Source organism: Ruditapes philippinarum, unplaced genomic scaffold (assembly GCF_026571515.1).
Source record: "Ruditapes philippinarum isolate M1 unplaced genomic scaffold, ASM2657151v2 ctg1076_1_1_1_1, whole genome shotgun sequence".
Classification (NCBI taxonomy): Eukaryota; Metazoa; Mollusca; class Bivalvia; order Venerida; family Veneridae; genus Ruditapes; species Ruditapes philippinarum.
The window spans coordinates 1-278376 of NW_026856464.1; the positions used below are offsets into that span (position 1 = coordinate 1).

A 278376-nucleotide genomic window follows, 5' to 3' on the forward strand; every position below is an offset into this window, starting at 1 on the left:
GGCGCAGGCGTTTTGTTTATGTTAACATTGTAAAATAACCGCGTTGATTCTTCAAATCTCACCTCATCCATGCATGTATTTTATAAAAGAAAATAATTTCTTAGCATAAAAGTCAATTGTATGGGATAAATATTTACTGTATACCAACATTATGAAAGTCTTTTGCAAAACAAAACAAAAAACAATAACAACAGCAAAATAAGGCGGGGGCACCTGTTTCATTAAATAAATTTCCGAGTATTTTTTCTCTGCTACCCCGGTCATTTTAAAACAATTTTCATACCTTCGTTTGTGTGTGTCTTTTTCTTTCTAAAAAACATCTTCAGAAAGATTTTTGGAGAAAACTATCCAGAATTATGGGCCTGCGTGGATAAGATATAAAAAAAGACATTTACGTGGAATTTTGTTTTCGCACATACATGTATAATGTCGAGGCACCGCGTTTGACGCTTATTCGTTTTATTATTGATAAAAATTATATTGAACATTGAAAGTATCGTTTAATAGTTAATCAACCTGATTATAAATAACAGACTGTTAAATTCCTTAGAATGGTGTTTTTTCGTAGTCGCAAAGGCACTAGGAATCCGTACGTTGCTCTTTAAACATATAAACCTCATGTTTCTGCTCTTATCATATCCCTTTTTCCATCATAATCGTGGAAAAAAATTCTATAGATACCAATAGGTCCCATGTCTTATATTTACTTGGAAAGCTGACCAAAATATTTTTTATAAACAAGAAACGGTTTAGTGAGGAGTCCATTTACAGAGTAGCTTTTCTATAAAAGATAATAATGATTTTGATATTTCTAAGAACGCTCTGACAATAACGAATAAGTTGTGCATCTGCTCCAATAAAAAAAATATTTTCATCCTATGATAAATATTAATTTTTGCATAAATAAATGTCTTAAATATAACATTAAACTTGATATTTTACTAAGAGTGTTTCGTCGTTTCTCAGTAACGCAGTACCGCATACACACCAGTGTAGTTATCAACAGTGTATTTGTCACGTGACATTAGCGGCGATGTCTTTATTTTGATGGTGCATGTGTTTACTTTTCTATCAAAATCTTTATGTTAGGAAGATTTTCACAAATAAAACATGAAATTGATGTAGAAATGAATAATCTTTAATGGTATCGTAACAAATTTATTCAAATATGAATTCTAATACGATTTTACACGGTCCAAAGCTTGCGCTCAAAATCCCGGCGCAAATTTCACCACAGAAAAGGTACTTTTTATGTTGTACGTAGAGGCGAGATATTGCCCAGACACGAAAATAGCACAATATCTCGTCGCGGAGTACAATTAGTTGGACTACAGTTGTTTAGGCAGTAGCGGATAGCTAAGGAGATCGGCGCTGCTTATGTCTTTACTAATAATATTCAGAAAATCAAATTGATACCATTCAGTAGTCAAACTACTTCCCTTTTTAAAATAAAATATTTTTAGCAGTATCTTTGACATTACATGCAGTACTCTTTGTTTATGTTCGGCATATAGTTCAGGTAGTAGCGGATAGCTTTGGGGAGTATGGGATAGGTAGGTGAAGGTCAATGAGGGCGAGTCTCAAAACGTTCTAAATTTAGTATTTACAAAGTACATGTCACAGAAACATGTTCTGGAGTTACTGGAATGAAAAATGTTACATTTGATAGTAATCTTTCAATTTTTTCTACAAGTAAATAAATATATCGATGGCTGAACGCAACACTGGTCTAACTTGATTTTTACAAATTTTCAAGGAGGCTATAAAAACTTAATTAATTCTATAAATTGGACATTTTTGTTATTATTTTTAGATTTTTATATCCATATAAGTTAAAATTTTAGTTTAAAGGAGTTTCATAAATTAATATTGTTAAATAAAAAAGATATTTGAAAAGATATGAGTTAGATCAGTTTTCCATTTATAAATCACCAAATTTCAATGATAAACTTTCAGCAAAACTGGTCTAACTTGACTTAGCCCTATGTTGCATTTACAAAATGAGCTCAATAAGGCCAAAAGAATAATCAATAAGTGCTATGTTTGAAAAAATAGGATGATATAATAGAAAAAAGCTGTAACTATAACCATATTTTAGTATTATTTTAAAAGAAAACAACTTTTCTAAGGAAACCGAAATGTTAGTTTATACAAAATTGACAACTTTTGCATAACATACTAGAAATCAGACAATCTTAAAAGTCGGTCGTTTTATCACATAAAAATATTTTAGAAAAAAAATTTAATTATAAAGTTTCAGTTTGGAATGAATGTTTTGTAGACAAGATAAGATTTTATTCATTAAGCATTATTCAATGTAACAATTGAAGCAAAAAAAAGAAGCATGTATAAAAAACTTGCAATTCTAAAAACACAGGCAATTTTATTCAAAATGAACCTAATTTTTGCCTATTGGATCTTCATTTATATTTTCAAGTTTATTTATGTAGTCAGAATTTCAAGGAAATTTTGCATAAACTAAGGTTATCTCTCCAAGTTGCCAAAGAAAAAAAACTTTTACCTCACTTTGTAATTAAACTTGGCATGGCACTTGTATCTATAGCTTTGTCCACCTTCCTTTCTCATCATCCGTTATACTCAATTTTTTGTCAGATTTTTAAACGTAATTTTTTTCCCATATTCCTATTACAGTAATTCATTACATTTCTCTTTTATCTATCATCATTCTTACTTTTTTATCAAATATTTTCCCCATTTAATAACTATTTTCTATATTTCATTTACATAAACTATCATTTTAACCATTCTCTATTTGCCAGTACTCATCACCAGCATAATGCTATCAAAAACCCTAATTTCACCTTCAAAATGATTTACAGCATTTTTATCACCATCACGGCTCTTATATAAAGAGCATTGTCTCCACTAGCCCTTATTAACTAACATTACTATTCTGAATACTCATCTCACCACCACTATCTTCATCACCACCTATATAAGCAGTATTGCCACCAAATTAGACCTCATTACATCAGTATTGTCATCAATCACACTTTTATCACCAGCATTGTCATCTTCAGCATATTCACCTCTAACTATAATTATATCACCAATATTGTCCCCACTTCCCTTATGATACCATCATTGTCCTCACTATTAACTATAATATCACCAGTAGTGTCCCCACTAACCCTTATAATACCAGCATTGCCCCAACTAACTATAATATCACCAGCATTGTCCCCTCAAACTATAATATCACTAACATTGTCCCTACTTAAACACTCATATTACCAGCATTGTCTCCACTAACTGATATCACCAGCATTGTCCCCACCAGTTGTAATATTACTAGAATTGTCCCCACTAACTATAATATCATCAGCATTGTCCCCATTTACTATGATACCATCAGCATTGTCCCCATTTACTATATCATCAGCATTGTCCCCATTTACTACGATACCATCAGCATTGTCCCAACTAACCCTCATATCACCAGAATTGTCCCAACTAACCCCTCATATCACCAGCATTATCCCCATTTACTATGATATCACCAGCATTGTCCCAACTAACCCTCATATCACCAGCATTATCCACATTTACTATGATATCACCAGCATTGTCCCCATTTACTATGATATCATCAGCATTGTCCCCATTTACTATGCTATCATCAGCATTGTCCCCATTTACTATATCATCAGCATTGTCCCCATTTACTATGATATCATCAGCATTGTCCCAACTAACCCTCATCTCATCAGCATTGTCCCCTTTTACTATGATATCATCAGCATTGTCCCAACTAACCCTCATATCACCAGCATTGTCCCCATTTACTATGATATCATCAGCATTGTCCCAACTAACCCTCATATCACCAGCATTATCCCCATTTACTATGATATCATCAGCATTGTCCCAACTAACCCTCATATCATCAGCATTGTCCCCATTTACTATCATGATATCATCAGCATTATCCCAACTAACCCCTCATATCACCAGCATTATCCCCATTTACTATGATATCATCAGCAATGTCCCAACTAAACCCTCATATCACCAGCATTGTCCCCATTTACTATATTATCAGCATTGTCCCAACTAACCCTCATATCATCAGCATTGTTCCCATTTACTATGATATCACCAGCATAATGTCCCCATTTACTATGATATCACTAACATTGACATTGGGAATGACTTCATTTAAAAACATTGACTTGTCTCACATGGGGAATGTAAGACAGGTTTTTCTAGCACCGGTGTAAACAGAAGATAATCCTATCTAATGTGCAAAAAAAAAATCTTTCCTGTTTCAGCGACATAGGACCTCAATTGTGTTGGTGCGCTGTAAAACCAACCAAACCAAAAGTTTTATTTAAATGATTACAAGCCTTATACATACAGATACTTAAAGAAACTTCACTGAGGTCCAAAAGCATAAAAACTTAAGATTTGAATTTCTGAAATGAATCAACATCAACTCGGGCCACATAAACAAAAAGATACACAAGAGATATAAAGAAATTATTCTTAACATGAAATTGAAAATTTTATCATGGTTCTATTAGAATCTAATTTGAGTTTAAAGCTGCATTAATATGATTTTCAATATCCGGTCATTCTTATAGTTCACATAACTGCTCTGGCAAATAATCTGAAAGTTTTTACACCACAAGTTATTTGTCTAGACCGTCATCAAATTGTACATAAATCTCGAAAATATATTTAAAGTCCCATGATGCCAAAATTGGAGTCCCTTTAAGAATTAGGAGCAAATTGTATTAAAATATTATAAAATCTTGGAATTTTAAAGGGTGGGAGATCTTGTTTCATCAGTATTAATATATCACTATGATTTATAACAACAAAAAACAACACAAATAAATTGTCTTGTAAATAATTTTCATCAACAGTGAATTATATGATTAAAATATTGTAATAAAATCTTTTTGAAAGGTTAAATTACTATTATTTTTTATTTCAATCTTATATGACTATGTAGAGATAATATAGCAAATTTAAACTTATAAATGTTCCTTGAAAACAAAATACAATTAATTAAGAGCCTTGGATTTACAATTCTGCAATTTTGGCAACAAAAATGGGTAAAATGTAGAAATAAGTATTTACGAATATGCCAGACCTAACTTAATATCTGCAAATATAACAATACTGAAATCTATTGTATTGAAATTTAACAGCAACACTGTGCTAACTAGAGTTAGTACAGTGTTATCATCCAATAAGTAAATTTTGATTAATGCAACACGTACAGTTCTAACTTGAGTTAGCTCTCTGTTGCATTTAAGTTATAATCATATTTGAGATAGAGCAAAATGCCAAGTGGTAAAGAAAACCCATAAAATTTTACAAACATTTCTAATATTTTATATACTGATGTATTTCATGCAATTAGACTAAAAAATGCAAAAAAGTCATTTTTGAAAAAAAATCAAGTTAGACCAGTGTTGCGTTCAGCCATCGATATAAATAAATATCTGGTCAACAACTTATGATGCAACTGTGACATGTAATAGTTTGAACATAGCTATAATAGTTTACCATAGTTATTTCTTTAAAAAATCTATAATTATATCAACCATAGTAAATAGCTTTATTTATTTAAAAATTATTTATTTATTTTGTAACACCACAGTATACAAGCAATGATAACTGTATAATATGTTGCAATTTAACAAATAAAAACAATATTTCCTAAGATCTGTATAGATGAATTAAAAAGTAAACTATATATTCTGAATACATAAATTACAAAAATTTTGCAATAAACTTGAGCTGAGCATGTGTATTAAAAATGAAACAACAAAGTTCAATGAAAAAGAGGTCTGTTTTACATTAAAGCCATTATTAATCTTATAATCTAGTTGAAAGAAGAGTTAATAATGATGGTATATTCAAAGTATCAATACAACTGAGGTTAAATTATAAAAAGATAGAATAAATATTATTATACCATTAAAACTGGGATATTTTTTGGTTAAAGTCTATTTTTAATCCACTTTTGACGGCGTTTTGACACATAAAATAAATTTTGAGACTACCCCCAAATGTAAAATCCGTTACTGACAGAAGCACTTGAAATTCATTTTCAATAATTTTTAGTGTCAGTAAGCGTTATATCTGTAAAAGCTTTTGCAAAATTATAAACAAATGATTTTTACACCAAATCATGTCAATATTTCATTACTTTACTTGGTGTTGATCAATAGTTTTCTGTTTATTTCTTTTGGAAGCGCTTATAAACAGTCTGACGGTGACAAAATCCGGTTACCTCGTTCTGATTTATGTAAGAAAAACTCGCTGTGCAATTTGAAATAAATAAAACAAAATTAGCCACGGATGGCAAATATATCACTCTTTTTGATGGTATAATTGTATTATTTTGAAAAAGGCATATTTGATGGAAAGGAGCATTGTTACTGCCATGTTATCCGCTATACCCTAAAATCCGCTACTGCCTAAACAACTGTAGTCAAGGTCTGACACTTGTGACTTGTATTTGTAACAAAGTATCTAAATTCTAATGATTTATATTCAAAGCTTGCTTGTCAACACAACAAGACACAGAGCTTTTAATCAAAAGTTATCAAAGCACATATACACTCACTGTCACATCTCTAAGATCTATCTTTAATGATACAGAGTCGTTTTTCTGTCCCCAATACACAAACGGTCTCAGCATCCCCGCCATGTTTGATTTACTATAGCTAAATGCCGTTTAAGACCGTTATGATAAAAAATATATCACACCACTAAATATTTTCCATAACTAGTTATTAAAAACACAGCAATATAAAATGCAACAATGCACCAGAAAAAATATGTAAAATATAAAGGGAGTTAAAATATTTCAATAATTAAAATACTTTAGAATACATGCAGTTCATCACGTCTTTAATAACAATGTTATTACGGTCCCCGTACATTTAATCAATGATGTTATATTTTCGATCCTTGAAGATTGTTCAGCACGACATTATTGTTGTGCTTGTGGTATTTTTAGTTTCACCTTTTCGGCATTTCTAGTTGGGTGGTTCCAATATTCCTACTTGAATAATGTTGAATCACCCTTAGGATATGTTGCCTGCTTGTTAAATTTGTCTTTTGACGTCCTATCTGTGATACGCAGGCTTCATAACCTCAGATCCCCTTTCAAAATTCCATTTTATTTAGTTCCGCCCATTGTTTTCTCGTTTAGGACACACGCATTTTTTTACTTGGGGGACCATATGCCGCTTTTCATGGAATGGCACTACCGTGTCACATTGAAGGTTCCATGATAACCGCCATATGAACACATCTGCGGATGTTTCAAAATTCTAAATTTTACCAGTTCATGTTAAATGTTGAATTCTGCTTAAAGATCCTGTAACACATTTTTTTCATGGTTTTATTTCATAAATATGACGCTCAAATTAAGAATTGTCAATCTTGTAAGTTCAAATAAGCATCATTTATAAAGATATTACCCAATTTAACATTTTGCGTAAATAAAGGGAGGTAATTAGAAATTTATTTTTTATAAATTCCAAGTCAAATTTTCCAATAAGAAATGAATGCATGTAACTTATTCATTAAATATAATGTGCACAAATATTTGCAGTACACATTTTACATATTCTTGGATGTTTGAAAATTGTTTTATTTGCACAATTATATGCATATATAACATTTTCCAAGTGTATGATACATACAGTAACAATATCAATCACAAAACATACAGGATCTTTAAGCCGGTGCTAGGGGGCGTGGACGGTAATTTGCACTTTCCAGTACCGTCCATGAACAGGCTCAATCAAACCGAGCCTGCAACATTTTCAATTTTGCCGTGTTGGGCTCTCTTTAGGGATTCCGTATTCATCTATTTCATAGGTAGTCAGAATATTCCTTCCCTGACGTTTCCTCCATTTGAAAATTGATAAATACAGAATCCCTAAAGAAAGCCCAACACGGCAATATTGAAAATGTTGCAGGCTCGGTTTGATTGAGCCTGTTCATGGATGGTACTGGAAAGTGCAAGTTACCGTCCACGCCCCCTAGCACCGGCTTAAGCAGAATTCAACATTTAAACATGAAATAGTAAAATTTTGAATTTAGAAACATCCGCAGATGTGTTCATAAGTCACGCCAGAAGACTGCTTCCTGGGTTTCAGAACTAGTAATGCGCCAGTGTGGAAGTCAAAAGAGAATCTCATATTACAGAAGTAGAATTTGAACCCACTGTCTTAGAATAAAACAAAATTTAAGCCAAGGCTTTTGGAAAGTAACAAATGAAAACAATTTGAAATTGAAAATGTTATAATAGATTGTGTAAACAGTAAAAGCCTTGTGGTATATATTGATACCCTACTCTGTTTTAATGTACATTTTACCAGAAAGTGTGAAAATGCTGCCATATGAATAAATTTTAAAATGTACGAATCAACCCACAGAAATTTCAATTTCATTTTTTTTACAAAAGCTATGACTCAGATTTTGATAGGGCCACAATGCATTTTATTTATATCAGATATAAAAGTATATACATGTATTCTTATCTTCCATATTTTTCTTTTGCATAAGTATAAATCTGATTCGTGAAATTAGAAAGTTTATGTGTTCCATTTAAAGACTATTTGCCCAAATAATGATTGAGACATCATAGCTCATGAATTTGTCATACACGAGTCATTACAACATCTCAACATTTGTTGCTTTTTAATAATTTTACCTTTACCCGTAATTCATTGTTTAAAAAAGTAAACCTGTCGATATTACATCTATCTAGAATAATATGTTGTTAAACAATTGCAAAAAAAACTTTTGAATTCACAACATATAAATTATAGCCAACTTCACCATGTAATGTTCTAACTTCCAATAGAAATAATTATTGAATCCAATTTTATCAAGTAAGCCTCTTTTTTTTTCCAGAGTCCAAATTTAAGTCCATATCAAATCCTTCACACCTTATAAAGCCTCGTTTTAATGTCAAGAGTACAAAAGGTTCTTATCAAATTCATATTGATCCTTTTCTAGACTTGTTTACATTTTTGAGAGTTCACAATCCATATCAAATTTTTATTTGATTAAATTGACAAACATTTTTCAAAATGTCAAAAACTGGTGGTGTGAAATAAAAAGGTCATTAAAAATAGTTGAGTACATGTAACACTAATCTTTAAACTTGATTATTAAGCTCGTCTTACTTAATGATCTATTTTTTATTATATTGATATGAAGTCTAAGAAATACGCCAAAATTTACATCTCATATTCACTGCTACCCACCGCCAGACCAAAACTATTATAAAACTAAATTGACATATGCTGAGTGGAATACGTCAACCAGTTTGTAAGGCTAATTCAGACCAATGAAAATGTGTGCATATCGACCTACTTGAAATAAAGCAAACAGGAAATTTAGTGTTGCGAGGCCTTCGAAAAAGAACGGCTTGTATGGCAGTAAGTATTAAATTTGTAAACATCCGGTTTAAAAGTCTGCGAAATTTCAAGTCATAAATAAAATGTAAATGTAGATAATTTAAGTTCATTAATTGGACGCACTTTACAAATTTTACAAGGTTTGTTTCTTTTACTAAATGCCATTAAATCATTTTTATTAGAGACGATTATTTAAGAAACTTGAATGTGATTTTGTGTTATTTTGGCAGTGTTTGGCCCCTAGATGTTTCGACCCCAGTCTGTATATTTCGGCCCTGTACCAAATCGGCACATTTTTACTTTTTTTTTAAATAAGTATAAACACTGCTGATATTTTTATTGTATTAATTTATTTATTATTGATTTTCTTTTGGTATGACAAAAATTCCAAGTCTGTAAAGTGTTCTGCTTACCTTGAAACACTTTCCCTGTACGGATGACCATTTATATCTCTCAGATTCTTCTGATTTATCTTGCCGTTCTAATTACCTTCTTACAAGATGGCGGCTAGGAATCGTTCTCGTCTTGCCCGGACTAAATCTCGTACCTTCCGGGAACGGTATGTTCCGGATTACGGTTACACTACCATACCTCACCACACTCCCCCCGACTTTAAAGATGAAGTCCTCTCACTGGAAGTGCGGAAACCCTAGATTCAAGTCCACTCCTGGGTTTCAAACCAGTACCCACAAAACCGCCTTTACAGGCGTTGGCCTGTAAACACAGATTATAAGTGGGCAGGCATTAGCCTGTGCAACAGTAATCTGCCAAATGCCTATCTGACAAGTTATTGACAGATAGCTTAACTGGATAACTGATATCTTAGATATCTTACCTACCTGGGAAGTGTTTTAACAGCGGCCAGCGTCCAGTTCCTAAGCCGATTGCAGCTTACACCTCCACACCAAACCTGAGTGTTGACTACAGATTTATGGAGCTACTTTTTACACCACAGCAGCCACATTAACACAGAACAAGAAAGCAACAAACTTAGCATTGCACATTTGTACTTGTTAATATCCCAGGCTTCTGTTATTTCCAATAAGATCTCCCAACAGCATCAAAGGCACCACAGCTTGCTTTGGCTGTAATCTCTGTTTTCCCTTGTATCTTCAGAACAGGACCTGTTGTACCAACCTACCCATGACCATCCATCTTCATGCTGCAAATGCAATTCCACATGTCGTCACATGACTTGCACTATCTAGACCCCTGCCATACCAGAAGAACATCTTCTTAAACCTGGCCCTGGTCACTGCAACACCTAGACACCACCTGATGGTATATCCTGACTCATCTGAAGAACCTTTCTACTTATTGGGAATCTTACCTTTAGTATAGCCCATGTCCCTCAATAGAACTTAGTCTATTTATAAGTACTGTTCCTTATTCAGCCAGTGGGACTTAGCCCCAGGACCTACTAGAACTACTTAATGACTTTGGCAATACTAAATACCCAGCACTAGCTCTTAGAACTAGCACTGCTGGCGGAAGTTACTCTACAGTTTCTAGCGAAAGTTTTCACTACTCAAAACTGTGCCCTATTTCCCCATCCACCACAAGAGCATCGATCTGTATTCTCAATATCTGCTCACAATCTTACAACATCTTCAAACACACTAAACTTTAGCACCATTGACCTGATTCTGTGCGTACAACCCCAACATTTGGACATTTGCTTCCTTGTGAACCTTTGCGACCCTTGTGACCTTGGAATTGCCAACGATACAATGGATCCGCAAATCTCTTCCAGATTATCAGCATTATTGCGATGATACCTTATGACTTTCGTCAAACTTCATCTTTCGCACACCTCGTGATACCTGGTTATCGACATTATTGTGATGATACCTTATGACTTGTCACGGTCAAACTTCATCTTCACACACCTTGCAATACCAAGATTCACCCACCTTGCAATACCAAGAGAATTGCCACATCTACGTCCCTCATGACGAGGTCCAAGTCAACCCTTGCGCAATGATCACATCCCCCACAAGGCAGTTTCCTCAGTTCGACCCCAGAAACATACTTGTACAATGCCCCGATACGGTATTCGTGACAATGCAGCTTTGACATGCTTCTGACAAACACATAGGATTATGTTGATATGGAACAACCCTCCTCGACCTGGCTTAAACTGTCTGTGTTACTTCTTTCCCAGCAATAACCAAATGAGCCTCGAATTGAACTGTTCTGCAATACACTTGCTAATGTTTCTTTACATGCTGTCTACATCGAGAATACATCCAGCATGGAACTTAGTCCATGACTGTTTCCTTCACAAACCTGGTCTCACTTCATGCTTAGCATGAAATGAAGCTGGTTTGCGACTCTGGCGCTAACCGGAAGAACACATACTACCTCCTCCCCTTTTTATTTATTTTTTTTTATTGCAGTGAGGGGCAGTCAGACTTGAAATGACCCTCTTTCCCACAACCGAAACAAGTTCTTCTAGGCCATCTGCTTCTTCCTTGAGAAGTGTTCTCCTCATCTAGTTTCAGGACCATGTTGTCAAAAACATCTCTGAAGCTTCTCAATTGCCACTTCCAAAGAACTCAACTGAGATGGAGCAGCGTTGGCTTGCGCAACCTCAGGAGCTTCTTCTAGGGCAAACACATTAGCGCCATCGTCAACAACTTCTTTACTAGCCCTCTTCTTAGAACGGCCATAAACTGACTGATGCAGGTGCTGATACCATTGGACTTTATTCATTGCCTCCTCCATGGTTGAAGGTCTATCCATGGCTACGGCTACCGCGGCATCTTTGTCTACCAGACCCTCACAAAACTTGCTCACTGTCTGCCCTATTGGAATAGTATTCAGGCAGGTCTTTGAACGCATTTGTCGCCAGGGTCATGACCCTATCTGCCCAATCATCAAGAGACTCCCCCTGCAGTTGTGAAGATTGCTGGAAACACACTTGGGCTGTTTCAGCAGGTTCCCTGGAACCAAATCTCATTTCCAGTTTCTGCAAGATCTCTGATAAGAAATATCGCCATCTCTCTCCACGATGATTGCATGATAGTCAGCGGCTTTTTCCAGTCAGGCACCAGCATAAACCATCAAGGCATTCGTCTGACGTCCAATCGCATGCGTTAGCATAACGAAAGAACTTCTGCTTTAAATGCCAGCCAGTTTTCCCTTTCCATCATACTGCAACCTCTTCGGCAGACTCGAATAAATGCTGCAGTTTCGGACTTTTTCGCGCTATGTTTAACTCTAGGTTGCGGAGAAGATTGTCTACTCAGTCCAGATAATTCATCACTTGAAGAATCATCATACCTAGCAGCTGTGTTTAGCTTGGACGCGCCCCACCTCTCAAAGACTTGGCCTTTGAGGACAGGGGGTCAAACCGCACTACTTGCATTTTTGGTCGCGAATGATATCTTTGGCTACTTTCAAGACTTTTTGTACTTCTTGCCAATCCTTTCTTGAAGGAATCTTGTCGGGCTCCTCGGCATCTTCATTGAAGTTCCCTTTTTCTTGAACATCCAACAAGCTGTCCAAAATTGCTCGATTGTCCCCTCCTTCACCAGAATCTTTCCTCGACGAAGATGGTACTTCAGGTAGTATATTCCCCCAATCTAATGGCAACCCCTCACTTGGTGAGAAGTCCAGCAGAGCTACTTCTTCTTCATCTAAAGTGTGCTCTAACATGTCTTGCAGCACTCCGAGTGTTATATTCCCTCCACTATTACGGATTGTAATAATAGACTCAGCTATCCTTGAACTTATGCCCGGAATCCTTAGGAGTTCCTCTTTCGAAGCAAAATTAACACAAATTCTTTCGCTGAAACCTGCCATTATTTTTGTTCTTACTTGGTAACCCAAAGATATAACGACGACTAATGCAGGAATTAGTTATAATTCGTGCAATTGGATTCAGTGAAGTTCAGCTAAAGTATGTCAAGTCAATCAGTCGTTAGACAGCAGACTTGCAATTATTTTACATTAAAAATTACTTTATTGTATATTCAAAGTCTTGAATTACAGACAATTAATTCATACCCGAAAAATAATTTACATTTATTTAAACAATTCAGATTAAAATTATGATAGAATATTTACTTAGTAATTCAAAAATAAATAACGAAAATAAAATACAAAAATCTGACTTTGTTGTTTATAACTACAATGAGGATCTTTGCCTCTAATTGTAAAATTAAATATATAGTGAGACTTAGCCTTCAACTATATACATACAAACAAAAATCAAACAAGAGTAAATCTACTTTGTGTATTGACCTTGAAAAACAACAATGCAAATAAATTCAATCAATTATACTGAACCAATTGACCTTGAAAAACAACAATGCAAATAAATTCAATCAATTATACTGAACCGCTGAAAATATACCAAAAATTTAAACTAAATATTATTCAAAAAATATTTAAAATATAAGGCTGAACTGGCACAGTTTTCACGTGCGAAACTGATCCAGGGCGGAAGCTTAGCTTTCCAATACGCATGCGTCGTAAGTCCGAATATCCGAAGTTTCTAAACTTACCAAAAGAGTACTCTAAATACTCAATTTTAGCAAATTTCCACATTAAATCATCTAAACTTACAGTGCTTTTTCAATCCAAACCAACAGTCCCTTTTCCCCCTCCCAAATATTGGAAATACTTAGATTTCAATATTTGACAACCAAAGTTTTTATGGTTGAGAAAATCGCTGGTTTACCTCCGGATTGCGTAGAATTCCTACGAAGTTGACGTGAATTCGAATAGTAGCTGCCACCATTAAAGTGTTCTGCTTACCTTGAAACACTTTCCCTGTACGGATGACCATTTATATCTCTCAGATTCTTCGGATTTATCTTGCCGTTCTAATTACCTTCTTACAAGATGGCGGCTAGGAATCGTTCTCGTCTTGCCCGGACTAAATCTCGTACCTTCCGGGAACGGTATGTTCCGGATTACGGTTACACTACCATACCTCACCACATCTGTAAGCCTGACAAATGTTTTTGTCTGTTTGCAATTTTGCATATAAATAAATCGGTACAAGTCAACCCGGCCCCAAGTCAGCCCGGCCCCAAGTCAGCCCGGCCCCAAATTGGTCAACCCGGCCCCAAACCAATGTTACTTCTGGTCAACCCGGCCCCATTTTTTTATTATTTATTTTGCTTTAAAATGTAAACACTTATCAAGAAATAAAATAAAAATTAACAACAAAAACAACAACAAAAGTTCAACGATGATATCTTTTATTATTTATTTTATATAAAAACTATCAATATTAACAAACAAGCAAATATATATTTTCTATGAAAATCATGGAATTAATACATGTAATTTTACAACGAAAAAGAATGTCATTCATATGTTTGTTCAGTATTTACATGTACATTGAGGATATTCAAGTTTTTTCTATAAATACATGATTTATTTTCATCGAGTGGTATGAAAATAAATATTTCATGAGTGGCGTAGCCACGAGTGAAATATGGTAATTTTCATGCCACAAGATGAAAATTAATCATGTATTTATAGAAAAAACTTGAATTTTCTGTTTATTATATACATTTTTCTCTTTTTTGCAATAAAATTTCAAAGACTTTCCCTTAAATTTTGTGTACTGCCAGAATTTAAAAGAAAGTAGTCCGGTAAGACACCAGTGAAAATACGGAAAATATGTTTCACTGCAGTGAAAAAAAAATTTACAGTGAAAATACGGAAAATGAAAATACGCATTTTATTTCATCAATATTTCTCAATATTTCATTTATAAGTATATAATAAATAGATTTATTACAAAGGTAAAGTTTTTTGTCGGAAAACGGTAGCTATTATAAATGTATGCACAATATCTAAGTGTTGTCATATGATAACACGTTCATTTAGAAAAAAAGAATAAAAAGAAAACTAGTAATGCTGGTAAATTTACTTAAAGTAGAAAGAGTAATTTCATTTCTACTTATTAATATTCTCGCAAAAAAATGGACGGTATCTGTAATATTATTTATACTTGATTGTATATATATCAATTTAGATAACGTATTTCTTTAATTGTGTGAAAGTTTTGATAAGTGCGATAATGCAATTATCGCTGAACCCACAGGTGGGTAACGATTTGCACGTGTCAATAGATTTGTCCACAACAATAAATTTATTAATTATTTATTTATTGAATGACAATACACATTGTTATACATATTAAATCAAGATTTATTCAATTCAATTCAATATTTTATTTGGCATTAAACTACATATAGCATATAGCCATTATTACATAATATAGGTAAAATGTACTTAAGACATTTTTACAATAAATTGTTCATAATACAGTACAAAATGTTTTCAGAGAAGTAATTAACAACATATCTTCATGAGACTTAGCAATTAACAATATGAGATATCTACTTAATGTTGAAATTATTTGTTTATATTTTGCATTTCAGACGGGAGGCAATTTTACATTTTTCTAAGATTGTACATTAATCTCGCAAAACTATCCAGACATTATTGAGTTTTATGGTATTCAGTTATTCACCTTTTTTGTTGTAATTCGTCACAGGATGAACCTGTCTTACAATGTACAGATACGCCTATAATTCCAACTTCCATTTCTAGTTGCAGTTTTATCATAGAAAATAAATCGGATCATTTCTGTTTCACGAACAACATTGACTTTTATTACGCTTTTGAATTAATTATAAATGAGCCTGTAATATACATAATATATACTTAAGAAAATAAATGCAGACTTACCTGTTTTACACTTGAATGCTGCCATCTATCACAGGTATCATCGTACAATAAAATGACTTAAATAGTTTTCTTTGAAAAAAAAAAATATTTTGCGGCCGGAATGACCAATTTTGGGGCCGCACTGACCAATTTTGGGGCCGCATTGACCAAATATAAATACTGTGGGGCAGGGTTGACCAATTTTGGGGCCGGGTTGACCAATTTTGAGGCAGGGTTGACTTGGGGCCGGGTTAACTTGGGGCCGGGTTGACTGTAATTCAAATAAATGCATATCTAGAGAATCAAATGCTAGGTGCAGTGTCCAAGATCCTTAAACAGAAATCTGCTGAGGACGCCATTTTGAGCCATTTGGGCTAAAAAATCAAAATGGCACAGGAAAATCGGCAGCAAAGGGCCATTGGCAGTCTAAAATCTGTATCAGACATGTATCGGCACAAAAACAAAACCTGTCTGTTAGGTTATTTAATCATCCAGTCAAAACTTGTCAGAACATCGACAGGTTTTATACTGATGTTGCGAAGGCCTCTAAGATAACATGGCATCAAATCGGTGATTAGAAAAACAATTACAAATTATTTTCAACCAGTGCAGGTATTAAAATTACACTTAATTGGTGATTCAAACAAGATTCTAACGCCTCCTCAATATAAATTTGCAATTGATTAGCTGATAAATGCTTTGAATATAAAAAAAGTTGGTCACAGTTGTTGTAGTGTGTACTCGAAGTACAAATAATTGATTTGAGCAGCATTTTTAATAATGTTCATACTATTTACCATACAGAATGACAAATAATTTGAAAAATTCAGAATACTTTACTCCAAACTACACAATCATTTAGGTCTAATAACAGTATAACTTTATACCAAAATTTAAAACATTTAGTTCAAAATTAAATTATTTTCCCAATGGCCCATAGTTTACAAAAATGTACAAAATGCCCATCATTTACAGACCAAGTGGGCCCAGAGCACAGTACTTTCAAATTCTCGGCACATCTCTGCATAAATATACCTTGCATAATTATTTGATTATCTCCCTTGATGATACTTGATACAAAAAGGTCTAATAAAATATTGTCCTATTAAGTATAACTTCTAAACTATCAATGTTATCTCATTAAAATTTACTCAGTTATAAAGGCTAACGAGGTGAAGTGAAGTGTTATTACTGTTAACTCTTCATTACTTAGTTTTTGAACTATCTTCCTTATAATCCATGTAAAAGATAATCCTTGCCTAGAGAAGAACTTTGAAAAGTATTGAAAAAAATGATTAAAACATAACAAAGTGAGAGACAAATGACCAGCGAAAGAAAAGGCAGTGTCCAAGAACCATAATGGTGCCTTCTTTAAATTTTATAATTCATTAATCATAAAAATTTGCTTATACAGCTAAGGTATAACTTTCAATATTTTCTTTATGTATGTTTAATAACATCTATAGTACAAATATATAACCGTGTTGCATTGAAAAATGATATTATTATTTTCAGCTGAATGGCATTAAAACTACCACAGTCTTTAAACAATGCTCTCAAACTGTAATGATTTAAGAAAATGTCTCATCTTGAAATCTGGAGATACAAGAAAACATGAAGAAAAAACATTTGTACAAGATAGACAACATTTAGAATCAGGTAGGTGTAATATTAAAATAATAAGTGAATTATACTTCAAAAGGTCATTGAGCATTGAAATTTTCCATAGGAAAGCTTTATGCCTGATGAGCTGTACATGCCATCTCTTATGAATGCAAATTGTAACCAGGTTTAATTTTACACTATAATTCCTTTACCCTTTCATTGCCAGATATTTCATTGGCTAACTTCTGAATATTTGCTATGGAACTTCCTTAATTACAGGCCTTGATTTTTTTTTTTTTAAAAGCTGATCTTTTTTTTTTTATCTTACCTGAACTGTGATATATTGTGACCACACTGTGACAGTCTGTGTACATCATGTGTTGTCAACTTTGACATATTAATATAATTTTCTTCAAATTATTTAATATGTCAAATTAGATGAAACTTGCCTGTGATGTTTCTTGTATGAAGCTTTAGCAAAATTATTCAGAAGGTTCTGATCCATTGCATATGTAGGTCACAGATGCTTAAAATAGATTTTAAAATTTTAAAATCAGCAATAGATTTTTAGAGCTGCAAGTTTAAAATCTATTTTCTGTGACCTACATATGCACCTCTACAAAAGCTTTATCACCTGTTACCCTTGGGTCAAAAATGGTCTGCAGTGGATCTTAGGTCTTGGGTAAGCAATCTAGGGCCATCATGGCCCTCTTGTTCTGAATATACATTGTAGGAAAGTGCTAAGGAATATTGTACATTCTTCTTTTTAATCACTCACGGTGGAAGCTTGAAATTTAAAACCTGTAAAAATGATCAGACTCTTAAGTCTGTTTTTCTGCATAATTGCAATAAATTATGTTTTTATATAAATAAACTTTGGATTCATTATTAGTATACAATGTACATGTTTTCTATGAATGCTGAAAATAAGGAAAGATACAGTATGATTGTTTGATTACGTGGTTTGTGTAACCTATAAATGGTGCAATTAAAGAAAGATAAACATGATTGTCTGAATGCAGCGTTTGTGTTTAATATCTGATAATCTGAATACATCATTGGTGTAATCTATGAATGCTAAAAATGAAGAAATATACAGTATGGTTGTTTGATCGCATCATTTGTATAACCTATAAATGCTCAAAGATATTGTCAGGTTGTCTGAATGTAATAGGTAAGTAAAAATACAATTTTAACACACTTCTGTTTCTTTTCTATTTATGTAAACACTTTAATAATGATTTTCAGTGTTAGGTCAAAGTCAGGAATCCTGGTTTGAATCATTGACAGCATGTCAAATACAGAGTCGTAAATGTAGCAAGGTTAAACAGAGATGGTCAGTGATTGACAGTCCTTCAAGTTCACCTACAGTCAGTCAGCTGATACATGTGGCAGGTATGATATTCAACATCAATGTAAATTTTGTGACATAAAAGTGGAACATAGCAATGATGCCTAATTTTGTAGTAGAGCATCCCTGGCTAAGTTAGTTGATTTCAAATCACTAGGCCCTAAATGCTGTGGTTTCGAAATTAACAAGGGACTTTATGCTTTTATGTGAGGAAGCTATCCAGCTAGCTTACAGAACATCTTTGATTATACTCAGGTGCCAGTTTAAGCCTGAAATAATGCACATAGGGGCACTTAAGGCCTTCCTCCACAAGTAAAGCTGGTTAGTCCCCATATGACCTATACTAGTATGCAATGTAAAGCTGAACATCAATAACAAAAATTCCTGATTTCTATTTTCTTACAAACATTTTTAGCCAACCAAAGCAATGTTTTGCTATTGAGCACTAAGAGTAGTCTGGTGTGCTGCTCTATGTACAACTAGTTACTCATTAAAATAGTTTTTTAAGTTTTCATTGAAAGAAACACAAATCTTCAGGTGCACTGCTTTTTAATCTAGATTGTTAATCAAATTATTTAAAATATTCTTCAGTGTTAATTTCAACCCTAGTTCAATCATTTTTAGACTGGTATCAAAACAACTGGAATCCCTGTACATGTACATGTTTATGTTGTTTCTTGTTTTAAGTTGGATCCACAACCAGCTGGGTGGAGACATAGTAGCCCTGCACGATATAGTGACAATGATGAAAGGTCATAATGCACACATCAGTTTTGATACACCACAGTTAGATAGCTGGGAGAGACCACTACTAGGACTGAGGTCTGGTTTGATATTATATTAAATACTGCAAAAATCGTGTTTTTTTTTCGTGGGGCACTAATTATCGTGGTTTTCTTGGATAGCCTTTTTTAGATTCAAATATAAAAACGGGAATTTTTTTTTTGCTCACCTGTCCGCAAAAGAAAGCCCTTTTGCTGACACTATTGTCTGTCTAATTGTATACTATAACTTTCAGCGTTTATAAAGAATCATGTTTGATTTTTCTATTTTATTCAGCCCTGGACCTTCACCAAATCGTAACAGCATAAGCAACCATTGTCTCGGTGCAAAGTTCTGGGAGGTGGTAATAGCTTAGGAACATGATGGATTCAGCATTGTCAATTTGGACCAAAACCTCACTGGCAAACACCAGCCCGAGAGATGACAGTGAAAGTCGGGTAAATAAAAAATCAATTGTTTTTATATAGAATTGGTAATGTTGTCCATTCATCAAAAACTGACAAGACTGACAAAACAGTTGAATTTTGGGGCATATGTGTCTTATTGATACATTTCTCCCTTATTAAACTTGTAACTTAGAGACTGTATAGCATGAAATTTTCGCAAATTTTATAGAAAGGACCTTCAGTTTATTTTTCTTGTTATTGAACAGAAAGTAAAATAAAAAAGAAGTAAGACAAAAAACCATATCTCACAGTTTCTATAATAATGTTTAAAATAATTTGTAATTTTCTATTTTGAGCACATAGAGACAAAAGAGATTCTTTCAAAATTCATGAAAACCATCAGTTTTACAGGTATCTGATATCTTGTGGTCTTTATATCATTTTTGCACTGTATATGTGTTAACTGTAAGCAAATTATTGGTAAAGTCTTTAACATCAATTTTTCAATTGCTTTTTAGCTCACATGAGGATCGCTAAATGTCCGTTGTCAGTCGTCTGTCATCCGTCCACACGTTTTCTTTAACACTGTAGAGGTCACATTTTTGCCTCAATCATCATCAAACTTTGTCAGGATGCTTGTCTAGATGATAGCTTGGATGAGTTCGAACATGGGTCATCTCTGATGAAAAACTAGGTCACCGGAGCTTAAAATAGAAAAACTTTGTTAACACTCTAGTGGTCACATTTTTGACTCAATCATCATCAAACTTTGTCAGGATGCTTGTCTACATGATAGCTTGGATGAGTTCTAACATGGGTCATCTCGGATGAAAAACTAGGTCACAGGAGCTAAAAATAGAAAAAGCTTGTTAACACTCTAGTGGCTACTGTTTTGATCCAAATATCCTTGAAATTGGTCTAAAAGTTTTTTTTGATGATTTCTAGGTCAAGTTCGAACATGGGTCATCTCGGATGAAATATAGGTCACATGAGCTAAAAATAGAAAACCTTATTAACACTCTAGTGGTCACATTTTTGACTCAATTATCATCAAACTTGGTCAGGATGCTTGTCTAGGTAATTGCTCGGATGAGTTTGAACATGGGTCACCTCGGATGAAAAACTAGGTCACAGGAACGAAGAATAGAAAAATCTTGTTAACACTCTAGTGGCTACTGTTTTGATTCAAATATCCTGGAAATTGGTCTGAAAGTTTGTTTGATGATTTCTAGGTCAAGTTCTAATATGGGTCACCTGGGGTCAAAAACTAGGTATCACTGCTCAAATATGGATAATTCTTGTTAACACTCTAGTGGTCACATTTTTGACTCGCCTGTCATGAAACTTGTTCAGAATGCTTGTCTAGGTAATTGTTCGGGTGAGTTTGATGGGTCAGGTTAGCGATATAGGGCCATCTTGGCCCTCTTGTATATATTTGGTATCTAAAATAAGAAGAGTTGGTTATCATTGGTAGAGAAATTGAACTGCTGTTATGATAATGGTATGAATATGCAATTTTGCTTTCAGAAAAGTTTTGATACACATATCTCAGATAAAAATATCCTTCAATATATGATAACTATTGTTTTTCAGGTTCATTTACAGATGAGGCAGATTTGTCAAAAACCAAAGTAAGTATCTTTTATGTTATCATATGATTTGGTAGTCTAATATTATGTGCTGTGAGTTTAAGGCAAAATCTGTACATGCACTAATCTTGCTTAAAAGTTGAATAAATGACAAGTAATGAAGGTCTCACTGATCTTTTTTTGTGACTGTATTTTTACTTTCAAATTTTCATCTTATCTTACAGATATTGTCAGTATTGTATGATGACATAAGTGTTTACTTTTTGTCATGCACTTTCATTTACTTTAATCCTTAAACAGCTGTAACCAAAAGTGAGCCTTTACCAATTGTATTGTGCCAGGCCAGTATGCACATCCATGCTCTGATCAGGCTCTATACCGTTAGAAGCTCAACTTTAAGCTCTACTAAATTCAAGCTATTGCCACAGTAATGGTATTGTTGCCATTGCTGTTCACAAACTTATACATTGGTCATGATTTTCTTTCCTAATGGGCTGTCTTCATACTCATTGAACACAACAACCCTTTGTACAAGACCATCAGTTAGATCAGACTGAACTTGCCCTTGAGTTATAAATGACCATGACAATTTTTTTTATTTTGCTTGATTTTTGCTATGATTGGCTGTTACTTTTTAGTCCCCTACCGGTTTACCGGAGGGGACTTTAGGTTTACCCTCCGTCCGTCTGTCCGTCCGTCCGTCCGTCAGTCCGTCCGTCTGTCCGTCCGTCAGTCCGTTCGTCCACAAAACTGGATCCCGCAATAACGCAAAAAGTACTGAAAATATTTTAATGAAACTTGATATATGGATAGATGGCAGTATGGAGATTATGCACGTCTTTTTCTTTTCTTCCTATGTTGAAAATTCTGGTTGCTATGGCAACAAATAGACTGAAAATATGACAAATTTTACACATAAACTGGATCCCGCGATAACGCAAAAAGTACTGAAAATATTTTTATGAAACTTGATATATGGATAGATGGCAGTATGGAGATTATGCACGTCTTTTTCTTTTCTTCCTATGTTGAAAAATCTGGTTGCTATGGCAACAAATAGACTGAAAATATGGCAAATTTTACACATAACCTGGATCCAGTGATAACACAAAAAGTACTGAAAAATATGTTTATGAAACTTGACATATGGGTAGATGGCAGTATGGAAATTATTCACATCCTTTTCTTATCTTCTATGTATATATCTCCTGTCTCATCGTTTATTACAATACGGTGATTGTCATCAACAGCGACTCATCAGTTTATGAAATGGTCATAAAATCCCCCTATGTGATAGCTGCTGATACATTTTCTACATGCGAAAAAACTCGCGTTTGTTTCTCACCTATAATATAGACTCTTGTTCATTCGACTCAATACATTTGTGATTGATGGTCAATTACAGATGGTGCGTAGCATGATTCGACTACATGTGTCCAGAGAGTTACTGACACCCTACTATAAACTTGACTCTCTTTTATTTTTTTGCTGTATAGTACAATTTTTGTGATAACAATGGACAAAAATAGAACTATTGTGTTTGTGTGTTTATGATTTAACGCTCTCACTTTATACTCTAGCGAACCGTATCTCTACTTTCATATACATGGCAACCTAATAAGATGTTTCTTATATTGTCACTCTAACATTGGTGCCGTGTTCGAATAGCTTCAGTACATACTACTTTCTCTCATGCAATCTATATGCCCTTATTGGGATTAACTAGACTTTTTATTTTCTCGATATTTAGAGGTATATATTGATTTACTGCTCAACGTCTTTATACAGATCTTGATCTCTTGAAGAATTTTGTAGTATAAGCAAGATTAGTATTATTTTGATAATAGCGATGGGTCGATCTGTGTCTAATAAAGAGTGAACTTTGGAGTGTCTTTCAGATTGGCTAGTGGACTCAGATGATGTACTCTAATTTAAGATAAAGAGACTATATAGTCCATGGAAATCAACTTATTTAAGAAACATTATTTCTCAAACAAATTATTAACATTAATCAACATATGAACACCTAAACTGGACGATTGGAGGTCTATGGCTCCACATTTAGATTATTTCGGAATTTTCTGTGCGTGGTTAGCTCATTACTTTTCCTCTCCTGGTTATGAGCTGTGACACTCTGTGAGATGATATGCGCTTCAGCTCGCACTTCGTTCAACCTCTGACTCGATTGAGCTTGTATTACGAAGTGTCGATGACATCTCTCCCTTTCCTTGCAATACACTCAGTGGACGACACTCTTGTATGATACACGAGCGATAAGCTCGTGTGCATTGGTAGATCACATTACGCGAAATATGAACCTAGGACTCCTTAAAACTGTAGGTCGAACATATATGTCTTGAAGTGCTTTTGCTATGATTGTTTCATGTGAGTTGTGATACTTATGCATATTAACTTAGTAATTAATTATTGTCTTACCCTTTTATACTTATAAATTACCATGCTACATGGAGGACATCAGTATTATCTATGTATATATTGAACTTATATTAGACTGAAACTAATACGTTTGTACTAAAATTTGATCTCTACGAATCTTATTTAATAAAAAGTGTTATCCCTGTGACCACTGTAAAGGGTGTTAGTAATTACATTTATAATATATATATGCTTATTGAGTTATTAATATAACCATATTTGTTAATTAAGCTCAATTTTAATATAAAGCAATTAATCTTAGAGAACGCAAAAACTAAAAAAAGTCTTATATGAACCGAAACATGCTAATAGAATGTGTGAGTTTTAAGAAAATTACTAAATATCAACATGTTGTGTTTAAACTAATCTACGATGATGCCTTATCTTCTTTAACTCATGACTGACAAATTATTAAATTTTGCTCCTCATCCATAAATTGTGATGCTCTTAAGAGGTAATGAATTCGAATTATGATAATGAGTTCAACTTTTAAACACTGCGTCTTTAGCAGACTATATTTCTCATGACGTCGTGTATAACACAAGAACGACTTCCATAGCGTGCGAGTGCCAAGAGCACTATTTCCAATCTGAAAAACGGACTGTTGCACCTGCTCATAGTGCTTTAAGAAGTGTTTACTATCTCTAAAAGGCTCTCTTTATATTCAACACTCTAGGAAGAAGTATGGTACTGGACTCCAAGCAACTGGTAGAGTTTCCCTATCCGTCCCTCCAACCATATACGTAATGAAGTTACAGTCTAACATATGACGCCAGGGGAACCAATTTTTTCATCTTTGTACATACTTAAGTAAAGGTGCTGTCACAGTGACACTCGTCTCAAAGATATTAGCGAATAAAAATTACTCCGATCTGTCAGCTCGATAATGCTCTAGTTGAGAAGGTATGTTTCAAGAGTATACATGATTGTGATATACTCTTAATATTCAAATTTACACAAACCATACCTTGTAAATACAGTGCCACATTAAACCACCTGCAATCTCACTTTCACAACGTAGATCGGCAAAGTAGATCATTTATTGGTCAGAGCTAAAAAGATTCCATAGCTAACCAATCAATAGCACCACAATGGAGATACTCGTCGAGCTATGGCACAATTTTTAATAAGAGCAGATAGTGTATATTAATAGAGAAATATATGGGAACATCGTTGCTCGTAGAGTAGTGCCAGAGAGATTAAGTTTTATTATCCTAGATATATTTAAATTCTCTCCAGTGGGGGGGGGTTTGTTAGCGTGATTCTTTATCCGGTAGATACGAATTATACAATATACTAATATCTGATTGAGGGTAGGAAAGAAAAGAAATTAGCTCTATTAAACAAATTCATCCTGTACAATGGCAATATTATACATAATAAAACATACAGTTATAACATCTCAAAATAAAAAATGAGCAGCATCATTACATAGTGTTTCGCGACATTTATCTCACAAAGTAGACAGGCTAAACCAATACGTAGAAGAAATCTCCATCTACATTCATGAGCTACTAGACACAAATATCAGTACAGGATAATGATCTTATCTCTAGATTTTTGATCTTCTTGAGTCATACCATGAGCGGAAGTGCAGTGGGCGTAAATAGAGAATACAAGCACGCCAATACTTAGAAATACGTTAAATTAGCTCTTGAGTATGGAGACAGTATGTAAGCCGGTTTGAACTCTGTGAGAACTTGCACAACCAATTCATGTGTAATTACGGACGAACTACATTAGTGTCACCTACATTAAATGAATTCTCAGTCGTTACTCTCTACCTGAATTGACTTACAGTGTTAATTTTTTTAAGCATTCTGGAAATATAGCGATAGACTAGAGGTCCCTGTTCTATAAGGCAAAAAAATAAGGTTTAAAGTATTATTTCAGAAACATCCACAAAAACATTTACTTATTTCAGTAACACTCAAAAAGTTAATCCACTAATCAGACAGTAATAGTTAGCAAACATGGCATGATGTAGTGATAAAACATAGTGCTTATCATCATAACAATTACAGAAAGATCCACTAGTTTAAATATGCGAGATAAACAGACTTGAAATTGCATTGTCTAACTTGATCTCATACTAATCACTTTATTAGCAGAATGTGAAATGACAATATCTTAGTAAATCTTAGGATAAACCTGTTATGTGGGGGCATGAGAGAAAGTGATCAGTTATGTATAAGATTATAAAAATCCTCATTGATAACTGTGAGAAATAACAAAGTGGAACATTCGAAAAAATAGAAAAGCATAAAGTTAACCTCAAATAATGGTGTCTAATGCTCATTATAAAATCATGCTAAATCATCATGCGATTACCAAAAGAACAATAATTGTATCTGAATAGTCCAAAAAAACATAGAGAGCATCAGCGACAACCTGAAAGTGACAGATGTGAATAATCTAGAGGAGGAATTATATCTCATCTATAAGGTCTCCAGATACTGCACTGAAAGAAATGTATTAATTGTAGGTCTTGAAAAACACATTAATTGGTTTGATAGTATGTCATAGTATTTCAGTTGGATACTGATTAGAGAAGACCTGATACAGATATCAATTGCGAGACCAGAAATACATGGAGCAAGTTTAGAGATACAATGCCAAAACAAACTAAAGAATTTATATCTTGCATAACGCTTCGTAAGTCTCAGCTCTCAACAAATTCATCTGCATGTAAATGGTCATACTTAAGTTCAGGGAAGAAGAATCAATTAGTGGGAATGGATGCACAGCATTCTCCACTTGCTCAACATATATCTAGAATCAAAATAGAGACAAGATCATTGTGAGGTACAGAGAATAGACAACATATCTTACTATGTGATATGCGGCAACAGAAACACAAAAAATGACTGCTGCTGACTTTAAGCTTGTAGGAAGTGGAAAGGTAATTTAACAATAAAAATGTTCAAATTCTTTTTAGACGATGATTTTGTTATGGTAAATAAACATGTTTGGGATGTAAAGTAGCTTTGATGGGTAATAGGTCATTTTAAAATTGTTTTTTCAAATTTTTTGTTTTACTGCAGATGAGAGATTTAAGTTTGGTAAACTTGAAGCGAAATTCTTCTTGCTAATATTTTCACAAACTTATATTTCCTTACAGAACGTAGAAAGTATCAGTGCCTGAGAAAGCTCCAGGAGGTTTCTGGAATCCAGACAGCTTCAGGAAAGACAAGTAAAGATACCTAAGCAAGCTTTACAAAAAAAGCCACAAGTCTTTTATTTCAAAATGAGAGTAAAGAAATGTGGGAGGATCAAATCATAATTCGGTTCATGCCCACAAATCAAGACTTTAAGAAAGTGCAAAGATTTAGTGACACCTGTCAGAGGCACAAATATTGAAAGAAATGAACCAGTGTTATGTTTACCTGCACATGATGTTGAAGAAAGACCTTATAGATATAATTATATAATACATGAGTTTCTATAATAACATGAAATCAGCAATGTTTATCACAACTCTTAACTAATCTCTGGCTATAATATAGATGGAATATCTCGATGTTTAATGTGAAAGTGCATCTGGGAAAGCTTTAAATATTTCATCAGAAGCAGTCTCAAAAGCAGTTAGTTTATTTCATGATGACAATCTTGAATCGGGGACTAAAGAAGGTTTGAAAGCAAAAGATAAAGCCTCATCAACAGCGTATAATTTGGGAGTTAATGAGCGTAAACAATGTGGCAGCCAAAGTAAAAACATAACACATTAGATATATCAAACAACTCAGAACATGCTGTATAGCAGTGCTTGATAAAGCCATATACTACTACAGAACAATGAACAGAGTTCGAATTCCTCATGCATAGATGTTAACCTTCTTCAAGGATTCCAGTCAGCATCAGGAAAAGTTCTTCATATACCAAACAAAGCTTTAGAAAAAGCTCATAGTTTATTACAAGAAGAAAACTTTAGTCCTAGTTCTTGTAGTAAACAGATTATGGTTACAAAAGATGTAAGAAAATTACAAGAAAACAAAGTGGAATTGGAACTTGGTGATGGTTTGAATGACATGGAGTTCTCTGAATGGTTCGATGATGAGATGGAATCTGAAGGTATTCTTTTTATTAAAGAATACTGTCAAAGTAAATTTTATGGGTACTGGAAAAACAGTCTAAAAAAGCCCAAAAATTAAAAAATTCCCCAAAATTTTGGGGTAGAAAATAAAAAAAAGTGAAAATTCCCCAAAAAATCACCAAAATTTATGTGAAAAACAAATTTACAAATGTTTAATAAAAACCCAAAGTCACAAATGTAACTGATGAGAAAGAAAGAGGAACTTTTGACGAAGCTCAAAATAATGGAAAATTTGTTGGATTTCAAACAGCAAGTGGTAAATGTATGACATTAAGTAAAGAAAGTATTAAACAAGCTGAACAACTTTTGATTGATTCTAATTCTGACAATGTTTTAGATTTGAAAGAATGTCTTGACACTAGCACTGTTAAGCCTATACTTAAAAATCATTTAGAAGTTAATGTGTCCAGAATGTGTGGTGACAAATTATCTGAAAATTTACAATCAGTATTGCAGCAAGAAAGAATAGATATGGAAGGACAAAATGAACCGAATCTGGGCTGTAATGAAAACTCCAATGCTATAGCTTCTTCAGCTAGTTCTTGTTATAAAGAATCATTAGGCAAAAAGAATGAATTACCTAGTGACAAAGATGGAAATAATTTCTTAAAGCATCCTTGTGAATTTAGGCAGACTGTGCAGAAAACCATAGAAAAAGATCATACTAAAATGTCAGTTGCCGATAGACTAAAATTAGAATTTGAAAATGAGTTACATAATCAAGATAATGAAACAAATTCTAAGAATATTGAAGATGAGTTAAACGAAATTAAAAGATTCAAGAAAAGCAGAGAAATACATTTAAAGGAAGAAAAACAACATACTATTAACCTTGTATCTAGGAACAAACCACCAGAGAAGCTTTGTGCAGATGCTGCAATGAAGCCAAAAGGCTTCCGTCCCTTTAAGCCACCAAAAATTAGTAGAACAGCTGATTCTGGTAAATATCCAGAATCTAAAAGAAAAGATTGGAACAATGAAAATGGAAATGATCTTACAAGTGCTGAATCTTCTAATCAAGATATTAGTAAAGGTAAAGGTAGAAAACATGTAACAGGTAGTTCAGATATGAAAAGTACGGACATGACCATGAGAAAAATTGGACTGCAGTATAGTGAAACAAAAGAAAGTATACTTGCAAACAATATAGATACAGACTATTTTAAACATGAAAGAGAACAAAAAGTGTTCCAGAAAGAAACCAATAGTGAAAATGAGGCTAACTTGAATAATTCAAATCTTAACACCAGTTTCAATGATATAGTTTGCATGTCAAACAGAAATTTTGCTGAAATGAATACAAGTCATGTTATAGGATCTAATTGTTCAGATCATGCTAAAATAGGTAATGATGCAACTACAGATTTTGATGATTTTAGTCAAATGTTTGATGATGAAATGGATTTTACTCAAATGGAAGGATCAGGGCATGCTAATGATAAAAAGGAAATTAGTTGTGTGACTTTTGCAGAAATAAATAATGAAAAAGATGTTTGTGAAACAAGTAAGAACAGTCATGTGTTTCATAGTGAAATTGATGATAGAAAATTGACAGGAAACAAAAATTTTGTTGGGTTTTCTTTGGCTTCAGGTAAAAGTATATCTGTGTCAAAAATTGCATTGAAGTCAGCAGTACAAATGATGTCAGACTATGAAAAGGAAAGAGAAAATACAGAAGACACTGCAAAGGATGTACATCTGTTGAATATTGAAGGTGTCCAAAACTCTGATTCTAAATTGATAGAGGCAAAATGTGAGATTGCTAATGAAAATGAACAGACTTTGTTGGAAAACAATCATTTAAAACCTTTGATTGCAGAGAATGACGTAGTCAATGAATGTCCATTGTCAGATGAAGTAAAAGATAATACAGATAGACTTATAACTCCTGAAGGAGAAAAACTAAATGTCGGTAATAATGAAATAAAATTAATTGACAAAGACATTGAAATTGTTACATCTAAATGTGAGGTATCAAAACATAAAGTTATATCTGTTGTTGAAACATTGCAAGATACATGTGAAATTGCAGAGGAAAAAGGCAATACAGATCTATCTTCAGGTAAAACAGCATCATATCAAGGAAAGGAAGTTTTGAATAAAGATGGTAGCATTGACAAAGGTCTTAAGAATGATGAAGAGTTTGCAAAATCTGACAGCAAACCTGAGTTTCAGAGGTTTAACACAGCTTTAGACCAAATGGTTGAGGCTGCAGATAAAACTCTAAGACATACAAGAACTGTTGTAGGCAATGATGAGGATATTGTAAATCTTGAGACGGAAAATTATGTACAACAAAGAAAATTAGATGAGAAAGATGAGAGTGACTGTATAACAGAATATCATGCGTGCAATAAAGTTTCCCAAAATACCAGTGAGGCTTGTGGTGACAATGCAAATACTTCCTCGGCTCATATGAATGAAATTCTTAAAGTCAGAACATTTTCTCAAACTTCAGAAACTGATAATCTTTGTGCATGTGATAACTCTACTGAGATTGATGGATCTGAAAAAGCTATTGATTTTCAAAGATATATTCATTTTCAAACAGCATCTGGTTTAAAAATTAATGGGTCAGAGAAAGCCCTGAATTATGCTAAAGGACAACTCCATGATACAGATGAAAAAGCCAAAGTCCAAGGTGTACCAAAATTTGATGGTTTTAGTACAGCCTCTGGAAATAAAGTTATTGTGTCAGAGACGGCACTGAATAATGCTAAAGGACAATTCCATGATACAAATGATGTAGTCAAAACCCAAAGTAGCCATAAATTTGAAGGTTTGAGCACAGCGTCTGGAAATAAAGTTTATGTGTCAGAAAAAGCCTTGAATTTTGCTAGAGGTCAGTTTCATGATTCAAATGATGAAGAAAAAGCCAGTAATGTGCCTAAATTTGATGGTTTTAGTACAGCATCAGGAAATAAAGTTCATGTTTCTGAAAAAGCCTTGAATCATGCTCGAGGTCAATTATATACATGTGAAGTGGACAAAGCCCAAAATGTGCCTAAATTTGATGGTTTTAGTACAGCATCAGGAAATAAAGTTGTGGTTTCTGAAAAAGCCTTGAATTATGCTAGAGGGCAATTTCATGATTCGAATGATGAAGACAAATTCCAAGATGTACCAAAATTTGATGGTTTTAGTAAAGCGTCTGGAAATAAAGTTCATGTTTCAGACAAAGCTTTGAATTTTGCTAGAGGTCAGTTTCATGAATCAAATGATGAAGACACTGACAAAAATGTGCCTAAATTCGATGGTTTTAGTACAGCCTCTGGAAGTAAAGTACATGTTTCAGAAAAAGCATTGAATTATGCCAGAGAACAATTGCATGATACGTGTGAAATGGACAAAGTCCAAAATGTACCAAAATTGGATGGCTTTAATACAGCATCAGGAAATAAAGTTCATGTTTCGGAAAAAGCCTTGAATTATGCTAAAGGTCAATGTTGTGATATAAATGATGAAGACGAAGCCCAAAACATGCCTAAATTTGATGGTTTTAGTACAGCATCTGGAAATAAAGTTAATGTGTCAGAAAAAGCCTTGAATTATGCAAGAGGTCAATTTCTTGATACAAATGATGAAGACAAAGCTACAAATGTGCCTAAATTTGATGGTTTTAGTACAGCCTCTGAAAATAAGGTTCATGTTTCTGAAAAAGCCTTGAATTATGCAAGAGGTCAATTTCATGATAGAAATGTTAAAGACATAAATGTGCCAAAATTTGATGGTTTTAGTTCAGCGTCTGGAAATAAAATTCATGTGTCAGAAAAGGCATTGAATTATGCAAGAGGTCAATTGCATGATACATGTGAAATGGACAAACCTCAAAATGTGCTTAAATTTGATGGTTTTAGTACAGCCTCTGGAAGTAAAGTTAATATTTCAGAAGAAGCCTTGAATTATGCAAGAAGTCAATTTCATGATAAAAATGATGAAGACACTGACAAAAATGTGCCTAATTTTTGTGGCTTTAGTACAGCCTCTGGAAATAAAGTTCTAGTTTCAGAAAAAGCCTTGCATTATGCTAAAGGACAATTTCTTGATACAAAGAATGATGACAAAGCCCAAAATGTACCTAAATTTGATGGTTTTAGTACAGCCTCTGGAAATAAGGTTAATGTGTCTGGAAAAGCCTTGGATCATGCTAGAGGGAAATTTCATGATACTGATGAAATAGACCAAGCCGAAAATGTACTAAAATTTGATGGTTTTAGTACAGCTTCTGGAAATAAAGTTCATGTGTCTGAAAAAGCCTTGAATTCTGTAAGAGGTCAATTTCTTGATAAAAATGATGAAGACAAAGCCACAAATGTACCTAAATTTAATGGTTTTAGTACAGCCTCTGGAAATAAAGTTCATTTATCAGAAAAAGCCTTAAATTATGCTAGAGGGCAATTGCATGATACAGGTGAAATGGATGAAACCCAAGATGTTCCAAAATTTGATGGTTTTAGTACGGCCTCTGGAAATAAAGTTCATATATCAGAAAAAGCCTTAAATTATGCTAGAGGGCAATTGCATGATACAGGTGAAATGGATGAAACCCAAAATGTACCTAGATTTGACAGCTTTAGTTCAGCCTCTGGAAATAGAGTTCACGTTTCAGAAAAAGCCTTGAATTATGCAAGAGGTCAATTTCTTGATACAAATGATGAAGAAAAAACAAAAAATGTACCTAAATTTGATGGTTTTAGTACAGCCTCTGGAAATAAAGTTAATGTGTCTGAAAAAGCCTTGAATTATGCTAGAGGTCAATTTCATGATACATGTGAAATGGACAAAGTCCAAAATGTACCAAAATTTGATGGCTTTAGTACAGCCTCTGGGAGTAAAGTTAATGTGTCTGAAAAAGCCTTGAATTATGCCAGAGGACAATTGCATGATACATGTGAAATGGACAAAGTCCAAAATGTACCAAAATTTGATGTTGAATGTAAAAATGGTGAAACGAAAAGCTACATAAGGAATGCTAAGAATCCAGACAACAAAAAAATGTTTGAAAATAATGAAAGGCAAAGTGAACTAATAAGACTTGACTCAGATTTAGTCCAAGGAATCTTGAAATCAGAATCGACAGGAAAGGATGACTCTGAGATGAGTGTTAAATGTGGGCTGGATGATGATCTGGAAGAGGTGTTTGGAATGGCATTGAAAAGAAGAAAACTCAACTTGAACACGGAAAGGAAGGTGCTTCAAAAACTTGCAGGTAGTTATGTATTGTCAAAAACGGTGTTCCATAAATACTAAAATTACTATAAAGTTGAATTTCAATTTCTGTTTTAACTGATTATTCAAAGAATAAAGAGAGCTAAAGTACTCACACTTTGGTAAAGTTTTTCCATGCAAGTTGGTATCTCCAAAACTATTGAAGGGAATTTGTTGAAACTTCAAGAATTTGTTCTCTGTGGTTATCTAGCGTGTTGGGTGCAAGTCTCATAACTCCTAGTTATATTTTTACATAATTATGCCCCTTTTGTTACTGTTAAGCACCATGAAAAGTCGCACTTGCTCTCATACAGACAGCTGTTGTTATCTGTAAAAATTTATGTCATTTCTAATAATAAGTTTAAAGACTAACTTCCAACAGAACAAGGATTTGAAAACCTTGAATTAAGTTGTAAGGATGTGAAATAGATAAAAGATTTGAAATTTGATGCAATCTACATTCTGTTACAGATGAAGGCCCTCTAGGTAGAAGAAAACCTGGTAGAAACTCAAATGAAGGTATTTATAGGAAATGTAACCAACTATCTAATTTTCATAAGAAGACATACCGGTAGTATTAAATGCTTCAAAGATCAAGTTTGCTAAAATTTTATGCCAAATAATGATATTGAAATCAAATGACAAGGTTTATATATGCTTTCAGAGGTATATGTTTTATTAAATCTTTTGTTGAGCTGTTTTCCTCAAATTGTAGAAATTTCATTCAAGATTAATTTAAGAAAGATAATGAAATAAGAGAAGTTTTTAAGTGAAGTTAGTTATTAGTATCACTGTTTTCTATGTATCATGTTGGAAATTGAATTCTTACACCATTTACATTCATGGGGTGTCCATGGCCGAGTGGTGTAGGTCGTTATCCTACTTGCCCCTCACCGCTGTGGGTTCAAATCCCGACAGGGACTTTGGAATATTTCATGTGAGGAAGCTATCCAGCTAGCTTACGGAATGTCGGTGGTTCTACTCAGGTGCCTGTTCGAGCCTGTAATAATGCATGGAAGGGCATCTGAGGTCTTCCTCCACCAGTAAAGCTGGAACGTTGCCATATGACCTGTACTGTGTCAGTGTGACTTTAAACCCAATCAAACAAACAAAACCATTTACATTATTTCCTCCATGTGTATAGTGTTTTTCTATACAGCATACACTGGGAGGTAGGAAAGTAATGTGTACATGTCAGACATGACATCAGTAATTTTCAGCTAAATGTTTGCTCAATATATTGTCATTCTCTAAAATATTTAGAGTGGAAATAGATATTTGTTTACTTGCTTTATCATATATCATTGAAAAATTAATCTTTAAATTGCAACGTGATGATAGGCGTTAGTGGGGGCTTCATGGCTGTGTACCTTAAACAACTTGCCTCTCACACCTGGGTTTGAATCCTAATAAAAACTTTTAATTCTTCATGACCTTAGTAATAATATATGATCTTTTTATTTCTTGACAAAGCATGTTAAGCATTATAAAGTAAAAATAAGAAGTAAGTATTAAATCAATATACATGTAATCAGTATAAATAATGTATGACTTTAATGGTTTGTTTTGCAAAGTTTCAGTGGCATCAACAGATAAACGTCACCCTGGGTTTAGACCATTCAAACCTGTATTCTGTAAAATCACAGACAGTAAAACAGACAGGTGACTATACGTTTTTCTTTGGTATAGAATATGTTTATGAATTATACACTTAGTTAAAAAAATCCATTTAACGTTATTTTTATACTTAAAAGTTTGACAAAATAATTTTTGTTTGTATCTTAAAAGGGGAAAAAAAATCAATTCTGTATTGTATACTTTGACATGCATTATGAAAGAAAACTGCATTGTATAAAATTTCCTTTAACAATGTATTTAAAAGGACATTTGCAAATTTTTCATTCATGCTGGGGGAAAACAACAACATTAAAATTTTATGTTTCCATTATTTCAGAAAAGATGCAGGACCTGGTAGTGCTAAACATGAAGGAACTACTTTTTCAAGTTCTGATTCCAAGTCTTCATTCCAGACACCTTACCGAAATAAGTCAGAAAAAAACAACCTTCCTCCAAGCACTACTGATAAAGCACACAGGTCAATACCAAAGTCTGATTCAGGTTTTGGCATTGGAGCAGGGGATGGGAATCATCATGGCTCGTCTACAGTGAACACTCTTGAAATTTCCTCGTCCGGTGACTGTCGAAATACAAGTATTATGCACCCTTCTGAAAGGACAGACAAGTTAAAAGAACCTATTCCAACAGCAGATTTTGTTTCTATAGCAACTACTGTAAAGGATGATAAGCAAATAATTGAACCATGTAAAAATGACACTGCTTTGCAAGGAAACAGTGAATCATGTCAGGAAATATCTAGTGAAGAAAATGTTACTTGTAACACCTTAGATGCGAAATCGAAAAATGTTAAAAAATTGGAGACTGTTTTAGTGAAAAATAGTCTAGATTGTGATCTCTCTGAATCTGGACAGAAGGGGGAACAAAGTGAGTTTGATTCATTCAGTCAAGACGAGGATGATGTGTATTATTGTACGCTGGTGGAGGCGCGACGGCATCAGGAGGAGATAATTAAGCAGAGAGCAATTGGCCGGGTGCATCCTGTTGCAGGAAAGTTATGGCGAATGAAACAAACGGAAAATAAAATAAAACTTACTGATGTAATAGATGAGCTGAATCAGGTGAGGAGTATTGTTTACTACTATGAAAATATTCTTTGTGTTTGAATATGGTAATTTGAATTTCAGTATCAGTCATTTTAGACTTTATTTTGTTGGCTGCCTACTTTTGGTAGTTTTGTATTAAATTTTTGAAATCCTTTAAAACTACAACGGGTAGTTTAAAAATCAAAGCAAAGTCCATTAATATTAGATAGATTAAGCTCATAAATAATCAAGTTCATGTATGTTAATTACTACATATTACTACCAAGACTTTATATTTTATATGTTATAGATAACTCTATATATAAGTCTAACCCTTAACGTCATTGAAAATTGCTCGTAGACTGTAATATTTGACTTTCTAAGATATCATTGCCTCCTTTCTAAAACATAACAGCCTCCTTTCTAAGATGTAATTGCCACCTTTATATAACATAATAGCCTCCTTTCGAAGATAGAATTGCCTCCTTTCTACGACAAAATTGCCACCTTACTATGACAAAATTGCCACCTTACTATGACAAAATTGTCTCCTTTCTATGATAACAAGTAACCATGACTGATAACTTACTAGTATGTAATTCATTTCTGTATCAGGTGTTAGATAGGCCTGCCATAGTAAAATCAGCATATGCAGCTAATTACAAGTTTTCAATGGAACTTTACTATGGTAAAAATACAGCTCATGCAAAGATTGGAGACGGGGCTTACATTGTTCCTGACGATGCTGGATATCTTGGTAAACACGAATTTTACAGGTAAAAAAAAATTTTAAATGCAATTAAAATTAAATTTAATAAAAATGATTTAAAAATTTACGGGTTTTTGGTTCAAAATGTTGTTTATAAATTTTATAACAAATTAAATGTCCTTCCGACTTTTTGATCATAAAATTTGTTTTTAAATGATATATTTTTTAAAGAATATATGTTTTTTAAACCATGTTTCTTTTATGGAAATATGGCTCATATAAATGAATCCATATGGTTCTTGTAAATGAATCCATATGGTTCTAATAAATGAATCCATATTTTATGGTATGATAACATCTGTACACTACAAATGTTTCTCATTTATTTGGCAACATTTTTAGGGGGTTCCTGACCATAGAAGGTGTAGATGCTAAATTGATCAGTGAATCATGGGTCTTCAACCACTACAGATGGATTATATGGAAACTAGCTGCCTATGAAAAACATCATCTGTTGAGGGCTAAGGGTAAATTTAAATTAATTTATTTACAATACCTTTCTTTAAAAAAATTTTTTTTTTCAAAAAGGGGGGAAAATTTTCATGTTTTTAAAATAAATGAACTGACTTTTTAGCAATAATTCCTTTTTTTATTTACAGCCGTTTAAAAGAACACCATTTGACGGGTGGTTTTTTTTAACCAATTTTTATTTGTTTTTTAAATTTTTTTGGAATTCTTTTTTTGACCAAGTTGGCAAGGCGAGCATGGATTTGCGTTTTTTCTTCACCCTTTTTTTAAGGGGTTTTTTTTTCATTTTTTTTTCCCTTACAAGGGCTTTAATGGCAACCATTTTAAAGGTTTTTTTTTGGATTCTTTTTTTCTAACGTTAAGCCAATCAATCTTAATTCATTGGCAAAAAGGTTTGACCTTACTTCTTTAATTTTGGCTGCCTTTGGGTGTTAATTTATTTTATGTTGAAGTTTAATTAATAAACTTTCCAGTTCCATTTTGTGGATGTCCAATATATTTTTGGAATTTTAAATTTTGATTATATTTCAGGTCTCTGACCCCTGACATGGTTATGTTACAACTTAAATATAGATATGATAGAGAAGTGGACCAATCACAAAGGTATGTTCTCACTACTGAAATATATGTATACATCGGATTATATAAGGATCATAAAAATGTGAGTGAAAAAGAGGGGGCGGGGGTGGGGGGAATCAGAAGTTAGTTAATTTTAAGAAATGGCCATAAGGTTATTAAAACAACATACTTTTACTGATTTTGAGTTTTTATGAATTAATTCATCAGAAATAGCTTTATACACTTTAAGGGAAAATCTTATGATGTTTTGAGGAATTCACATTTTCACAAGTGTAACCTTGCATATTGAGGTCAGAAAATAGTTAGCAGTTGGTTAGAAAATTAGCAGTTGATACCCCCATGTAACTGGTTTGTCAGATTGCCACTTATTAGTTGACCTGAACATTTATTGTAAATATATGACTTTTTTTAAGGTCATCTTTGAAGAAGATTTATGAAAAGGATGATACACCAAGCAAGAGACTGGTACTCTGTGTTGCTGCTGTGAGAAGACATGATTTACAAGAAACAAAAACAGACCAGACTAAATCAGGCTTAAATCAGGGGGTAATTGAACACTGGCTAATAATTATTATGCCTACATCAAAACTAATGATAAAGATAATGATACCAGAAAATGTTAGTGTGATTATTAACCAGGTTTTCAACGAAAACTAGGTTATTGTAATGCCGAAGTCGGCGAGCGGGCGGGCGGGCGTCAACTTTTGGTTTCCGCTCAATAACTTTAGTTTGCTTTGGCCTATTGACACCAAACTTGGTGTGAAGGTAGCTTATATCAAGAGGTAGCTTGGGATTGCTTCCCAGGTGTCTGTGATCAAGGTCAAGGTCACTGTTACTAAAAATAGAAATTCAGATCCGCTCAATAACTTCAGTTTGCTATGGCCTATTGACACCAAATTTGGTGTATGGATAGCTTATATCAAGAGGCAGCTTGGGATTGCTACTCAGGTGTCTGTAATCAAGGTCAAGGTCACTGTTACTTAAAATAGAAATTCAGTTTCTGCTCAATAACTTAAGTGTGCTTTGGCCTATTGACACCAAACTTGGTGTATGGATAGCTTATATCAAGAGGCAGCTCTTGGGATTGCTACCAAGGTGTCTGTGATCAAGGTCAAGGTCACTGTTACTAAAAATAGAAATTCAGTTTCTGCTGTATAACTTGAGTTTGCTTTGGCTAATTGACACAAAACTTGGTGTATGGATTGCTTATATCAAGAGACAGCTTGGGATTGATACCCAGGTGTCTGTGATCAAGGTCAAGGTCACTGTTACTAAAAATAGAAATTCAGTTTCTGCTGTATAACTTGAGTTTGCTTTGGCTTATTGACACCAAACTTGGTGTATGGATGGCTTATATCAAGAGGCAGCTTGGGATTGCTACCCAGGTGTCTGTTATCAAGGTCAAGGCCACTGTTTCTGCTCAGTAACTTGAGTTTGCTTTGGCCTAATGACACCAAACTTGATGAATGGGTAGCTTATATCAAGAGGCAGCTTGGGATTGCTACCCAGGTGTCTGTGATCAAGGTTAATGTACATGTATTTAGTTTTCATGTTATAACTTGAGTTTGCTTTGACCTTTTGACACCAAACTTGCTGAGTGGCAGCTTTGGATTGCCACTTAGATATCTTGGAGCAAGTTCAAGGTCATTTGCTTACAATAGAACTTTCAGCTTCTACTCAATAACTTCAGTGCTTTTTGACCTATTGATTGCTGTCACATCAAAACTTGGTCGTTGAAAACCTGGTTTTCGTCGCATTGCGGCGCTTCTTGTATTGAGTTTTCTGAAATAATTTATTTTTCAAATTACCAAAACAATATGTTTTTATTGCCAACATACATTCAAATCTTGTGATTTTGTGTCTCAAGACAAAGAAGTTATTTCTCCTTCATTCTGGAACCTCCATAATTAATTTTTAGCAACTTGTGCCGCACTGCTGGTTGGTTTGAATTCCCGACTGACTTCAGATTCTTTCTTGTGAGGAAGCCATCTAGTTAACTAACGTAAGGTCAGTGGTTCTACTCGTGTGCAACTGAGGGTTTCCTCCAGTAAAGCTGGAAAGTAGCAATATGACCAGACCTTAATAGTTTCACTGTGACTGTCAATAAAAACCGACCAAATAAAAATAAAAAATGAATAAAATATTTCTCTTTTAACAGGTACATCTTGAGTTAACTGATGGTTGGTACGGTATCCCTACACAGATAGACGGTCCTCTAACACAACTTGTCCTACAGGGAAAGATCTGTGTGGGACATAAACTTTGTATAACAGGTGCAGATTTGATTGGTGGCGAGGATGCATGCACACCCCTGGAGGTAAAATATACACCCCTAGTTTTAATTCAGTTGTAAAATACTATATTTGATTCGAGAAATAGTGATACTTTAAAGAGTATTCGTAGACAGATAGTTTCTTTGGGCATTTAATATGTGCTCTGTATTCATTATATAAAAAAAAAAGAGTTGTGGCACCGAATGGTTGGGGTACTTTTAGGACTGATATGAAGTACAACACATGACAGAGATCATTATTCAAAAAAAGTCACAAAGTAATTTTCTTGAAACAGGATTCATATGCAACAAGCAAGTGACATTATAAAGTTATTTCATTAGTTAGTGAAACAATCTTTATGCCAAATTTCACCAAAAAATTTTGCATTTAAGCTAGAGAGAAACTATACTTACCACAATTTCATATATAAATATTCTTAACTTTTTTTTGAAAAAAAAAAAAAAAACGAGACATTTTTCTGCTACCCTGGTGCTTGTGTTTGATGTATGTATTTTATTAAACTATTTCTTCCAGGCACCCTCATCTGTAATGTTAAAAATCTGTAGAAACTCCACCCGGCCTGCTCCATGGGACAGCACCCTGGGTTACCAACGGGATCCTCGACCCCTCTGTGTGCCCCTGTCTGGGCTTGATGGGGATGGAGGAATAGCTGGTGTGATTGATGTTGTTATAGTGCGAAAATATCCAACACTGGTAAAGTTCTTTTGCCATAGACATTTTTTTAGTTAAACCCCAAGTCTGCAGTGTGTTGTTATACACAAGCTCTATAAAAAATATCTCCTCTTTAACCACTTGGTAGATTTTTAACTTTATAAATAGCCTTGTCCTAAGGGCCACTTTTGTGACTGCCTTCTATGAAAACAATAATGCCCAGGACTTTGATATTTGGCACATAGTCTTTCCTTGTGATAGGATGTGCTGCAGAATCAAATTTGCCCCACCCTCGGATCACTTAGTTTATGCATACTTATTTAGGAAGACGTGACATTATTAAATTTTCTCTGCCGTTGCATGTCCTTCAGCCTATTCAGCAGTTTTGTGTTTGGCCTCTGACAGCAAGCATACATTTTATTTCAGGCTTTTGCATGGACAGTCAGCTGAATTATTATATTTTCAATGATTTCAGAAATGAAAAAGTTTACTAATTAGAAAAAAAAAAAAAGAACTTATTTATTTTCTTCAAGGTAATTGAATAATTAAAAGAAAAAAAGTTGTTGGCATGCTTAATTTCACTTGTTGTCACAGAAACTAGACTTTAATAATTTTGAGAACCACAGTTATTGGATACTTATTACTAGCTATTTGGATAGAAAATGCATTGTCAACATGTACAATAATTCTTTGTAAAATTTTATTTCACTGTTACCAGCTTATGTTAAACAATTGAAATTATTAAGGTTATTTATTGACAGTATATGGAGAAGTTGAATGGAGGAGGGTGTGTATTTCGTACACGAAGGTGCGAGGACCGGGAGAGACAGGAGTTTGATACACGTAAACAGCGTGAGATGGAGAAAGTGTACAGACAGATGGAACAAACGGCAGAAAAAGAAGAAAAATTAGGTACTTTTTTTACTTCCATGATAAAATGAGCCGCGTCACGACAAAACCAACATAATGCGTTTGCGACCAGCATGGATCCAGACCAGCCTGCGCATCCGCGCAGTCTGATCAGGATCCATGCTGTTCGCTTATAAACCCTATTACAAGTAAAGAAACTGATAGCGAACAGCATGGATCCTGATCAGACTGCGCGGATGCGCAGGCTGGTCTGGATCCATGCTGGTCACAAACCCACTATGTTGGTTTTGTATTGACACGGCTCAAATGTCTTTGTGAGCGAGTTGTTGTACCATCAGACTAGTAATTTAAAGATTGCTGGCTACATGGGTTGGAACCCCATCAGGGGCAAGTCATTTTTTTCGTTAGCTAGAAACTTTGCTGGCATTGCTTAGTACTGGTTGAAGCCAGAAACGGATTCGTGAATGTTTCAATAAAGTTAGAGCTTCACAATCAACTTAAAATATATTTGTTTAAACTAAATGTCTTTATGAACCACTTGTACTGAATACATGTAATTGTTATTCAGAGTAGTTCTTTCTATAATAATAGTTCTACATAGAGAACAAGAAAAAATTGATGAAAAAATGAGGACATTTCCTCTAGTTCATTCTTTGTTATATATGGTTAGAGAATCTGTGTCCTAAGGACATATTCCTAGTTTTAAATGAGGGCTTATCAGAGTATTTTTCAAGCAGAATGGAAAAGCTAAACTGACAAAGGGAAGAAACTCTGATGTTTAAACAAATACAGACTCACATTGTTTTCTTTCCCTTTCAAAACAAAGCATTGTTAGAATGAAAATTATTTTTGATATTGAGTACACTGTTGTATAATATTGGGCAATATGAAGTTCAGATGCTTTGTAATTAATCAGTCAGCATGCTGGTTTGTGATTAAAGACATGTTTGTTTATCAAAATTCCATGTAGTGCATGCAGTATTGTACAACAAAGCCTCATAAACTGCATACCTTCATGTGAGTAAGCTAAATCTCAAAAAGTCAGAATCTTAGTGATACTTTGAAGGTTTAATTTAAATAAAAATGACAAAATATACAATTTTTAGCTTGACTATTCGATAAGAATAAGTAGAGCTATTGTAGTCACCCGAGCGTCGGCGTCGGCGTAACCACTTACAGAGATCTGCCAAGAATTTGAAAGTACTGGGCCCAGGGCCCACTTGGTCTGAAAATGATGGGCCATTTTTACCAAAGTATGGGCCTTGGGAAAATAAGTAAACATTGACCAAAATAACTGTTAAAAAGTTTGTAGATAATTGAATTTCCCTGGTAATAAAACTTAGACAAGTGGTTCACTTATAATTCAGTACTTAACCAATAATTAAAAATTATGCCTACATGGTAACTTTCTAACTAATATTAATTGCAGGCAAAATATTTTTTAAATGGCTGCTCAAAAATTTGATATGCAAATTTATTCACATAATTGCTGGTTCTTACTTGTAATGTCTTATATTGTGCATTATCCATTTAATTGTTCCTACTTTGCACCAAATGTCCCTTACCACTGTATATTGACGAATTTTATTGCCCCTTGTATGCCTCTGTGTAGACAGCATACATCAAAGACATTTGCCGACAGACCTTTTGATCATGAAAAAAGTCATGCACAATGTTTCTCTGATTGGTTAATCACCCTGTCAAATATTCTGATGACGATATATACATCTTTTTTTACACTTCATCAGCCAAAACTTGTGTGAACTTGAGTGACCTTAGGGGTGCTGTCAGATTGAACAACTGTCAGATTATACTGTAACTTACAGCATTTCTTAAAATAGCAACACTTTTTTTTCAGTGACCGATAATCATTTTAAATATAAAGTAGTTGTATAATGTGTTTGTTTGTTTTATTGGATTAAATTTACGGTAGTAGAAATGAGTATCTGTGTGGGAAAGGGATTATGAGAAGAAATGCGTTAAGAAGATAACATGGACAAAAGCTATAGGGGAATGGATAAACTCAAGAATATGCGTAATTACAGAAGCATGGGTAACATGTTGCTGTTGGTACCAGTTTTGACTGGATGACTTAATAACCCAGCAGACAATTTTGTTTGCACAGATTTTAGATGCGCCCATGGCCCTTTCCTGCCGATTTTCCTGCGCCATTCTCATTTTTTTAGCGCCAATGGCGCAAAATCGCGTCCTCGGCAGATCTCTGCAGACTTATGTTAAAGTTTTTGTAATAGTTCAAATATTTTCAAAGTCCATTGACATATGGCTTTGAAACTTTGCACACTTGTTCACCATCATGACCCCAACCTGTAGACAGGAGGAGGTAACTGTATCAAGCATTTTGACAGAATTATGCCCCTTTTTCGACTTAGAATTTACGTTAAAGTTTTTGTAATAGTTCAAATATTTTCAAAGTCCATTGACATATGGCTTTGAAACTTTGCACACTTGTTCACCATCATGACCCCAACCTGTAGACAGGAGGAGGTAACTCTATCAAGCATTTTGACAGAATTGTGTTCCTTTTTCGACTTAGAATTTACGTTAAAGTTTTTGTAATAGTTCAAATATTTTCAATGTCCATTGACATATGGCTTTGAAACTTTGCACACTTGTTCACCATCATGACCCCAACCTGTAAACAGGAGGAGATAACTGTATCAAGCATTTTTTTTTACTATCAAGCACTAAGAATAGTCGAGCGTTGCTGTCCTACCGACAGCTCTTGTTATATAACATTGCTGCCCTGTTACTTAATGAAATAGGGACAAGTTTTTGCATATTTTGTATTTACTGTGGATAGGATATGCCTTAAGTCACTCTATAAGTACTCTTGTACAACATATTTACAAATTTTAATTTATTTTAAAGAATTCATGAAAATTGCAAAAAAATTCTGGAAGCATGCTGCTTTGAAATAAAGATATTTTATAATACCATCCATTTCGATTATAAGACGCTTTTTTGAAACTCAAATTTCAAATATAGAGAGGGAAGTGTATCTTATGATCAAATCCTACAGAAATGTGGTAGCTTATTATCATTACAAAGAAATATGTGATATTTTGTGTATTAATTGTTGTTTGGTAGAGAGAAGAAGAAGTGGTATGACAAAGTTTAAGCGTAGTGATATAGAAAATCTACAATGTGGGCAGGATATTTATGATGCCATGGAAACCGCAGCCCAACCAGATATGATACAGGTATGTCAAAAAAAACAAATGTCTGTATAAAATTTCAAGTCACATTAAAGCATATAAAGCAGTATGTTTGCTGACTGTGGTTTACAAAATATATATTTGAACGCTGAAAAGAAAGAATTTCAAATTTCTGTGTGAAAAAAACATGTTTGTAAATTTTCTTAGTGAATGTTGCATGCACAAAGTCTTTTCTGAACAAATAAAAAAAAATACTAAAAAAAGCAGCATAATTTAATCTGGAACATTCTATTCTGTATACATACAATTGTCATGTTTGTTAAATTACACACCAATAATCATGTTTGTTAAATAACAGACCAATAATCATGTTTGTTAAATAACAGACACACTTGATGCAACAATTCTTTTGAGAATCCATCGTAAGATTATAGAAGAATGATGATTTAACCATTATAAAATTTTATAAAAGATACGTCATTAGATCTAGCTTTTTACCCTTTAAAGGTGTATAAAACTGTAAATGTCAAATGCACAATATGGTATTTGTAAAGGGTACAATTGTGTTGTTTTCAATCTTTGTAAGAATATAGTTCACAAGAATTTTTGCAAAAAAGTATTTTGGTCATTTTAACACACATGACTAATGTTATTGAAACAGATTAAAATGTTCCCTAAAGAAAATATTTCAGTGTTATTTTAAGTTGGTTTAGCATTGCATTTATATGTAAGTTGCTCAATATCTTAATTAAGGTAAATAATTTCTTCAAAATACTAACTTCATATACAAAAATGATTCCTCTAAATAATATGCCATGGTAGTTGAAATTCAGGCAGAAATGCATTAAGTACATGTGGCACTAAAAGTTTAAAACATTAAAAAAATAAAAATAAAACTGGAGAAAGTTGATAGTATTTTAAAAATACAGGTCTTGCAGTGATACCAGACTCATATATTGTCTATTTTATGTAGAACTACCTCAGTGACCATCAGTTGAATATGCTGTATGAATATAAACGTCAACAACAAGAACAGAAGCAAGCCGATCTCAACGCTAAATTCAGCAGAGCATGGCAGGAAAAACTTGAGGTATTTATGAAGGATATTGCGTCTTTTCTATGAATTACCCTGTTCTTTGTTTTGCTCTGATTATTCATGTAACAATCTAGACATATTATGTAAACAGAATGAAAAGAGAACAATGAACTTTGTTTTCATTTCAGTATTTGCATTTATATAACTATGATATACATGTAGATGTATTCAAACTATCAATGCTTTCTGTATGATTAATAGTTGCTAATGATGGACACATCACTTTCTAAAATACTGTAAAACACTTATTTTTCGCGAGAACCTTATTTCACGAATTTGAGGCAAAATGTCCAAAATAATTATTTCGCGTCAACATGAATTCGCGTCTTCCCGAAAAATGTGAAACCGGAATCCTAATGTCATTCGGATATTTTCTGTCCTGTCAGTTCACTAACTTTGCATCGTTCATTGTGCGACGAATGCATTTATATCTGTATCGATTTTTCTGATAGCTTGCTAATCTTCTTGTAAAGTGAAACTGTCTGTCTAAAAATATGTCAATAAAGTTTGATAATTATTTGATATGTGTTTACTGTGTTTGTCAAAGTGTTAAAGTTTCACTGATTAGCCATTCAAAGGAAAGCAGACAAAAATTAATTAAACGGAACTGTAATTTGCCTAACCTGTAGTAAACGATTAAGTATTTGTATTGTATATTGTATTGTATTGTATAGACAAAGTGAAACATTCGCGAGAAATATGAATTCGCGTCTTAGAACACTCGCGAATATTAGCGAAAATAAATTTCTCGCGAATAATAAGTGTTTTACAGTAGATTTTATCCCGAACTCTGGAAATGCAGTGGCATCGCCTTAGCGCCAGCAAGGGCAACTACCACCACCACAATAATTACACCAGAAACAGCACTGAAATTAGTCAAAATATCTCATCCTTGACATAAAATGGTACATGTATTAAGAATGAATCAATAACAAAACAAGAGGGCCATGATGGCCCTAGATCGCTCACCTGAATTATCAAACTCATCCAAACAATTACCTAGACAAGCATTCTGACCAAGTCTCATGACAGGTGAGTCAAAAATGTGACCACTACAGTGTTAACAAGGATTATCCATATTTGAGCAGTGCGACCTAGTTTTTTACCCAGGTGACACATATTCAAACTTGACCTAGAAATCATCAAAACAAACTTTCAGACCAATTTCCAGGATACTTGGATCAAAACAGTAGCAACTAGAGTGTTAACAAGATTTTTCTATTTTTAGCTCCGGTGACCTAGTTTCACATGCGATTTCGAACTCATCCAAGCAATTACCTAGACAAACATCCTGACCAAGTTTGATGATAATTGAGTCGAAAATGTGACCACTAGAATGTTAACAAGGTTTTTCCATATTGGGCGGTGTGACCTAGTTTTTCATCCAAGATGACCATGTTCGATCTTGACTTAGAAATCATCAAAACAAACTTTCAGACCAATTAACAGAATATTTGGATCACAACAGTAGCCACTAGAGTGTTAACAAGATTTTTTTCTATTTTTAGCTCCTGTGACCTAGTTTTTCATCCGAAATGTCCCATGTTCGATTTATTCCAGCAATGACCTAGACAAGTTTCCTGACCAAGTTTGATGACAATTGAGTCAAAATTGTGACCACTAGAGTGTTAACAAGGTTTTTCTATTTTTAGCTCCTGTGACCTAGTTTTTTCATCCGAGATGACCCATGTTCGAACTCATCCGAGCTATCACCTAGACAAGCATCTTGATCAAGTTTGCATGATGATTGATGCAAAATGTGACCGCTAAAGTGTTAACAAGGTTTTTCTATTTTTAGCTCTGGTGACCTACTTTTTCATCCGAGATGACCCATGTTCGAACTCATCCAAGCTATCAACTAGATAAGCATCCTGACCAAGTTTGATGATGATTGATGCAAAATGTGACCACTAGAGTGTTCACAAGTTTTTTCTATTTATAGCTCCGGTGACCTAGTTTTTCATCCGAGATGACCCATATTCGAACTCATCCGAGCTATTATCTAAACAAGCATCCTGACAAAGTTTGATGATGATTGGGTCAAAAATGTGACCACTAGAGTGTTCACAAGGTTTTTTCTATTTTTAGCTCCTGTGACCTAGTTTTTCATCAGAGATGACCCATGTTCGAACTCATCCAAGCAATTGACTAGACAAGCATTCTGACCAAGTTTGATGATGATTGGTTCAAAAATGTGACCACTAGAGTGTTCACAAGGTTTTTTTCTATTTATAGCTCCTGTGAACCTACTTTTTCATCCGAGATGACCCATGTTCGAACTCATCCAAGCTATCACCTAGACAAACATCCTGACCAAGTTTGATGATGATTGGGTCAAAAATGTGACCTCTAGAGTGTTCACAAGGTTTTTCTATTTTTAGCTCTTGTGACCTAGTTTTTCATCCGAGATGACCCATGTTCGAACTCATCCGAGCTTTCAACTAGATAAGCATCCTGACCAAGTTTGATGATGATTGAGGCAAAAATGCGACCGCTAGAGTGTTCACAAGTAATTGTGGACGGCCGGACGGACGACGGACGACGGACGACGGACGACGGACATTCACCGATCCTAAAAGCTCACCCTGAGCAAGCTCAGGTGAGCTAAAAAGTAAGGCAGATAATCGTCATCTGTTTCTAAGGCAACTGTCTTGATAAATCTGCTATCTGCAGAAAACGTCGTCAGATATAACATTTGAAAAATTATCACTTACATACCTTGTATTTATAATGCACTGGATAGTAAAGGTCAAACATTGTGATAATTTGGCTGCATTATCTATATGTCAGGAACGCATTTTATACAAAAAGGTTTACCATCTTCAAAATTTAAATTTCATTACAGTGTCGAGTTCTAAAAATACAACAAGTAATCAAAGCATATATCTGAAATACTTACTGTACAATTTATATATGAATTTTCTACATACACAGACATTCCCAGAGAGGGTAGTTACTCCAGTTCTGAAATTTAGAGTGGCTGGATGTGCAAACAGGGACCTTGACCTTAATACCAGTAAGTAAAATATGCAGTAAATGCATTTCAGATTGATTTTACAGAGTTTGAAGTTTTCTTCCACCAGTAAAGCTGGAGAATAATTAAGATAATTGAGTTCCATGGTTATATGCGCCCAATTATAAAGAGATATCATATAGTATGTGACTCTTCCTTGTCCAATTTGTCTTTCAGTCCATCTGTCTGTCCGTCCCTAAAAAAACTGTTTTCTGAGATCAGTTTTAAAGAACTTGGAAACTTTTCCAAGAATTTTACTTCAAATTTAGAAAAGTTTAAAAGCTCTAGTTAAAAAACCTGGTTTCAAGGCATATTTTACCATTCCTCTTGTTTCATTTTACTCTAATTTCTATTTATGTTTGTATTGAAGTTGATGTTACATACAAAAATAAATCGATGTAACAGATTAAGAATAAGGACTTAAGACTGCTTGAAACAGTATCACCCAATCGATGACATCCACGCTAATCATATTCTCCCTTTGAAGTTAATGAGAAAAAAGATTAATAAACTAAAAATAAAAATATGGTCAAATTTTTATATTGCATTACATAATGATAGTGATATTTCTGAAAGTGCCTCTTTTGAGAATTGTTATGTCTGAGAAATGAGTGAAATTTAAATCTTTTGATATTTGAAAATTGATAAGTTTATATACTAAACATCTTGCACTTCAAGATTTGTATTAACAGATATGGTAAATGTCAATGATGTGTTGAATTTAAAAACACTATATTTTAGGTACAATACTAACTGTTTGGCGACCTTCACCAGAAATAACTGACCTTCAGGAAGGTCATAGATACAAAATATACAGTGTAAATACATCTGTGTCAAGGTAATTTATTATTTTATTATATCCTTAAATGTGAAATATTGAAATTGAGAAATATTGATGAAATAAGATGCATATTTTCATTCCCATATTTTCACTGTAGAAATATATTTGTCACAGCAATGAAAAATATTTTACTTATTTTCACTGGTATCTTACTAGACTACTTTCTTCTAAATTCAGCCAATACACAATATTAAAGTGGATTTTTTTTTAATGTAAGATCGGAAAAGAAAAAAAGTATTGATAAACAGAAAATTTAAGTTTTTCTGTCAATGTGGGATTTCTTTTTCACTCAAGGTTTGAAAGTTATCACATTTCTGTTGTGGCTACCACCACTCATGAAAGTGTTACTATGAGGTTTTCATTTTAAAACAATAATTTCTGAACAGTATTTGATAAGATTTACAACAATATTGTTAAAAAGGTTAATAAAAATGTAGACTGCTTGGTTTTTAGACCAACGGCAAAATATTTCTACATATTTATAAAATGCGGCTTTAAATCTTGATTAAAAGACTTCATTCAGATTAATCATAACTGATTATATTTTGATAAAATGAGTGGCAATTGCCGTAAGATAGTAACACAAGCCAGAAAAATTAATCTTTACTCTGCTGTCCGCAACTGTATCTACCTATGCAACCAGTGCAGACCAAGATAATTACCTGGCCCATAATTATGTACTGTTTATTGTCTGCACTGTTTGCTACTCAGTCAGTACATATTTTTTACGTTTTCCTTTTAAAATGATGAACAAGTAAACAAAAGCTTGCTGTTTATTGTTACTAAATTTGCTTGCATTTTGTAAAGAGGTGTAAGTAAAAAAAAATTAAATGAAAATATTATGCAATAAACGCCTCTTTAAACCCTATGAGTAAATATTAAATTTAAAGTAAAAATGTGACATATATTTATTCCTATTTTTGTGACAGGTCAAAATATACAGGTCATAGCATTCAGTTAACAGCTACCAAACAGACAAGGTTTAGGCGAATGCAGCTTAATGAAAATATACTAGACAGTATATATGAACCTAGAGAGGTATGGATATTTCAAACTATTATGTTTTCTGCAATATTGCTGTCCATAGATATTTGAAGACAAAATATCTGGAGAGTGCTCTGGTTGATACATATCATAGGGGTCGGGGAGGGGTGTGGGGGGCACTAGCTTGAGTCTGTATTCTTCATAACAGTCATATAGTGTACACAATATCTGGAGCCTGTACTCCTTGTGACATATAGTGTACACAATATCTGGAGTCTGTATTCCTCATGACATATAGTGTACACAATATATGAAGTTTCTATCCCTCATCACATATAATATATGCAATATCTGGAGTTTGTATTCCTCGTGACATATAGTGTACACAATATCTGGAGAGTGCTCTGGTTGATACATATCATAGGGGTCGGGGAGGGGTGTGGGGGGCACTAGCTTGAGTCTGTATTCTTCATAACAGTCATATAGTGTACACAATATCTGGAGCCTGTACTCCTTGTGACATATAGTGTACACAATATCTGGAGTCTGTATTCCTCATGACATATAGTGTACACAATATATGAAGTTTCTATCCCTCATCACATATAATATATGCAATATCTGGAGTTTGTATTCCTCGTGACATATAGTGTACACAATATCTGGAGTCTGTACTCCTCGTGACATATAGTGTACACAATATCTGGAGTTTGTATTCCTTGTGACATATAGTGTACACAATATCTGGAGTTTGTATTCCTTGTGACATATAGTTTACACAATATCTGGAGTCTGTACTCCTCGTGACATATAGTGTACACAATATCTGGAGTTTGTATTCCTCATGTGGAGAGTACATAATATGTGGAGCCAGTACTCCTTGTGACATATAGTGTACACAATGTATGAAGTTTCTATCCCTCATCACTAGGGATGGCAACGAGTAACCGTTTAACCGAGTACTCGATCGAACGTCCGAATATCGGTTAACAAAATTGATATTCGATTACTCGGAAAAAAACATATAATTTCTATTTTCTTTCACGATTTAGAAAGATTGGTATATTAGTTCCTTGGATTTATATTATAAATCCGTGGTTAGTTCAGAAATTCGGAGATGTGCATGTATCTTCATAAATACCTGTTAAATGCAATCAAAACATCCTTGCAGAGGTGCGAAAATGATACTATAAATTTTACGAGGCGATCAACAGTTTGACACGCGCACCTGTGTCGCTTATGTCATCCAGCCTCTTATGATATTTAATTACCTTTAATTGTGTAACAGTTTGTAGCGAATGTAACTGTTTTGAAAACAACAAAGGGTCGATTGCTATTATGAATGTAAGAATAAAGGTAACTAGTATTTAGACCCCTTTAAAACCTTTTATTGCCGCCGATTAGTCTATATTATTTCACGCAGAAAAGATAAATGAACTGTTATACATGTTTAAACTTGATATTGCATTAATTAAAATGTTGTAAAATATAATGTTATTGAATTAATTTCATTAAATTTGTCTCTCGTGCAGTCCTATTTTTGGTAACGAATTCAATGAATTTAAATAGAAAACGAAAGTAGCATGCGAACGGTGTTGATATTGTGAGATAAACTTTGAAGATCACTGGAAATCATCCGAGTAACAGAGTACTCGATCGGAAAAATGACCAAGTACTCGAGTATTGATTTTTGTATTCGTTGCCATCCCTACTCATCACATATAATATACGCAATATCTGGAGTTTGTATTCCTCGTGACATATAGTGTACACAATATCTGGAGTCTGTACTCCTTGTGACATATAGTGTACACAATATCTGGAGTTTGTATTCCTTGTGACATAAAGTGTACACAATATCTGGAGTTTGTATTCCTCGTGACATATAGTGTACACAATATCTGGAGTTTGTATTCCTCGTGACATATAGTGTACACAATATCTGGAGTCTGTACTCCTTGTGACATATAGTGTACACAATATCTGGAGTCTGTATTCCTTATAACATATAGTGTACACAATATCTGGAGCATGTATTCCTCATGACATATAGTGTACACAATATCTTGAGCCTGTACTCCTTGTGACATATAGTGTACACAATATCAGCAGTCTGTATTTCTCATGACATAAAGTGTATACAATATATGGAGTCTATATTCCTCATGACATATAGCATATACAATATGTGGACTCTGTATTCCTGTAGAGTATTATACATGTAGTGTACACTTAAGGTATTGCATTTGTTACATATACAGTCTGAATAATGCATCAAGTGACAAAGGTCTTTCTTTACCAGGCAAGCTGACCATGACTTTGTCAGTGTGACTACCTCCCACCCCATGAAACAACACAAAATTTATTGTATTATGTTATATCTTTGACCTCAGGTTTCATATTTACATGTTTTGATTTAGGTTTTATGGGCAAGTGACATAAAGAGAAGACAACCTCCATTTGGTGAACTTGATTTTGTTGGTGTCATTGTTAGAATTGCAAAATCTTCATTGAATGATAGGTAAGTATTTACCATTCACTATGCTTAATATCTAAAATGAACTTGTCCATCTTTCAATTTGGACTAGATCATTTTTAATAACATGTACAGTCAGTATTAACTTAAGGAACTTGTTTTATCACAAATTATTTCTTATTATCAAGCAATTAAATTATGCTAGATAAATATACCCAACTTTTTTATCGCTGATATATTTTTTAAAATCATGGATAAATTCTGTAATACAACTTAAGTCTTTCATTCTGCTATAGTTATGTGTAACCGTAGCGAACGTCTTTAAAACAAGTACATGTAATACTTCCATGGTTTCTGTAATAAGTTTGCTGTAGAATTGTGTGGTTTTAATTGCAGAATATGTGATATGGTTTACCTGGCAGACTGCCAACTGGGGATCCTAGCTGTACGGTTCTGGAATGGCTTTAAAGTACGAGCATTAATGTTTTTGGTTCCTACATTGTTATGTTTATAATATCTGTCTTTGTATATTTACTTATTGAAGAGTATATCCCCAACAGTGATTCATCAATAATGAAATCACTGTTTGGAGTTTGGATGTAGATGACAAACAGTGATTGTATTAAGTGATTAAAGCATTGCTTGGGATATATAATTTAAATTCTAAGACAACATCAAGAAATAAATGCTGCCATACCTGGTACATGTATCAAGCTAAATTGCTTATTTCAATACTTATTTTCAAAGCGTCACATGTCTAAATATAGATTGTCAACAGTGGTTTTTATTGCATATTTACACACACTTTCAGTCCTTCTATGTTCAAAAGGGTAAACTGTAGGTCGTGACAGAATTGACCATGGGGGGATCAACAGTGGGAAATGTTAAAACATGAAAATTAATGTCCTTTGTCCGAGTTGTATTATATAACCTTGTAAATTTGAAAATAGAAGTCATTTCCAGTTAAAACTTAAGATTGTATTGTTTTATTCAAACATACAGCAAATAAATTCAGAGATCCTTTTTAGGTATAACCTTGCAATAAATAGCAAATGATGTTACTTCCTATAGGTGCGCGTATATATTTGATACTTGACATTTTTATCACTAAATTGTTACTGTGTCTTTTATTTAGAATTTTGGAGAAGATCTGTTTATAGTTGGACAAGTTCTGTGCTGCAGTAATTTAATGGATAAGTCACCGTACAGATACTCACAAATACCGATTGTAGAAGTTTCACCCGAATTCACGCACATCACCAACAAATCCCAGACTGCAGCTCAGCGTAAAGCTCTGGATAGACTGAATGTTGCCTCAAAGGTTTGTTCAGCAATGATATTATTCCTTATTCCTCTAAATTTGTGTTATGGATCTGCATAGCATTGAATTTGGAGACAGGTATTTTATGATAAAAATATGTAGCCAACAGTTTAGATCCTGGTCTTCACAGTGCATCGATATAAGATGATGATTATTCTTAGATTTATTCAAACTTTTGAGGGAATTGAAGGGGACACAATGGTAGAAGTATTAAGTTTTCCGATAATGAGTAACTTATTTTGTTGAGAGCTCCCCCCCCCCATCCCTCCTCCATTAGCTTAGGAAAGGTTCTACATTGGTGGCTAGGCCTTAAAATCATACAGTATCTTTTAATCGCTTTTTTGGACTTTCCCTATTTAAAAATAGAGTTTCCATTATTTTGCCCATCTTTAGAAATAAAAGTTTCCATTACTTTGCCTATCTTTGGAAATAAATATTTCTGTTATTTTGCCCATCTTTAGATATAAAAGTTTCCATTATTTTGCCCATCTTTATTAATAAAAATTTCGAATATTTTTGCCCAAAGTAATCAGTATAATCAGTATCAAGTCAGGTCAGACTATTTGGGCATGCTGTTTGCCTGGCTCTGTACTGGTAGATTAGGCAAGCAATTATCACTGCTAGTATTTTAAGGGGTAATAGACTTAACAGTAATTCATACCCTTTTGATTTCAGGATAAAACTTGTTTTATGGAGAAAGCAGATAAAGCCATTGAAACATTATCAGTCGAAAATAAAAACCAGAGTATTCCTAAGGTAGGCATTTTGCTAGTAAATTGACAGTTTTCACTGTAACCTTAATGAATAACTCCAATTTTAGTTAATTTACATTGCTTTAATAAAGTAAAGTTAATTAATATTAGACATTCTTTTCTAGTAGTCATTAAATATCATGTTAATTCTAATTTTGTACTTGAAATTATATTTTGTCCAATTAAATTGTTCCATTTTGAAACTTTGGGACATACTATGGAATGCTGTTGTCCCCAACTGTTTGTGTTCCGTATAGGGTTAGAGGGCCATCTAATTGTAAACAGGTCAATAAAATTTAATCCATAATAATAAAATAAGGGACCATTTTCCATTTATTAAACAAAAGAAAATCACAAAATGGCCCCATATTCCATTTCAGTCTCATGTCTGTCTGTCAATATGTCAGTAGACAATGCAGTTTTGGCCGTGTAAAAACGCTTATTTGCAATGTAGCCCTCGCCTTATAGCTCGGGTCATATATACGACATGTACATGTACGAACTAGCATTTATACAGGGCCATACAACCTGTCACAAATCCATATGATTAATTATATATAAGTATCTTATACACCTAAATGTAATAACATAAATATTAGATTTCATATCGTCTAACCTTATGATTTTTTTTTTCAATTTGTAATTTTCATTATTTGATTAATTTATATTTTAATATTTTTTTCTCATATCTGCAAAATTAATGTACATTTCTGTGTCTATATTCCAGGAAATTTTGAAAATAAATGAGGACTTTATAGTAGATTTTCCAAGGTCAAAGCCTGCCAAACATGAAAAAGAAACAGGAAATTTAAATGATATGGATGATATAGATTTGGGTAATGATAGCTTTGAAGAAGATCTTAAAGACCAGAAGACATATCATGAAGTTAGTGCAGATGTTGATCCGACAGCATTACATAATTCGATGAAAACCACCAACAGTGATAAGAAAGAATGTGAAGCAGAAGTTAAAAATAAACTTGACAATAATGAACCTGACTCTGCTGTGGAGATAACGGCAACGCCTCGAAATGATAGAAAACATTTGATAGCTCAGAGAAAAATGGCGAGATTAGCATCATACGGGTCACCTTCTGTTTTATCTCCTCTTAGTGCAACTGTCCCTAGATCTGTGACAAAAGGTTTTAAACCCCCAGCATTTAAAAAGTTATAAATAGACTAACTTCGGAATTAAGAATATCTGGGTTTTTCCCATCTGCTAACGTAGGTACAAACAAACTTTTACAGTAACAGCTTGGAAAATGAGCGAAACAGGTCGATTTAACTATTGTGACTGTGAAGCTATAACGATAAAAGTTAGTTTGTACCTACAGATTGAGGTGGGAAAATCCCACATTTGCCGAGTTGCAGTTAACGTCTATTGAATCAAATTGATAGATCCCTACTCTGACTTTTTATTTAAATAACAATAGATTTAACAACAAACATTGACATGTACTCATTGTTAACAAATAGGTTGTGGTAAAATTCTAATTGCAATGCACTAATCTTTAATAGACCGGTTTGTGTCATATAGGGACCTATCCATTTAATTAAGGATTGTGTTCACATATTCTATCAATCTTTTCTTCAATAAAATGATTCATTCTGACAGTCTGTAGTGTTGTATCAGACTTTATTCATCGGTTTGATTAAAATCTTTTTATTATTTAAATACCTTGATTTTGGTATTACTTAAATCTATAGAATGCTTTAAAATTTGACATGTTTTTCTCATAAAATGAGTAAGGAAATGTTTACAAATAGAAAAAAAATGTGTTGCCTCTAGTTTGATGGATTATATGGTAGTAAGTTGTGATCAATCTCCAGAAAGAATACTAAAAATTACAAATAACTGTAACTGTTACCATAATTTTAATAGATTCAGGATATGTTTTTTTGAAGAATACTTTTCTACTCCAAAAATGACATTAGTTTGAATAATATATGATGTAAAATCATGTAAATCTAAATTAAAAACTATTTAAAATATTTTTATTACACTTGAAGATTTGTTATCTTTATTTTTTTAAGTCGAAATAAAGAGACTTATAAAAGTCACGGTCATCATTGTCATGGCCATATAAAGCTTGTCCTACCAATAACTTGAGAATGCTTTGGCTTACAGATCCAAGATATGGAGGTTGGTCATGATTTGATGACCATCATTAGGTTAAGGTCACAGTAATCAATAACAAGAATTTTCTCAGTTATATGATTTGTAAAACTTGTTTGATATTCTACTATTATTATACATATTACATATTAATATAACACTTGACTTTTGTGAAATATGCCAAGTATGCACATAATTATGCCTCTGTGACGGCAAACAAAGTGGAGATTAAAGTGTACTATGGACACTTGGTGTATAGCTGTTATAACAATGTTCAAACTAAATATCAAGTTTATATTATCATAGATTATTATTAAATATGTTACTGTTTTATATTTATTATAGCACTTTTATGATACTGAATAAAGTTTTTGTTATAGTTGAATTACTTATTATTTATATTTTGATACCTTTATCAGGCCTTATCCAGTAAAAACAAATCAACAAACATTTAAACATTTATTTTACATATAAAATGACATAAATAATAAAAATCAACAAATACACAACATTCAAAACGAAAATAGAGGTATTTGATAAGTTCATATATATACAAGTATATCTTTTTATGGATTTCATTTGTCCTTTCCTAAATACTGGTCAGGCATCTTATAGTGTGAAATAGTCTTATTTCTTTCAAATGCACATAGAGTACTATTTTCTTGCTGAATTTTTCTATATATATTCTAAAGTCGAAACATAAAAGATGCCATTATCTCATTTCAGCGTTTCTATTATTTGTAATTCAAACCTTAAATATGTTTGATAATTATGAGACATTTTTTGCTTGATAAGTTATAAATATAATATTGACAATATTCATCTTTTGTAATTGGCTACTATCTGTTATTTGATCATACATTATCACTTTCCACCAAATAAACGTCCAAAAAGTTGCCCGCCGATTGGCTGTATTCTGATAGGTCTCATTATAACGCCCCCTGGTGGTAAAATTCGAGGTCCCTGTTGAGCATTGACAACAGATCGCATCAAAGTACCTAAAAGGCCACCACCTCCAGAGTTTCGGTTATTAAAGGCAGATCTCAAAGCATCGCCCAATACTGCTAAAGGATTAGGATTTGTTTTTCTAATTATCGTAATGCCACCTCCGCTGGATTTCTTTGGAGCAGGAGTTGTAGTTGTAAGATGATGCCATTTGCGACCTTGGCGGCGGCGTTTCCCATGACGTCCATTACGTCGCCGACCTCCCTTTTTAAGCAAAACACTATTATCATCGATGACACCAACGTTTGTACGGTCATAGTCATTAATACCGATAGATTCCTTTAAGTGAACCGTTGGTAAACCTAACATGTCCCCAAGACTTTTTCCTTTACTTGAACCTGGTATGTGTAGTGAATTCGGTTTAGGAAATATGCCGTGATTTGTAAGCTCTTTTCCAACTCTCTTGGGCACAGGCACATTTTTTGTGCCGGGCAACACTCCTGTTGGCACAACCGGAGACATACCTGGCACAATTCCTTTAGAAATACTATGATCAAACTGTTTTGGACCTGGAATAACCCCAGCTGCAATAGCGTCTTCTATAGTTGCCCCTGGAGGAAGATGCAATGCTGGCTCATTCAACTGGTTTCCATGTTCTCCGGGAGCATCAATATGAATACCAGAATGTTTTGGATGACTTGGTTTACCTAAACCTCTTGGTATTTCCGGTTCCCTATGGACAGTTGGAATTCCGTGCATTGGATTTCCGTGGTTACCTGGCATATCAACGTGAACGTTACCTATGGGTGTACCAACTTGTATTCCTATTTCTGTTGCTCCTCTATGAATAGTTGGGATACCATTGGGAGGAATGCCATGTTGTCCTGGTAAATCAACGTGCACATCACCTACCTGCGGTCCAAAAGGTGTGACTTCTCTGTGAATGGTCGGCAAACCGTTAGCTGGAATGCCATGTTGCCCTGGTAGATCAATGTGCACGTTACCCACTGGTGCACCAATGTGTGGTACGATTGGTGTTGCTTCTCTGTGAATAGTTGGCATTCCATTGGCAGGAATGCCATGTTGACCTGGTAAATCAATGTGAACGTTGCCCATTTGTGCACCACCTGGCGATCCAATATGCATGTTACCCATTGGTGTACCAACTGGTGGTACGATTGGTGTTTCTTCTCTGTGAATAGTTGGCATTCCGTTGGCAGGAATGCCATGTTGACCTGGTAAATCAATGTGAACGTTGCCCATCTGTGCACCACCTTGCGATCCAATGTGCATGTTACCTACTGGTGTACCAACTGGTGGTACGAATGGTGTTGCTTCTCTTTGAATAGTTGGCATATCATTTGCAGGAACGCCATGTTGCCCTGGTAAATCAATGTGCACGTTACCCATTGGTGCACCACCCTGTGATTCCATTGGCATTACTTCTCTATGAATAGTTGGCATACCGTTGGCAGGAATTCCATGCTGTCCTGGTAAATCGATGTGGACATTACCTAATGGAATATCAGCTTGTGGCCCTATGTGTGTTGCTTCTCTGTGAATGACTGGCTGTCCATCTATAGGATTCCCATGTTGTCCCGGTAAATCAACATGAACATTACCAATAGGTGCCCTTTCTTGAGTTCCAATGTGAGTTGTTTCTCTGTGAATAGTTGGGAATCCATTTGCAGGATTATCATGCTGCCCAGGCATATCAACGTGAACATTATCCATTGGAGCGATGTCCTGATGTCCAGTGTGTAATGAATCTCTGTGTATGACTGGATGTTCACCAACATTACCATGTTCTCCCGGTAAATCAACATGAACGTCTCCAAATATACTTGCACCCGAGGATAACGTCGCAGGTTTGTTACCAAAACCTCTATTACCTATGTTTTGTTGTCCTTCTCTGTGAATAACTGGCGTGCCATCTAATGGATTATCATGTTGTCCTGGCAAGTCAACATGCACGCTATCAACGTTTACTCCAATTCCGGCATTTTTAATATTAAGCCCTTCATTTTGGTGTCCTAATCCACCTGCATTTTCTCTATGTACAACTGCTTGGCCACTAATTGGATTTCCATGTTCCCCAGGAAGATCAACATGTACATTACTTAAAGGTTCAATATCAGACGCACCTGGCAGTGTTCCGGTTTGATGTTCAAATGCTTCAGGCAGTGAAGGGTCAGGGATTATTCCGGCCGCTATTGCATCTTGTACAGTGGCACCAGGCGGTAGATGTAGAGCAGGTTCATTCAACATGTTACCATGAACCCCTGGCTCGTCGATGTGGATACCACTGTGATCTATGTGTTGGACTTTGGGTACACCATCTATTGAGGGGCCATGCAATGCTGTATTTAGGTCTATTGTGTTTCGGTCTGCAGGGTGTTGTCCACTACCATGATGTATTTCTCTGTGAATAACGGGTCCCCCATCTTGTGGGTTATTGAGTTCACCCGGCATATCAACGTGAACATCAACTACTGGCACTCCTTGTCCCGGTTGCATAATGCTTCCTTCTCTATGAACCACAGGTTCTCCGTGTATAGGAACACCATGCTGTCCTGGCATGTCAATATGAGTGTTACCAACAACAGGCGCGCCATCTATCGGGGTTTGGTGATGGCCTGGTAAATCACTTGGTATCTTATCGAATGATTGTTGAGTTGTATCCACGTGTCCTACACTTTCAGGTGAAAAGAAACCATCGCTTTTTGATACGAAACCGTCTGTTTTAGATGAGCTACTGTCTATGTTACTGTGCATTGAATGGTGCTGATCAGATGCATGGTTCGCAGTAATTGATGAATCATGTGGAAGGTTAAGTAGCCCGTCAACTGTGAGTATGGGTTGTTGCACACCGAAGTCCATAAAACCATCACCATTATTTTGTAATGAGGTCAAGTCTTCAAAATTACCTCCTTTTGATATGGGTCTACCGGCTAAGTTATGAACATTTGTCGCATGAAATGGATTTGAGCTATGATCCACATTGGCAGGACCATGGGATACAGTATGTGGACCATGTGAACTCTCCATCGGGACAGGAACGGAATGATCGTCTCCTGGTAAATTATTCATTTTGGCTGCAATGCTATTTGGATGAAGATCTTGAATTGGAACTTCACCATGATGAATTACTGGAAAATCGTGGGGATTTCCATGTTCACCCGGCAAATCGACGTGTGTGCCTGTAGGTGGAGGTGGCGCATTTCCAAGAGCGTCCGTTATAGAGTTTTGACCTATAGAGTTTTGAACAACATTTTCCGCGTTGTTGTGATGAACTTCATGACCATGAGCGTGGCCTTGACCTGTCGATTCTATGGTTGCATCTCCATGAACTGGCCCTTTTGCATCTACAATTCCACCTACAGGACCGCCAAATCCGTCTTGGGCATTTCCAAACTCGTTCGCGGTCCCACTTCCGCTTCCAATTTCGCCAGATGGACTTGCAAACCCGTCATTTAAGCCTTCAAATCCAGCTTGTGCCTCCCCAAATCCCCCAGAAGGATCGAAAAGGTTGATAACTCCAGTGCCATGATCAGTGGGGCTCGTCAAAATGTCAGAAAGAGATGGTACTGTGAATCTACGCCGCCCTAAAAATAAACACCGAAATTAAAACGTGCTTCGACATAATACAAAACCTTCATAGGTATTTATACTTATAGATGTACAAGTTACAGCTTATAGTCTCATAAAACGAACAGCGATTAACCTGTTGACATTTTAAAAAAGGTTTTATATTTAACTCTTGTTTTGTTTTTTTTTGCTTCGCCCGAATTTCAAACCAAAGCTTTCTGTGGTCATACGTTTAAAAAATCACTTCAACATGCGTCAATGTTAAGTATACGTACATATAAAACATATTTTTTCTTGTTTTTGTTTAAGCTTGGCTGAGTTAGGTAGGGATACATGAACATAATTTGTCATCAAGCTTATCTTTAACTTTAAATACAAGCTCCCCTACCATTCAATGATTAAAGTCAGCTTATAATGCCGTTTCTTACTTTTTTCTTTTATTTGTATTGACGACAACTGACGATTGAGAAATATTCCGCCCTATTTTTTTTTTATCAAAGCAGCACACCTCTAGATAAGTGGATTAAGATTAAAAAAAATAAAACGATTACAAATTAAAGAAATGTACAGGAGCATTTGTATTTATATTCCTATGTGGTACGTTGCGCGTCAATATATGCATGAAAAATACAGAATTAATGATACTAGTATTCTTATCAATGAAACATCATAATTATTGATGAAATAAAATATATAATTTCATTTTCCGTAGTTTCACTGTAAAGATTTATTTACTGCAGTGAAACATATTTTACGTATTTTCATTGTTATCTTGGCAGACTATTTTCTTCTAAATTCAGCCAATACACAAAATTTTCGAACCGTAAGGTCAAAAAAAGTATTAAACAGAAAATTCAAGTTTTTCCATAAGCATGTAATTTATTTTCATCTCATGTTATGAAAATAATTTATAGAAACTTGAATATCCTCTTTTAATATAATTGTTATTCTAAACACGTTTCCTTAACGGTACTTACTGCAAGGCAATTTAATGCATGAGGCTAGTTTTAATCACTTAATTTGTTAAACAGTTTTTATTTTTTGTTAACAATTTCTAAATTTGCGAGAGAAAGTTGACTTGAATCTTAGTGGCGGGAAGCTGTAGGAATGTCAAAAGGAATATTTTATACAACTGTTATAAACCATTGAAACTTTAAAACAAATTACAATAAAGAAAAATAAGATACGTGTATTTATAAAGATATTTATAATTCATTAGTATATGGAACATACCTTCAGAATGTTGGGCTGATGTGTACAGAAAACTGCAGCAGAAAAGTCCTACCACTATAGAATACCTCTTCATAGCTTTAATTTACTTTGTTATTTGGTAAAATGTGTCTTTATGTGTGATATATATGTATCAATATTATAATTATTACCTACGTAAATGTAACGTCTATACTTTACTTGTCAATCACGTAAGAATAGTGTTTAATGCATGATTAAGGTCATAATCTATCAAAAATAAGCAATTATTCATGACAAATGAGCGCGGCTTTTTTAGTATTTTACGCAAACATTATTTCATTGGCCACTTGGTGTACCGACATAATCGAATGTTATTGACATGTTATTGTATCAAACGTTTGAGCCAATCTCACCAATCAGTGAATATCATCTTAACACTTTGAGGCATAAAGTCACCAATTAACATGATAAATTAGGCCTTTAATAAGTTTGTGGAAATTCTGCATGAGTAAACTAATAAAAATACACCTATGGAATTCTTATCCTTTTTTTCTCTGTTCATTTGATGATGGTAACAATTTGTATAAAAATGAAGTGAGAAATGAAAAAAAAAGAAAATTAATGTAAGCTAATATTTTAAAGGGAAATAACTGAAACAAAAAACATAGGAATTATTGTTGCCAATAAGTTCACGTTTTTGCTACATATATATATATACATGTATTCGTTTTCTTAATGCTGCAAACTTTATTAATTTGCAAGTTTAACATACTGATATATACAAAACTTGTATTGTTTACAGCACTGTGATAATGATCAATAAATTATCATTTTTATATAACAATACTATGTAGATTTTGCCTCTTATGTGACCATGCCGATATGTTCCATTATTTTACGCTGGTTTTAACGTTTTTGAAAGTTCGACTTAATTAACCCATTACTTCATAAGCATTTTGTGAAAAATGGCTGTTTTCATTGAAAAGTCTCCCGTTACAAGTTCAAATTGCTATAAAACTTTAAAAACTGATTCAATACTAATCAAACTTGGCACAAATGTTGACTGGACCATTGCCTTTGTAACAACATGCTCAGGCTTAAATTTCCTGTTACCATGGCAACGAGGGGACATCTCAAAATTGCCAAAAATCACTATTTTGCGTTGATCTTTTCCATCAAAATTGATTTCAAAGTGCCGCAACTTCTTAATGGTTTGAGATAGAGTCAAATGCTTTCAGCGTTGGTTACACGTTACCTTATGCTCTTATGGGGTCATTTATAGCCTCTCAAAAGTCCAAAAATTTTCTGGCGATGAGGGGGACTGCCGCCCCCTTCAAACCCCCAAACAGAAGGGGGCACATCCCCCTTCTGGCAACCCCCTGATTTATATTTTGGTCGGGGGCCGCGCCGAAAAAGTGGTCACTTTTTTAACACCATTTCTCGAACGAAAACATGTGTTTGGGGCCCAAACAGGACATTTTTTCACTATTTGAGGCCTTAAAGGGGTCGAAAGTGCGTTGTTTCGCGTATATATGAGGTAAAGGGTTAAAGCATTTGTAATTCTGTAATTGAAATAATCCGTACATTTCACAACAGAACAGATTATATGGGTTGTCACAATGTTGATTGTGTGGGTGGTATCACGGGTACATGACTGAGCCGTGTCACAACAAAACCAACATAATGGGTTTGCGACCAGCATGGATCCAGACCAGCCTGCGCATCCGCGCAGTCTGATCAGGATCCATGCTGTTCGCTATCAGTTTTTTTACTTGTTATAGAGTTGTAAGCGAACAGCATGGATCCTGACCAGACTGCGCGGATGCGCAGGCTGGTCTGGATCCATGCTGGTCGCAAACCCACTATGTTGGTTTTGTCGTGACGCCGCTCATGTTATGAATATGGGCACGTGCACAATTGTTTTGACAGGCGATCTATCGCATTCTTGTGTAATTGTTTGTTTGTTTTGTTTTGTTTCGTTTTTTTGTTGTTGTTGTTGTCTTGCATTGCATCCCAACCCCCTGGAACAACAATTTAAAACAAATGAACGTAACAATCAGTTCCATGCCATTTAAGTGAAGCAAAATATGAACAAACCAATCATTTTTCGAAATATTGCAAACGCACTTATACTTAACTAGCTCAACAATAGTTTGTATTATAGGATTTACATAAATGGAATTTATTGATTTTAAATAATCATACTCAGTTGGGATGACGGTTAGAAGCTCGTTCCGGACCCCAAAGTGCCCTGGTTTCTGAAAGCCAACCACCAGTGTTAATAAATAAAATTTCGAAACATAAATATATAACAAAAACAGATGATCATTGAGATAGAGGCTCGAGTGATTCAGAACTTTCTGAAGTCAAAATATTTCAACGGCCAAGCTGGATTCTGGATTACTTTTTGTTCTGGGTCGGAATATCACTTTTACGGCGTAGAGGGACTATATTGCTCAAACGTAATGCAGCATTATACATCAGCTCGTAGTACAGTTTGTTGAACTTACCCTACTGAGAGTCCTACATAACTGTTTGCAATCACAACAAGTAATAACTGTCATAATTCCATCATTATAATATCATTTCTTCATTGAACTGATTTTTGCAACTTTAGGCCAAATATCATTTTTAAAGATTGTTCTTGTTTTTATCCCAAAGGTTGTTTTATCCCCAAAACATATGTACCTCTTTTGACATTATTCATAACATGGGCTGATGTAGTAAGAGTATGAAATCTGAAGAGAAAACATATTTTTTTTCTGTGCTCACGATGACTCTAAATAAAGTAAAGCCCTGTCAATCGGCTAGTTCATATGACAATTAATGACCAATTTAATTAATGATTCGCCCTATTATCACAGTGATACGAAGGCTTTATAAAAATATGTTTCTTGTCCTCGGCGGGGAAAAACGTTTGTAACAAGTAAATATCTTCCGTCGTTTATAGCTTGTTTATGATTTAAGTAAATTAAACATGCACGAATTAACGTGGTAAATATTCGGGGTGTCGCTCTACATTTTTCGGAGGCTGCTTTTTTATGTCATTAACTATTTGGAACTTCTCGTTGATTTCCAAGAATCCGAGGAAATCGCTATATTCGGCCCTTTCCGTCTATATTCGGTTTTCTCGCAATACGACTAACTAATAATCGTCGAGTTCTTCCGAATGAATCCGAAGATGGACGCAATTAAAGGCTCGAAAAATGAGATTGGTCTTGTTCCATAAGGTACCATTTAACAAGGCCTCCATTGGGGTTTAAATGACAAGTGTGGGACTTTTATTTAGCTTGTGATTTTTCATCCAGTTATTTTTGTTTGCATCTTATATTTCTCTGTTTGATTGTTTTGTGATATGTTTCGGCGCCTCTTGCAGAAGTACATCCTGATTGTACTTGAGGACCACAAAGTATAAAATACCTATAATTACAAAAATTGTATGAAACAGATTGATCCCGTCAAGTTTTTGATGAAAATGCATCTGCCAGAAAACAGACGATTCTTTCATTTCAAAAGAGTATCGCGGTATCGATATTTTATGTTGTTGAAGGACTGTGCAAGAATACTGATATTCTATATTTCAAACTACCAATCGATCTTTTTTTAAAAACGTGCGAAGCGCGTAAAACACCAACGTACTAAACATTGTTCTTAAAGCTCATAAAATTTCCTATTTTGGATTAAGCTAGCGATCTCGGAACGTGGATGCCACAACAGTGCCACAACTGACACGTACCAAAAATGAAAAGCAAGGAAAAAAGTAACATTTATAGTGAAATGGAGGGACCATATACAATAAATATATTATCTATAGCCTGTCATGTTTTTGCGGCTTGTTTAACGCTTATTATTTATATATAATTATGACAAAAATAATGTTTTAGTCGACCAATCATGAATCTATACTAATCAGTCAGTATCTTTTCTCTTCTTTTCCTTTAAAGAAATTGACATAAAATGTGAGAATTTTCATGGATTTTAAATGTTTTAATAACTGAAATCTTCTTTTTTTGTTCAGTCTTAATCAACGCATGTATAAAGTAAAAAAGGACATCATATAATATACTGTATAATAATCATCTTTGAAAATGAATTCTTGTTACGGCCATGTATTTTGCATTTTGGAGGTATGCTTACTGATAAGCCAAATAGGCTTGACAACATCACATGGACATTTATCAGGTAATTTTCAATCATCTAAAGTTTGCATACTGTAAACATATTTTTTACTGTTACAAATATGATTTAACTCGAGTCGATATTCAGTAAGAACTTGGTTTGTACAGAACTTATTTTAGTTCGATTGTATAGGAAGCTTTAAGCCTATAGACACACTCTCGAACCCGTTCTGAAACCAAACAGTACTGAGGAATGAATGTTAAGTTTCTTGCTCAAAGAGCCTGGCGAGGTCTGAACCCACAAGGCAAGCGATCCTTAGATCACTAGTCTGACGTGTTAACCACCCGACCATGCCGTCATATCAGTAAAAACTTATTTGTAGGCTTTTCAGAAACATTATTTGGTTTTGATTGATTTCAAGTTTCATATTTCTATACTCTCGCACGTGAAATCCTTGACAATGACGTGAAATTAGTTGATCACGTATGACCAGAGGGAAAACTGCGCTCGAGAAAACAATAGAATTGGCCGAAATGTTTATGATTTAACTATTGAAACAATGCAGGCAATTGTATATTGCATGTCAATGATCGAGATATATTAGAGGTCTACGTAGGAACATGGGCACTTGGGTGTGGAGCTCCAAACGCATTAAAATCCAAATAAAATGTATATTTGTCAATCCTAGCACATTTACTTATCATATATGAAAAAAAATCTTAATATAAGCTGTTTTGAAGAGAAGAAAAAACATATTTCAACATCTATAATAATACATTATTGTCATGAATGTTGAAAAATGATTGACAAATATACATTTTACATCTGGGATTTTAAGGCGTTTGGAGCTCCACACTCCAAGTGTCTTTGCGTAGGAAAAGTATTCAAGATAGAGATAAAAAATGAAAATTTTCTTATTGTAAGTGTTAAATACAATTAGTTTCCGTCTCCACGGATATGAAGATATCATTAAAATTCAGCTAGAATTATTTATTAATAGTAATTTAAGAGAATAATGATACGTCTGATTAAAGGAAAATCCTAAAAATATTCCATAGCATAATATGTTTTTTTTTAATTTTATAGTGTTTGTATTTTTGGTTTTCTATTTTTTCTTTTTTTATTTCATTTTTATTTTTTCTTATAATTTTGTTGTTGTTGTTGTTGCTGAAATAAAAAGAAAGAAAGAAAGAAAGAAGAAAGAAAGAAAGAAAGAAAGAAAGAAAGAAAAAGAAAGAAAGAATAAAAAAAGAAAGAAAAAGAATGCGTCATCAATTTGCGGCATTTCTTACTAGCTGAAGGTTAAGGTCGTCACGTGCGAGAATGCGGAAATACTATTAACGTTTTACGACGACACTAAATCAAAGATATACAATGTATCAATGTTATATATCAATGTTATGATATACTGTAATATCATTTTGTTAGTTTATTAAAATGTTTTTTTTTTGTTGTTGCCGCGGTTTCTATAAGCATTCTTTTATTGTCAGACGTATAATAAAATGTGCGAGTGACGCGTTATGCATGTATAAGTTATGTTATCATTTTTTTTTTGTTCACTTGTTACATTGTTAAAGATAGCATGTGTTCTACAACAGCGACAAACAACAATAATGAAAATAATTATAACAATAACGACCTCGACGACGATGACGACTATGCAATTAAATTCTAAAAAATAAATTGAAGATTGTTGTCATATCAATGAATTTTGTAAATAAATGAAAAAAACCGACCACTTAAGGGCGGCTTTGCAACTTTAATTAATATTTTTTTACAACAGTCATAATACAGTAACGAAAGACTTTTAAATTTTAAGATAATTTTTATATTGGCAATGAAATCTGAGTTGTTGCGCCACTTTTATAGTTCAAACCTAGGAGAAAAAAATAATATGTATATTTTTGGGGCCAGTTAAAACTAAAGTGAAAAAAAAGGAACTTGTTTGAAAAATAAGTTAACCGGGAAAACTATTATGGTATGGTAGCTGACTGACGCCATGTTGTGTTTCCGCATTTTCGTTGCAAAATAAAAGGGAATAGTCTACATGGGGTAAATCAGCCGCCATACTTTGGAGATATATTTATGGCAATCTAAATTTTGATTTTGAAGATATTTGATATTTTACAGATACAGAGAGGAGAATTGTTCAAGGATTTACCGGAGTACAAGACGGACAGGTCCATTTGTTTGACAGTTCTAGACAAACCAACCTACCAAATGTGCTGGCTCCTGATTCTCATGTTGACCTTCCGGGTGAGCATGGAAACCAGTCTCCGCATCCGGTAATTCATAGACATCGTGGTGAAAATTCCCATATTTCCCATGTTCGACAACATGGTAATGATTTACACACGAGCCACTCTAATGCCCATGTTGATTTACCAGGGCAGCACGGCAACGAATCTCCATTTCCGGCTGTTCATAGACAGTCTGGTTCACAGGCTAATTCACAAGGACCGCATCTTATTTCACCTGGTTCCCACGTTGACTTACCAGGGCAGCACGGTAACGATTCTCCACTTCCGGCTGTTCACAGGCAGTCTGGATCTCACATTGGTTTATCAGGACAACATGGTAACGAACATCTATTTCCAGCTAATCACAGACAGACTGGTTCCCACGTTGACTTACCAGGACAGCACGGTAACGATTCTCCACTTCCGGCTGTTCACAGACAGTCTGGATCTCACATTGGTTTATCAGGACAACATGATAACGAACATCTATTTCCAGCTAATCACAGACAGACTGGTTCACATGTTGATTTGCCAGGACAGCACGGTAACAATTCTCCTCATCCGGCTGTTCATAGAGATACACATTCATCCGGTCATCACGACCACATGTCAGAAAGTGCTGGGGCTCATAGACAAAGTTTCGTCGATCCTGTGAGTGGTACACCTGTTGTTATATCTGCGCCTAGAAATAACATTCCGTTTTTTCCAGATGACCATCATGATGCACCAAATATGCATGATCATTCACATTCCTTAGATGCAACAAGAGGAAACAGACCTCCTTTTTTACCTGGGATAATTCATCCGCATATAACGGGACCACCGAGAGGTTTACCACTAATGCCGGTGCCTGTAGGAGTTCCTTTTCCCGGACAACGTGGTCTAGGCCGACCATTTGGTGGTCCTCTTTTGCCGGTATTTTTACGTCCACCGCCATTTTTTGTTCCACCGGAAGTAATAGGTATGGGACCTTACCGCGGCCTAAGACGTGGACGAATGATGAGAAGGCTTTCTCCACCTTTTCATTCCCATCAGTCACCACCAAGAAGAATAGGTCTAGGAGAAATAATCGCCGGAGCCATAGGTTCTTTGTTAGGAAACATTTCAAGACAGTAGACAAAGTATATGTTCTAAGCATATTTCAATTGGATTTAACCGTTCAGTATACGTATAACTTACAGTTTGTGACACAAGCATCTGTGTATAAATTCACGTGTAAGGTTCGGTGTTTTCACAAAACAGTATACACAATGTAATGTTCTTAGCTACTGTTTTTCTTTAATAAATAAACTTTTTACTGTTTTCAAAGTCATACAATCTTTAAAGGAAAAAAACACACAAACAATTTTATTAAATCAGCAAGAATTGGTTTACGTATAGCATTTAGCAAAAATGAACCTCATGTAGTCACTTTTGTGATTAGGTTATGTTATACAAACAATGTACAATGCGAAGCGGCAGTTCTTTCTTGGGCCTGGCCGATATCATCGATAGTCGCATCGATGAATCGTTATTACAGTATTAGTGAGGGTCAATACATCATTCTACAAACCACAAGTTCTGTTCGAGTTTCATTAAAAATTACTGTAAGTATATACATGTAAGTGTAATAACCACCAAATTCATTTATTAAAACATTCAATGAATGTCACCATTTTTTGTTCCTCTTGAAATATTTTGGTTTGCCTGTTGTACTTCTTTTTTTCTTCCAAATATTATACAAAAGAATAACACCATAAAATCGCAACCTATTCAATCTATATGAATACGGTATTTCGGTCTGAAATAGAATACAAATTTAAAATACAAGCATGTTAACAAATTTAGTCGTAAATTAAAGGATTTGTTTAATTACTTTATTTCATTATATTGTGTAAAAGTCGACCTAAATTAAGTGTTTGAGATACGCATCGTAAAGTAAAAAGTATATAACATACATTTATATACTTTATATAACATACATTTATATGCTTAATGTCGTGTGTTTTTTTTAAACATATACATGTACTGGTCGACGGTTCTGTCCGCTACAAGATAACGAGAATCGTCTGTACCTGTTGATATTTCGAATTTGGTTGTAATTGTATGTCAATAGGTATTTTTAGATTGTTTCTGATTATCATTTATCATGTTAATTTTTCAAAGATTATACCGTGCATCAAAAGTCACGTGATAAAACTACACATCCGGGATGTAATTGTATAATCGGCGAGGTGTTCGGAATTCAACGACATATTGGATAGTATTCTATTTATATGATATTTTACATTCCCGTGGCTTACTGCCGTGATCCAGGAGGTAAACTACCAACAGCACATCACCACCATGCCCACATAGCTGAGTACAGAGAGCATTCAGGGTAGTTGGTATGCTCCTCGTGCGGTTCAAATGATCTCAGAAAGATGATTCTTTGTCAGATTTGAGTATAAAACGTTAAAACGATTTTCATTTTTGGGTCATTTTGCGAAGCAGAAATAATTATTCTGGAAAAAACGGATTGAGCATATGATTTGACATTTTTCACGAAGGTTATTGGTCCAGATGTCATCAAATGCATGGTACATAAATCTGGAAAACTTATATCCACACCTGTCATATGAAAAAAAAACTCAATGAAGTCCCTATAAAGTCATATCATAGCTAGCGTAGAGTAACGGAGCGAAAACGATTGATTATCTGATTTTAATGAAATTGAGTATGCGAAGAGCATTGCAACATTCCAGGGGTTAAAGTGACATTATGCTCATTTTTGTGCCCCCACTTTAGGGAGGGACCATTTAGATTTACACTTTTCCGTCCGTCCGTTCTCATTTTCTGTTGCACGTAGCTTAAAAGTATTTAATCTGGAGTCATGAAGCATTACAGAAATGTTGATCAGCATGTGTAGTTGTGCACCTAGGTATTTTCGTGTGGATATATTTAGTATTTTTAGAGTTATTGCCCTTGACTTAGAAAGAATTTGCAATTTTCAACTTTTGTCGCACGAAACTCAAAAGTGTTCGACCTAAAATACAAAAAACAAAACAAATCCTCTTAAAATATAAAAAAGAATGTCCCACTCTATGTAAATTGGGTGTTTCAGGTTAAATCTAGTAGATCTACAGAAATTTCCTTTAGCCACATGAGTTTATTAATCGTTCATGCGAAGTAAATTATAAAATTGAAAGTAATTATGTTAAATTGTAAACTTATTTTGGCTTTCACCTGTTAATTCATTTTATAACATTAGATGGGCATAATTTTGTTTTAATGCAACATGGAAACAAATGCAATTTTTATCAAACATATTATTTGTATGTTATAAACCAGGAAACACAGAAAATGGCTCAATTAGCATGTGACGGATTGCCTTTTAATATTAAAACATGAACAATATAAAAAAAATTCAATATAACCTTTAATTTTTTAAAGGCCCATTAAGCCTTTGTATTTCTCAAAAACTTTTTATTTTTGTTGTCCTTTAAGTTTCTAAAAACATTATTCATTAACTGTAAAGCTTATCCATCTTTTGATTAATTTTTTTTTTTGGCAATAAGTTATAGTGATTTAGTACTTTGTATGGAAGACGAAATACTACTTTGTTTACATTTTGCAATCTTTATTACAAATTATTTTACATTAATTACTATTTTATTAATGTGATAAACATCTTTCTGATCTTGCATGTACTAAATATTTTATTACAACATTATAAAACATATAATTGTCCTTTCTACAGAAGAAAACAAAAATACATTTCTGAGTCAAAATGTGCCTTTAAGACATTTCTGAGGCAAAATATGCCTTTGAGACATTTCTGAGGCAAAATGTGCCTTTGAGACATTTCTGAGGCAAAATGTGCCTTTGAGACATTTCTGAGGCAAAATGTGCCTTTGAGACATTTCTGAGGCAAAATGTGCCTTTGAGACATTTCTGAGGCAAAATGTGCTTTTGAGACATTTCTGAGGCAAAATGTGCTTTTGAGACATTTCTGAGGCAAAATGTGCTTTTGAGACATTTCTGAGGCAAAATATGCCTTTGAGACATTTCTGAGGCAAAATGTGCCTTTGAGACATATCTGAGGCAAAATGTGCCTTTGAGACATATCTGAGGCAAAATATGCCTTTGAGACATTTCTGAGGCAAAATATGCCTTTGAGACATTTCTGAGGCAAAATGTGCCTTTGAGACATATCTGAGGCAAAATGTGCCTTTGAGACATATCTGAGGCAAAATGTGCCTTTGAGACATATCTGAGGCAAAATATGCCTTTGAGACATTTCTGAGGCAAAATATGCCTTTGAGACATTTCTGAGGCAAAATGTGCCTTTGAGACATATCTGAGGCAAAATGTGCCTTTGAGACATATCTGAGGCAAAATGTGCCTTTGGGACATTTCTGGGGCAAAATGTGCCTTTGAGACATATCTGAGGCAAAATGTGCCTTTGAGACATATCTGAGGCAAAATATGCCTTTGAGACATATCTGAGGCAAAATGTGCCTTTGAGACATATCTGAGGCAAAATGTGCCTTTGGGACATTTCTGGGGCAAAATGTGCCTTTGAGACATTTCTGGGGCAAAATGTGCTTTTGAGACATTTCTGAGGCAAAATGTGCCTTTAAGACATTTCTGAGGCAAAATGTGCCTTTGAGACATTTCTGGGGCAAAATGTGCTTTTGAGACATTTCTGAGGCAAAATGTGCCTTTGAGACATTTCTGAGGCAAAATGTGCCTTTGAGACATTTCTGAGGCAAAATATGCCTTTGAGACATTTCTGAGGCAAAATGTGCCTTTGAGACATTTCTGGAGCAAAATGTGCCTTTGATACATTTTTGAAGCAAAATGTGCCTTTAAGACATTTCTGAGGCAAAATGTGCCTTTAAGACATTTCTGAGGCAAAATGTGCCTTTAATAAAATGATTAAACTGAGGACCAACGACATCATGTATAAAAGAGACCATGAAATGTATATTCGTTGTCGCATTGAATTTTTATCATCAAATTTCAAAGAGGGGGCATCTTAAGCGTCCCTATTTTATCTGATAAGAGGCATTTGATGTTATATCTCGGTTTTTATCGTCGTGAGACAAGTTTAACAATGGCAGGCTTTAACATATTATTGCATTTATCATTTTCTGAAAATGGAAACATTTTCGGAGTTGGCGAGGGCTGGTCCAGTAAATCATGGACTTTGTACAATATTTTCATACGTGTTACTTCAAAATTGAAAACAGCTTTTTTAGCAGAGCACGATGAAACCTATGGATATGAATAAGTAATGGCATGAAAGAAACGAAAGTGCTCTAACATTTTCAACATTGGTTAAATAGCCATTATTAACACTTTCAATCTAAATTTTAGATCATAGCCAATTTCACAGTTTCCAGTGCGAAGACATCATACTAATTGTAAAGTCATACTGTTGCTTCCGTTCAGACTATGTAATCTTATATACTAATTCTTGATTTGCTGATTCCAGTGAGACGACATAATCATATTCGCTGTTTCCGGTGAGACGACATAATCATATTTGCTGCTTCCAGTAAGACTACATAATCATAATCGCTGTTTCCGGTAAGAAGACATATTCATTTTCACTGTTTTCAGTGAAACGACACAATCATATTCGCTGTTCCAGTGAGACGTCATAATCATATTCGCTGATTCCGGTGAGACGACATAATCACATTCGCTGATTCCAGTGAGACGACATAATCGTATGAGCTGATTCCAGTGAGACGACATAATCCTATATGCTGATTCTAGTGAGACGACATAATCATATTCGCTGATTCCGTTGAGACGACATAATCATATTCGCTGATTCCAATGAGACGACATAATCATATTCGCTGATTCTAGTGAGACGACATAATCATATTCGCTGATTCCAGTGAGACGACATAAATACTGTTAGCTCATTCCAATAAGTCTATATGTGAATGAGTATATGCTATATGAAATACATGTATAACTAATATCTGGATTATTGTAGATTTTAAGAAGGGAACGTTGGCCTAGTTAAGGTCAAGGTGCTGCACCTCAACTTCAGGGACCGAAGGTTTGAGTCCTTCTTGACACATGACAATGTTTCATATATGCCACCACTGACTGGAAACGTGGTTTGAATAAGCTACAAGTCTTCTTATATAATCAAGCCTGATTAAATAATGTTTAAGCTAATTTAAAGGCACAGACTTTTCCCCTTTTTTAGTAAGGAAAAAATAACTTTTATCACATTTTAAAAATGGGTTTAGAAAAAATGTGTGCAAAAAAGCGCGGAAAGTGAAACTGTTTGTCATTAAAGTAGCATAATTTAAACAAAGTAGTATTTTGACTTCCATACAAAAGACTAACTCCCTATAACTATACGATTCGCCACAGGTAACTACGGAATACCGTAAGGGCCATCGTGGTTATACGTTAAAATACAGAGGGCGACAATGCGATAGTGCGATGACGACAATGCGACAGTGCAATGACGAGAATGCGACAGTGCGAAGACGACAATGCGACAGTGCGATGGCGACAATGCGATAACGCGATAGTACGATGACGACAGAGCGATAGTGTTATCGCACTGTCGCCATCGCACTGTCGCATTGTCGTCATCGCACTGTGGCACTATCGCATTGTCGCCCTCTGTATTTTAACGTATAACCACGATGGCCCTAACAGTATTCCGTAGGTAACAGAGGCAAAAGTGGTTCAGATAACTGGCCAATGAGTAACTTTTCTATAACAAGACACCAAAAATAAAAAGTTCTTGAGAAATAAGAATAAAAACATTTCTTATGCATAAGGGGCCTTTAAAATCAATAGGATAGCAATACCTCTTTAAAGGCATCGTCATTGACAGACTGTTCTCAGTCTAAACCAAAGACGCATTTTTTTTTCCTTGAAACTTTTTATCGCTTATTAATTTTTTGCCAAAATTATGTAAATTTTACATATTTTTTATATACATGGACGTGAAATATTGAGTGTTCATCAATAAAAATAAATAACGCATAAATAAAATTGATTTAAAAAATCATAGCATTTTCTTATTTCCCCCTTTGTATATCTTAGCGTTGTTTCGTGAAATTCCACGAGACATTGTAACAATCCTCGTAACCTGAATGAAATTCTCTGCAAATGACAATTAAACGAATTCGGAACGCTCGAAATAAACAGATAAGATTTAAAATATTCAAATTCCATGAATTCGCTTTATCGGCTGTTATCAGAGCTTTTTTGTAGGATTTGTTAAAACATACACCAAAACATGATGTAACATTACAATTAGATAAAACATTTATTTATCACATTTCGAAGCTGTTTAAAGTTCACATAAATAATGCTTTTGTATGAACTCGAGTTATTTATTAAAACCCCTAGAAAGCAAAGAAATATACATCTTATCTTATAAGATACTGATTATTGCTATACAAGTTCGATCTAGTCCTTCGTTTATTCGGAAATCATTATATCGATGCTGTCCGAAATTATAATCATCTTCGCATTCAAAATTCGTTTTCATTTTTTTAGAAGTCGAGGTAAGTAATTAATGAAGATTTTCTTTTTTGGAATGTCTTAGGAAACTTTTAACGCAAGTGTTATATAAATATTTATACATTATGATAACGGTTTGATTAAAATAATTTATGGAATTTTAATTATATTTTAATTATTTAGTAAATACGCATCCGTGTGTTACGAACTGGAAATGTTTCTATGCTAAATTAGTAACGTTACCTGATTTTGTCAAATGAAAATATTGTATTATGTTTGTTCATTCTGTATCCATAAAGATATACAAATGTACTATGCTCATCTTTGGACGCAGAAATTTAGTAAATTCTTTGTCTAATTTGAATAAGAGAATGTATAAACTATGGTTGGGAAGCTGCACTCCCTATAACTTGTCAAATTAATTTGGTCCTTCTTATAAAACTGCTAGTTTTTTGTTGTTGTTTTTTTTTTGCATACTGTGATTACCTGTAGAGTTTAAAATGTAACATATTTTCTCTGTGTGTATTGATATGAAGTTTAATTTTTACATTTAAAAAAAGACTTTACAGTAATCGTCAGTTTTTTTTTGTTGCTGTTTTTTTTTTCTCCAAATATCAAATTTGAGCATAATATATCTTTAGATGATTGTGAGTATTCATTAATTAGAAAATCTTATTAATTTCCCGAAAAGTCTTATTTTTTTAAAAAAAGTGTGTATTATAATTTTCGTTTTAGAAAAACTTGTGTTTTTTCTGGTCATCATTTTAGAATATGGAACTTTTTTTAAACGACGAAAACATTTAGATTTGTTTAGAACAATAACCTTATTGTGCTGAAAAAGTGTAGAATAACGACTGTGTACACAAATGTGTTTTGTTTTCGAATGATCATATTAAATCTCAGTTTAAAATTGATATCAACGTTATTCGTAGATTATTATTTGTATATATGTTCATAGTTCTGCTGCATTTACTAAACAAATGTATATAAACAATACATGCCTCCAGATGAACCAAAATATTTCAAGAATCCAACTTGGGAAAATTGTTATAATATTCTAAGAATCACGTATAAACAGATAATAATTTACATATATTGTGCGATTAATGACTGATTTTCCATGACTGATTTTCCAATATTTATCATCATATTTGCACTGCGTGACTAACGCAGTATGGGCTTTTTTGGTCATATTTTGTCCTCTTTTTCGTATTTTACGTGGATTGTTACCGTCGTTAATAATATGTAAATTACATTCTTTGCTCACTTCTCAATGTTTTACTTTTAGATAAATTTTCAAAATTTTCAAAATCTGCAGGCATTTTGCTTATATGTAAAGCAGAAAATTAGATTTTTTTTATATTTTATGAAATTGCATCATTTATTAAGTAAGTTGTAAATATCATGACTACATGTATATATACACACGAATTTCATATTGAATATACAATGTATATATAATCAGGTCAATAAACACAAACGCTTTTCTTTAGCTTTCGACGTTAAGTTTTCTTCAGAAAAGCCGTTTTTTTATTTTGAATATATATATAATCTTTTTTTAAAAAAACATGAACGGTTATAATTGCTTCGTTGTTGTTGTTGCGCATAGTTGTACATGGCACATATTAGTCACGGTCCCTGACAGCATGTCGTCTGTCCACCTATCCGTCTATATGATTAAAGGATCTCTTCAAACTGAAATAACTTTGAAGTTCGTTCAAAAAATGTTTCGCAGAGGCCCTTAAAGTTAACGGTGATGTTTTCTATAAAGTAACGACAACTTTGCCATCAAGTTTAAGGATTTAAGTGATAAAAAGTTTATGTGATTATGTCTTGTGTTTTTCTCTGATATCATTATTGAATTTACACTCTATCGAAACGTAGAATGGCGATTTTTTGTAGATGTTTTGTCTGTATTGTAAACAACACCAGTTAATAGCAATATGTGATGCATCACGATACGCAGATCACAACACTAAACATCACATCAAAACAACACAAAATATCACAGCAGCACAACATATCAAAGTAACATAACACAACATATAACAAATATACAACACCTAGCAACACAGAATGTTACATCATCACAACACATTACAGCAACGCAACTTATAAAAACAACACAACATATCACAACAACACATCAAAACAACACAACATTCACAGCAACAAAACATACCACAATAGCTAATTTTGCAAAGAAACAACAATGCTTAAAATGCAAACTAACAGACAGAAACAACACGAGCGTTTTACAGTAGATGTATATATGGTTATTTAGAGCTCTAAACTTATCAAAATAAACTTGCTTGCATATGTGCTTTACCATGTTTACTTTTACCGATCTTTTCTTCTCGGCAGGTTTATACATTCACCAAAAACTAACGTCAGAAAATGGATGCGGCATTTAATGCAATGGCAAACGTAGTAAGGGTTCACTTATTGTATCGTATGAATTATATTTGTATTTTACGGATCTTCAAGTTTATTATATTATTATCACCAAAACCACCATATCTTTTAGAAATGTTATTTTAAGTAATGAGATATTATCTGTTGGAATTTTATTTACTTCATCTCTTTCATTTGGTGACTTTTATAGATTTTCTTCTTTTTAAGGGCAAAAAATTAACGGGTGGTTATCCGTGTGAACAGAATCATGCTCATAACAATGAGGAGGATGCCAAAATATGCAATAAGAACGCGGAAAGGTAAATTATCTATGTAAATTGGACGATCCCTCGAAGGAAATTTAAAACATTATTAATTGAAAGTTGTAGACCTCGTTTGATCAAGTATATTTATGGAAAACAAAGCAAATCTCATAAACTAGAATCACATTACAAGCATTTGCTTGAGCAGTGTTCAATTTTCAACACAAAAACACAGTATTTAAAGGGACACCACTGAAGTTTGTTGCATGAAGGGACCAAAATAGTTTTTGAAGATTTTTGTACCAGTGGATGAAGGTCTTAATCAATAACCCATGTGTCAAATTTCAGATTCTTTTCCCAATCCGGTTTCTAGAGACAATACTATTTATTGTGCGATTTGACCCTAAAATGAAAAGCGTTGCAACGCTTTTCATTCAAATCGGTCCAAAAACCGAAGAAAATTTCGATTATTAATTCAATATCGAGTATATTCTGTAATATCTTTTGCATAGTTTCCATTTTCTGGTGTACCAGTTGATTTAGGGAAACAAATTCAAATATTATTACATAAGTCTTTTGAATCTCAGTGGAACCCCTTTAATATCAGAATATATGACAGAATTTGAAAGAAGCAAGTGTCATATCTGCTTGTGTGCGGACATTCACTGGCATGAAAATAACTAAACGTGTCTCCCTATGTATTTTCACAAGTTAAAACATATAACCTTGGACAACATATCACATGTAAAACAATTCCATCGATGATTACATATTTTGCATTTCATTTGCTTTTCTGTTCTGTTTGAAGCTAGCCAGGTAGGTGCTTGCGTTCAAGCGTATCTTGTTATTGGTCTGTCAGAAGAAAAAGGTAAAAACTCAAATGTTTTTGTTGTTGTTTGAGCCTGTCCAATTATTTCTTTTTAAGGGAGAGGCAAAAATTAGAGAAAGAAATTGCTGAGAAAGCTGAACTACAAAAGGAAAACCAAAACCTAAGGGATGAACTAAATGTACTGAAACTAGATCATGTCAGGTATTTTTACTTTGTTTACCGAAGCCGAAAATACTTCTTACCCATACGGACCTAGAATACATTAATAGAATATCGTATTTCGGTATAATCTACGCTACTAAATTTCAAGGAAGTGTGAAGGACAGCTATACAGCAATGTCGGAGTTTTAACATTTGACTGACCTTGAACTTTGGGATAAATGATTTTACTCTATGCACATCGTAAGCACACCGTGTTATAGGGTTATTATTTATACAAAGTTATTTTAAACTTCTTCCTATAATGTTTCATAATGGTGATCATCTATGCCAAGGAATTAATTTTTTAGCAGTTTGGAACTTTGGAGCCAACACCAAGTTTTGATTTTTTCATAATTAATCTTTAAGTGTTACCTTGACCTTGATGTACCAACCTAGTTTCGCGCTAAGCGTTCGTGTCATAATGGTACATTGAATCAATTTGTTTCATGTTATTCTAAAAACATTTCAGCAGTTTAAAAGTTATGGATATTAAACAGACTGTTGACCTTTTCATACTTGACCTCTGAATGTGACCTTGACCTCGGGGTAGCTACCAGGCTTTTAGCACTTAGCACATCGTCATATCGCCTCAGAATGGTGATAATTTGTCAATTTATTTAAAACTTTTTCCGCAATCCAGCAGTTATAAAAAGAAGACACGAAAATGTTGCGGTCGGACAGGCGGACAAACGGACTGATTTGCAGACAGGAGGGAACCATTTCTTCGTGTTTTAACTGCTTAAAAACCTTTAGGACTGCTTAAAAATGTTTAGAAGTACCTCTAATAAGTTCAAGAAATTACTGAACCTTTCTGAGTTCAAGTCGACATAGACGGTGTAATCTGAAATATATGTACATAAACAAAATGTAAAAGTAAAATGTACGTTATTTATTTGATAATTATATTTAGAAAACCAAAAGTATGAATTACATAGAGCTATAGTTGTTGACAGATTTTTCAAATTTGATCAAATGTCAAGTATGTCAAGCGGTCATCGAAAACTGATTATGATTGTCGAACATACGTATTATATTTTTTCAATCATTAAATACATTGGTTGAAAAAATTTTTTAATGCACCTTATTTTTCTTTCGATGTCCGATGATTACCTATATGCATTTGATATATATTGTTAAAAGTTACACCATCTGGTTTTTTGTTTAAATTTAAAGTCACGTTGTTAAAACCACTTTCTTAAAATTTCAGGACATTAGCAACCGCATCAAAGTGTTGTGTGGTTTCCTAGACAACAAAAAGAACATTACTAACTCACAGCTGATTTTTTTTACCATTTCACAGATTTTGGACAAGTTTCATTTAACTTCATATTAGTTTATATCTCATAGTACACATCTTATATTGCTTTTTCATATTTCTTTGATAAAGATTTTTTTAATAAAATGTCAATAATTCTATAAAGCGTTTGTTGTATTGGGTTTTACGTCGCACCGACACAGTTTAGGTCATATGTTGACGTTCCAGCTTTACTGGTGGAGGAAGACATCAGGTGCCCTTCCGTGCATTGTTTCAGGCACAAACGGGTACCTGAGTAGAACCACCGACGTCCCGTAAGCTAGCTGGATAGCTTCCTCACTTGAAGAATTCAAAGTCCCTGACGGGATTCGAACCCACAGCGGTGAGAAGCAAGTGGTTTGAAATTCTATAAAGCGTTTGTTTGATTATTAAAGTATTTTCATATCAATTGTCAGGAGAATTCGAGAGCTATATCATGTGACTTTTTTGTGTGATCTGCGTGGGGCTAAAAACCAATGCAGCAGACGGTTCGTGTAATATGTTTTTCATATTTTTTTGTCTAAATATTTCATTTTTATGGGGTGCTGAGCATAACCCATACATTTGTTTTCAGTAAAGTGAACATGTTTAAAAATACAGAACTTCACAAGGCTTCGATTTACGAAATGGATAATATTCTTTCCACGAAACATTTTTGCATGGGTTACTAGCGGGCTCTACACTTTTTCATTTATAAAATTATGAACTATTCTTAAAAAGTCACGGACGCAAATACTATGTACTACACACGTACCGTTTTTTGCCCACGCATGTCATAAAAATAGTTGTCATTATCAGCAGCTACACTAGTGGTAACTATAAAGTTCAAGAGTAAGCACAGGGTGAATTTCAAGATTATGTATTGTCCAGTATTATCTCAAAGATTCTCAAACATGATGAACATTTCAAGCTTTAAAAAAATTGTAAAAAAAAATCCATGTGAAATTTGTCAGAAATATATTTAAACTGTAGTACTATAAAGCTTATGTGACACGGTTTACCGGTTGGCAGTGCTTTGTCTCCAGTGGAGAGACATCCCATCCTGCACATCTGTGCATTTTGACAAAACTATATTCTCACGCCTTGTAAACATCGGAACATCTCGGCTATTATAGTCTGTCCAACCAAATTTGAATATTCCATTTTTTATTAGATATAATAGTAAAATCATTTAAATTAATGTCATGTTAACCCTGACGTCAATATCTCCAGGCATGTTTTTCATTTTTTCCATTAAGTCAGTAATATGGTCAAAATGTTATTATTATAATTTTCCCCGTTGACTTACGTTGTAACCTGACGTTACGTCCCTTTCAAAATGGCGGCGGCCATACAGACGTCATTTAGGGTTCGTCTCACCGTGAAATGTACTCCGTAATCATAAAAAAATGATTATTCTTATTTACTTACTGATCAAAAGCTAAATGTTATCATTTAAATGAAAAATGTGTCAAAAAGGCAATTTTACTTGCAAACCATTATTTAAAATAATCAAAATCATTTAAAGTGAAATATCAGTAAGGCTCCGCTTTATAAATTCTAACACACAAAGATTTATATAATTATATAATTTTTAATACCATGATATACTGTCGTATTTTATATTCTTTTTAAGATAAAAAGAGCAATGAAGTGTTTTGATTAATATAATTTTCCACGGTTGAGCGAAAGCGAATTAGAGGAAAATTATTTTCCATTGGTCGAATAAAGTATCCTATTGCATAGTTTTGTGCACGAAGTTTTCGTGCTAAAGTAATGTGTAGTATTGGTCATTCAGCTTTGGACGATCGACTAGGCAATATCAGCTTAAATTAACTGTGTAGTGTGTAACTTGTATGTCCTTGGAATGTCAGAAGAAAACTTGGACAATTCACCACGTGGTCTTGACTTGCAAGCAGAAGGCAGCTCTCATGGTTTTAATAATCAACTACAGCTTGTTTTGGATGAACTGCGTTCACAGAGGCAGGATTTTCAAACTTTAAGAGACGAAGTTCAAGGCAAGTCACGATCTTTATCTTCAGAAGTAGACAAATTAAAATCAGAGAAAGTTTTAACATGGAAATTTGAAGGACACAAGATTCAGTACGAACTTAATAGTAGTATTGACGAAAAAGTTAAGCAGGCTAAGTGGGGAATACAAAACGGCAAATATCAGTATAGCTGTGAGCTTTTAGAAGAGGTTATAAGCTTAGTTAAAGAACGCAACAAGCATATCCGAATAGCTGACACAAGTACGGCAGGCTGAGACACGGTCAGAAATTATGTCAGCAATCCAGTTGCGAGTGATGAAGATGATGAAGCGAAAATCACCTGAGCTGAGAACAAGGCTCTTAAACGAAAGAAAGAGAAACAAGGCAGCAAATTTCCCGCCAATAAACGTTTTGCTTCTCCGAGGTATACTCCCATGGATTTTGCTGTTCCAGTGCGTAATAACCCCGGTTTTTACGGTTCATCATCGAGGATTGCTTCCGGAGGATTCGGTAGAGGGAGTCTTTTTCGCCCCTATCTCAGAGGACCACGTTTCATTAACGTTTCAGAGAACTATGGCTCGGCCGCTACAGGACCCTGTTTCGCTTGTGGAGAATTCGGACATTTCCGACGAGACTGTCCTTTCACAGCCAAATCACTCGGGAACCAGTCAACAGTCAAAAAATGAAGTTGTGTATAAAGATGAGTATCAATTTGATTATACTATGTTTACACATGACTTTCATGAGTATGAACAAGGTCAAAAATGTATAATAGTTAAAGGTAGACTGAGAAAAAATATTCAATTTTGGCGTGACATAGGCGCGTCTGATTTTATTTTAGACGTATTGAAATTTGGTTATAAAATTCCATTTTATTCAACACCTACTATTACTTTTTGTAAAAATAATAAATCTGCTTTATCTGAACCAGAATTTGTTTCATGTGCCATTAAAGATTTGTTAGATAGATCTCTTATTGTACGTTGTTCTAGTCCTCCACGAGTTGTTAATCCCTTAACTGTATCTATTCAGAATAGTGGTAAAAAGAGATTGATTTTAGATCTTCGTAATGTGAATAAACATTTATGGAAGCAATCAGTGAAATTTGAAGATTTAAGGATAGCTTTATCGTATTTGCAAAAGGGTTCCTTTATGATTAAATTTGATATTACTAGTGCTTATCATTTCATTGAAATTTTTGAACCACACACTGAATTTTTGGGATTTTCTTGGGTTAGAGATGACGGTCAAGTGATTTTTTATAAGTTTCTTGTTTTACCGTTTGGGTTATCGAGTGCGTGTTACATTTTTACAAAAGTAACTAGACCTTTAATTGCAAAATGGAGAAGTGAAGGAAAATTGGTATTAACTTTTTAGACGATGGTTTGGGTTGTGCGAGCGATTATGAAAAAGCATTGTTGCTTAGTAATGAGGTTAAACAAGATCTGTTATTGTCAGGATTTATTCCGAATGCAAATAAATGTGTTTGGCTTCCAACACAGGTTTTGCATTTTTTAGGAGCCATTTTGAATTCTAAAGATGGAATTATAATGGTTTCCGAGGAAAGAATTGATAAGGCTAAGTTAACTGCTTCTCAGTTATTGCATGATTTGAAGGTACACAGGCGTGCGCCAGTTAGGAAAGTAGCAAGTTTAGTAGGTCAGGTCATTTCCATGACAATTGTTATAGGTCATGTGACACAGATAATGACCCGTTATTTGAGTATTGACATTTTACATTCTCTATCATGGGATTCTTACATTTGTCTTTCTCAGGAAAGTATTAAGCAAATTAAGTTTTGGATTGAACAGTTAGATAATGTAAATTCCCGGAACATTTTCCAGTCTCAGATTTGTTCAAGAGTAGTTTACAGTGATGCTTCATCACTAGGATTTGCTGGTTATGAAGTAAATACTTTAAACGGTGTTTCCCATGGTCAATGGTCCCCAGAAGAGAGTAAAAAATCCTCTACTTGGAGGGAACTGTTTGCAGTGTATTCTGTACTTCGATCACTTACGCATGTGTTAATGAATCAGCGTGTAAAATGGTTTTCAGATAATCAGGGTGTTGTTTCAATAGTTACTAAAGGTTCCATGAACGAAGAATTACAAGAGATTTCTTTAGATATATTTAAATTATGTCTATGTAAGTCTATTTCTCTTGAAATAGAGTGGATACCTCGTTCACTTAATGAAAAAGCAGATTATCTGTCAAAAATTGTAGATAATGATGATTGGGGTATATCACTAGAAATTTTTGTTTTAATTGAAAAACAATTTGGAAAAATGAGTATAGACTGGTTCGCTTCAGAATATAATCATAAATTGCCGCGTTTTTATTCCAAGTTTTGGCATCCTAGTTCTCAAGGTGTAGATGCTTTTACAGTAAGTTGGGCTGGAGAATTTGGATTATTTGTTCCCCCTTTTTATCTTATTCACAGGGTTTTGAATAAGATGATTTTAGATCGGGCACAGGGAATATTAATTGTCCCTCTATGGAAATCAGCTCCGTTCTGGCCGTTATTATGCCAAAATGGTTGTTTCATTAACATAATTAAAGAATTTATTATGTTGCCTACGGAGGCTAAATATTACACGAAATGTAAGAATGGCCATGGAATTTTTGGAAATATCGATTTAAAATTCGGTATGTTGGCTTTACGTGTTAATTGTTAGGGGAATTTACTCTGACAGAGTCATAAACCTAGTAAGATTGAGTAGTTTCCCTTGATTCATGATGTTTTTGTAGATATTATTATCGCTTTATTTTGCTCTCTTGTTATATATTAAAAATTTGCTTACTAGAGCAGTTTTAAATATTATGCTCGCTGGAGCGGATTTTTCATTGACCCTGTTAATAAAAATAATATTTGCTCACCGGAGTGTATTTTTATATTTTGCTCACTGGAGCTGTAAGGACAAAAAACTCACTGGAGTTTATTTAATAGTATTTTGCTCACTGGAGTGGTTTAATTATTTGCTCACTGCTCAAAAGCTTATCGGAATTTATAAAATAGTATTTTGCTCACTGGAGTCGATGTTAAGATCGATCAATTTGCTTTCTGGAGCTGTTTTTGATATAAATGTTCAGTTTAATTTTCACTTAACTTGCTAAATGGAGTTTGTTCCAAGTTATTTGGATTGTTTAAAACATAAGTATTATATCTTATCATATTGAAGAAAGTTTGTATTCATGTTATCGTATCAATTTAGATCTATTATTATGTTTTTTAAGTTTTATTAGACTCGTGATAATTTTGAGTATAAAATTAATTGTACACGATATAACATGAAATGTTTTCTTATAAATTCTTACATATTAAGGAATTACATAACAACAAGTAACAAAGTGTTATTAGAATCATATTGATGTATTTCACAGTAAGCATGTTTTGAACATTTGTTTTTATTAAATTTTTCTCAATTTAAATCTGTTTTTTCAGATTCATAAGGACGATATTGATGAATTGCCACCGGTTTTGGCGGATAAGATTGACCTACTCCCAGACATTTTGAAGAAGTCAAGAGCGGCTAATACTTGTAAGAAATATGAGTTGGCATTTAATCGTTGGATAAAGTGGGGTTTGTGTAATTCTTTAGGGAGTGGGGATTTCTTACCTGCTAAAACTTTAACTGTGGCACTTTATTTATCTTCATTAATTCAAACTGCGCGTACTCCTGCTCCTGTAATAACAGCTTTTTACGCTATTAAATGGTTCCATGATTTGAATGGTTTAGTTTCCCCTACTGATTCTAAAATTAATTTAAATATTTTAGAAGCTGCTAAAAGAATTTTAGCAAAACCTGTAAACAGAAAAGAGCCAATTACAGTTGGAAATATTTTGGCTGTTTATAATTCTCTTTACGAAAAGAAAAATATTAAAAATCAAAGAATCATATGTGCTATTATTTTAGCTTATGCAGGTTTTTTGCGCAGTGCTGAATTATTGAATATAAAGGTATCGGATATAGTGTTTGAACAGTCATATATGGCTATTTATATTGAGAAAAGTAAAACGGATGTATATAGAGATGGTCATTGGTTGATGATTGCGAAAACGGGAACTCTGTTATGTCCTTGTGAAAATGTGTTAAAATATATAAAATGGGCAGAGCTTAATGGTGAAGATTTTCTATTATGTAATTTGTCAAAATCGAAATCAGGATATAAAGTGAGAAATGGACGTTGTAGAACTTCTTACACGAACTTGCGTGAGATGTTTTTAAACGCTTTGAAACCACATGTATCAGATATAAGTAAATATTCATTACATTCTTTACGAAGCGGTGTTGCTACCGCTGCTGCAAATAGTGAATGTGGAATTAAAGAACGTATATATGTTTAAGAGACATGGTCGTTGGGTCAGTGAAAATGCGAAAGATGGTTACATTAAAGACAATTTAAAGGAGCGTTTAGCCGTTTCTTTATCTTTAGGACTATAAATATTATATTGGAAAAATGTCAGTATTTTGATCTGTTACATTATTAAGGAGAAATATTTGCCAATTTTTAATTTTGTTTTCCCGTTCTTTAAATTCACACTGATCGTCCAAGTGCTCCATACATATAATACATTTTCAAATAGTATTATATTGTTTGTTGTTTATTGTAAGGATATAGTATGAGTTAAGAGGAAGATAGTTTTTCAATCAAGCGCGTATCTTGAATACCGCTACGCGTCGTAGGGGAACGAGTCACCAGCTAGAAGATTAAAAAAATGGTTCTTCGCTAATGTTTAATTTACATAATTATGTAGTTGTCTGAATTCTGTCCATTAGTATGTATCACGTCTATATAAAATCAATTGAATTAACCAGGTCCGATGGGATACAAAAATATGTTACCCTTCTTATTTCGGGTGCGATGTTCGTGCGCTAAACTTTTCGTAGGTTTTAACTTTCACAACAGAAACCTGACGTTAGAAATACTTCATTATCATGCAAATCTGACAAGAAATAGATAGAAAGGGGAACTGATTCACTATATGTTCAGTATTGGTTTGCACAGTGTCTACTTTAACTAGCTCATTTGCTAATGAGAGAACACAGACTCGCGTGCGAGGAAAAATGTTTCTGGGGCAAAATGTGCCTTTGAGACATTTCTTGGGCAAAATGTGCCTTTGAGACATTTTTGAAGCAAAATGTGCCTTTAAGACATTTCTGAGGCAAAATGTGCCTTAAATAAAATGGTTAAACTGAGGACCAACCTCATCTTAAAAGAGACCATGAAATGTATATTCGTTGTCGCATTGAATTTTTATACTTTTTGTGCCCCCACGTTAGTGGCGGGCATTTAGATTTACCCTTGTCCGTCCGTCCTTCCGTCCGTCCGTCCTTCCATCCGTCCGTCCGCCCGTCCGTTCACTTTTGTGTCGCACGTAACTCAAAAAGTATTTGACCTAGAGTCATGAAACTTTACAGGAATGTTGATCAGCATGTGTAGTTGTGCACCTGGGTATTTTCGTCTGGATATTTTTAGTATTTTCAGAGTTATTGCCCTTGACTTAGTAAAATTTTGCAATTTTCATCTTGTGTCGCATGTAACTCAAAAAGTATTTGACCTAGAGTCATGAAACTTTACAGGAATGTTGATCAGCATGTGTAGTTGTGCACCTGGGTATTTTCGTCTGGATATTTTTAGTATTTTCAGAGTTATTGCCCTTGACTTAGTAAAATTTTGCAATTTTCAACTTGTGTCGCACATAACTCAAAAAGTATTTGAGCTAGAGTCATGAAACTTTACAGGAATGTTGATCAGCATGTGCAGTTGTGCACCTGGGTATTTTCGTGTGGATATTTATAGTATTTTCAGAGTTATTGCCCTTGACTTAGTAAGATTTTGCAATTTTCAACTTGTGTCGCATTTTACTCAAAAAGTATTTGACCTAGAGTCATGAAACTTTACAGGAATGTTGATCAGCATGTGTTGTTGTGCACCTGGGTATTTTCGTGTGGATATTTTTAGTATTTTCAGAGTTATTGCCCTTGACTTAGTAAAAATTTGCAATTTTCAACTTGTGTCGCATGTAACTCAAAAAGTATTTGACCTAGAGTCATGAAACTTTACAGGAATGTTGATCAGCATGTGTAGTTGTGCAGCTGGGTATTTTAGTCTGGATATTTATAGTATTTTCAGAGTTATTGCCCTTGACTTAGAAAATTTTGCAATTTTCAACTTGTGTCGCATGTAACTCAAAAAGTATTTGACCTAGAGTCATGAAACTTTACAGGAATGTTGATCAGCATGTGTAGTTGTGCACCTGGGTATTTTCGTCTGGATATTTTTAGTATTTTCAGAGTTATTGCCCTTGACTTAGTAAAATTTTGCAATTTTCATCTTGTGTCGCATGTAACTCAAAAAGTATTTGACCTAGAGTCATGAAACTTTACAGGAATGTTGATCAGCATGTGTAGTTGTGCACCTGGGTATTTTCATCTGGATATTTATAGTATTTTCAGAGTTATTGCCCTTGACTTAGTAAAATTTTGCAATTTTCAACTTGTGTCGCACATAACTCAAAAAGTATTTGACCTAGAGTCATGAAACTTTACAGGAATGTTGATCAGCATGTGTAGTTGTGCACCTGGGTATTTTCGTGTGGATATTTATAGTATTTTCAGAGTTATTGCCCTTGACTTAGTAAGATTTTGCAATTTTCAACTTGTGTCGCACGTAACTCAAAAAGTATTTGACCTAGAGTCATGAAACTTTACAGGAATGTTGATCAGCATGTGTTGTTGTGCACCTGGGTATTTTCGTCTGGATATTTTTAGTATTTTCAGAGTTATTGCCCTTGACTTAGTAAAAATTTGCAATTTTCAACTTGTGTCGCATGTAACTCAAAAAGTATTTGACCTAGAGTCATGAAACTTTACAGGAATGTTGATCAGCATGTGTAGTTGTGCAGCTGGGTATTTTAGTCTGGATATTTATAGTATTTTCAGAGTTATTGCCCTTGACTTAGAAAATTTTGCAATTTTCAACTTGTGTCGCACGTAACTCAAAAAGTATTTGACCTAGAGTCATGAAACTTTACAGGAATGTTGATCAGCATGTGTAGTTGTGCAGCTGGGTATTTTAGTCTGGATATTTTTAGTATTTTCAGAGTTATTTCCCTTGACTTAGTAAAATTTTGCAATTTTCAACTTGTGTCGCACGTAACTCAAAAAGTATTTGACTAGAGTCGTGTAACTTTACAGATATCTTGATCAGCATGTGCAGTTGTGCACCAGGTATTTTCGTCTGGATTTATTTAGTATTTTTAGAGTTATTGCCCTTCACTTAGAAAATTTTTGCAATTTTCAACTTGTGTCTCAAGTTACTGAAAAAGGATTTGACATAGTCATTAAACCTTATGGGCAGGTTGCTCAGCATATTTAGATTTTCACCTGGGGTTTCGCTTGTGGATTTATCCAGTATTTGTAGAGTTATTTCCCTTGACTTAGTAAAAAGATTGACAGAACAGTGGCGCGGTGGGGGCACCCGTGTCCTATGGACACATTTCTAGTTTCATCAAATTTCAAAGAGGGGCTATCTCAAGCGTCCCGATTATATCTGATAGTTATAGCTCGGTTTTTATCGTCGTGATACGAGTTTACCATTGGCAGGATTTAACATATTATTGGATATCATTTTCTGAAAATGGAAACATTCTCGGAATTGGCGAGGGCTGGTCCAGTAAATCAAGGACTTTGGTACAATATTTTTAGACGTGCTACTTCAAAATTGAGCACAGCATTTTTAGCAGAGCACGATGAAAATACACGTATACACGTATAAACCTATGGATATGAATAAGTTATGACATTAATTAAAAGAAAGAAACGACGGAAAGTGCTCTAAACATTTTCAAATTCAAGCTGGACTGCATGACTTAGCATTGGTTAAATAGCCATTATTGCTAAAATCTTTTAAACACTTTCAATCTAAATTTTAGATCATAACCAATTTCACAGTTTCCAGTGCGAAGACATCATACTAATTGTCCAGACATACTGTTGCTTCCATTCAGACGATGTTACCTTATATACTGATTCCTGATTCTTGATTTGCAGTGAAACGACATAATCCTATTCGCTGCTTCCAATGAGACGACATAATCATATTTGCTGCTTCCAGTGAAACGACATAATCATATTCGCTGCTTCCAATGAGACGACATAATCATATATGCTGATTCCAATGAGACGACATAATCATATATGCTGCGTCCAGTGAGACGACATAATCATATATGCTGATTCCAGTGAAACGACATAATCATATTCGCTGCTTCCAATGAGACGACATAATCACATTTGCTGATTTCAGTGAAACGACATAATCATATTCGCTGCTTCCAATGAGACGACATAATCACATTTGCTGATTCCAGTGAGACGACACAATCATATCGGCTGTTTCCAGGGAGACGACATAATCACATTCGCTGCTTCCAGTGAGACGACATAATCATATTTCCTGTTTCCAGTGAAACGACATAATCACATTCGCTGCTTCCAGTGAGACTACAAAATCACATTCGCTGCTTCTTGTGAGACGACATAATCATATTTGCTGCCTCCAGTGAGACGACATAATCGTAATCACAGAGTCACTAAGTAGAAAATTTGGCAATATAAATGATTCAGCTGGTGACATATACATTTATGATAATGTTATTGATTATGATCAGTTAAATGTATTAGCGGTTATATGTCTAAATGTGAATGAATTTGCTATATGAAATACATGTACATGTATAACTAATATCAGGATTCCTGTAGATTTTAAGAAGGGAACGTTGGCCTAGTTAAGGTCAAGGTGCTGCATCTCAACTTGTGTTGGGACCGTAGGTTTGAGTCCTTCTTGACACATGACAATGTTTCTCATATGCCACCACTGACTAGAAACGTGGTTTGAATAAGGTACAGGTCTCCTTATAATCGAGCCTGAATAAATAATGTTTTAGCTAATTTAAAGGCACAGATTTTCCCCATTTTTTAGTAAAGACAAAATAACTTTTATCACATTTTAAAAATGGGTTTAGAAAAAAAGTGTGCAAAAAAGCGCGGAAAGTGAAACTGTTTGTCATTAAAGTAGCATAATTTAAGCAAAGTAGTATTTTGACTTCCATACAAAAGACTTACTCCCTACAACTATACGATTCGCCACAGGTAACAGAGGCAAAAGTGGTTCAGGTAATTGGCCAATGAGTAACTTGTCGAGACACCCAAAAAAAAGTTCTTGAGAAATAAGAATAAAAACATTTCTTAGGCATAATGGGCCTTTAAACATGTTAAAAAAACCAAACAAATAAATAACAATACATCTTTAAAGGCATCGTCATTGACAGGCTGTTCTCAGTCCAAAAGACGTCATTTTTTTTTACTTGTAACTTTTATAGTTTATTAATTTTTTGCCAAAACTATGTAAATTTTACATATTTTTTTATATACACGGACATGAAATACCGAGTGTCCACCAATACAAATAAATAAAACATAAAGAAGTTTGAATTAAAAATGTTCATAGCATTTAATTAATGTCCTCTCTTTGTATATCTTAGCGTTGTTTTGTGACATTCCACGAGACATTGTTAACAGTCCTCGAAACCTGAATGAAATTCTCTGAAAATGAAAATAAAACGAATTCGGAACGCTCGATATAAACAGGTAAGATTCAAAATATTCAAATTCCATGAATTCGCTTTATCGGCTGTTATCAGGGGTTTTTGTAAGTTTTGTTAAAACATACACCAAAACATGATAACATTACAATAAGATAAAACATTTATTTATCACATTTCGAAGCTGTTTAATATGGTGGCATATTTCTGCCACCAGATAACCTGATAACTAACTAGTTAATTAAGAGGTTAACTAGTTGCGTAACTAGTTAACCTCTTAATTAACTAGTTAATTATCAGGTTAACTAGTTACGTAACTAGTTAATTTTTTCAATAAAGAAAAGATCATAACGGGAAATAAATGCATGTTTGTGCCCGCAACTGCCATCCCTTATTGTCAGCTTAATATTAAGTGGTTAACTAGTTACGTAACTAGTTAACCTGATAATTAACTAGTTAATTAATAGGTTAACTAGTTACGTAAATACTTAACTAGTTAACGTCTTAATTAACTAGTTAATTATCAGGTTAACTAGTTAAGTATTTATGTAACTAGTTAACCTGATAAATAACTAGTTATTTATCAGGTTAACTAGTTACATAACAAGTTAACCTCTTAATTAACTAGTTAATTATCAGGTTAACTAGTTAGGTATTTGCGTAACTAGTTAACCTGATAATTATATAGTTAATTAAGAGGTTAACTAGTTAAGTATTTATGTATCTAGTTAACCTATTAATTAACTAGTTAATTATCAGGTTAACTAGTTACGTAACTAGTTAACCCGTTATCACTTATCTATAAATAGCATTGTTTTGCTCCATTGCATTGATACATGGTCAGATACTGGAGAGAATGGTCAGATACTGGATTGAGTGCTACTGCAATGTTAACAGATCCCTAATATCATTCTGACATGACTCGCTTTTTATTCCCCTTTGAAGGTATCATTGTCGGATAATGATGATGCTTTTACTGTTCTATTTTACCTTGATTGTAAAATAGTTTGAGTTGTAAAGCAATAATTGTACCAAAACACAATTAAATTTGTATTTAATATGTATCTTTGAATTTAAAGACAGAAGTAAAAAAAAAAACAGAAAATGAATGCAAAATACATTTTATTTAATGTTGTAATTTAACATAAAGGTATAAAGTAATTCAAAGAACCATTTAAGATCGTTTACTGTCATATCTTTGAATTGCAACTTAAGACTAAAACTAGCAACACTAACAAATAATAGTGAACTCTCACACAAAATACATAGGGCATTGCACAAATCAAGATGTGCATGTATTAAGTATGTTTAAATACTGGTATCATTTAAACACGCACGATTCATATAAAATCGTAAGCATATAATGAATATATCAACTAACACCAAAAAAGGTAATTGCACAAATGTGCCATAAGGCATTTTTAATCAATGATATAATTCAAACACGCATCCAGGAGAGCATCGGTGGACATTTGTGAACATTGGATACCGGGCCTATCGATATCATCCTGATCTATGCTCCTGATCCATGGTTAACCTGACGAAGATGATGATTTACTTTGTTTTGATTTGTCATTTCTCAATGTGTGTAATAAAGTTTGACGTTTGTGCAGTAAACTCGACTGCAATATCAGAAGTACCTAAATTAAAGGTGTTATGAAGCCCCTTTATGACACGACACGTGTTGCCAATTCATGGATGTAAAAGTGTCAGTGTTGGATTGGTCCCTTCATTCCAGTCTTTAATTGCATAAAAGAGTACAATGTGTATAGCAACATTTAATTAAATGCTCTATGTAAAAAAAGTATTATGCTTCACCGAGATGTGTTTAGCATTATAGCAGTTATATATACCTAATATTACGAAGCTTTTATATACTTAAAGTGTCTTTTTTATTATTGACAAACTATGTTGTGTTTTTTAAAGTTTTTTTTAGTCATACTAAAAGAGAAAGATATTCTGTTACAAACAAATATAACATTGCATGATTTACAACATTATTCATTTCTTGATGTATTTGTATACCTTCCTGTTAAGGCAATGATTTGTGTATTGACGAGTACATGGAATGTTGTAAAGTAATTAATCAATACTTTCCATATCTTAATGGACAGGTGCCACAGGGTTGGTGGTTATAATAAGATACATCAATAAACCTTTGATTAGTTTATGTTTTATAACATGCCTTTTCATGGGTCAGTACAAATGATTACTTTAAGGCCCGATTACGTTTCATTTAGGTATGTATATTGTTTATATAAAATAGGATATGTATTAGTCAGACAATGAAAGTCTTTCAAAGGCTCTGGACAAATAAACAAATACACAGGAAATTGACCCGATGCTGTGAGACACGTGCAATAAACAAGGGAATATCTTGCCGCTCACGCCAAAATGCTATTTTCGCGAAAATAACCCTATTTTCGTATTTTAGTTATACCCCGCTCATAAGCGGACAGTACGGGTATTCCAAATATTATGCAATATCTATTTATAGATAAGAGATAACAGGTTAACTAGTTACGTAACTAGTTAACCTGATAAATAACTAGTTAGTTAAGAGGTTAACTAGTTACGTAAAAACGTAACTAGTTAACCTCTTAATTAACTAGTTATTTATCAGGTTAACTAGTTAGGTATTTGCGTAACTAGTTAACCTGATAATTAACTAGTTAATTAAGAGGTCAACTAGTTAAGTATTTATGTAACTAGTTAACCTCTTAATTAACTAGTTAATTAAGAGGTTAACTAGTTACGTAACTAGTTAACCTCTTAATTTTAAGATGATGATATAATAAAAGGATGGCAGTTGCAGGCACTAACATGCATTTATTTCCCGTTATGATCTTTTCTTTATTGAAAAAATGAACTAGTTACGTAACTAGTTAACCTCTTAATTAACTAGTTAATTATCAGGTTAACTAGTTACGACTAGTTAACCTCTTAATTAACTAGTTAATTATCAGGTTAACTAGTTACGTAACTAGTTAACCTCTTAATTAACTAGTTTGTTATCAGGTTATCTGGTGGCAGAAATATGCCACCATAGTTTAAAGTTCCCATAAATAATGATTTTGTATGAACTCGAGTTATTCATTAAAACCCCTAGAAAGATATTGATTATTTCAATTCGTGTTCGATCTAGTCCTTGATTTATTCGGAAATCATTATATCCATGCTGTCGGAAATTATAATCATTTTCGCATTCGAAATTCTTCTTCATTTTTTAAAAAGTCGAGGTAAGTAATTAATTTAGATTTTTCGCATTAAATTACAATTTTTCTTCATTTTTCAAAAGTCGAGGTTAGTATTTAATATAAATAGTTGTCTTAGGAAACTTATAACGCAAGTGTTATATAAATATTTATACATTTATATATATTATTTATGGCATATTTCTGCCACCAGATAACCTGATAACTAAAGCCTAGGTCACAAATAAGAAAATGCCGCCGGGCGGCGTCTGTTTCTCCAAAAAATCGCAATATCGGCCGGCGTCCGTCCGGCGGCAGTGACTGTCGGACGGCAGCAGCTGAAAATTTTGCTCATCGGGCGGGCGCCTTCGAGTTTTAAGTAATACTTAAAAGCTAACGGCGGCCGGACGATAATTTTTGGGGTCACTGAGTATAAATATCATCGAGCGGACATCGTTCGGTCGCCGGGCGGCGACCGGGCGATGGATTTTTTGATCGGGCGATTTTTTGTTCTACTAAAACAGCGTCCGATTTAAAAGGCGTCCGGGCGGACATCGGCCGGGCCCTGCCCGGTGCCTGAATAGAGCTAAGTAGTCAAACGATTATCGCCCGGTACCCGGACGATTCATGTACAGGCACCGGGCGGTCATCGTTTTCATTAATTGCCTCAAAAATATATTTGTGAATTTCTTTTGAATACTAGTAAACATGATTTTTTTCTTCAATGTCCATGCGAATGTCTGATTGATTTTCACTTTCTACGGCCTCGATACTGGCCGTTGGTGACTCCCCTTGGCTTTGGCAGCTGACTTCTTTGCTGGCATAATTACAACTGGCTGATTTATCTAGGATGTCATTAAATGTAAAGTCATTGTCGCCCGGCGCCCGCGCGGCAACCGTCCGATTCACTTTTAAATCGCACAGGCGCCGTACGGACATCGGGCGGTGACCTCCCGATCTGTTCAATTCTTTCTGTAAAATCCACTCGGCAAAAATCGCCCGACGACTGTTTAATTCATGACCACGCAAGGTATCAGATTTAAAATCGCCCGGCGTCCACGACATCAAAAAATTTGCCGATTTTATAAAAATCGTTTAATCGGACGGCGCCCGTTTTATTTGTGACCTAGGCATAACTAGTTAATTAAGATGTTAACTAGTTACGTAACTAGTTACTTTTTTTAATAAATAAAAGATCATAACGTGAAATAAATGCATGTTAGTGCTTGCAAATGCCATCCTTATAAGTAATAGAAAGAGCACCGAAACACGAGGCTATCTGATTTGTACGAGGGGGCGTAGCCCCCGAGTATAAATCAGATTGCCGAGTGTTTTGGTGTTCTTTCTCTTTTGTATCATAGTCAAACATGACAGCACGTTCCCTATTGTCATAATATGAAACCCCAGAAAAAATTAACCAATGAACGAGCATTTGAATATGACAGTTCTGCCCCTTTCCCTTTCTCTGCCGTCACAATATGTAAACCCCGGCAAAAATGAACCAATCCACGGGCATTATATGGAGTGCGGGTAACTGATACCTGCACTCCAGTTACCGCACTGTGCATGTATATGTATACGATTTAACTCTGACACTTTTTCAACAGAAAGGTCCCCAAACTATGATACAATATATTATTAGCTTAAAATTAAGAGGTTAACTAGTTACGTAACTAGTTAACCTCTTAGTTAACTAGTTAATTTATAGGTTAACTAGTTACGTAAATACCTAACTAGTTAACCTCTTAATCATCTAGTTAGTTAAGAGGTTAACTAGTTACGTAAATACCTAACTAGTTAACCTGATACCTAACTAGTTAATTAAGAGGTTAACTAGTTACGTAACTAGTTAACCTCTTAATTAACAAGTTAGGTATCAGGTTAACTAGTTACGTAACTAGTTAACCTCTTAATTAACTAGTTAGTTATCAGGTTAACTAGTTACATAACTAGTTAACCTCTTAATTAACTAGTTAGGTATCAGGTTAACTAGTTACGTAACTAGTTAATCCTTTAATTGACAAGTTAGTTATCAGGTTAACTAGTTACGTAAATACGTAACTAGTTAACCTCTTAATTAACTAGTTAATTAAGTGATTAACTAGTTACGTAACTAGTTAACCTGATACCTTACTAGTTAATTAAGAGGTTAACTAGTTACGTAACTAGTTAAACTCTTAATTAACAAGTTAGGTATCAGGTTAACTAGTTACGTAACTAGTTTACCTCTTAATTAACTAGTTAGTTATCAGGTTAACTAGTTACATAACTAGTTAACCTCTTAATTAACTAGTTAGGTATCAGGTTAACTAGTTACGTAACTGGTTAATCTCTTAATTGACAAGTTAGTTATCAGGTTAACTAGTTACGTAAATACGTAACTAGTTAACCTCTTAATTAACTAGTTAATTTTTTCAATAAATAAAAGATCATAACGGGAAATAAATGCCTGTTTGTGCCCGCAACTGCCATCCCTTATTATCTTAATTAACTAGTTAATTAAGTGGTTAACTAGTTACGTATTTACGTAACTAGTTAACCTGATAACTAACTAGTTAATTAAGAGATTAACTAGTTACGTAACTAGTTAACCTGATATCTAACTAGTTAATTAAGAGGTTATCTAGTTACGTAACTAGTTAACCTCTTTATATTAAGCTGATAATAAGGGATGGCAGTTACGGGCACAAACAGGCATTTATTTCCCGTTATGATCTTTTATTTATTGAAAAAATTAACTAGTTACGTAACTAGTTAACCTGATAACTAACTAGTTAATTAAGAGGTAAACTAGTTACGTAACTAGTTAACCTCTTAATTAACTAGTTAATTATCAGGTTATCTGGTGGCAGAAATATGCCACCATACATTATGCTAACGGTTTGAGTAAAATTATTTATGGAATTTTAATTATATTTTAATTATTTAGAAAATACGCATCCGTGTGTTACGAACTGGAAATGTTTCTATGCTAAATTATTAACGTTACCTGATTTTGTCAAATGAAAATATTGTATTATGTTTGTTCATTCTGTATCCATAAAGATATACAAATGTACTATGCTCATCTTTGGACGCAGAAATTTATTGAAATCTAATAAATTCTTCCTGAACATGTCTAAGTATATGTTAGTGTTCATCCATGCTGTTCTACAGAAATTAGAAACTTCGACGGGAGCGATAGCGACAGGACAATGTTTCTAATTTCTGTAGAACAGCTACGGATGAATACTAACATGTTTAGTGTCAAGCTTTATTTGGCCTCATTATTATTTACTTTATTACGTCACTACGCGGTTCTATGAAGTAAAGTCGACTATGGACGAATTCGATATAGTATCGACTTTTGTTCTTCTATGAAAATTAACGCACAGAAATACAGAGTTTTCATTGGGCACTAATTCAATTGAACCGTATACTGTACCGAAATTCGGATGATCGTTTTGTTACGGAAAATAGTCGTTATGGAAACATAGTGAAATTAGACTTCTACAGGTCACAGTTATCACATTTTTGTGCAAATGACATCTCATTTTGGTCTTTTGCATTTAAAGAAATACAAAACAATATTTCAAAATTTTTATTTGATTGGTATAATGCATATTTAAAAGAATACACCCGTTACGGAGGCATAGCATTTTAAACGCGACTTTTGAATTACTAACAATAAAGCGGTTTGTGTTAAAAATATTTCATCGCAGGAGTCTAATTTATCAATTTTATTCCAAACCTAGTCTTTTGATATTGTTTTGAGTACAAATTTAAAAGAATATAACACATCTCAAGATTGTTACATTCCAGTTTAAAATCGTTATGGTACCATAGTTGCATTTCGGAGACGGCAGCATTTAAAAAAAATCATGGAAAATAAGGGTATCTTTCTCGAACTTCTTATGTAATTCTGAATCAATTATCAATACTGTATTGATTTTAAGCAAGAACTTGTTGGAACACATGGAAATGGATAACTTTTTTAATCAATCTTAAACTTTAATTGATCAAGCGACAGCGATTTTTTTCAGTTACTATTGCTTTTCAGTTTAACACAAATGAAAAACGAGGAGCATCCACGATACAAAGTCAAGTTAAGCTGCTGAGAACATCCCAGTGTACTTACTAAAATGTTAGTCTGAAATGTTAAAGCTCGTCTATAAATTTTACTACGATTTTAAAAGTGGAGACATGAATTATTAAAAAGTGCTTCAATTATAGGAGAATGGCTGTATTGTGCTGAAAAGTGTAGAATATCGATTGTATACACAGATGCTTTTGTTTTCGAATGATCATATTAAATCTCAGTTTAAAATTGATACCAAAGTTTTTCGTAGATTATTATTTGTATATATGTTCATAGTTCTGCTGCATTTACTGTACAAAAATGTATATTAAAGATACATGCCTCCAGATGAACCAAAATATTTCAAGAATCAAACTTGGGAAAGTTGTTATGATATTTTAAGAATTACTAAACAGATTTAAGATTTAAATAATAATTTACATTATATTCTGCGATCAATGACTGATTTTCCATGTCTGATTTTCCAGTATTTATCACCATATTTGTACTGCGTGACTGACGCAGTATAGGCTATTTTTTATCTTATTTTTCTTTCTTTCATATTTTGTCCTCTTTTTGGTGATAAACGTGCATTGTTAGTGTCGTTTAAAATGTGTAAATTATATTCTTTGTTCGCTTCTCAATGTTTTACTTTAAATACATTTTCAAATTTTTCAAAATTTTATTGAAAAATAGCATGAATCTGGAGGCATGTTGCTTTTATGAAGAGCTGAAAAATAGATTTTTTCAAAAATTTTGTTTTAAATTGCATCATTTATTAAATACGCACGAATTTAATTGTTGTTGTTGTTGCGCATAGTTGTACATGGCACATAGTAGTCACGGTCACTGACTGCATGTTGTCTGTTCACCTATTCGTCTATATTAAGTATAGGTTAGAGTGCATATTGGGTGTTCGTCGTAAATAAGAAAGCTAAAAAGGAGCGGAGCTTGCGAAGCGACTGTAGCTTTCTTATTTACGAAGAACACCCAATATGCACTCTAACCGGCTTAGTGCTCCGCCCACTTGCGTTTTATAATATAAAACGTCCAGTATATATAAAATCTGTTCTATTAAGATTTGAAAACTGAAAATTTGAAAAATCCTCGTCGGTGATTGGCTTAAAAAAATTGGCGAGCACTAAGTTCGTTCAGAGGCATTAAGTTAACGGTGATGTTTGAACTATAAAGTAACGACAACTTTGCCATCAAGTATAAGGTTTAAAGTGATATAAAATTTATGTGATTATTATGTCTTGTGTGTTTTTCTCTCATATCATAGTTAAGTTTGGTTAATTGAGTTTACACTTTATCAAAATGTATTAAGGCGATTTTTTGTCGATTTTTTGTCTGTATTGTAAACAACACCAGTTAATGCATCACAATACGAAGATCATTACACAAAACATCACATCAAAATAACACAACATATTAAAACAACACAACATATCACAGCAACACAACATATCACAGTAAATATACAAGATATAGCAACACATCATAATACAGTAAAAATACAACAAATAGCAACACATAATGTCATAACATCACAACACATTACAGCAACGCAACTCATAAAAACAACACAACATATCACAACAACACATCAAAACAACACAACATTCACAACAACAAAACATACCACAATATCTTATTTTGCAAAGAAACAACAATGTTTAAAATGCAAACTAACACAATTATAAGTCAGTGTAGACATAAACAACACTCGTGAGCGTTTTTACAGTAGATGTATATATGGTTATTTAGAGCTCTAAACTTATCAAAATAAACTTGCTTGCATATGTGCTTTACCATGTTTACTTTTACCGATCTTTTCTTCTCGGCAGGTTTATACATTCACCAAAAACTAACGTCAGAAAATGGATTTAATAAATGCAGCGGTAAACGTGGTAAGGGTTCACTTATTGTATCGTATGAATTATATTTGTATTTTACGGATCTTCAAGTTTATTATATTATTATCACCAAAACCACTATATCTTTTAGACATGTTATTTTAAGTAATGAGATATTATCTGTTGAAATTTTATTTACTTCATCTCTTTCATTTTGGTGACTTTTATAGATTTCCTTCTTTTTAAGGGCAAACATTTAATGGGTGGTCATCCGTGTGAACAGAAACATGCTCATAACAATGAGGAGGATGCAAGAATATGCAATAAGAACGCGGAAAGGTAAATTATTTATGTAAAAAGGACGATCCTTCGGAAGTAAATGAAAACATCAATTGAAAGTTATAGACCTCATTTGCTCTAGTATATTTTATATATTTATGAGAAGCAAAGGAAATATCATAATTATACTAGTATCAGACTCCAAGCACTTGCTTGAACAGTGTTCAATTTTCAACATAGAAATTAAGTCCTTAAAAGGACACCACTAAAGTTTGTTGCATGAAAGGAACAACAATAGTTTTTGAAGATTTTTGTACCAGCGGGTGAAGGTCTTGATCAATAACCCGTGTTTAAAATTTCAGATCATTTGCTCAATCCGGTTTCTAGGGACAATAATTTTTATTGTGCAATTTGATCCCAAAATTAAAAGCGTCATTTAAACCGAAGAAAAATTTGATTATCAATTCAATATTTAAAATATTTTGTAGCATCTTTTGCATAGTTTCCATTTTCTGGTTAACCAGTTGATCTAGGTAAACAAGTTCAAATATTGTTACTTAACCCTTTTGAATCTCAGTGGAGCCCATTTAATATCAGACAAAACTTGAAAGAAGCAAGACAGGTTAAAATATATTACATTGGAAAACATGTCATATGCAAATAAATCCGTTGATGATTGCAGATTTTGCATTTCATTTGATTTTCTGTTCTGTTTGAAGCTAGCCAGGCGGGTACTTGCGTTTGAGCGTATCTTGCTACTGGTCAGTCAGAAGAAATAGGTAAAACTCAAATGTTTTTGCTGTTGCATGAGCCTGTCCAATTATTACTTTTATAGAGAGAGGCAAAAAATAGAGAAAAGAAGTGCTGAGAAAGATGAACTACAAAAGGAAAACAAAAATCTAAGGGATGAACTAAATGTACTGAAACTGGATCAAGTAAGGTAATTTTACTTTGTTTACCAAAGCCGAAAATACTCCTTGCCCGTACGGACCTAGAACACATTAATAGAATATCGTATTTCGTTATAATCTACGCTTCAAAATTACAAGAAAGTGTGAAGGACAGCTATATAGCAATGTCGGGTTTTTAACAATTGACTGACCTTGAACTTTGGGATAAATACTGTTACTCTATGCACATCGTAAGCACATCGTGTCATAGGGTTATTATTTATACAAAATTATTTAAACTTCTTCTTAAAATGTTTCATAATGGTGATCATTTGTGCCAAGGAATTAATTACGGAATTCCATAAACGACAGCCTACTGCTTACTGCCTACTGCTAACTGGGCAGCTTGCTTAATCTGAACAATTTTAATGTACTGTCACCAAGGAAATTGTTGTGTAAAATTATTTCAAAACTGAACCAGTGGTTTAGATGTTGGTTGTTGTTTTCTAATGTTAGCTCTGGCAGCCATTTTATGAAACAGTTCAGCCTGTCACTAAGTGAGAGGTGAGCTAATAAAAAGATAACAGAAAAAGAGAAGGAAAACAAACATTGACCTGGCTGGGGATTGAACTGTCGATCTCGAGGAAAATCAATGACCCCTGGGGCGGGGCCAATTTTGACCCTTTGGCTTTTATTTGAACAAACTTGGTAGACATCCACTAGAAGATGTTTATGCCAAATATCTAAGCTCTTTTGGATTTTCACAAGAAGTTACAATATCTGGCTTTTTGTTTAAATCGTTGGTCACGTGGTAAAACTAATTTTTATATAACTAATTATATATCAAATTGAAAAGCATTGCAACACATTTAACTTACTTGAATCGGCCCAAGAATCGAAGACATATTTCATTATCCATTCAAAACCGAGAATATTTCTGTAGTATATTTTGCATAGTTTCCATTTTCTGGTTAACCAGTTGATTTAGGTAAACAAGTTCAAATATTGTTACTTAACCCTTTTGAATCTCAGTGGAGCCCATTTAATATCAGACAAAACTCGAAAGAAGAAAGACTTAGTGTCATATCTACTTTTAAGCGGAAATTAAGTGGAAACTAACATCTAACAAGAGTCTTCCTATGTATTGTCACAGGTTAAAACATATAACCTTGTCCTATGTCCTATGTAAAAAAATCCGTTGATGATTGCGGATTTTGCATTTCATTTGATTTTCTATTCTGTTTGAAGCAAGCCAGGCAATGCTTGCGTTTGAGCGTATCTTGCCATTGGTCAGTCAGAAGAAATAGGAAAAACTTAATTGTTTTTGCTGTTGCTTGAGCCTGTCCAATTATTTCTTTTTTAGAGAGATGCAAAAAATAGAGAAAGAAATTGCTGAGAAAGGTGAACTACAAAAGGAAAACCAAAAACTAAGGGAAAAACTACATTTTGAGAAACAGGATCATTTAAGGTAATTTTACTTTGTTTATCGAAGCCGAAAATACTTTTTGCCCTTACGGACATAGAATACATTGATAGAATATCGTATTTCGGTATAATCTACGCTACTAAATTACAAGAAAATGTGAAGGACATCTATATAGCATTGTCGGAGTTTTAACATTAGACAGACCTTGAACTTTGGGATAAATGCTGTTACTATATACACCGTGTCAAAGGGTTATTATTTATACAAAGTTATTTAAACCTCTTCTTAAAATGTTTCATAACGGCGATCATTTGTGCCAAGGAATTTAATTTTTTCAGCAGTTTGGAACTTTGGAGCGGTCACCAAGTTTGGATTTTTCATATTTAATCTTTAAGTGTTACCTTGACCTTGAGGGTACCAACCTAGTTTCGCGCTCTGCACATTGTGTCATAATTACGGAATTCCATAAACGACAGCCTACTGCTCACTGCCTTCTGCTAACTGGACAGCCTACTGCTCACTGCCTTCTGCTAACTGGACAGCCTACTGTTCACTGCCTACTGCTAACTGGACAGCCTGCTGCTAACTGCCTTCTGCTAACTGGACAGCCTACTGCTCACTGCCTTCTGCTAACTGGACAGCCTACTGCTCACTGCCTTCTGCTAACTGGACAGCCTGCTGTTCACTGCCTACTGCTAACTGGACAGTCTACTGCTCACTGCCTTCTGCTAACTGGACAGCCTACTGCTCACTGCCTTCTGCTAACTGGACAGCCTACTGCTCACTGCCTTCTGCTAACTGGACAGCCTACTGCTCACTGCCTTCTGCTAACTGGACAGCCTACTGCTCACTGCCTTCTGCTAACTGGGCAGCCTATATACTGTTCACTGCCTACTGCTAATAATGGTACATTAAATCAATTTGTTCCATGCTTAATCTGAACAATTTTAGTGTACTGTCACCAAGGAAATTGTTGTGTAAAATTATTTCAAAACTGAACCAATGGTTTAGATGTTGTTGTTTTCTAATTTTAGCTCTGGTAGCCATTTTATTAAATATTTAAGTCTGTCACTTAGTGAGAGGTGAACTAAAAAGATGACAGAAAAAGAGAAGGAAAACAAACATTGACCTGGCTGGGGATTGAACTGTCGACCTCGGGCCAATTTTGACCCCAGGGGGTTTAATTCAACAAACATATAACATGTTTCATGCCAAAAATCTAAGCCTTACCTGTTTTGGATTTTCACAAGGATATTTTCTTAAAGTTTTACTATATACATATAAAGACAAGAGCGATCAGTAATCACATGTGTCGCCTCATGATGGCCAATTTCATGTTGGGACAAATTTTGTGACAGACAGACAGACAGACAGACGGACAGTGCACAACTAGACTTGGTACTGATCATTCCTGTAAAGTTTGGATAAAATTGCACCAGTAGTTTATGAGGAGTAGTCCGGACAAGCTTTTGCGTATCTGGCAACACACAGAAAAAAACACCTTTTTATCAAAGGGCCATAACTCAGCCAAAAATCATTCAACCGGAAAACCCGTGCAATATGCTCAAGGACTTGAGCTACAGATCAATCTTGTAAAGTTTCATTGAAATTGCATTAGTGGTATAAGAGAAGTAGTCCGGACCAACTTTAAAATTAAAAATTATCAAAGGGCCATAACTCTGACAAAAATCATTGAACCGGAAAATGCTGACAATATGCACAACTAAACTTGGTACTGGTCATTCCTGTAAAGTTTGGATGAAATTGCACCTGTAGTTTATGAGGAGTAGTCCGGACAAGCTTTTGTGTATCTGGCAACACACAGAAAAAGAAACCTTTTTATCAAAGGTCCATAACTCGGCCAAAAATCATTCAACCGGAAAACCCTTGCAATATGCGCAAGGACTTGAGCTACAGATCAATCCTGTAAAGTTTCATTGAAATTGCATTAGTGGTATAAGAGAAGTAGTCCGGACAAACTTTAAAATTAAAATTTTTTAAAGGGCCATAACTCTGGTGGCAGCGAGGGGATACAATTCCTATGTGGATTATTGTATTCCTAGAACAATCTACGTTGTGAGTTCTTCAAAGTCTTTTGTTTTTGGGACAACGGTGAACATTTTTGGCCAGAATGTCCGCCTTGGAAAATGTTTCAAAACAGACTAATCAGGGTGTGGATAAAGAACCAACTATCAACTCTCCGACCGCATGCTCGACTCCGATGAAGGATCAGATGGATTCAAAGGATAAGAACCCATGTGCTTCAACTAGTGATTCCGGAATCAGCCAAGTATTTTTTCCGCCTAATTTTGACAGCGATGTCAATACCTTGTCTCCCATTTGGAGTGAAAAGGACAGTGTTTCCGTTTTTACCAACAAACCAAAGAGAAGATGGATAACATTTCTAGTACTCTGGATAGCAGTCGTTCTGGTGGCCATAATATTTCAGTATTATAGAAGTGGAATTCTGAAAATACGTACATATGTTTTAGAAACGGTTATATTTTCCATCGATGAATATTTGCCGTATCTAGTGCTCGTGTGTATTTTTCTGGTTTCGTCTGTGTTGTTTTTCTGTTATGACTATGCCCTCCAGCGTTCGAGTAGAACAACTAGACAATCATCTAGTACAGAACACCATGAAGTACCAAGTGTTGGGACCTCTAATGTGCACAACTTTGTAAAAAATAGGCAGTATACTGCAAAGTCCCCATCCCGTGATTTTCCGTGTCGTAGAACATTCAGTGGAACTGGAAGTGACGTGTGGCACGATTTTAGAAGGTACTTCGATAATTTGACCATTTTGAATAACTGGTCCAAGAAGCGTCAAGGAGAACTTTTTTGTGTTCTTTGCGTGGTCAGGCGGAAGCATTCGCATACGGATTACCGTCAAGCGTGCAAAGTGATTTTGATTTGCTGTTCTCAAGGATGGAACAGAGATTTGGCATAGTAAATATGAAAGAAAGTTATATAGCTGATGCTAGGTTAAGAAGAAAGCAGAAAAATGAGACATACAGAGAATTTGGCCAATCTATTGAGGATCTTCTTAGAAAAGCTTATCCAGATTGCTTAGGAATAGTTGGAGAACTGTCGTTGAGTACTTTTCTTGAAAACTGTCATGATTCAGCTGACTTTAGGTTGTCTGTGAAAAGAACTAGACCCAAAACCTTGCAGGATGCGATAACAGCTGCCATACAAGAAGAGTGTTTAAGACAAACGGAACGTGAAAAACATAGAATTGACTAAAAGAGTGGGCGTGTCTGTCACCTAGAGCGTTATAACGAGCGGTCAAGACATGGAAACTTGACTTGTAATAGCTGGAGTTCAGACAGACGCCAGGTAGAATACTCGAATCAGAAGGATCAAAAGGAATCTCCTAGTAAGCAGGATTCTCAAGAATGTATCGGGAAACTAGGATCGACCGCCTCGGGAGGTCAGAGAAAGGTCGATCTCATTGTAAAGGAAAGACATCAACAGAGTGAAGTTACTGAAAACAATAAGAATTGTTTAAGTGTAAGACTAAAGAAGGATATGAACGTCTCAGGAAAAAATTCTAACCAACAAGTGAACTGGAAAATTGATAAAGGTGCAAAACGAACATTTATTTCCTCAGATACCTTTAAAAGCATTCAGTACCGGTATAGGCCTGAACTTAATCCAACAAAGTGCAGATTTAATCCAGCGAATGGTAATAAGGTTTTCTGTGATGGAGTTGCTTTGATTGTGCTTAACTTTAAAGAAACAGAGTGGGACTTATTCTTGGAGTACATCGTGATAGCATATAATAGCTCAATGCATGAAAGTACAGGTTATAGCCCATATCGAATTGTTTATGGAAAAGATATGTCGCTTCCAATTAATGTTCAGACCGGAAGTGAATTTAATGAGAGTACTGGAGAACGACACAACAACATTCCAACTTTCGTTAAAAATCTTCAAGAGAAATTGATTAAAATACACAGTCTTGTGCGAGACAATTTGTCGAAGTCCGTAGAAAGACAAAAGAAACATTACGACTGTCGCATGAAGATACATCAATATGAAATCGGTGATCTTGTTATGAGAAATCAGAAAAAGACGGTTCCAAGGGTAAAGTCAAAAATCGTACGCCATTGGACAGGGCCATGGATTATTATAGAAAAACAATGTGATGTGTTGTTGAAAATTCGACATTCCGAATCATCCCCACGTGTTATAGTTCATGGAGATAATCTTAAGAAGTTTCATGGGAGTTCAAGCATTAACGTACAAAAAGAACAGAATATTTCAACGGACATTCAACAGCCGAACTTGCCAGAATTCTTATCGAATGATGCAGAAATACACACAAGAAATTCTGTAGCAAATGAAGCTGGAAGTTCAATTAGTAATAAAACTTTAAATAAAGACTACAGAATGAATAAAAATAAATTAAACATAAACGCACGTCGTACGGACGGACAAACAGAGAACGTTAACAGACAGAGCATAACGGACCAAACGGATCAGTCTATTCAATCGGATCCGTTGGATCAGTCGGTGCAAATGAACATAACGGATCAGTCGGATCAATCAACTGAGGTGGAACGAGCACGCATTTCCCGTGCAGGAAAAAGGCGCGAAAACAATTTAACAAGCCCACATGTTAGTAGCACTGAAGATTTTATTCGAAGTAGATGTGTAATTAAAAAACCGGCTTATCTAAAAGATTTTGTTGATTTTATCAACTTGATATGGGTTATTGTTGTGACACTTGTGGAAAGAATTTTAGCAGTAATAGTAATCTAAAAAGACACGTAAAAGAGAAACACATACCTGAACAGAAATATTATGTGTGTACGGAAAAGAAGTGTGACGGATTATTTATCAGGATGTCATACTTGAGAAATCATCTTGAACGGAAACATGGACTAAGTGCTTTGAGATCAAAGCGTAGGAGTGTTTGTGCTCAGAAGATGACCAAAAAGGAATGGAGAGAATCTTATTACAGTGACATAAGCTCAGACGAGAGTTTCTGTGAAAGCTTAATAGGAACAGAAGTCAGATTATGATCCTGTTAATCAGCAGCAACAAGATTCTTCTGTTAATGAACACGTGATGAGCACCAGTAATCAACTAGATGGGAACACTGCAACATCTCAACATAATTAAGTTAATCACAGCCACGGAATCTAAGTGTGTTGACGGAAGTGTGGAATCAAATCCAGATCTTAGTGATTACTTAAAAGCTCTAGAAGATCTTGACTGACATACTGAAGTTAGCATTCCAGAACCCGATGATACAGTGCAAAATTATTTCGAGCAAATTGCACAGTGTGTTGATGAAACACAAAGTGTAGCAAGTGATGGAACATGTGTACAAGATGAAAACTGTGATATTAATTTACAGGATGAAGAATGTGACGTCATTACAGAAGATAGAAATTATGACATAAACAAAGAATGTGAAGGTGAAAATTGTGACGTAAACAACAATTATACATATGCAAACAATCAAAATGAGGCTGAACTATCGAATCAAGACAATGTAGATGATAGCGGTATCGTGAACGATGACGTCATATATGATGATATCAGCAACCCAAAGGAGGATGATGACGTCATTAATATTGATGACGAGAATGCTAATACTCAAGAGGAATATATTGTCTCAGCTATCAACTTGACATTGCAGCGCACAATAAAGCTTGTCAATTATGGAACACCTACGGAGGTATTTTTAAAACGTACAGCTTCAATTGGATATAGCGAACACATTGATTTAGATGAAGTGACACCATGGAGATTATTTGAACTTTTTCAAGAAGAATTCAAAGAATATGCTTCACAGTATCATGATAAAAATTTACTGACAGATGTAAACTATAAATGTGAAAATTAACAAGTGTTACGACATCTAATAGATAAGTGAACAACATTTTTCTCATAAGAAATGAGCTTCTTTTGTTTATGTTTAATCATGTTAATATTGAATATGCTCATTTAATTTTGTAATAAAAATCATTAATAAGTGTAATTTAAATATATGAACAGTGGAAGTTCAGACTCTCAAGGAGGGGGCAGTGTGACGAATTTTGATTGGACATATAGACTTTTTAGGACTGTATAGATTTATAGGAAGTAAAGGTTTATTTGGACTTAGAGGAATAGCTTTTACCTATATAAAGAGATGTTATGATCAGTGTTAGGGGGATTGTGTTTGAGTTCATTCAGTTAAGATGTTATTTTTTGGTTTGTTGTAATTGTATGGAATACTTGATATTTGGTGGAATAATACATTTATTTTACACAGTAGAGTTATTATTTATTGAGTTCTAATATATCATCGCCCAGAGAACCACGAAGCGTTACATATTACTATAAAACTATTTTTTATTCAACTAATTATATATCAAATTAAAAAGCATTGCAACACATTTCACTTAAATCGGCCACAGACGCTTGGGGTTATGTGCGTGGCTCCCCTCCTTGATCCGCACTTGTATACACCTTGTGTATTTTTATCGTGCAAACCGTACGTCCAAATATTTTTGCATATTATTACGACCTGGTCACATGTCTTGAACATAAAACTTGTTTTCCGCTATTTTAACAACGTTTAAAAAAGTCCCTAAAATATCATAATTTCATAAAGATAACAACGTACGCTTTCCTTTGATGTGAGACGACTGGAATGAGTTTGGGCACTGTTTTGCGCTTTCATTTATGCCGAGAACCAAAATCCCCGCAGTGGTTACTTCCCCTAATCAGTACAGAAACCAAATCAAGAAGACTGACGGAAAGGGCCGAGTAGTTGCGATTGAATTTCTTTTTCCCAGCGATTTTCCCGCTGTAATTTACGGGAAACATTCCAGTCGTCATGAATTCGGAAAGAAGCATGTGACACGGTTAGGCAAAATGTAATTAAAAGTGCAAAGCTTGGAAGAAAGGTACGATCTGAAAATAACCTGCTTTATTTATTAAAGGAATATATGCATAGACTGATTTACACCAGAAATAAATGGCATGCGATAACATAAATACCTGAAATATATGTAGGTCAGTTGTGTTTACATTTCGAAGCTTGGTATCTTCAGGAAATTGAAGCGTTGGTAAAAAATTGAGTTTTTTAAAACGTTATGAAATTCGGTTGAAACTTGTTCACGTGTTAGACACTTAACCGTCTCATACTAATATAAGCAAAAATTTAAAACTTATTATTGTAATAGATAATACTTTTACTTTTTTATATTCAGGGGCGGAGAAGGGCGGGGTCTATACTCCAAGTGTCTGTGAAATCGGCCCAAAAATCGAAGACATATTTCATTAATAATGTAATACCGAGAATATTTCTGTAGTATCTTAAATTGCATAGTTTCCATTTTCGGCTTAACCAGTTGATTAAAGTAAACAAAATTGAATATTGTTATTTACGTCTTTTGAATCTCAGTGGAGCCCATTTAATATCAGACAAACCTTGAAAGAATCAAGACTGCACACAGGTTAAAACATATTACCTTAATAAGAATCCGTTGCTGATTGCAGATATTTTGCATTTCATTTGATTTTCTGTTCTGTTTGAAGCTAGCCAGACAGGTGCTTGCGTTCGCGCGTATCTTGCCATTGGTCAGTCAAAAGAAATAGGTAAAACTCAAATGTTTTTGCTGTTGCTTGAGCCTGTCTAATTATTACTTTTTAGAGAGAGGCAAGACAAAGAGAAAGAAATTGCTGAGAAAGCTGAACTACAAAAGGAAAACCAAAACCTAAAGGATAAACTAAGGTAATTTTACTTTGCTTATCGAAGCCGAAAATACTTCTTGCCCTTACGGACCAAGAATGCATTGATAGAATATCGTATTTCGGTATAATTAAGAATTCTAACACGACCCGCATTTTTCCCTATTGAACATAGAAGAACCGAAAGTGTGTATTATTATGCAACAAAATCACTGTTGACGTTCTTTTTTTTTTAGACTTGTGACGTAATCATTATATACATGTGACGTAACCATTAAAAATGCGACGCGCTAAAAATAAGTACGGAAACAAATCAGGTGCAATTTAGCAAATCGGTGATTTTATCGCTTGATAACATCACTAGCTGTTTGTCGTTCGTATGCGCATTATTATATCACTCGGGCTACGCCCTCGTGATATACCTCCTCGCATCCGAACTCCAAACAGTGATGTTATTGAGCGATAAAATCATTGTTTGGGATATATTATTTCTTAAATATGTATCATAATAGATGTTGAAATATGAATTTTTTTCAAAACGGCTTATATTAAGTTTTTTTTTATATATATGATCAGTACATGTGCAGGGATTGACAAATATGCATTTTATTTGGATTTTAAAGGCGTTTTGAGCTCCAAACCCCAAGTGTCTGTGCTTTGGGACTGCTTAAAAAATGTTAATAAGTACCTCTTGTAACTTCATGAAATTATTGAACCTTTCTGTGTTCGAGTCGACTTAGGCGGTGTTAATTCTTGAAAAGATATGTATATGTAAAAATAAAATGTACGTTATTTATTTGATAATTAGGTTTTTACAATCATTTCTAGACTGGTTCAAGAAATGCACCTTATTTTTCTTTCGATGTCCGATGATGAACTTTATGCATTGATATATAATGTGAAATCGAAAGTCACATAGTAAAACTATTTTTTCTTAAAATTTCAGGACTACATCACAGTGCTGTGTGGTTTCCTAGACAACAAAAGGAACATAACCAAGTCACAGCTGAAAAATAAAAACTTTTTTAATTTAGTTTATATCTCATAGAATACATCTCATATTGCTTTTTCATATTTCTTTGATCAAGTTTTTTTTTTTAATATATCGTCGTGCTAGTATAATAAGGTCCTAAGTGCCATTATGTAACATTGCGGGAAATCGAGCTTTAAATTTTAGTTAACAGAAAAATGTTACTGGACCATGTAATGATGGAGATTTTTTGCATGAATCATTAATATGTTCTATCATAACTTGCAAACAAAGATTTTACACGATATCTTTAGAGATATTTTCTAAAACCGGATTTTTCATTTTGAGATAGAGCTTTTTGCTTATTTGTACTTGCCGGAAGCTTAGAATTATGTTGCACCCGGAGATAGAGCATTTTAAAACTGCCTAGGATAATATGAACTAGGATATAGGATATTTTAAAACTAATAAATATGTTCAATTCTAATGAAAACAAATAGGATTATTATGGTATTTGTATAAACAAACTTAAAATTCTGGTCAATAATTGTATTTTTATCTTTCAGATACACATTTTGATATAACTTGTGACAAAGAAATAAATTTGAATAAATTATTTCACCTGTTGGCATCAGTAACATACAGGTTTTGTAATAGATCGCAATAAACTACTTGTACTTTACCTGCATTGTGAATTTTTACAAAACTGAAACAAAAGATTTCAACACAATCACTTTAAATATTTATCATATAACTATAAGGCAATAGTTTTTCCAACCTAAAAAAATTCTGCAATATTAACGAACAAAAACACTTTATTCACTTAGTTACAGACAAAAACTGAATATAAAATCAACTCTCTGATAAAATGGAAATTTTAACATGTTTATCTGTTACTTTGTCTTGAATTAATTCTTGATTTTATCTCTCTCTGTTAAAAAGACCAAAATGTTAAAAAAATGCCCCCGATAGATTTACAATAAAAATGCAACAACTATTGTCACAATTTAATAGGCAGCACATACTACAAAAACATAATGATAGATTGGAGGATTTGCAAAAACTTCTTTCACCTGAAAGAAACTTTACTCATTTTGAAAACTATGAAAGGAACATTCAATGTAACCATTTGCAATAAGTTCTTTAAACTATATGTGATCCTCCTTTTCTGCCAATAAGAGTGAAAATAAAAAAAAGTTTTAAAGGAACTTGATTGTTCACCTGATAACATTTGCATGAGAAAAAATATATACTAGTAATTGACAGTAGTTGATGACAAAATCTAATTGCAGGAAAGTTGTTTAAGTTTCTGCAATGTGAGACTTTAAGTTTTATTCTAGATGTGACAATTATAAAATTGGACTGTCTGAAATATCTAACCAATATGTTGATATACAGTGACTGAGCGAACTAAAATCATTGGTAAATTTTAAATGTTGAACAAGATGAATATTCATGGAATTAAAAATAGTTTAAGCCCACGAGCATGTTGGAAAATATTGTGGATGCCTCTATCGTTTAAGCTAAATGGAAAAGAAAATTCAAAATTTCTCATAAAAGGCAAAAACATTTAAGGCGCGGTTGTGGAGTCTTTAACATGTTAGTGGAAGAAATCTCAAAATAAACACTAGTATATGTTCTGGCATCTGCATTCAATGAAACACACTCTAATCTCTGAAACAATTAAAGTCTCTTATACTACAACAACCGTTGGTTATATAGACGACAGTATATTCAAACAAGAAACAACAACTATAACCGAAATTCAATCATCCGAATATATCCATAGTTTAAAAGTTATATTTTATAAAATTTATAACGACTTTTTTCACGATACCTTGTTAATTTTTTTTTGATAACTCAAATAGATGATTAAAAATGTTTCAGAATAAGTACATTAGCCTTAAACAACACTGCCTTCCATTTATTGCCATGTTTTAGAAAATATTAAAACAAAATAAAAAATTTCTCTTTAGAATTACAATACCCTATCTCCAGGAGTAGTGTTTATAACCATTTATATTTTAAAGGCGGTAACCATATATAATGGCATTATCTCTTTAAAAAGAATAAAAGGTTTTGCTTTGACTTAATGGTAATATTTCCTACCAATTTATCAAATATGATACTAAAAAACTAACTTACTTCTGGTAGCCAGTTTAAGCAATGGTGTCAATGCTTTTTGACAAAGCAAAATCTGTCACATGACCTCGCACACAATCACTGATTGGCTCATGGACATAGAGCAACATAATAATTAATTCAACTATTATTTTCGAAAATGGAAAATGATATACATGCTATTATATCAAGCAGGGTAACCTCATGCATAAATGGAAACCACCTGGAGATAGATCTTTTAATTCTGAATCCAGTGGTATATCATACTCAATTTTCATGAAAATGGAGATAGGACCTTATAATACTAGCACGACGATATTGCCAATAATTCTATAAAACGTTTGTTTTATCATGAAAGTAATTTCATAGCAATTGTCAGGAGAATTAGAGAGGTATATCATGTGACTTTTTTGTGTGATCTGCGTGGGGCTAAAAACCAATGCAGCAGACGGTTCGTGTAATATGTTTTTCATATTTTTTGTCTAAATATTTCATTTTTATGGGGTGCTGAGCCCTTCATAACCAATACATTTGTTTTCAGTAAAGTGAACATGTTTAAAAATACAGAACTTCACAAGGCTTCGATTTACGAAATGGATAATATTCTTTCCACGAAACATTTTTGCATGGGTTACTAGCGGGCTCTACACTTTTTCATTTATAAAATTATGAACTATTCTTAAAAAGTCACGGATGCAAATACTATGTACACACGTAACGTTTTTTGCCCACGCATGTCATAAAAATAGTTGTCATTATCAGCAGCTACACTAGTGGTAACTATAAAGTTCAAGAGTAAGCACAGGATGAATTTCAAGATTATACATTGTCCAGTATTATCTCAAAGATAAAACTTAAACATGATGAAAATTTCAAGCCCATACTTAAAAAAATATATAAAAAAAATCTGTGTTAATTTTGTCAGTAATATATTTTCACTCTAGTACTATAAAGCTTATGAGACACGGTTTACCGGTTATATTGGCAGTGCTTTGTCTCCAGTGGAGAGATATCCCATCCTGCACATCGTCCATTTTGACAAAACTATATGAGCAGCTAGCGTCACGACAAAACCAACATAATGGGTTTGCGACCAGCATGGATCCAGACCAGCCTACGCATTCGCGCAGTCTGATCAGGATCCATGCTGTTCGCTTACCAACCCTATTACAAGTAGAGAAACTGATAGCGAACAGCATGGATCCTGATCAGACTGCGCGGATGCGCAGGCTGGTCTGGATCTATGCTGGTCGCAAGCGCACTATGTTGGTTTTTCGTGACGCGGCTCATATTTTCACGCCTTGCAAACATCGGAACATGTAGGCTATTAGACTCTAATGTTATTTAATTGTTTGGTTAGATTTAACGTCTCACCAACACAATTTAGGTCATATGGCGACTTTCCAGCTTTACTGGTGTAGGAAGGTCTCAGGTGCACCTTTGTTCATTATTTCAGGCACGAACGAGCACATGAGTAGAACCACGGACGTCACATAAGCTAGCTGAATAGCTTCCTCACATGAAACAATCCAGAGTCCCTGTCAGGATTCGAACCCACAGCGGTGAGGGGCAAATGGTAATGTCTGCAGTAAGCACGTCAAATTATGGCCTTTCTTGTGCACCAAATTTTAATCTAAATAAAATATCAACACATACTGGGTTAAGAACAAGTTCAACAGTATTTTAACTAATTCCCATCGCGAAGTCACCTAGCAGCTCCTCTTTGGGTACGAATAATAAAGGACTAGAGCTTGTAAATGCGGACCACCTGCCGATGACTTGAGGCCGAGGAGAACGGCCGTACAAAAATTCAGCGACGACGAGGAAAGGTACAAGGGTGCGTGAGCCCCTATTGACCCTTTGCTTGACACCAAATGCCCTTAACAGGGTTACCTCCCCTTTTCATATTGTCTCTCATTGACCGCTGAACAGTGACCTACTTTCGTAGAAAAGTTAAAATTCATTTCATTGGCTTATACTACGTGAAAAATGCACGGAGGTAAATAATCACCACTTTGTGCTTCAAAATTATCACTTAAAGGGCATGTCCGGGTCCATATTCGAAAGCTGCTTTTTGTGCCTTAATGGGCGGACAGACTCCCATTAACAATAGAATACATACATATAAACGGAGATACCTATCAGGTTTATTTAATTTTGTTCACGTGCTAACAGTCAGTATTGTCAAGATTGTGCAATCTTTGAAACGGTCGTATGTAAATAAAACCTATCATTGTGAATATAAAAAATGCCTATAAAATCGGGAATTTTATAAAATGAAAAGGGGATAAATCAGACTGAATCCATACACGAGTTGTTATGTACTTTGTTGAGTGACCTATAATGAAGGCCGCGTACGCGTATTCCGTTAAAGGTTAAAGTTAAAACTCAAAGACCCTTTATGCGCCAGAAAGAAAGCATGCAAAGACTACAGCTAGAGAGGTGATGGCAGGGTACATTAAACTCAAGCTCAGCGGAAAACTCAGTCAGGAGAATTCACTATTCTATTTGAAAGCCCATGTGAGAAAGAAAAAGTCAAATTTAAAGGTGAAGGGGAAATAAAAGACATATAAAGAGAGAAAATAAGCTTTTTTTCTGATATATTTACTCAATATCATTACCTTCAACAAATATTAACAATTTCTAAAATGAGCACATAAAAACTGAATAAATCTTAATTAATGTACCTGAAAAAGATTTCAATCAAGTATCCAATATTCAAATGTAGTAAAATGAAATATCTAACTGTCTATACATCTTAATAAAAAATTCATTTGATCCAGTAAATCAGCGATAGTGTGCTTACTAAATAACTATAATAAACCTAGATAAGTAAAAATGTATTTCACATATAATTTTATTGATTTTTTTTAACATGGGTACATGAGGTCTTTGATAGATTGTCGTCACATGACCTTCACATTGACTTAAAACTCAACAAAACAATAACAAAAAATTAATAAAAAACAAACTAATCATTTACAACCACTAATATCGTATAACAAAAGTCCTTAAAAAAGCAAACGATAGATTATTGTTGGTTTATACAAATTTATTTTAGTTCGATTGTGTTGGAAGCTATAAGCTTATTGAATCACTCTCGAATCCGTTCCTGGAACCAACCAGTACTAAGCAATGAATGTAAAGTTTCTTGCTCAAGGAAACAACGGCTTGCCCCTGACAGGGTTTGAACCCACGCGGTAAGCAATCATTAGATTACTAAGCAATCCTTAGATTACTAGTCCGACGCGTTAACCACTCGGCCACGCCGCCACTAGATTATTGTTAACATTGTAACAGAAAAAAACCCGTCCTAATTTATAAAAGCAACAATTAGTACATTGTAAACATTATGAAACCGAAATAAAACAAGAACGTGTTTGTTAAACACAAATGCCCCCGGCTCCGATTTTTGTCAGTAGCAATATTTCAAAAAATGTTTACCTATTCACTCAGTTATGGACAGAAACATTGCCAAAAAATTGTAAACACAAGTTATATAGCTTGACAGAGTCGTGGCATTTTGTAATTGTGAAACATATAAGTTGCCAAGCCATTGCTATGACTTGTGAAGTGATAAATATTCAACTTTATCAAATATATAAATGTGAGAAATCTATACTTGGCACCCTTGACCTTGACCCACTGACACCTATAGAATATCATGCAAGTTATCTTCCTACCAAATATGAAATACACCTGTCAATAAATAAAGGCTGTATGGGCAAAAATGTTAAAATCTATTTTGAGCATTGATGACCTTGACCAAACTGACCCCTAACTCCATCCAAAGGAAGGATACCATGCAAGTTATCTTCCAACCAAATATGAAATAAATCTATCAATAAATAAAGGCTGTATGGGCAAAAGTGTAAAAATCTATTTTTAACACTTGTGACCTTGACCCAACTGACCCCCCTTACTCCATCAAAAGAAAGAATAACATGCAAGTTATCTTCCTACCAAATATGAAATATATCTGTCAATAAATAAAGGCTGTATGGGCAAAAGTGTAAACATCTATTTTTAGCACTAGTGACCTTGACACACTGATCCCTAACTCAATCATAAGGAAGAATACCATTCAAGTTATCTTCCTACCAAATATGAAATACACCTGTCAATAAATAAAGCCTGTATGGGCAAAAGTGTAAAAATCTATTTTTAGCACAATTGACCTTGACCCACTGATCCCTACCCCAATCAAAAGGATGAATACCATGCAAGTTATTTTCCTACCAAATATGAAATATATCTGTCAATAAATAAAGGCTGTATGAGCAAAAGTGTAAAAATCTATTTTTAGCACTGGTGACCTTGACCCAACTGACCACTAACTCCGTCAATTTTTATGTTCCTATCAATTATAAATGACATCCGTCTATAGAATATGGTTAATACACCTGTAAAAATCTATTTTTAACATTGGTGACCTTAACATGGGTGACATTGACCTTGACCCAAATGACCCCTTACTATACCCAAAGAAGGAAGACATCCCTTGGCATGTTTGTATAAAACATGAAAGACATCAACTAAAAAATAAAGGCTGTATGTGCAGAAATGTTTAAATTATTTTTTAAACAAGTGACCTTGACCTTGACCCTAGAGACCACTTACTTCACAAAAAATTAGAGGACCATTAAAGGTATCCACCTACCAAATATGCAAGATATCATTAAATAAATTAAGCAATTAAGAGAAATTTACGATAAATCCAACTTGCCGGAATAGGTTAACCAGACAAGGCCCTATTTTCAAAGTGAAAAAAGGGAAATAACTGGGAAATATGGATGACACAGTTATATAACTTGGCAATATCATGTACATGTACTTTGAATTGATAAGTAAGTTTGGAAATTATGAAGCCATTAGTATAGATAGAACTTAAGATACATGTATTTCCAACTTGCCGTTTTAGGTTAACCATTATTCATTTTCTAAGAGCTGAAAAGGGCAATAACTTGGTAAATATGGAAGCCATAGTTATGTAACTTGACCAGATCATGTACTTTGTATTGATTAGTAAGTGTGTAAACTAAGAAGTCATTGGTACATTTAGAACTTAAGAAAAATCCAACTTGCCATTCTAGGTTAACCTCGTATGGACAGACGGACAGATGGACAGATGGTTCAATTACTATATGCACGGGGGCATAAAAATGTTCCGCTTATTTAGTATACTAAATATAAATTCAATTCATGAAGCTTTTTAAAGGATGACAATGATTTTTAAGACAATTTAAAAGCATTAAAAGGTTTTCATAAATCCACCAATGTCAACGCAATGTGGGTCATGATGTTAATGTTATGGAGATAAAAAGTTGACCCATATCTGGAGATAACCCTTCATGGTTCAAGTGATATAAAACGAAATGATTCTTATACAGATTTTTTAATGATGCCTCTGTTTTAGGTTACACTTAACTTCAACAACACTTGATCAAAGTGCCTCATGGTTCAAGAGATAAAATACGCATATAGTGACACATATTTCTTAAAGTTCAAAGTCTAATACCTTTCATTATTTTATGAACAGGTTATATAATATAATGTTGTAGCAACTTTGAATCAGACAACACAAATATTTACGAAAAACCTAACCGAAATTAAAGGTAAAGTAAGGGGCATCATTTTGTCAAAATCCACCACAGAATTATGTTCTCTTGCCTGTAAATAGGAATGATGGTAAGATAAATGATCGGCTATATACCCTTAGCTAAACATCTGGAACAGCTGAAATGTTGCACACTTCTTGGCATTGTAAGGTACAACAATGGAGCCAAATCTCATGTCAATGACATTTCAGAAAAGTCATAAAATACTTTGTTGCTAATTTTTTTTCTCTTTTAGAAAATGGTTGGCTATAAATCCTGAATCACAAGTTCAAATACGTTGTGTAAAAAGCTATATATAGCTTACATTTTGTGAAATGTTTCTATGTATACCGACAATAAATAACTTTTGTTTTGAGGTTGAAATTTTGTACGTTTTGTGTGTTATTACAATTCTACAATGGAGCTAAATAAAATGCAAATATATCTGATGAAAGGTTTTTGACAAACAAAATAAACAATTTTTCTTCCAGTATGTATGGCTAGACAAAACTTTTTTTTCCATGGAAGTCAACAGTTCTTAAAATTTGGGAAGTAAACTGTCCTTTAAAGCGCACTACATTTGAAATTCTTTGCTTTTAAGACATGACTGGCTTTGAATTTCAAGGTAAGCAGATGTTCTGTTATACATAAGATTAAATGTGTAAAAGAAATGAGATGTATCCACTTTAACTCTTGTATTTGAACAATTAAAAAGGCGAAAAAAGTACCATAAGTAGTTATTAACATGTTCTAAAAGAATCCAAAAGATTCTAGAAAGAACGGAGTTTCTAACAAGCTGCAAGTTTCATTTTAGTTACAGCCACCATGCAGCAACCACGATTAAAACAAAATTTTTAAAGTTTCTAAAGACTGAGCTATGAATGAGTCATTGAGTCATTGATCTACTATGAAAGAGGGGCCATTTTTTTACCTTGTAAAGGGGCATGGGTTAAAGGACAGGGCGGGAATATGTTGCTAAGGATCCTTCCCCTCCTTTGTCTCGAAAGGAAAATCCCCTTAACCATCACATTGACCTGTTATCCCACCTGAAACACACCTAGCCGGTTTCAGCAAACTGTGAACAGTTATTTACTTTTTTACAGACTTTGAGTGGTTCTCCATAAGAACCCTGTTGAGTTTTTGGTGTTGGGGAAAATTGTGTTTGGTAAACTTCACATAAGATACATATGCAATGTGTCTGACCCTTGACCTTCCCCCATGTTTAATGGTCACAGAAAAGTAGTTTTTGTTTACTTTTTGTGTGCCGCACAGGGACCTTCATACACCTAGTTAAAGTTAGAATCCAGATAAATGCTTTCTCTGAACAGATTTCCTGGGAGATATACCAAAGTCATTTTCATTCGGTGTTTTAATAGCTGATGATCTTGCCTGTCGATCAGTTTCTTTACTAGAAAACAACTGTCTCATGACTGGTTGCCGTGACAACTGACTACTTAACATTCCTCTACAGCTTACAGCTGAGAACTCAGAACTAAGTCCCTCTAATTGGCTGTCACGTAGGCTTTCAGGAGAATCAAAAAGATCTTCTGAGCCAGTGTTAACTGATATTTCACTTGCTGTATTAACATTTGATTCACTTGGACTAGGTTTATGATGCTGTTTCTGTTTCCCTGATTTCTTTTTACCTGATGAAGAAGGAATTTTAAATTGTGAACTAGAATGATGGCTCTCTGACACCTGATTTGAGAATAATGACACTGAATTATTATCCCGGCAAGATTTTTCAGATTCCGATAGAGCAGTTTGCTTGTTTGATTGCGAGTTACAAGGTGTCGTCTGCTTATGTGATTTATTGCGTTTATTTTCTAGTTGTTGGTTTCCAGATACTGAAGCTAATCTAGCAATATTTCCATCGATAATGGGGATAGTTGCTGAAATATCAGAAAGACTTGACCCTGGTACTATTGATCCAGTCACTTCACTATTCACAGAAGAGCCTTTTTTCTTTTGAGATAAAGTTTTACTTGATCCGCTACTGGAGGCTGAATGCCGCCTTTTCCTTGACTTTTGACCTTCGTCTGTTCTTAACCTTTGACCTTGGTCAGGGTTATCTCTATCTGATGCTGTGCTTGGTTCAATGTTTTCAATCTCAGCTGATGTATGTGGCGTTCTATGTCTGGAACATGTCTGACCTTTTGACCTACTTTGAAGTCTTTCTATCACACTTTCCTCTGTCATGTCAGGTAAACATCTGTCTTGGCCGCTCTTCTTTGCGCCCTTTTTCTCCTTCACCTCTTTATCCTGAAATTGAATTTCAGACTTACAGTTTCTAAATGTGTAAAAATGAAACATATTAAATAATACCTCTGAGTAAATGAAAGAGAAATAAACTTCTAACTATTTTTTTTAACTAAATAAAAACAATAGTATTTCTATATATGTAGTGAGACAGAACAAAATATTCAAACCTTAACCTTATTTATTGTATACAAGTAAATGGTCAGCTCTAAGAGAGTCATGTTGCACGTGCTATGTACAGAGCTCTAGTTTTGCAATTAGCTGTGACACATGCTCTCCACTCAACAGTTATACAGTCTAAAGTTTTGCCTTTGCCGTCCACTAAAGTATTGGAATGAACCATTACTATTTCCCATGTACTGGACTTAAGTTATAAAACAGTCTTTTTTCATACACTATTAGTTCTGTGCACTGGACTTTAGTTAACTTATGGCACAGTCTATTATTATACCCTGCAGGTTCTATGTTTTGAAAGTAAGGAACAGTCTATTTTTATACCCTATTGGTTATGTGTACTGGACTTAAGTTATGGAACAGTCTATTATCATACCTTATTGGTTTTATGTACTGGACTTGAGTTATGGAACAGTCTATTATCATATCCTATTGGTTTTATGTACTGAACTTAGTTATGGAACAGCCTATTATTATACCCTATTGGTTTTATGTAATGAACTAAAGTTATGGGACAGTATATTTTTTTTACTCTACTTTACTTTAATGCTGTAGTAGTACATCACTTTTCTTGCAATGTTATGTAATTTATATGTATAAATTTAATATATTACTCTGTCAATTAAATCCATCATAATGCATCAGCCTTTAGTTTTGAAACAACTTATTACAAGTCTTCTGCTAAAAATGGTTTTGGAAATGAAATTTTTCACACATTTATATATTGTGTTTAGATTGTTGACACTTGTGACATCGCGAGGGGCAGTACTCTAAAACTCACAAACACTTGACAGGAAAAAGTGGTCACTTGATGAAAAGATTGATCTCAATTAGCTGACTTATTAGCGAACGCTGGTCGCGTTGAGCAAGGTTTCCGCATCAAATTTTCTAAAGATTAGCAATCACAACTAACTTTGGAAGCAAATATGAGTAAGTAACTTACATACCTCCTTAAGTAGGAAATGTAAGGAATATTTCATTTCAATAAAATGTAATTCTTTGTACTTAACAAAGTTAATTTTGAATTTTCATCATTTATTTACAAAAGTTTATGGACAACGGTATTCCAAGAAGATTTTACCCAAGTTGTCATTATCTCCTCAAAAGTATGACTATCCTCATCCCCAAACCACTGTTTCATCAGTAATTTACTTAAAGCATTGTCTGTTGGAACTGACTTCACCTCTCTCAAGTTACAAGGGCGCATATCTGAAGTTGAAGGCATCACTCCATCCTGCAATATATATGCATATGTGGTAAACAAAATTTTCCCCAAAATCATAATCGTTGATGACTTAATAACAAAAGCAATCAGTGATCACATGTGTCGCCTCATGATGGCCAATTTCATGTTGAGACAAATTTTGTGACAGACGGACAGACAGACGGACAGTGCACAACTAGACTTGGTACTGATCATTCCTGTAAAGTTTGGATAAAATTGCACCAGTAGTTTATGAGGAGTAGTCCGGACAAGCTTTTGCATATCTGGCAACACACAGAAAAAAACACCTTTTTATCAAAGGCCTTTTAAGGGCCATAACTCAACCAAAAATCATTCAACCTGAAAACCCGTGCAACATGCGCAAGATCTTGAGCTATAGATCAATCCTGTATAGTTTCATTGAAATTGCATTAGTGGTATAAGAGAAGAAGTCCGGACAAACTTTAAAAATAAAAATTATTAAAGGGCCATTACTCTGACAAAAATCATTGAACCGGAAAATGCTGACAATATGCACAACTAGACTTGGTACTGATCATTCCTGTAAAGTTTGGATGAAATTGCACCAGTAGTTTATTAGGAGTAGTCTGGACATGCTTTTGTGTATATGGCAACACACAGAAAAAAAACACCTTTTTATCAAAGGGCCATAACTCGGCCAAAAATCATTTAACCGAAAAACCCGTGCAATATGCGCAAGGACTCGAGCTACAGATCAATCCTGTAAAGTTTCATTGAAATTGCATTAGTGGTATAAGAGAAGTAGTCCGGATAAAATTTAAAATTAAAAATTATTAAAGGGCCATAACTCTGACAAAAATCATTGAACCGGAAAATGCTGACAATATGCACAACTAGACTTGGTACTGATCATTTCTGTAAAGTTTGGATGAAATTGCACCAGTAGTTTATGAGGAGTAGTCCGGACAAGTTTTGTGACGGACGGACGGACAGGCAGACAGACGGACAGACGATGGAGAAGTGATCCCTATATGTCGCCACAACTCCGTAGAGGCGACACAAAAAGTGTAGGCAAAAATTGTTAAAATATTTTTATCACTATCAACAACAATGTCCTGCAAATGTTATGTCCTGCAAATGTTGTGTCTTGCAAATGTTCAGGACAAATGTAACAGTTTAGATTTAAATTCAGTACAAGTTGATGAAACAAATCTAACAGCTAAATTTTAAATTCAGTTGGAAAAAAAAAATCTGGAAACAAAGTGATCCCTCGGAAGCATTTATCACAACAAAATTACAAGAGAACTGCAGACTCTGTTTGATTGAGTCTGTATATGAGGGATATGTGCAACATCCCTCATGCCCCCTAGCACCTGCTTGAGCGGTAATCAGTTCTCAACACTTAATAGTGCTGGCATCAATGATCCTGAAGGACCAGAAAAATTGAACAACACTGAAGTGAAGTACGGGGCAACGTTTTACAGCTACAGAAGTTGATGAAACGAATCTAACAGCTAAATTTTAAATTTAGTACAAGTTGATGAAACAAATCTGAAAGCTTAATTTTAAATTCAGTTCAAGTTGATGAAACAAATATCACACTTTAAATTTTAATTCAGGACAAGTCAATTAAACAAATCTGACAGCATAATACAAAATTCAGGACAACCCAATCATTCTTAATCAAGAGTCTTGATAATGTAGAATTTTCTCAGTTCAAAAAGGGCCATAACTTTGGGAAATATATGTAAGAATCATGGGACTTGGTAAGTAACCTCCTACTATGCTCTCAAATAAGTGTATGAAGTTTCAACCTATTCCCTTCAGTAGTTTCGGAGAGACCAACTTGAGTTCCTGTGACACGAACACTGAAGCCTTGTTGAGTACAATAGCTCTTCCTAGTCAAGCAAAACACAAGCCGACTCCAGTATAAAAATATACATCATTTCACTGCTAACCTTTTGTATAGATGAAATGAAATTGTATCCATCCTCTAGCTCCACCATACATGCATTACAACATCCAGTCTCTACTGTATTATCTGCACTGCCAGGCAAATAAACCAGGTCTGGATTACAAACACAGCAGGACTTGTGGGGATCGTTGCTGTTAAATATGCCTGAAATTTATAAAAATATGTTACCAATTATGCAACCTAAGTTAACTTGGTGCATACCTTAAATCATTAAAATATATACATTGTATATTTTTTTATCATATAGTTACTTTCCAAAACAATATTTTTTGCATCAAAAAGGAGTAATAACAAGAGCTGTCAGTAGGACAGCACGCACCCTTACTTTCAGTGCTTCAGAGTGATTATTAGTAAAACAAGAGCCTGGATACTGTAAGAATTAAAGAGAGGAAGAGCACAAAAATACAAATAATCTACATGATTATAAGTCTGTGATATTGACCAAAGATTTTTGATAAGTGCATAAAGGGCCTTATTTCATTCAAAATCCATGCCAGAGTTGTGGTACTTGAAAATGAACCTAGAATTGTAATTCAAATCAAGTTTCAAGCGAATACAACCAGTACTTTTCTTTCTTGGAAGATTGATATTGCAAGCAAAATCATGTTCATGAATTGTATACATGTATAGTTTTAAGAGACTTATAGGCCTAACTTTGCTATGTGTTGTAATTTTTTAGTTGTATTTCACATATTATACTAAACAATGGTTGGGTTTACGTCACATCAAAACTGTATTGGTCATATGGAGTCTTTCCAGCTTTATTGGTGGAGACAGCCCTCAGGTGCCTTTCAATGCATTATTTCAGGCACGAACAAATGTTCTGTTAGCAAGCTGAATAGCTTCCTCACATGAAAGAATCCAAAGTCTCTGTCATGATTCAAACCCACAGCGGTGCAGGGCAAGAGATTTAAAGTCAACAACCGTAACAATTTGCAAACTGAAGAGCCATATGTTAACTCAAAACTTACCTAGTAAAGAAGTCTGTATATCTCTCATAGAAAGATCACTGGACAGTTGCCTTTTCATCATTTCTCCCCAAGATTCAATCCAGCTCTGAGCTCTTTCCACAGCAGATGGGTGTGGTTTCAGGTCATGTGATCCTATTCCTGCAGAAAATGTGATGTCTGCTGATGACTGAGAGTCTTTTGAAAAAGCTTGGTGAAAGATCTCTCCATGACTGTCCATCTAAAAACAACTTATAATTATATATAACTGCAATACAAATGAATTAGAATTGTATGTTCAGACAAAGAGGAAATTCAACTCCTTAAGTGGTTTCAAATATTTCAGTATAACAAGAGTATCACAAACTGTGTTAAGGCTCGTCTGTTCAAGGGCAACAACTACCAGTAATGAATTTTTATGAATATTCTTAGTTAAAAAGGGGGGACATAACTTAAAAGTATGGTTTTCAAAGTGATGCCCCCGTATCAAACAATTTTGCCTTGTAATGATAAACAAGTACAAGAATTTGAATTTTCATGTTGATACTTTTTATATTTTATACCTCTAACATGTTCTTTTTTTACAATTACACAGAGACTGTGTGTAAACTTTGAGCATCATGGAATATACATTATTTAAATAGGAATATACATTATTCCACATGACTAAAAAAATAAAGTATTTTTGACATTTACCTGGAATATCACATGTCCCTGTTGCCATGGCACTGTAGCAATCCCTGCTAGAGAAGTATCCAGTCGGTTGTGTAATTTATCTACATTAGGACATTTATCACAGAATTGGGGCCATTTAGATATATCTCTGAAATTATCAATATGTTATTGTCAATAAATGCTGAGTAGCTTCATGCTACTACATGAAGTGAATAAATAACATGGCCATCAAAAACAAGACAAAAATATCTTATGGAAGTGAGTTAAGCTTTATCATCAAATAAATTGTATGAGTAAACAGCAGGTTCAATTTATTTCAAAGGGAGACAAATGAAAAAAATTGTTTATCACTACATTGTCATACTTTAATCTGATCTTTGACCTCTAAGGTTTAGTGGCGGAGGAAAATCTCATTGAAGCCCTTTGTATTTATTAGTTAAAATATGATCAGCCAAATTTAGAAATATCAAGCATGCCAAAATAGGTAAACAGAGTAAAAAGTGGAAATAACTGGGTAAAACAATTACCAATATTATGTACTTCGCTTAATTCATGTACACAAATGTGTATAATATGAAGCTATTTGCACCAGTAGAACACTCAATATATGTATATTCAAATTACCAAACCAAAATGACAGATAAAGCTTTTATGTGACTTAGTTCTATCATGGCCTGTGATTAAAAAGTGTGTATAAGAGCGTGAAGTCATTGATATATACTGAAACAAAAAAGAAACTTTCTCCAAGTTTGAATGTAGATATGTAAGTACAGTTTTTCAATCCTTTTGAAACTCGATTTTTACGTTGAATAAACATATCGGGCTTTTATACGGGGATTAGCTGACCGATTTTGCAAACAAAACAAGTTTTACAAGCTACTACATGTATTTAAGTGTGTACATCTAAGTGGTACCCTTAAACAACTGGCACATACTTTGCGAAAGTTTCTTTTTTGGTTCAGTATAGATATGTCTAACCTGTCAAAGTAGCTTATCCATGTTACTGTTATAGGTCTTGAAGAGAGTCCTATTATGCTCTCAAAGAAGAGTATAAAATTTCAACTTGTTTCAAAGCCAGATGTCAATGAATAGTGTATGAAAATATCTGAGTAGGTATGCAAACTTTAACGTAAATTCTACGTCAGAAAAGGAGCATTATTCTGTCAAAATGCTTGATACAGATACCTCCTCCTGTCTACAGGTTGGGGTCATGATGGTGAACAAGTGTGCAAAGTTTCAAAGCCATATGTCAATGGACTTTGAAAATATTTGAGGTATTACAAAAAACTTTAACGTGAATTCTAAGTCGAAAAAGGGGCATAATTCTGTCAAAATGCTTGATACAGTTATTTCCTCCTGTCTACAGGTTGGGTCATGATGGTGAACAATGTGCAAAGTTTCAAAGCCATATGTCAATGGACTTTGAAAATATTTGAGGTATTACAAAAACTTTAACGTAAATTCTAAGTAAAAAAAGGGGCATAATTCTGTTAAAATGCTTGATACAGTTACCTCCTCCTCTCTTACAGGTTGGGGTTATGATGGTGAACAAGTGTGCAAAGTTTCAAAGCCATATGTCAATTGACTATGAAAATATTTGAGGTATTACAAAAACTTTAACATAAGTGGTTACGCCGATGCAGACGCCGACGCTCAGGTGACTACAATAGCTCTACTTATTCTTATGGAATAGGCGAGCTAAAAATAGCCTTTACTGTGTTAGTCAAGCAGTATATTGTTATAAATACAGCAAATCAGTCATTCAATGCATTTAACATGTATATTATTCATTGAATCTTGATTCTATTACTTTTCTTAAAATCTTAGTAGAAATTGCCCAAGTTAGATTTTTTTTGAAATACTTAGGGCCTTCTGCTGATCTGGAAGTATGCAGCTTTAAATAATAACATTAAAAAATAAAATAAAAAAAACCACATACGTTATACTTGAAGCTCTATGAGGCTGTGCAATAGACAACGGTGGTTGTCCGTTTCTCGCTGAAAACCTGAAGGCATGTACTTCTGGTGGGTACTGGCTCCCTATGTAGATAAAATTATCGTCTGCTTCACCAGAACTGTCGTCTGCTTCACTGACAACACTCATATACTGTGGTGGTGAGATTAACATGTGCTCCCATCTCAAAACCTATACAAATACAACATTTTAAAATCTCATTTGATAATAATAGAACATTGTAAAACCTTTTTCGATAATAATAGAACATTTTAATATCTCATTTGATAATAATACAACATTTTAATATCTCATTTGATAATAATACAACATTTTAAAATCTTATTTGATAATAATACAACATTTTAACCCTTTCACTGCCATAGGGACGGCTTAAGCCGTCCCTGATATTTTCGGCGTATTTGCCATATGGACGGCTTTAGCCGTTTCTATAATAATAATAGTAATAATAATAAATTAATAATAAAAATAATAATAAATATAAAGAAAATTATACAATCGACAATTATTATTATTATACTAACAGATTTGGAAACATATATAATTATTATAGTACTAATAACAAATAATAATAATTATATTAAATAATAACATAGTAATTTCTTAGAAAATCCTCTGGCAAATAGGTGAACAATAAAACAATAACCCTCTGGCAGCGAAAGGGTTAATATCTCATTTGTTAATAATACAACATTTTAAAATCTCATTTGATAATAATACAACATTTTTAAATCTCATTTGATAATAATACAACATTTTAAAATCTCATTTGATAATAATACAACATTTTAATATCTCATTTGATAATAATACAACATTTTAATATCTCATTTGATAATAATACAACATTTTAATATCTCATTTGATAATAATACAACATTTTAACATCTCATTTGATAATAATACAACATTTTAGCATCTCATTTGATAATAATACAACATTCTAATATCTCATTTGATAACACTACCAAGACTGACAACAACACAGTAAATGCTGGGTGATATATGTTCTAATGCAAATTTGTAATCATTGTACGAGTCATTTATGTATTATAATGTTGTATTTGTATATGTAATATGGTGATCAGCTTTTTATGCTTAAACCAAGAAATAAAGTTTCTGTTCTGTAAAATAATCATTCAGTTAGGGAAGAGAAACAGGCACCGAATGTGAATTCACCAATGAAAATCCTGAGATTTCAGCTTGATCTCAGGAAAAGGTTTTATAACCTTTAGGCCTGTTCATGAATTTGTACAACAAAAACCCTAAACAAACAAGAACTGTCAGTAAGAACATGCTTGATAGTAGACCTAGAACCATGAACTTGAACTATGTCCTGCCAATTTTCAAAGTTAACAGGGCCAACTGTCCTGCGAATAACATTCACCAGGTCTGTTAATATGTCTCAAATACAGCAGCAAATAATATCTAGATTTGCCCTTGGTTTTCCTTAGTGTAGGTTAAGGCATTATAAAATGATTGGTTGGGCAAGATTTTAACTTTCAAGGTTATGGTTACCTTTGATCGACTGATCAAAAAATCTACAAGGGTCATCTACTATTTGAAATTTAAAGGCCAATACTTGCCTATTTTATCATTCTGACAATTTTCTAATGGTCAAGGCTATAGTGACCTTGACCTTTGAATACAAAATAGACAGGGGACATCAGCTTGTCATGAAAAACCTGCATACCAAATTTTTTGACTGTAGTTATAAGGGTTCTCTAGTTATTGGTCAGACAAGCTTTTTATGGGCAAAACCAAGGTGACCTTGACCTTAAAATTGATAAAGATCATCTACAAGTCAAGAAAAAAACCTCATCACAAAATCTTAGAGCTGTAGGTGGAAGCGATCTGGGTTATTGGTCAGATAAGTTTTTTATGGTCAAGACGAAGGTGACCTCGACCTTTGACTAACTTACATCAGTAGCTGTCATCTACTAGTCATGAACAAACCCACACAAAATCTTAGGACCAAAGACCATTGGTGTTTCAGGGAAGATTCTTTAAAGATTTCACTATGTACATAAGCTAAGACCCACAACCATTTCAGGCAGGGTCAATGTTGACCCTAGGGCAAAATTTAAATAATCTTGGTTGAGAACCATTACCATCTTATTGGCTCAGTGACCTGCTTTTGAAACTCACTGGAACCACTTTAAGGGCCACTGAAAGGATTATTAAAGTTTTGTTAATATCCATTCATTGGCTTCAGAGGTGATGTTGCTTCAAAAAATAATTGATGACAAACAACAACCAACTGAGAGGAATCCAAAAGCTTTAGTGAGCTTAAAATCTACAATTTTAACAAAGCCGTGAAATAACACTTATGAAAAGATAGAAGCAAAATCCCAAATTCTGTTTTAATACTATAGCTAAGGAACAAATTCAAGATAGTAACCGGATATTTCTGGTATCTTTCATCCATGATGAGAAGCTTGTAGTCGGTGGCAACCAGATGGTAGAATGACGATGCAGAATGCCGACTAACAGCTCGTATACGCTCTCTGTTATATAATATATCGCTTGGCAGGGAGAAAAGATCCACTCCTTGCTGTCCTTTCATCTGAAATATACACAAACAAGTAAACAACCATGTCTAAATAAACAACAATTAACACATAATTTTTCTTCGATAATATTTTCAATCAGGGAGAGGATATCCCCACTCCTCTTATTTGTTGTTCATCCTCTTTGATTTTTGACAATAACAAGTAGCAGGAAGTCAATGATTCATTATTTATAGGGCTGATGACAAATGTTTCACTAAAAAGTTATGTAAGACTGTATTTTTTCACTTAATGCTAAAGTTAAAATAATTAAACCAGGCACAAGTGGACACCCTGGCAGAACACAGACCTTCTGTAAGCTAAAGGGAAAACCTTCTCACATGGAAGAATCCAAGAACCCTGATGGGATTCAAACCAAGGGCACTGAGTGAGAAGCGGGCAATCTGAAGTCAGAGACTTAAACAACTCAGCCTCGAAGACCCATCAGTAGATTTTTAACCCACAATCAGGGAGAGGATATCCCCACTCCTATACCTACATAGATATTTTACATACCCTCAGATCAAACATCTGTACAGCAGTTTGATCTGCATAAACCACATGTCTTGGATGACTTCCATACTGAACATGCCTCCAGCTATCATTTACATGAAAACGAGGCTCTCCGTGTGCACAAATGGTGTCTAAACTTCCTGTAGACCATAGATAACACTGACCGTCATCATCTACAAGCACACATTCACCGGGGATATATGGACTGAAATATAGTAAAAGCTCACATTTAAGACTGAAATATAGTTAAAGCAAACATTTCAGACTAAAATATAGTAAAAGCACACATTTATCAAGACAAGAGCGATCAGTAATCACATGTGTCGCCTCATGATGGCCAATTTCATGTTGGGACAAATTTTAAGACAGACAGACAGACAGACGGACAGTGCACAACTACACTTGGTACTGATCATTCCTGTAAAGTTTGGATAAAATTGCACCAGTAGTTTCTGAGGAGTAATCCGGACAAGCTTTTGTGTATCTGGCAACACACAGAAAAAAAGACCTTTTTATCAAAGGGCCATAACTCGGCCAAAAATCATTCAACCGGAAAACCCGTGCAATATGCGCAAGGACTTGAGCTACAGATCAATCCTGTAAAGTTTCATTGAAATTGCATAAGTGGTATAAGAGAAGTAGTCCGGACAAACTTTAAAAAAATAAAAATTATTAAAGGGCCATAACTCTTGACAAAAATCATTGAACCGGAAAATGCTGACAATATGCACAACTACACTTGGTACTGATAATTCCTGTAAAGTTTGGATGAAATTGCACCAGTAGTTTATGAGGAGTAGTCCAGACAAGCTTTTGTGTATCTGGCAACGACAGAAAAAAACACCTTTTTGTCAAAGGGCCATAACTCGGCCAAAAATCATTCAACCGGAAAACCCGTGCAATATGCGCAAGGACTACAGATCAATCCTGTAAAGTTTCATTGAAATTGCGTTAGTGGTATAAGAGAAGTAGTCCGGACAAACTTTAAAATTAAAAATCATTAAAGGGCCATAACTCTGACAAAAATCACTAAACCGGAAAATGCTGACAATATGCACAACTACACTTGGTACTGATCATTCCTGTAAAGTTTGGATGAAATTGCACCAGTAGTTTATGAGCAGTAGTCCAGACAAGTTTTGTGACGGACAGACGGACAGACAGACGGACAGACAGACGACAGAGAAGTGATCCCTATATGTCGCCACTACTCCGTAGAGGCGACACAAAAATACTGTAATGATTATGTAGTATGAGCATAAATTCACCAGGGATATATGGACTGAAATATAGAACCAGTAAACATTCACCATGGAGATACAATGTATATACATGTAGACTGAAATATAGTACAAGCACACATTTACCAGGGATATATGGACTGAAATATAGTATAAGCATACATTTACCAGGGATATATGGACTGAAATATAGTATAAGCATACATTCACCAGGGATATATGGACTGAAATATAGTAGAAGGAAACATTCACCAGGTATATATGGACTGATATATAGTAAGAAACAATCACCAGGTATATATGGACTGATATATAGTAAGAAACAATCACCAGGTATATATGGACTGATATATAGTACAAGCACACATTTACCAGGGATATATGGACTGAAATATAGTACAAGCACACATTCACCAAGGATTTATCAGCTGAAATATATTACCAAGACATATTTGTCAAGGAATTAAGGACAGAAATATAGTATGGTTACAAGCACACATTTACCAGGGAAATATGAATAAATTCCCTGCATTAATGAAATATGAAGCAAACATGAAACAGAGACTTAAAATTTTAACAGAATAATTCTTCAAATAATTATGACAACCTGTCTTTTCTGCAATAAAAATACTTTAATAATTAATTTAATTTCAATTGTGATCAATATATACTGTAGGCTTAAAGGATATTTCTATACACAAATTAAAATAGCTTTTACCATTCATACAATGCACCACAGTGTGGGTAAATTATCATTTAAACACCAACACTTGGGTAACTAGGATAGCTCTTCTTATTCTTATCAAATAGACTAGCTAAAAACAAACAACGAAAGTTATACATGAGCCATCAACTTTAGGTTCATGCAGTGCATCATTTGTTTACAATTTGTAAAAGCACATCAGACAAATAGCAAAACAGCTCAAATTGTGCAATGACATCAATTCTGAAGAAAGAACAGAATAAACTTAATTTGATTTTCAATCATTGGTCGTCTAGCACTTTATTAGGAGTAATTAGCAAGAAAATAACAAAGTGATGCTTTTCCTTACATTCAAGTAAACAAAATACCCCCTACTCAGGTACACAGGATACCAAAACCCCTGCTAAGTACCCATATCTAAAGACAGTTCAACAGTATGATGTGATTTATATGAACAAGAGAACTGTGTGTGGTACTTATGCATTCGCGCAGTCAGATCAGGATTACCAACCCTATTACAAGTAGAGAAACTGATAGCGAACAGCATGGATCCTGATCAGACAGCGCAGATGTGCAGGCTGGTCTGGATCCATGCTGGTCACAAACGCACTATGTTGATTTTTTCGTGATGCGGCTCATTTATGCCTCCCAAATGTTCTTACTTTTATTCTTTAAAAGCTTTTTAATGTTTGGTGTTCTGTTGTATTTTTTCACAAAAAAATTCATTGGCCAAGTACCTGAACCAATTTTTTTTTTATCTACTGCTGTTTGGCAGTTAGTACAATTATAGGGAGTTATATTTGTTTATATTTTACTACTTATAAAACAAACTATTTCACATTTATTTCTATGTTCTTCATAGCATTTTTTTTAAATGTTTTCAAATTCATGTTTGCGCTTTCTAAAGAAGTAAAAATGTATTCATTTCAGAGTAATGATGTGCCTCTTATATTTTTTTTTAATGGATTTTAAGAATATGGTATGTGTTTAAAGCGTAAAATAATGATTAAGTATTATTTCAATTTATATAACCCACCTGATATCAATTGACTGAATGCGTCGATTTGAACATTCATGTACAACAGATAGTTTTCCCTCCGGAGAGTCGGGAGTGAATTTGTACAAGAAACATTGATCGTCGGTCAGCGTAGTGATAAATTCTGGAAAAGAAAAACAACATTGAAATAAACATATTTTGAAGCATTGACACAGGCATTAAATTCTATATCTCTCTAACACATGAATTATAGGGTTGATATAATTTAAATGACCAATGTTATGAATAAAATATAACGAAATCCGAAATAAAGTAACATAAACAGGAAATTTCATATAAAATATAAATATGATAATTAAATGTGAAAGTAAAGATATAACTAGAACTCCTATGAAGTTTCAAGTCCATAGCTTTTTTAGTTGAAGAAAAATGGCCCGGACAAAATTAAAGTATGAAAATTAATAAAGGGCAATAACTCAAAAAATAAGAACTGCAGAGTACCGGTCCTTGTGCACTGCACTTCGGGATATTGAAAGAAGCATGCATACCAAGTTTGAAGTCAATCAGACTTATAGTGACTGAGTTATGCTCCGGACAAGCTTTAGGGGACGCAGACGCCGACAAAGACGCTGCCGCCGACAAAAGTAACCCCTATATGTCACCTTTTCAAGGCGACACAAAAACAAGCTGGCTTACGTTCTTGTTGCACTTTCCTGCTTTTGATTCCATAGATGGTATCTTGAAGGCGGATCTCCTCTGTACTATATGACCGCAAAATTCCTTTTGTTTTCTTTGATACAAATGTCAAACCTATTTTTTTGTTAAGGTCTTAACTATGCATGTACTTAAATATGTTTTTTTTAAAACTTTTAAAGAGCTTTTGAATTTCCTGACAGTACTAACTGGAGTCCAAGCCTAAACTATGCTATTCTTAGATTATACAAAATTAATTCTAGTTTGATTGTGTAGAAAGCTATAAGCTGATAGACACACACTTTCAAATCCATTCCTGGAACCAACCAGCACTAAGCAATGAATGTAAAGTTTCTTGCTCAAGGTAACAAAGATTTGTCCAAGAAGAGATTTGAACCCATGAGGCTAACGAACATTAGATTACTAGTTTGATGTGTCTGATGCTTTTCTTGCTATACATATTACAGCATTAGCAGGATGTAAGAGTTCAAAGGTAACACAGACTACTTATCTTACATGACTTCTAAAACAGCGATAAGAGGCATATGGCCATTTTATTAGACTAATGTTCAAGATAAACTTCAAGGAAATTTCATCTTGTGTAAGGATCAAACCAGCGAACTCTGGATTTAAATCTGATGTTAAGTGGACTGATGAAACTGAAGCAAATATGGCAGGCTTTAAAATGCACAATAAACCAAAATATGCAAGGTAACCTTTCACAGGCATGTAAGAAAGACTTTTCCCAGCATATTATGTGAAATACACTGCACAATTATACCTGAAAATCATAAGAGAAAGCAACCTAGACATTCATAGATAAAAATTACCAGATTTCACAAAAAAATAAAAGATTTTCACATGAACATAAACCATTTTCCCATAAATATAGAAGATTTTCACATGAAATACCCAATTTTCCCATCAATATACCAGATTTTCACAAAAATATCAAATTTTCCCATCAATTTACCAAATTTTCACCACATCATACCTGTCAGAATTCCATATCAGCATACCAGATTTTCACAAAAACATACCAAATTTTCACGTGAAAAAGACTAGTTTTTCACAGCATCACATCATCATACCCAATTTTCACATCAACATACCTGATTTTCACATGAACATACCCGATTTTTACATCAACATACCAAATTTTTGCATCAACACACCAAATTTTCACATCAACATACCTGATTTTCACATCAACATACCTGATTTTCACATCAACATATCAAGTTTTCACATCAAACATAACTGATTTTCACATCAACATACCAGATTTTCACATCAACATACCAAATTTTCACATCAACATATCCGATTTTCAAATTGAAATACTATATTTTCACAACCATAGCAGTACATGCTATCATTCAATAAATTAATCCTTCAATGTTAAAAGGATACGTAATTGATCAAAGTTTTCACCAGCAGCAGATGCGATATAACAATGTGAATCATCTACACTTAAAGTATCAATACATCCTCCGGCATACTTGTAATTGTGATACTGCAATATATATACATGATATTGAATGAGTGTAGGTTTTTTGTTTGTTTACGTTTTATGTAACACCAACACAGAATAGGTCATAAAGTAGCAGAGGAAGTAGCTAAAGTAGCAGAGGAAGATCTCAGAAGCCCCTGTATACATTATTTCATTCTTTTTATAAAGACTTTTAAAGAGTGCAATTAAAAAGTATCATTACAAGTTTAATATGATATCAAATATTTAAGTCTAGTTAGAAAAACTTAGTTTTATCAGTTATCTTATTATTTTTTAAGTTCATTTATGTTATTGCTAATAGAAATCAAGCTTAATTTTGTTAACATCTTCATTGATAGTTGATCTTATCATTATTGTGATTTATATGTCATTAAGCATGACCCTTGATTGAAAATAAAAGTTGTTCTATTCTATAACTTAATGTTTCTAATTACTAATAGCAAACATCTAATAATACAGTTTGGTCATATTATCAAGAGAAGCAGAACATGACTTTTCTGTACTGGTGACATTTACACATAATAAGGACACAAATACTAATAACTTACCTGTGGAATATATCCCTCTATCTCCGAATACTCTGTGTACATTTCTGTAAACCACTTCGGCACATTTTCTCCTAGAATGTCATGAATGGAAACATTGTGGTAATCTGGTTGATGGAATTCAAGGCTATTTATACACTGTTGAGTCGTTGACAATATTGTCTTAGCGTCGTCAATCTTACCATATTTCTGAAAATATTGTTCAAATATCAAATTGACATGGGAATGTTATACTTAAAAATTGATTTGTAATTCTGAAAGATTCATCTTCTAATATTGCACAGTTTGGTTGATAAAATGCTTTGCCTGTAATTTTGAATAAATCATACCATGGTAAATACAAATTAATATATATATGCACCTATATTATGAAAAAAACACACTAAAAATCTAAAATACATGATTTAATTCTTACACAATCATCAGAACAATAAACTGTGATGTATACAAATTTAATAGGCTTTGGCATCTTCTGTACTTAGCATTTGACACTGCCTGTTTCAATGTTTATATTATAAATGACAATTATATATTTTTTTAATTAATTTCAAAGTAAAGGAGCATAAAAATGTATCAGAAGATAAGTTTGCCCTGCATGGGATTTACACTCACAACCACAGTTTTTCCTGTGTTTTTTTGTTTGTTTTTTTTTCAAATTGTGATATACATGTAAAACCATAGCAGATTCTGTCTCACTTATATGATAAAATAGATTGGAAAAAACAAACAAACAAACAAACAAACTGGCCTTAAAACATTCACTTTAGATACATATAAATATATAAAAACTTCAACTTACTTTACCATGGCTGAACATTTTTTGAACTCTTTGTAAAAAGTTCTTCAACTTCTTATTTTTCTCGATGTTATGTCCAATAATTTTGTCTTTCACAGGAAGTGTAACTGTAAGTAGAAAACCCTGTTGATTTATTTAAGTATGAACTCCTCTGTGAGTGGTTAAGCTATAACCAGTACAAAATGTTCTTTTTAAACACAGGTACCTGTTTATTGACATGAAAGTAAGGGTTATTTTTGCACATTATTTCAAGTTATTCAAACTTTCCTCATGGCATTTTTAATTTTCATCTAAGGTAACTCAAATTTAAACCACATGTTAAACAACAGTTTAGCCAATGAAAACAACAGAATTGGCCAAGGATCAATGGGGATATTTAAATCTACAGGCAGAAAATACAACCAATTTTAACAGCATTTCATCAGAATATGGATTGCCAATCTGTTAAAGGCACATTATTCATCAGATATCCTTATTTCTTTATTCTTTAGAAATACCTAACATGTGTTTAATAATGATTTTATAATGGATTAAGAACATGCAAGATATTCAACAATTGAAAAGTATTGCTGAACATGCAGAGATGCGTTGTAAAGGTAGCAAAATGTAAACAAAGATGAATGTTGACTTCCAAACAAATTACTTATTCACTTCAATACACTGTATACCATTTGCCAAAAGACCAAAACAAAAGCAAAAGATAGTTTATGTATATGACAAATGTCTATATTTTTGGAAACATTTTTAAAGTTTTTGGAAAATGGAAATTATAGCATTTCGAAGGCATTATGGACCTTTAATAAAGAAAACCCTGAATTCAACATGTTCATTTTTCAACGAACTCTTCCATATGCCAAATAAACAGATCCTCAATTGCAAACAATGAATCCCCTAAGAAAGATTCAAATCTATTGCAGCAATGACCATTAAGTACACAAACATTACCTATAATACAAAAAATTAATTCCCAATTCATGTACCAGTATTTGATGAGTAAAACAGTGAGTAAAGCACTAATTAAATGGCTACTAAAATGCATTGCTTATTTCAGTCCTGCAAATAGACATACCTTCCTCAGCTGTTTCAGAAAGAGGTAAAACTGGGTGATCTGCAGCATACTTGGTGAGATTCTCTCCCTTTGATCTCTGACTCAAAATTTCACCATCTTTTCCTACGTCTATCATAATGGTCTTCCCATAGTCAATAAACAATTGCCGCCTATTTCCCCCTCTACCATGATGGCTATATTGTAACTGGTAAGGAAAGTTAAACTGAGGCTCAATGGGATCACTTTCCATGCTTTGTTCTGAAATATATGATGTTATACGACATGACATTGTATGCTGGGACATAATATAATGGGAAAAGCAACTGTCAGTATCAACACGCTAACTTTTCCTCCATTCAGGCAGACCCGCCACCATTTGTAAACAGTGTAAATAAGAGAAATATAGATCATATTGCATAAGATTTAAACAATACTTAGGAAATAGATCTTAATTTTGAGTGATCTGTGTTATAATATAACACGGTATGGAGTTCAGATGTGCTGTAATATAATCACAAAGGCTGTAGTATTTTTTCAAGTGAATTACAGAGTATTTATTGTGAAATAAAAGTGATATTTCACTGTTTTGCAACATTGAAATAGGGTTCTTTATTGACGGTTTTAGCATTTGCTGTTTTGCACTGCATTGTGATGTCACATTAACAACACTTTAAACTTCTGTGCAGCATTAATCACTAAATTATTGGTGTGCAGATTTTTTTTCTGAGTTAGACCTTTTTTACCATTCAACATATTTTCAAAATGTTGTTTTTTTTTTATCAAAATGACGCCGCCAATGTGTTGGTTTGCATGAAATACTGAATGATTCCTTTTATATGGAAAAATAAACATTTTTTTTAACCCACTTCACTGTTCATAGGCTTTGCCTAATTTCATATTAAACTTCTTGTGGGAACAATGTCATTTAAAGCATGTGACATGGGGGGATAAGGCAGGTTTTTTAAGCATTGTTGTAAACATATGCAAGAAAAGGATTGGGCCCACACTCATAGTGAGCTCGAAGAGCTGGCCCGAAGGGCGAGCTTTACGGTAACGCGAGTAGCGCTAGATAGTGATGGTTTTGAAAACTTTCATCCAATACCGAATTGACACATCGCAACTTTTCGAATTACAAAATAACGATAAAAGCCAAGGTATTCTGATTGAAAATGGAAGCGCAGACTGGTGTCCTGCGCACTTATATGGGAACCATAATACGACAGGAAACCAGAATAAACAGAAGCAGTGCTAATAAAATACCGAATGACAATTTTAAACAGAAAATGTAAAATATAATTGAACGATTATTTTTTACTATTTCACGGTAAAAGAAAATCGAGCTTGCTGCGAGGCTTTGCCTTTTTTTATATTAGTGTCCGACGTTAACAGTGCATGGATATTATATACAGCTGATTAAGGGATGAAAATTCCTTCCATACGGAAGGGGGCATACAGTTATGTCCTGAAATAGCTGGCCTTATAACATTGTCTGTTTAAAGATATTTGCAAGGACATCCGACATAATAAGAAGTAACAGTATGTCACAGATTTTAGACAGGGATATGTATCTAGATTTGACCAGAAATTTTGACACAAAATCAACACAATTTTTTTAATTAATATGGCTGTAAAAACACTGTGTTTTGAATAAAATAGTATTTTTTATTTATTTTTTTTATTTATTTGGCTGCTCACCTCAACAGTGTGCTACTTTTACTTAACAGTTCTTTTGAGTTTCATGCTGCATGGGCGCAGACATTTTGTTTGCGGGACCAGCAGTTAATCAAAATTAAACAAACACAAACAAAAAAACTTTTCGTTTATATAGTCTTTTACATGGAAACTGATAAAACTTATTTCAAATTTCTTACTTTACTTTCAGCACAATTACGTGATTTTAGTACAACATTTGCATTATTCTAACAAAAAAAGATAATTATAGATTTTATATATAATAGCTTATCCCCAAAATGCTGAGAACAACAACAACATGAAAGTTAAGCTGAAAAGTATGAAAAACGCGTACTTTCTTTATCAAATCGTCTAAAAGCTTAATTGTATTATAAGTAAAATGTTTTGTTTCGATTTTACGACAAAAATATTTCTTGTTTGACATTGAAGAATTCAAGAAGATTAAGGGGAGTTACTGTGTATTAATTTCGGTTAGTTCTCAATTCGGATAAAAATAGATTTATTATGCTAAAATCGCAATTGTTTAACTGTACTACTGGACGCCAGTGTTACCATAAATTGATCAGAACGTATGTGTTTAGATGAAAGACACTGTGGTCTTGCTTTTTTTAAAACTACATGTACATTCATTGGGTTATTAATCGTAATTTGTAAGACTAAATATTCAGTTACAAGAAATGATAGATATTGTCACATCAGTAAGGTTATTACTTCAAAATAATGTCACATTGATTTTATTATCTTATATTTAGTAGACATTGATAAACCTTGATAACATGTTATTCTTTAGAAGCAAAGTATATGTAATTGTTTTCATATAGATGTCATTAAACAAATTGCAAACATATTATTTGTTTTTACTTTCATATCTGTTCCTGTCTGATTGTGCATTGCTGACATTTAAAAGGGTAAGATTTGTTTGTTTGTTTTTACACTGATTTAAACACATTGTCACAATTGTATGTTGTATCCCTGGGGTCAGTTTACCTTACCAGCATTCCTTGCTAACTACTTTTGTAGCCATGAATTACCAAGATTGATGAAAATTTTATGGTTGATTTTTATTTTTATTGAATTTTAAAAGAAGTATCTATTTATAATTAGTAAGAAAATGTTGAACTTTTCTATTACATAACAAGTATTTTATGTAATTTCTTATTATTACATGCACCGGAATATACTGGCTCAGTATATCATACTTAGTGCTGGAAAATGCAAAACAGCCTTTTTCAGCTGTTAAGTAAAAAACAACCACATAACCATATCTACAATGAATGTCACAAGGTTAATTAATTAGAGGTTAATACTTGGTTGCTGCTCGGCATTATGCGATAATGGCCCGAAGATGTGCATAATGGCCTGAGGGCCGCAGGCCCGAAGGACATTATGCAATTTATGGACTCGAGGGCCATTATCGCATAATGCCGAGCAGCAACCAAGTATTAACGTCTTTAATACCTATGTCCGAAATACGGCATTTAGACATCGCCGCTTATCTTGGTTGTCACCCTTCCTAAGAAACAGACAGTTGTCAATGTAAACAAACATGTCATTAAGTTTAACCCTCACATGACAAAACAAAATAAATATGAGACAATGTTGATATCTATAAATACTCTATATATATTTGTGAGAATAACATTTAGTGCCAGTTTTTTATGAACATTTGTGCCTTCAAGAACGTTTTCCGAGACTGATGTCTATTTGCCATCGAATGATCAATAGGATCTTTTTTTCTACCGTCAAATTGAAATCATTTTTGAAGTTCTGAGGGTCATGTCTTGTCTTGGGTAGAGTTATTGTATTCTTTTCTAGAGTCTATAAATCTTCTATGTTAAACTTTGTTGATTGAGATTGATAACGTTATTTAAACTTTGTGTTCAAATATAACTACAGTTCATTCAACGTCAGTATAGCCATCTTGAAAGTCACTGAGAGTTGATTACGTCATTTTGTATGTGCGCTCATTCACTGGCACATTATGGAAAAATAATGCCGAGTAGCAAGGCGGCCGAAATTGCATAATGACCTAGATCTTGCCATAATGGCCCTGAAAAACCTTAGATTTTGTTACTATATATAGTAACATAGGTATTAATGTGCATAAAATAGGCAAACTGCTTGCTGGTAAAATCTTTTTTTATTGAATGAAAAGATATACATGAAAATAGCCTACCGGGTGTAATTATGTCAACTTTTTAAGGTCACCCTTGTTAAATGTCAAGTTCACCCAAAAGAAATTTTATGGTTGTGCCTGGAAAATGGTTTTCTTTGTTGTTTTATTAAATGAGTTACACTTTTCTGTACCAAGTTCACAGAATATTGTAAAATTTTACCGCATCGAATATGTGCATATTATAGTTTGGTGAAGTTTTATGAAGACTGTGTGTACTCTATTTATTTAGCATAACAATAGAAGAAAAAGAATTAACTTTAATATTTTCAATTCTTAATAAGCTTAGCTTTCAGATTTCCACTGTACGATAAAATGTGAATTTTCATAATTGTTCTTTTAGTTGGACTGCTGTAGCTACATGGCGATGGGTTGCTAATGACGACAATTGCGGAATCTGTCGTATGGCCTTTGATGGTTGCTGTCCTGACTGTAAACTACCTGGTGATGATTGTCCTTTAGGTATGTAGTGCAAATTTTCCATATTACATTCATCTTGGACAAAATATAATGGGACTGGCGACTAAAGATTAGCGCCGCAATGCCCGCGTTATCTTTTCATCCTATCAGGCGCACTTGTTCCCATTTTGTCTTGTTGATCTGTGTAAAAAGGTTTTTTTTTGGCCATAGTAAACCATGTTAACAAGACAAATAAAAGCTAACTGGCCCAGTGATTAAGGTCATTGATTACAAAACCACTTACCTATCAGTGCTGTGCGTTTAAAACCTGCCAGGATTCTCTAATGTGAAGAAACTATCCAGTTAGCTGGCTTCGTTGTTTCTACTCAGATGCTCGTCCATGCCTGACTGTGAGGTCTTCCTCCACCATTTTAGCTTGTTAGTTGCCATATAAACTCTACAGTATTGGTCTGATGTAAAACCAAACCAATAATGATAATAATAATAATTAGATGTACAAATGTTTTGGAAATAGAAATTCTCAGTGCAGTGTTCTTGAAGCAATATTCTTATTTACATTAGTGAAAATTTGAATAAATTGTGTGACATTTTTGGGTATTGAATGATTGAAAAATATTTAAGTCAAAAAATAATTTATACATACATTGTATAATGTTCCATATTTTTATTTTCAGTTTGGGGTGAATGTTCACACTGTTTTCACATACACTGTATTGTCAAGTGGCTCAACTCTCAACAAGTTCATCAACTCTGTCCTATGTGCAGACAAGACTGGAAATTCAAGGAGTGAATTCATATATACCTGTTCTTAAAACGTTCTTAATTTGTAAAGGAACTTGTAAACATTTGAAGGATTGTCTGTCATTTTTAGACAAAATAAGGAATTCTTTAGTTGATGAATTGATTTTGAATTAATAGTGGTCATAGATATCACAGACTGTAGAAATATTGTCATATTTTTTGTGATTTTTCATTTGATATAATACTGACATTTGCTTAGGTTGTGAGGGCCAATTCATATACTCATCTCTTGAATTCTGTTTTGCTTTTTATTTTGTTTCTCAAGATATAAGGGAAAAAGCAAACAAAAAAGCATGCTGTTACAAAAATTATGTTTCAAATACCCTGCTCTTAGATTTAGTCATAAAGTTGAAAAAACTTTGAGCAGGTTATTTAGTGTTAGTTATACTTCATCAATGGAGGACACGCTTCTGAAGGACTATGATGATCAGCAGGTACAATTGATGAAAGAGCCATGCATTCTTGTGAATGATCATGATGAAGTTATTGGAACAGCTTCAAAGAAATCATGTCATCTTCTGAGTAATATAAATAATGGAATGTTACATAGAGCTTTTAGCGTCTTTCTTTTCAGTAGCAAGAATGAACTTCTTCTTCAACAGCGGTCTGACGCAAAGATTACATTCCCGGGTCTTTTTACAAACACCTGTTGTAGTCATCCATTAAATGTTGATTTAGAGATGGAGGAAAAGAATGCAATGGGAGTCAAACGTGCGGCACAGCGTAAACTTTTCCACGAGCTTGGCATCACTCCCGAGCAAATCCCGTTAGATACTTTTAAATACCTGACTCGCATCCGATACAAGGCAGTTAATATACCGGACGACAAGAAATTTGGAGAAAATGAAATAGATTATGTTTTGATCATTTGTAAGGACGTTGATTTAAGCATAAATACCAACGAGGTGAAGAGTATCCAATACGTTACGAAGGAGGAGCTCAAAGAGCTTATAAAATCATGTGAGATGGGGAATGTAGTGTTGACACCATGGTTTAAGCTGATTTGTGAACATTTTTTGTTTCAGTGGTGGGATAACCTAGATAATTTGAAGAAGCTAGAAGATCATAAGAATATACATGACTTTACAGATAAAGTTTGATGTGAATTTACTTACGTCTAATCAGTATATGTCACACCTTTATATGGTCATCATAGGAGTAACAATGGAGGCAAAATTTTGATCATTATTATTTATCTTTATATTATATCATCTAATTTTTGTAAGGATATATATGTACAATATATTTCAAGGAATATAAATGAATATACTGTGCAAAATAGAAATAAAACATGTGTTTGAATATCTTTTTTCTTGATGTGTAGTTTGATACAAAAAGTAAGACATGCATGGTTATTTATTTAGTTTGATAACTTTAACATGAAAAGACCAAACATCTCTACGTATCTAAGTCCTGTATTCCTTGTCCAAATGATTCTTGAAATGGTATAAACTATGGTTTATGTAATTTAATTGAGTTTGTAAAAACATTGCGAAAGACCAGTATAAGTCCTTTAAAGATCATTAGATCAGTAATATGATTTTTATATCCCCGAAATGAAGTTGGGGTGGGGGGTATATAGGAGTCACTCAGTGGTCGGTTGGTCAGTCGGTCGGTCCAGCTGTCCATTGCATTTTCCTTGTCCGGAGCATAATTTGAAAACTAATGGTTGGAATTCAATACTACTTCATACAATGGTCAAGCACATTGAGAGGAAGTGCAGTGCACAAGAACCATAACTCAATCTTGACTAATTACAAAGTTATTGCCCTTTGTTACTTTTCCTTGTCCGGAGCATAACTTGAAAACCAACTGTTGGAATTCAAAACAACTTCATACAATGGTCAAGCACAATAAGAGGAAATGCAGTGCACAAGAACCATAACTCTAAAGTATTTACAGAGTTATTGACCTTTATTACTTTTCCATTGCTTTTTTTGTCTGGAGCATAACTTGAAGACTTATGGTTGGAATTCAATACAACTTCATACAATAATTAAGGACATTGAGAGGAAGTGCAGTGCACAAGAACCATAACTCAATCTTGACTAATTACAAAGTTATTGCCCTTTGTTACTTTTCCTTGTCCGGAGCATAACTTGAAAACTACTGGTTGGAATTCAATACACCATCATACAATGGTCAAGCACATTAAGAGGAAGTGTATTGCACAAGAACAATAACACCATTTTGACAAATTACAGAGTTATTGCCCTTTGATACTTTTCCTTGTCCGGAGCATAACTTGAAAAGTACTGGTTGGAATTCAAAACAACTTCATACAATGGTCAAGCACAATAAGAGGAAGTGCAGTATACAAGAACCATAACTCTGTCCAGAGTAATTATAGAGTAATTGCCCTTTGTTACTTTTCCATTGCTTTTTTCTTGTCCAGAGCATAACTTGAAAACTACTAGTTGGAATTCATTACAATTTCATACAATGGTCAAGTAAATTGAGAGAAAGCGCAGTGCACAGAAACCATAACTCTTTCTTGACTCATTTAAGAGTTTTTGCCCTTTGTTACTTTTTATTTTCCAGTGCTTAACTTGAAAATTAATGGTTGGAATTCAAAGAATGACCATACAATGGTCAAGGGCAGTGATATGAAGTGCAGTGAACAAGAACCATATCTCTATCTGGACTAATTACAGTTATTGCCCTTTGTTACTTTTTTTATCCAGTGCATAACTTGAAAACTAGTAGTTGGAATTCAATACAACTTCATACAATGGTCAAGCGCAATGAGGGGAAGTGCAGTGTACAATAACCATAGCTCCATCTTCAGTATTTGTAGAATTATTGCCCTTTGTTCCTTGTCAGGTGCATAACTTAAAAACTAATTAATTAAATGAATTAAATGAAACTTCATTCAATGGTCAAGCGCAATTAGAGGAAGTGCAGTGCTCAAGAAGCGTAACTCTTTTTTTTTTAACTTATTACAGAGTAATTCAATAAAGCTTCATTAATGGTCAACCACATTGAAAGGAAATGCAACATACTAGAACCACAACTATCTTTAATAGCCCACAACCATAACTCTATTTCAGTTCTTTTGCAAGGTATTCTATTACTAGTAACTTCCTCATTTCCGAAGCAGTCTTGCGGGGGTATTAATCACATTTAGTGATAGTTCTATTTTTTTATGCTCCCCGAAGGGAGAGCATATAGTCGCCACCTTGTCCGTCTGTCCGTACGAACCCAGAGGTACTTGTGTGACTTGGAGAACAATGGGTAACAGTAAATTCTCTTTGATCCTATTCATTCCGTTTTTACTTGTGTGTCTTTTTTTAAGCCTTGTGTGACTAAAAATGGCCAAAAAGATCAAAGGAAAAGTCACAGAAGTACCATTTTGTGGGTACGTCCGTCTGTTGTCTTGTTTTGAGCATAACTTGAAAACCCTTGGAGATAATTTGTTTAAACTTCATACAGTGGTAGAGGGCATTGAGGGGGAGTGCAGTGTCAAAGAACCATAACTCTATTTTGCCCGGTTTTTGAATTATCTCCCCTTTTAGAAATATCTTGTCCGGGACAAAGCTTCTTGAGTTGGGGCGCGGGTATTTTATTACACATGTGCATATTAAGCATGTGCTTCTGGCGACGTACATACATGTATCTAGAAATGATTTACAATCTATGGCTTGAAATCGACAATTCAAGCTGTATCCACTAATTTTTGTATACTGTCCACCGAAATATCCTCCGTCTTGAATGCAATGAAAGCATATGCACTCTTGGATATTTCAACGTTTTTTAATGGTGTGATAACACTAAAAGATTGACTTTATGACAAAATTTTATATGGCTTTTGGAGTTGCAGTAATTGAAGAATGGACAAATTCCTTTGGCATGTTTAGTTTAAACATTCAAGTGTTCCGTGGTATACTTCTTTTCTTCTCGACATACCACCATTTATCAGAAGAATAAACAATTACTAGATTGGTGAATGTCGGCAGAGGATGACCTGTGCATGTGAAATGAGAGGGTGTACCGTTTTAGTAGATTTCGCAAAGGGTACTGAGAATGAAAGAAATATGGTTGTTTGAGCGAAGCCAATGGTGCAACTCTACTTAAAATTATAAAATAGCATCATTTGAGCCGCGCCATGACAAAACCAACATAATGGGTTGGCGACCAGCATGAATCCAGACCAGACTGTGCGGATGAGGATCCATGCTGTTCGCTATCAGTTTCTCTACTTGTTATAGGGTTTGTAAGCGAACAGCATGGATCCTGATCAGACTGCGCGGATGCGCAGGCTGGTCTGGATCCAAGCTGGTCTTAAACCCACTATGTTAGTTTTGTCGTGACGCGGCTCATTTTATTTTATAGCAAAATTAAGCAGAATGTATACAAATTAGTATTTTGACTACCATACAAAAGTACGAATTCACTATAATTGTACCAATTGCCAACATAACTAAATCAGTAAAAGATTTATGCATATGGTAAATGAGTATTTTTTTTGGAAATTGTAACAAGATACAAAAAAATAAAAAAAAGTTTTTGAGAAATAAAAATGATAGCATTTCTGAGGCATAATGGGCCTTTAAAGTTATCTACTTTAACGGAGGTTCTTGAGAAACATATTTTAAACCAACTACAATATAGTACATACACTCGCGTAACAGTACTGCATCTTTACACTCAAAGTCACAACCGACAGAGGGAGCATTCAAGTACTGGCAAGTCCCAATACCAACCACGGTCCACGGAGAAGAGACTGATTATCTTGACATTGAGTTAAATGTCTTCAGTGGCCAACAAGTGACATCGGATAAAGATATGACGAAAATAGGGTGATTTGTTGGCGTTTTTGGGCTCCATGTCGGGAATCTGAACACATTTGACAATTCAAGGTACTATATATACATGTGTATATGCCCAGAATTGAGCAAGATTTCAGAGGCAAAGTGCGCCCTCTTGACAGTATATTCAGTGGGCATTTGATTGAAGGCACGTTAAATGTAATTGGGGAAACATCATTAAGAATAAGTTGAAGATCACTTTCAGTCTCATCTTTCAGCAACCAATTTATCAATTCCATTCTCAATATTTGTTATTTGAACAACAAGCTCAATACATGTATATACAGATTCTAAGCAGAAAAAGGACAGTCCTGATAGAGCCGACAATTTATTTCATAAAGACTTTCATATTTTTCATTTTCTTATTACTTTGACCCATTCCGAAAATTCATAAGAAATGAAATTGTTTTTATTGGAGTAAAACAATTTAAATGTAAGAATATCGTAGAATATGCAAGAAAATATCGGACATGTTTTGTGGTTCAGTCTCTCGTGTACATGCTCATGGGCGGCAACTCGGGACGGATATTCCGATCCGAGCCACAACACATGACAGGTACCCGAGAGACTGATATTCCAATCCGAACCACAAAGTATGTCAGATATTTTCTTGCATATTCTACGATATTCTTTCATTTTAATAGTTTTACCCCCCCCCCCCCCCCCAAAAAAACCCAAAAAAAAAATAGAACTGCATACCTAACAGGCGCTTTTTATTAGTAATTAAATTAACAATACAAATAATTTATAAATCATTATAGATAATTCCAGAATTGAATGTGTGTCAAATATATAACAATTAAGCCATCTACGTTAACCAAAACCTTACATTCCATACTCAGAAAGACAGCGTTTGCAAATCATCAACTCAAATTTATCGCTGTAACGCCGATTAAATTCTACTTGCGTCATGATAATGTTTTGCTAGAACTGAAAGCAAAGACTATATTTTAATACATATTTGATTATCGCTGGGTACTTTGGTTAGACGTTAAGTAATCTAACACCAACTTGTATGAAGAATTATTATAATAAAGACTTGCACAAAAAATAGGTTACTATCTTCACGACGCCGCAAAGATATAGTGCAATCTGTGTTGGGTCATATATACTTCAAAACAGATATAATAATTATGTCAGTTGATATTTCTCATTGAAAAAAATATCACTTTTTCGATACTTTTTAAAGCAGTTTCCATTAAATACAAATTTTACTAAAAAAGGGATTTAGATTTATCTAATACACAGAGGATATGTAATGAGTGTACGGTTCAGTACTGAATTTATTGAACAAGTTGAATAAGATTATATGGCGAGCATGATAATATTTTATCCAACAAGTTCATTGAACCTACACGAATATAATAACGTTACTCCATTTACCACATACCCAAAATAAAGACTGACGTCAATATATATAGTTATAATAATATATATAGTTATAACAATCATAATTACATACATATACGTCATTCAAAATATTTCAGATTTTATTAAATTTATTTTTATTTCATGCTTTCCGGTGTTTTATTGTAATATATCAGATGATTATATTCCGATAAACCACTAGTGAAATTTATAAAATATAATTTTCACTGTAGCCGGACTATATCTGAATGCGGATGAAAAGAAAATCATAACTATATGGAATAACAGGCAGAAAAAAATGCCGTCATATACATAAATTTTGTTTCTTTAGGAAAAGAAAGTCGATGTCATCATACATCATGTTAAAAATGTAACAAAATTAGAGAAATTTAACAGAACTATATTTCAAAATTGATGATGTGACGTCATGATGTGATGACGTCACAAAGGAGAATGCGCGACGTTACGCGGCAAAATCAGTAAAAATTACTTAAAATCACTTAAAACGCATGAAATAAAAAGAAAATTTTATTTTTTTTACATATAAGATTGAAATATATTTCATTCGTGAACACCAGCTATTATATTTTCACTCGTGGCTACGCCCTCGTGAAAATATTGCATCTGGTGTTCACTCAGTGAAATTATATTTCAATCTTACATGCAAAACAAACAAATTCTCTATGCAAAACAAAACAAATATCCATAATATTTTCGTGACGTCATTAGCGTTTATTATCAGTTTGTAAAGACCGCGCCTAAATGTTAGCGTTATAACTAATAGACGGTCAATGAAAAATGACTCTTTATTTCAACTTTAAAAAACGGTCTTTATTTTGGTATGGTGATATAAAATAGAATATTAAAATTCGTGTAAATTCATTACTGAATTTTATTGCACTCGGTTGAATAAAATAATATTATGCTCCGCCAGAAGGCTCGCATAATACTAATTTTATTCAACTCGTGCAATAAATTCAGTAATGAACTTACACTCATTCAAATATCCTCTATTTATCACACAACCACCGTGTGTCGGAATATGTTTTTGGGAACTTTCCCGTAAATATGGATATTGCGCGGCCCGTGCAATATATTTTTGACGTGACGGTCATTTTAGCGTTTAAAAACATAGCGTAAAAGACGCGCTAAATGTTTTAGCGTTAATATACTATAGGCGGCGTCAATGAAACAATGACTCTTATTTCATTTTTAAAACCGGTCTTTATTTTGGGTATGTGAATAAATATAATATTAAAGTGTAAGTTCCATACTGGAATTTATTGCACTCGTTAACCATAAAATAATATTATGCTCGCCGAGAGGTTCGCATAATATTAATTTTATTCAACTCGTTGCAAATAAATTCAGCTAATGGAACTTACACTCATTCAATATCCTCTTTTCCCTTATTCATTCAAAAACACAACATATTCCCAACTCTGGGAAATGACATTAACTCAAAAAAATATGTGGACGTCACAGTACTTTTTAAAACCCGTCCCACCACGACGTCCATTGTATTGACGGCGTTGTTTTATGGAAAATTGGCGTTCACATTTCGTAAGCAGAATAGAGGAGACATTATGAAAATGGATGTGACATAAAAGCAATAAATAATGAGTCGGAAACAGAAAGAGCTACTCCCAAAGTATGAATATACGAAAGTTGAAGGATATAGAGTAGACTTTCTACGAAGGAAATGTTTGCAAAAATCATTCAAGGGAAACGAAAAGGGATCGAAGAAGCTTTTGAAAATGTCTGAAACAATTCACACTGGTATGGAAGTCCTCTGGCGTCAAAATTTTCTGTGCGATGTTGAATTGCTCTCTAACGATAGGCGGCGCTTTAAGGCTCACAGATTAGTTCTTTCGACGTGTTGCGATTATTTTTACGACATATTTGTGGAAAATTTTTCATCACACGATAATGCAGTGATCGAGATTGATGACGTTTGTGGAAGTATTCTCGAAATATTGTTAGAGGCAATGTACACCGGAAGAGTCAAAATTGAAGCGGGAAATGTTGATGATATTTTGTCGTCTGCTGCAGCTATAGGTATGTACTCAGTTATTGACGCCTGCGAAAGCTTTATGTTGGAACATGCTTCAAAAGATAATTGTTTACAGTTGCTTGGGACTTCATCAAAATATAACCTTAATCGTCTGACTGATTTGTCAATTGAAATTGCAGCGCAAAATTTCAAGACGGTTTCAAAACAACGACATGTTTTTCGTAATTTATCAGTTAACCATTTGATTTCGATTCTGATAAGAAACGATCTTGATGTTGATAACGAATTGATGGCGTTCCATCGCATGCGGTCTTGGATTGAAGAAGACAAAATTAGTCGTCTGCAGCATGCGGCTAATCTTATGGCAACTATTCGTCTGCCACTACTGGATCCGGCCGAGGTAATCGACAAGGTAGAATGTTTCGATTATCTCATGGAGATAGCGACATGTCAGAAAATGGTTAAGGAATGCCTTCATTACCATCTCATGCCAGCAAGACAGAGCCTGCTGCAGGTTGGTAAACTGTATAATCATTCAATGTACAAAAATGAAAGAATTGATAAAATTTTTAAAAAAATATTGGGAAAACACCGATCTTATTGATAACTACGTGTGTGTGTATTTATTTAACTCTCGCATGGAATACTATTCGTTCCACAGTTAACTAAACTTTCGTCGCACTGAATTAGTAGGAAATTAGATACAAGTATTGTCGTGCCTACAGATACTAAGTCGTGCCACGATATTTATCAACACAAATGTATTTCCGATACATTACTAGCATACTAAATAAATATCAATCAATTCATAAAAAACAATCAATAAATCAAGCAAGCAAGCAAGCAATCAATCAATAAGAAAAATACCTTATATCTTTGAGATTTAAAATATTATACTCAGTTTTAAATTTTCAATTCATTTTTTTCCGCAGAACGAGTTCACATCTTGTAACATCTATGTATTTTTCGCAACAAGAGAAAGTTAGTTAACATGTCACCAGCATTGAAAGATATGGGCGACTATCTTTTTTGACTAACTAAAACATCTCTTCGCAACCATTAAGAAGCTTAATCTTAGTCGTAAAATACATCTTGTTTTTACTTAATTTAGTCAGCAAGAACCGTTCCACGACAAAATGCGGTTGTGTGTTTGGTGACAGTAGGAGGTGCCCCAAGACTGGAGACTGAGCCCGTGTCTGATGACGTCATGGCGTACAAACCCGAAACTAGTCAATGGGAGCTTGTCACCAAATTACCAGCTCCACGGCAGCACCACGCAAGTAAGGTTATAACGCAAACTTTAAATAAGTAGGACGCACTTGAAAAGATTTTCGATATAGACATTCACCAATGGCAATTAGTTTTTGTTTCAACTCCGATAAACACGGCAAGTTTTATTTAAAATACCATCTGTAATAAAGAAATATCTTCCATACACTTCCATTCACAATATTCCTGTAAGTAAAACCGGAAAGAAAAATCATATAATTATGATTGTATTTTAAGTACCATTTTGGAAATTCTAAGATTATAAATTTATAAATTTCGTATGGTCATTTTTTTTGCTTATTTGGAAATATATTGAATAGTTTTGAAGTATAATTATCCCATCCCATACCAAATCAAATAACTATGTTATCCATTCCGTATCCACCAACACAGCATACCGTAAGCATGTCCGTCCCAATCAAGTCCATATCATTGTGTCAATTCCATTCCATCTATAATACCAACATCCCATCCCAGCCAATCTCATTCCACCCATAATACCCACGCCATATCCCATCCAATCCAATTTCATGTTATCCTATCTCCTTTATAATACCCACATCCCATACAATCCCATCCATAATACATTTTTCTCCCAATCCCATTCAAAATACACAGATCTCATCCAATACCATCCATAATGCCTTCACCGCTTCCAATCGAATCCCATCCATTATTCCCACATCCCATCCAATCTCATTTCATTCATAATATCTCTACCCCATCCCATCCCATCCTATCCCATCCCATCTAATCCCATCCCATCCCATCCCATCCCGTCCCATCCCATCCCATCCACTCCCATCCCATCCCATCTAATCCCATCCTATCCCATCCCATCTAATCCCATCTTATCCTATCCCATCCAATCCCATCCACAAGAGCCACATCCCATTCAATCCGTTCTGCATATACATAATATTACCATCCCATCCATATCATCCCATGCCTACCAATCCCATCCATTCCCATCACATGACATCCCATCCTAATTGCGCCTTGCAATAGTATATGGCATTTTATCCCACAGTTAATTTCGCGGCTTAACTTTATAGCTTTTCTCCAAAAAGTCGTACTTATGAGATAAATTATTTTGGATTAAATGACTAATTGGGGAACGCCTTTAACAAATTTTTAATTTGAAGAGGATCGACCCCCTAAACCCCTTTCCCCAAAAATCCAGTTACGAAAAATGCGTCCCTTAATTTTCCCCAAAGGGGGAAAAGCTTTTATTTTTATTTGCGAACATCCCCAAAATCATTTTTTTAAATTTTATTTAATAATTTGAAAACAATATAGGGGTTGGGAAAAGGTTTTTTAAAAAAAATTTTTTCCCAAATGTATTTTTTTTAATTTTTTTTCAAAAAAAAAAATTATTTTCAGGAAAATTCAAATTTTCTTTAAATATTTTTGAAAAAAACCAATGCATCCCAAAAAAAAGAAATTTTTATAAAAGGGCTCCCGAAATTTTGCGGATTAGTGTGATTTTTTCAATGAAAATTTTTAAAAATTTTCCGGGCTTTAATAAATTTTTTTCCCCCCAACAATTTTGTTTAAAGGGGTAAAGCTTTTTCTCACGCGAAATAATTATCCCTTTGATGAATTGTTTAACTTGAAATATCTTAGCTTTAATCGCTCCTGACCGATGTTATCTCGGCTGTTTCGTCATTGATCTATGAAACAGGAGGGAGAGCATCACAAGAGCTCTTGTTGCCCATGCTTTATGACCAATTATGCACAATTAAGAAACGGTTAACGAATTCTAGACCATTTCTATGTAGTTAAAAATAAGGACGCCTCTCCATTAACTGTCAACAAACCTGGTATGTAATTTGAGTTTCTATTCTTGGACACGGCCAAAAATAATGTTCTAATGAAATAATCAATTGTAAAACAAAACTTTGTTCTCTTTTTTCATGAATAACTTTCCGTTAATTGTTGCGCTTTCTGTTATTTATTATCTACATATTTATTCAGATGTGACGCCCACATAAATATTGCCTTTACACGATACATTCACGGTAGAATAATTGTGAACAAGAAAAGATCTTTATATTTTTGTTTCTCCCTGATAATGATATCAATAATTCTGTAATGAAGTAACCTTTTAAGCATGTCCTTCATACATATTCAGACATATTTTTCATTCATATAATGTTCTCTCATTAACTTGAATTCCATTACAATTCAAAGTATCAAAAAAGGAACCCAACGGCCAAAGATCGAAAAAATCGCCTTTTTTGTTTTTCAGATGTCGGCAAAATGTCAAAAGAATCATGACCATTTACTTTTTTTGGATTTTACTTCCTGTGTATTAAAACGGAAATGCTTACAGGCAAAAAGAACATTAAAACAATGTCGCATTTCCTCCCGGATAATCATTTTAAACACATGTCTGTCGGCTAAGTCTTAGCTTTTAATTTCATAGAATATGTAGATAGATCTAGAAATGTTTTAAGGGGTGTGTCAAAAAATTGACCCGCGGCAAAACATCGCATGTCTCTACATAGTGGATAATTATTATAAGTAATGGTTGACTTTCTGGATAATTTCAATTCATACATATACAATTGCTATAATGGAGAACACTATTTCTTTAGAAGTTGAGAATTATGACTACATCTGTTCTAGTTTCCTGCGTTTTGCTCATCAAAATTAGGTAAATTAAATTATAAATAAATAAAGATTCGCAATTAGTCTTATCCGTTATTTGTTATACATCCATTAATATGGTCGTTAATATGGTCGCTTTAGAAAAAAAAATCAGGAATGAAGAGGATTTTTACTTAACATTTAAGATATACATTTTACATATTTCATATGACGTTTTACTTGCTTCTAATAAATATTATTGTGTATGCTATTTGGTCATACTCTAGTCATTCTTATAAATCACTGAACCACCAAAAACATGCACCCATTTATTATTACTTAAGGATTTGCGAAAAGTTTTAAAATCTAAAAAAGGGGAGGGTAAAATTTAAAAATTTTTACATTTTTAAAACAGTTTTTCATTTTCTTTTCCGTTAATTATGATTTAATAAATTTTTTAAAAAAGCATAAACAAAAACGTAAAGCAATTTCCCTTTGGCTCTACGGGATTTTAAAGCTTATTTTAGTAAGTTTTCGGGTTTTAAAACTTTGCATTCTTATTAATATTTTACAAAAAAGAAAGGGTTTCTTTTAATATTTCTTTTTTTTAAAAAACGATTTTAACTTATAGCTATTCCCCAGTGACTACATTTAAATAGCAAACATATCACTGAATTTCCCGGTAAAGGGCGCTACATATTGACTTTTTACTTATAGCGACTTATATTTGGGAAACTTTCGGCATATTTAAATATAAAAAGTACCGTCCGGTTTGGCCCCTTTGGGGTTTAAAAAAAAATTGAACTTAAATCGGGGCCCTTTGGTTTTATTCCAGGGACAAAGGAGGGAAATATCGTTGTTAAAAGGGGCCTTAAAAAAAAACCTTTTTTCGGGTTTCCTTGGGGGACCCCCCTCTGGGATACAAATTTTGAAATTCTTGCGAAATTAAAAATTTTTCTAAAAACTTTTTAAAAAAGCCTGCACATTTTACAACCCGGGGGGGAACGTTCCCAAAATTTAATTGGGTTTTCTTTTGGCGGGGGAGGGCCCTTTTATTTACTTTTTAAGGGGTTTTTCATTAGCTTTTTCCCCAAAAAAATTATTTTTAGTTTAAGGAAATTGTTTTGGATTTTTTCCCCCTTAAAAACAACAAATTTAAAAAAATTTTTTAGGTTTCAGTTTTACCACACCGTCCTTAAAAAACCCTGCAAATTTTTAATTTTGTTTTTTGTGAAATTTTTAAGGATTCCGTTTTCCTTTTATTTTTGCTTAAATACTTTTTCTTTCTTCATATTTGCCCTATTTTTTTGGGATAAACCCTTTTTAGCCCCTTGTGGATTGGGATCTTTTTAAAAAAGCAACATATACAGGGGGAACGGGTTAATTTTATAAAAACAAGCACTTTTGGGTTAAAAAAACCCCTTATTTGAAATAAGTAAATTGAGAGAAACTATTCTCTTTTGAATAAAGCCTTAATGAAAAAATTTTCCTGGCATTTTATACCTTTTAACCTATTTTCAATTACCTGATTTTTATTTTGACAGTAAGAAAATTTAAACACATATCTCTACGAACTCAACCTATGTTGTTTTTGTTATCAATGTTCACGTTTTCTTATAAAAATACTTCCAGCTGCAGTCCTTAATGGATTCCTGTACATAGCGGGTGGAGAGGAGAAAAATGGAGTTATAGCACCGTCGAAGTCCATGTTCAGATTCGATCCTCGAACCGGCATGTGGATGGAAACAGCACGCATGTCCACTCCTCGACAGAGCTTTCAGCTAGGCGTCTTAAACAGCACTATCTATGCCGTCGGTAAGAGTGAAAAAGCTAGTTTTTTTTTAAATTTGTTCTCATAGTATATATAAAGGACATTTAATTTAAAACAGACAACAAAATGTTCAAACAAAACAGAAAAAAATGTATGTTCACAATTTTGAAGCGAATGGGTTGCGTGACAAGTTATACCAACATAAGTGAAGGCCTATCCCAGAGTTATGTAACAAAATGTTTACTTTGAAGTTACAAAACTCTTGTTTGCGTATTTTGATCATCAAGGCAGTAGAAAAAATATCAAGTATTTGTTGAAATTACTTATGATTAAAATGCAATCAATTAAGGTAGCTCGCTACTTTCCGACCGAAATTTGACAACATCTCAGATCTTGATGATTTTTGGTATACAGACATGTTGATATGTAAGCTTTACTTCTGCAGCATTATTTTACAAATAAACAGCGTTACTATGACGTCAAAGCGCCCTCTATCGGTGGCGGCGAAATTGCGTCTTTTTTATCAATAAACCAATCTGTTCTTATCAATTTTCATCCGATTTCATTCGTTTTAATTTTATAGTGTTCAGTAAATGTATGTCTTTGTAATGATATCTTTCTTTAACATTTGCTTAATAGTCTGCGATTCTACGTCATTTTTCTCTACGTTCTGACGTCCATTTATGATGCAAATATCGCGCGATATCGCTATAGAGATTGTGAAATAACAAAAAATCAACACGGTGAATTTTGCTATAATTTTTTTATCATGTAGTGAAGTCATGAAATAAAATATTTATGCAATAAAAAAATAGGGTCAACGCGTAAGATATTTTGCTATTACTATTTGAATATAAAATAAAAGGTGAGTAAAATGTAATGATTTTGGTGACGTCAAATATTTTTCTCAAGGAAATTTTCACGACTTTTCCGATAATTAGCATATTGACTGGAATGAAAATGTGTGAAAATTATCAACAACTATAGTATTTAGACATGTACCGTAAAATGTTCTTTTAAAAGTCCCGTCAGGTGCCTGCATTTCGATGAACAACTTCATTTATATACATGTACAACAAATCAGGGTATGACTGTCTGCAAAAGTTGGTATCAATCTCTGAAAAACTGCAACGAATGGTTATAACTACCTCGAGGACTGAAGGACAATTCAGAATATTGAAAGATATAATTAAAAGGCCACCTAAGTTGAAATAATACAAACATAAATTTTGCAAAGAATGTCAGAAAAAAAGAATGAAAAGGCTGGTGCAGTCGCTGTGTCATCATGATATGTGTATGTCGGAACTACATAAACTTCCATGTTATCATATGTAACAATTTCGAATTGTATATATCAGTTAGTAGGAAATGAACCAAATTTACGTTACTATAATGTATGATCATCTGAAAGTAATAATGATTTGTACGTAAGTCGTGAATCACTGGCATTTCTAATTATATAAATCTAGCAGACATTTATTTTAAAACTTTTCTACTTGTATAAAATTTATTTATTTTTTTAATCTATTTTCTCCCGCAACAAAATACTTGTAATTTATATTCCTGCACTAAGTGTGAGACTCAGATTTAAAGGAGGAATCACGCTCTCATGCTATGGTTTTAATTTCTCACGTATTTCACATAATTACAGATATTCTTATTTACTTAAAACTCGCTGACTCGCGGTATGCGTTTACTAGCGCATCTTTGAGGCGACCTGAAGCCGCGATCATTTCTCGAATCGAGGCGAAAGATCCGTTGATTTATTTTGTATGTTTATAATCAGAGAATTTTGCATATTAAATACAGATTCCCTTTTATTGAAGACGATCATGTAGGATCCTCAATTTGTGAGAATATGGTTGTAGGAGAAGCTCGTGTATTTTTGTCTGCACATAATGCAGTGCTATGTAGAGCGTATGAAAATAATAAACTATGCATTTTATGTTTTATATATTCTTATTTTTCAAATATTGGGTTTAACGCCGCTTTCAACAGTATTTCAATTATAGCTGAGGGAATTTAATGAAACCAGTGTTTCTCACAGTATAAACTTCTCTTCGGAAATAAATGACAGGAGTCCGAGGCGGACCTCGAAACATTTCATACACAGTAAACAGTTCTAAAGGATAATCTATTAGTACAATACGCAATCGTGTCTCGAATCCATACCTTGCGAATTCAGCGTAAGACCACTTTACCGCTTACACCGTGGCAACAGAAGAATATTCAAAGTTAAAAACCTGATTCTGATCTCCCTTAATAAGGCAGAAGTCCACTTTATTGTTTACATCATAAACACGTGTTTTTGGTGTGTGTTTTCGGGTTTCTTTTTTTCTATTTTTTTATTTTTGTTTTAAAGCAAACTGTATTGTATTAAAAAATGAACACGATAACGTCAACATAATACATTATTCGTATTCAGTGGTAACAAAAGTTGCACAAGTTATTTGATAATTATATTTTGTATTTAATTAAAATATACAGTATAACCTCTACAGAGAAATGCCCTTTGTTGCTTAGAGTGGTTGTTCTACAGAGGTTAAATGCAGTGGAACTCTTTAGAAAATAATATTTTGAGGGCCGCTATGTTATACTGTAATGAAAAAGCGGTAAGTAGGTATACGTAAATCCGAGTTCCAAAAAGTTTTATAGTTTGCCATTTTCTAATTATCATGACATTTAAATTAGATCATAATTATATAATCTATGTATTGCACAGACTTAAAAATGGTAACCAAAAATAAATGTTTTGTTTCTTGTACAGTTTGTTTTTAAATATTCTTAACATATTTGAATATTATTTCTGAATTTATTTATCACTTATTTCACATTTGTATGCATATCTATTTTAATTGCATTTTTACGATGTGTTTTGACACCGAGGCTCGTCTGCCTGTATGTGATTTTATGAAAGTATTTAAAAGCTGAATGTAACGGAAAATAAATGTTCTAACGGGTATAAGCTAAGCAACCTAATATTCTTACTTCATTCATACAGCAATATGTGAATCTTATTTCTTTGCGCTGAAACTAGTTAAAAATTCATATAATAATATAACACTTTTCACTCATTCATTACAAACAAACATCAAATTATAAAATTAAAATTAAAAGATGTATGAGACTGCGTCCTGCGTATTAGAAAAGTATTTAAAGGGATATTCAGGCAAATAATGACAAAAAAATTAAAATGATCTTATGTACTCAAATCACGCTAAAATGACATTTCTTAAAGTTCCAGCATGAATTTCTGTTTAAGTTCTATATATTTTGGGTTTGAAGCGTAAATATATCTATTTATGTTGAACAAAATTTAGACGCCAATAGAATCACCAAATTGTTTAAAAACAAGTCATGTGACTTTAACACACCCTTGAAGTTACAAAAACAGATATTGTGGATATTATATGATTGAAACAAGTCTAAGTCATTCATTTGACACGTTCGATAACGTTTCCAGAGTTCACTGAAACAACTATTGTGAAATCCTATAGCTCTAACCTGACCCACGCGGGTCAAGTTAGGAAACCACCATTTTATTCTTTATATGGAGAAAAGTTTTGTTCCTTAGACTGTCTAATGTATTCATTTTGAGGGCATTTACAGAATAATGAATGAAAATATCAAAACTAAGAAATGAAAATTTTGCCTGTGTCTCCCTTTAAGATTAAACATTGCAAATGTGCTCATCTAGCGCATGCTTTCAATGAGAAAATAATCAACAATTTAAAAAATATACATTTCATCAAGTTCCTGTGTTGTTTATTCTTACTATCGTAATGTTTGACGTAAGAAAATTGTTATTTGGTATAATTCTTTGAAGTCCAACGTCTATTAACGTCACCAAAACCATTACGTTACATTCCCTTTATTTTATTTTAAAACAGTAATAGCAAAATATCTTACGCGTTGACCCTATATTTTTATTGCATAAATATTTTCCTTCACTTTCTCACTACACGCTCGTAAAATTATAGCAAAATTCACCGTGTTGAATTTTTTTTATTACACAATTTTTATTGCGATATCGCGCGATATTTGCATCATAAATGGACGCCAGAACGTAGAGAAAAATGACGTAGAATCGCAGACTATGAAGCAAATGTTAAAGAAAGATAACATTACAAAGACATAAATTTACTGAACACTATAAAATTAAAACGAATGAAATCGGATGAAAATTGATAAGAACAGATTGGTTTACTGAGAAAAAGACGCAATTTCAGCGCCACAGATAGAGGGAGCTTTGACGTCATAGTAACGCTGTTTATTTATAAAATAATACTGCAGAAGTAAAGCTCACATATCTATATGTTTGCATACAAAAAATCCTCAAGATCTGAGATGTTGTCAAATTTCGGTCGGAAAGTAGCGAGCTACCTTAAACGATAATATTGAGAAAAAAATGATTATATAAACAATAAAGAACATTACATATGTATATACATGTACATGTTTATATAAATTTTACTTCTTTCCGTAAACTGTTACATGACATGTACATGCACATGTATATACACATGTATTGTTCACTTCCATCCCTGGTATTTTCACACTTCCATCCCTGGTAAGGTATGTATTCAAATCATCAGGGATTGATGATTATGCAAGGTTCCGTGTATTGATCGACATTATTCTATGCGAAAAATTGCAATATGAAAATGAAAATTTATGGTGTTTGCAGTAAGCCCCTGCATGGCGGTGAAAATCGCCAAAAAAAGAGAGGAGACTTCGACCGATCGCTAAAAATTCCGCCTAATTTGTGGCCATATATTTATCTGATCTTTTATTGTATCTCCATATTATTGTTATACTATTCTGTTAAGATGAATCTAGTTTTATATGAAAATGAACAGGTGGAATGGACATTCGCCTGACAATGGAAAGTGTCTTTTCTATCAATATAATTTTATATACAGTACAACATGTACTGATCTCAAGTATAGTTATAGGACACGCCAAGAATAAATATTATATATATCTCCAGCATATTCTTACATAATATATATACATTTTACATTTTCAAATTAAAGTATTTTTGTGTGTGTGATTTCTTACCTTAACGGTGCAATTGCAACAATGTGGATAATAATAGCTATTTCTTGAATTTCAAACTTGTGTACATTTTGATAGTTTCTACAAATTTGTCGGCTGTTACTTCATTTCTTTTTTACTGTCTTGCAGAAATATATACATGTAACCGTCGGCTCCTCCCTAAGGCATAAGTTATATTTGAGTTTGTACAGAGTCAAGTTAGTTTAGTTTTATATCTAACCTTCATTTATTTGAGGGGTAGTCAATCTGTTTCATTGACACATTGATACATATTGATACATTTTCTTGAAGACATAATAAACACCTTGGTTAGTATCCAACTTGAGCCACCGAATTATCGTTTTTATCAATTTTAAAGAAGCCAGCGATTATCTGTCTCGCTTTTGCACCTTTAGAAATAAGTTCAACAAATAAATATAAAAAATAATAATAAAAATAAATAAACAGATAGACAGATAAATAAATAAAAATAAATAAATAAATAAATGTCATTTGAATGCTTTGATGCACACGCAGTTTAGTGATAACATTCTGAACAATTTTCATGATACATATCTTTGTCCTAATTTGCTGACATGTTTTTTGTTAACATGATTTGACAAGGAATGTATTTGAAGCTGTACAAGATGATATATGGCAACATTTTTTCTACAACTTGATATAATATAATAAGCACATGTTCCATTAACAGACGGAGAGTAAAGCCATATAACAGACCAAGCTGATTCTATAATGCCAGTCATGTACTCGTTTCTGTAAAAAAGATACAAAATGCAACACACACCCACGTGTGTGCGTGTACGTGTGTGTGTGTGTGGGGGGGGGGGCTGGTAAACCTTACATAGCGAGGTGAATGTGTTGTTTTAGCCAATACAAAGTGAGGTTATACCTACATTGTGAGGTATACCTCGGAACATTAACCTTCATTCCGTGAGTCATTTTAGGTTTAGGAGCCTAACATTGTATATAAATTAGGTTTAGTTTAGGGTTAGGAACACATTAGGGTAGGTTAAGGGAACGGGTTAGGGTTAGAGTTAGAAGTCAGTTAAACAATAAAACAAATACCTCACATTGTTATAAAAACAATGTGTGTCTTGTCATGATGTAAAGATTGAACTTATAAAAGAATAAAAGAAAACGATTTTTTTGCAAAACAGGTTATTTGGTTTATTGCAGGAAAATAAAATGGTTAGCAGGAATATTTCAAACTGATGAATAACAATGAACTGGAAATTGATAGCATCCTAAAAATTGAAGTCACGTTTATTTCTTGGGATTGTGCTACATAGGAGGTTGTGTAGCACAATCCCAAGAAATCAAATGGTTATTAAAATTACCTGAATATAAATTAATCAACCCCCCAGCATTACAGTTTAGCAAAAAAAAAATATTGATTTTCGTGTAAACAGGAAATAGGTAGGACATTTTATAATTGCTTGAATATAATATTCCGTTCGATTCGAATATTCTAATCAAAGTGCTGCAGCACTGAATGCGACGGACATGCAACCGGAGAGACATTAAGGCTTTTTTTTTTTTAGAAAAAAAAAAGAACAAAAACAAAACACAAAATATATATCAGAGAAAATTTGTTCCATACAAGTTCGAGATTTGTAGAGAAATATATATTGTGTCCCAATCTGATATAGTTCAGATTTTCTACTTTCAAGCATTTAAATACAGAATGAAATTTATGCCTAAAAACTCTGGTCAAACGTGTAAATCAGTGTCCTTATCGATTTATTCCAAGAAATGATATGTAAATAGGAAAAAAAACTGTCAACGAAATATTTCTAAAATAAAACCATGCAAATAAACTTCAAGCATAATACATTATATATGTGAGAATGCTATTTAGAATTGCTTCGTGTTATATCATAGTGGGCATATAGACAATAAAATATAAGTCATTTGTATTTTTATTTCTCTTGGATATGTCTCATTAAAAATATTTTTGGTTAAAATCATCAGCAATTAATAGTGTATTTTTTTAGATTTTTTTTATTAACAAGGTACAGATGTAGAGGCCAGAGCACATCGTTTTTATTTTAATTTAAATGTCACTTAAGCACTACAGTGTTTAGTTGTCCTTTTCAATTTCACACTAAATTCCATTTTCAACTTGTTTGCTTCTTACAATTGTATAAAATCTCTAAAATTATTGCATGTAATCCGCTGGTTTATTACATGTATAATGTGTACTCCCTAATCGCCTGTCCAAAAATAGAATAGCTGAAGCAGAATCTATTTATAGAATAGCGAAGGTTAACTCATATCGAGACCTAGAAAAATATGTAAACAAACCACAAGAATCGGAAGTAGAACTGATATTATAACTTCCTTCAATTAATAATACCATGAAAGACTACATGGTGGTAAAGTGTTGAAAAACTCTCTTGTTACATGCATTTTCAAAAAAAGATATTTATACTAACCATTGTACTGTATCTAATTTATTAATAACTGCTGAATATTCAGCTAAACCCGCGGTATGAGTCACGAAATTAGTTCTTCTTTTATTAATGCGCGAGTTATTCTAGAGTCACGAAAAACTTTTGATTTGTTAATAATAATGTTTTGTATAATGTAGAAATATTTATTTCCTACTAATAATTTCTTGGAACTCAGAGCTTACACCTTTAGTATAGTATAATTTGCTGTCCTACTTTTTCGACAGCGGTAAATCGTTTCGGCAGTAATTTGCATATTGCGCAATAATACTACGGGACTACAACGTTTTTATCAATCATTCACTTATTCGATATCCTGTATTAATGAGTTCAAGAAAACTGTTATAAAAGGACTATCTGATGTAGTTTTACAGCACTGTCATGCATTAGAATGAATAATATGAGGTTATTATACATTGTTGGGTACAATATTCAATTCTATTGGACGTGTGTACAGCTGTCAAATCTATATTGGATGGTGCCGCAGCCGGACAGAACTTTGCTATTGAAGTGCAATAAAAAAAATATATATATATATTTTAGACTCTGAAACTGGAGACGTTGTTACATGGGGTAAGGTATACATGTATTTCTATATACATGACTCTGAAAATGATAACGAGGCTACAGGGGGTACGGTATACATTTGATATGGATTTGTTATGGACTCGTAAAAAGCTTAGATCCAATTATGAACCCTTTTGGAACATAACGTAGTTCAAACGCTGAAGGTATATTGGTTATATTTTTAAGGAGGATATTGAATGAGAGTGTGGGTCCAATGCTGTATTTATTGAACGTATTAAAGAAATTATGCGAGCCTATGGCGAGCATTACATTATTTTATTAAACGAGTTCAATAAATTCAGTAATAAATCTAAATGAATGTAATATTTTATTTATCACATTTCCAAACTAAGAACAGTTGACAGCAAAAACGAATCACCTTTTCATTGATGCGCTTGTAGTGCAACGCGTCTTAACGCTATGTTTGTATAACGCAATAGTCATAAAATGATATGCGTAGTCAAATTTCAGTTTGTTGTTGTTTCGAGAGAGAGAAAAAAATCAGTATATTAGACATCCTTGTTATGGTTACACTACAGGTTATGATGAATCCCACGTGGCAACCCCTGTATTATCTCACATAAATCTTGAACATTAAATATTCTAAACCATGGTTATTTGTTCCTCTCTTGATGTGAAAAAAAGTAATTGTCATTCATGTCCTTAATGTAGTCAGACATGACCAGGAAAAAAAACGCCAATTTGGCTTAATGATCAACAAGCATATTTAATACTTCTGGGTCGGTCATCATTCGTTTAGTTAAGATCTTTTGTGTTTTTATTCGTCCTCTCCTCAGTGAAATAATAATAGTAATAATATACGGACGGGATATACGAGAGAATTTTCTTTTTTGGATGAGATGTTTACATATGATCTGAGAGCGTAATATCCAGTCTGTAATCTGTATAACGACTTTATACTATTGAAATTTATATACCTTATATAATAAAGAAGAAATAACTGAAGAAAAATGACAAGCTAATTTTAATTATTATTTCTTTCAGAGACATAGATAACATCTCTGTTTCTTTTAAGATTCCTGATGTGGTGCCTCATAAGAATCATTTTGTTCATGCATTTACGTTATTTTCAGTACATTGTCCGGAGTCATTATTTTATAAGAAATTCAGTGTTTTTATTATATTATTCGGGTAAATATGTTTTGTACTGTTTAATGTTAATTGTAAATTGATTGGACTTTAAAAAGAATGAATGAATAAATGAATGAATGAATTTATTTGCTTATTTATTTATTCTACAAAGTTGCCTTCTCGAGGCACAATTCGTGACTGAAACTTCGTGTCTTCGCGTTCTTGTAAATGAATGAATGTTTCTTTCTTTCTTTCTTTCTTTCTTTCTTTCTCTCTTTCTCTCTCTCTCTCTCTCTCTCTTTCTTTCTTTCTTTCTTCTTTCTTTCTCTCTCTCTTTCTTTCTCTTTCTTTCTTTCTTTCTTTCTTTCTTTATTTATTTATCTACTTATCTATCTATATTTATTTAATTAAACTTCTAAGTAAATGAAATCGCGTTCTAGTGACACAATTCGTGACTACGGTTGTATAATTGAAACTTCGTGTTATGGTGATATAAATATTTCACAATCGATAACGTGAATTAACGCACGTGCTGAGATACAAAATTAGCATGCCAGTGAAAGTTTGCCGTTAAATAAAGAAACGGTATATTTAAACTTCATTGATTGCCATGTTTTAACATAATATACAACAATTATCAACAATGGTAGCGTGCCGAGGACACGTTTGATATGACGTTTAAGTATTTTTATACATTCAACTAAAAATGAATTTGATAAACTAGAATTTCGTTCATTTCATAATCCATCAGCAAATTTAGTTGACTAGTAACCTCCCAAAATAATGCCATTTAAAACATAATAAACCGTGACCCCCCACCAACCCCCCCCCCAAAAAAAACAAAAAAAAAACAACAACAAAAAACAAACAAAAACAAAAAAAGCCCTCATGCATGGGCTATAAATCTGAGCAATCCTTATTTCTTTTGGCTTTTGGTCAGTTATATATCGATAGTAATTTAGAATTTTGTATAGAAAAAAAACACCACATACGCTTCCTTCATTACATATTATTTCACTTCTATAGGTTAAAATCATCTTACAATTACATACATATTTGCATATCCTTAAAGGCACATTATGCCTCCGAAATAAATAAACTTTTACTTCTTAAGAAAGAGCAAGCATAAATTTTATAATGTTTAAATGATTGTTTTTATATAACTTATTTCAAATGCTTATTACCTAAAGAAAACAGCGATATATGAGAAATAATTTGTCATAAAAGAAGCAAAACGTAAACAAAGTAGTTTTTTGACTTCCATACAAAATACTAATTCACTATATCTGTACTTTGCCAAAAAAAAAAAGCAACAGATGAACATGATGGCCAGTAAATAACTTATTGGATGCTAGAAAAGTACTTCAAAGTTGAAAAGCTTTTGAAAAATAAAAATAAAATCATTTCGGAGGCTAAATGTGCCCTAAAATCTTCCCTAAGATGCTTATAAAATGACGATTTACTTTTTTTTTTAGATATGTATACTGTTGATTTAGTGATGGGATAGATAATTTATAAATATGAAAAATGAAAATTGAGACTATTTAATTCAGCAAAAACAATCAATATTTTTTACATCACTTCCGGCAGTGATAGGATAAAACTTATTCCGAATGGATTATTTTAAATGTGCATAATAACAATATTATCAACAGCTATATCAGTAGCAACATTATATAGCACGTTAATCTTGACCTCCGATTTATGACGTTATCCGTATTTATGACATGTTACCGGAAGTGGTTAACGTCTCGTAGATCAAATATCTAATGTTTGACGGAAATACTTATTTGAATAAGTATCTCGCTTGAACAATCATAACATGGTTAACGTTGTGGTAATAACAGCAAAATATGATATGAGCCGTGTCATGACAAAACCAACATAATGGGTTTGCGACCAGCATGGATCCAGACCAGCCTGCGCATCCTCGCAGTCTGATCAGGATCCATGCTGTTCGCTATCAGTTTCTCTACTTGTTATAGAGTTTGTAAGCGAACAGCATGGATCCTGATCAGACTGCGCGGATGCGCAGGCTGGTCTGGATCCATGCTGGTCGCAAACCCATTATGTTCGTTTTGTCGTGACGCGGCTCATATATTAATGTCATTATAATACTCTCATGTTGAATACATCTTTTGTGTAAAAGTTGTTTGCCAAGTCTGCATGAACAACAATAAGACATAAAGATCCAACATGTTTAAATATATAAATCTATCTTTACTATATGAAACTGATGTTAAAAATATACACGGGCGGCACACGATAATGTTGAAAAAACCTTTGGCACAACCATTTTGTATATTGTGCAATTTTGTGATTTAAAAGAATTGATGTACATTTATATATGCAATAAAATATTATCAAACCAAATGCATGTTTACAGTTATCGTTCTAAATATCCAAAAGTATTAAATCTTTAGTATTTTGGCAGTATTTTGTTTGTTTGCTATTGTTTTCTTTTCAGCATCCAACTGTTATCCTGTTACACTTTCGACTTTTTCGTCAAGCGGCCGGGTAGTACAGAAAAATAATTATTGTCTTAAGTGGAATGATTATCCTTTTATCTTTTATTTCAATTTTGCAGGTGGTCGTATTAGTCACGACGATTCCCTTGCCTCGGTAGAGCGGTATGATCCCTGCCTTGACCGTTGGGAAGACGTTGCACAGCTTTGTTGTCCTCGTCGATGTGCTGCCGTTGGCGTTTTACACGGAAAATTATATGCTGTCGGCGGCTCGGGTAAGTGATATTATCTCTTGTGTATTGTTTTAGTGGGATACAAACTATATTGATGCAAGGGCTACTTGAGTTAAAACGGAAAGCATCAATTACCCGATTCTCGGGGGGGGGGGGGGGGGGGGGGGGGGGGGGGTCTTCCTACAAGGGATTAGCAGTCAACTTGTATTCCGTCATATGTGAATTATTTTCGTCGATATGTAACTGAATTAACTAAAAAGCATTATTTGTTACAGTTTGTACTTGCACATTGTCTGATATTTACTGTCACGTTATAAATGATGTAAAGGCCCGCCCACTGTATGTCGTTTTCGCTGGCCAAAGCAATATTGGTCACATAAGAATGAATATATTTTATAGAAGAAATGTTCATCCGTGATACATGGTTAGCCGTTCTGATGTTTTGAAGTAATGGCTCAGCCACCAGTCCTCTTTCAGTCGTCCGATAACACCCCCCCCCCAAAAAAAAACAACAACAAAAAAACAAAACAAACACCCTGGTGATTAAAAGCTGTGTACATTATTATTCAATACAACTGGAAACTGTTTTCGGTTTAAACGTTTCCCAAGTTTGAAGGTCTGACAAATGTTTTTAATTATGTACGCAAAGTAAAATACATTGTAGTGTTTAAAGATGACTGCCAGTTGCTGGAACGAACAATGTCAAAGCTATGCGTTTGGACAGCCGTTATAAGTTCCGGCGGAGCAAAAGCCACGCATAAACCGTCTATATGCATTGAAATAGTGTGGAAAGACTCAACTCAACCAACTACGAGCTTGAAATGTAGAAAAGGCACAAAAATTGTCTAAATGCCTTAAAATAGTGGAGAAAGATTCAAACAAGTTAAAATGCTATAAAATAGTAGAGAAGCACATCAAAAGGACCCCCCCCCCCCTTTGAAATAGCGCAAAAAGACAATACGTATACTTTTTTATATGTACCATTATTATTAAAACATAACAGTAAAAGCCGCAAATAAACTACCCAAATGTTTTGAATAAGTTGAAAAAAGACTCGAAAATGTCTAAATGTTTTGAACTAGTGGAGAAAGATACGGAAAAAGTCCAAATGCTTTAAAATAGTCGTGAAAGATACAAACACTGTCCAGATGCTTTGAAATATTGGAGAAAGATCCAAAAAGTTCAATGCTATTAACTAGTAGAAAAAAGACACAAAAAACTTCAAATGCTTGGAAATAGTCGAGAACGACAAAAAATTCAAATACTTAGCGAAGCAAAACATGATAAAAAGACCAAAAGTTTTCTAAAAGTTGAGAAAGACACGAAAAAAAATGCAGATTCTGTAAAATATTGGAGAAAAACGAGAAAAAAATCGAAATGCGGTGAGATGGTATTGGAAAGACACGTACATAGTCCAAATAGTTTGAGAGAGCACAAAAAGACATCACGAATGTACAAACGATTTACCTAAAGTGGGGAAAAATACAAAAATGTCAAAATGCGTTAAAAATAGTGGAGAAAGACACGCAAAAAGACCAAGAGCTTTAAACTAGTGGAGAAAGACACGCAAAAAGTGGTGAAGATAGAGACAAAAAAGTCCAAATGCTTTTAAATAGCACAAAAAGACAACACGAATGTATCAACGATATTCTCAAGAAAAAGATTTGCACAAAACATTAAAAATGCCTAGAAATAGCAGAGAAGTGAAAAAATATACGAAAATGTCGAAATGCTTTTAAATAGTGGAGTAAGACACGAGAAATTGTCCAAAATGCTTCAAATAGCGCGAAAAAAAAAACCCCAACAACAACAACAAAAAAACAACAAAAATACTAAAAAAAACCCCAAAAAAACAAAAACAACAACACATATTAATTGTTTTGAGGTGACAACAGACACTTTCCGTGGTACTCACATAAATGTCATTTAAACCAAGTTATTTTAGTAATAATTGTTATTTATTTAATCTTTGTGCATTAAATATCGTTGATCATCATAAAAAAAAACATATTTGAAAAAAATGCCTTTGTAAATGATTGATTTTGAATAAAAATCCTAAAATTTTAAATCGTCATATCAAAGTCATTTTTTATTTTTTTGTCATCAAACTTTTGGAAAATAACCATACTTATATTATCTGGGGAACCGTGTCTCAAATTTTTTCTATCTTTTCTCAAAAAAATATTACGTAACGTCAAACATTTTATGCGACTTTTTTCACCATACATATTACGTAATTAAAGATAATTAAGTCGCTGATTGAGCAAACAAAAATCCCTGACACGGTTCCCTCCGTAAATGAATTTCCTTTCATGTGCTTTAAACCGCATGTTAATTGCTTGATTATTAAAAAAGTTATGCCGATTCAAAGTTAGTCCGACCCGCATCAAACGAAGTGTCATAAATCGGCTGTTCTCTCTCGGACCCCTACGTTTCACGCTAAATAATTGCATAATACACAAATATCGCACCAGAGAGGGTCACAAGTTGCGGTAACATACTCTAACAACATTTTATGACCCAGTGACATCTGACCAATTAAAAAGCTGCTGATTAATATCAGTTTATAGCCGAAATTTCTTCAATTCTTAACGTGATTTACTGTTCGTCTGGTATCTGTCGCACATGTCACGTGACTATCGGTAAAATTTGAGGCACTCAGTGGGGGGAAATGGAACGCATTTGCGCACCGCTAGCGGGGTATTTTATTGTTTCCTTTTTGAAGTTTATTATTATTATCATCAGCATTATTATTGTATTATACCAGTGTCACTCTGCCTGTGTATGAAATTCCGTTAAAATATGAAATAAAATAACAAAAAAACTGAGCTTCTGACAGTCTTTTAAAGTCCATTGTAGATGTATACAAATAAGAACGGGATATTATATATTTTTTTCCACCAAATTGATAATGCTTCACATATTTTAATAGAAATAAAAGGTATTACTCGATCATTATGATCTGGCCTCCTTGACTTCTATTATCATGAATATCATCTATGCACGGCATAGAGATCCAGTTTCTACCGGGATAGACAATAAATTTTATACTTTGTCCCAGGTTTATTAGTACTGTGTTCGATTTACTGGCGGACAATTTATTCAAAGCATTCACTGGTAATATATTTTAATATCTTTTTTATTGATTCATAGAGAAATAATCATCCTTTGACAATGGTAAAAATGGTTTAGAAATTTGTCATTGACCCCTTACCACAAGTCAAATAGGCGTTCACATAAATTATGTCTGTTTTTTTGTTGTTGTTTTACTAGACATTTTTAGAAAACTAGTTTGAATGTAAAGCAATCCCTTGAATCCGTACAAAAGTCCATAAAGTCAATGTAATATCTATCAGATTAACAGGACAAACAAATTATTTTTTCACACATTATGGATATTTTAGCAACTACATTTTTTAATCAACCCCGTGGTCGTGCGATTTACAGCTATGCTTAATTACTTATGTTACATACATTATGTTACGTACATTGGTTTATAGTTTATTAGTTTATTTCAGTCTCTTTCATATGCATACATATATACATAAAACATATTAAAAATTGATAAAAAAATACATATGACCATTCTACAATAGAATTATAAGAGACTATATCATATATATACTTATCATTATCCATTTACAATTGATATTTAGTTCCTATTGTTAACAGTAAAAATACATTATAAGACCATTTTACATCATAAAAGTTAGATTATCCCCACTGACCTTCAATAAAAAATAAATGAAGAAATGCTGTAAGATATTTTGATAATAAATCTCTAAGTGTTCTAAAAAGTGGCATCTCTAAGTGTTCTAAAAAGTGGCACTATTCCACAAATTTAATAAAACTATATCACCCATGGTCAGACCATGGATGATTGGTCAGTGGTGATATTCTATACATTAGTAGGTAAAACAACTTATCATGTTTAAAACAGATATGTTTCATTTGTATCATACAAATTACTATCATCACATTTGTACAATAAAATTTACTATCATGTACTATAAGCACCGATCATCTGAAAAAGATGTTAAAAGACTATACTAAAATTAATTTAAAAAAAGAAACTAAAACACAAGTGGTCTGAAAAACCTTACTTGTACAATATATTGTAGCGGAGTTGAAGAATATTGTAACAGGTTTTGGCTGTGACTTTAACAATATCAATGTTGGAGAGAATAAATACAAGTTTATCTTCATCAGAGAGGTCAACAAATTCTGGCCTTATGTTACGTGCTTTTTCTAACATAGGTAACCTAATGTGCTCATATGCATTACAAGATAATAATACATGTTTTTCACATTCAACTGTAATTTTACATATTGGACATATCCTACTGTCAACAGCAATGTTTTCATATCTACCAGTTTCAAGCTTTATGGGAGCTACTCCACATCTGAATTTCGCTAGTGCAGACATGTGTTTACGTGGCAAATATAGTTTACAATAATTTTCAGTTTTATAATCATTTTTTAACAACTTATAGGTTCTCAATTTATTACCACCATTCCCATTTAGACTAACATTCCTATTAAGCTTGGTCGACAATTTCTTAATTTATATAAAAAAAGGCTAAATAAAAGGTAGACGATAAAATGTTGAGATATTCATAAAGATGTACAGTATTTGTACGATACATGTATTACGAGTAGTATGGGGCGGTAATTCACGGATATATGGAACTACCGATTTCCCTCATTGATGCCCCAACAGGGGGCGGAGCGTTATCGATAATTGACAGGTTACGCGAATAGCAGATAAAAATGGGATAGGTATCGTTTTAAAACGTTTAAAAACACATTTTTTGGACTAACTGCTTCAATAATTAAATCACGAATGTTTTCAGAAAAGGTTAATAAATTTAGTAAGCAAAAAATCTCTTTTTAGGTATTTTCAGTGATAATTGACTCCGTTGTCACCTTAAGAAAGACATGCGTAAACATTCAGATGTTTTGAAATTACCGCGAATGTTACAAATAAACAGCCATTTTAAATAAGTAAGGAGTACACAAATAAAATGCACTTATGCTTTAAAATGGTAGTGAAACTTCCAAATGCTTATAAATTGTGTATCTATGACAAAGCAAATAGGAGAATTGCTTTAAAAATGCCTCCCCATCGATTTCATAGCCATTATACATGTCTATCAACAGGCCAGAATGTAATAATTTTTTTCCTGGATATTTCTCTTAAAAACGAGATAGTATGCGTTTATTTACAGTTTAATACTTTGATTCAGAGGCCATCTCATCACAGCCATCAACATAGGAACTATTGCCAGCAATGCTTTTTATAAAAAAAAGATATATTTAAGTATCTCCAATGCATTTTAACTAAACTTTATTATTCTGGTATTCTTTCAATGATACAGTAACATGTGTGTTGTCAATAATGTACAATAATGTTTATCTGTTTTTTTTATTTCAGGAAATAAATACATACTAAGTCGTGTGGAACGGTATACGCCTTCTGAAGACAAGTGGGAAGTCCTAAAGTCTCTAAACACGCCTCGTTTCTTTGGACATCTTCTGCCAATCAATGGACACCTGTATTTAGTAGGCGGGGCTGCCATAGATGACCGTGGAAATCTGATGTGTATTGAAGATATTGAAAGGTTATTGTTTTCATAATCGATTAGGATACTGAACGCGTGACTACATGTGACTACTAGTATTAGTTTATATAAAAATGACTGACTGCAAAAGGCCAGTCGAAAGTTTTCGATCCTTTCCGTTAGTCTTCGGATAAGGATGTGCATATTAAAATAAACAGTTCTTTAATAAGTTATTATAAAAACCGAAAATATAAAGGTTTGTCTATCGAGGATATTACGGATTTGGTCATAAATTTACGTCAATGGGCATGTTTAATTTAAACTAATAGAGACTAAATTTTCCGTTAGATGTCAAAAAATACATTCTTTTTTCGTTTTACAAAGGTTAAACCCTCTTTTTATTAAAATCTGAAGTCACCAGGTAGAAGTACTGTCAATCCGTATTAATTCCGAGATGATTATGAAAAATAATCGAGGTGTTCCGACTGGCATTGTGTCTTATGTTGGCCCCGGTAATGTTATTATCAAAATACATGATAAACGCGCGTCAAAAGCATAACGTAACCGGTTTACGAAGAAAACAGAACGAAAAGTAGAATTACCATATCACACATATACTTTTATGCAAGAACAAAACGATTAAACTTTTTCTTTCCTTGCATTAACATATGTATGTACACTATGACTTATTATATACCTGGTCCTGTGGACTTTGGTTTTATACGCTTATTATTGTTTCTGCAAATATATTAGGTAAGAGAACAGGTTCATTAACACCAACTGCTATCCTTTTCTTAAAACTTTTAAAAATGAATAAATAAATATTTCTATTCACTAGGTTTTCGCCTGATATGAACCAGTGGAGTTTCATCATGAAGATGCGGACACCAAGGTCTGAGTTTGGATGTTGCGCCATGAAAGAGAAAATCTACATACTTGGTGGATATAACTGGAATGAGAGTAAGCGTCCGAGTGAAGTAGAATGTTTTGACACAGAAACGCTCGCGTGGTCAACACTTCCGGAACAAAAACAACCTCTTGTCGGCGTGACTGCTGTAATGTTGACACTGTTTGACAAACGAAGAAATTGAAGATTAGGACGTTTTTTTGTTTAAGTAATGAGCTTTTAAAGAAAATTATAGTAGATATGATACGCTTTTATCTGAACTTTGATAAATGTTTAAAACTAAAAAATACTTTTTAAATTTGGTTATCGTATATTAACCTTTTACCACATGAGCATATTGCGAAAAATGGCCGTTTTCATTGAAAAGCCTCCTGTAACAAGTTCAAACTGCTATGAAACTATGAAAAATGCTTCAATATTGATGAAACTTGGCACAAAGTTGACTAGACCATAGCCTCTGTAACAGCATGCTCAATCGTAAACTTCCTGTTACCATGGCAACGGGGGGACGTCTCAAAATTGCCAGAAATCACTATTTTGCATTGTTTTTTTCCATCAAAACTGATTAAAAAGTGCTGCAACTTCGTAATGAATTGAGATAGAGTAAAAGGCTTTTTAGCGTCGGTCACTAGTTACCCTAAGATCGACCTGGGGCTATTTTTAGCCTGTCACATGTCCAAAATTTTCTTGAGTCTGTTAATGGACGATACTGTAAAATACGGTGTTAATTACGTAACCTTCAATGTGTCATTTTAGAACCATTCCACGAAGAGCGGCTAATGGTCCCCAAGTATAAGAAAGCGTGTGCCCTATACGAGAAAACGATAGTCGACATAAAATAAGTCGACATAAAATAAAATGGAATTTTAAATAACTATGGATCAGAGGCTATGAAGCCTGCATATCACATAGAAGCTTTTAAAAGACAAATTTAAAAAAGCAGACAACATATGAGATTAGAGTTTAGAATAAAAGTTAGTCATGAATGAACCTGAAAAGTAGTTTTATATTTCCATAAAACAATTTTTTTTATAAAAGTCCCTCTTTTGTAATTTATTGACTAACTATTCAATCAATTTCGATCATACATATATTGTAGGAATGATAACCTATTAAATGATATAAAATAACAGAACATATGTTATATCTTCGACCTTTTCAAATAATAATGTTTCAATTTTGTTCATCAGACAGGACCAAAAGACGTAATACTAGTAATTCAAAATTTCAGTTATAACAAAATTGTTGTTTACAAGCTTTAAGACAGACGTTGGTTAAAGTAAGGAAGAAACAGAAGAAGTCATATTATCACAATTTTCAGTTTAAGTCATTTCTACACTTTCGATTATATTAGCAATTAACAGATAGACCAACAACTAATGAATCTTCGTGGCTTATGTAAAAACAATTTGCATTTATGACCATGCTTATATAATCAAAAACTGTTAAGGACCACCTCTGAATAAAAGCTACAGAGTAAATAAACTCCACTCTCTGACCAACGTGATAGATAAAAAACCAACAGAGTAAATTCCGAATAAAGACATCTTGTTTATAAAGTCCATCTATGATAACTCATTTCTATGGTCATGATTCACAGATTTGACTGTATGTCTGTACTTCAGAGTAAAAGAAACTTTTTTTTTCAGATCTGTTGAGTAAAAAAAGAAGCAATAATAATAATAAAAATAATAATAATAATAATAATAATAATAACATATAGTAATAAATAAATAAATCAATCAATCAATCAATCAATCAAAAAAGCAAATAAAAAAAATGAAATAAAATAAATAGATAAATAAAATAAAAGTTAAAAACATGAGAGAAGAGTAATGGTATTTCTCTTTAATGTTTTAAAGATATACTCGTATGTTTCTTTAAAACGGAAGCAAACGGAATGTATATGTCATAAAAGTTTAAAAGGAGTGTTATATGTAATAGTTATAGTATATGAAACGAGTTAGTTACGAGGGTATAACACTGGCTGGGGCGACATCAAGGGGTGTTTCTGCTAAAAAATGGCGAGATGTCGCCCCAGCCAGTGTTATACCCCCGTAACTAACGAGTTTCATACACTATAACTGTTTTATCGCAATGGCATAATGTTTTCTTTTTTGTATAGAAACAAATAAATAAATTAATCATTAGCTACATTACAGTTATTTATCATAAGGCAGTTTTTCACGATGTTTTCGCTGCCGCAAAAAAAATATACAAAAGACATCCAATATAAGAGGCGGATTGTATACTGTTACCAAGATTGATTTAAGATTAAAGGGCTTTTTTCATTTCATTAATTATCTTTGTTTATATTTTTCATTGTATTTATATATTTATTCTATTTTATTTTATTGATTTCATTTTTTTATTATTTTATGGGTTTTTTTTTGCTACTGGGAATGGTCGTGACCACTGCCCCATTGGAGCCTCTATGAAAAAACTGTATTGATATATACAAGGTGCGAAAAAAACTCGACTGATATATAACAGTCGAGTTTTTTCCCTATATGAATCAATGAAAAACCTGTACTGTTATATATCAATACAGTTTTGAAATGCTCATTGAAGTGTATGTCGCGGGTCAGCTCAACCAGGTAGTTAGTATCATGGAAATTTGGGGTTGAAGTGAATGATAACGCAACAAAAGATACGATCCTGTAATAACATAAACATGCAAAATATATATGGTACATATACAAAAGTCATTATTTAATTAAATACACAATATTACAATTACTAACATACATGATTCATTAGAGTATATATTAATAAATACAAAATACATTTATACCTGTAATTATATAAATAAATAAATACAGAAATGGTAAATATTATATAGCACGAAAATGGCTTTGTTATTGTTTTGACTTTTTGAATAATGGCGGAGAAAGGCGGAAGGAGTTACGATTGGTTCTTGACCCGTGCAAAAGTAAATCGAATTCAACGAAAAGGAGTTTTTAATACCAACAACTGCATATGACACCCTGTAAGAGTACCATGTAAAACTGATATAATTTGCTCTGTGTTTGTATGTGTGTATATTTAGAAATGATATAATCTAGGATAGTTTATTGGAAGTATAGGTTAAGTATAGACCAGTGCAATGTAATAAACAAATATATATACCCTATGACACATTCCCCCCAGCTGAAAAATGTCGTCCCGACATTTCCAACTCGGAAACATATATACAACTAATATATACTGAAACAATATTGTTCAGCATAAATATATATATAATATCAACTACATATTAAACTACAAAAATATTGTAGTAAATCTTATCGTAAACTTGATATACGAACAAGTTTATTATCTGTTGGATTTAATACATATAATGTATAACAATACTCGAGTAAATCAGTATCATCTTGAGAAACACAAACGCACGTCGGCTTTTTTAATACGGACGAAATGTCATATTTCCGCGATATGGAAATATCTGTACGCCATGAAAGCACCGGTTATTGCGACATATGAATACGTTTTTGAAAAGCTTTGTCAAGTGTATTGTGTTTGTCATATACATGTATGTATGCGTTTATTTTTGATAAAATATATCAATGTTATATATAATCTTTTATATTAAGGAGTTTTCAATTGCATATTCTGGTAAGTATATATACAAACATTATCATAACATTTCACATCACTTTTTTTAGGCAATTGTCAACTATATACAGGTAAGTAAAGCCATTCCCTTCGTGGTAAGTATACGTTATCCATATATCCATTCATATCTTGGATTAAGGTAAGTATTTAGTTTGAAATGTATATCTTGTGAAGAATACTGGTATCTCCCAGATTGTTGAAGGTTTATAAACTCTTCATGATTATTGAAGCTTCAATGTTGTGACCATACGTCAATAATCCAGATAGCTTATGTTGAAACAATGTTATCATTTATTTCATTACCCATTGGTCTGATTGTTGCCACTGAGGTTTACGTCGATGTCGTTGTGGACGTAATTGTACCGACTGAGCTTCCTCGTTTGTTTCCTGATTTCTTCTTTGAGGAATGATATACTTTGATGATTTGATTTCTTCTGTATTTTTATCTCTTACCGATGCTGATTTAAGTGGTAAAAGAAGAAAGGTCGTGGGTTCGAGTCCCCCGTTGGGCGCCATTGTTGCGGGTCAGCTCAACCAGGTAGTTAGTATCATGGAAATTTGGGGTTGAATGATAACGCAACAAAAGATACGATCCTGTAATTACATAAACATGCAAAATATATATGGTACATATACAAAAGTCATTATTTAATTAAATACACAATATTACAATTACTAACATACATGATTCATTAGAGTATATATTAATAAATACAAAATACATTTATACCTGTAATTATATAAATAAATAAATACAGAAATGGTAAATATTATATAGCACAAAAATGGCTTTGTTATTGTTTTGACTTTTTGAATAATGGCGGAGAAAGGCGGAAGGAGTTACGATTGGTTCTTGACCCGTGCACAAGTAAATCGAATTCAACGAAAAGGAGTTTTTAATACCAACAACTGCATATGACACCCTGTAAGTGTACCATGTAAAACTGATATAATTTGCTCTGTGTTTGTATGTGTGTATATTTAGAAATGATATAATCTATGATAGTTTATTGGAAGTATAGGTTAAGTATAGACCAGTGCAATGTAATAAACAAATATATATACCCTATGACATGTACTGAGTATAATGGGTTAGAAAGAACAAAGGAAAAGCTCACAGCCATGCGATAATGTAGACTGATCTAATAGCTTGAAGTAGCAGATAAATGATTTCTTTAGGCGGTGAACATATCATTTTGTAATAATGATAATTTCACTAGTGCATAGAAGATTTTGAGCATATAAATATGTTTGTTTTGATTTATTGTTTAATTCTTATACGGATACATCATTAAAAAATATGTTTAGATAGGTACCGATTTTGTTAGGTTTGGTTTAACCAAGGTGTGCCAAATGATTATGTTATTGTAAATGTGTTTGTAAACAGAGTAAGAAAATAATCTTTAAGGAGTGGAATGTTAAGGTTGTCAATAATTCTGGGCAAGAAAGTTATTTTGATATGGATTAAGGCTTGAGGATTATCTTAATGTCTAAGATTTGCAAAACAATTAGATTCATAGACACAAATATTAGAATAGGCGACAGTTTGGATATTGTAATAGAAAAAAGAAGATATACAAATATCCCAAGACACGAATTGCTTTGCAAAGTGTGTGGGGAAAACCAAGATCAATACCATTATAATTAACATAACTCGATTTAACGAATTATTTCAGCTAAAATTTGTTGTTGTTTTTTTCAGTTTTATTTTTAAATTTCTTAATTCTTTTTTTAAAGTGAATATGAAACTGTTTACTTGAACATTATTCTACACATCCCAATGTAATGATGAAAAAGCAAAGTTGTTGACCAGACCCTGAAACAATAGTATTTTCATCTTACTTGTACATCAGAATAAATAACATTACATAATTGGTATTTTCATATGCCTAAATGACTTTTTTGTAATGTAAAAAAAGGTTTGAGTTGTGTCTCGTATATATGAAAAAACTTTTTTAATGCAGCACATTTTAAATCGTTATTTTTTGTCATTTAGTGCAAGTAGTTCAATGAAATCTATCATCCATGGTAGGTAGTCATTTCCGCACGTTGAATTTGTTTGCTTTCACTTTCTTTGCGGGATAAGGGATAGGATAAAAACTGATTGATTTTATTTTATTTACGTAAGTATCGCCGAAAAACAAACATGATTCGAAGCACGCACTAGTGGTATGCAAATGCTCATCTAAGGGCCTGCAAATCATAATAACGCCTTGTAAACTTTTACAGTTTATAAATGTACGGTCCTGTGGAAAAAATTGCAATGGCGTTTATGTATCTTAAATGTAACACAAATGTAAGGAAAAAATGGCTAAATTTTAAAGGGAATCATCCCGTAATAAGTCTTTCATTCATGACCCCAAGGACGTGACTGAATTTGATCTAAAAGGCATAATTTGGACAAGATACAGGATCTCTAGCTGATGTTACAAGGACAAATGTTCTGTAAAATAGTAGATAGATCGAGTAAATCAAAATTGATTCCAGCACTTTTAAGTGTTGAAAATTGAGTACCGCTCAAACCGATGCTAGGGGGCACGAGGAATATTGCTCTTTGTCATTTTCCCTCATGTACAGACTCAATCAAATTGTCTGCAATTTTCATGTTATTTTGTTGTGATTAATGCTTCCGAGGGATCACACTTTATCCCGATTTTTTAGGCATAATGACAAAGATATTCTCAGGAACTTGTTAAATATTGACCCCGGTTAGCAGGAATAATAATAGGAGAAAAGACATAATTTTATTTGCATACAGACCGGGATGACAAAAAAAAAATAAGTCGAGCCTATCTCCCCACCGTGTAGTTACTGTTAATCTCGATTTAAAACTAGTTTGTTTTTTTTCAAATTGCCTGCTGATCTTTTTTCCCTTCTCTAGAAAATTTAACATAAGGCCAAACAACATGAGAAAAAGTTGTTTTTAAAGACCACTTAAACAGCTTGATATTGATATTAAGTCATGATTTAACTTGAAAAGGAAAGTCTGGCGTTTTATATTGCTATGAGATTTACAAAAATAGATATAAATGCATTACAGCACAACTGTTATTTGTTCGACATACTCACCATAAATTGTATAAATTTTGTTCATCAGACAGGACCTACAGATGTATGACTGTAATTTAATTTTCTTTGATAACAAAATTGTTGTTTACAAGCTTGAAGACGTATAATATCATCACAATGCATGACAAATGTTGTTTAAAATGAGGAAGAAACGGAAGAAGTATAAGTCTCATTATTTAAAGTTCAAGTCATTTCTACATTTGGAATTTACCAATAGAAATACGCCCAAGTGCATCGTCTACTTCAGACGCGAGCGTTCACTTGGCACGTGGCAGCATACCTACGAATATATCGTTTCCTACTACGAATTTATCGTTTTTGTCTGAATTTATACATTTTTCATAGCAAGAATAAATCGAAGAAAAGCAATGCTTTATATTTTTGATATCATTGAGTGCAAATACATTTGCAGATAGCAGTGAGATGTAAATTTTCTGTTTAATCAAATAGACTTCTTTGATTTTCAAAACGTATGGTGTTGGCCATGTATAATATAACATGTATATCATATTGTATCTCTTTTAAGTTCAGTCAGAGAAATCTAGATAAGAATTTCGAAATTAATTTACAGTTCTTTAAAAGAAAAATAAACACATAATTATGATAATAAATTGAAAAGGGATAACGTGTGAAATGTACAGTAATATATTCTATGAAATTTATGTCGTATAGTTGTATAACATAAAAACCTGGACAAAGTGACTTTTTGAGGTAAAACATATGTCATTTTTCATGTACAACAAGCAAAAACAACTTTTTTACTGTTGCATGGAAGATGTTAACAAAGATTTGTATTTTCTTATGCCGTACAATGACATTGTACCTCAATGATTTTAAAGTGACATTCTGCTCGTTTTTTTCATTTATAAGTTGAGCTGGGTTGACTATATCTTTCAAAAGATTGACAGTTATAGTATAATGGCGCTAGGTCAATTTTGACATTGGAAAATGTTAAGGATAAAATACAAATCGCCTAAAATATAAAAAGGCTGTCCCACTTTTTTATTAATTAAATGTACAGGACAATTCCAATTGATATTTACCGGTTTTGTGAGTTAATTATTGTTCATGCCGAGTAAATGATAAATTTGATAGGAATTATGACAAAAATGAACTAATTTTGACTTGAACCTTTCCACCCCCTATATACTATGACCTTGGATGGGCATTATGTCATTTTGATATAATCTAACAGGTTTGCTGTTAATTTGCTGTTTTAAGATATACAGTTGAATTGTATATTTGAGTCTCATTAAAACTGTACATAAAATTACAAGGTACTTAGTGTTCCATTCATAATTAACATTATATAAATTAAACATAAAAAGCTTAGTACATTTTTCTTTCTTTTTCTTTTCTAATTTAGATGTTAGTTGGTTATTTTCAATAAATTGCTTACATAATGTATCATACAAAGTACACATAAATATTTACAGACAGATTCATCATTAAAACATAACTACAATGTATACAAAAATTAATAAGTGTACTTAACATGTTATCTATCAGAATAGAGGGGAAAGCTAAAAGCTTATTCTAAGCCTTGCTTCTGACTATCGTGCTCAGCTGCCATGATGGTGTAATAATTAATATGTAATAATATTTTTGAGAAAACGACAGAGAAAAAAAAAAGAAAATGAATTGGTATAATGTAATTAAGTTAAAAGTGACAGGGTAGTATAATACAGTTTAGAAGTTAAAATTTAAATAACGTACAAAGACAAAGAACTTATGAAAGAAAGGAAGAATGGTTTATGCAAGGGTCAAGGGTCAATTATTACTGAGAAGATCGACTCTTGGTTTGTGTAAATCGGACAGTGTAAGAGAAAATGATCTGTATACTCAAGTCCGCCACAAGCACACGCTGCTGAGTCTATAATGTTTTTTGAGTACAAATGTTCTTTTAGTGAGCTACAGTGCATGCGAAGACGTGCGTGTTAAATATCTAACTCTCTATTACATATATAGTACCTATTTAGTAGAAAGAGGTCTGAGGGTGATTTTGATGTGTTCTTGTTCAGAGCTTGTTTAAAAGCCGATACAGACGTTGCATTTTGCATGTCAGACGGAAGTGAATTCCTAGAAGAGATAGTTGACGGTAAGAAAGATTAAGAAAAAAGCTGTGTATTGCAATGTATGTTTCTCAAATGATTCGAGTTCCGAAGGCTGTAGGACGTGGTGTTTCCAACAATAGATGGGATGAGGTCCGATAGAAAAGGGGATGTTTCTAAATGTATCATTTTATAAAGAAGAATAAGTTTATGCTTCAGTCTTCTATCTCTTAGAGGTTCAAGTGAAGATTCTTTGCAGAGTTTTTCGAATGAAACCAATTGTGTTGCTCCTGTGATAATTCTTGCTGTCCCTATTTGTTTGCTCTCAAGTTCTTCAGCCTCAGCAACCGTGATTTTGTCCCACATTACATCGCGTATTCAATAATCGGGCAAATGAAGGACACGATGCCAGACTCTGTCAAAGGCTTTGTATATGTCGCAGAATACCGCTCGTACTTCCTTGCCTTCATCTAGAGCTTTACAGAAAGAGTGATAAATAGACGTTAGTTGAGTCTTTAGGAATAAAACCTGACTGGAAAGGACAGAAAAAAATTAAGGTAAGAGTTGAAGATATGCTTATGTATGATGCGTTCAAGAGCTTTGTTGAGAGCACTGAGAAGAGAGATAGGTCTATAATTACACACATCTTGAGGGTCATATTTTTGAACATTGGACAAACATGTGCAAGTTTCCATTGTGTGGGAACTTCGCCTTTATCTAAGGAGAAATTGAAAAGGGTACATAATGGGACAGAAAGTTCAATAGCCGCTTCACGAAGGACACTATTATTTATAGCATCTGGACCTGTAGCTTTACCTATTTTGAGAAGACGGGGAGCATCAGATTCAGAAGGCGTTATGTTGATGGTGCTTAATTGTGGCGAGTTGGCGTTTAGAAATGTTTTAGGTAACTTTTTATTATCATCACTAAGTTGGGCTTGTGCTTGAAAGAAGTTATTAAGTGCATTGGTTTTTTCCGTATTGGTTTCATATATATGTGATGTGTCTTTAAGTGTAGGAATATCTGTATTCATGTTATTCGGCTTGATGAACTGTTGTATAGTTTGCCAGAAATTTTGTCTAATTCACAAGTGTTCTTTAAGGAATCTGCGAATCTATTGAGGTGTGTCTGCCTTGCTTGCCGGATAAGTTGGATAGTTTTATTACGTTGTTGTTTATATATTGACCAATTGTTCGCTTTGCATGGTCGTATGCAATTTTCCTATGCCTTACTGCTTTTCTGATATCGTTATGAAACCATGTTGGCTTTGATGTTCTGCTTGTAACTATTTTGTTTGGAATGCATGTGCCACACATAGAGAATAGTGCTTCTGTTATATTTGAAGCATATGTGTCGATATTGAGATCAAAGCATTCAGTCCAATTAAATCTAGAAACCATGTTTCGAAGGAGATTGTAGTCACCAGATGAATATTTCCAGACCATGCGCTTAAAAGTGTGCGGCAGCTACTTTTCATACAGTAGACAACAGAATACTGGGCAGTGATACCTAGTATCTTGATCGAGAAAAAAAGGCTCTCCTACCGCACTAGCAGTTACAAGGTCCGAGGATGAGACAAGGAAGAGGTCAATCAGTGATTTAGAATTTTCTATTAAATTTGTAGGTTCATTGATGACTTGATTGAGACCGAACTGAATGGAGATGTTGTCAATTTTGTCTTTTGATTGTTGCTTGAGGTAGTCTAGATTAAAGTCACCAGTAGTTACCATGTGTTTAACTCCGGTATCAACAGCAAGACCAATAGAGTCCCGGATTGATGACAAAAAGTAAGCAGGGGAGTTAGGAGCTCGATAAAATACACCAAACAGCAGAGGTTTCCTCTTGATTCGAACCTCAAGCTAAATTGTTTCAATACCATTTAATTCGAGATCAAATCAACGAGAGACAGAAGGTGAATCTTTTACATATACCAAAATCCCACCGACCCCGATCTCGATCTCGTCTAAATGGAGTATGAAAGGTTTTGAAATATAGGTCATCAGTGGAAGTTCGTTGGTCAAGGCAAGTTTCGGTTAGAGCTATAATATCAAAATGATTTAGTTTAGAATAGAGAATCTCAGACTTCTTATTTATACTTTGAATATCATAGTGAACAATTGACAACTGAGATCTGAAAGCTGAGTACGTATTAGCGGTTTCTGATTTTGTTCATTTTGAGGCCGGTTTACATGAATATCACCAGATTTTATCAAGAGCATTTACAGCCAAGTAACTAATTCGAAATTGGTAAGGGGTTTGAACCCATTCGTTTTAAATTGATATGGTCCGAACAATCCCACTCTCACTCTTTATATTGATATATCTACAGTCATAGTTAAGTTATGCCAGGATGCAAGTGATGTATGAGTGAGTAGACATGGACATGACCCAGACCAAAGAAGTATAAAAACATAGATATGATACATAGATATTAAAGAAGGATACCGGAAAGTAAAGAAAAAAAACGTACATGTTTAACATTATTATGAAAAATTAATTATATAGTTGAAATGAAAAGTCCTGATGACCGTTAGCAGTTGATTTATGTAAGGGGTAAGGTATTCACCAACGGACGTTCTGATAATGCCAGTTAAACAAAATATAAATGGACATAATCGAATCCTTATAAGATATATGTATGTTTAAAAATTTTAAATGATAAAAAGGGGATGAAAACATCCATAAATTTGGTATGCTCCAGTATTAGCTTAATATCAGCTCTAATGAACTTAACATAAACACTGACAGATACATGGAGTCTATATATAGTATCAAGATTAAGTGAAATAGACACAAGTTTTTGACAGGTGTGTTAAATTGGCTTTTCTTGTCAATGTGTACTGAATGGCACTTGTAGTCATATAATTTGATGCATTTAGAATTGAGAATAATATTATAGATGCTGGATTAATAACACAAATAAGTCGAATTGAGATCATTCTATGATATAGTGCATATTGTGGAAAAAATGTAATTGTGAAAAGTGAAAATCACGTGTTTAAACATGGGGATTAATTATTCTAACTACATGCATTTTAGAATGGAAACTTGAGCAGCTTGCATGACACTCAAAAGGTAAGCATGACGTATGTCAATATTAGTTACTTTCTTTGCAATTCCTTCATGCTAGTCAAAATGTTTCAACTAACATAGTAATATTTAATATTTATATAAGTTTTTAATCAAGCGGTAAATCATGATAAAAAGACAGGCAAGTTTATGACTTATATTTTTTCTGTAGCTGACTGTTCATTTGGCAACAAAATTGAATTTTGTGTAAACATTAAATTTCTGTTTAGTACAGTATGACTTTTTCAAAAACACATTAATGGATCCTTTTTACTCAAAGGAAATTTGGATTTAAAAGGAAATACTTCATTTAAATTATAATTGCAAAATTTAAATGTACTTACATGTTATATTCATCTCATGTTCTGATTTAAGTAAAATGTAAGTGTTAGATGTTAGTTATAAGATGTAATTGATATGCCTTGTCCTTGTTATACCAATGTGCCCTCCATTTTGTTCGTTGCCCTGTTGAGTCCTGTGTGACTGGGCATGCGTTGATAAAGATAGCGTTCGGTGAATTTTGCTCTATCTTCTTAATCGTTCCTTTTATACTTTGTGACAAATGAACAACTGAACAAATGAACCATTAGGTTGAAATTGCTCAGTTACCACGTGACCGGTCTAAATAAGAAAGTTTGACCATGTTCAAGTGCATGTATCATTATAAGATTGGGAACTAAACTGTAAAATTGTGTAATACCAAGGTAACAAAAATTATAAAAAATACAAAAATAGGATGTAAATTAAATGTGAGAGTATTATGCTTAAAAGCTAATATAAGCATAAAAGCATAAAGAAAATTTATGAAAAAATGTCATTAAAAAGTTTGGATATTATTAATTGTACAAAATATAACAGCTAAATTTAAGAATATAGTAACAGGTTACGGCGGTGCGGTTAACAGTATAATTGTTTGGAGAGTATAAATACAAATTTGTCTTCATCACAATTGTGTACAAAACCTGACATTAAATTACACGCGTTTTGACATAAATAATTTCATGTCTTTATATGTATCGCAAGACGAGTATAGGTTTTAATATTCATCTATTCTTTTACATATAACAAAATCAAACTGTCTATTTTGTAAAGGCTTATGCTTTCGTGACAAAAATCGTTAACATTAAGGTTTTGTAATTTAACGCTTTATACGTTCCTAATGTAATAGCATACCTCAAATTAGGACCAATTCTAGATTTTTGAAATAACAGAACAGAACTTTTATTATGACTTATACAAAGTTCATCCTCCTTAATACATTATATTCACATATAATAGTTGCAAGAAAATAAACAAACAAAACATAGATATTACATTTTACGTATACAATAGTTTCACCAAACAAACAAACATATAGTAAGGAAACATTCACTGTACATTTTAATAAATAAATAAGTTTAATTTTGAATATTTTTGGAATGGAAACAACACTAACATAAAGTTTATTCTAGTGCAGATAAAATGGAAGATAGACTTGTTATAAAATCACAGAGAGTTATATCATAATTTCAAGCGGTAGAACAGTACAGTAAATGTATTTTGATCAAAACAACCATGAACCAATTAAGTTCCATGAAATTTGAACAGTCTTTTTCATATCAACAGACGCTCCTTTGCCAGTGAATTTATTTGCCAAGTAAACATGATTATCTTCCTGGACCTCCTGGAATTGTTTTGCCATTGATAAAGTACAGAGCTGAAAGCATGACCGGACTCACTGAATCTAAACATGATAACGCGTGGGGTAACTCATCCCTGTCTGAATCGAAAAACAAAAATAGTTTAAATAACAACAACAAATAATATTATGATTTTATCTGTTGTCGCGACTGGGCTCTTGCAATATCGACTTTCAGTGGAGATTTTTTTTAAAGATAGCACTAATGATCTAGGGATAACACCAGGTATAATGACTGACTTATGAAGCCTTTTTATTCCGTAATGGCGAATTTATTATGTGTGGGGAAACGAATCTGGTACCTAAATACTAGTTTTGCAATAAATCTTTTTCAAAGTTATTGTTTTGGTCAAATAAAAGATATCGACTTAAATTGGATTGTAGCAAAATTGGTATATTCTGAATTTATTTTATTTCGATTGTGTAGGAAGCTATTAGCTTATAAGCACATTTTCGAATCCGTTCCTAGAACCAACAAGTACTGAGCAATGTGCTTAAAGTTTCTTACTAATAATTATTTTATTGATCATCATGTGTCTTTTAAAGGGTAATGAATTTTTCTTTAAATAAAATTTGATAAAGATAAAAGTATGTTGTTTTCATTATCTTAGGCCGATTTCTCGAAAGAGTTGTAACATAGAATTTTCTTTATTTTACACATTAATTATTGCACATATATATATATATAATAGAATGTTAAAGAACAGAATATGATGTAACTATTTTAAGTACAGGTGTTATTCTCTTTAAAAAATCAAACATTTTTGTACATTACATGCAGCTAATTAAAACGCAGACTCGGTTCAGTTTGACTTGTACTGACAAGAGAGATAATAAAAAGTGCAACATCCCCCAGCACCTAGTACCGACTTTTACATACAAGAAAAAGGGACAAGACCGATAAATAAATAATAAATATTCAGCAGTACTGTTTACTTATATGTTGAATAAGGATCCGAACTACTAGTATCAGAAAAACATTTGCATTTCCTTAAAATTCATACCAAACAATATGAATAATTTATGAACGAATGGTTTCATATGCTATCCTTCAATAATAAGATTAGCTAGATTCATTATGAAACGAATAAATGTTTACTTCCTTTGAAAGGGTAAATAAATACATTTAAATAATGGTATAGAGCATGTTAGAACCTTGGTTTATACCAAAAAGTAGCACTAAATGTGAAATAATTTGTCACAAAATTAACGAAATGTAAACAAAATAGAGAAAAACAAAAACAGGATCCCTTAAGAAAGCCCAACACGACAAAATTGACAATGTTGCAGGCTCGGTTTGATTGAACTATTTGACTTGTATACAAAATACCAAATCACTATACATGTTATTGTACTTCTTGCCAAAACGCACCAGAAGGAAAAGATGGTTCAGGTAATTGGCCAATGAGCATCTTTTTTGAAACTATAAAAAGTACACTGAAAATAAAAAGCTTTTAAGTATAAAAGTAAAAGAATTTCTGAGACATAATAGGCCTTTAATATGGTTTATATTGACATGATTGTCATGAAACATTTTCTGAAGCTTGTGGTTACATTAATATTCCAGTGGTGATACGAAATATATCCTGTTTGTTTAATGTTTCCTTCTCTACATTGCACGTTTAGTTCACCAAATTTGACATTTAAAGCAGTGTCACTTTTTAGAGAGCGTAGAATTGACCTTTGGAAAATATCTATTAAATAACTCCCAGAAGACTTAGCGCTAATCCAAACACGTGCAATTGTCTCTCCATAAAGCATACATTTAGACAAGACTAATTCCAAACTCTATCTGCAGAAAATTATATTATTCACGGAACACGTTTCAATCAGACAAGCATGTTTGGCTCGACAATCAATTTGTCAAAGAAACATTTTAAAGTTGTGGATAAGAAAAGGGTCTTTCAGCGCAAAAAAAACGAGTTCACTAAGATTTCAAATTCATTTAATTCCATTGGCCACCTCTATTTTTTTTAACTTCAATTTATTCTGTACCTTTCTTACCTTGGTTAGGTTTTTAGCAAAAGTATTATGATTATCCATGCAAGAAGGTTTTAGTCAAAATAAGTTTTGTACCTTTTAAATTTTACCAGTGTATGTACCATGTGTATATGTGAATTTAGATTCAACAACTGTAGTAGCTAAATGATTGTAAAACAAATTTGTTTCATTTCTTACTAAAGTGTGATATGCATTGTCATGCCACTTTACATAGGTATGAATAATTATTAATACAGACCTCCGCATACAATCAGGTTGTTAAATAAGATTCCTTTAATAGAAAATGTTTAGAAATGAGGGTTTATTGTTGTATCATTCATCACATAATTACAAAGACTCCTAATTGCTAGGAAATTGTCATATTTAAACAAGGAAAGGAAAAATACCCCAAGCATTTTTATGTTTTTGTAAGATGATGATGATAATAATAATAATATAAGTATATATAATAATAATGATAATATAATAATAATGATAAAATAATAATTATCATAATAATAATGATTCAAAATGTGATACAGTGTATATGTAAGGGTGAAACACATTTTGTTACACATGCTTCGTTCTATATTTGAGTCCCAGTGAAACACATTTTGTGACACATGCTTCGTTCTATATTTGAGTCCCCCTTGTTGTCAAATAAAGAAGGTTGTAGTCACATCTTACAAAACACATTTTGTGACACATGCTTCGTTCTATATTTACATATATATATATCATTTACATACTATCTTGTATATCACTATAGTATACACCAAGTTTAAGAATCGTGAGTAACACAAACTACATTCATAAACTAAACATTTGTACTCAAATGTATAAAACCATGTAACTTCAAAATATTCTATAAAAATTATCTGTATATTGAGTGTCTTCTCATAAGTTTTCCTTATAGGAAAAAACTTCAAAAAAGGTAATTGTTCACTGCTGTTTCTGTTTACTTTCGGCTGAAATTGGAATGCATATTGGTCACGGTTTGAAAAACGGAATATAAGTATCAATAGAAAAGACATTTTTCATGGTGAACATTTATTTATAAAATGTATATTGTGTAATACATGTACTAACTTATGATGAAAAAAAATACTCACTGGTGTTAAATGATATAACAAATATAAAGTCAAAATGACATCGTTCTGACAAACTACATAAGAATACAGGTATATATTTGATATAACAAGGGAAACACCGTTTCATCAGTTAATATTAATCACGCTAGATTAAGCTTAAACACAGTACTGCAAACTGCCAATATCAGTTGTAATTATATTGTTAATCATAGAATAGTTGTCCATCTTTAATTACAAGGCAATATCTCTCCAGTGCTTTTACGGCGTTAAGTTATTTGTCGAGTTTAAAATGTTTTTTCTGACAAAAATGTGTCCCGTAAATAGTTTAATTTTCTGCAGATATAGATTTAGCCTATTCCAATTTTTTTTTCTGAAAGACAATTGCAAGTGCCAAGATTAGCGTTAAGTCTTATAGGATTTATTTCAATAGATCCTTCAAAGGTCAGTATTCAGGGTCTAAAGTATAAAGGGTTGCCTATAATGTCAACTATGGTAACCTATACCATCTACACAAAGAATGAAAGCTAAATGGAGAAGAGTGGGGTGTTGAGGGTAAAATGTTCCATAACATTTTGTTCTTCTAATATTACACTTAAAATACGGATGCGCTGTAGACTTTAAGCAAAAGATACTAAAGACCACTGGTGAATGTAAATCATAAATATATAAGATTATTAAATATGTTAAATTAGATTAAATTTGTAACTGGTTTTATTATTAAAGTGGTTTTTTAATACGCGTGACAACACTTATTCAATTATTTTTAACACCTTATCACCCTCAAGTTTTCAATCACTTGTGCAATAAGTTTAAAATATTTTATTTCAGTCATGTAAAATTAAATACAATACAATACAAAAAATGGGTTTGTAGAAATCTGAACTCTTTTGAAGATGTCTTCTTCAGCAGTTTCATAACCGTAATTGTATTGTCATATTTGAAAATCGAGAAAAACAGAATCCCGAAAGAACGTCCAAAAACTGTTTTAAAATTGGAAATGTTGCAGACTCGACTTCATTGAGCCTGTTCATGAAAGAAAGTGGTAACTGCGATCTACCGACCACGCAACTATTTTCACTCAATACCTGGAGTTTGCTTTTGGCTATTGAAACTAAACTTGGTGTATACTATAGTGATATTCAAGATAGTATGTATATGATAGTATATATGTTATTTGAAAATAAACTTTTTCAATTAATGTAAGACGTGACTACAACCTTCTTTATTTGACAACAAGGGGGACTCAAATATAGAGCGAAGCATGTGTCACAAAATGTGTTTCACCCTTACAAAAACAATGTTTCACTTTTGAAACAAAAAAAAAATCAATTTAGTTTTTAATTAGAAAATGAATGCCACGATTTATTCGTAAGTTTTTATCAAGTTAAGAATTGTGCTTTTCACTGTTATGTAACAAAAGTAAAATCCTATTCCCTTCATGTGTAACACAAAACATATAGAGACATTTAAATACAATTATTCAAAAGGAAATAAAATAAACCCAAGTTATGATCGGTTTCTATTGGCTATAATGGCTGTTATTGTCAGTACCGTATTACTATTCGTTGGAAGATGTTAAAGTGATAATAAAAGGATGAAAGCTGATAATAAATGATTAAAATGGTAGGACTCTTGGTATATAAAGAAATGCTGAAGAGTTTTGAAGAGAGTCTGATTCAAATCAGAAGTAGGCTTCTGGAACAAATCATTTGGACTGGCATTCTACGTCTTTCAGTAAACGTTCGAAGATTAAAATGTCACATATTGATTACATAAAGGTAAGACGATTTTACTTAAGTTTTGCAAGATGCTTCTTGAAATATCTTTGGAGGATTTGATTAAAATATTGCTAATTGGACAACAGAAATATTTTTTGTATTTTTTTTGGGGGGGGGGGGGGGGCGGGGGTCATTTTATACATTTATAAAAGAGGAGTAGCATTTGTTACAGATGTTAATTTTAGATGATAATTTCTTCATAAACGGCATATTTGTTACATTTAGTTCTTTTGGATGATTTATTTTTCATTTATGTGATAATAGTAGTATTTTATTAAAGTAATATATTGGAATTTTGAAATGCAATATATTTATTCTTTTGTTAATTGTCCAATGAATCTTAAATACACCTCCAAACTTTTCATATGTCTGAAAATTTAAAAAGTGTTCAAAATACTGCTGTTTTTGTCAAAAGAACAATTAAAGTAATTTATTTTTTTTCTTTTTGGCGCATAATTGGTATCTTTAGAGAATGCATTTTTAAAAGATGTTTAACAGAAATAATTTATTGTTTCAGCTGGTATTGGGATGCATGGTCTTCTTCATGGGTATTACTGTGCAGGCGAAAAAGGCTTTGTCATTTCGAGAACGATTAGTTCCTGTCAATAAAAGGTTTGCATATATTTATCTATTAATACATTGTTTTGTACGAGTACTATATAACAGTAAGATTTCTATTGCTGGAAAACATCACACAATTCTTGACTTACAAAAAGATTCATGTAAAATGTTTTAGCATATATTTAAGTCTTGCATGATTTCAAGTTTAATTTAAAAATGCGATGAGCACATATTCCTAGTAATTTATGTAAGAAAAATAACATTAAAGATTCTCAAAAGGATTTGAAATTATTCTTTGACAACAATTATAAATGAAAAGAAATACAATGAATTACATTTTTTAAATATGTTTTTTTTTGCAATTATTTCAGAAACATGGTTGACCAAAACCATTCAAGTCACCACCGACGACATCCTACGTATGCCTCTTCAGCTCAAAATTTGCCGAATGTGTGTTGTCCTTCAATAACGCGGAAAATTGCTCCTCTAGGAGGAATGTCAAGAAAGGGAACAATGCTACAGTTGTATCGCTCCGGGAAAACCGTACAAAAATTTTACGAAACGACATGCGCACAAAATGTCGAAAACAAACCTTGTATGTATATAAATCAATCAGAATGGAGATCTGTATGTAGACAGGAAACAAGATACACATATGCTATTGTAAAAGATTTTAACTCAACGGATGAATATAGAATAGATTACATGAAAATAAATTCCGGGTGTTCTTGCACGATTCTAGGACCGGCATGACAATCATCTGGAAGTCAACGGGCCAAAATTCACCAGAAACACACAGAATATAACATTTTCAACAAAATGTGGTACTAAAAAGATAAAACATAAATGTGTATATCGGTGTTTTCCCTTTTTTTAAATATAAATGGCATTTATTTAACATATAAAATTTGTGTACATGCAATAGTACCAATTCATGTATTGTTTTATTTTAATAAAAAATCGTTCTCTCATTCTTGTTCTTTTTATGTTTTTCTAGACTTTTCTATATATATCGTACTTTAATTACAGAGCAAACTGAATCTGAATGTTGCTCTTGAAACTATTGATCTTATACTCATGTCAAAACTAACGTATTTGAGTTAACTTATGTAAGCAAAAACATGCTGCGAATAATTGAGAACTTCCAGTATTACCAACAAAACTCCAGTTATTAAGTTTCAGTATTATAAAGGAGTTGTGATAAAGTTAGTTATTATAAGTAATAGAAGTATATACATAGAGTTATATCAAGCTTCGAAGTACGCTGATTGTCTACATACTGCTTTTCAAAAACTAACATTTACGATGTTAAATGTTAGTATTAGTAATCAATTAGTGTAAAACAATTTGTTATAGTCAATAAAAATTTTATATTTGATGAAATATCGGTCAATGGACACTAATTACCATAGTCTCTTTACCTAACACCTGTAGCGCAAATCATATGCAGCATTTTGTTTTACCGAAGTTCTCTTAAAATGTTTAATTACTTTATTACCACGAACCATCCTCGTGATGATATTGAATTTTCTTTATATTTTCAACAGTGTTAAAAATTTTCAAAAGTGTTAATAGGTAGTAAAATGTACGTTTTTTTATATTTTAAGTACCTCTTCCATGTTACTGGTTATTGCATCTAATAATTTAACGGTAAAATATCAGTTGTACATATTCGGTTGTATGATCTGACTGGTGTCCTGCTGCTTATTAGAATATATTTTGTGGTGTTGACCATTACATAAACTGAGATCAATATATACTTAATCAGTCTTTCAAAGATTTAATTATATAGAGGCGAAAGGTCGGAAACATGATAAATGATAAGTATGTTGTATTTTCGTGTGTCTACAGCCAGAACCAAACCAGATAGAGAACAGCAGACTAACGAAAAATACGATCATCTTAAGTGCTAAAGTTTTTACTTTGTGTTAGTATACTCACTTTTGTTTAACGTCTAAAATGGGAGGAATACACAATCAATTAATAGTTTGTTTTATTTTCGATTTTTGTAACTTTATCCAAGTGTAACGGAAAAGAGGGAAACCAATTGGAATATGAACCCTCGTTCAATATATTTTTGAAAGAATATTGACATCCCGGAAATAATTTGACAACCCCTTGATCAAAGTATCATGATTTTCAAACACGTAGAACAAAATGACCATCGCGAAGAATTACGGTTCTATATCAAAGACCCCCCTATCATTGGATGCCAATTGATTTGACCCCTTTCGTAGTATTATGACACCTTTGAAACACTAAAGGTTAGAGTTTCAGAAATAATAATATATTTTAAATATAGTAACATGTTACTTAATGTTCTGCTTTCTGCTTACATTCATGATTTATTTTGGCATAGACAGAAGACATTTGGAAGATTTGACGACTTAAATTCCGTTTGAGATTATAAAATTAGTACAGAAAGTCAGTGTTGCAGATTTGGTGCGACGTTAAATAACGTCGCTTTTGTGCGGAATCTTTGTTAATGATTTAAACGTAACGTCATCTCCTACGTATGTTACTATTCAGTGTTTATAAAGGAAATTAACCGTACACATGCCTTTATGTCCTCACATTTTGTTGTGCCGTGAACCGGAACCACCAATAATCTTCATAAACTATAAGCATTGAGAAAGGGCCTCAGAGCTACCAAAGCAGAACAAATGCACGTGATCGAAATAATAATAACAACAACAACAATAAAAATAATAATGATAATAATTATAATACTAATGATAATACAGGGGATGTTCAAATACTCAACAAATCAATCGAAGACATGTTTTCATTGGCCAGTACTGATACATATATTTTAAACAAGATTTATGCTGAAATACAGCAGTAGAAGTGAAGGAGACAGCTATGTCAAAATTCGCTTGAAACGTCAACTGCTGAAATATAATAAATTCTACATTTTGTCGAAATCCGCCAGAGATGTTGACACAGAAAACCACTCTTCACGAACAGAACCATCATCCAACATTTACGACGAGCAGATTGACTACATTGTTCATACCGCTGTCAAATTCATTACATCACAAGTTGCCAAAAATTTCCCTCCCGTCATTTAGAGCAGGTCTCTTAACATATCAGATATTGTTGGACTAATTTGAATCATCATTGCACAACAATTCCAGTTTAACAGACGTGCAGAAATTAAGTTACACGGATATAACACAGCGATGTTGTCATGGAAACAGAGCCATAAACCCCTCAAATCAAATTATGACATAAAAAAGAAAAGCACAAGGTGCACAATAAAGCGCCTTATTAGCTAAATGCCCCATTTGTTGATGAAATATAACGATATTAAACAGGAACAAGAAAATAGAGGCTTCATTAAGACTAGAATAAAGTTCCACAGCAAAACGCGCTCGTTATATGCCCCATAATGAAGTTGAAAAAACTTCCACAACAACGACCATACAAATAATACATGACTGTGGCTGCCGCCAATTAGAAAGAAGTCAAAGTTTAAATGACTGCCTTCAATACATACTTCCAGAGCTGAATGAACTAATAACCCCATCATTGAAGATCTCGATTTGGTAGAAATGCAGTATCAACTGACGAAGAGAAAATCTTTCTACATGTTGGTCTACATGAAGATGGTAAAGAGGTAACATCCCAGAAAAAACGAAGTTCAATAATTAGGCAGCTAAGGTTTATTTGTTGTGGCGGAAGAATACATAACACACAGTTGCCAGATTCCCGGACGTAATGTCCCAAAAAAAACCATATGATCAATTATAATCGAAAACGCATATAACAACCAATTACATACAGGTGTCGCCAATACTGAAAAAGGTAGTTCAGCAGAAGGTGTACATTTTTACATGTGCCAAAGTCCGTGTTATCCTACTAAACAGACTTCCAGATCTTACAGAAGTATCAAGAACATTCTTGGCAAAGCCTCCATTAATCTACAAAACGCTTCAAACGATAATTTCGGAAGTAGAGACAATGATGAACGACCATACCTACGTTTACCTACGTTTCATATGCTGGTGATGATCCAGAGCCTCTCACACCTTCAAAGTTACTGAATGCACGCATAGTGAAAACTCTACGACACCTTTAACCAACGATACAACTAGTCACCGTAGCAACCAAGACAATGTGCGGCAAAAACAAATCGGTATAAAACGGCGGGATTGGAATTTCGGGGCCTAAAACAACATATAACTATAACTATTTCGCTTCGCGGCACCACCGTATGACAATTAAATCTCGACTTTTTGCCCCGCGCCATTTCTAATTTGCTTGTTTTCACTCCGCGCCCCGCCATTTTAAATTCTTTATTCATGACGGGATTTTTGCAATGAGTAAATGCATGTGACGCTTTCTCTTTTAGGAAATATGTTTACGAATCTCTTTCATACAGTTGTTGCTTTTATACTTTTTCATAAATCGAACATTTATGTATATTACATGCATCAAATTTATATATTTTATACATAAGTCTATAATGGGCACATTTTCAAGGTAATAAGGTAAAAATAAATATTTTGGATATGTTTTGCATTATTTCTCAAAAGAAATGTTTCTAGGAGTATGGACATTTATATGATGAATATCTCCTTATACATCATAACTAGTTACCAGTAATACATATAAAATGTTTGTCAATGTTGGTATTAAATGTAAAAAATCATAAATATTTCAGTTCATAACTAAATCTGGAGAATAAGCTCTTATTAGTATGAAATCACATATGAATTAAATGTCTGCCTTATTAAGATATTATTTCATAACGGACCATGAACCACACTCATACCAACAACATCCATATACATGTATAATTCATTCGTGGTTGTTATCAAATATATAAAAGAAAATCTGGTAAAGGGTGACCCCTCGCATACATTTAAAACAACAAAATAATATGAAAATTGAGACTCTGTTCGGTTTGATTGAGACTCTTCACGAGAGAAAATAAAAAAAGTGTAACATCCCTCAGGCCCCCAGCACCATCTTAAACGGAATTCAATCTTCAACACTTACGTGCATGTATCAATGATTCCGCAGGACCAGAAAAAATATAACAACAAAGAGGTGAAGTACCTTTTACAAAAAAGCTCTTAAATATTAAAGCAGCACGCCTCCAGAATGATGCTTATTTTCATTAAAATTTTGAAACTGTGTTTAACAGTATTATTTAGTGAAATATCCAAACGGAAGTAATTTACACATTATCAATGGCACTTGCAACCCACGTAAATTACAAAAAAGGACAAAATATGCAAAATAGCCCTAACTGTGTTAGTAACGCAGTAGAAATATTCTTATCAATGCTGAAAAGTCAGTCATTAATCGCACATATCATGTAAATTAATACTTTATTCTTGAAATGTTTTATTTTTCCTTAAATCTTTACAGTACATTTTTGTCAAGTTTGATTTTATTGAAATATTTTCGCTCATCTGGAGGCGTGCAGCTTTAAAGTAAAAGGATGTCTGGGCATTTAATATGGTTTTTATTGGTATGCTTGTCATGAAACATTTTCTGAAGCTTTTAGTGACATTCGTATTCCAGTGGTGATACGAAATATATCATATTTGTTTAATGTTTCCTTCTCTACATTGCACGTTTAGTTCACCAAATTTGACATTTAAGCAGTGTCACTTTTTAGAGAGCGTATTATTGACCTTTGGAAAATATCTATTAAATAACTCCCAGAAGACTTAGCGCTAATCTAAGCACGTGCAATTGTCTCTCCATAAAGCATACATTTCGACAAGACTAATTCCAAACTCTATCTGCAGAAAATCATATTATTCACGGAACACGTTTCAATCAGACAAGCATGGTTGGCTCGACAATCAATTTGTCACAAGAGACATTTTAAAGTTGTGGATAAGAAAAGGGTCTTACATCACTAAAAACGAGTTTAGAAAGATTTCAAACTCATTTAAATTCCATTGGCCACCTTTTTTTACTTTAATTTATTCTGTACCTTTCTTTCCTTGGCTATGCTATTAGCTGTTTACTGTCGGCTGAAATTGGAATGCATATTGGTCACCATTTAATAACGGAATATTAGTATCAATAGAAAAGACATGTTGCATGGTGAATATGTCTTTATAAAATGTTTAGTGTCTAATACTAACTTATGATGAAAAAAAAGAGAAAAATATTCACTGGTGTTAAAGATCCTGTATTTTGTTATTGTGGTTGCATATCACACTTAAATGAAATTATATATATCTTTATAAGTATACTTATAAAACAAATTTCAAACATCAAAGAATATGTAAAATATGTTTTGTTTGTTTCATTTTACGCCCTTTCCCAACATTTTTTTCAGTCATATAGGTTATACTGCAAATATTTGTACATACGCATTATATGTAATCATTTAAATATATGAATTCATTTCTTTTTGAAAAAAATGACTAAGTCTTTATAGGAAATGACTTTTTATTACCGCCCTTTAGTTGCATGAAATGTTAAATTCGGTTATACTTTTATACATAATGCGTTTTGAAACTTACAAAACTGGTAATTTTTACTTTGAGCATCTTATTTATGATATAAAACCATAAAAAATGTGCTACAGGATCTTTTAATGATATAACAAATATAAAACCGAAATAGCATCGTTCTGAGAAAATACATAAGGATATATATATTTGTTATAACACGGGAAACTCTGTTTCATCAGTTAATATTAATCACGCTAGGTTAAATATTAAACACAGTAATACAAACTGCAAATAACAGTTAACTAATTATACTGTTAATCAAAGAATGATTTGAGAAGTTGTCCATCTCATTTTCACTTTTTGCGATAAGTAGTTTTTCCAGTTCAAAAAGTTTTTTTGGTAGAAAAGTTTTCCGTCAATATTATGATGTTTTTGCAAATAGAGGATAGATTTAGCCTATTCCATTTTCTGAAAGACAAATGCAAGTGGCAAGATTAGTGTTAAGTCTGAAATGAGTTATTTGATTGATTTCTGCAAAGGTTGTTTTGTTTGTTGTTAAAAAGTATTTTATAAAACCTTTTGTTCATGAATTTTACATATTGTTTGAAAATTTTATAATTCTGGCTACTTAAACGCTATTAGCCGCTTTTTAATATTTTGTTCTTTCATCTCATGCGACATGTGTTATTACACTTTTAATACAAATACGCTGAAGACCTTGAGCAAAGATACTAAAGACAACTGGTGAATATTGTTTATTGAATGGTTTTGAAGAAATCTGAAAGCTTTTGAAGATGACTTCTTCAGCAATTGCATAGCTATAATTGCATTGTCATCTTTTAAAAAACAGAATCCCGAAAGAACGCGGAATGTTGCAGGCTCGACATCATTAAGTTGTTCATGAACAAAAATTTTAACTGCAAGCTACAGACCATGCAACTATTCACGCTTAATAACTTGAGTTTGTTTTGACCTATTGACACTAACTTGGTGTATACTTTGGAGATATACAAGATAGTATGTATATGTTTATATGTTATTTGAATACAAACTTTTCAAACTTTTAAGATTAGATAAGTTTTAAGATGTTACTACCACCTACTTTGTTTGACAGCAAGGGGGACTCAAATATAAAACGAAGCATGTGTCACAAAATGTGTTTCACTCTTACATATACAATGTTTCTCATTTTGAAAAGTACCATTCAATTTAGTTTTTAATTAGAAAATGAAAATCAAGATTTATTCGTTCTTTTTATCAAAGTGAGAATTGGACTATAGTCAAAAGTATATTTCACAGTTATGTAACAAAAGTAAAATCCTATTCAATTCAGAATCGTGAGTAACATAAAACATATAGATAGATTTAACTACAATTATTTAAAAGGTAATAAAACCCCCCATGTAATGATCGGTTTCTATTGGCTATAATGCTATTATTGCCAGTGCCGTACCGTATTACTATTCGTTGGAATATTTTAAAGTGATAATAAAAGGATGAAAGCTGATGATAAATGATTAAAAGGGTAGGACTCTTGGTATATAAAGAAATGCTGAAGATTCAGACTCGAGTCGATTCAAATCAGAATCAGGCTTCTGGAACAAATCATTTGGACTGGCATTCTACGCCTTTCAGTAAACGTTGGAAGATTAAAATGTCACATATTGATTACATAAAGGTAAGACGATTTTTACTGAAGTTTTGCAAGCTACTTCTTGAAATTTCTTTGGAGGATTTGATTAGAATATTGATAATTGGACAACAGTTATTTTTTGTATTTTTTTTGGGGGGGGGGTGGGGGGAGAGCGGGGGTCATTTTATACATTTATAAAATAGGAGTAGCATTTGTTACATATGTTAATTTTAGATGATAATTTCTTCATAAACGGCATATTTATTACATTTAGTTGTTTTGGATGATTTATTTTTCATTTATGTAATAATAGTCGTATTTTATTGTAGTAATATTTTGGAATTTTGAAATGCAGTATATTAATTTTTTTTGTTAATTGTTCAATGGATCTTCAAACTTTTCATATGTCTGAAAATTTTAAAAGTGTTCAAAATACTAACATTTTTGTGAAAAGAACAATTAAAGAAACTTAAAATTTTTCTTTTTGGCAAAAAATTGGTTTCTTTAGAGAATGCATTTGTTTTGTTTTATATAATATTATGTTTAACAGAAATAATTTATGGTTTCAGTTGGTATTGGGATGCATGATCTTCTTCATGGGTGTTACTGTACAGGCGACAAAGGCTTTGTCATTTCGAGAACGCTTGGTTCCTGTCAATAAAAGGTTTGCATATGTTTATCTATTAGTACATTGTCTTGTACGAGTATTATATTAAGAAAGATTTCTATTGCTGGAAAACATTACACAATATTGACTTACATAAAATTTCATGTATATTGTTTAAGCATATATTTAAGTCTTGCGTGATTATAAGTTTAATTTAGAAAGCGATGAGCACATATTCCTAGTAATTTATAAAATAAAAAAATTAAAGATTCTCAAAAAATTTGAAATTTATCTTTGACAACAATCATAAATGAAAAGAAATATAATGAATTATATTTTTAAATATTTTGTGCGCAATTATTTCAGAAACATGGTTGACCAAAACCATTTAAGTCACCGCCGACGACATTCTACGTATGCCACTTCAGCTCAAGATTTGCCGAATGTGTGTTGTCCTTCAATAACACGGAAAATTGCTCCTCTAGGAGGAATGTCAAGGAAGGGAACAATGCTACAGTTGTATCGCTCTGGGAAAACCGTACAGAAATTTTACGAAACGACATGCGCACAAAATGTCGAAAACAAACCTTGTATGTATATAAATCAATCAGAATGGAGATCAGTATGTAAACAGGAAACAAGATACACATATGCTATTGTAAAAGATTTTAACGCAACGGATGAATATAGAATAGATTACATTAAAATAAATTCCGGGTGTTCTTGCACGATTCTAGGACCGGCTAAACCACCATCTGGAAGTCCACAGACCAAAATTCACCAGGAACAAACAGAGTACGACATTTTCCACAAAATGTGGTATTCAAAAAAATAAAACATAAATGTATATATCAGATATTTTCTTGTTTTAATATAAATGGCATTTATTTGACATATAAAATTCATGTACATGCAATAAGATCAATTCATGTCTTGTTTTCATTGAATAAAAATCGTTTTCTCATTCTTGTTCTTTTTATATTTTTCTAGATATATATATATATATCTTGTACATTGATAACAGAACAAACTGATTTTGAACGTTGCTCTTGAAACTACTGATGTTATACTCATGTTAAAACTAACGTATTTGAGTTAACTTATATAAGCAAAAACATGCCGCGAATAATTTAGAACTTCCGATATTATCAATAAAACACTGGTAATTTTTTCAGTATAAAAAGTTGTGATAAAGTTGGTTATTATAAGTAATAAAAGTATAAAGAGTTATATAAAGCATTGAAGTATGTTGATTGTCAACAAACTGCTTTAAAAACTCACGTTGGTGATGTTAAATGTTAGTATTAGTAATCAATAAGTGTAAAAACAATTTGTTAAAGTCAATTACAAATTTTATATTTGATGGAAATATCGATAAAGGACACTAATTCACAATCGTCGCTATACCTTACACCTGTACGCGCAAAATATATGCTGTTTTTTTTTGTTTTACCGAAGTTCTCTTAAAATGTTTTAATACTTTGTACCACGAACCATCCTCATGATGATATTGTATTTTCTTTATATTTTCAACAGTGTTAGTAAATTTTCAAGATTGTTAATAGGTAGTTATCTGTACTTTTTTTTATATCTTTTTAAATTTTAAATACCTCTTCCGTGTTACTAGTTATTGCATGTAACAATTTAACACTCTCTCTTTGGTAAAATATCAGTTTTATTAATTCGGTTGTATGCTCTGACTGGTGTCCTGCTGCTGTTTAGAATATATTTGTGGTGTTGACCATTACATAAACCGAGATCAATATATACTTAATGAGTCTCAAAAATAAAGACTTTCAAACGTTTAATTATATAGAGGCGAAAGGTCGGAAACATGATAAATGATTACTTTGATGTAATTTCGTGTGTCTACAATCAGAACCAAAACAGGAAGAATAACAGACTAACGATCAAAATACGATAATTTTAAGTGCCAATGTGTTTACCTTATGTGAGTATAGTCATCTTGGTTTCGTCTTAATAAGGCGCAAGATCGAACACACGATTAATTAATTTGAATTTTCGAATTTTATAACTTGGTCCAAATAGAGTGACCCCCCATAGGATTATGAACTCTCGTTCAATATATTTTTGAAAGAATATTGACTTCCCGGAAATAATTTGGCAACCCATCAACCAAAGTATCATGATATCCACACACGTATAACAAATGACACTCGCAGAGAATTACGATTCTCCTGAAATAATGACCACTATGACTGGATGCCAATTGATTTGACCCCTTTCGTAGTATTATGACACCTTTGAAACACTAAAGGCTAGAGTTTCAGAAATAATAATATATTTTAAATATAGTAACATGTTACTTATATAATGTTCTGCTTTCTGCTTACATTCATGATTTATCTTGGCATGGACAGAAGACATTTGGAAGATTTGACGACTTAAATTCCGTTTGAGACTATAAAATTAGTACAGAGGGTCCGTGTTGCAGATTTGGCGCGACGTCAAATAACGTCGCTTTTGTGCGGAATCTGTGTTTATGCTTTAAACGTAACGTCATCTCCTACGTATGTTACTATTCAGTGTTTATAAAGGAAATTAACCGTACACATGCCTTTATGTCCTCACATTTTGTTGTGCCGTGAACCGGAACCACCAATTATCTTCATAAACTATAAGCATTGAGAAAGGGCCTCAGAGCTACTATAGCAGAACAAATGCAGAAGATCAAAATAATAATAATAATAATAATAATAATAATAATAATACAGGAGATGTTCAAATACTCATCAAATCACTCGAAGACATGCTTTCATTGGCCAGTACTGATACATATATTTTAAATAAGATTGATGCGGAAATACAACAGTAGAAGTGAAGGAGACAGCTATGTCAAAATTCGTTTGAAACGTCAACTGCAGAAATATAAGAAATTCTAAGTTTTATCGAAATCCGCCAGAGATGTTGACATAGAAAGCCACTCGTCACGAACAGAACCAACATTTTCGACGAGCAGATGGACTACATTGTTCATACCGCTGTCAAATTCATTTCATCACAAGTTGCCAAAAATTTCCCTCCCGACATTTATTGCAGGTATCTTAACATATCAAATATTTTAGGGCTCATTTGAATGATCATTGCACAACAATCCCAGTTTTACAGATGTACAGAAATTACGTTACACGGATATTACACAAGGATGTCGCCATGGAAACAGAGCCATAAGCCCTTCAAATCAAATTATGACATCAAAAAGAAAAGAACAAAGTGCACAATAAAGCGCCTTATTAGCCCGAAGCCCCAGTTGTTGACGAAATATAACGATATTAAACAGGAACAAGAAAATAGAGGTTTCATTGAAAGAGTAGATGAAAGTTCCACAGCAAAACGCGTTCGTTATATGCCCCATAATGGAGTTGAAAAAACTTCCACAACAACGACCATACAAATAATATATGACTGTGGCTGCCGCCAATTAGAAAGAAGTCAAAGTTTAAATGACTGCCTTAAATCCATACTTCCAGAGCTGAATGATCTCACAACCCATCATTTAAGATCTCGACTTGGTAGAAATGCAGTATCAACTGACGTAGAGAAAATCTTCCTACATGTTGGTGTACATGAAGATGGTAAAGATGTTACATCCCAGAAAAAACGAAGTTCAATAATTAGGCTGCTAAGGTTGTATTCGTTGTGGCGGAAGAATACAAAACGCACAGTTTCCAGAGACAACAAGATTCCCGCGCCTAATGTCCCTAAAAAGTCATGTGATCAATGATAATCGAAGACGCTTATTACAACCAATAACATGCAGGTGTCGCCCATACTGTTACCCATATACGCCAGAAGTACTGAATACTGTCAATCCGACAGCACGTGAAAAAATGTCCTCCGTAGATGTGTCGTTTGTCGAATAGATACAGGAAGACACTTTACCGCTCCAGATTCCCGCCTATTCTGGTTTTCAAGATGACGCGACTAAGCATAACAGGTGTCCATTTCACAGGAGTACTTTACATTAAAAAAGGTAGTTCAGCAGAAGATGTACCTTTTCACATGTGCCAAAGTCCGTGTTATCCACCTAAAAAGACTTCCGGATTTTACAGAAGTATCAAGAACATTCTTGGCAAAGCCTCCATTAATCTACAAAACGCTCCAAACGGTAATTTCGGAAGTAGAGGCAATGATGAACGACCAAACTATTACCTACGTTCATCTACTGGTGATGATCCAGAGCCTCTCACACCTTCAAACGTACTGAATGCACGCAGACTGAAAACTCTACGACACCTTTAACCAATGATACAACCAGTAACCATAGTAACCAAGACGATGTACGGCAAAAATCGGTACAAAACGGCGGGATTGGAATGTCGGGGGCTCAAACAACATATAAATATAACTATTTCGCTTTGCGACACCGCCGTATGCCAATTAAATCTTGACTTTTCGCCCCGCGCCACCGCTAATTTGCGTGTTTTCACTCCGTGCCTCAGCCATTTTAAATTGTTTATTCTTGACGGGATTTTTGCAATGAGTAAATGCATGTGCCGTTTTCTCTTTTAGGAAATATGTATACATATCTCTTTCATACAGTTGTTGCTTTTATTCTTTTTCATAAATCGAACTTTTATGTACATTACATGCAGCAAATGTATATATTATATACATAAGTCTATAATGGGTTCAAGGTAATAAGGTAAAAATAAATATTTTGGATATGTTTTGCATCATTTCTCAAAACAAATGTTTATAGGGTTGTAATTGATTAGGTTTGAACATTTATATGATGAATATCTCGTTATACACCATAACTAGTTACCAGTTATACATATAAATTTTTTGTCAATGTTGGTATTAAATGTAAAAAATAATAAATGTTTCAGTTCATAACTAAATCTGGAGAATAAGCTCTTATTAGTATGAAATTACATATGAATTAATTATCTGCCTTACAAAGATATTTCATAACGGACCATGAATTACACTCTTACCAACAACATCCATATACATGTATAATTCATTCGTGGTTGCCAAATATATCAAATTTGTAAAATATAGTAAAGGGTGACCCCTCGCATACATTTAAAACAACAATATAATATGAAAATTGCAGACTCTGTTCGGTTTGATTGAAACTCTTCACGAGAGAAAATAACAAAGTGTAACATCCCTCAGGCCCCCAGCACCGACTTTAATCTTCAACACTTACGTGCAGATCAATGATTCCGCAGGACCAGAAAAAAATATAACACCAAAGAGGGGAAGTAACTTTTTACACAAAAAGCTCTTATGTATTAAAGTTATAGGATTTCTGGGACATAATTGGCCTTTAATATGGTTTATATTGATATGAAACTGCAGAAATATAAGAAATTCTTAGTTTTATCGAAATACGCCAGAGATGTTGACACAGAAAACCACTCGTCACGAACAGAACCATCATCCAATATTTACAGCGAGCGGATGGCCTAAATTGTTCATACCCCTGTCAAATTCATTTAATCACCAGTTGCCAAAATTTTCCCTCTCGACATTTAGTGCAGGTCTCTTAACATATCAGATATTTTTGGACTCATTTGAATCATCATTGCACAACAATTCCAGTTTAAAAGACGTACAGAAATTAAGTTACCTAAAACTACAAAATAACGTCAAATTTATGATATGTTTTGGACAAACTTCTGGGGTTTAGGACCATCATGTGAACTGCAAGATACAAATGGCAATATATTGATCCAAATCATACTTGAAAAACTTTCACCGGATACTTTACGTCATCTGGCTAGGGAGCCTTGTACCGGAAGTTAGACGATTCCAGACTTACTCATTTTTTCAGATACTTACGTAAATCACTAAACGTTAGACTGGAATTTATGGAAGCAGAAGAGTCAAAGAACACTTATCAGGAAATATCTATACTAACAGTATCATTTCATACTGATGCACGAAATAGAGACAACCGGAAGTCATCATACCAGATTGAGCATTCAAAATATGCGTTTACTGTGATGGAAACCACATTGCAGACTGCAAGATAATAGGTGATTTTAAATCTTCCATTCAAATTATACACTTAAAACAATTGTATTTTAACTGCCTAGGTTAAAGTGTTCAAACGTTCGTCCAAGTCATGTGCCGCCAGTGTCATGGTAAACATCATACTAGTACACGCAGCCGCTCTCATTCGATTATTCCCCAGAACTATTCCGAAGAGCCCGCTACTGGAAGTCATGCAACACAACAGTCTAATGTGACCGGGAATTGGTGTACTTATATTGAAGCCTGTGGCACAACTACATCATATTCAAAATCCCATCATTCAGATGTTTTATTTAAAACTGCGACAGCGTCTGTTTGTGCTGATGGGCGATATGTAGAAGGAAACGTTTAAATGGATGAAGGAGCCTAAAGATCTTTTGTCATCCAAAAGTTAGAAGATAAACTGAAGATAGATGGAGCAGATATTATACATATTTCAGTGTTCGTCGACCCAGTGCACAACGTTCAACACCTAAATACGGCAACTGCGAAAATAGTAGCAGACGACGGAATGTTAATCCATATCCAGTATTGATTGTTCATGTGATAGCTAAGCCCTTCAAAAATGTATATGGGATCTCCATTAAACACTTGAAATATATAAAGAGACTCAAACTTGCTCACCCTGTTACTATAAATACCACATTTGATATATCACTATTAGTTAACTCTTCTTTTTACCGACAGATAGATGGCGACAATATGATCAGAGGTGATGAACCCACGCATTTACTACTTCTTGTCTGGCCCACTTCATGTAGAGATTAGTTATCCACCTTCCGATGTTATGGACATCATATGCTACGTAACCCATGTTTCTGAAGCAACTTACCTCACTCTATTTTGGGATATGGAATCTATGGGTGTTTCAAAAACAGACTGTGAAGTTACCGGTGCCTCTTTTTCGTTTTACGACAGCACCAGAAATCGTGTATTTCATTCCCAGACGGATATTATACAGCAATGTTGCAATAAAAACAGAGCCATCACCCTCTCCACTCAAATTGTGACATCAAAAAGAAAAGAACAGAGTGCCCAATAAAACGTCTTAGGTAAGACTTATAATTCTTCTATTTTGGCGAACTTTGTTGGTTTGTCAGATATAGTCTCAATAAATCATAATAATTATTCAACAGAACTGTTTACTAACATATTAAATGATTTGCATTAATCAGTTGCCAGGCGTTAATAACGTAATTAAGGATCCGAACTACCAGAAAATATTTGCAATTCCACAAAAATCATACTAAACAATATATATAATTTATGAACGAATGGTTTCATATGATATCCTTCAATAATGAAATAAGCTATTTTTTTATTAAAAATTCATAATGCATCAGAAACTAATAAATTTTTGCTTCCTTTGAAATGGTAAACAATAGTGTAATAACATTTAAAGAATGGTATTAGAACATGTTAGAACCTTGTTTTATAACAAAAAGTAGCACTAAATGTGAAATAATTTGTCACAAAATTCACGAAATGAAAACAAAATAGAGAAAAACAGAATCCATAAAGAAAGCCCAACACGACAAAATATAAAACTTTGCAGGCTCGGTTTGATTGAACTATTTGACTTCTATACAAAAAACCGAATCACTATAATTAAACTTATTGCAAAAAAGCATCAGAAGAAAAAAGATGGTTCAGGTAAACGGCCAATTGGTATCTTTTTTTGGAAACTATAAAAGTACACCAAACATAAAAAGCTCTTTAGAATTTCAAATTAAAGTAAAAGCACTTCTGGGACATAATAGGCCTTTAATATGGTTTATATTGATATGTTTGTCATGAATCATTCTCTGAAGCTTGTAGTAACATTAATATTCCAGTGGTGATACGAAATATATCCTGTTTGTATAATGTTTCCTTCTCTTCATTGCACGCTTATTTTACCAAATTTGACATTTAAAGCAGTGTCACTTTTATAGAGAATCGACCTTTGGAAAAAATCTATTAAATAACTCCCAGAAGACTAAGCGCTAATCCAAGCACGTGCAATTGTCTCTCCATAAAGCATACATTTCGACAAGACTAATTCCAAACTCTATCTGCAGAAAATTATATTATTCACGGAACACGTTTCAATCAGACAAGCATGTTTGGCTCGACAATCAATTTGTCAAAGAAATATTTTAAAGTTGTAGATAAGAAAAAGGTCTTTCAGCACAAAAAAAACGAGTTCACTAAGATTTCAAATTCATTTAATTCCATTGGCCACCTCTATTTTTTAACTTCAATTTATTCTGTACCTTTCTTACCTTGGTTAGGTTTTTAGCAAAAGTATTATGATTATCCATGCAAGAAGGTTTTAGTCAAAATAAGTTTTGTACCTTTTAAATTTTACCAGTGTATGTACCATGTGTATATGTGCATTTTAGATTCAACAACTGTAGTAGCTAAATGATTTTAAAACAAATTTGTTTCATTTCTTACTAAAGTGTGATATGCATTGTCATGCCACTTTACATAGGTATGAAAAATTATTAATACAGACCTCCGCATACAATCAGGTTGTTAAATAAGATTCCTTTAATAGAAAATGTTTAAAAATGAGGGTTTATTGTAGTATCATTCATCACATAATTACAAAGACTCCTAATTGCTAGGAAATTGTCATATTTAAACAAGGAAAGGGAAAAATACCCCAACATTCTATGTTTTTGTAAGATGATGATGATAATAATAATATAAGTATATATAATAATAATGATAATATAATAATAATAATAATAATAATAATAATAATAATAATGATTCAAAATGTGCAACATTGTATATGTAAGGGTGAAACACATTTTGTGACACATGCTTCGTTCTATATTTGAGTCCCCCTTGTTATCAAACAAAGAAGGTTGTAGTCACGTCTTACATTAATTGAATAATTTTATTTTCAAATAACATATATACTATCATTTACATACTATCTTGTATATCACTATAGTATACACCAAGTTTGTGAGTAACACAAAACATATAGAGAGATTTAAATACAATTATTCAAAAGGGAATAAAAAAACATGTAAATGATTTGTTTCTATTGGCTATAATGGCTATTATTGCCAGTACCGTACCGTATTACTATTCGTGATGATAATAATATAATATATAATAAGTATAAATCACATTCATAAACTAAACATTTGTACTCAAATGTATAAAACCATGTAACTTCAAAATATCAAATAAAAATTATCTGTAAATTGAGTGTCCTTATAGGAAAAAAGGTAATTGATCACTGCTGTTTCTGTTTACTTACGGCTGAAATTGGAATGCATATTGGTCACAATTTAAATAACGGAATATAAGTATCAATAGAAAAGACATTTTTCATTGTGAAATTTATTTATAAAATGTATATTGTGTAATACATGTACTAACTTATGATGAAAAAAAAATACTCACTGGTGTTAAATGCTATAACAAATATAAAGTCAAAATGACATCGTTCTGACAAACTACATAAGAATACAGGTATATATTTGATATAACAAGGGAAACTCCGTTTCATCAGTTAATATTAATCACGCTAGGTTAAGCTTAAACACAGTACTGCAAACTGCCAATATCAGTTGTAATTATATTGTTAATCATAGAATAGTTGTCCATCTTTAATTACAAGGCAATATCTCTCCAGTGCTTTTACGGCGTTAAGTTATTTGTCGAGTTTAAAATGTTTTTTCTGACAAAAATGTGTCTCGTAAATAATTTTATTTTCTGCAGATATAGATTTAGCCTATTCCAAATTTTTTTTTCTGAAAGACAATTGCAAGTGCCAAGATTAGCGTTAAGTCTTATAGGATTTATTTCAATCAATAGGTCAGTATTCAGGGTCAATAGTATAAAGGGTTGCATATAATGTCAACTATGGTAACTTATTCCATCTACATAAAAAAGAATGAAAACTAAATGGAGAAGAGTGGGGTGTTGAGGATAAATGTTCCATGACATTTTGTTCTTCTAATGCGACACGTGTTATTACACTTTAAATACGGATGCGCTGTAGACCTAAAGCAAAAGATGCTAAAGACCACTGATGAATGTAAATCATAAATATATAAGATTATTAAATTTGTTAAGTTGGATTAAATTTGTAACTGGTTTTATTTTTAAAGTGGTTTTTTAATACGCGTGACAACACTTATTCAATTATTTTTAACACCTTATCACCCTCAAGTTTTCATTCACTTGTGCAATAAGTTTAAACTATTTCATTTCAGTCATGTAAAAGTAAATACAATACAATACATGAAAAGGTTCTGAAAAAAATTTGAACGCTTTTGAAGATGTCTTTTTCAGCAATTGCAAAACCGTAATTGCATTGTCATATTTAAAAATAGAGAAAAACAGAATTCCGAAAGAACGTCCAAAAACTTTGTTTTAAAATTGGAAATGTTGCAGACTCGACTTCATTGAGCCTGTTCATGAAAGAAAGTGGTAACTGCGATCTACCGACCACGCAACTATTTTCACTCAATACCTGGAGTTTGCTTTTGGCTATTGAAACTAAACTTGGTGTATACTATAGTGATATTCAAGATAGTATGTATATGATAGTATATATGTTATTTGAAAATAAACTTTTTCAATTAATGTAAGACGTGACTACAACCTTCTTTATTTGACAACAAGGGGGACTCAAATATAGAGCGAAGCATGTGTCACAAAATGTGTTTCACCCTTACAAAAACAATGTTTCACTTTTGAAACAAAAAAAATCAATTTAGTTTTTAATTAGAAAATGAATGTCACGATTTATTCGTAAGTTTTTATCAAGTTAAGAATTGTGCTTTTCACTGTTATGTAACAAAAGTAAAATCCTATTCCCTTCATGTGTAACACAAAACATATAGAGACATTTAAATACAATTATTCAAAAGGAAATAAAATAAACCCAAGTTATGATCGGTTTCTATTGGCTATAATGGCTGTTATTGCCAGTACCGTACCGTATTACTATTCGTTGGAAGATTTTAAAGTGATAATAAAAGGATGAAAGCTGATAATAAATGATTAAAATGGTAGGACTCTTGGTATATAAAGAAATGCTTAAGAGTTTTGAAGAGAGTCTGATTCAACATCAGAAGTAGGCTTCTGGAACAAATCATTTGGACTGGCATTCTACGTCTTTCAGTAAACGTTCGAAGATTAAAATGTCACATATTGATTACATAAAGGTAAGACGATTTTACTTAAGTTTTGCAAGATGCTTCTTGAAATATCTTTGGAGGATTTGATTAAAATATTGCTAATTGGACAACAGAAATATTTTTTGTATTTTTTGGGGGGGGGGGGGGGGGGGGGGGTCATTTTATACATTTATAAAAGAGGAGTAGCATTTGTTACAGATGTTAATTTTAGATGATAATTTCTTCATAAACGGCATATTTATTACATTTAGTTCTTTTTGATGATTTATTTTTCATTTATGTGATAATAGTAGTATTTTATTAAAGTAATATATTGGAATTTTGAAATGCAATATATTTATTCTTTTGTTAATTGTCCAATGAATCTTAAATACACCTCCAAACTTTTCATATGTCTGAAAATTTAAAAAGTGTTCAAAATACTGCTGTTTTTGTCAAAAGAACAATTAAAGTAATTTTTTTTTTTCTTTTTGGCGCATAATTGGTATCTTTAGAGAATGCATTTTTAAAAGATGTTTAACAGAAATAATTTATTGTTTCAGCTGGTATTGGGATGCATGGTCTTCTTCATGGGTATTACTGTGCAGGCGAAAAAGGCTCTGTCATTTCGAGAACGATTAGTTCCTGTCAATAAAAGGTTTGCATATATTTATCTATTAACACATTGTTTTGTACGAGTACTACATAACAGTAAGATTTCTATTGCTGGAAAACATCACACAATTCTTGACTTACATAAAATTTCATGTAAAATGTTTTAGCATATATTTAAGTCTTGCATGAATATAAGTTTGATTTAGAAATGCGATGAGCACATATTCCTAGTAACTTACTAAAAAAAATATTAAAGATTCTCAAAAATATTTGAAATAATTCTTTGACAACAATTATAAATGAAAAGAAATACAATGAATTATATTTTTAAATATATTTTTTGCAATTATTTCAGAAACATGGTTGACCAAAACCATTCAACTCACCGCCGACGACATTCTACGTATGCTTCTTCAGCTCAAGATATGCCGAATGTGTGTTGTCCTTCAATTACGCGGAAAATTGCTCCTCTAGGAGGAATGTCAAGGAAGGGAACAATGCTACAGTTGTATCGCTCCGGGAAAACCGTACAGAAATTTTATGAAACGACATGCGCACAAAATGTTGAAAACAAACCTTGTATGTTTATAAATCAATCAGAATGGAGATCCGTATGTAAACAGGAAACAAGATACACATATGCTATTGTAAAAGATTTTAACTCAACGGATGAATATAGAATAGATTACATGAAAATAAATTCCGGGTGTTCTTGCACGATTCTAGGACCGGCTAAACCAGCACCTGGAAGTCCACATGCCAAAATTCACCAGGAACACACAGGGTATGACATTTTCAACAAAATGTGGCATTCAAAAAATAAATCATAAAAGTATATATCAGATATTTTCTTGTTTTATCATAAAAGTCATTTATTTAACACATAAAATTTATGTACATGCAATAGTACCAATTCATATCTTGTTTTCATTGAATAAAAATCGTTTTCTCATTCTTGTTCTTTTTATTTTATTCTTGATATATTTATCTCGTACTTTGATTAAGAAAACTGATTTTAAATATTGCTGTTGAAACTCTTTTACACATGTCAAAACTAACGCATTTGAGTTGCCTAATACAAGAAAGAACATGCTGAGAATAATTGAAATCTTCCAGTGTTATCAATAAAACTCTGGTTATTAGGTTTCAATATAAAAGAGTTGTGATAAAGTTAGTTATTATAAGTAATAGAAGTATATACGTAGAGTTATATAAAGCTTCGACGTACGCTGATTGTCTACATACTGCTTCAAAAACTAACATTTACGATGTTAAATGTCAGTATTAGTAATCAATTAGTGTTATAGTCAATTACAAATTTTATATTTGATGAAAATATCGGTCATGGACACTAATTCACCATAGTCGCCTTACCTAACACCTGTAGCGCAAATCATATGCAGCATTTTGTTTTACCGAAGTTCTCTTAAAATGTTTTAATACTTTGTTACCACGAACCATCCTCGTGATGACATTGTATTTTCTTTATATTTTCAACAGTGTTAATAAATTTTCAAAAGTGTTAATAGGTAGTAAACTGTACGTTTTTTTTATATTTTAAATACATGTACCTCTTCCGTGTTTCTGGTTATTGCATCTAACACCCTCTCTGTTGTACATATTCGGTTGTATGCTGTGACTGTTGTCCTGGTGCTTATTAAAATATATTTGTGGTGTTGACCATTACATAAACTGAGATCAATATATACTAAATAAGTCTCAAAAATAAAAACTTTCAAACGTTTCATTATACAGAGGCGAAAGGTCAGAAACATGATAAATGATAAGTATGTTGTATTTTCGTGTGTCTACAGCCAGAACCAAACCAGATAGAACATCAGACTTACGAAAAATACGATCATCTTAAGTGCTAAAGTTTTTACTTTGTGTTAGTATACTCACTTTGTTAACGTCTAAAATGGGAGCAATATCGTATACACAATCAATTAATAGTTTTTTGTATTTTCGACTTTTGTAACTTTATCCAAGTGTAACGGAAAAGAGTGACACCAATTGGATTATGAACCCTCGTTCAATATATTTTTGAAAGAATATTGACATCCCGGATGTAATTTGACAACCCCTCGATCAAAGTATCATGATCTTCAAACATGTAGAACAAAATGACCATCGCGAAGAATTACGATGCCAATTGATTTGACCCCTTTCGTAGTATTATGACTCCTTTGAAACACTAAAGGCTAGAGTTTCAGAAATAATAATATATTTTTAATATAGTAACCTGTTACTTATTTAATGTTCTGCTTTCTGCCTACAATCATGATTTGTTTTGGCATGGACAGAAGACATTTGGAAGATTTGACGACTTAAATTCCGTTTGAGACTATAATTTAGTACAGAAGGTCCGTGTTGCAGATTTGGCGCGACGTCAAATAACGTCGCTTTTGTGCGGAATCTTTGTTTATGCGTCATCTCCTACGTATGTTTCTAATCAGTGTTTATAAAGGAAATTAACTTTACACATGCATTTACGTCCTCACATTTTGTTGTGCCGTGAACCGGAACCACCAGTAATCTTCATAAACTTTAAGCATTGAGAAAAGGCCTCAGAGCTACTATAGCAGAATAAATACACGGGATCGAAATAATAACAACAACAACAACAATAATAATAATAATAATAATAATAATAATAATAATAATAATAATACAGGAGATGTTCAAAAACTCACCAAATCAATCGAAGACATGCTTTCATTTGCCAGTACTGATACATATATTTTAAACAAGATTGATGCTGAAATACAGCTGTAGAAGTGAAGGAGACAGCTATGTTAAAGTTCGATTGAAACGTCAACTGCAGAAACATAAGAATTTCTAAATTTTATCGAAATCCGCCAAAGATGTTGACACAGAAAGTCACTCGTCACGAACAGAACCATCATCCAAAATTTACGACGAGCAGATTGACTACATTGTTCATACCGCTGTCAAATTCATTACATCACAAGTTGCCAAAAATTTCCCTCCCGACATTTAGAGCAGGTCTCTTAACATATCAGATATTTTTGGATTCATTTGAATCATCATTGCACAACAATTCCAGTTTAACAGACGTGCAGATGGTCTATATTGTTCATACCCCTGTCAAAATTATTTCATCACAAATTGCCAAAATTTTTCCTCCCGACATTAAGTGCAGGTCTCTTAACATATCAGATATTTTTGGATTCATTTGAATCATCATTGCGCAACAATTCCAGATGAAAAGACGTACAGAAATTAAATTAACTAAAACTACAAAATAACGTCAAATTTATGATATGTTTTGGACAAATATATGGGGTTTAGGACCATCATGTGAACTGCAAGATACATATCGCAATATATTGATTCAAATAATACTTGAGAAACTTCCACCGGAAACTTTACGTCATCTGGCTAGGGAATTGAACCGCTTCCAGACTTACTCATTTTTTCAGATACTTACACAAATCACTAAACAGAGAGACTGGAATTTATGGAAGCAGAAGAGTCCCAGGACACTTATCAGGAAATATTTATACTAACAGTATCATTTCATACTGATGCACGAAATAGAGACAACCGGAAGTCACCATACCAGACTGAGCATTCAAAAAATGAGTTTACTGTGATGAAAACCACTTTGCAGACTGTAAGATAATAGGCGACTTTAAATCTTCTATTCAAATTATACACTTAAAACAATTGTATTTTAACTGCTTAGGTTAAAGTGTTCAAACGTTTGTCCAAGTCATGTGCCGCCAGTGTCATGGTAAACATCATACTAGTACACGCAGCCGCTCTCTTTTGATTATTCCCCAGAACTATTCCGAAGAGCCCGCTACTGGAAGTCATGCAACACAATGTCCAGTCTAACGTGACCGGGAATTGGTGTACTTATATTGAAGCCTGTGGCACAACTACATCATATTCAAAATCCCATCATTCAGATGTTTTATTTAAAACTGCGACAGCGTCTGTTTGTGCTGATGGGCGATATGTAGAAGGAAACGTTTAAATGGATGAAGGAGCCTAAAGATCTTTTGTCATCCAAAAGTTAGAAGATAAACTGAAGATAGATGGAGCAGAGATAATACATATGTCAGTGTTCGTCGAATCAGTGCACAACGTTCAACAACTGAATACGTCAACTGCGAAAATAGTAGCAGACGGCGGAATGTTAATCCATATCCAGTATTGATTGTTCATGTGATAGCTAAGCCCTTCAAAAATGTATATCGGATCTCCATTAAACACTTGAAATATATAAAGAGACTCAAACTTGCTCACCCTGTTACTATAGATACCACATTTGATATATCACTATTAGTTAACTCTTCTTTTTACCGGCAGATAGATGGCGACAATATGATCAGAGGTGATGAACCCACTGATGTAAGCTCCCGCATTTACTACTTCTTGTCTGGCCCACTTCATTTAGAGATTAGTAATCCACCTTCCAATGTTATGGACGTCATATGCTACCCACGTTTCTGAAGCAATTGACCTCACTCTATTTTGGGATATGGAATCTATGGGTGTTTCAAAAAGAGACTGTGAAGTTACCGGTGCCTCTTTTTCGTTTTACGACAGCACCAGAAACCGTGTATTTCATTCCCAGACGGATATTATACAGCAATGTTGCAATAAAAACAGAGCCATCACCCTCTCCACTCAAATTGTGACATCAAAAAGAAAAGGACAGAGTGCCCAATAAAACGTCTTAGGTAAGACTTATAATTCTTCTATTTTGGCGAACTTTGTTGGTTTGTCAGATATAGTCTCAATAAATCATTATAATTATTCAACAGAACTGTTTACTAACATATTAAATGATTTGCATTAATCAGTTGTCAGGCGTTAATAACGTAATTAAGGATCCGAACTACCAGAAAATATTTGCAATTCCACAAAAATCATACTAAACAATATATATAATTTATGAACGAATGGTTTCATATGAGAAACAAAATAGAGAAAAACAGAATCCATAAAGAAAGCCCAACACGACAAAATATAAAACTTTGCAGGCTCGGTTTGATTGAACTATTTGATTTCTATACAAAAAAACCGAATCACTATAATTAAACTTATTGCAAAAAAGCATCAGAAGAAAAAAGATGGCTCAGGTAAACGGCCAATTGGTATCTTTTTTTTCGAAACTATAAAAGTACACCAAACATAAAAGGCTCTTTAGAATTTCAAATTAAAGTAAAAGCATTTCTGGGACATAATAGGCCTTTAATACGGTTTATATTGATATGATTGTCATGAAACATTTTCTGAAGCTTGTAGTTACATTAATATTCCAGTGGTGATACGAAATATATCCTGTTAGTATAATGTTTCCTTCTCTTCATTACACGTTTATTTTACCAAATTTGACATTTAAAGCAGTGTCATTTTATAGAGAATCGACCTTTGGAAAATATCTATTAAATAACTCCCAGAAGACTTAGCGCTAATCCAAACACGTGCAATTGTCTCTCCATAAAGCATACATTTCGACAAGACTAATTCCAAACTCTATCTGCAGAAAATTATATTATTCACGGAACACGTTTCAATCAGACAAGCATGTTTGGCTCGACAATCAATTTGTCAAGGAAAGATTTTAAAGTTGTGGTTAAAAATAGGGTCTTACATCACAAAAACGACTTCACCAATATAAATTTCATGGGTCGACTTTACTTTTTAACCATAATTTATTCTGAACTTTCCGTGCTTTGACTAGTCTTTTATCAAAAGCTTAGTGATAATCCATGCGAAAAGGTGTTTGTCGAACCATTTTTGTATCTTTAATTCTTATCCATATACGTGCCAGGTTCCTAGCTAAATAGTTTTAAAACAAATTTGTATTTCAATTCTTGCCTGTGTGTAATATGCATATATTAACTTATGTAAGAAAACACAACGTCATTTAACTTTACTTAGGTGTATAATTATAAAATTATGATAATTATAAAATATCAGTGATTTTTTAAGCACTTCTAACGTCTGTGTTCTCTAATTAACAGAAAATTGTTTATACAGACCTCCGCATACAATCAACATAATAACATAGCAGGTCTAAATTACTTATATTAGATTGTTTTAAAATAAAATCGATATTTAGAAATGTATATTAGTTTATATAATCTATCTGGTCCTTTGTTTATTAGATGATCATTCATCACATAATTATAAAGATTCTCAATGCTAAGAAATTGTCATAATTAAACAAGGAAAGGGACTGGAAAAAAAACACACGTCAATTTTATGTTTTTTTTAAGAAGATAATAATAATAATAATAATAATAATAATAATAATAATAATAATAAAACAAGTGCATAGAAAAGTATAAATTTCAGAAAAGAAGTTAAGAGGGACATTTGATTGCTAAATCAAATAAAATTATAATCTGAGCCGATCAAATCCAACTATAACGACAGAGAGCGAACTTTATTTCATATAAGTATAAATCACATTCATAAACAAAACATATGTGCTCGAATGTATAAAATCATATAACCTCAAAATATTCCATAAAAATTATCTGTAAATTGAGTTTCTTCTATTAACGCATTTCACACATTCTAGGGTGATTGCTCACTGCTGTTTCTGTTTATTTTCGGCTGAAATAGGAATGCATATTGGTAACAGATTAAATAACGGAATATATCAATAAAAAAGACATTTTGCATGGTGAACATTTCTTTATAAAATGTATATTGTGTAATACTAACGTATGACGTGAAAAAACCCAAAAACTCACTGGTGTTAAATGATATTATAAATATACAGTCGAAATGACGTCGTTCTGACAAAATACATAAGAATACAGGTATATATTTAATATCACATGGGATACTCCGTTTCAGTAGTTAGTAATAATCACGTTTGGTTTAAGCTTAAACACAGTACTGCAAACTGCAAATACCAGTTGTAATTATATTGTTAATCATAGATAATTTGAAAAGTTAAACTTAAATTGCAAGGCCATATCATAAAAATGCTTTTATATGTTTCTCGTACTGTGACAAGTTGTTTGTCGAGTTTAAATGTTTGTCTGATAAAAAATATGTTCTGTAAATAATATGATTTTCGGCAGATAGAGTTTAGAATTACCCTAATGTCCAAATGTATCTTTTTCTGAAAAGTCAATTGCAAGTGACAAGATTAGCGTTAAGACTTCTAGGAGTTATCTGATAGGTTTCTCCAAAGGTCAATAGTTACAGTCTATAGACTAACAGTTAAATGTCAAGTTTGACGAACTATACCAGCTACACAAAGAAATGAAAACTACACGTAACTTAGGGGTACTAAAATGTTCCATGACAATGATATCAATTTAAACCATATTTATAAAGAAAATTGCTGTTTTGTTTGCTATTGAATAATATTTAAATCCTTTTTTTTAATGAATTATACATATTGTTTGAAATTTATTTTATAATTCTGGCTACTAAAACGGTATAAGCCTCTTTCTAACATTTTGTTCTTTCATCTTATGCGACACGTGTTATCACTTAAAATACGGATACGCTGAAGACCTTGAGCGAAAGATACTAAAGACAACTGGTGAATGTAAATCATAAATACTATTACTATATAATACTATTACATCTGTTGAATTAAATCAAATTAAATTAAATTTATAACTGATTTATGGATCAAAATGGTTTACTATTACATGTGGAAACACTCATTCAACCATTTCTCAAAGCGGTCTCCAGTTTTCTAATTGTTTTTGTATTTATCGACGGTAAATTTCCATCATCCACCTTAATATTATAAAATAAACTGGGGGAGACCCTTTCATGTTACAGCTAAATTTCTTATGAAATTGTTGATATACAAAGTCAAGTTTATTTGAAAAGTTTTTTTCTTCTTGTGAATGTAAAGTTGAGTTCGTTTTGAATATTTAGCCATGAATTGTTAAAAGTTAATGGTAAACTTTCTCTGTTGTTTCAGTTATGTTTGTATATAATGTATCCAATCTTGTGATACAAACTACATAGTATGTATATGATAGTATACATGTATATGTAATTTGAAAATAAAACTTTTCAAACTTTCAAGATTCAATTAGTGTATGACGGGATAACAACCTTCTTTGTTTGACAGCAGGAGACTAGAATATAGAAAAAGGCATACGCTACACCCTGACATATACAATATTTCAAATTTTGAAGAGCAAACTTCAATTCAGTTTTGAAATGAGAAAATCAAGATCACGATTAATTCCTTTGTTTATCAAATTGAGAATTGGACTATAGTTAGAAGTATCAAAACTTTTATTTCACTGTTATGTAACAAAAGTGAAATCCTATTCAGTTTAGAAAAGTGAATAAAACAAAATATATCGAAAAGACTCAATAACAAGTGTTCAAAATGAAAAAAAAACAAAAAACACACACACACAAACAACATGTAAATGGTCAGTTTCTATTGGCTATAATGGCTTTTATTGCCAGTACCGTACCGTATTGCTATTCGTTCATAAATTTTAAAGTGATAATAAAAGGCTGAAAGCTGATAATAAATAATTATAGGGAAGTACTGTTGGTATAAAAAGAAATGATGAAGAGTCAAACTCGAGTCGTTTGAAATTAAAGCAAGGTTCTTGAACGAGTTATTTGGACCGACATTCTACGTCTTTAAAAAAGCGTCGGAAGATTAGTATGTCACCTATTGATTACATAAAGGTAAGAATTTTTACTCATTTTTTGCAAGATACTCAGAGGATTAGATAATTTAAAATATGCTCGAAAATATCATTTTGGGGTTCATTTAATACATTTATGAAGGAGGAGAAGCATTTGTTACAGATGTTAATTTTAAATGATAATTTCTTCATAAACAACATATTTATTACATGTAGTTGTTTCGGATGATTTATTTTTCATTTATGCAATAAGATTTGTATTTTATTATAGTAATATATTGGAATTTTGAAATGCAATATATTTATGTTTTGTTAATTGTCCAATGAATCTTAAATACACCTCCAAACTTTTCATGTGTCTGAAAATTTAAAAAGTGTTCAAAATACTGATGATGTTAAAATTGTCAAAAGAACATGTAACGTCATTTAAAATGCTTCTTTGCTGGCGCCAAATTGGTTTCTTTAGAGAATGCATTGTTCTGTTTTATGTTAAACAGAAATAATTTATGGTTTCAGGTGGTATTGGGATGCATGGTCCTATTCATGGGTGTTACTGTGCAGGCGACAAAGGCTTTGTCATTTCGAGAACGCTTGGTTCCTGTCAACAAAAGGTTTGCATATGTTTATCTATAAATACATTGTCTTGTATGAGAACTACATAAAAGTAAGATTTCTATTGCTGGAAAACATCACACAATTCTTGACTTACATAAAATTTCATGTTAAATGTTTTAGCATATATTTAATTCTTGCATGATTATAAGTTTAATTTAGCAATGCGAAGAGAATATATTCCTGGTACTGCACTTTTGAGAAAAATAATATTAAAGCTGACCAAAAACATTTGCAATTATTTATTGACATCAATTATATAAGAATAGAAATATAATGAATCATATATTTAAATATATTATTTGCAATTATTTCAGAAACATGTTTGACCAGGGCCATTCTGATCACCGCCGACATCATTCTACGTATGCCTCTTCAACTCCGCAAGATTTGCCAAATGTCTGTTGTCCTTCAATTACGCGGAAAATTGCTCCTCTAGGAGGAATGTCAAGGAAGGGAACAATGCTACAGTTGTATCGCTCCGGGAAAACCGTACAGAAATTTTACGAAACGACATGCGCACAAAATGTCGAAAACAAACCTTGTATGTATATAAATCAATCAGAATGGAGATCAGTATGTGAACAGGAAACAAGATACACATATGCTATTGTAAAAGATTTCAACTCGACGGATAAATATAGAATAGATTACATGAAAATAAATTCCGGGTGTTCTTGCACGATTCTAGGACCGGCTAAACCATCACCCTAAAGCCCACAGGCCAAAATTCACCAGGAACACACAGAGTATGAGATTTTCAACAAAATATGGTATTCAAAAAATAAAACATAAATGTATATATCGGTGTATTTTCTTGCTTTAATATAAATGACATTTATGTATGTACATGCAATAGTACCAGTTCATGTCTTGTTTTCATTGAATAAAAAAATCGTTTTTTCATTTTCTTTTTGTTCTTTTTATATTTTGCGAGATATATTTATTATCTCGAACATTGGTTACAAAATTACAAAACAAACTGATTTTGAATATTGAGGTTGAAACTACTTATCTTATACTCGTGTCAAATTAACGTATTTGAGTTAACTTATATAAGCAAGACAATGCTACGAATGATTTAGAACTTCCGGTATTATCAATAAAACTCTGGTTATTTAGTTTTTGAAAAAAGAGTTGTTAGTTAGTTATTATAAGTAATAGAAGAATAAAGAATTATATCAAGCTTCGAAGTACGCTGATTGTCTACATACTGCTTCAAAAACTAACATTTACGATGTTAAATGTCAGTATTAGTAATCAATTAGTGTAAAACAATTTGTTATAGTCAATAACAAATTTTATATTTGATGAAAATATCGGTCATGGACACTAATTCACCATAGTCTCTTTACCTAACACCTGTAGCGCAAATCATATGCAGCATTTTGTTTTACCGAAGTTCTCTTAAAATGTTTAATTACTTTATTACCACGAACCATCCTCGTGATGATATTGTATTTTCTTTATATTTTCTACAGTGTTAATAAATTTTCAAAAGTGTTAATAGGTAGTAAACTGTACGTTTATTTCTTATATTTTAAGTACCATCTTCCATGTTACTGGTTATTGCATCTAACAATTTAACGGTAAAATGTCAGTTGTACATATTCGGTTGTATGATCTGACTGGTGTCCTGCTGCTTATAAGAATATATTTGTGGTGTTGACCATTACATAAACTGAGATCAATATATACTAAATCAGTCTTTCAAAGATTTAATTATATAGAGGCTATAGGTCGGAAACATGATAAATGATAACTATGTTGTATTTTCGTGTGTCTACAATCAGAACCAAAACAGGAAAAACAAGAATTTGTAACAGAGTTACCAACGTCCCCCGCCTCGGGGAAGTTTTATATGAAGCATAAAATCAATGCTAGATCTGCAAATGCAACAATAAATCTATTAAAGAAATAGAATGAAACATTGAATTTAAAAATCTATTATGTTAAGCTTTGACCTCCAAGTGTGACCTTGACCTTGGAGGTAGGGACACTGGTGTTACGCATGACATGTCATCTTATCATTGTGACTATTTGTGACAAGTATTTTCAAAATCCCTTGATCTATGAAGAAGTTACGGTTGGGACACAAAATATTCCATATAACAGACTCTGTTATTTTGACCTCTACGTGTCACCTTGACCTTGGAGGTAAGGATGCTGGTGTTGCGCATGACACATCGTCTTATTATAGTGGCTATTTGTACCAAGTATTTTCAAAATCCTTTGATATAAGAAAAAGTTATGGATCGGACACAAAATATACCCTATAACAGACTATGTTAATCTTTGAACTCAACCTTGACCTTGGAGGTTGGTGACCGATTGTTGCGCATGACACATCATCTCATTATTGTGAACAATTGTGGCAAGTATTTACAAAATCCCTTCAAAGATAAGAAAGTTATAGACAGGACATGAGATATACCCTCAAATAGACAATGTTGACATCGAATGGGGAAGTGCGACCTTGACCCTGGAGGTAGGGGTCTGGTTGTTGCGCATGACACATCGTCTTATTATAACAAACATTTGTGCCAAGTTATTTCAGATTCCTTCAATAAATGACAAAGTTATGGACCGGACACAAAATATACCCTGTAACAGACTATGTTAATCTTTGACCTCCAACTGTGACCTTGACCTTGAAGGTAGGTGACCGGTTGTTTCGCATGACACATCTTCTCATTATTGTGAACAATTGTGGCAAGTATTTACAAAATCCCTTCAAAGATAAAAAAGTTATGGACCGGACACGACGTATACCCTCAAATAGACAATGTTGACCTTGAATGAGCAAGTGCGACCTTGACCTTGGAGGTAGGGGTCTGGTTGTTGCGCATGACACATCGTCTTATTATAACAAACATTTGTGCCAAGTTATTTCAGATTCCTTCAATAAATGACAAAGTTATGGACCGGACACGAAAGTGTGACGGACGGACAGACGGACGGACAGACGGACGGAAAGACGGACAGACGAACGGAGCCTATTTCTATATCCCCCTTTTTTCTTCGAAAAGGCGGGGGACAATAACAAACTAACGATCAAAATACGATAATTTTAAGTGCCAATGTGTTTACTTTCCGTTGGTAAGGCGAAAGACCGAATACACAATTTATTAATTTGATTTTTTTAATCGTATTACTTGGCCCAAATAGAGTGACTCCCATAGGAATATGAACTCTCGTTTAATATATATATTTCAAAGAATATTGACTTCCCGGAAATAGTTTGGCAACCTATCGACCAAAATATCATGATCACCACAGAAGACATTTGGTAGATTTGAATTTGAATTCATTTGAGACAATAAAATTAGTAGTTTGATTTTCTACCATTCAAACTACAGAATTGTTCGGACTACAGTAGAGACGGCGTTACAAGAGTAAAGGTCCGTGTTGCAGATTTGGCGCGACGTCAAATAACGTGGCTTTTGTGCAAAATGTTTGGTTATGCTTTAAACGTAACGTCATCTCCTGTGTATGTTCACATTCAGTATTAAAAAAGGAAACACATGCCTTTATATCCTCACATTTTGTTGTGCCGTGAACCGAAACCACCATAAATCTTCATAAATTACAAGCATTGAGAAAGGACCTCAGAGCTACCATAGCAGAACAAATGCAGGCAATTGAAGATTTTAAACTTGTCATCAAATCAATCGAAGAGATGCTTTCATTGGATACATATATTTTAAACAAGATTGATGCCGTGATGCCGAAAATACAGCAGTAGAAGTAAAGAACACAACTATGTAAAAATTCGTTTGAAACATCAAATGCAGAACTTTAAGAAATTCTAAGTCTTATCCAAATCCGCTAGAGATGTTGACACAGAAAACCACTCGTCACGAACAGAACCATCATCCAACATTTATGGCGAACAGTTGGACTATATTGTTCATACCGCTGTCAAATTCATTTAATCACAAGTTGCCAAAAATTTCCCTCCCGACATTTAGTGCAGGTCTCTTAACATATCAGATATTTTGGGACTCATTAAAATCATCATTGCACAACAATTACAAATAAAGTTTGTGCCTTCATCCCAACCCTTTAAATTTTTTTTTTGGTTTCAATTTATTATCACATTTTTTTTGAATTACGGTATTTGTATATCATAAAGGGTTTATTTCGTTTTTTGTTTTTTTGTTTTTTGGAAAAACGAATATTTTTTGTCAAAACGATTTGAAATCTATTCTCTATTATATAAAACTAATAAAGAAAATGATCAATCGTAAAACGTGGATACTGAAGGGAAACAAGTGTGCACATTTAATTTCCCCTTTTTCGCAGAGAAATCATTCGTTTGCTTTACAGACAAGTAAATGCACTAAAATACTTCGTTACGTGGTACCAATTAATAAGCATGTATCAACTATGTTACACGATCACAAATACGATGCGCTGTAGATCTGTAGTTTAGCACGTGGCAAGGTTAATGATATGCATGGGCTATTTTTAGATTACCTCACTGCGTTCAGTAGATCTAAATATAACTCGATCATGCGTGATTTGGTAAGCAGGACCATCCTTGAAGACGGAATACTACTCTATTGTATAAAACTAATACAGATAAAAAAACAATTATAAAAGAAATTAACTTTTGCGTCTTGAAAACTATTGAAACGGAACAATTTTGTTTATAATTTATAACGGTTTAAACCGATAAATCGAGTAAAAATAGAAATCCTATTTATATAAACAAACTGGGATTACCGAGGTAACTAAAATAGCTTAGATTTCCGTAATATTACTTCGTCTGATTCCGCAGTATGACGGAATCGCCCGAATTGTCACGAATGCAATCGGAGCTACATCGGCTATTATCTTTAAGATTGGCTCAATACAGGATTGGAGCAGTACCTCTAGACGCTTGCAGAAATCATGATCTCAAAATAGACAAATATCGTTTTTTTTTCGCCGAATTCTACATTTTTCCTTGATTATCGTACTTGATTCGGTGTGAAAAGATGAATTAGATCTGTTTTAGTTCATTCCGTTGGGTAAAAAGACAAGATTTTAGCATTTTATCATTCAAGCGCCTTGTCCGGTATATACCGATATACGGTATTTAGTGTGGTGCTCCAATCCTTTTTTAAGTCACAGCCATTATCTTTAATCCGAAGAGTGACGGAAAAGGTCGAAAAGTTGCGATTGGCACGATTGCAGCTGGTTTCCAGTTCAATCATGCACCAACAGATGTAAGCAGGAAACCACCTAACCGGAACAAGTTTTCCATATGAAATGGCTGCAAGCCGTGGCTGCAAGCCAAAAATTACAGTTTAAAAGACGTGCAGAAATTAATTTAACTAACACTACAAAATGACGTTAATTTTATGATATTTTTTGGACAAACCTCTGAGGTTTAGGACCATCATGTTCACTGCAAGATATATATGACAATATATTGATCCAAATAATACTTGAGAAACTTCCACCGGAAACTTAATGTCATCTGGTTAAGGAGCCTTGCACTAGTACACGCAGCCACTCTCTTTCGAATATTCCCCAGAACTATCCCAAAGGGCCGCTACTGGAAGTCATGCAACACAACGGTCTAACGTGTTCGGGAATGGAAGTACTAATATTGAAGCCTGTGCATTACTACATCATATTCAAAATCCCATCAATAAGATGTTTTATTAAAACTGCGACAGCGACAGCTCCTGCTTGTGCTGATGGGTGATCTGTAGAAGGAAACGTTTAAATGGATGAAGATGCCTAAAGATCTTCTGCCATCCAAAAGTTAGAAGTTACACTGAAGATAGATGGAGCAGATATTATACATATGTCAGCGTTCGTCGATCCAGTAAGCGTTCAATACCTTAATACGCAACTGCGAATATAGTAGCAGACGACGGAATGTTAAGCCATATCCGAGTGTTCCTGTGATAGCTTATAAGCCCTTCAACAATATATATCGGAACTCCATTAAACGCTTGAAATATATAAAAAGACACAAACTTGCTCACCCTGTTACCATGAATACCACTATTAGTTAAATCAGCTTTTATCTGGCAGATAAAATGCGACGAGATGATCTAAGGTGATGAACCTACTGCTGTAAGCTCCTGCATTTATTACTCCTAGTCCGGCCCATTTCAATTAGAGATAGATTAGTTTTCCACCTTTCAATGTTATGGACGTCATAGCTACCCATGTATCTGAAATGACAGGCATCACTCGATGTTGTGATATAGAATCTATGAATCTATCAATAAGATAATATGAAGTTACCAGTGCTTCTTTCTATCTACACAGTACTAGAAATCGTGTGTTACATTTCAAGACGGATATTACACAGCGATGTTTCCATGGAAACAGAGCCATCAGCCATGTTGGTCAACATGGAGATGGCAAAGATGTTACATCCAGAAAAAAAAGTCCAATAATTAGGCAGCTAAGGTTGTATTCGTTGTGGCGGAAGAATTCATAACGCACAGTTGCCAGAGACAACAAGAGGTACAGGTATACCTTTTCACGTGTGCCAAAGCCCGTGTTGTTCACATAAAAAGACTTAGTATCTTTTATATTAGCCTCATGACGATTCATTAGCAGACGACCATTATCAAGACAGGAAACCATTGGCAGTTTATTTCAAAAAGAGCACATTGCTATAATGGAATGTTTGAGCAACTAATTGATGTAATAGAAACAGCGATCATTTCTTGGCCAAGAATCCAAGAATCTACAAACGCTGCATACGATAGTTCCGGAAGTAGAGGCAATGATGAACGATCTTTTAAGGATGATCAAGAGCTTGAATGCATGCAGACTGAAAACTCTTCGACACTATAACGGCCCGCCGAATTACAATTGAATCTCGACTTTTTGCTCTGCACCCCTCTATTTGAATTTGTCAATTCTATGCTTTTCGCTCGGCGTGGTCGCGGGTCGAAAACACGAATGGTCCAAACCGGTAACCATAGATTTATACAGAGAAAAATTCAGAAAATTAACTTTAGCATTGGATTAGCTTTGCCGACGTTACTTGACAAGTATTTGTGTATAAACATTTACATTTACATGCGTTCTCTCAACAGAAATATCGGAGGGGCATACGCAGCTTTCCTCCACCAGTAAAGCTGAATAATACAAAAAATAATTATACCCCCACCACAAAATGTGGGGGGGGGGAAAGCTATAATGGATTCGCTTTGTCGCGTCGGTCGGTCGGTCAGTCGGTCGGTCCGTCTCCATTTTCGTGTCCGCTCTATAACTCCTATACCAATCAAAGGATTTTCTTCAAACTTGGCTCAAATGTTTACCTCAACAAGGGAATGTGCAAAACCCATGTTGCCCATGTGACAGCTTAAGGTCAATGTCACAATTGAAGGTCAAATATCAAACACAATAAAATATTAGACAGTATGTCGTGTCCGCTCTGTAAGTCCTACACCAATTGAAAGATTTTCTTCAAACTTGGCTCAAATGTTCACCTCAACAAGCAGATGTGCAGAACCCATGTTGCCCATGTATCAGCTTAAGGTCAAGTTCACAATTGAAGGTCAAATATCAAACAATCAAATATTACACAGTATGTCGTGTCCGCTCTGTAAGTCCTACACTCATTGAAAGATTTTCTTCAAACTTGGCTCAAATGTTCACCTCAACAAGCGGATGTGCAGAACCCATGTTGCCTATGTGTCAGCTCAACGTCAAGGTCACGATTGAAGGTCAAATATTAAACAATCAAATATTACACAGTATGTCGTGTCCGCTCTGTAAGTCCTACACTCATTGAAAGATTTTCTTCAAACTTGGCTCAAATGTTCACCTCAACAAGCGGATGTGCAGAACCCATGTTGCCTATGTGTCAGCTCAAGATCAAGGTCACAATTGAAGGTCAAATATTAAACAATCAAATATTACACAGTATGTCGTGTCCACTCTGTACGTCCTACACTAATTGAAGGATTTTTTTTCAAACTTGGCTCAAATGTTCACCTCAACAAGGGGATGTACAGAACCCATGTTGCCCATGTGTCAGCTCAAGATCAAGGTCGCAATTGAACGTCAAATATCAAACAATCAAATAACAGACAGTATGTCGTGTATTTTCTTCAAACTTTACTCAAATGTTCACCTCAACAAGGTTATGTGAATCTATGTCACCTTTGTGCCGGCTAAATGTCAAGGTCACACTTGAAGGTCAAAAATTGACTTAGAAAATGTTCTTCAATTTTAACATGTACTTGAATATTTCTGAAAATAGCACAGGTATTTGCTTAAAACTTAAAGATATATGAGGTGTCACAAATAAGATATACCGGTCAAGTTTCATAACTCTGTATTTAAATTTGACAAAGTTATGCCCCTTTTTTATATCTTTAAATTTACATACAATCAATACTAGACAATATGTTGTGTCCACTCTATAAATTTTATACTAATGGAAGGATTTTCTTCAAACATTACTCAAATGTTCACCCCAACTGTGCGATGTGCAGAACCCATCTTACCCTTGTGCCAGCTTAAGTTCAGGCCACACTTGAAGGTCAAATATTGACTAATAAAATGTTTAGTACAATGGGAAAATGAAAGGTTATTTGTAACTGTTTCGAACATTATTTGATAATATATTATACTATTACCTGTACAATTAGTCTTTTTTTCACCAGAGATAATTTCTTATTATGTATTTGTGCCACTTAAGTTATTCCCTTAACCACATTTCCAAGTCATCTTCTGTCAAGGACATTGGTGGGGGTATGAATCGCACTCAGCAATAGTTCTAGTTGTTGATACTAAAGTCTTCCAACATGATAAACGTACAGTTGTTGTATATTCGGTTGGATTATGCTTGCATATGGTAGAGAGAAGTCAGGACATGCTACACCCTATAGCACCAGCTCAAGACGAAGTCATCATTTGGATTATGGAGATTTGTTCATACTAACGTGACCAGTGAACTTTAATGCTATATTACGATATATCACATACCCGTGCAGAATTTGCGACACCGCTAAAATGGTATTGCACGGTCGTGCATATATTTTGACGTGAAGTCATTTATGTTACAAAAACATAGTGTATGAAAAATGTTTTTATTTAGTTTAAGTAGTCTTTATTTTTGTGTAGGTTCATTACTGAATTTATTGAACTCGTTGAATAAAAAAATATATTTTGCTAGCCAGAGGCTCGCATAATGTGATTTTATTCAAATCGTTTGATAAATAAATTCGGTATTGAACCTTCATTCATTCCATATCCTTTATATAAAGAAACACATTTGTATAAAAAAGTAAAAAAAATAATGTCTCGGTTTATGAGTTTAAAAAAACATAATCATATTTTAAGATTTCAAGCACAGAGAGAACTAAACTATCAATATTACTGAAAGTTTTACTAGAATAAATAACCTGTTTTAGATTAATTTAAGTTAATGCACAGCGATTGTATTCCAGAAAACCATGGGACATTTTTAAAAAGTTATAAATATATATTTAATGACAGTGATGAATAAACAGGTTAGTGTTCTAAAATCCCTTTGAAATAATGGTTGCTAAGCAGCTGTATGTATGCATAACTATATATTTTGTCTTTGAAGTAGAAATAAATAAAGTTGTATATAAAAAATGTCATAATGTATGTTGATAACAATATTTAATTTCCTTTCCATAATTTCTCAGTGGTATAAACTGTCATTTAATGAACAAACTATGGTCATATCATGTAAATGATAATAAAATAAGGAAAAATAAGTTTATATTACGAGAGTACACAAAGGTTATAGTTTGTTTGTTTGGAAGCGTTCCTTGCAATATTGGTATTGCAATTTTCCATATAAATTTGAACGAATCGGTTCTTTCGCCAATGGAATATGAGTTAAATAACAATATTTCATGCATTTGCAACAGTTACAAAATATATGCATTCATGTATTGGTGGAAATTCAGGAACGAAATTCATGCGATGTTATTGTTACACAATGATTGAATCTAAGAGAATGAACATAGCCATTGAAATATTATCTATGTTAACCCTGGAAATTGAATTCACTTGCGTGTCTTAATTCCGGAAAATTGAATACACTTCCGCGTATTAATTCCAGAAAATTGCCTAAATCCGAAAATTTTAATTACAATCGTGCCAATTTTATGATAATGATTTAAAGATGATACGTTTATATAGAATTTCTTAATGCATTGCTTTGCATAAAATCGAAAACATTTTAAAAATAAAAAGTCGAAGGTTACAACATCACTTTGTGATAAGCTAACGTTACTTCATTTACATGTGATTTTGAATTTTTAGAAAAGTGTTAAAATGACTGCCTTCAAAAATGTTGATCTGGCATTTCATGAAAAAAACAAAACAAAAACAAAACAAACAAAAAAAAAAAACAACAGAAAAAAGCAAAAATCACGAATTATTTAAAATGAACATTAACTTGTTTTGAATGCGCATTATTGTTAAGTGCTTCTTTAAATTCATAAGGATCATGCTTCCGTTCAAATTTTATGCATATCATATTTTCGCTTTCGGTAAAAGTGTTTGAAAAAGTCACTCATGTTTGTAAATAAATATCAAATAATGGTCGCTGTCGCAGTGGAAGAAGTAAAACACGCGAGGACCCAATCTAATTAATGGTGTGCTTAAAACGATTAATTTCAATGTTAATTAAAAAAAAAGATCACATCTTCAAATAAAAGAAATTAAAAAAAAACATATAAAATGTATACACAACAATAATGTCGTGCTGAACGATCTTCCATGATCGAAAATATAACATCATTGATTAAATGTACGGGGAGGCTTTTTACAGCCGCCACACGGCACAAAAAGTACAAAATACGCATCCCAGAAATAATGCGTTTGTATATTCACTGACGCAACACTTTTTGAATTCGTATTTGGTTTTATTCGATATATTTACATTATGATGAACAATATATACACAATACATTTGGGATTGGGCAGAAAGCTATGAAAGTATGAAAGCTTATGAGTGTCCTGTCCAAGTTTAAACAATTTACATATATACAGTTCATGGTATTATCATGCACAAAATTCATTTAGTTGAAAATATAAGACATTTTTAAAAAATATGTATTTTGCAATTAATAAATACTAAATAAATGGTCATGAGAAAAAAAAAACAAAAGAAAAATGAAACAAAATGGAGGTGAAAAAATATTCACAAAATACTTACTTATAATATTTTACTAGAACCGGTTTGACTACTTTTGCGAATATTTTCAACGAAATCATTTATCCATGACGGATTACCGGTTCCGAACGTTCAACTTTCTGCACGAGAAAATCGATATTGGCGAAAATAGTCGATTTTATTTCAATATAACTATAGTATTGAGTTAGCAACATTGAAAAATCATCGATATCCTCTAAAACGTAAACTGGTTTGCATGCAATTACACGCGCAAACGGCATGCTTCAGGCCGGTCATTCAGCCAGACAGGTAAGTTTGTGTTATATTTTTAGATATTGATAATGCCAAGTTAATACAGCTTTATCTATGATATTTGTGATAAGATCAATAATTTGCTTACACATAATATTTACTTTCCTTACAATTAGAAAAAAAAACAAACAAATATCACTCTTGTTTGTATATTTTCAGGCGGTGCGAGGTTTTGGCAGAAATGTGTCTGTCATAGTCAGACTTCTGTTAAAGTACCAACGCACCGGTCGAGTTAAGGACGAGCGGTTGCAGCCTCGTGGAAGGTGCAAGATGCCCAGATTATTGCAAGTCATATTCAAAACCAATCTAAGACCACTGAAAAGATTGCATCAACAACAGTTGGTACGCAGGACAGACGCATTAGTAGCAGAAAAAAAATCCGGAAACATAGAGACTGTTAGGCGTTTCTGCAACCAGAACCATATCGTGGCCTTGTCATGCACGTAAATGGAGGGAACAGTGGGCTCGCCGGCATCGGCGCATGACACGTGCAGAGTATGCAAATATCCTTTTACGGATGAAAGCCGCTTTAATTTGTTTCATTAGTGACAGTCGAGTTCGAGTTTACAGACTGCGAAAAAACGTTTGAAAGCCCCATCATTTAAAGTGACCAGTAGGCACGGGTTTCCCAAAAGGGTTTTGGGGTGGTGTGTCCTTTTCCCTACCAAGGGGGACTTTTATCATCTTCGAGGAAAACTGACTGCTTAAATATCAACAAGAAAGTTTTTATTCCCGTCCCCTTTTTTTCGATTTTCCAAACTGGGGAAAGGGGGATTTAATTTTTATTTAAAGACGGGGCAAACGGAACCACAGCATATGCCCCCGGACCTACTTTAAACCAAAAAAATTTTAGCAGCTTTCCCCGGGGCCCTCCAATTCCCCGATTTGAAAGTACTGTACTTAAATGAGCAAAATTTTTGGGTGATTTTTTTAAAGGGGGGTCCCCAAACAGCGTGAACGTTGGGAGATTGTTTGTTAAAATACTTGATGTTTAAGGGTCTAACAAAAAAATTTTAGAATATCTTAATAATTGGTACCCCGACTTATTTTGTTTTACAAATAAAACTTGACTATATGACGTGACCTACTGAATACCGAACACGCGCTTTTGTATGTATTTTAATTTATATAGAAATATTTTGTTGTTATCAATTATACAGGCGATTTCTAACAATTTTTCTATTTCATTTTACTGTTAATGATTAATATTATAGATTTACTACTGCCATTTATCGAGCTAGTACAATTCATTTAGGCAATTATTTTCATATGAATTTGTATAATATGGTATGGAACATTCTGCTTTTTATTTTTATTTTGTTCCAATTTTGTAATTCGTCTTCTAGTTCTAAAAGTTGAATTTCTTTAGAAATGCCGTGTTTATTTTCTCAGTGCAAAACGAATTTTGAATTATATTGCCATCTGTAGGGTGTGTCATTGTATTTATCAAGTACATTTGTATATAAATATACTACAGCAACTTTTGCTAAGCGATACATAGACGACATCTTAGACAACCAGGTTAGCTTGTATGTTGGAGCAGTCGGATATCAGTTCATTGTAATGGACGTTAATGCTCGCCCCCAAAAGGGCCTGGGTGGTCCAGGACTACCTAGAGGCACAGTATATAAACGATTTGAACCCCAACCGGATCTTGTGAGAAGATTTTAGTGTCAGCCATATTCTGCCACTTCACTTGTTTACGATATTGGTATTTATATTGATACTGATGGACGTTAGGTTAGTAAATCTATATTTATATTATAAGAGAGAAACTTTATTAAACGTCTAAGTTATGCAAAACATAAACGTTAGCACGAAGGCTATAAAATAATCGAAACTCACGAACAGCTTTCAGGTGATCAACACTGAACACGCACAAAAATCCGTCTTATTCCAATGTTGATTTAGTTAAACATTGAATTGTGATATCGAACTACTAAAGTAATCAATAACAAGCGATAATTTAGTCATATGCATAACATATTGCTGTATCTTGAACATAAATTTAAGAGTTTTACCAAGGAGGTCATTTCCGTAAACTGAAACGTTACTTGCTGGTGATTGTGAACCCTACTTGTGAGTTTACGAAATTTTATCTGTACCTGACTTGTGAGTATTTTTAAAGATTTATTGGAGAAAAAGTTTACGTTCATTGCGATTTTATATCAATTATTGCCAGAAAATATAAATGATTGTAATAGAATTTTAGTATATAAGGTGGGATCTAAGGTATTTACCGAGAATTGGTTTAACTGATAATATTGTAAATCATTTGTTTAAAAATATATAATGCTATGTATATTTTTCTTTCGGATCACCATGGAAGAATACAACTGCATATACTGTTCAGTAAAGGCTACGGATTTCAATGCCATCATTGACCACATAATTATTCGCCATCCAGACAGCAACTTGAAAATAAGAATAAATAATGATCAGAATAAAATTTCCTACTTAAAAATTTCAGCGTCACAGCCAATTGCGTAAATAGGGGATATTGAATGAGTGTAAGTTCAATACTGAATTTATTGCACGAGTTGAATAAAATTATATTATGCGAGCCTCTGGCGAGCATAATATTATTTTATTCAACGAGTGCAATAAATTCAGTATTGAACTTACACGAATTTAATATTCTATTTAATACATACCCAAAATAAAGACAGTTTAAAGTGAAATAAGAGTCATTTTTTTTTTCATTGACGCGCCTACAGTATAACGCTAACATTTAGCGCGTCTTTACGCTATGTTTGTATTACGCTAATGACGTCACGTCAAATTATATGCACGGCCGTGCAACACCATATTTACGGAGTCGCAAAATCGGCACGGGTATGTGATAAACGAAAGAAAAAAATTTATAACACCAACAGCTGAAACACTGACAATTAAAATTTCAAAATTTCCCGAATATTCTCCGTTTAAAAAGATGCCAAAATTGTCGACGTCTATGAAAGATATACAAGAATAAATGTCGTACATGTCAGAAAAAGAAAGTCAATGAATTTCTGAGAATATAAAACAGTGTTTAAAAAAGCAGAATGAAATCAACGGTAGGTGTAAAGCTTTCAACATGTTGAAATAAGTAATCTGCAAAAAAATCTTGTAATGATATTTCGAGGTTTTTTGATACGTGACGTTATATAACGGTCACGTCAAAACTAACAACAATGCCGTTGAACTAAATATAAACAATTTATAGTACATATGTAATATTTTAGCTTTATATCTTTCCAAAGAAAAATGAATGGTAAGTGAAGGTGAGGTTTGTTAGTTAATTATTCCTATCAAGAAATAATTGACTTTCTGATTCGTATGAACAGCCACTAAATTCATGCCGGTATTTTCGTAGACAGTGAAAACATGACGAAGCTCCTCCATTCATATGCAATTTTAGTTACTTACATAGAACTAAAACATGTACCCTTCTCTTGTGACAAAATAACTTTATATTCTGCACATTAAAATTTGGAACATACGATAAAAACACAATAAAAATCATCAAAAGTGACTCGCAAGTAATGGTTCAGTGAAAACACAAGTAGGGTACAGATCATTAAAATTGTTTTAGCAAGACGGATACAGTTATCAGAAATGTCGCCTTTATTATTTACTATGTTTTATCAATATTCAAAGATATTTTCACAAGTGTCTGTCCGGTAACATGAGGTTAAGACAATAAAGTTAAGATTCAGATATGAGTTATAGTGAAATAAAACATATTTAGGCATACATTTGCTTGTGTAATCGGCGTGTGTTGACATAAACAAAATATGAGGCGAAGAGCACAACGTTTTATGCGCATATATTTTACGAAGAAGGTTATGGATGTATATTTTAGCAAAGATAAATTATTTCTTAATATGATTCAAATGTTAACATACCGTAACATATTAAATTCAAGCCGATTTTTAATAGTTTAATGTGTCATTACGTCTGATTGAACGTTTAGATGCTGAGATCTTCTCACAAGATCCGGTTGGGGTTCAAATCGTTTATATACTGTGAGAGGGGAGTCTATTGAGCGCATGGACTGGCAAGCTCGCTCACCTGAATTAAATCAAATAGAACACATGTGGAATATGTTGCATGTTAGAATTATAGCTCGTCAGCTGCAACCCAGAATCATCCAGGAGCTTGAAGTCATGTTGGTCCAAGAATGGGCAACCATACCCGTTAGAATGATCAGAAACCTAATAGGGAGTATGAGAAGGCGCTGCTAAGCTGTCATTGATAGTCATGGGTCACACACACGGTGTTAAGTCTAAAACTATATAAAAAACAACAACAAAAAACAATTTAACAAATTTGGAAAACACGCTGCATATTCTGAATATTCAAGAGGGGGTCATCCTCTTCTTAAGGAAAAAAATAGAGTATAACTCATTTATAGGGTTAAATTGGTCCTTCAGCTGAATTGATAAAACAGTAAATCAACATTTAAAATCTTTCGTGCGGCTTTAATAAAATAATCCCAAAACATATTCACGCTCAAACATATGGTGCTAAGCAAAAGTTGAGTAGTATTTAAGTGTAAAATATGTTCATAAGTTCGTCACAAAAGCTCAGTCTCATGATAGTGAACATTTACATTAAAGTACCCTAATTTATGGTGGCAAACTGAGAATTCCTCACATTTCAATTTTTTCTAGATCAGGCAATCTCTGCATATGACCCAGACCTTGGCCACAGGGACATGCATTTTAACCACAATACTATGCCTCACAGTTATAAACATTTGTTGCATACCATGTACCTTCCAACTCTAACCACTATGACAGGCACCAGAAGGATAGAAATCGGTAACCATTCATTTAAACTACCTCGCGGCTCACGAAGTCCCACGAGAAACATTCCGATGAATGTATATATAAGTTAAACAATGGGAAAGTGTTTTCTATGACCTCTTGGTGTGACCTATGACCTAGTGACATGGTTGATGCCTGCAAAATTACGTCTCATGATGATAATAAAATAATAGTGTTGCACGCATCTTATGAAGATGAAAGCCCTTCCGCTTAGCTCCATAAGATCACAGGACTTGCAATATATGGCTTTGCTGTTCATTCCTTATACGAGAATAACTTTCTCATTGACAATTGATCTCGAACATTGGGTCTTATTATCATTTGTATCCCTTTGCTGATTAAGAATTAATGTGGGATAAGAAGTCGGTCATTGGCGCAAAACATAGTAATTATTGAAATTACTGGTAAGCTTTCCACGGAAATCTGGTTAGGCGGACAAACTGTTCAAATTTAATAAAAATGAAATCGTGGTTTAAACCAAAACAATTTGGGTTTAACCATTTAATCAAAGAACGAACATGGTGATGAACATATGTATCAAATAATTCTTAAATCCCTCCATGCATGTTGTTGATATTCTCCGGACAAATTTATTCAATTATCTTCGTCTCATTGGCCTTTTACCTGAATTACACTGACATTTCTCAGCCTTATGACGTGAAATAGATTACACAATTGTCAATCGGTCACGTTGACAATTGTCAATATACATACATTCTTATTTTAATATGGCATTTGGCTTATATGTGTGACCTTTACCTCGGCCACATGTACCTAAGTTTTGTGCACAGCTTTCGGGCTCCAAATTGTGACCTTTTTTTGCAAAATTGTATAAAAATACCTCAGGTATTATTGACTTTTGCTTTAGATATTTTTTACCTTTCTGACCATTAATATAATTTAAATGTGACCTTCGCCTACAGACCTACTTTATTCGAGCGACACTTCTTACGATGGTGGTTAATGTCTGTATCAAATGATACTAAAATTAATCCATGTATGAAGAAGATATGGTCCGGAAAATCTGAAACTTTTATCATTTCTGACGACTTTTATCTTTCTGTTTACAGGCATGACTACAGGCATGTATTAAGCTGGTTAGTCTAAATTCCGTGATGTTTCAAGAATGCCCTAAATAACCTCATATTATTCTTCTTTGTCTCAAATGAATCTACATACTACAAGCTAGTATTAACACGAAAAATTGCAGAAAAGCAAGATTCTGGTGCTCTCATATTGCCAATTGGGAAAAACATAGAATTATTAGTAAGAATAAATATCAGATTATTTTCATTTTTAATTGGAAAATGACAGGAAATACACAGTGTATACCGTATCAAATAACGCTTTGTGTTTCGAACTATTACATTAAAAATTTATGAAAATTTATGCCGACATGGCAATGCAGTAACTCGATACAATTTGACAATAACAAATATATATGTTAAACGAGAGCAAGTTGCCATAAACGATTGTGTACAAAGCCGAATGTTCTGAAAAATAATTTAAAGGATCTAATAATAAATATAGTATTCTGCTTTTTATCTCGATAAAATCGGTCTGCTAACATTAAAGATATTTATAAATGACCATAGTTGCATGTACATAAAACGAAATACACATGTTCCGTATCGTAAAGGTCGCGTGATATGGCCACATTAACATTTGAACATTGTGAAACTGACAATTGTTTTACACACAACTTAGTCCGACTTTCAGGCCTATTTTTGCAGAAATTTTAGAGTCCCTTTAAGGTGAATTTTAACAATTTCCAAAATGATTCTCATTGACGTTATCTCTGAACCATGTTCATCATTTTAGCATTTTAATTGATAAACGTCAAAATACTATTTCGTCGCCTTATTCTAAAAATGTCCTAACTCCATTTTTACCAAAATTGAGATAACTGCATATTAATTTTAGTATTAGTTTGTTCTATCTCCAAAACAAAACATGTAAAGATTTACGTCATACTTTTGTAGATAGAGCGTCTGTATGTTGTTCTATGTCCAATGGAAAGCTTTGCTGTTAGCCTTTTTTCGTCGTATCTCCAACACATGTAACAATTTTAGGCTAATCTTTCGTGCCAGCCAATCAAATTGAAAAATACATGTCATGTGACCTGAAGGGGCCTGACAATAAAATTGTTCTAACTCCAGTGATAATAACAACAATCATATCTCAATCAGCAAGCTAACTAGGTAAGTAACAGTTAAAAAATGATTTCTGAAGAATGTAAGTAATATATTTTAGCTTTTATACGTTTTATAAGTGAATGTATATTTTGCATTAGTATTTGTTTCATCGTATTATAATTTTTTTATATATATTTCTCCAAGTTTGACAATCACATAATTTCGGATAACCATATTCGGATATTAGTATGAACCATTTGGAACTATTTGGAGTATCGAACATTGTTGTTGTTTAATTGTTAATGCTATTATTTTGTCTATTTCAGGTCAGACTAACTTATATTATCAGACGTTGTCCTTACAGAAATGTTGTTTCTTAGAACTTGTGACTTCAGTTAGCAGAACTTCCACAAAACTATGGAATTTAATATCTACAACATCAAGTCTGTGGAGACATTTTGACTTGCCATCAGTGTCAGATAATTCATTGTGTTAAGTCAAAAGATTTAGATATTTAACATTCCAATAGGATTGGAATACCACTGTCTTGCCCAAACATGGATTTTAAGTTTGCATGCAAGTTGCAGTGCTCTCCGGGTCATCAATGATTATATTTATTAGATAATAGCAGAATCCTTAAAGCACAATACGGCATTATCTAGTATGTTGCCGGCTCGGTTTGATTTAGCCTGTTCATGGACGATATTATTAGAATGTCCAGTATCTACGTTGTGTAATTGTGTGAACTTAAAAAAAGGGTTATAGAAGTCATTGACAGTCCTTTATACCTCGGCATTTCAGTACATGATAATTTGGATATGCATTTATTTAATCACAATATTAGAGATGGTTAAAATGATTGGTCATTTTTCATAACGGTACAAAATATGTCAGTTTGTTTTAACAAGTTCGTTGATTTAAAAAAAATTGTGAAATGTTTGTCTTTCTTTTTTAAAAGTTCTACGTACGTTGCTTTGACAAAATTAAGGTCATATGGCTCATTATCGAGAGAGGCCCAAGATGCTGATCATGTGAATGAATTTACACTTTGACATAGTAATTTACAACGATAAAGTGATTCAGTGTCAGCGGTTCAACCACTCTGGCAGAAAATGTTCTTAAGAATATAAAAATCTACTAATATTCTATAGTAAAATTATTACTCTTAAAAATGCTAACTCAAAAAGTATCTACAATTTTAGCCTTACTTTGTCATATCTCCGCAAACCCATTTTAAGAGTATTTCTTTTATTTAAAAATAAACATTTTTGGTCTATCTCCAAATATATTTTTTTATTTTTTCAATTACTGCAAATTATAAAGATATATAACAAAGTGCTTTTATCACATGTTGACATAAATAATACCAGTCCAGAATTCCACACTGTAAGGAGTTATCAAATAAAAGTTACGAAGTCTTGAATCTTTAACCCCTTTTTCCCAAAAAAGAGGAAATTGTAGATACACCATTTTTAGAATAGGGCGACGATTTGTTTATATCTTGCTACATTTATTAAAAATATTTTTACTTATCAAGACTACTATTTTCGCTTAAAAAGCATCTACCATGGTGTAAAATAAATTATTAAGATATAATAAAACAAATGTTTGTCTTTTCTTGAGAAGAAATTATAGTAATTTCTGAAGTTTAATGTGCCTTTAAAATAATTTCAAGTGTCGTGTTGAGTTATTTATGTCGTGTCCTATTGTACTGTATTGTATTGATACAGTGCGTCTAAATGTCGTGCGTTGTTCAGGTGTCTTCAAAGGCGACATTATGACATTTGATGCGATTTATTGCTGTATGCCCCGACTCATGACAATGCGACAGGACAAATGACTTTTTTATCGAGCAAATATCGTGCAACTGTTTAACGTTGTGTGTTCGTTTGTAACCACGCCTTAAGTCGACAAAAACGACACAATGACAACGTGATACGACAAACATGTACGAACATGGCGAAGCAAGTTTGCATATGTGTAAAAGGGTTACACGGATATATATGTATAAACAACAAATAACAATTGTGGTTAAAACTATATTTTATTCAGCATTATTCCACAAATAAAATAATCGGTTGTAAAGTAAAGAAACAGTTCGCGGCATTTTAAGAATTTTAAAAAAATGTATGTAAATAAAGTATGACACAATCATTGCCTAGGAACGGACTTAAATTAATAACTGACGCACGCGTATATGCATATCGTAAGGTCTTTAAAAAATTATGTACTTTTATCCGATATAAATGTCAATGTACTTTTATTTCATTTATGGCAAAGAAAAGTATATAGATTATATAGTTACAAAGTATTCACAAACACTACACTTGTTTCGGAAATTGGAAATTATCTAGTCTTTATGAAAATAATTGTGTTTGATTAAAAAAGATAAACTAGCTATGCTGTGAAAGAAAGAACCAACACGGAAAGGCCATGCTTACAGAAAGGCAGCCTCTAGCTCTGTAAAAATCTTGAGCATTTTTTTTTTCCAAATGATTTTAAAAGTTTTCATCAGTTTGTTAAGTGATAATATAAGAAAAGTTCATCACAATATTTTTTTTGCGTGTGCTTGTTTGTGCTTAAAAGTAATTGAAATAATACTGTGATGCTGAGAACTTTTATTATATGAATTTTTAGAGTGAAAAATTTGAAACAGAACAAAAAATAAATAAGAAAAGCAATTGAAACAAGATAAATCCCTGTATACAAATCTTAGAATATATCCAAATCGTCATTAACTTAATTACATATTACAGAATAAGAAAAGACAGCCTTGTTCAAACTGAGACAATTATGATTTTAAAAATATCATTTAGAATATCACTTTTTGTTAAGTATGCCCGATTCTTCCAGTTCATGGAGAATTTCGGCCTGTAGACTAATAGCAGGAGGTCTAGCCGGTCCTAGAATTGTGCAAGAACATCCGGAATTAATTTTCATGTAATCTATTCTATGGTCTTCAGTTACATTAAAATCTTTTACAATAGCATACGTATAACTAGTTTTCTGCCTACATACTGATCTCCATTCCGATTGATTTATAAAATAACAAGGTTTGTTTTCAACATTGTGCGCACATGTTGTCTCGTAAAATTTTTGTACGGTCTCGTCAGTGCGATACAATTGTAACAGAGTTCCTTCCCTTGACAAGCCCCCAAGGGGAGCAATCGTTCGTTTTATTGAGGGGCAACATTCAGATGGCAAATCTTGGAAAACTCGAGTGGAATGTGTTGAATGGTGTCGGCTGTGATGAGAACGTTTTTGATCAAACATATAACTGAAATTGAAAAAACCCAACTATTTTGAAACAGTATTCATTGATATTTTTTATCAGAATATGCATGATTATTAGCGTTCAATTTATATTGTTACATCTGTAAGATCGATTTATAATGATGTATAATTGAAATATTCTTAGGATAGAATTGAAATTTGAACAGCTTTACACATTATCATGTTAATTATTTTGTTAGAAATATCACTATATAATGCAAACTAAACCTATGTACTAACAATCGATACCTTAACACTATGTTTTAAAACATTAACACTACGTTCTAATACACTGACACTAAGTTCTGATACATTAACTCTATGTCCTAATACATTGACACTATGTGCTACAACATTAACAATGTGTTCTAATACAATGTACATTGACACTATGTTCTGATACAATGAAACTATGTTCTGATACATTTATACTCTGCTCTAATACATTGACTATATGTTCGGATACATTGAATCCATGTTCGGATACTTAACCACTATGTGTCGTGTTTAGATGCACCTCTACATACCTATTATCAACAGGAATGAGGAGGTCTTGCAATACGGACGTATGTGTCGCCTGTACAATAACACCAATCAGGTAGACCATCAACCCCAGTAGCACCTGAAACAATAAATTAGTGACCAAATAACATTACATGCATATGATAGCACATCAAACAATAAATAAGTGACCAAATAGCATTACTTGCATATAATAGCATATGAAATAATAAATTAGCGACCCAATAACATCACTAGCATATAATAGCACATGAAACAATAAATTAATGACAAAATTACATTACTAGCATACAATAGCACCTAAAACAATAAATTAATTACCAAATAACAGTAGTAGTTTACAATAATATCCGAAACAAAACAAAAACTATCATTAGCACATAATAACACATGAAACGAGAAATTGTCAGCCAATCAATTTCATAAGCATAACATATAAAAAAATATAATAACTTCTGGAGACAAAAAAGTGATTAATGAAAGATTAATTAAAATGCCATTAATCTCATATATAGATAATTAATTCCGATAATAAATATCATTATTCAATTTTGTAAATAACCAGGGATAAGAGGTTAATTGTGAACTGTTTCCCAGAGCATGACCGCTGAAAACAGTTTTTGTTTTCACGTGAAACTAATGGTAGAGATGCTGTTTTACTTGTAGACGTTATAAAAGTACGTGTGTCTCTTTTTGAAAAAAGGTATAATATGTGTGTTTTAATACGGGTGGAATATCGTATTCGAAGTTCGAGTCTTTAAAATTAAGCTTTTTTCTTTCAATAAAAAGCACTGTTTCAACGTAAGGCTACTGAGGCAATTTTGACTTAGATCTTAGAACTTAGAAGTCGAATCTTAGAAGCTGAATTATGAAAGGCGGTTTATCAGTCGGCTGTGCTTATGAAAGATGGTAAAAAAAGTTCTAAGATCTTAATTAATATGACTTCATTACATGTACATCAAAATGATTTGATTTATAATTAATTACTAGATACTATGAACGTCCTTAAAAAAAGCGTTTGTTTTCATTGAACTGATTATATATGTACGTCCTTGACATTTTAAATCAATGTCAAAACATAGATTATTTAAAATCAAAGATAAAGTAATGTCAGAGATTCCATAATTATAGATCTTAAAATTTAGATATTAGAACTAAATATTTAGAACATGGATTTTAAAACAAGGACACAGATACTCAGAATATAGGTCTTAGAACTTAGAAGCTGTATTGTAGAAGATGGTAACTTAATCAATGAAGTGAAAGGCATAATAAGGTCATCATGTAAATCTTAATGATCTATAATTGAGCCGCTTCACGACAAAACCAACATAGTGCGTTTGCGATCAGCATGGATCCAGACCAGCCTGCGTATCCGCGCAGTCTGATCAGGATCCATGCTTTGCGCTTACAGACCCTATAACAAGTAAATAAACTAATAGCGAACAGCATCAATGTATCCTGATCAGACTGCGCGGATGCGCAGGCTGGTCTGGATCCATGCTGGTCGCAAACCCATTATGTCGGTTTTGTCATGACGCGGTTCATATTATTACCTAATGACTTCTATAAATACAAATTTCTTGTGTACAACTGTTTAATTGTTTAATTGAACTACTGAAATCGTGTGCATGCGCAATGATGAATGGAAACTGTTGACGGTAAACATTTTAGCTATTACATCCCTATCGACGTCATCGGGTATATTTTGACGCCGCCCACCACTATTCGGTAATAATAATAATAATAATATCTTTATTTAAAGAAGGTTACACATTAAGAACATACAATAACAATCATATATATCTTATTTCCAATGTGGCCTTCTGAAATAGAAAACAACAACAACAACAACAGGACATGCATAGGTAGAAAAATGAATGTATAATATGTAATTTTTAGAATAATACAACTCATATACTTTCGACAGACACTCAACAATTTGTTTAAACATATACGTATATTGCATCATTCGTTCGTTCGTTCATTCGTTCGTTCATTTATTCATTCATTCATTCATTCATTCACTCACTCATTCATTCATATGAACATCATGATATGCTTTGTATTTTTCTTTAAAACATTTAAGGTTATTAACATTACGAATATTTAAAGGTATATTGTTCCAAATGTTCATGCCATAATAAGAAAATGTGTCTTTAATATAATTTGTTTTAGGTCTTGTCCATAATACAATATCTTTTCGTGACCTAGATCTTAAGTTATATATTTTGTTGTCGGATAAAGTCATCAGTTCTGTGATATAAGTCGGTGCCATGTTATTTAAAGTTTTAAAAACAAGCACCGCTGTGTGGTATTTACATCTGTCAAGGAACGGTAACCAGTTAAGAGTTTCGAATAGATTTATTGACGGAGATCTTTGTGGTTGCTGTAAAATGATTTTAGCAATTCGTTTTTGTAACTTACAAACATTATTTATGTAGTTTGTGTTTCCTTTACCCCATATAATACAACAATAGTCCATAATGGGCAATATATATGTTCGGTTATCGAACGTCGCGCAGCTCAATGTAGTGGTTCGTCTGTAGGATTCGGTTGTAAACAATTAAAAACAGTTGTAAAATGTTATTAGTATTTCGTTGCAGTATATTGTAGTTTGCTTGCAAAGTATTAGGTAACAGTTCCAAATGCCATCCCTGATACCTCAGGGCAACAGTTTTGAGACATAGATAAAACGGCCTTGATAGATATCAATAGAATTCTGCATCGTTTGTTACGTAAGTAGTAGAATTTTATTTGCAAATTTCAATTATCAACTTTTCTCAGAATTTGCCTTTTGTTTTTAAAAAAGTGCGCATTAACATTAGATGATACGAAACAAGCAAAAAGGAAAGATGTATCTTAGATTTGTAATTGTGCAAAGGCTAATTTGTTGTTTTTAACAAAGTTTGCTTTATAGTAAAGAGAACAGTTATGTGTTGTTTTTGTATATTCATGTTAAAGATTCTGTTATATATGAAAAAAATCTCGATATAATACCCAACACTTTAAGGAAATATCTTACAAAAATGAGGATATCTTCGTGTTCATTGCATGTGTAAATTGGTAGATATTATATGAACTGTTAGAGATGAAATATATTGTTTAAATTGTAATCTTCGTGGCGTAGAAGATGAATATCATTTCATTTTAATTTGTCCTTGTAATATTGATACGAGGGAAAAATAGATAACAAGATATTATTATACTAGACCTAGTATGTTTAAATTCACTGATATGCTGAAATCGGAAATAGTATCTTTTTATAGTTATCCTTGTATGTAAAAGATGCGATGCCTCAGATAAAGTAGATACAGTTTTAATATATTAATAATTCATCCTCTATATTAGATTTGAAAAGGACATGTTTAGATCTGATCTTGTTATTTAGGTTTATATGTGTTGTAAAATTGCTTATATTTGTATGACGATGTGTAAGTGTACACAATTAAAAAATATAGTATCTTTTCGGTAAAAATTAAAATCGACGATCCGAATACTCTCAGATATACTAAAAATCAAAATTTTAATCGGAGGACTTTTGTTTTGTATATGTATATAAATATATATATTATTTATAGCACCGTCCCAACGGGCCTATCAGTCGCCAAATCAAAGATTTTATAGTGCATCATACATCAAACTAAATGTGATACTCGCGGTAAAACAAGTGTAGTGTGTGATTGTTAAATCAATTCATATGAAAAACAAGTCACAGACGCTGTATTGTGGAAGATGGTAATGATGTGAATTGAAAATTATGAATCATCTAATTAACACACCATTGACGTCAAAAGTAAATATTATTTATGCCATATTTTAGAAATTTATACAAAATGACTTTAAACTATGTACAAGATTGAAACAAACAAACTTTGTTATGTAAAGTATGATACATACCATGGCATAAATATTTTGCAATAGATACAAAGCATTACATTTTTGGAAAAAAAAATACAAAAAGAAGTTAATACACAGAACAGAACAGAAATTTTGGATTTGTACATAGTACATAATCACTACACTATAAATACACAAATATGTCACGTTTATTTTCAACAAATTTAACGTAGAGATGGAGAGTGAACGACAATCATTTAAGAAAATATTACTCTCACTTAAAAAAACAATTTGGTAGAGTATAATCATATTTGATACAAGAAATACACATCTGTGGTAAAAGCTGTCAGGATAATTATGTGAAATTCACATTAATATTTTCATAAATTTCATTTCTTTTTTCATGTACAAGTATAATTCCATTCTTTTGAACAGTTATTAATATAAACATTCATTATAAACATTCATTATAAACATTTATTATAAACAGTTATTATAAACAGTTAATAAACAGTTATTATAAACATTTATTATAAACAGTTATTATAAACATATATTATAAACAGTTATTATAAACAGTTATTATAAACAGTTATTATAAACAGTTATTATAAACAGTTATTTTAAACAGTTATTATAAACAGTTATTATAAACATATATTACAAACAGTCATTATAAACAGTTATTAAAAACAGTTATAATAAACAGTTATCTTAAAGAGAGAAAACGTTAAGTTTTATGCACATAGAATATCATATAAAATATAACGAAATCAAAAGATTTTCTTACCCATATATATTCAATCATTGGCATAGTGTACTAACCAGCTTCGTGGACAATTTGCCTTCTACTTATGATCATCACAACCTTAAAAAAGGAAACATCACTTTTTGATAAATGACTTGGTAACATTATATTTAATAATAATAAATAAATCATTTGAGCCGCGTCACGACAAAACCAACATAGTGGGTTTGCGACCAGCATGGATCCAGACCAGCCTGCGCATCCGCGCAGTCTGATCAGGATCCATGCTGTTCGCTTACCAACTCTATTACAAGTTAAGAAACTGATAGCGAACAGCATGGATCCTGATCAGACTGCGTGGATGCGCAGGCTGGTCTGGATCCATTCTGGTCGCAAACCCATTATGTTGGTTTTGTCATGACGCGGCTCAATTTTAAATGTTACTTCTTTTATCGTTTGGTTGCGTTTTCGAGAAAAGCTTACTAATTTCACATGTAATATAGTACCAGATGTACATGAATGTAAAAATCTTTTTTTTAAATGTTATACTATGGTACATTATCGAAAATTATAGTTTTTTTCCCCAGCATTTACAATGTTTCCGCATACAAAGTATGCATGTACAAAGAGAACATGGTTTACATATAGAAAAATATAGTCTTTTCATGAGTATCAATATTCATTAATACTTGAAGATAATAATATAAACCTTTGATACAAGATGAAGGATTGATCATTTAAATGCCATAAATCCATAATGCCATGGCTCCTTAAAAAATGTGTTTATGATACCGTTCTTTTAACCACGTTCTCCGTGTATAATAACACGTGACTAATAATCTAATAATTTAAGTATAGTACTTATCTAAATAATCTAATAATTTTAGTAAATAGTTTCTTATCGAATGATAGTTTATACATTAGTTTCAATAATCATGTTTGCATTTTAGAATAGAAAAAATAAACATTTATCGGTCAATTATCAGTTGAGACAACTGTTTCTTTGGTTTCTATATTAAATCATAAACTTTGAAGGTTCTGAAGAGAGGGTAAGGCATAATACTTTCTGTCCTTCAATTAACAACAAATCAATCAATCAATCAATCGATCGATCGAGTGATCGAGTGATCGATCAATCAATCTTTATTAGCAATCAATATAAAAATGCCTTTGGCCATTTACAAGTAAATATTTTTAGAATATGGCCAAGACAAAATAACATTTCTATGTACAATAATAATTCAAACGATTTATTAAACACAGAGCCTTTTTTTTTTATAAAGTTTCTATTGCAGCCTGTAATTTTAGATTAAAGTTTATTAACGATTGGCTTCTTCAAAACTATAACACGAAATCAAAATACAAAAGTACAGATGGACTTCCTGCCTATCTTTTCACTCACTAAGATACGTTACGCCAGTATATACTTTTTAAGTTAATGTTTTCAGTCGTTTTATCATAGACAATTTATATAGTCAGCTCTGCTTTGTGGGAATGAAAGGGAATGTGTGTAAATTTTGTGAACTTAACATGGGTATGAACATTTAACTGACCGATTTCATAATTTCCTTGAAAACAATCTATTTACACTGTACACAATTATTTCAGGAAATTTACTAGAAGATTTTTTGGGGGGGTATTTATGTATGTAATATGATATTATCATAAACTTAATAAGATATTTAAATATGTTATATAGGTAAGTTTCTTTACTGAAAAAAAAGTTTATCATTTCCTTCTTGCTTTCTAGTATCCATTTCGAAAAAAATCCGTAATTATCTCTTTGTATATTTGTATTTCAAAATTATTTCATTTCCTGTGTCTAAAAGGTTCTTATTAAATCCATATCACTCCCAATATAGCATATTGTTCATTATTAGAGACCAAAATATCTATATCAAATGCATATCAAACTCCATCTAGCCACATTTCCATTTAGAGACTCCGGAATCCTTATAACATTCTTGTTGTAATTGAAGGAAAAAAGTTCTGTCAAAATGTCAAAAAATGTTGGTGTATAATAAAGAGGTCAATAAACATGGCTGAGAACAGTTCTGATTCTATTGGAGGAGTACATTGCTGTATAACCTATATCAGGCTCGGTTTGCGTCTCGTCCAATATAGCTTTGACAGCAGTGTACTCGTCCAATAGAATTCTGTATTGTACTCAACAATGTATAATGACCTCATATAATAAACACTCAGAGACAGACATCCTGAGTAGAAAACAAAACAAGTTTCTAGTGATAACAACTTTGTCACATTTGCTTGCTAATTTTTAGTGTATCGGGCAATTGTCTAGTATACTCTAGTATATATTGTCTAGTATATCAATTATACCCATACCAGGAAATGTGTTGACACTTGAAACAATATCAACTTTGTTCTTTTATTCGATGCGTTGTTAGTTAGTAACAATCGTATGCCATATGACGTCGTTACGCCCACGTATAATATCAATTACTTTTGGAACGAAATTGGCGCTATAATAATTAATTGGTTTAATAACTACAATGCAATTACGGCCTTGCAATAGCTCGAGTGAATGGATACTTGAAGAAAATAAAGCGTTTAGAAATGGTTTAATGACGGTTATCATGAACACAAGTTTATTTATAAACAGTTTTGATCAATAAATGAATTTCAGATACAACTTTCAATGATTTAATACCAGTAGATGAATTATCTACTGACAGACTGCTACATCATAAACCAATAACAAATGTTATATAATCATATCTATAATAAAATATTATTGAAAAAAATTGTAAGGCATTTGCGTTTGATAATTTGACAGTTATTCATGTACATGTACTGTTCACATTGAATACTAACTTGAAATGTTACGAAATAGTTTTGGTTGCATAATTTTAATGTTGCTCGTTTTTTCTTATTTCCAAGGCGATCTTGGAACTTGCTACTTAGTAAAAGCATGCTAACTTTAAATGTTTATAAATACATGTATACGATGAATTGACGTTTTCATTGGTTTGATGCTAATTCTAATTGCAGAAATTGAATGAGACAAAATAGATTAAAAATTCATGTGACGAATTGATATATACACGAAATTAAATGATATAAAGTTTCTCCATTTAAATATAAGATATTGTATAATATTGTTCATAGTATACGACCAAGTTTCAAAGAACTGCATCTAAATTAATCAACTACTTAGAGAATTTTAAATTTAATCTTAGAGCAACCGACAAGCCTTCAAAGTCATTTCCTTTTTAATCTAAAAACGTAAAAAAAATCTGAAAGCAAGAATAGTATCACGAAAGCTGATCCAAGAGTTCGAAAAGTTATTTCTATTTTTAACTGTACAGCCAAACCACGTACTAAACATACACGATTGACTTCCTACACAAAGCAAAATATCAAATTAAGGGATCGAGCCGGTAGAAAAAAAAGAAAATAGAAAAAAAACTCGCGAAGGGGCAAACATCAAGATTTTATCAAAATGTTTTATTTGAAAATCATATATATCGCATGCGTGTTAAATGGCTATTTCTTAAAAATCTTCTTATCTTAATTAGTTAATTATTAGTCTTTTATCACGATATTGGAAAACCTTTAAAGATCCTGTAACGCAATATTTTTTTATGATTTTATATGGTAAATCTGATGCTCAAATGAAGATTTATCAAAATTGTAAGTTTCAAAAAGCATTATTTGAAATTAGAGGGAGGTATACTTAGAAATTTATTTTCGATAAAGTCTATGCCAGTTTTTTTTTTTTAATAAACAATGAATGCATTAAGTTTCAACGTTTAATTATAATGTACATAAATATTTGCTGTACATATTTAACATATTCTTGGATGTTGGAAATTGTTTTAGAAGACAAGTTATATACATATGAGCCGCGTCATGACAAAACCAACGTAATGGGTTTGCGACCAGCATGGATCCAGACCAGCCTGCGCATCCGCGCAGTCTGATCAGGATCCATGCTGTTCGCTTACAAAGTCTATAACAAATAGTGAAACTGATAGCTAGCAGCATGGATCCTGATCAGACAGCGCGGATGCGCAGGCTGGTCTGGATCCATGCTGGTCGCAAACCCTTTATGTTGGTTTTGTCGTGACGCGGCTCAATTATATAAAGCTTCACTTAACTGTATATTATATCCTTAATTACGACATACAGGATCTTTAAGCTTCAAATAAAAAAAATGACAATCGTTTTGTAACAACTTAACAGTGTAATATTTAAAAATGTTTTCTGATAAAAATAATATACTCTTTTATTTAATAGCTTATTATTTGTTATTTATATCTTACATGTATAATGTGGGTTGTAAAATAAAAGCTGTTTTATTTCGGGATATATATTAAGATAAGTGGATAAATTATGCCTAATTCGTGAGTAAATGACTTGAAAAGCCTTATTTTTAAATCATACACTGCTGACGGTAATAGTATAATGAATTGATATGGCTTTTTTTATTTGAAACATCTTAAATGGGCACTTAAATGGATCTTAATAATTTAATTTTAGATTTTAATATGTGTTACGGCTCATCTATGCTATTTTTTTCTGTTATTTATAATGATCAATTTACTTTGGCTTCAAATAAATGTATGTTATAGTAGTCCAAATATTTTATGTTTTCAATAAAATGCAATCTTTTATAATTCACCAAATTGAAGACCTATATGAACATATATATTTTGTATAATTTTCATTTAATCTAAACGATATTTTCTATCAGTACAGTAGAATAACTATAGTTTATTGCAGTTTTCTTGACAGGATTTAGAATATGACGTTTGTGAATGTGTCGCAAATGAGGTAATATATAACGTGGTATTTAAAACAAATCAAGCTTTAAAGTAAATTGGTCTACAATGGGCACATTTTCCAGAAAATTTTCAAATATTGTTAAAAAACAATAGAAATGTGTCGTTAGGATATTATCATACACTTTTTGTTGAAGAAAAAAAATGTTTATCGGGTGATGACCATTTATATGATGAATTCTAGAAGAATTTAGTACCTGCTTTACAAATATATGTTATAATGAATCATGAATCCAAACACCCACATATGAGCCGCGTCATGACAAAACCAACATAATGGGTTTGCGACCAGCATGGATCCAGACCAGCCTGCGCATCCGCGCAGTCTGATCAGGATCCATGCTGTTCGCTTACCAACTCTATTACAAGAAGAGAAACTGATAGCGAACAGCATGGATCCTGATCAGACTGCGCGGATGCGCAGGCTGGTCTGGATTCATGCTGGTCGCAAACCCATTATGTTGGTTTTGTCATGACGCGGCTCATATATTTGTTTAGAGGCTTGTTGTTATGTTTAACATCAAATACTATCAACGTAAATATTTATAGTTTTACAGACCTTCCATTATAGACCATTCCTCTTAAACTGATTGCCATTTTAATACGAATGTAAAAATGACCTCGAATCAAGGCAAATATTAGAACTACATGAAAATATTATATTTTCATATGACTATATCAAAGTCCAAAGCGTTTATTTATTTTTTTTTTATTTCATTTTTTTTTTTGATTTTTTTTTTAAATCTAGAACCTCAGTCTTTTATGCATAAAGTTATTATTTGTTAAAACTCCGTCAATATTACTAAGAAGCTTTGTAAACTTACTGATGTTTTTAATAAGTTACAATATAAAATGAATACCTATGCTCTTTAAATATGAAAGCTGTTTCAGTTTATATTTTACGATATATTTCTTGTTTGTTTTGCAAATACATGAATAAATAGAAAAAATCTTTTCACAGATGTTTAAACTTTAACTTTTTCAACGGATTTTTTATTATTATGTATTTATCACTGCGGCTAAACAGGTTTGGTATATTTTGCCCTAGAATCCTAAAAAAAGATTTGTTACCTATATTATATCCGCTTTGTTTGATTTTTCCCTTCTCTCTCCATTTTTGTCCGATTTAGAATTTAACAGTTACTATAAAACAATTTTACAACAACTTTTGTAAGACTCCCTTTTTAAGCAGCATATCTGATTTAATATTCTGTAAAATTTTTATTCAATATAAAATGATGCATTGATAAAATGCTAATCTGACCTTTGAATAATAGTTAAAAATGTATTCGAAGAACACTCATTTTCTTACTTTATGCTGTCAGTTTGACAACCATGAATTTGTTATGCGAATTTTTGAAAACAATGTAATTGTTTAAAATTTTTATTGCCACAAAAAATGAGAAAAAAGATCACAATGCAATGACAACGTTCACAGGACGCAAAGCATTGCAAAAACAACACACATGATTTTCATTAGGAGAGGAAGTATAACTGAAATATACTCGTGATTTCAACGCTTGCCATTCAATCACTGAATCAAGCGGCGAACTTGTATTACTATTATTTCCATACTGCAGTATAGAAATGTTACGATTTACATAAAAGCTAGTGATCAACATTATAAAATGATAATAATAATGATAATAATGATGATGTATTAAACATATTTAAGACTTATCACTATAAATTATAAGACGTCAAATACTATAAATTATAAGACGTCAAAAACAAAAAGACTTTGATTGCAGGGAGAACAAATATTAAAAAAGATAAATGTTTTTACAATGTCTTTATTAGAGAAAAAAAAACATGTTTTGAAACGTGTTGATTTTCAACATTTTATTTTTTATTTCAATTTCTGTCTACAGTTTATATTTGTAAGAATCACTGGGAGTAACGTAGCAGCATTGTGACGCAAAATTACGAAATAAAGACGATTTATATCTATATTATTTTTAGATAAATCGAAACAATCTATGAAATATTTTCATAGACACCTGCTAATTTGTCAACTAAGTCTACACAATATATATAAAAACTGTTTTATTTAAACTATACTTACATTTTTATTTGTTAAACTTTTTCGTTACAGCTTTGAGTGCTAAAGTTTACCAACTTTCAATCTTAATCCATGCCGAAGAGTTTGTCATAAAATAAAAGACGTGCTCCTATTAGCAGAATACCTTTGCAGGCAGCAAATTGTGAAATATCCAAGATCAGAAATGAATATATAAATGAATTGTTGAAAACTTTCTTGTGAGTTGAAAAAAGGTCTATGTCAAACGTGTTTCGCTTTGGAAAATAATTGCTTGCCTATCTGACAAAGACTTTTATTTCCACCCATTCCACGTTTTTCTGTTGACACTCACGCTTTTATGAGTCTACTTTTCCAATGCCCACATTGGACATGTTCCACCGCCTTTGTCAATAATTTTCCAATACCGTGAGGTTTTCATTGAAATGACAATTTTCTCTTCAGAAATGTCAGGGTTCTTTATCTTTTATTAGAAAACAAACGTTATTAAAAGTAAATATGCAGTAAAATATAACATTATGTCATGATTATTTTTATTGGGTATATATTTAAAGACAATATTTTAGAGAAAAATGATAATAAAGCAATATGTTATTATATATGCTTAATATTAAATGTAATAAAATTTTGTAGAAAAAATAATAAAAAAAGCCATATGACTAAAAGAAGGATACAAAAACAAAAATAAATATAAATAGAATTTAAAATGGTTTCTTTTCCGACATTATCAAATTGAGCTTAAAGTTATTCGTAAAACGACAAACAGTTCATAACAATATACATTATTATACAATTATTGACCAGTGATGAGCCATTGAATATGATGTGATATTCAACGGCAGATTGGCGATATCATGTCAAATCATATCATGTTTGCAATATGGAAAAATATACTTCTGACAATTATATCTAATATTTAATGTCCTTAACATACATATACGATAAATAAACCCTATATTCGCCTTCCTTTATATTAAGTATAAAACAAAGCAGTTAATCCCATAATTCAGTAAACTATTACCGGTGCCACGAATACCGGTATACCATATTATACATTTACTTTTTTCCACCCAGATAATGATATGATTTTGCCGGCTGTGGAAAACTATTTTGGCAAATACATTATTGAAAAGCCATGGACACAATATCGTAATGGCTTCCTTTGATTATACGTTCGATGTAGAAGCAGATGAACATGTACATACTATAACGGGATCAGCGATAAAAGGTGTTCATCTTTAAAAGCAACGGCAGGATTATCAAAATATAAGAGTGTGTGAGAGTAAAAACTATTAGAATGACATTTAAATATTTATAATATAGTAAAAATACGAGGATTGGTCAAAAAGTTCTTGGCCCGATGTACTTTCGGTAGTCAGAGAACCCAACTAATTGTCTTTCTTTTCAATATAATAGCCCTCTACATCAATACACTTTGTCCACCGGTACTCCAACTTGTTTAACCCTTCAAAATAGATCCTCAAAGAACTCATTTAAAGCCTCTATGACACCTTCATTTCAAAGCCGCAGTCAGTTGCAGTATCCATCACAACTTCGGATGTGTGAGCTAGCGCATTGTCGTGCAGTAGCAGAACACCTTGAGTCAGTTTGCCCCTCCTTTTACGCGCGATTTCTTGACGCACATGCCTAAATTCGTCTGCCTAGTACGTACCGTTTATGGTACGACCTTGCTCAAGATAGTCAATCATGATTACCCCTGACTATCCCAACAAATTGAAACTATCGTCTTTCCTGCTGATGGCACCCTCTTGAATTTCCTCGGAGGGGGTGAGCCAGGGTGCTTCCACTGCATGCTTTGTTTTTTTTTATATTCTTGATCGAAGTGATGGAACCATGTTTCATCCTGAGTTCCGATTCTGTAGATAAAATGAGGTTCATCCGTAGCGAGACAAAATATATCTTGTAAGGACAAGCCTGGTCCGTTTCTGGCCGTCAGTCAACTGTCTGGGGATCCATCTAGCGGAAACTTATGACATGCCATAGACATCAGTCAGAATTGCCTGAACTGAACCAAAGCTTATACCCACTATAGTCCCTAGCAATGCTTCGCAGGTCTCGCCTTCTGTCGCACATGACCAGATCGTGTACAGCTTTGGCAGTTTCATCTTTGGTGACCTCTTTTGGCCGCTCATCACCTCCAATGCTCTCCCTGCCCCTCTTGAATTCAGCAGCCCGTTTTTCCACAGTGCTATAGGAAGGGAACTCCTTCTCAAGTTAGTGTATCCATGAAGTCTTCATTGATTTCCTTGGGGGACATCCCTTCCTTACAGAGGTACTTAATGACAGCTCTGATTTCAACTTTCTCCATTTAGTCTAAAAGACACACCCCTATTCTGATCAAAGTGTGTTTTATGTTATTTAATCTGTGTTAATCTTTAATAAGATATCGGTATCGACATATCGTGTGTAAATGTCAGTGCAGTGTAGTGGCTAGAAGAATATCGGGCCGAGAACTTTTTGATCATACCTTGCACATATTACAAATTATTACTTCATCCGGCCATGTCGGGCCTTTAATTTGAAAACTAACAGGATTATTTTAGAGACCACCAAATCAGGTTAGCAGTGGCTCAAGAATGTGTACACACTAAAGCTTTGTAACAATTTCGATATGCAGTATTTGCATTTATGTACAGCATCCAAAGAAACTAGAAATACATGTAATATATATATCGCAATACTGTAAAGTACACAAGTATGTCTTTTTACTTAAACACTATTACTATTCTGTTTTCGGTCGCAAGGGGCAACATTATTTTGTTTTAAATTGATGCAGCTGACGAATGAAAGCTATGAAACCGGACAATATGAATCTTCCATAACAACTTTGACCAACCTACCGATCGTATCTTTAATTACCTTTTTACGTGTCTTTAAAAACCAATAGAACAAGAACAGTTCCGTATTTCTTATATTCTTTGTATTGTTGAGATAAAGTTTTAGCAGGCTTTAAGTTTTTGAGATATATCTCAGAATGTAACATTCATAGACACGAGAACAAATTCTAATAATACACGTTATCACAGAGGACAACTTTTATTTAAGATCTTGAAAGAATTCATACCAAAGGTAAAAAACAGTGTGGCCATGCCACGTGACATTGACGTCATTTTCGGCATCATTTCCAAGACAAATGTTGCTCGATTCGAAAAAAAAAATAGCCGTAAATATTTTATTTCTGTACCAATTTCTTTGGGATATGCACCAGTCTACGGGGGAAAATATAAGCTTTCCACAGAAAATTGGATATTTGTCCGTTTATCAGACGTTTTATCAAACACTTTGCATAACCTTGGAAGTTGCTTGTATCAGAGCGGGCTTCAGTTGCAAGCTATTTCGTTTTCTGGCGTTATCTGGTCTACGCCATGAATAAAAAGTCAGGTTTACATCAACCGGGAGTACGGAAGGCAAAACTCTACCTTAATATGTTCATATTTTTATTATGAATGACATAAATCTTATATTTTTCTTCAGATGTCAATTCTGGCACCAGCTCCAAGTCGAAAAGAAGGACTACAGTTTAAAGCAGATTTTAGAATCCGTTGCAAATGCAAAGCAACATGCCTACCGTTCTCTTTCTATAATTATGTTAACCATGAAACACATTTTATTTACTATACGATTTACATTAACAAATGAATATTTAAATGATTTTTACTCGCTGCGCTATAAGTGATTTTAAAAGTCGTAAAATTGTTGTCTGTATTGTAAAGAAATTGATTTGCTCTTTAATCATTGTTCTTTCACGGTAATGACTATGAAAAATCTATTTGTGTCATGTAGCAATACTAAACGTGGAATTTTATTTTTTTTTATCAATTTCGCCATTGTGAAATAGAATAAAACACATTTTACTACATAGGATAAGATGAGCAATACTTAAAACATCTTCAAAACGAAACCAAAATATTATTTTCCGACAGGACTAAATCTAAGTGATTTGACGTGCACTATTGCGATACAAGTATAAGTGTTATTGCTTTAAGGAACAATCAGTTTTTTCACAATCTCTCTGTGAAAGATCAACAATGATAAACTAAATTGTAGAAAGAGAACGGTAGGCATGTTGCTTCGCATTTGCAACGGATTCTAAAATCTGCTTTAAACTGTAGTCCTTTTTTTCGACTTGGAACTGGTACCAGAATTGACAATTGAAGAAAAATGTAAGATTTATGTCATTCATAATAAAAATATGAACATATTTAGGTAGAGTTTTGCCTTCCGTACTCTCGGTTGATGTAAACCTGACTTTTTATTCATGGCGTAGACCAGATAACGCCAGAAAACGAAATAGCTTGCAACTGAAGCCCGCTCTGATACAAGCAACTTCCAAGGTTATGCAAAGTGTTTGATAAAATGGCTTATAAACTGACGAAGATCCAATATTCTGTGGAAAGCTTATATTTTTCCCCGTAGACTGGTGCATATCCCAAAGAAATTGGTACAGAAATAAATTATTTATGACTATTTTCTTGTCCGAATCGAGCAATATTTGTCTTGGAAATGATGCCGAAAATGACGTCAATGTCACGTGGTATGGCCACACTGAAAAAGATCCATTCCGTAATTAATTGTACTGATACTGGTCAAGTCATACTCATAGATTTTAGTACTGCGCGACCCGGTCTGGAGTTTTTTTGTTTTTTTTGGTCGAATGATTTACACGGTCCGTGTAAATTCATATAGTTAATCATGTAGGTTAGATTATACCGTTAATGTGTCATTGTGTCACATTTAGGCTAGCGTGTACATTGTATTTTTTTTCTCTCTCTTGGACTTAATCACATGTGGTCGGATAAGGGGTAGAAGTTGATTTCTTCGTACTGGGTTATTAAATGTTGGCTTTATTAAGTCAAAAATGCGGAGAATGGCGGGCATTCATAGTTTTATTAGATTCATTGGAATAAATGTGAAACAGTGAACAGTGTCGTTTTGAAATTCTATTGAATGGATTATTCATGAGAAGCGCCGCATGGTCTCCCGTTTGCATGGAAACGAGTAAGTGAATTTTATTTTTAACAAAAGAATATTTGTTTAGTTGTTTACATATATAGGGATTGTGCATGCCGTCAAATTTTGATGAAAGGCCAGGACAGTCCTTTAGACGAAAGAGAAATTTGAAGGGCTGACTAACTGGCAGTTGTCTTGTCAAAAAATTAAATTTAATATTAAGGGATGCGAACTTTACATCTCCAGACGCCATTTATTATTTGTTAACATTGAAATTATTTCCTTTTAGTTTTTAAACAAACATTGTCCTGTAATAATATAAATGCATTTTTTTATAGAAAAATGCATGTAGTGACAGCAAAAGTATATATCTAACATGCATGGCCATGAAAAAAATTAAATGGTAAGATATTACCACCCTAATGGGCACTATAAAGAACTAAAAAATCGACATCATAGGTCAAATATATACCTTAAAGTACACCTGTATGCAAAATTTAAACAAAGTTTACCGTACGGAAATCAAGTTATGGCCACTTTTCTGAACTCAAGATAGGATGTTATGAGGGCCCTTTTTTTAGTAATGAGGATGCAATAACATTCTAATGAAAAATGTTTTCCCATTAATTTTTGGTAAGAAACAAATAGTACCATTCAGCTAACAATCCACATAAGCAAAATTATGGTTTCTACTTAAAATTTATGAAATCTGTATAAAAATGTTACCCTACCCCACCCATTTTTACCACGTGTCTGACCATTTTCCTACTTAGGGAGCCTTATTTAAAAAATCCTTAAAATTTACCCAAATGAGTGCCTGTTTTCAAAGTTTCCCTAAATTTTTAAAGAAGTATATTGGTTGATCTTGTAAAATATGAAATACTTTTACCGTCTAGTTTTGATTTTATTACACTTTGAAAATATCAGGTACCATATTTATTACTAGATTTAGCATAATTTAGCCAATAAATACCTATATAAATTAAAAAATCAAAATTAAACACTTTTTTCTTTCCAAATGGGACACGAGAGATACATAAATAACAGACGTATTTTCGAATTTACACTCGCGTTAAAAAAAGATCTATGATGTTTTTTTAGGCGTGGGAAAACCATTTAAGATTGACGCTGTCTTGGTTTAACCATATAATATTGAAACCGTTTGTTTCTACTAAACTTTGAATATAGTCTTACCACTTTGATTTAACATTTCTTTGATTTTTGAGGGCTAGTAGAATTTTATAAAACTTAGTAGTTATTTATTGGTATTTTTTTCAATCTACACCAGACAGATATCATTTTAATTTTTGCTTCCTCCATTAAAGGAATTATTCCTAGTTCACTATAAATTATATAGGATGGTGGTGACTTTTTTAAATTAAGGATGTGTTTAAAAATTTCAATTGTACCTTTTCGAGAGTGTTCTTGTTGCTGAAGTAGGATTGGCCTAATTGTTTTATTGAATAAATCTATTTGGATGTCAAAAGACAAATCCCAGTGTTTGATTTTCTTTAGTAACATGTATATTGCTTTAGTTGCTTGCTGAGCTATGTGTTTTTTAGTTTTCTTGTAATTACAAGTTTAGTCCTAGATATTTGTATTCATTTACTATTTCTAATTTATCATCGTTAAATTTAAATTTTGGAATATTGTTTCTTAGTCTTAATCCGAAAATTACTATTTTAGTTTTGGATGTATTTACTGTTAATTTCCACTGTGTATAGTACTGTTCGAATAAGTTTAGTCTTGTTGTATGCCTGCTTCATTGTCGCTCATCAAAACTGGATCAGCAGCATATAGTATTACAAAAAGTTTTAGGCAAATCATTGATACATCTTGTTCATTGTTAATGTTGCAGGTTACTCCCTGTGCATTCTTTTCTGGTAAAAAAGAGTCAAGGTCATTCAGATAAATTGAAAAGAGTATAAATGATAAAAATTTCACCTTGATGGATACCAATCAAACTTGGGAAAAATTCAGACATACATTGGGATGTTTTAATACAATATTTTATACATTTTGTATTTTCAAACATACTTTTTTGATTAATTTTAAAATTTTGCCATTTACATTATATTTTATCAGTTTATTCTACAATCCTTGTCGCCAAACAGTATCAAACGCTTGTTTGAAATCAATAAATGCACAATAAATTTTCTTTTTGAGGGGTTCTTAGAATATTTCTTAGACTTTGATGTTATATTTTCGATCCTTCAGTACGACATTATTGTTTGGTATACATTTCAGATGGTATTTTAGTTTCTTGTATTTGGCCTTTTTCAACTTGGGTGGTTACATTATTCCTACTTGAATACTGTATAATCACCCTAAGGACATGTTGCCTGTTTTTTTAGCTCACCTGAGCATGCTCAGGGTGAGCTTTTAGGATCGATGATTGTCCGTCGTCCGTCATCCTTGGTCAGGATGCTAACCTATTTGATAGCTCGGATGAGTTCGAACATGGGTCATCTCGGATGAGAAACTAGGTCACAAGAGCTTAAAATAGAAAAACCTTGTTAACACACTAGAGGTCACATTTTTGCTTCAATCATCATCAAACTTGGTCAGGATGTTTGTCTAGGTGATAGCTCGGATGAGTTCGAACATGGGTCATCTCGGATGAAAAAGTAGGTCACCGGAGCTAAAAATAGAAAAACCTTGTTAACACTCTAGCTGTCACATTTTTGCATCAATCATCATCAAACTTAGTCAGGATGCTTATCTAGTTGATAGCTCGGATGAGTTCGAACATGGGTCATCTCTGATGAAAAAGTAGGTCACCGGAGCTAAAAATAGAAAAACCTTGTTAACACTCTAGCGGTCACATTTTTGCATCAATCATCATCAAACTTGGTCAGGATGCTTATCTAGTTGATAGCTCGGATGAGTTCAAAAATGGGTCATCTCGGATGAAAAAGTAGGTCACCGGAGCTAAAAATAGAAAAACCTTGTTAACACTTTAGCGGTCACATTTTTGCATCAATCATCATCAAACTTGGTCAAGATTCTTGTCTAGGTGATAGCTCGGATGAGTTCGAACATGGGTCATCTCGGATGAAAAAGTAGATCACCTGAGCTAAAAATAGAAAAACCTTGTTAACACTCTAGCGGTCACATTTTTGCATCAGTCATCATCAAACTTGGTCAATATGCTTGTCTAGGTGAAAGCTCAGATGAGTTCGAACATGAGTCATCTCGGATGAAGAACTAGGTCACCGGAGCTAAAAATAGAAAAACCATGTTAACACTCTAGAGGTCACAATTTTGCCTCAATCATCATTAAACTTGGTCAGGATGTTTGTCTAGGTGATAGCTCAGATGAGTTTGAACATGGGTCATCTCGGATGAAAAAGTAGGTCACCGGAGCTAAAAATAGAAAAAACCTTGTTAACACTCTAGCGGTCACATTTTTGCATCAATCATCATCAAACTTGATCAAGATGCTTGTCTAGGTGATAGCTCGGATGAGTTCGAACATGGGTCATCTCGGATGAAAAACTAGGTCACCGGAGCTAAAAATAGAAAAACCTTGTTAACTTTCTAGTGGTCACAATTTTGACTCAATTGTCATCAAACCTTGTCAGGAAACTTGTCTATGTCATTGATTGCTGGGAATAAATCGAACATGGGTCATCTCGGATGAAAAACAAGGTCACAGGAGCTAAACATAGAAAAATCATGTTAACACTCTAGTGGCTACTGTTGTGATCCAAATATTCTGTTAATTGGTCTGAAAGTTTGTTTTGATGATTTCTAAGTCAAGATCGAACATGGGTCATCTTGGATGAAAAACTAGGTCACACCGCCCAAATATGGAAAAACCTTGTTAACATTCTAGTGGTCACATTTTCGACTCAATTATCATCAAACTTGGTCAGGATGCTTGTCTAGGTAATTGCTTGGATGAGTTCGAAATCGCATGTGAAACTAGGTCACCGGAGCAAAAAATAGAAAAATCTTGTTAACACTCTAGTTGCTAATGTTTTCATCCAAGTATCCTGGAAATTGGTCTGAAAGTTTGTTTTGATGATTTCTAGGTCAAGTTTGAATATGTGTCACCTGGGTAAAAAACTAGGTCGCACTGCTCAAATATGGATAATCCTTGTTAACACTGTAGTGGTCACATTTTTGACTCACCTGTCATGAGACTTGGTCAGAATGCTTGTCTAGGTAATTGTTTGAGTCAGGTGAGCGATCTAGGGCCATCATGGCCCTCTTGTTTTAATTTGTTTTTTGACGTCTTGTCTGTGATATGCAGGCTTCATAACCCCAGATCCCCTTTCAAAATTCCATTTTATTTAGTTCTGCCCATTGTTTTCTCGTTTAGGGCACACGCATTCTTTTACTTGGAAACCATACGTCGATTTCATGGAATGATACTACTGTGTCACATTGAAGGTTCCATGATGACCGCCGTATGAACACATCTGCGGATGTTTCAAAATTCAAAAGTTCACGATTTTTGTGTTTAAAACCGCCTCCGTGGTCGAGGGGTTAGGATCGATGACTTCTAATCCAGTTACCTCTTTGGCGTGGGTTCGATCCCCGGGAGATGCTTTGGTAGTTTAGCGCGGAGGAAGGTAGTCTTGTACTGGTGTAACTCTCCAGGAACGATGGTAAGGATAATACCCGCTTATATAACTGAAATACTGTTGGGGAAAGGCGTGAAATCAAACAAAAAACAAACAAACAAATGTTAAATTCTGCTTAAACCGGTGCTAGGGGGCGTGAACGGTAATTTGCACTTTCCAGTACCGTCCATGAACAGGCTCAATCAAACCGAGCCTGCAACATTTTACAATTTTACGGTATTGGGCTTTCTTTAGGGATTCTGTTTTTCTCTATTTTGCAATATGAATAGGTTATCTACAGTGCATTATCTATATCACACCTATATTTTTTCAAGGGTAACCTTTATATGTTCGTTTAGTAGTTTGTCAATTCCTTGGATTTAATTGTTTCTTAGAACTTAAACGGCTTTTATTTTTTCATCTTCTGTGATTTCGTTATTTATTTCTTCATTGACTTTAACCTGAATATCTTGTTCATCATTTCATCACAAGATTTAGTTCTTGTAATGGTATGCTACAGTTAATCATTACAAAACATGTTAAATTTATTCATCACAAATTATAAAGACATCTTTATCACTGGTTCTAGAGTTAAAATCTCCTATCAACAAAATATTTTCCTTATCATATTTGTCTCTCACTCCAAAATGGGTCAGTATTCTCGTATTTTGTGCCAATTTGGGGTATGTTTACAGTGCCAATGTATAATTCTGTTACATTGTCTTCAATTTTGCATGTAATTTTGAGCCATCAACCAATTTTCTTGTGATATTTAGCATTTCAACTGAAGGTTTTATTGTTTGAGAGATGATATATGCAGTGCCACCTGACCTATTTTTGGAGTTTTTTTTCTCTATTTGACATTTATATATTGTACCCTTCAATATTTACTCTATCTAAATCACCCAGTTTACTTTCCTGTATAGCAACAATATCATTGTTCTGTATAAACTGAGTAAATTCTGGTAGAAGTACTTTTAATTTCACACCACACACATTCAATGAGCATAGTTTTATGTTTTTTATTGTTTTCTGTGATGTTGTAGACCTGTTGTCCTCTGACCTGTCCTATTGCCCTTTTGTACTGTTTGTCTTTTCATTTGGGTTAATGTGCTTTACACCAATGTTTCCTCTTTTAATGTTTATAAATTGTACATCTTCATAATCGCTTTCACTAGACGAACCATTAATATTCCTGTATTTTGGGGGTATGGCTCAGCATCAAGAGGGGATCTTTGGCTAGCACTTTTTATGTGGTTGCTTTCTTATGTGATAATTTAGGGATGTGCCAGAGCCTAAACAGTCAAATCTATTTGAGATGGGGGTTAGGACTAAAGGTATCTCTTGGATAGGACCCCTCATTCTACTATTATGTATCATTCTGTAACTTGTATTATGTGGGCTCTTGTCATTGAAATAGTTTTTAGGTCTTGATTGTCTTTTTTCCTTGTCAGGTCTCCTTCTGCTTCTGCCTTCAAGGTCTGGGATAAACCTTTTACTGTTTATGTATAGCTTGACTCTGACTAACTTTACTTTGTCTCCATTTTCTTTTGCCTTTTTGAGCACTTGGTATAATGGGTTTCTTCTTTCTTGTATCTCTCTTGGGTACTGTTCTCTTACAGCATACTGTGTTTCCCTGAGTTTATCATAAGCCATGTGCGGTATGTATTCCTTGTCTTTTAGAGGTATTAACTTATCACTATTGGTCTTCTTGGTTCGATTTGTTGCTCTGAGATTTTCCTAGTCTGTAGACATTATCAGTTTTGATGTTTTTCTTGATATGTAGTTTTTCCATCATAAATCTCTTTACAACTCCTTCAGCGTATTCTACAGCGTCTAACTCTGTTTCAATTTCCTCTTTTCGAAAAACAATAAAAGATTTGTTTCGAAAAGTTTACATTGCGTTTCAAGAATTATTTCTGTTTGTGTTTCTCGGTTAAGTTTCAATTGTTCATTGTCTTCTTATAATTGTAGTATTTGTTTCTTGTGATCAGTTAGAACATCATGTGCATCTCCGTTTGATATCATATGATTGTCAAACATGTCACTAATTGTCTAATTACTTGTTTCCAAGTCTCTCATTTTACTGTGTACTACTTGCCCCTCACCGCTGTGGGCTCGAATCCCGACAGGGACTTTGGATTATTTCATGTGAGGAAGCTATGGAACGTGGGTGGTTCTACCTGAGGTCTTCCTCCACAAGTAAAACATTTTGTATATTGCCCTTTTTTAAGGATCATCATGCCTGAGAAATGCTTTTATTTTGATTTCTCCAAAGCTTTCTTCTTTGGTGGGTGTCTTAGTGTAGTTTCCAAAAAGTTACAGTCAGTTACATTAACCATCTTTGACCTTCTGTTGCTTTTTGTCAGTAAGTCATTTATGGTGATTAAGTATTTTGTATGGAAGTCGAAAAAAATACTTTGTTAACATCTAGCTACTTTTTATCAACTTCATCAAGAGCCATAATGAAACGTTAAAATTCCAATGTTTGATCTCTTTAAAGGAGTAAGAAAATGTTCTTCTTTTCTGAGGCAATATGTGCCTTTTATTGCTTTCGTGATATCACCTCTTTTCCAGATTTGGAAACTCGTTGAATGTACATATATATACGCCCCCATATTTAATTAAATTTATTCATTAATACAATGCTGTATACACAATCCTTTCATTACTTTTATTCCTGATATATTAAAGAAAGATAATCAAAAACACACGCACGCTCGCTCGCGAGCGCACGCACTCACTCGCACGCACGCACGCATGTACATACAAGCGAATCATTCACGCACACACTAATCATAAGCACACAAATACATATAGTCTGAACTAGAAATACAATTATCTATTATTGTCATTTACCTGTAATTATATTGTTTGCAAGTATTGTCACTTTTAAGTTGTAATATAGTCATAAGTATGATTTTATTTTTATATGTTTTGTTTTGTTTGGGTTTAACAATAGCACCAAAAACTGTAAAGGTCTTGTTGCGACTTTCAGGCTTATACTGGTGAAAAAAGACCTCGTGCATTATTTCAGGCAAGAGCGGGCTCCTGATTAGAATCACCGACGCTCCGTAACCTAGAAAGATAGCTTCCTCACTTGGAACTGATTTGAACCTACGTCGGTGAGGGGCAAGTGGTTTGATGTATGGTTTTTAATATTCAAAGTTTATATATCAATATAACTGGTTTTAATATAACTGTTTTTATATTAAGATACTCGAATAAAAATGAAATATCATTAAATGAATTGAATGTTTGTTTTGTTCCATATTCATTGTTTTATTCATTTTTCTTAATAATTTCCCTCGCTTATTAAACGGCTGCTTCAAATGTTTGGTTAACCAAATGCTCGCCCTTTTATATCATATCATGTTATATTGTGCCATGCCATAATAGATTAATGTTTATCAAAATTTGGTATTTAATATCGCATTTGTTCGTTATTTCAGACAAAAAATTCCAATTTTCTTGTGGTAAAATTTAATGATCAAATCGCACGTATCGTTGCTGTCCAAAAGATGACTCAAAAGTGATTGACAAACACCAAATTACATAAAAGTCCATCCAGTGTGACCACACTTTAGAGAGAATAACTTTAACTAATTAAAAGCCTTAAAAGCTTGATTGTAAATCTGGTTCTTTTAATTATCATGTGCATGAAACGGTATGAACCGGAAATATTAATGTTTAACCATTCTAATGCCTTTATTCTTTAAGCCGCGAAATTTGACAAAGTCAAATTTAAAATCAGAAGTAGAACTTATTAATGATGATAAGGCAATTACAAATAAGATAAAATGTGTAGTTACATTTCATATTTTTTTTTATCTTCATGTGATAAAAAGGTATCTTTATTACTTCTTTCCATCCTTCGAAAAACACGCAAATGTCGTAGAAAAAAATAAAAATGTTCCAAACACGAAAACAAGTAACAATAGTTTCAATGAGGAAATTAATCTTGTGGACAGTATTACCCCATTTGTTTTATTAATTTTCAAGTTTTCACCGCTTTTATTTCATCACCAGGGAATACCAGGCGGTCAAATTCCTTTTTCACAGAGCTTCTATCAAAATTAAGTTTGTGACAGAAAATCTCAGATTTATCCACGTCACTTTTAAGGTTGAACCAATATTGAAAAGAAAGTAATTATCCAAATAACATGATATTACAAACAGTATTCAAGCTTTTGATTTTCCTTTAACTTTTTATTTTTTGTATTTTTTTAATATAAAATACAAAGTATCAAATTTCTGATTTATCTATTCAAAAGTATTCACACATGTTGTGATGAAAAATGACACTTGCTTGTAAATTGGCTGAATAGATAAATATTAAACTAAAAGCATCTTAACAACTGTTCGTATTACAAAATCTGAATTATATACCACTCAAATATAACAATGCATCAGTCACTAAAAGTTGTGAAGTCAATCTAACTTTTCCATGACACAAAAACATAAAACACTCTTTTGACGTCATATTGGACACGTGATTAAATCGATTCGTGCAGGTCACCACGATGTTCTGACGTTATTATCATTAAACAAATTCTTCTGCGTAAAAAACGAATCCAAATTACACTGAATACAATGACCTTTCTTTAAATGTGACAGTGTCGCGTTCTACCTTAACAAGGTATAACTCTTTAAAATGAAAGTGTGTTAATTATTTAAATTATTGTTGAAAACATATTAAAACAAGACATGTAAGGAGAACATTACAGAACAAATAAACACACCATTGTACAATATGACCCACCATTAGCTAGTTCATGTTAACTTACCTTGATTATACTAAATTTCTGAAATTGGTTTGTCAACTTTCAATCTAAACAAACATGTATCAGTTTTAAGGGAAAATGTATAAATATGCACAATCAAATAGCGACCATATCAGACCGGCTATTCTTTGACCGCACTGGTTGCATAGGCAGAATACATTGCTACAAGGAGGTTTTGGCTTAAAAAAAGTTTGGCTGATAGATATAGCTAAACAATATCAATTAAAGGAAAGTAGTATGAAATAAAAGGAAAAGAGAGCTTTCTGTCAAATAGCATAAAAAAATCGTTCGATAAGAAACATACAATTAATGGACATGAAAGTGAGGCGGAATAGCTAACATTTATTCTCTGGAATTTACAGGGTATTAGAAACAAAGAAAATCATTGTGATTTTTCTAAACTTCGTGTCTGGTTATGATATATATAATTTTATAAAAGAACTATTTTAATGCCCTAGGCCAAAATAAAACTCAACAAAAAGGTAAAACGTACCAAAACATAAATATTTTGTTTAGTATTAAACATAATGTACAATGTTTATAGTCAACGTGAAAAATGTTGATAATGGTGTACACAGTAAGAGCAAAGGTTAACGTGTTTTCCAGAAGACAAATTATCTAATCAATAAATAAAGTACATTGATGACGTGATTTAAAGAAACTCAGTTTCTAGACCATAATATTAGTATATTAGAAGTATGTTCTTCAAAATAACAAAAATGAACTTTACATAAAATGGATTATTTTCTGTTTTTCTAGTGGAACAATCTTAGTTGAATACATACATAAAGTACACAAAATACTTGATCTTTATGTAAGCGTATTGTTCGCCAGAAAAAAAAACTTAACATTTGACCAATACATAATGTATGCTGATAACCTGTTTTAAAAAGAAATGTACGAAAATGAAAATGCCCTAGAGCTATCTTGTATTTTAATGGAATCAAAAATAAAAATTAACAAATGATGAACGAGATTTTTTGTGTATGTTACCATCAGAAGATGTTGATTCAAGATTATTCCTATTCGACGTTTTGATATTAGAAAATATGGCAACAGTAATGATGTATATATCTAAGGTGGCCTGATTCAACCTGATAGCATACATGACATACATCTTGATATATATATTGACATGCCGGTATGTGTTTGGTAAGACATCATTGACATAATTCATATCACGTAAAATTCGTGATTTTTTTATCCTTTTTTGTATAAAATTTTGTAATAATGTAAAGAAAATAACTTACATAATAATTATAAAAAACAGGCGCCTTACAGAATTGTTTTACATTTCAATAAATCTGTGATAAGTACTGTGGATAATATAATTACGAATTACAATAATTTTAAACATATAAGTAATATGTAAGTATTGGATATATTTATTATTTTGATCATAGTCCTATTATATATTATGCAGCACTGTATTGAATGGTGTACAGACGATATAATTAAATTGAATTCTTCGGGAAAAGACACCTTTTAGACATTTATTTGAGTATAGTTGAATAATTTGATGATGTAAACCTTAAACCTGAATCCGGTAGTGTATATATTAAGCAAGCAGTTGATATTTTGTGTAAAGCAGTATCGCTCTACTAAGCAAAAGATAAAATATCTTGTTTAATAATTTTGATACTTTTTTAAAGATCTGATTTAAAGAAATGGAAACGCAATGTAACTTTAACGCAGACATTTGATAATGAAATAGTTACTATATATTTATTTATTTATTTGTATAATTTATTATAAAAATTGTGATAGGTCCTCATTTTCTATTTATTGATCTTTAACATTTTCCCTCATACGAAAAATAAAAATTGCATCTCTTTAGAATAAGTTGAGCGGTATAAAGGGACGAACTTACATTACAAAAACAAAAATACATGAAATGTACCTTTGTTCTTGTGAAAGAGCACAGATGAAAATATTCTTAATCATGTATTGTCGATGCAAAATGTCTGTAAAGTAGTGAACAAATATATGTTGATTAAAAGAAAATAAGCTTGCCGAACAAGCTTGCCGAATCTAATATATATTACAGCAACTTTCTCGGGGACCATTAGCAAAAAAGAAATGTCACCATGAGTTGATGTTTTTGTTATCTTTAATTTGTAATTTGTGATTTTGCTATAAAAATGATAAATATGATGAAAAAAGATGGTGCTTAATGTTTTCCACTTTGGGATTTCCTATTTATTCACTGTGAGACATAACCATTGTGCTTTAAAGCACATCATTTCACAGTGGTTTTACAAATAGTTTCTTAATCAAATCATAATGAAATTATTCAGGTACCAACAAGTGTAAGGATTTATATTAAAAATAAAAAAGACCTTCTTACGAATATTTTTTAAAGTTTAAAGTGAATTGAAAAGGGTTGTATCAAGAACTCATTTTTATTTAGTTGATAAATATTTGCATCTCCAGTTTACGTTATTGATGCGTAATTATAAATAGATTAATAATGTTAACATAAAATACTATTATAATCATAAAAATACTTATAACACCGGTGCCCATTTCTTGGTTCCATCCGTCCGGTGGATTCTCGGGAAAAATATGTGTGGAATTCAAGCAGAAAGTTAATAAAATATTGTTCGAAACATTCAGTTATGATAAGCTTTATCCTTAAACCACAATTTTTTTTTATTGTTTTAATGTCAGGCCCACATACAGTTTGTGGCAAAATGATGGGGAAATGTCTGAAAACGACATAAGCGTAAAACAGATAAGATTATTTATTGTACATCATTATTACATTTGGATATAGCACTTTTGTCTGTATTTTGATTTTGATATTTTAATATATCAATGTTGTTTAGAGCTCATTATTTCCTAACAAACAGAGTATTTATGGGTGAATCGGGTACTAAGAATATTGTTCATGGTGTTCGAAGCTATCTCACTAAATCCTTTTAAAAATTTGGCACTACGTGCCATTATTAGCATTACAAGGCATTTCTCTCCACCAATTGTCACTTCTCTGTTTGCACAAAAAAAGTGATTTTTATTTTAGA

The 278376-nt window shown here is 33.1% G+C and overlaps 10 protein-coding genes and 1 long non-coding RNA gene across 12 annotated transcripts; 8 read left to right on the top strand and 3 right to left on the bottom strand.

The window, feature by feature from the left end:
* The first annotated feature begins 9260 nt into the window (after positions 1–9260).
* Positions 9261–19109, top strand: LOC132746640 (uncharacterized). Its single transcript, XR_009628007.1, has 3 exons — positions 9261–9559; positions 17631–17774; positions 18969–19109. It is a non-coding gene; the product is annotated as an uncharacterized LOC132746640 (long non-coding RNA).
* Positions 19110–27128: 8019 nt separating this feature from the next.
* LOC132746650 (uncharacterized) lies at positions 27129–56728 on the top strand. The gene is made up of 23 exons (XM_060735873.1): positions 27129–27167; positions 28057–28366; positions 28522–33567; positions 34038–34085; positions 35141–35228; positions 35521–36262; positions 36842–37002; positions 37338–37448; positions 37995–38066; positions 38456–38588; positions 40201–40359; positions 40850–41029; positions 41749–41899; positions 44966–45078; positions 46007–46123; positions 49064–49145; positions 49884–49980; positions 50913–51021; positions 53388–53488; positions 53840–53912; positions 54579–54764; positions 55440–55520; positions 56244–56728. The coding sequence occupies exons 1-23, from the start codon at positions 27129–27131 to the stop codon at positions 56688–56690; spliced, it is 8646 nt and encodes a 2881-aa protein (XP_060591856.1). The 3' UTR covers positions 56691–56728.
* Positions 56729–58304: 1576 nt separating this feature from the next.
* LOC132746644 (uncharacterized) lies at positions 58305–63499 on the bottom strand. Its single transcript, XM_060735865.1, has 2 exons — positions 63399–63499; positions 58305–62182 (listed from the first exon to the last, which is right to left on the bottom strand). Exons 1-2 carry the CDS (start codon positions 63469–63471, stop codon positions 58497–58499), a joined length of 3759 nt encoding a protein of 1252 aa, XP_060591848.1. The 5' UTR covers positions 63472–63499; the 3' UTR covers positions 58305–58496.
* Positions 63500–67258: 3759 nt separating this feature from the next.
* Positions 67259–71380, top strand: LOC132746641 (uncharacterized). Its single transcript, XM_060735863.1, has 2 exons — positions 67259–67538; positions 69606–71380. The coding sequence occupies exons 1-2, from the start codon at positions 67445–67447 to the stop codon at positions 70829–70831; spliced, it is 1320 nt and encodes a 439-aa protein (XP_060591846.1). The 5' UTR covers positions 67259–67444; the 3' UTR covers positions 70832–71380.
* Positions 71381–76977: 5597 nt separating this feature from the next.
* Positions 76978–115032, top strand: LOC132746645 (capping protein-inhibiting regulator of actin dynamics-like). Of its 2 annotated transcripts, none has more exons than XM_060735868.1 (7): positions 76978–77232; positions 102845–102907; positions 103101–103192; positions 103968–104072; positions 105386–105490; positions 113106–113186; positions 114090–115032. In XM_060735868.1, the coding sequence occupies exons 2-7, from the start codon at positions 102878–102880 to the stop codon at positions 114118–114120; spliced, it is 444 nt and encodes a 147-aa protein (XP_060591851.1). In that variant the 5' UTR covers positions 76978–77232; positions 102845–102877; the 3' UTR covers positions 114121–115032. The 2 variants fall into 2 exon arrangements, with proteins under 2 accessions (XP_060591851.1, XP_060591849.1); XM_060735866.1 differs by lacking the exon at positions 76978–77232 and adding an exon at positions 96839–96985.
* Positions 115033–120803: 5771 nt separating this feature from the next.
* LOC132746646 (uncharacterized) lies at positions 120804–143428 on the bottom strand. The gene is made up of 15 exons (XM_060735869.1): positions 143315–143428; positions 141641–141877; positions 140575–140678; positions 139779–139964; positions 139131–139233; positions 137721–137834; positions 137064–137187; positions 134087–134288; positions 133423–133587; positions 130987–131192; positions 129069–129195; positions 128397–128613; positions 127409–127569; positions 125346–125498; positions 120804–124093 (listed from the first exon to the last, which is right to left on the bottom strand). Exons 2-15 carry the CDS (start codon positions 141867–141869, stop codon positions 123128–123130), a joined length of 3057 nt encoding a protein of 1018 aa, XP_060591852.1. The 5' UTR covers positions 141870–141877; positions 143315–143428; the 3' UTR covers positions 120804–123127.
* A 94-nt stretch (positions 143429–143522) lies between these two features.
* LOC132746648 (anaphase-promoting complex subunit 11) lies at positions 143523–146773 on the top strand. Its single transcript, XM_060735871.1, has 3 exons — positions 143523–143627; positions 145826–145946; positions 146579–146773. The coding sequence occupies exons 1-3, from the start codon at positions 143610–143612 to the stop codon at positions 146692–146694; spliced, it is 255 nt and encodes an 84-aa protein (XP_060591854.1). The 5' UTR covers positions 143523–143609; the 3' UTR covers positions 146695–146773.
* Positions 146774–146901: 128 nt separating this feature from the next.
* LOC132746647 (isopentenyl-diphosphate Delta-isomerase 1-like) lies at positions 146902–148007 on the top strand. The gene has a single exon (XM_060735870.1). The coding sequence runs from the start codon at positions 146999–147001 to the stop codon at positions 147803–147805; it is 807 nt and encodes a 268-aa protein (XP_060591853.1). The 5' UTR covers positions 146902–146998; the 3' UTR covers positions 147806–148007.
* Positions 148008–154450: 6443 nt separating this feature from the next.
* On the top strand, positions 154451–179142 carry LOC132746649 (kelch-like protein 31). The gene is made up of 6 exons (XM_060735872.1): positions 154451–155409; positions 156007–156175; positions 160389–160571; positions 172282–172434; positions 177827–178013; positions 178792–179142. Exons 1-6 carry the CDS (start codon positions 154501–154503, stop codon positions 179042–179044), a joined length of 1854 nt encoding a protein of 617 aa, XP_060591855.1. The 5' UTR covers positions 154451–154500; the 3' UTR covers positions 179045–179142.
* Positions 179143–197541: 18399 nt separating this feature from the next.
* On the top strand, positions 197542–198505 carry LOC132746651 (uncharacterized). Its single transcript, XM_060735874.1, has 2 exons — positions 197542–197803; positions 198124–198505. The coding sequence occupies exons 1-2, from the start codon at positions 197679–197681 to the stop codon at positions 198503–198505; spliced, it is 507 nt and encodes a 168-aa protein (XP_060591857.1). The 5' UTR covers positions 197542–197678.
* Positions 198506–247833: 49328 nt separating this feature from the next.
* Positions 247834–261401, bottom strand: LOC132746643 (uncharacterized). The gene is made up of 4 exons (XM_060735864.1): positions 261055–261401; positions 254227–254304; positions 249602–249696; positions 247834–249078 (listed from the first exon to the last, which is right to left on the bottom strand). Exons 2-4 carry the CDS (start codon positions 254248–254250, stop codon positions 248622–248624), a joined length of 576 nt encoding a protein of 191 aa, XP_060591847.1. The 5' UTR covers positions 254251–254304; positions 261055–261401; the 3' UTR covers positions 247834–248621.
* Positions 261402–278376: the final 16975 nt, after the last annotated feature.

Coding starts and splice junctions, on each gene's coding strand:
- LOC132746650 (XM_060735873.1), top strand. CDS start 27,129: ATGACTGCTGCTGACTTTAAGCTTGTAGGAAGTGGAAAG. Junction 35,229..35,520: donor ACAGACAGTAAAACAGACAG/GTGACTATACGT, acceptor CCATTATTTCAG/AAAAGATGCAGGACCTGGTA. Junction 37,003..37,337: donor GGTAAACACGAATTTTACAG/GTAAAAAAAAAT, acceptor CAACATTTTTAG/GGGGTTCCTGACCATAGAAG.
- LOC132746644 (XM_060735865.1), bottom strand. CDS start 63,471: ATGAAGAGGTATTCTATAGTGGTAGGACTTTTCTGCTGCAGTTTTCTG. Junction 62,183..63,398: donor ATCAGCCCAACATTCTGAAG/GTATGTTCCATA, acceptor GTTTATTTTTAG/GGCGGCGTAGATTCACAGTA.
- LOC132746641 (XM_060735863.1), top strand. CDS start 67,445: ATGAATTCTTGTTACGGCCATGTATTTTGCATTTTGGAGGTATGCTTA. Junction 67,539..69,605: donor ATCACATGGACATTTATCAG/GTAATTTTCAAT, acceptor GATATTTTACAG/ATACAGAGAGGAGAATTGTT.
- LOC132746645 (XM_060735868.1), top strand. CDS start 102,878: ATGGATTTAATAAATGCAGCGGTAAACGTG. Junction 102,908..103,100: donor TAAATGCAGCGGTAAACGTG/GTAAGGGTTCAC, acceptor CTTCTTTTTAAG/GGCAAACATTTAATGGGTGG. Junction 103,193..103,967: donor TGCAATAAGAACGCGGAAAG/GTAAATTATTTA, acceptor TTACTTTTATAG/AGAGAGGCAAAAAATAGAGA.
- LOC132746646 (XM_060735869.1), bottom strand. CDS start 141,869: ATGGAAAGTGATCCCATTGAGCCTCAGTTTAACTTTCCTTACCAGTTA. Junction 137,188..137,720: donor CAGGAAAGTGCAACAAGAAC/GTAAGCCAGCTT, acceptor TTTCTTTTCCAG/AATTTATCACTACGCTGACC. Junction 129,196..130,986: donor CATAGAGCTTCAAGTATAAC/GTATGTGGTTTT, acceptor TGATAATTTCAG/AGATATATCTAAATGGCCCC.
- LOC132746648 (XM_060735871.1), top strand. Junction 145,947..146,578: donor TGGTGATGATTGTCCTTTAG/GTATGTAGTGCA, acceptor TTTTATTTTCAG/TTTGGGGTGAATGTTCACAC.
- LOC132746647 (XM_060735870.1), top strand. CDS start 146,999: ATGCTGTTACAAAAATTATGTTTCAAATACCCTGCTCTTAGATTTAGT.
- LOC132746649 (XM_060735872.1), top strand. CDS start 154,501: ATGAGTCGGAAACAGAAAGAGCTACTCCCAAAGTATGAATATACGAAA. Junction 155,410..156,006: donor CAAGACAGAGCCTGCTGCAG/GTTGGTAAACTG, acceptor TACTTAATTTAG/TCAGCAAGAACCGTTCCACG. Junction 160,572..172,281: donor CAGCACTATCTATGCCGTCG/GTAAGAGTGAAA, acceptor TCAATTTTGCAG/GTGGTCGTATTAGTCACGAC.
- LOC132746651 (XM_060735874.1), top strand. CDS start 197,679: ATGTTTAACAGAAATAATTTATTGTTTCAGCTGGTATTGGGATGCATG. Junction 197,804..198,123: donor TTAGTTCCTGTCAATAAAAG/GTTTGCATATAT, acceptor CAATTATTTCAG/AAACATGGTTGACCAAAACC.
- LOC132746643 (XM_060735864.1), bottom strand. CDS start 254,250: ATGCCAATGATTGAATATATATGG. Junction 249,697..254,226: donor CAATGATTGAATATATATGG/GTAAGAAAATCT, acceptor TTATTGTTTCAG/GTGCTACTGGGGTTGATGGT. Junction 249,079..249,601: donor CTCATTCCTGTTGATAATAG/GTATGTAGAGGT, acceptor TTTCAATTTCAG/TTATATGTTTGATCAAAAAC.